Genomic DNA, 250,959 nt, shown 5'->3' with positions numbered 1-250,959 from the left:
GGGATGTTGAAATATTGAGCACATAGAACATGTTGATATGGATTCAATAGAGCCTGGCTTTAGTGATTTTTCCTTCCACTGTAATCCTCTCTCTCCAGCAACTGGGCTTGAGGACAGGAACAAACTACAGAATGAATCATATTGAGGGACTGATTCCTGTCTAGAAAAGCCTGTGGTCAGAAAGTGATTATCTGCGATTATATTTTTCCATCTCTGTTAGACTAGACGGAGGGATTTTCTCAAAGCTCAATCAGCAGAATAAAAATGTGAGACGTACACTATACGACACACGCTTAGTATCAGTTCATGGAGAAATAATTACTTTGTACGAGGACACAAATCAGGACAGTATGTAAGGTTATGTCTCAAAGATTTATCTGTAGGAGGTCAAACACAGCATGCCAAGAAGCCTACAGAGCCTTTTCAAAAGTTTGTATCTGATACTGAAAATTGTCTTGTTATTTTTTGTTGTTGACGAAAGCCCCTTTGTGAAGTGAAAGGGAAGTCAACCTTTCATGTTATTTCCTTGTTTTGTATCACAAATCAGGGCAATTCCCCTTGACTACATCTTTGAAACCAACCACAGGTATGATCTTTGGTTCTTTGTCTTTACTACAAATCTTTTAAGGTTACTTATGACCACGCTACAGCCTCAAGGTGAGAGCACACAACAGATGTGGTCCATGTGTGCTGATGCTGAACTGAAATGGTCATTACACAACTAAAGAGGTGTGTAAGTCACTCCAGGGATTTGAGAGGCGGGAGATCCTGCATGTTCAAATATACTGTGTGGCGTACTGTAACATATCAGGCTCGCCTGCTATACCTTTATATACAGCTTTGGCCTTGGGAACGGGTACATTATTAAACCTCCCCCCACCTGTAGAGAATGGGAAATGTTCCCACCTCTCCTCATGCGAAAAGATCCCGTTTGACACGATGCAAGCCATTTAACCAGCAAATCCACCAAATAAATGAGAACCAGAAAGATGAGAAAGAAATCAAATGGACAAACCCAACTGGAACATTATTTTCACACCCATTAAGTAGTGCAGGGTCCCTTTGATTAAAGTGAAAACGTGGTACATGCAGTCCTAAAGTCAAAATGGCATATTCAATTAATGGCCCGGAATGGCTCTCTGACTCACTCTCAACCACACACACAGACTTGTATAATGGTCTTGCTCCTCTATGCCACAGCAACTGAGATACACCAACATGCCCCCATTGCCCTGTGCTCCAGCTCAGGAATCAGGGGCATTGAGACTATGGGTTGCATTTGTTGAAGTTGGATAGAGATTCGATATTCATATGACGTTTTCCTCAAGCCTTTAGGTTTCTGCAATTACAGTGGGGCCACAGTGTTTGGAGACAGATGTGTTTTATCAAGGCCTGTTGTCAGGCCTCAATTAGGACGCCTCTCAATTAGAAGCGACAAAGAGGAGGATGAGGATCAAAGGCTCGGGGGCAACAGCAACGACTATTTCAATTTACTGTTCAAGGGCAGGGTGTTTTAACACACATTTCTGCCCTGGATGCACTTACTGGTCATCCTCCTGACTTGACCGTAATGAGAACTGACGGCGTAGAGGCTCACAATCCGTCCATTGGGCCGCCTACCGCTGGACGGGTGGAAGTGAGGAGGCATTATGGGAGCTGGGAGCACGTTGACAAGTCATGAAATTAGTTTGGGGCTACTATGGCACATTGCCATTTTAAGCTATACCCTGTAATGACTAGTAGTATAAAAATGAGTAGTGTACCTGCTAAGGTAGATGACCAGAGAACAATAGTGTCAGTTTTATTGAAACTGGTCATTTTCTTGGGAAATTGAATGTGAATTGGTTCTCCCGGGCCGACCCCCTGCTAGCTGGCATGATCAAAAACTCCCTGAGGCATAAAGCAATTCTGTTCAAAGTTGATGATCATAAACCCTATAAAACTGGCTGCCAGAAACAATATAAAACATTTACGAATTGTACTTTACATATACACATTTGGGTATAACCCTCTGACAAAACCCTCTGACAGGACACTCAGTAAGCATCGGCAGCTTTGGAATGCCATTGACAAGCATTGGGCAGAAATCAATAGGTGTCTATTTCTGAACATGACGTGGGCAGGCAGATAATTCACGAAGAAAGCCATTTCAATTTCATTGTACACCCAAAAGCATGCCTAAAAGCATGTTCTAAAAAGAGTTGTAAAACCTTGGGTTTTGATCTGAGCCATATACATTCCCCCTTAACTTCTGTTCTTTCAGAGACTATAGTCATAAAGCTGAATATCCCTTCCATCCAAAGCTTTCTTTTTATGGCTCAGGCTGGAGATGATACAAGAGAAGAGATGCTCCAATTATGCACAGAATCAGGTTTTGTCTTAATGATGTAGAGGGAGAGAGGTTTAAAAAGATGACTTTTCTCATAAAGTTGCAGTGAAGACAGTGAAGAGGGATGACTAGAGAGAGTCTATACAGTAGAGGACTTCACTTTCACTGGAGATAAATTCTCCACTCCTCACCACATATCATAGAGGAACAAAAGCTGAGTATCATCACAGGCAATAATGAAAACACAAATGCTGTCACACATTTTAAGCAGCCATTCCAATAACAAATATACTGAGCCTCCCTTTATATCAACAACATTTGCTTTCACCTTGGTATTAACATAACATTACCATCAAGCCGAACCATGCAATAACTCCTGTCTGTTGACGGCCAATAGCACTTTTCACCTTAATTCTCACAGAGAACAGATAGTAGACTGGCTGGCTTGATTGAAATGTCAGGACGAGGAGCATGTATGACAAAAGCTCATGTGGAATAGCATGTCTGGACATTTGGAAATTGAGAATTCCATTAGTTGTTGTTATACCTGTGTAACAGTGTATTAACAGTGAAATTTCACATGTAGCGCATTGTTCTCATAAGTGTTTATAGAGGATGAATGTTTATGATGCAAATGGAAACTTACACCAGTGTCTGTTCAACAGTAAATATAACCAAAACCCTGAGTTGTTCTTGTGTTTTATGTGAAATTGGCCTATTACTCTGACTCTTGAGTGTGTTTACTGTCTAATGAGCTCGTCAATGAGGGTCATACAGTAGGATAAAAAGACAGTGTAGGTTTAAGATGCTGAAAGCTACACGGTGTTACTGCTAGAGTAGGTCAAAAAATACATGAACCTTTCCCTAACATAACACACAATCCTATTGTTCTGCTAAGCATTCAATCTGTAGATGCCCTACTCGTGCTGTATTAAGGAGATAGCAGAGATGGTGCAGTAGCATACTTTCAGTGTGTAATGATGAGTGACATTCTGAATGACCTGCAGGAAGGTTTTATATTAGACAAAAAGGCACAAAGATGGATTGCTCTCAAATTCAGGCACAGCACACTTCAAGCCTTCAGGTTTTAAGGAATATGAAGGCTGGGATACAGCACAACACCAGGACCAGATCATTGTTAGAAATAAATAATGTTACTAGGCTACCTCTAATCAACTTCAAAGAAAGGTAAATCATTCCTTGAGGAGTTAATATTTCATCTGACATCTGTTGGGAATAGATGTTTTTGTAAAAATGTTCTATTCAACACTTTTCTCTCATTTCGATCTCCTTTCATTTCTCATTCAGCTGACATTACCCTGAGTGGTTCTTAAAGAGGGGTTACACAAGCTATTACACCACATGCTGCATTATATATGAGAGCACCATTGATGTTCCTAACCTCCCATGTGCCATGCTAGATCACAGTGTCTCACAGAGCCCTCAGGGAAGAGCATCCTTGTTGTAACTCTGAGGCGACGCTCTGCATATCTTTATAAACTCAGCTTATCTGAGTGGAACAGAGGCCTAAAGCCTTTTGACTTCTCCTCCCTACTCCTCACTTCTCCTCCCTACTCCTCACGTCTCCCTTCTCATCTCTATTCCTCCCAGTACTCAACATTGTGTTTATATACTGTATGTCCCCTTGAGAACTTTCTCTCTACAAAGACAAGTGAGCCTTGGGGGACTAGTGACTACCTGGATCCGTCAGTAGGTCAAACTTCCTGTTAAACATACTGTACTAGGGCCTTCCAGAATAATCTACAGTATATTAACTGTCAGTGTCACTTCATACCCAATGTCCTGTGTCATAATGGAAAACATGGGGGGCAGAGCACCAGAGGGATGCTGCGATTCTGCTGCTCCCTATTCTCCTAGGTTCTGTTTAACTCCATCTTTCTCTTGAAATCTCTCTAGCTGTCCTCCTTTATTTCACACAGTATATCGGTTCAGACCAGAACTGCTGAATAAAGAGGTGTCTGTGTGTACGGTGCTGAATCGCTGATGGAGCTGGGTGAGCTGGGTTGCTACAGAGCTCGGGCAGGCTCTAGCTAGCCGCACCACAGAGAGGCCCAGACAGGCCCTGGGAAGTGAATTGGTAACCCCTATTTGTACAGGTTAATGTGCAAACATCCCGACATGCACACTGTACCAATAGCCAGCCTCCACAGGCGCTCTGCCCCTCTCTACCTTGTAAATCTCTGTATTGCAACATTCAGATTCAATTATCATTACTCCAGTAGCACTTGGCAAATTGCCTTGTCTTTCAGGATCATTGGCCACCGCTCATTTTCAGAACCTGCGACCTAAAAGGTTTGAAGATCTCCATTTCTCCTCAGTCCTTAGGCCTTTTTCACATAAGGACGCGTTTCATCACTACCTGATCACATTGTTTAAAAAATAAATACAGCTCAACAAAGTAATATTTGGAGAAGATTCTTCTCTGCAAATTACAAGGGAAATGCAATATTTCTGAACAAAAGAAGTACCCCGTCAGTCCTCAGTAGCCTCAATAGTGCAGAGTGAGCAAGAAGTCACATTTTGGCTTATATTGCAATGAAAGAAACATGCCATCTGCTAAAATATGCTATCTGCAAGAATGTTACCTAGTGCTTTGATAAAAGGTAGACAAGATAAGATCAAGAACATAATTCTGAGCTGCTATCATTGTTCCTATCTGTCTGAGGAGAGGCTGTGGGACCAGCTGCTGCAGCAGATACAGAGGGCTCAGGGGGTACAACATGAATAATGACCAACCAAATGGTTCCCTGTTTAATGGAGGGACAGTAAAGCATAACACAGCCTGGATCCCAAATGGCACCCTATTTAGTGCAGGGCCCATAGTATATAGGGAATAGGGTGCCATTTGGGACGCAGACACACTCCATTTAAATGCTGCTGAAGACTCACTTTGTTCATGCCGCTATGATTCAGGAGAATTTAATTTCATATTTGCCCCACCAGGTCAGAGGCTGCAGGCATGCTGGGCACCATGGTGACGGTCTGCTTTTAAAGGAACTACTTCTCTTGTGATATATTGTTTCAGACCATATATTTAAAATATGTCAAAATATATGTCTCAGTATTGTTTTCCATTCATGCAAATGTTGTTGTCAGGAACATTTGTTTTGTCCAAGTTTAAAATAACACAATAACACAATAACACAAAATATTGAATGTGTGATCCACAAGGTATCTTTTGAGAGGATGCATGTTCTTTAACTCAAGGACTGAGTTCTGTCCCTTGGCTCCTGCAGCAGTATTGCTGTCATTAAAGCATTTGGGAATCCCTATAAGCCAATGACTGCTAATGATTCAGACACGATTTCATTCCAATGAACCCATGTTTTCGTAACTGCTTTTTCTTTGCTAACCTGACAGTGAATCCCACTTATGCAAAATATCAAATAATATGTCAGTGCTGTGGCTTGACAACCACTAATATCTTCTTCTTCCCTTTTAGGATACAGCACTGTTCTGTTCCAACCCAGCCAGCCTTTTTAAACAGTCTTGTCTCCGTCACCCTCTCTCGTAAGTCATTTTCTCCTTTCATCTCCCTCTTTCAGAAGAGACTGTTTTTTGTGGCCCAGAACTGACAGTTATTGTTCTGCCTTTCATGAAAATATAAGAAATGTCTTCTCTCTGCCTTTGTGCAACGAGAAAGAGTCAGAGATGAAGGCAGGATGAAATGATGGAGCAACATAACACAAGAACATAATACCACAAGGTGTCAGAGAAATGATGAAATAACTACCGGAATCAAGACGGGATAGATGTGTTTTCTTGTTTGTGCCTGTTTGAGTTAGATGCCAAACCAGAGGAAGACATCAATCCTTTTACCTGGTTAGGATTTAATTCAATCATAAAAAAATATAGGTTTCTACACACATCACAGTGATGCAGTGATTTTGTTTGGATGGTGCAACATGGTATTTTGAGGGTCTAAGGATGATATCAAAGTACAAGCCTCCAGTATGCATCCTCCACTACTGTTTATGCCTCTTATCTTCCACTCTGGTAAATGGAAATCTGTCCGTGAGAGGTTTTCAGAATCACCTTGTAAAGATCAACTGAAGATAAGTTACCTGTCAACTCAGATAGGTGGAAAAAATAACACACTGCAAGGAGAAGAGAAAATAGGATGTGTAAATATGCTCAGAGACAAGTTGAACATTGAGTTGACTGTCATAAATATCAAACACCTCAACACAAGAATGTTAACAACAAAATAATGGACATTGCATTTGCTGACTCATAAAGCTTTGTTTCATCCTGACTTTCACCTGGTAAGATTTGACTGGTTATGATTAATAGGATATTTTGATATACCTATAGAAGTTTGGAAACAGGCCTTTTGATGCAGTGTAGAAAGTGGAAAGTGTAGAAAGTGAAACCAATCCATTCCCAATCATCCATTATTGATCAAGCCAGGGTTATATTGGGGTATATTGGGTTAGATTGATAATGAATCACCACTATCTGTACCAGGGGCATTAAATCCTTCCCAAAATATCTCCAGGTCTAACTCATTAACAGGCAGCCACCTGCTAGACCACCAGGTCTCGTCTACTTTATCCTGGGAGGACAACTCATCAGCCTAAGGAGCTGTTTGTGGTGTGTGTGTGTGTGTGTGTGTGTGTGTGTGTGTGTGTTACTGTCACCACTGTACGTAGTCATGCCTGAAGCCTTCATTATTATGGGGCCAGTAATCCCCATTGGTTAGAAATCAGAGATCAAAGGCTTCCAGTGGCTGGTACTTCACCTCCATCTCATGTCTGCTGCTTCACCACAATAACAACAGTTCCTCTAAGTATTTCAGTAAGACATTAAAGATGCAATATCCCAGAGGGATCTAGACTAGAGTCTCTGATCCCACTATCGCCCGCCACACATAAAAAATCCTCATCTACTGTTGTGTGGAAAGAATACATGAATCTCTACAGTACGATATTACGGACTCACTGCTAAGCCCTGGCTGTATCTTTGTGATCACGAGTAAAAAAAATGAAGTGTTGCCGAGTCAGCCAGACAATTACTCTTGGTCTCTTGAGCCCCACAATGCTCTGCAGCATGCAACAAGGGATAACTCACTTTTTCAACCAGTTGAGGAAATTGGAGGTTTAATTGAAGATGATAGATAACTGGTCACTAAATGCTTTATCAAAATGTGTATACTAGTACAGTATCTTTATAACAAACCAGTACTCTTTCACTTTAATCCCATTTCTGTATACCTGAGGGATGCACTTAAAAAGCAATACATGTCAACACAATATGCATGCTGAAGTCCAAACCATGAATACTGAATAATAAAGCATATCTTTATGGTTGATGTTGTCTTACCTTGAGCGTAAGCAGTGGTCCTCTTGTGCCAATGTCTAATCCTGCACCTATCAACACACAGAGAGAGGTGTTATAGGCGAACACACACACCCTGGCCATGAGCTCTCTGTCAGTCGGGGTAAAGAACATACACACCACACCAACACTCTGCTGCAGGGATACACAAAGTAGCGAGCAGGATGCTTGTCTCAACCTGAAAAGAGAAACCATCCTCATTTGCTTTCCTCGCCTTGTCTCTTCCTCAGGGCCTTTGCTTACCTACTGGGAGATAAAGTGACAGCCTTTGCAAGTTGTGTTGTCAGCTGTAAGGAATTGCAAATGCACTTTTTTTTTCATTTTCCCTCCCTCTTCGACAGCTGTGCCGTTTTATTAAATACACTGAGGATCGCTGCAGGGTTAGATCTTAACATGCCATGGTGCTGATGATACCTATCTCAGTGTTCCTAAGAGAAAAGAGATTACAAGTCCCATGGCTACATTGGGAATCCCTCCACGTTGTACTATTGTACCACAAACACACACAGACACATAGGCACGCACACTTATGCACCCACACACACACACACAAAGACAGACACAGAGTTTAATATTTATCTGCTGTCCCATAGGAGAACAATATCAAACATGCACCCTGGCACATGAGCTCACACACACAGGCATGCACACTTACGCACCCACACACGCACACACTCACACACACACACAGAGACACACACAGACACTGTTTAGTATTTCTCTGCTGTCTCAAACCTGGAGGAGGAGAACGATACAGATAATCCTGTTTCAGGTAATTCAGTTTTATGTGGTTGTGAGAGAAAGGGATTTTAAATCATTCAAAATGCTTCCTGCCTTATTGAGCATGTCAGAGCTGTCCTGGCTGTCCTGCTGTGTATCAAACCATAAGAGAACCAACATGCAATAGACCAGTTTTGACATACTGTACTAAAACTGTACAATATTGAGATGGTTGTTGTAAGACAAATTCTCTCAATGGCCTACATGGTAAAATAAAGGTAGCTAGATAAATAAATAATATACTTTCCGTGGTATATTATCTGTGGAATGCATTATGGCTTTGCTATGGCAATATTACTTGTACATGCTTGCTTGTACTGTATGGTGATCATATGATAGAAATTGCTATGCGCTACACTATTTTTATAGAACTGTTTTTCAGTATAACAATAATTTCCTCAGCTTGAGTAAGGGCTGCAGGATCTATATTCAACCCAACCTGCTCAATGTTGGGTTCGGTCCTCAGAATATTAGGACCTATTGGTTGCCAATCATTTCGAAAGCTCTGCTACAGTATAATCGTAATTTTCAGCAAACAGAATTGCATATTATTTCGAATGCGAAATTAATTACACTTCAAACTACTTATAAATGAAACATAACACTGAACACACATTAAACACTTTAGGTTATTGATTGGAAAGATAGAAAATATTAGACATGATATGTTGCTGACATTTTGGGGGGAAATTGTCACGTTGCCAGCGGTACTACCACTGTAAGGAGAAGGAGGAAGCCTCTACAGTACTACTTGTGGCTGGTCTCTCTGTGTGAATCATTGCTGATATCTTGTAATTTGTAATCTTTCGGAGATCCTATTTCCAATTTGTTGATGCAGATGGATTGCCTCACGGTCACCGTTTATCACCTGCCACGGGAAACCTATTTTGTCCCTTTTCTTTGAAAAATGTGCTTTAAACCATTTTTTCTGTATTTCTAAGCAGTTTCCTCAAACAATATACAGTAAAACTTTCCTCAAACAATATAAGGACACATTTGCTTCCAACATGGTACCCATTAATATTCTCTCTCTGAATTCTAGTCCATAACTGGAGTTTCAAAACCTTGACTATGGAACATCAACTTCAATGCATAACAAAACGAAAAGGAAAAGCCAAACAATGTGAAAACTTGAAAAATGCCTCGTGCCTCAATACACAAATGACTATGCATAATACAGTACACTGAACGTACAACTTACCTGGTGAAAGCTATGATACCTTATTGATGTCACTTGTTAAATCCACTTTAATCAGTTTAGATGAAGGTGGAGGAGACAGGCTAAAGAAGGATGTTTAAATGTTTAGAAATTTGAGCCGTGTATTGTGTATGTGTGCCATTTAGAGGGTGAATGGGCGAGACAAAATATTTAATTGCCTTTGAACGGGGTAGTAGGTGCCAGGGGTACCGGTTTGAGTGTATCAAGTGTATCAACACTGCTGGGTTTTTCATGCTCAACCGTTTTCCATGTGTATCAAAAATGGTCCACCACCCAAAGAACATCCAGCCAACGGCAGGCCATTGATCGAAAACGGGTCATTGACGAAAGAGGACAAAGGAGGCTGACAGGAATTGCGCAGAACAACAGATGGGCTACAGTTAGTCAACTGACAGTCCAGTACAACATTGGTGCCCAAAGACCCATAAAAGAATGCACAACTCGTCGTACCTTGACACAAATGGGGTATTGCAGCCGACGACCTTACAGAGCTGCACTTCTTTCAGCAAAAAACAAGACACTGCGGTTGCAGTGGGCTAGAGAACAAAAACACTGGACACTGGAGAATTTAAAAAACATCGCCTGGTCTGATGTATCCCGGTTCCTGCTGTTTCATGCTGATGGGAGGACTAGGATAAGGAGAAAACCACATGAGTGCATGCATCCATCATGCCTCATATCAACATTACAGGCTGCTGGTGGTGGTGTGGGGTGATGATGTGGGGTCTGTTTTCATGGCACACATTTGGCCCCTTGATGAAAGTGGATCTATGTTAGAATTCCACAGGATATCTAGAACATCATTGTCAATCAGGTGCAACTCTTCATGGCAGCAGGGTATCCATCTGCGAATGGGTTTCTTCGGCAGAATAATGCCCCATGTCACAAAGCTAGGATTGTCCAGGAACGTGACAGTGAATTCAGCTTACTGCAGTGTCCTGCCCAGATCTCAATCCAATTGGGCATTTGTGGGATGAGATGGAACGAGATATTCGGAGTAGAGATCCACTACCTGCCAACTTGACAAAACTGTGGGAAGCATTGGTGTCAACATGGGCCAGCATCCCTAAGAAACGCTTTTGATTAAATTGAGATTTTCAATTTAGGATACATTTTTTTAGAAATAAAGGATATTTTTGGTTGCCTGGCTACCCAAACTCCTTGCTCAGGCCAAACACTACGCCACGCCAACGGAAGTTAGTTTCTTCTTCGCAATGAGTCTGGATCTGAGCACCTCCCCGACGATTTCTGGAACGCAGACACATTCTACATGTTCTGAATGGTCCCAGAAACCAATTGGTTGGGACAGAGTCAGAACACACATGGATAAAGCAGCGTTTAGAACATTTGCCATTGGCTTTGCTACACTGATTGGTTAGAAATGATCAAATCGCTGATTACTTTATTTTGTACCACACCCCTAATTTTGACATCAGCACAAACAACTTTACGATGGCAGTCTCAGACTGAAGTAGGTAGAGAACATAGAGCAGGGGAAGAATTCAGTTTGAGTCGTTAGGCAATATTTTGGGTTGGCTAGAAGGATAATTACAAGCAGAAAGAGCCATTGTTAGCGGTTTAAGACGATCTGAGAATCGAAGCCTTTCGATACCAGCTTTTATTAAAGAAACTACTACCTGGAATAATGAATCCAACACTGGTTGCTAAATCCATAACTCTCGCCAACTTGCTTGCTGAATTAGGAAAAACAATAGAAATGATGACAGTGGCAGTGTGCTGTATTAGCGGACTACAAGACCATGGTGCTTGCCTACGGAGCTGTGAGGGGAACGGCACCTCCGTACCTTCAGGCTCTGATCAGGCCCTACACCCAAACAAGGGCACTGCGTTCATCCACCTCTGGCCTGCTCGCCTCCCTACCTCTGAGGAAGTACAGTTCCCGCTCAGCCCAGTCAAAACTGTTCGCTGCTCTGGCACCCCAATGGTGGAACAAACTCCCTCACGACGCCAGGTCAGCGGAGTCAATCACCACCTTCCGGAGACACCTGAAACCCCACCTCTTTAAGGAATACCTAGGATAGGATAAAGTAATCCTTCTAACCCCCCCCTCCCCCTTAAAAGAGTTAGATGCACTATTGTAAAGTGGTTGTTCCACTGGATATCATAAGGTGAATGCACCAATTTGTAAGTCGCTCTGGATAAGAGCTTCTGCTAAATGACTTAAATGTAAATGTAAATGTAAATGTATTATAAGCATTACAGCAGGAGAAAAACCAACACGGATGAGGGTCTACTGAACTGAAGTAAATCCTTTTCAGTCCAGCAAGGCTTAATATAGCTCTTTATTTACAGTCATTCAATCAATCAATCAAATTTATTTATAAAGCCCTTTTTACATCAGCCGATGTCACAAAGTGCTATACAGAAACCCAGCCTAAAACCCCAAACAGCAAGCAAATCAGATGTACTGTAGAAGCACAGTGGCTAGGTAAAACTCTCCAGAAAGGCAGGAACCTCTGAAGAAACCTAGAGAGGAACCAGGCTCTGAGGGGTGGCCAGTCCTCTTCTGGCTGTGTCAGGTGGAGATTATAACAGTACATGGACAAGATGTTCAAACATTCATAGATGACCAGCAGGGTCAAATAATAATAATCACAGTGGTTGTAGAGGGTGCAACAGGTCAGCACCTCAGGAGTAAATGTCAGTTGGCTTTTCTTAGCCGATCATTCAGAGTCAGAGACAGCAGGTGCGGTAGAGAGAGTTGAAAACAGCAGGTCCGGGACAAGGTAGCACATCCGGTGAACAGGTCAGTGTTCCATAGCTGCAGGCAGAACAGTTGAAACTGAAGCAGCAGCAGGTGGACTGGGGTGGACTGGGGACAGCAGGTGGACAGGGGACAGCGAGGAGTCATCAGTCCAGGTAGTCCTGAGGCATGGTCCTAAGGCGCAAGTCCTCCAAGAGAAGAGAGAAAATAGAGAAAGAGAGAAAGAGCGAGAGAGAGTTAGAGGGAGCATACTTAAATTCACACAGGACACTGGATAAGACAGGAAAAATACTCCAGATATAAAAATACTCCGATACCCCCGGGCAGGGCAAACCAGGCAGGATATAACCTCACCCACTTTGTCAAAGCACAGCCCCCACACCACTAGAGGGATATTTTCAAACCACCAACTTGCTACACTGAGACAAGGCAGAGTATAACCCACGAATATCTCCCCCACGGCACGAACCCGAGGGACTCAACCCACTCAAGTGATGCACCCCTCCCAGGGACGGCATAGAAGAGCATCAGTAAGCCAGTGACTCAGCCCCCGATATAGGGTTTGAGGCAGAGAAGCCCAGTGGAGAGAGTGGAACCGGCCAGGCAGAGACAGCAAGGGCTGACTTGCTTCTCTTGTCGTACCTTTCAATTGTCTATGGAGTTAACTTTTCTGGATTTAAACATTTGTGCAACCAGTCTATAAGCTTGCTATCACTGCATACAAAATGCCACATGTATTTTTAATGTTAGGCGAGGCCAAGTATGTCTTGTTAGATACTTTTTAGTTATCAGTTTAATATACGTACACTACCGTTCAAAAGATTAAGGTCACTTAGAAATGTCCTTGTTTTTGAAAGAAAAGCACATTTTTTGTCCATTAAAATAACATCAAATTGATCATAAATACAGTGTAGACATTGTTAATGTTGTAAATGACAACGTACTGTAGCTGGAAACGTCAACAGTGAAGAGGCGACTCCGGGATGCTGGAGCTCCAGATACTCAACTATTCTAAAGAAGGCTAGTTTTATTGCTTCTTTAATCAGAACAACAGTTTTCAGCTGTGCTAACATAATTGCAAAAGGGTTTTCTAATGATCAATTAGCCTTTTAAAATTATAAACTTGGATTAGCTAACACAACATGCCATTGGAACACAGGAGTGATGGTTGCTGATAATGTGCTTCTGTACGCCTATGTAGATATTCCATAAAAAATCTGCCGTTTCCAGCTACAATAGTCATTTACAACGTTAACAATGTCTACACTGTATTTCTGATCAATTTGATAGAATTTCAAAAACAAGGACATTTCTAAATGATCCCAAACTTTTGAATGGTAGTGAACGTATAAGTCTATTCCACGAGAGATGAAACAGGATTTTGGAAGGAAACACAATAGTTGCTGAAGGGTGTTTACAGAGCTAAGCTAGCCGTTAAGTGAATCCTCAGTTAATCAGGATGCCAACTCTCACTCAGCAGTCTCGGGTAGGATTAACCTGAACCCAGCGGACTACAGGCCCTTTCCACAGTTATTAATCTGTGTTTTGCCAGTTCCCAGCAGGGCAAGGGTTGGAAAAAATTGGCAGTGAATATCTATGACTATCTGACATTTCCACATGCCAAACGGATCCATAAATCCGTCTCTTAGCACTGGCCGCTATAAATTAGAGCCCTGGATTTAAAGGCAATAATATAAGACAGTCTTTCTAGTGGAGTGATGGGGACCAAAAAAATTACCTCATTCAAATGTATCTTCACAATGACATGCCACTTGCTCTTTCTATAGAGGTGGACAAAAAGCAGACATGTTTCAGCTTGAAAGGAGACTTTTCTTTCTGCCTGCCTGCCAGACTCAAGGATCTTTAAGTGCTTTAACTCTTGCATTTCATTGAGAGGCAGGGTTCAATGAAGAACAGTTCGATAGATTAGTCAGAAAGCAGCAGGTAGTGAACTAGCGATGGGCAACATATTAAAATCAAATGGCTTTTACCCTAAAACGCATGCAAAAAGGTTTGATCTGCACAGTCCATTCAGTCAGTTATTTATCTTTAAAAAATGTACAACATTAGCAACGCCTTAAAATAAGCCCATCATGCACTCCTGGCTGGGAGCTGAGAGTAGTGTTGTGTTTTTCCCATGCTTTCAAAGAGTAAATGTATCCATCAAAGGCAGCATAAAAGAACTGACAGTTCAAGTAATGTGCTGTAGGCAGGCCATGTCTTATTAAGAGGTTTTTAATGGCTTTATGGCTCGTGGCAAACACAACAACAGCCTTCTGGAGACACTCATAACCTGCTACTGCACTTCCACTTCTCATAGCAGCGAAGGTAAAGAGGCATACAAGCCGCCGCTGATTTGCTACAAGACCCATTCCCTCAATGGAAACCTTTGTCATGCTATACAGACAATAAGCACCTTAAATATGTATCCCCTGCCTATCAGAGATTGTTGCAAGGAGGTACAGATTCTCAAGACCAAATCAATCTACAATACTTGAGAAAACGCTTTATAGTATTGTTGGATAAAAAGCAAGAGACAGTGAAATTAATTCATTTTACAAACCTTTTTTGATTACAGTACAGAACCTTGCAACAAACCGCCACATTAGATGTGAGAAACTTCGACATGATTTTAGATCTATCGGTAGGCTAACACTTTATACACAGGGCCTTTATACACCCAGGTTGTTAATATAGGTTTTATAAAGCTTATAAAGGGTACCTTAATATAAAGTATTACCAATCTATCCGTATCAGTATAGTGAGGCAGGAGCATTCCAATAAAGATAGCATCTATTACATCTAGTGACTACCTACAGTACCCCCACTCTCTCCTTGGACTGCAGCCCACTCATAAGCAGAAAGGTGTGGGGAGCAGAGAGGTGTGGGGAGCAGAGTGTGTTTGGGTGGGAGGTAAGGACAGGAGGCCAGTCATGGATTTTCTCCAGGTTGAAACACAGAGGCAGAGAGCGTGAGAGAGAGGGAAAGTGCCCTCCTCAATCAATTGCTATTGACCCTTATTACAGTAGGGATGGGATTAGGAATATGCCTACCTCTGAGATAAAAACAAGTATTTGTTTTTTGCTTGTTTGGTACCCCTGCCTGTTGTACAGTACCATCTGCTGCACTCAGTAACAAGTAAGATGTCGTGTCAATTAACATTGTGAAAAATGTTTGGGTCGGCAATTGGAAGGTTCATTACTTGAGTAGCCTTAGGAATGAGTGCTTAGGTGAGATCATTGGAAACTATAACACAATCAATGTAGCCATCTATTTGCCCAGCTTTCTTAACCTACAAAGGAACCTAAAGGCTTACTTAGATATTTGTCAGTTGATTTCAGATCGGATGCCGTCATACAATCTTCATGGATTTGGTTCCCAGTTCTACTAAATTCTGCCTTGTTCATATAGTCAAGGCTCAAATGACCAAACAGAGGCATACATTATGTTCCTTACCAAACTCATTTTTAGAGTAGTGAGTCACAGAGATCACTTACAGTAACAACTGACCTAAGTTTGGAGGACCCACATTCGGGGAGATCATTTAGAGGAAACATGGTGGATTAACGGGGAGTGTTCAAAGTCCACAAGCAATATGTTGAAAGTTATTCCCTCCTGTGCCTCAGAATATTTACTGCATGACTCACTCAATGAATTTGGCAAATTAACTCTGGCATTACAAGCTCTCTGCATTCTATATGTAACGTATGCGTCTGGGATGGAAATGCAACTAAGACCGTCCATTTCCGTGATGAAGTTATAGTAGGAAGTATTGGTTATTTATTTGACAGACTCTTAATGTGTGTTGAAAAGTTTGCACACATAAATAAACACATTTTCTAATTAGCTGATTAGCTGAGACAATATCTCACAATGAGTTCTGCTGTGCACCACAGTTCTCACGGAGACCTACATCAGGCCTTTGTTCTGCCAGTCAGCTTGATAGTGTCTTGACAACGGCACAGGCAGACTTCCGAAGGCTTCTGTCACAACTGTCACAAGCATCTGAGACACTCCTATCACTTCAGAGACGACATTGTCTCTCTGGACGGAGGACGGGGCACAACCAAAAGTATTTTGGTATGCGCATAGAGTTCTGACTGACAATGTGTTAGCCGGCAAATATCTGACCTTTCGATTACGGTTTATAAACCAAGGCAGCTCATAGAGGTTGATTTCTCTGCTTGGATGAGGCAGCAATATATGGTTATATAGACGTGTAGATGCCACACCACAGGCAGTATTCCACTTCATCATCGTCCGGGACAAGGTTATTGGCTGTGAAGCCAACCAACCCTCTGGTGGTGTTTAGACTAAAAGTGGACTGTGCTGGCCTGGCTGTCAGATGTGGATTGGCATATTGGACTGGCCTGTAGAAGAGGCCAGGATCTGATCAATGCATTGGGATGTATTGGGCCGTTGGGCTGTTGGGGCTGTGTGGAGGGGGAGCATGGGGCGCATTGATGGTGCTGCCTGCCCTTGAACACATGCTGTCTCTAAACAGAGATCAATTGGCCCAGTTTGGTCTGTGGAAGTAGTGCGCAGAACGGATGTGTATCAGGGGAACGGTTGGTGAATCAGCCCTAAAACCAGCCTCATGTTCTTTCTCTCAGAGGGGAACACTTGAACACCAGGGATTTTACTTGATGTACTCTGGCATTCTACCATAACACATTCTCTGTCAATCAATGTACTACTTCAAAGATACGTATTTCACAGAAAAACCCTCATGACCTATACTGTCTATTCTTTATTGATTCTTTTTTGCTTTGTTATCAGATGAGAGTTCCGCTTCATGGATCATCAATGTGCAACTCAGAAAGCATCAACTGATATAGCTGAAATTGCTACAGTACATGAACCGAGAAGTCTTTTTATCTGGTATCTTAAATTGTCTTTTTTCACCATGGTTAAATGATGTTTGTTGGCTTCAAACTAAAGAAATTATGGCCACCTGCACCTCTACTGGATATTTTCCTTTTTACAAATTTGAGGAATGGCAACTGCATAGTGAGACCCAACAGCATTCATATACTGTAATGGGAGGATGCTGTCCTCAATACTGATGGCAAGGTCACAATAATGAAATCCTCTTTTAAAATCAGTATTCATTAAGCCTCTAATTCAAGACAACTAGGAGACATTATTTTGCATTTTAATATATGTTTCGCCTTCCTGCACTGACTGCATACAATGAGTGCTCAAATAGGATAGCAGAGAACACAAACATAAGAATAAGAAGCTGCCTTTGTACTGTATGTAAAAGGTCCCACAGATGGACCCTGTGAGCATATGCCTCTGATGGAGACGAGAGCATCCATCATCTGCAACGTTGAGAGTGGAAATGAGGAATACATTATTCTATTTTTAGGATTTTACATGGGGAGGATACTACTTTGTTATCGCCCAACCAAATTTGTTGGCAGAGTTGATTTTTAAAGGCAATCCATTGCCATCTGGGAGTCATTTACTGCTAAGGTCAAAAGTAATCGAAAGTCATTTTTACTGGAGGCTGTTTTCCATACAGTGTGAAATACTGTCTACTCAACTATGGTGCATGGTGGCCACTCACTCGAATCACCATGGAAACTCTCTGCTGAACCCTAAACTTTGGCTGAATGTTTAGATAGTAGTTTAAAATGATTATCATAGCAATACTAAGAAATGGTCATCAATTGTATTAACAAATATCTACTTACTCAATAGCTACTCGAACATGCTGCATTGTAAATTGTTACTTTAATGGCCACTTTCCATATTGCGTCATGCAGTTATTTTAATATCTCCTGGGCTAGAAACTATGAACTTACAGGAACTCAGGGCAACTATATAGTGTCACCAGCAGAGGGAGTAGCCTACAACCATGAAACAATTCACAAAGCCAGAGGTTACATCCCAATCAACTGCACTACTTCCCTAAGTATTACAATAGATAAGGAATAGGGTACTATTTGGGATACAGCCTGGGAATTGGCAACTAGAGGGTACAAATCCCTCACCATCAACCCCAATTACACTTTTAACATGTTGAAGTCTGGACATAAGTTCACCAGAGAAAACAAGCTATTTTGGACTATCATTAGATACATACAACCTTGGCCTATTTGATACTACTAGTGTTTAACGCATGCATTGTCACTTCGCCTGAAGTCCTGAAGTCAAAACCACTGATAACATATTAATTTGCTTTTTGTTTCCTGTTTTGTTGGATTGCATTCATTTTAAATGACATGGGGATCATCATAACGGCACGTTACAATGAAGGCATACAAAAACTGGCAAGACCTAAACCATACCATCATACCCAGCAAGTCAAGTCAATTGGCAGGAGACCTTGCAAGGAATGTGAAAGGTTTTTGATATGCATATAAATTAACATAATATATACTATGTTGGTTAAAACCTCTTCAGTTTGTGTCTTCAGTTTGCATATAAATTGTGTTTTGTCTCTAAGCAACTATGTACTCTCAGTCAGCTATGCTCCAATGCTCAAATGCCCATATGCATACCTGCCAACACAATCGTAATTGAAAGTCAATATACCTACATGAAAGTTTATAAATAAGTGTTTTAGATTAGTCTTTGTCACCTACAGTGTCAATCGAAATTATAGTGAGAGCATAGAGGGGAAAATAAATAATATAATATGACAGATGAACTAAGTGGTTTAACCGACTTGCATAACACTAACAGGAAAAGTATTTTCGGGGGGGGCACACAGACAATTCCCTGGAAAATGTTTGCATTGAGGATATGGCAGCTGATAGACTGAACAGAAACACATTGGTTTAATGTGAAACTTAACCAAGAGAAGTAAACAAATTCTGATAAATGCTCTGCCCAGTGTGACATTAAATAAGTCAAAGAAAGTGGTCCATCGTGTGAAAAACTTTAATTCATGTTCTTAACTAGATAATGATAGCTTCCTCGTTGTCATGCAGCAAGGCAGGTAATTTGATTTCATGGACTGAGACTTTGAATTTACTTTATCACGAGGAGGAGACCAACAAAATGCAATGACGTGGGGAATTATTAGTCTCACGGCTGAATTCTGACATGGTTGAAATCCAATCACTTAAGTCAATGTGATCTATTCATAATTTAACTTCTACGGATTATTAAATATGTATAAAAATTTTACTTTCCATCAGACCTGCGTTCAAATACTATTTCAAATATTTCAATCACATAAACTCAGTGTACAAAACATTAGGAACGTCTTCCTCATATTGAGTTGCACCCCCTTTTGCCCTCAGAACAGCCTCAATTTGTCGGGCATGGACTCTACAAGGTGACAAAAGTGTTCCACATGGATAATGGCCCATGCTGACTCCAAATCTTCCCACAGGTGTGTCAAGTTGGCTGGATGTCCTTTGGGTGGTGGATCATTCTTGATACACACGGAAATCTGTTGAGCGTGAAAAACCTTGCAGTGTTGCAGTTCTTGCCACACTTAAACTGGTGCACCTGGCACATACTACCATAACCAGTTCAAAGGTACTTAAATCTTTTGCCTTGCCCATTCACCCTCTGAATGGCACACATACACAATCCATGTCTCAATTGTCTCAACACTTAAAAATCCTTCTTTAACCTGTCCTCCTTCCCTTCATCTACACTGATTGAAGTAGATTTAACAAGTGACATCAATAAGGGATCATACACTGCCTTGCAAAAGTATTCACCCCCGTGGCGTTTTTCTTATCTTGTTGCACTACAACCTGTAATTTAAATTGATTTTTATTTGGATTTCATATAATGGACATACACAAAATATTCCAAATTGGTAAAGTGAAATGAAAAAAATTACTTGTTCTAAAAACACAAAAAATTATAACAAATGGAAAGTGGTGCGTGCATATGTATTCACCCGCTTTGCTATGAAGCCCATAAATAAGATCTGTAAGCAACCAATTACCTTCAGAAGTCACATAATTAGTTAAATACAGTCCACCTGTGTGCAATCTAAGTGTCACATGATCTGTCACATGATCTCAGTATATATACACCTGTTCTGAAAGTCCCAGAGTCTGCAACACTAAGCAAGGGGCACCACCAAGCAAACTGCAAGCTGCAAAGCTCCACAGCGGAGATTGGAGTATCTGTCCAAAGGACCACTTTAAGCTGTACACGCCACAGAGCTGGGCTTTACAGAGGAGTGGCCATAAAAAGCCATTGCTTAAAGAAAAAAACAAGCAAACACGTTTGGTGTTCGCCAAAAGACATAGAAGATAGAAGCTACTCTGGTCAGATGAGACTAAAATGTAGCTTTTTGGCCATCAAGGAAAACGCTATGTCTGGCGCAAACCCAACACCTCTCATCACCCCGAGAACACCATCCCCAAAGTGAAGCATGGTGGTGGCAGCATCATGCTGTGGGGATGTTTTTCATCGACAGGGACTGGGAAACTGCTCAGAATTGAAGGAATGATGGATGGCGCTAAATACAGGGAAATTCTTGAGGCAAACCTGTTTCAGTCTTCCAGAGATTTGAGACAGGGACGGAGGTTCACCTTCCAGCAGGGCGATGACCCTAAGCATACTGCTAAAGCAACACTCAAGTGGTTTAAGGGGAAACATTTAAATGTCTTGGAATGGCCTAGTCAAGCCCAGATCTCAATCCAATTGAGAATCTGTGGTATGATTTAAAGATTTCTGTACACCAGTGGAACCCATCCAACTTGAAGGAGATGGAGCAGTTTTGCCTTGAAGAATGGGCAAAAATCCCAGTGCCTAGATGTGCCAAGCTTATAGAGACATTCCCCAAGAGACTTGCAGCTGTAATTGCTGCAAATGTGGCTCTACAAAGAATTGACTTTGGGGGGGGGGGGGGGGGGTGAATACAGTAGTTATGCACGCTCAAGTTTTCAGTTTTTTTGTCTTATTTCTTGTTTGCTTCACAATAAAAAATATTTTGTGTCTTGTAAGTGATAGGCATGTTGTGTAAATCAAATGATACAACCTGGATTTTTGGGGGGGTTGTAAGGCAACAAAATAGGAAAAATGCCAAAGGGGTGAAAACTTTCGCAAGACACTGTAGCTTTCACCTGGATTCACCTTTTCAGTTTATGTCATGGAAAGAGAAGGTGTTCCTAATGGTTTGTACACTCAAATATCTCACTTTTTAATACATTTAAAAATGTCAAATACACTGACTCAAATACACTCCCATGCATTTAACCCAGGAATTTGAAAATGTATTTGAAAAAGTAATAGATTTTTTTTTACAAATAACAACTCAAATACTCAAATACTCAAATAAAAGTACTTGTTTTGGGTTGTGTATTTGAAAATACTCAAATACACAGAAAAGTATTTTTAATACCAGATACTCAAAAACATGTATTTGAACCCAGGTCTGCTTTCCACAACAAATATCATGACTATGCATTTCAGTTAGGCATGAACAGTATAATTAGATGTTTACCTTTTCTATGATAGGAACTTTGTTTCACATAAATCCTATTTGATACTATCACACATTCACAACATCCTTTAATCTATGGTGTCATCACAATGAGAAATTAAATATATTTTCAGTGCCAGAAATGGGAACACAAATATTTATATAATTCTACAGTGGGGGTAGTCTAGTCTACAGTACTCCTCTATCTGAAGATATTAAGATTCCATTTGAATTGAGAACGCTCAGCAGTTGCCCCAGTTCTCTTTCACAAGTTCACATTTTTGCTGGCAACAATAGACATTCCATGGTAACTGTTCGTGTTTGCTATCTATTCAATGGCAGAGGACTTATTATTCAGACTATTGACCTCTGCAAGCCATTTAATAACTATGGAAGAAAACAACAACAGTTGAATTGAAGTGCAAATATGGTCTGTACAGTGTTGTGTGTTGTTCTAAATGGTTTGGGAAATGTCATATTCACTCAAATAAAATTAAAGGAAAATAAGAAAATGTGCTATAATTCAACTAAAATGGACAGCATATACTGTGTAGACTTCTTTAATTCAACTAAAATAGACAGCATATACTGTGCAGACATCTTTCCCCTAACGGTACGGCATGCACGTTGTGACAACTCATTGCTTTGATAGGACTGAAATGTGAGATTGATCACAGAAAGGGCTAACAAGTTCTGTACTTTGACCCAAGCATGAGTGCTTTCCAATTGGGACTCCTTTGGGTTCTGTGTGAACCATAGTTTCTTATTACTCCACTACATGGACTTCCTCAACCCAGTGCTCCTGGCTCTACACCCTCTACAACACAACCAACCCAGACATCCACTAACAGCATCTATCATGTAGACAGAAGTGCTCAGTGGCTATTACTCCTCAGCAGCCCACATAAAACGAGGCAATTAAATGCTATTGGCCAATTGGCTCTACACTTTTTTTGATAACAAAAATATTTTTATTTAATTTTATTTAACATTTATTTAACTAGGCAAGTCAGTTAAGAACAAATTCGTATTTACAATGACAGCCTACCAAAAGGCAAAAGGCCTCCTGCGGGAACAGGGGCCTGGGATTAAAAATAAAAATGGATAGCATATATACATATATACTGTAGTGTGCTGTGATTTGTTGTTTTACTGCATTGATTGATAAGAACTAGGAACATAAATATTTCGCTGCACCCGCCATAACAACTGCTAAACTGTGCAACATTTGATTTGATTTTCTACTTTGCTTCAGTCTCAAATGGCTATTCACTATTTAGTGCAATACTTTTGACAGGGTACATAGAGGGTCTGTAGGGGAGTATATATGGGGGTCTATAGAGCGTCTATTGGGGGGTCCATAGGGGATCTATAGGGGAGTATATATGGGGGTCTATAGAGCGTCTATTGGGGGGTCCATAGGAGGGTCTATAGGGGTGTCTATAGGGGGGTCTATAGGGGAGTCCGTAGGGGGACTATGGGGATGTCTATAGGGGGGTCTATAGGGGGGTCCATAACAGGGTCTATAGGGGGTCTATAGGGGGGTCTATAGGGGGGTCAGTAGGGGGGTCTATAGGGGTGTCTATAGGGGTGCCAATAGGGAGTCTATAGGGGGTCCATAGGAGGGGGGGAGTCTATAGGGGGGGTTGATATGGGTGTCTATAAAGGGGGCACAGGGGGTCCATAGGGGGGGCCATGGGATGGTCCATAGGGGGGCACATGGGGGGTCCATAGGGGGGCCCATAGGGGGTCTACAGGGGGGTCTATAAGGGGGTCTATAGGGGGGGGGAAGTCTATAGGGGTGGTGATAGGGAGGTCTAAAGGGGGGTGGCCATAGGGGGGCCCATAGGGAGTCTATAGGGGGGCCCATAGGGGGTCTACAGGAGGGTCTATAGGGGGGTCCATAAGGAGTTCCATAGGGCTCTGGTCAAAAGTAGTTGGGGTCATTTGGAGCAAAGTCCCCTTGGTCACTGCTTTGAAATGGAGATGGAGAATTGAAGACTGTGACAGTTCCTGTGAATTTGGAGCTGATGAAGTACCTCTCATCAGGTTCATGGACTGCATCAATGGGGATCCTACAAGGAAATAACAGGTACTCAATGTGTCCACTCTGAGTATTTTCACAGGGAATATTTATGATCACTTTTCAAGTTCAGTGGGCACCTACATGGTCATTGACACTCTAGATGGATGCCTCTTTAATATTGTATATTACGATAGAGTATGTCTGTGCTGTACAGTATGTAGGGTGGTTATCTGATGTATCCTGGCTGAACCTGGATTCAGTGGGCATGGTCATGGCCACTCTTTGTGGAGGCCTCTTTAAGGTACAGTACTTGTAAGGAAAGATACAGTATGTCTAATGTATGTCCTGTATGTAGGGTAGTTACTGAATCTAACACAAAGTTCTATCCCTCTTTGGCTGGGTCCTACCATTGAACATTGCCATCTCGGCAACTGTGGGTTTCTCCTATGTAACAATTGGAAAAAGGTCTCATTCATTATTAAAGGCCGCCCCGACTTTCCCAGACAACTAAAAATAAACCACCAATCAAGCAGGAGATGTAGGTACACAATGCAGCAAACCATGACGAGCAGCGAGCTCCGGTTGAAATTACAAATGCCTCTGTGTCTCATTAGGCAGGTAAATTACATTAAATCTCATCTAAAACCATATTCAGTTGGTGTACAGTCCTTTTCCAAGTTTCTGTGGAGCAGTCATTGAAGGTGTTCCATTATTCAAAGCTACCCAGAGAGAGAGGGGTGGGAACAAAGAATACCACAGCATTATTCATGTCTACACATCTGAATGTATGCAGTGTCTGCCTACTGTAGGTACATAATACAGGGAAAGGTAATAATTTGAGCCAAGGGAATTGACTATTGTTCTTTAAGCTATACACAACCTTCAATGTCAGTTGAGAACAAATTCTTATTTACAATGACGGCCTACCCCAGCCAAACCCTCTCCTATTTGCACGCCACCCTATGTGACTCCTGATCACGGCTGGTTGTGAAACAGACCAGGATCGAACCAGGGTCTGTAGTGACGCCTCTAGCACTGAGACGCAGTGCCTTAGACCGCTGCGCCACTCGGGAGCCCATACAAATGTAGGATCTTAATTTGATCACCTTGTTGCGGAATAACGTTTTTGAGGTTTCTGAAGTTTGTCATTTCCATTTTCAAATTTCAGACTTGATTTGAAAATCAGACAATCCGTACAAAAAATGTCCATGAATTATAATCCAAATAATAATGAATATTTCCTGTTGCTGCAGGATTATTTTCCTGTTGTAGTAAACTGCCTCAAGTTAAGATCCTAGGTCCTGAAATATAACAATACATGAAGAAAAAGACAAGTCATCAAAATAGACACTACACAGGATCCACGACCAAATGAAAGACGCTGTAGAACAATTTCAAATAAATCAAATTTAGATCACTTCTCTACCAGCATTGAACAATCTTGCAAAAGGAAAAACAACACATTCCAACATAATGCATTCATTCAATAACAAATCCTGTTTTAAAATAACAATTGCAGGTCTCAGACTTGATTCACAATCGTATATCAATGATTGCAGGGAGCCAATTGCTTTTTTGTCCAATGACTAACCTTCCTGTTGCTGACCATGCTTGGATTGATCCGAGAACACTTGCACCCTCTGCACCTTTAACATTTGATCTATCCCTCTCACACACAGCACATCTGATCTATCCCTCTCACCAGTAGCGTGCCGTGGGCCTGGGGCCTGGGCCTTCAGTGAGGTCCTACACAGTCCCACCCGAATTAATCCACCTCTTATTACAGAAACGCAGTATAACCAGGCGTTGCGTCACCTTGAAATTGACATTTTTATTCAGAGAATTGCAGGGGAAGAGTACAATACAGTACAGTTCAACTAATAGGCAAGAACATAGTCGAGTGCAACAGAGTTATATTAATATTCTTCTTCTATCCATTTCTGGTCCACAAACTTTGAGCTTTAAGTCCCCAAAAAAATAAATACAGCGTGTTCACTAAACAGCGCATTGTCGCACCCAAAGCAGTTTCACCGTGATGATAAAGACACATAACTATTCACTGAAAATAAAAGAAAGAAAACAAATAATTTGCAACATAGGCTATTTGCCATTTTATTTTGTTAATATATAGGGTATTTAATATTAACAAAATAAAATGCGAAACATACATACACATTTAATAAAAAATAACATGCATTGTATGCCTACTCACCAAAGACTGATTATTTTAACACAAAATCCTTCCTCCTTTCTTTCCTCAAGAAGACTTCAATGACTCTGTTGTACAGTCTATCTGTGCGTTTTAGTTCCACCAATAAGTCCTTTTCTATCGACATGGAGGCTAATGCTGAAAGCCGAGTCTGTCCAGTAGCATTTCTGGAATACGTTTTGATTCGCTTTAAGGCCGAGAATGACCGCTCGACAGAAGCCGTGGACACAGGGATAGTCACTGTCACACATGCCAATGTGTAAAGTTGCCCCATGTCCTCATTCAGATTTTTCTGCTTAAGGAAATCAAGGAGATCAGAGGGACTTTTCCCTTCAAAATCAGTCATAGCATACATTACAGTCAGTTCTGTTTTTAGCTTGGATAGGTCGAACAGTGTTCCGTGACTCTCTGTTAAGCTGGAGAAGGCTGTTTGCAGGAATTTTTTCCGGTAGGTCTGAAAGTGCCGGGGGTCCAGGAGGGAGAGAAATATTAATTTTTCGTGGTCTTGAAACCTGTTTCGTATCTGGCAAAGAATGTTGTCCAGAATATTGCTGTGGAGTTGTTGATAGTATGTGCGAGGGTCTCCTTGTGCTGGGCCTCTGCGTGCGCTGGGTGAACTTGAGATGCGCGCTGTGTCATCGTAGATTTGACTGAACCTGCACCTCTCTCGCTCAATTGTGTCACAAAACTCGTTCACCCTTGTCAGGCAGAATTGTACATCCAAAGTTTGTTTCTGTAGAATTCCAAAAAGCACATCCGAATAATTAAAAATCCCATTGAATGTTTCAAGCAAAAAACAAAACTCAAAATCATCCAAACGTGCATTAAATCCATCAGCCATAAGCACAGTATCCCCGTCATGGTCATCATGATGTTCCAGTAAGTGGTTAAACAGCTCCTTTAGGGCAACTCTCTTTTCAAAGACTGCATTGACCAATCTAGATGTATATTGCCACCTCGTTGGTGCAACCTTAGGAAGACGACGCTTGCAGATGTCATCCAGCAGTTGCGTGCGCTTAGGGGATCGTGAGAAAAATGCTGCAAGGCCATTGAGGTTGGCAAAGAAGACCTTGCATTCTTTAAGCTTTGAGGCTCCTTGAGTCAGTACTAAATTTAGTCGATGTGCATAGCAGTGAATGAATAAGGCCATCGGTGCCCTCTCCTTAACTTTAGCCTGCACCCCATTGAGTCCAGATGCCATGACTGCTGCGCCATCAAAACACTGTGCCACAACTTTATCCAGACTACATTCATTTTCCTCCAAGAAACGGAAAATAAGAGCGGCAATGTCATCAGCTCGCTTGCCGCTTGTCACATCTTCAAATCGGATAAATCGCTCCTTGACTCCTGTGTCCGTCACATAACGCAGTACGAGTGAGAGCTGTGCTGCATTTCCCACATCTGTTGTCTCGTCCACCATAACAGCAACAAAGGGAGCTTTTTTAATCTCCATTTTGATCTCTTCTCCCATCACTTCAGCAATAGCATAAATTAGGTCATTTTGTATTTTGCCGGACGTCCCAATGAACACTTTGTTAGTGGACAGGTGGTATTGTAAATCTGTGTTGCTTTCAGAAAGAAAAGAAAGAAGCTCCACGTAGTTCCCTTTGTTTGTGGAGTCAGCACTTTCATCGTGTCCCCTAAAAGAAAGTTCCTGTTTACCCAAAAACATGACACAATCAATGAGTCTTTTCAATATTTCCCTATTTTTCTTCACCTTTTCATTGTGCAGCTCCGTTGCCCTGCGCGATTGTTCATTGAGCTGTAGATCCACTCGGGTGTCCCCAAAAGTTTTCAAAAGCACCATTGCTTGTAAGTGCCCAGCCGTACTTTGGTGTCTCGTTGCTGCCTTGGTTAGACAACTCAAGTTTGCAAAGCCAGTGTGGCTCCAAACACCAAATCGATCACTTGCAAATAATAGGCATTCCCAGCAGTACAGTTTGCAGTGCTTCTCGGAGCCTGTGAGCCATTGGTAGCGCTCGTAGTTGGAACTTTGAAAGTGGCGAACGAACCCCTTTCCCGCCTGTGACAGGCTTTGTAGCATCGGCGTCGGGCGACCTCTCCTTACAATGTCTAACTTTTCTTGAAAAGTTCGTCTTGAGAATGGCGTTATAATTATATCCTCGACCAAATCGATATCTTCTCCTCCTTCCGCCATTGTGGGTTGAAAAAACAGCTTAGTCGTACGCAAATTAATTCGTTTATCAAATTCAGTTTCCTAGTTCTGAGGATCTGCATAGACCTGCCCATAGGACCTGCTTCTCAATATTGGTAATCCAATCAAAAGACGTGCACGCACTACGCCTGCTAGCTGGCTCCTGTGTAACACTGGAGCCAGCCAGCAGGCGTACATTAGCCAACTCTAAAGCTGATTGGTTGACACTAAATTTTCATTTCCATTCACTTTAAGCTACAAGCGCCCGCACTGTTGATTCTGAAGGCCTGAGGGCAGATTTTAGACCCCTGGCAACACATGATGGCTGAATATGATTGGATAAAAGATCTAACATTAAGACCAGCCGTCCAAATCTCAACCTGGGGCTGGAAGCAGTGCAACCAAGAGGAAAGCTATGAAATGAAGAGTATAATTCTTACTCTGGGGAATAATTTAATACATATTTGTGGGAAAATATATTTAAAAAATATATATATTCTGATGATGTTTAGGCCAGCAGAGAAGGCCTTGCTGGCCCTGACGGCCCACCACTGCCTCTCACACACAGCACATCTGATCTATCCCTCTCACACACAGCACATCTGGTCTATCCCTCTCACACACAGCACATCTGATCTATCCCTCTCACACACAGCACATCTGATCTATCCCTCTCACACACAGCACATCTGATCTATCCCTCTCACACACAGCACATCTGGTCTATCCCTCTCACACACAGCACATCTGATCTATCCCTCTCACACACAGCACATCTGATCTATCCCTCTCACACACAGCACATCTGGTCTATCCCTCTCACACACAGCACATCTGGTCTATCCCTCTCACACACAGCACATCTGATCTATCCCTCTCACACACAGCACATCTGGTCTATCCCTCTCACACACAGCACATCTGGTCTATCCCTCTCACACACAGCACATCTGATCTATACCTCTCACACACAGCACATCTGGTCTATCCCTCTCACACACAGCACATCTGATCTATCCCTCTCACACACAGCACATCTGGTCTCTCCCTCTCACACACAGCACATCTGATCTACCCCTCTCACACACAGCACATCTGATCTATCCCTCTCTCACACAGCACATCTGATCTATCCCTCTCACACACAGCACATCTGATCTATCCCTCTCACACACAGCACATCTGGTCTATCCCTCTCACACACAGCACATCTGATCTATCCCTCTCACACACAGCACATCTGATCTATCCCTCTCACACACAGCACATCTGATCTATCCCTCTCACACACAGCACATCTGGTCTATCCCTCTCACACACAGCACATCTGGTCTATCCCTCTCACACACAGCACATCTGGTCTATCCCTCTCACACACAGCACATCTGGTCTATCCCTCTCACACACAGCACATCTGATCTATCCCTCTCACACACAGCACATCTGATCTATCCCTCTCACACACAGCACATCTGGTCTATCCCTCTCACACACAGCACATCTGGTCTATCCCTCTCACACACAGCACATCTGGTCTATCCCTCTCACACACAGCACATCTGATCTATACCTCTCACACACAGCACATCTGGTCTATCCCTCTCACACACAGCACATCTGGTCTATCCCTCTCACACACAGCACATCTGGTCTATCCCTCTCACACACAGCACATCTGGTCTATCCCTCTCACACACAGCACATCTGGTCTATCCCTCTCACACACAGCACATCTGGTCTATCCCTCTCACACACAGCACATCTGATCTATCCCTCTCACACACAGCACATCTGGTCTATCCCTCTCACACACAGCACGTCTGGTCTATCCCTCTCACACACAGCACGTCTGATCTATCCCTCTCACACACAACACGTCTGATCTATCCCTCTCACAAACAACACATCTGATCTATCCCTCTCACACACAACACGTCTGATCTATCCCCCTCACAAACAGCACGTCTGATCTATCCCCCTCACAAACAGCACATCTGATCTATCCCTCTCACACACAGCCAGAGTGGCACTCGACTTATTCAAGCCCTGTTAGCACAAGATACCAATCTAATATTATCAATCAAACTAGTCATATCTCAAGTATGTATGATGCATTGCTGCAATCACTTTGCATGTTTGATACTAAAGTGGCTCATTGGTCATTGGTAATTGACCAGATGCACTGAAATCACCTCCCTAACCTTTCCTACTGATTTGTTTGGACTAGTGATGTTGAGTGATGAAAACAAGCACTTAGTTGGCCTGAGCCATCTGGATGTGCAAGGTACGCACATACTGTACATTGTTGCATGGCAGATCAATGTCTCAAGTGTGTCCCAAATGGTACCCTACTCCCTACATAGTGCACTACTTTTGACCTGGTCAAAGGTAGTGTACTATATAAATAATATTGTGCCATTTGGGATGTACTCTTACAGTCTGGCTGCAGACAGGGCCCAGGTAGAAAGCATAGGGTTCCTTCCTATCGCAGCAGGCTCTGTGGCATTCAAGACATACAATACGCCTTTAGAATCCCCCCAAATCAATGCACATTTGCAACAATCACTGTCCGGTTCCTATCTGGAGTAATTAGAAAGGCAAACATGGATGGAGGAAGACCAGGGATGCTTCCCAAATGATTTAAAACATTTTTATTTAGCATACATGGCAGCTGAATTGCATATACAAGTACAAAAACATCTACAATCAACAATAAATGGTGAGAGTAATGGAACTGGAAGGTATGATGGATGATCAGGGAAGCATATCTGACGGCAGTGCGGTCGGAAGAAGCATTGATGGTCTGATTATCAGATGAGCAGAGGAGAGAGCCGGTCAGAGTAGAGAGACAGTCAGGTCCATTGCCTCAGCAGCGCACCTTGCTGTCCCATCACGTCCCCCTTGCTCCGGGCTGGTGATGGTTAGCTTAGCTGGCTAGCCACTACTCTCCACTAACACCCCTGGTCAAAAGTAGTGCAATATATAGGGAATAGAGTGCCATTTGAGACGCATGCCTGTTCTCCCTCCATTCTCTGTGCTGTGTCTCGGCTCCAACAGAAGCTTCTGTGTTCAATGGTGAATGGCCTGTCTGTCTGTCTGTCTGCTGGTCTGTCTGTGGATGTAAACATTGTTGATAAAAACAAAGGTGTAGAGAAATGTCAATATTGAATGGTGTTTTTGCTGTACCGTAAATGGTTTGATCCTCTACTTTTCGGTCTTGTAATTCTGAAAGATTAACTGTATGTAATCTGCATGCTTTCTCAAAGTTTTTGATTAAAGTGTTAACCTACTGATAACAGTATCAAACATACCATTGGTGATAGCAATAGCAGGAATTGCTGGCAGGTCAAACCTATGTGGGCACTGTGCTCTGTGTGATGTCTGTGTTGGACTTTCCATTGTATGATTCTGTCAGAAACATTGTCTGCCTCGAACGAACGCTTTTATTAGGAGAGGGTTTAAAAGAATGTCACAATGGAGGACAGAATATAAATAGAGATCCTATTAAATTAGTATTTAAAGTAGAATTCCTAATTCTATGATAATGTACTACTACACTAACTCCTTTGAAATGAGTTCTGTGTGCCATAGTCATAGGGTATTACATTGAATTGCTCAACATTCTGTGCACAGATTGGATAAAAGAACAAACCAATCCTTCTTGGAGTCACTGAACCATAAATATGTGTTACAAGAGGACCAATATCCTTTCAAAGTTAATACCACCAAATGTGCCACTGCTGAGAGTGAGGTATCCACGATAGTGGGAGTTAAACATCTCTTATGCTAATAATACAAAATGGTTGGCCAGCCACAACTGAGACAAAATATCTCGTTATGGGCCATAAGTCATATAGTCAGAAGTGAATCCATGCATTCACTGACAGTTAATCATATTGACCTCCTCTCAAATGTAGCCGATGACAACAGAGCCAATAAATAATCCCATAACGCCAGTTTCAAGCAAGTTGACTAGGTGATGTCATTCATCATGGTAAATGACACTATCGCCACCTGAAATGAACCTGATACCGTCACATATCCTTGAAGCATGGGCTCAGTTTGATATAGCTACTTAGAGCAAACTAAAATGCAAACTAGAAATGATCAGCCCTTATGACAACATGAAAGACAGGGAAGCCTTAGAAAGAAATGGAAACAACCCAAACACAAGGGTTTTGCAGCATATAGAGAGCTGGCCTTGCCTCAGTCTGCACTGAGCCGTCTCTGTGCTGCCAATCCTCCTGAGTCTTTTAACCTGCTCTTGAGGTCATAAAGCTCTGTGATCATATTTTCTTCCCTTTAAACACAGTGCTCTCATGCACAAAGCACATGACAGAATTCATTACATTCACTCTGGTCATATTCAGCAGCAAAGGCCACATAGGGTTCTGGTCAAAAGTAGTGCACTATATAGGGAATATGGTGCCAATTAGGACGCAACCTAAGTGTGATGATTTACTTCCCTCCCTGCTCTTTTACAAGGTCAGTTCTCAGCTTGAATTAAATATTTATTCACCACGAAAACAGATTGCACAATACACAGCAACACATTCAAACAAGCACTTTTAGAGTGAAGACGGATGAGGTGAACAGGATGTCAAAGCATGCATAAATATCAGCAAATTCCCCCACACCAATGCTATAAATGGTTATCCTAACCTGGGAACAAATAGATGTTTAAATCAATAAACCCCATTTCAATCCACTCCGACTGCTTTTCTGGAGTTCAAAGGCACAACTACAAAAATAAAGAACAGAGCTCAAATGAGAGAGCAATAGAGCACACGACAGCTGAAGTGATGGTTCAAAATACAGATTAAGAAAAATCCTCATTCTACAGCATGCATTTTCTTGGGCTTCCCGTCAAATTTGAGTGGTGGTTCTTGGTTTCCATACATAGCGCTAGCTACTCAGAATGAAAAAATACTCTACCATCTTCAGTACCGTCATTGTTTGAAGCAGTCTGGATGGCATGGTGCTTAGGAAGTCAGTTTGCTTCTAGTTCCTGTACTTTGTTTATTCCCAAAATAAGCATGTCTTCTCACACAAAAACAGAACCTTTTAAAAGCAGACCCTTTATTCGGTGGTAAATGATCACACCTCACAGCAGCTTGTCTCTCAGCTGGAGAAAAGATAATATGATTATACATTTTTTTTCACCCAGGTATAAATGTATCAGTCTTTCATAGGGACACCAATATAAAAGCATTGCCTTGATTTCACCTCAAAGCTTGACAATAGTGAAGCAAAGAACAGGCCCGTTTTTGAGGGTTCTTGTCAGATTATTTTCATGGAATCTGGCAGCGAGGCAATCAACAGCGGCTGCATGGGTTGCACTTCACACAAGTACACTTGTGTGTTTGAGGACTGCCAATGGCACATTAAACCTGTGCTTCTCCAAACCCCCTGCCTGTTTGTCGGCATGCCACGCGCCTCTCTCAGTATCACATGGCGTTTGCTCCACGCTTGCGAAGAACAGCATATTAATGAAGCACAGTTTATTGGAGTGGGTGGGCTGAAGGAGACATGACGTTAATCGTGAAGCTTGCATTTGAAGGAGCCATGCTGCTGCTGAGTACCAGGGAAAGGCAGAGAACAGCAACAGACAGGGCCTCTGAGAAACCACTCACATGTATTTAAGAAATCTAGGGCACAGTTACTGAAATCTTTAGTAATTTTGGTAATTAACATGTAATCTATGGCAATCTATTGTAACTTTGGTAATATATGCTTGAATTCATTTCAGAACATTTATTCTTATAGTATTAATTTTTTATATCTGTGTCCATATTGTCCATGAGTTTCTAGTAGATAGACCATATGGTTGATGAGAAAATAGACTACTATCTAATAAAAAAATGCATTATTTTCAATCAACTCTGCAACTTTTCCAACTATTGACTGTATTTACAACTGCAAACAGTATGACAACAAAGACATAAGGTATAAAAAAAAAGTAAGGTATATATATATATAAATATAAAATATATATATTTATTAAGTGTATTTCTTACTGAAACCCTCACATTAAACATCAATGATATTCATTATTTTGATGGTTTATATTTAGGATAATGTTTTCCAGCTTTGTCCTCCTATTTTTTATTTAAAATCGTCTTATTAGATTTAATATATATATATTTTACATGTGATAAGACCTCACAGGGGCAGAGTTAATTACAGACACCTGTGATAATCTGAGGTTCCCAAAAAGGCCACTAGATGTTACCTGATAAAATCCCATATATTCCTTTAAAGTTACCAACATTCTGGTAGTTTACTGGTAAACTTAGTAATATACCCTCCCGTTGCGCCTTCATTTATTGGAACAGATATCTGAAATGATAACACTAGGTAATAACACTTCCTCAAATATCAGATGAATATGTTTGATATCGATTTGATATCCAACAGGGTATTGACTGTCAGAATAATAAGAGAAAGACTCAATAACATTCTTGCACTATTTTATCTAACAATAAAATCACATGTGAAAAGCCATGACATAAAGGGTGTTATTGTATGAGACTAGAGCTGGAATTCAATCGGACATGCACTAAGGGAAATCCACATTGCGGTGAAGGTTTTGTTTTAATTCAGCCCTAAGTTTGCCCTGGGTGTCAATGTTCCTACAACTATGGGTCGGACCATTATTCACTTCTTAAACATGTTCGATCAATGGATCGTTATAACAAAAACACTTTAGAGATAGCAGTGCAAGTGGGCCCCACATCACAGATAATGAAAGCTGAAGGCCTTGCGGTGACAAAGCCTGCTAAGCGGAACACTCATTTTGTCCTCTGCTCTATTTCGATGTGTCACCCACAATCCTATACCCAGCTCACTGGGTGAAGTTGGGTGAAGTTAAGTGAAAAAAAGAACCCGGCGTCTGCTTGCCTGGCAACTCTGCTATTTGTCAGGAGATGAACTGAGTGCTATTTTTCCTCATTACAGAACAGCCTCCAAATGCCTCCACTAATTTTACCACCAATCCCTCAGGGGGATCCTTTACTGGAGTAGCTGGCATAAGTCATTTTTATGGCCGGCACTCTGGCCTCGATCAGCCCGGACCAGTGATGTTTTAAACCCACCTCGACAAGTAAATCTGCCAGCTTTAATTAAAATAGCTTCTGTCTCTTTTTGTCCTCATGACATGACGGTCCCAAAACTTCCAGTGAGCTCACTCAAAGGGCTGTCCCTCAGAGATATGGAGGCAGGTTTTATGACGAGCTTGCAAAATGTTCCTTTCCTTGACCTGGTTTGTAAAGTTAAGAATGAGGAAAAGAGGTTTAAACTCATTTTATTGTACTTTTGGATTCAATTATAGCAATACTGACTATATGTATTTTTTGTGTGTAGAAACTAAAATAACTTGAGATTTTGTTTTACACAAAATGCATCTGCACACACTATAAAATCTCTAGGCGTTTTCTTGCAAAATGGTTCCCAATGAAAACAAAAAAGAATCAGACATCCAGACTCTTGTCTGCAGGCCAAAGTCTCTTGTCCATTATATAGCTAGAAACAGCACTATTCATATCATTTTTCTTTGCAATTTGTCTGAAGGCTCACATTGACCTATATTGAGTAACTGATTTATATCATACATCTGCATGGTATTATGAGTTTAGAGTCACATTGCATGATACAATATAAGGTACGTCTTAAGATAACATCATACAATTGTTTAATCTCTTACTATCTCTTACATTGTGGTTCTAAACCCAAACTATAAACTTCACAATGTGGTATTCATGTCATACAACAACATACTTGTCAGCCAGCTCCACTTGTGTTTGGAAAAATAATTACCCTGGGAGATGTGTCCTTTGAAATGATTTGTGAAAAACAAGCGAACCCCCAATTGAAAACACTGGGCGTGTTGTCGAAACAGAACGGAAACCCCCCCGAGACAGGCACTAACTACCTCCCCTCTCCTCTTACTGAGTGTGTCTTAACCAGCTGAGATATAACTTCCATTGGTGGCACCAGACCTATTATCAGAAGATGACAGAGGGCCCCAGTGTAGCATTGTCAGGCTAATAAACATCCTTTATGTAGCCAAGTCTACTTTGTAGAGCCACAGCAGACAGAACAGACAGAGCCGCCAGTGGCCCATTGATTTCATGGATAGTTCACAGTATTTACACTTTCACCATCTATTGCATCCCAGACAGGGTACTATTGTTTTGCCATGCACAGCCCGCTTATGACACTTATTCTTTAAGACATGTTCCATTAGGCGTGACTGACATACCGTATAGTAGGGAGTTGCTACAGGGCTATAGGCCAGCAGCAGAATACATTTCATATCAGTGTTTCTTTATACCCTGATCTTTCTCTTGTTGACACCGCACTTCAGCTACTCTGTGTTATAGGCTAAATGTCTTTACAGCTAGTGCAGTAGAGGTGGCAAAGAGCACACATCACATTCAAAGCATCTGTGCAGCATACTGCTTCAGCACCCTGGATAGCTACCCCCACGTACTATTGTTCTACAGAGGACACACACTGGGAGGTGAGAGAAATACAACTTTGGTTAGTGAAAGGCATAGTAATACCATTACGTTCTATTCAATGACATGCTAGAAAAGGCTATATTTAAGCTGGTGTAAGCTTTGATTGTGTTTGCTGCCTTTGGAACTGCCCTTTAGTCCTAGTGCAATTTAATTAGTGATTACTGAGCTGTGGCCAGGCAGGCCCTGTGTTAAACAGACTAACAGGCCTTCACTTAGCCTCCGTATTGATGTCCAAATCACATAAGATATATGAATAAGAAGATATGTCTTCAATAAATCAAAAGAAAATAAATTAATATTATATTCCACAAAACAACAGGACTCTTGGAAGATACGTCTGAATGAGGACTAAAAGAGATCTTCATCTATAGAAATCAAACAGAGGGAGCCAGTGAACCTATTTAAACTATCAAGTATTATTTGGCTTTAAAGTTGACCATAGTACATCTGGAAAATGTTGTCTAAAGCCTCTGGACCAAATAAATCCAATAAACCCACTTTTAGAACAGGATAGTTAATGTATCAACACAGACCTTTATGTCCTGTAATAGTACAATTACCTTCACTGTGTTACTTTGCTTTTAGTTGGTCTTTTTTCTATTCTAAAACAAGATTTTAAGAACACTCTCAGGAGTCAACAAAAGGATGGGAGATAATGCACTGCTCCATATCAGGTCCTTTTATGAGAGGATAAAGAACTCCGCTGTCTGTGGTACACGTATTAGCCTAGGCCTTACTTCTGTAATGCTATATTTCAGCATCCAACACAAATGGACTGCCATTAATAAAAACATCTCAAAGCCTATTGAGATATCCAGGATGACTGCTATTCAATCATTTGAGTATACAGTAGCATTATGTAACGGTGTTCCTCCTCCTCTTCATACGAAGAGGAGGAGTAGTGATTTGACCAAGGCGCAGCGGGTTGTGAATACATAATGATATGATTTATTTAAACAAAACCGAAAACACGACGAACACTTGAATAGAAACAAAATAACAAAACGAAAGTAGACAGACCTGGACGACGAACTTACATGAAACACGAAGAACTCACGAACAGGAAAATGACTACACAAAATGACGAACGCACGAAACAGTCCTGTATGGTGTAACATAGACACAGACACAGGAGACAACCACCCACAACAAACAATGTGAAACAACCTACCTTAATATGACTCTCAATCAGAGGAAACGCCAAACACCTGCCTCTAATTGAGAGCCATACCAGGCAACCCATAAACCAACATAGAAACAGAAAACATAGACTGCCCACCCAACTCACGTCCTGACCAACTAACACATACAAAAACTAACAGAAAATAGGTCAGGAACGTGACACATTAGCTGTGATGGAGACAGATACAATATATTTTCAAAAACAGTGTATAACCAGATGGATGCTGGATATAAATTAGAGATTTTCTACACATCACCGACTCCTAAGGTACAAATTATATTTACTTTTGACAGGCTGTTACCATATTAATTTTAGCATGACGAGCGCGTCATCTTTTTGACAAAATATTAAAGTTGTCTCTTGAGTATCATTCAGGTTCATCATGCATAATAGATGTGTCTAACATAAGTTTCCTTCACAGGCGAGGATAGTTTGGCACATCAACTTTACTACACAAAACAACTGATTGCAATATGTTTGATAATGGATGACTTTTTGTTCACTTTGATTGTAGGTTACAGTATTGGGATATACAACTACTGTAAAAGATCAAAGGTAAACACATGTCTAAACCCATAAACAGGGACTACTACACTAAATCACGTGAAGGTTAAACTAACATAAGGTTTTAAGGTTTACTCAGCATATTCCCAAAGAGTAAATAGGCCCTCTGACCAACAAACATCTAACCACATCCAGTGGTCAGCTGAGAGAAGTGATCAGGAAGCATCTACCTGCTATTTATACATAATTTTGTATAGCCCCAAGTCTATTTCGAAGAGAAATCAGTCTGAGGTCTTGATGAATTGCTCTGCTGGCAATGTTTGATGAGAGTTTTATTGATCTACAGATTGACTGACAGGATGATTGATTAATGTGGTTGTTTATTTTGGTGTACCCTACCCTCCTGATTGAAGGTTTGGGAGAAAATAGCAGCGACGTGTCACAGAGTAGTAAATATCTCCCAGCGACAATAGCAGAGGTAGCTATATCTCAACTAGCTATATCTCAACTGAGGAACAGATGTGGACCAAGATTTCTGCTAAAACTTGAAGTACAGTTTGGGTGATATACTTATACTGTACACTTAATGATAAACATACTCCACTATAAGTTATTTCTCATGATGATATTACATGAACATTTTATGAATTATGGGCAAAATTCCTATTGTGGCATGTTCAAATCTATTACGTACACTTACATAGAGAAAATTAAAACAAAAACATGGTCTCTGATCTGGATGAAATACGTGACCCACATGAACCACTGAAATCAATGGAGTGTTTTTAAAGAGCAGGAGCGCCCTGCAGCGTAAGGATGACATGATCTATGTATATCTCATTAGCCCCCCACGATGACAGACGTATGATGCAGTGATTAATGGCCGGAGGTAGAAAGTGAATTTGTCTCCCAAATCGTACCCTATTCCCTTTATAGTGCACTACTTCTGACCAGGGCCCATAGGAATGTTCAAAAGTAGTGCACTATATAGGGAATAGGGTGCCATTTGGGGTGCAAGCTGAGAGTTATTGACATGACCTTTGCAGCTCTGTTTGGAAGCAAATGGACGGACATCTTTGTTTCTGAAATGATCCTGTTTGACATTCCCATCTGCTGTCACACTTTCTCAGAAAAACATGTAAAACTATTGCAAAGACAGGTACTGTAGCTGCCTGTCCATATCAGATTCCGTCTGCAACAACATAGGCTATAGCAAGGTTTTACGTATTCTTTAACTGACAAATTAGAATTTTATATTCTTACTAATTTATGTACTAAATATGTCTCATTATAAATAGCTAATTCCTCATTGGTGAATAGTGGCTCTGGTGCAATTCCGCTGCCCAGGCAAATTCAGAAAGTGCTAGAATCACACTGGTTCATGCCGCATGGGGGAATGGTCATTTAGTCCTTGGATTTTGTGAAATACATAAAGTGACATTTACAACATCCTTAGACAATGTCATCTTGAATGATGGGATTTTAATGACAAAGAAGTTTTCAGTCCCATTAGAGAGCCACAAGAGTACCATGAGCATGGACAATGGTTTGGACATTTAACACATTAATTCAACATTATCTGGGATGGAATGATTGAGGAAAGGGGGAGGAGATGGCGAGATGCTTAATGTCCGCCATTACAGAGTGTCAGCCATTACAACAAGCCTTTGGATTAATTTCTTCCAACAAACACAGATGCTTGCATTTGCCTTACCCCCGTTTACCTTCTAACTTTCTCTCTTCGTTCGGTTGTTGAGATAATTATTGATCGGGAGCTTGTGTCCCATTCATCTCACTCCTGCTGTCCTGCTACCAACTTGATGGGAAGGACCCAGGAGCTCTCTGCTCATTGATCCAACTTCCTCACTGTGGGAGGGGCCATACTTTAACAGGGATGTGTCCCAAATGTCACTCTATTCCCTATGGGCCCTGGTCAAAAGTAGTGCACTATGTAGGGAATTGGGTGTAATTTGGAATGTACCCATATTCTTAACTGGTCATTACTCCCCCTTATACCCACCAGGGGAATGGCTTATGAGCTGTTCAAGTGTTATGATAATGAAAATAGAAAACTTGTCCTAAGGTGGTATTTGAAGGTTACTAGGTAGTGCTTTGTCTTATCATGTTCTAAGCTTTTCCTTCATTTGCATGTCACCCATGCTTTAGTGGCGTCAGAGGTTGTCACTGAATATCTCTACTGAAAGATCGTAAAATGTCAAGGTTATGAAAAAGGTCTTGTGGAAATTCTTTATGGGATGGGAGGTTTAGAGCGTGAGTTATGAATGTCGTCCTTATTAATGTCGAGTTGTGATAGCACCGTAGACAAGAGATTTTCTGTAACACCATGCACAATATGTAAGAATATTTTCTGGTCTCAAGATCCTTGGAATGCTTGTTGTTTCTACAGCTTCTCAAAAAAAGGAAAAGTAGTTTCAGTTGCTATAGATGCGAGACTCCATAACCACTGTTTCATTTGATATTTAGGAAAATCTGATTAAAACCAGTCTTCCACAAATAATTAACGATGAGAGGATATCATTCATTAATCACAGCCTATAAAACTTCCTACTGGCCTGGTAGCAGATCAGTTTTTCTTTAGCCATTAATAGCCAACTCCTGTCGTGTTTGTTATTTTACCAAAAATGTAATATTTGACATGCTTTGTGAGATTTGTTCTCACCCAGTCTTCGAGAATAAAATGCAAAGTTCACAACCTCAGCATACACCATATTGTGTTGTTGCCAGGGAGATAGGCTTGGTGATTTACTGTGTGGCTATAAAGTGGATTTTATCAAACCATTCACATGTACAGTCACCCAGAGTCCTGTCTCTATTGATGTGCAATAGCAGAGTGATATACTGCTTGCATATTAGAAGTGGCGGTAGGGTGGAGTGTAAAGGCTATGATAAATTAATGGCCTCCATATCCCAATGACACCAACAACAGGGTGTTATTACAAAGGCTCAGCCCCTGGATAAAGTTAAATGTACTTTTTGTTGATGTAATCCCAATGGTACTCTATCATAGGTATAGCATGCATTGATACTTTTTTGAAAATCTATGTAACGTCTTGACAACTCTTCATACAGCATACAGCTACTGTCTTGAGAGGTTTAAAGAATATGAGAAGGTTCCAGTGTTTTGCCAGACAGATATTTGACAAGGCTTAGCTGAAAGAACACTGCGGGGGTGGGGGGGGTGTTCACCCTCTACAATACTACACCACAGGAAAACAAGCAATTCATGTAAACCGTTACAACTGTGAGAGGAAAATTGCAAGATTGTTATAATACTGTAATTGCATCAAATGGTTGTTTTATGCAACAGAATAAGGGATTCTTAGAGCTCTATTGTGTCTGTGTGAGCTGAGAGTGGGCCTCTGGGAGCTTAATGCTGACAGTAGATTTACAATGTCTTAGGTGATAAACCTAACAAGTCACATTCCATTCATGTGAGCGAGATTGCTGCGGTACCAGGGTGAAGATGGCTCCAGTATGGATAATTATGAGAGGAACTTTGTTTTGGGGGCCAGACCCTGGTTTCTACACAATGAGAACAGTCTTTACAGCAGATATTGTCTGCTGTGAATTATTAGTATCTTTCATACGAATCCTAACCTTGTGACCCATTCCATACATCTGTTGTTTGTCATGAACATTCAGGAGGGTGTATCGTTGCTATAAAAAAGTGTTGTATTCTTTGTGTCGGGGGCCTCAACGAATCACCTACGGGTGGGTCGTCGAGCAGCCATCGTTATCGCAGAGCACGCAATCGATTCACTTTGTATGTGTGTGTTGTATTGACCTGCTCCCTTATTAATAAGTGAATAAAGATTTAGTTTAAGTATAACTCTGACTTGTGTGATAAGTTTGTCTCTCCTCATTTGATAATACAGAAATTAACCACTATACAACCAATTGCAAACACAACCATGTTGTTAACAGTCAGATGTTTAATACAAGGTAATTAGTTCTTTAGTATCACCCTGAGCTTCAAACTCTGTATTCTGTATTCGCTCCTGTTAGTTACCTTAAGCCAGACTGTATTGAAACAAATCTACAAATTAAGGACATGCAAACATTAGTCTGTGACTCCCTGTAATAAAGGACAGATGTAGTAATGGACTAATCTAATCCATACAAGCATATAAATGGTCCATCTTGTTGAAACAGAACGCAGAGTTTGTCAGAGCTCCTTATTAGGGACCCTTGGTCTTTGTCATAGTTGTATAGGGTTGACCTTGGGTATAGCAATCTACCTGTGAGTGTGCACTTAATTTCCATTCCAGAGAGACAGGCTGCACTCTTTGGTTCAAATGAACATGTGTCCTAGTACAACATGTCTCCTTCATAATCCTCTAAGTAAGGAGTCCAAATGCACTGCACTGTAGGGAAAACCTGTAGGGAAAACCATGAACCAGAAGATAGAACACAACATTAATATGTATCTCCTCATAACTTCAGCGGTTGGATAATGTCATTCACAAGAGCACAAATATCATTTAGATTATTCTCATTCCCTACGTATGCATAAACTCGTATCTACACTACTGTCCGGTGATGTTTATTTCTCCCTGCATGTTCCTGATATGATTACAGGTTTGGCCTAATAATACAGGGGGAGGTAGTCATTTGAGCCGAGGCAATTGACTAGTGTTCTTTAAGCTATACACAACCTTCAATGTTTTTTATTTACTAGTCAAGTCAGTTAAGAACAAATTCTTATTTTACAATGATGGCCTACCCCGGCCAAAACCTTCCGTAACCTGGACGACACTGGGCCAATTGTGCAACGCCCTATGGTACTCCCGATCACAGCCGGTTGTGATACAGCCCGGGATCAAACCAGGGTCTGTAGTGATGCATCTAGTACTGAGATGCTGTGCCTTAGAACGCTACGCCACTCGGGAGCCCTATGTCAATAGCTCAGCATTGTTTGACTCAGTGTGAAACATGTCCTGATGAGATATGCTTGGTTAACTGACCCTCAGATTTCGTGGTTGCTTCCGGCAAAGGCTGAAAAATGGCAAATCAGCATATAAATGTCTGCATATTTTCTCCAGCATTAAAACCAGAGTCCATTATATTAATTAGAGAGGCTTACGTATGCGGCAGGCACCGGGCCGGTGATGAATGAAAGGCTACTGTAGGAATAAAGCTGGCCAATAATATAGCGAGCATTAGAACAACTGTTCCTTTTTGTTTATGGTGACCTTGTAATTAATCACAATGGCTCAGAGGGGAGGGGAAATGTCGCTGACACATGCAGGAGCGGGAGGAAAGAGATTGAACTCTCCTAAGATCTAACAAGGGAAATCTTACTGTATAAATATGAACCTTGCCAGCAGCAACCTGAGCCTTCAAAATGATGCTGATATAAATATATTAAATATTGCAGTGTTTTGCTGTAGTGGGGAATGTGGTAGAGTGGTTTCTTACTTCTGTAATTAATTTGTGTTACATCATCAATAAGCAGACAGTGTATACCAGCGGGATGCATATGAAAGTTAACATTTTTCTCAAAAATGTAAAATATAACTCTAGCAAACAGAGAGCCTGATGTTGTTTTGCTTAATTTCACCCTCTCAACTCTCATTATATTGCCTCTCTATTTACAGCTCCAATAAGAAATGCTAAACATTGTTAAAGTAATTCTGACTCATCTGCAGAGGAATAGTTTTAAGCTTTTGTTCAAGTCTGCCATTTTGGATTAAATGAATCACGGCAAAATAATGTTTTAGGATAGTTTATGTAACCAAGTTCATGGCAACAAAACAGTAACAATTTATTACTATGCCATTAAAACAATGGAAGGAGAAGCATAATTATAGTGCCCATCTGCCATAATTCCACTATGGGAAAATGTATTCAAGCACTGATGCAGAATTGTATGATCATTGGGCTGCAACATGGCTATTGATAAATAGTGTACTTTGTGTGGACACACACAGACACACAACACACACACACATACAGGCTTGATAAATGAGTTCCATGATATTCCTAAACCTGAGGGATTTGATTAATTTCAGTGCCAGTTAGGGGTATTAATAGCTATCCCTAATTGATTTAATAAGTGCATTGTAAACAGTATTCAGTTCAGTTATAACCCAGGGCAGTAAAGCTCCCTTGCTGACAAGCTTTCATTCATGGCTTACAACCAAAATGACCCTGTCCTCCTCTAGCTGTTATTCCCTCCCTCACAACTGACAGAGCAGATTTCACAGCCCTGTGTGTAATGTGTCATTCACCACATACAGCCTCTCACCAACTACATCAACATCTCTACTCCCACAGTGGTAGGCTTATGTATTGAAATGCTGCAATGCTTTCTGACTCTTTAACACCTGCCTGTGTAAAAACACATGGTCTTTATTCAAGTTAATTGTCTCCCCTAATAATATGAGGAATAGAACCCCATGAAACCCTCCCACAGCGCAAAGTGAATTACCTTTTTGTCAGATCATTGGCGTACTGTATTTTGGGAGAGAGAGAGAGAGAGACACGATGACACTGTTATGGGATACTAAAAGGAATATGGGAGCTGTGGGAGAGAATCAAAGCTGTGACCAGCAACCAGCAACTGCCAGGGACAGACCCAGAGCCAGAGCCAGTCTGCATCCCAAATGGCAACCTATTTCCTACATAGTTCACTACTTTTGACCACAGCCTGATGGGCCCTGGTCAAAAATAGTGCACTATACAGGGAACATGGTGCTATTTGGGGAACAGCCCCAGATCCAGAAAGCTGAGGAGATGGCTGTAGCCAGACTGGGGCTGGACTCTCTCTCCTGGGAGCCTCTTACATCTCTGTCTGCCAGGAGGTGCAGGCAGAGTAATAGAGCGGACCCAACAGCACCTAACACATACTCCTGAGTGTTCGTCCAGCCAAAAGAGATGAAAACCAGCACCTGTCCTGCAGCCAAGACCCTCTCTCTCTCTCCAAGGTCCTCTCTCTCTCTCTCTCTCTCTCTCCCTCACTCTCTCTCCACAGACTCCACAGTCCATGGCGAGGGGGAGAGAGAGGCTAGAAACAGCTAACTTCTGTATTCAGGAAGGTAGATGGCTTTGGACACGGTTGAAAGAGGCTTCTAATGTTGGCTTCTGCTTCTGCAACACTTCCATGACTGTGCAAAAGATTCAGCTGCTTGGCAAAGAGGGCTGGCTAGAGCCAAAAAGAAAGGATTGCTGTTGTAGCCATACATAATTAAAACTGAGCTTTTATAGCAATGAATAGGCTGTATTTTTGTTTGTTTGTTTGTTTGGACTTCTCTTAAGTGTCACTGTATTGCATGAAGTGTACTTTACCCGCAAGGAAGTCTCCTACGGAAGCCCTGAAGCCCAAGCCCCCCGCCCCCCCCAAAAAAAATAAAAACGTAAATTCTTGAAATTATCTCATCCAAACGACTTCATAAAAAAATATATATATTCTTAGTATCTCGTTTGAATAACTTAGTAAAAAATAATTACTGAGTAGTTCCAATTTGATACTAAGTTGGTTGATCAAGATTTATTATATTGTTCTAACAACTTAATTGTTATTTTGTGTAATTAGGGCTCATTTGCTATGCAGCGCCTGTTGTACTTGTCAGACCTCTGCTGCAGCGATTCATTCACTGATTCCATCAATTGATATGATTATTAATTGACAGTTCTTTGATAGCCCTAACCAGGCTGCTATTGAATGCCAGAGCATGTAAAGGGTTGCATGGATCTCCTGTTTGTCTACCCATCGTTCAGCGCGCTATTGACATCTGACTGCTGACATTTTCATATGACTCCATGAGTGTGGAGCGAGGAGTGGAGCGTAATTCGTTGGGAGCAGCCAGAGAAGATAAAGGTAAAAAATTATCTCAAACTGCAGCCGTCAAATTATTTGCGCACAGAAGCAAGCACCAACAAGCTTCATAAACATGGAAAATCACACATGCGAAAGCTTAATTACATAAAGTGGGAATATAGCCATAATATAAACAAGAGAAAGGAGAATGGAATATATTTGAAAAGTCCCCCCCCCCCCCAAAAAAATACATTGAGATGAAGACACCACCATGTGAGGATCACACGTTTTTTTTTGTATTTTGCCCCTTTTTCTCTCCCCAATTTCATGATATCCAAATACGATATTGTCTCATCGCTGCAACTCCCCAACAGGTTTGGGAGAGGCGAATGTCAAGTGATGGGTCTCCCGAAATATGATCCGCCAAACCACGCTTTTTAACACCCACCCGCTTAACCTGGAAGCCAGCTGCACCAATGTGTCAGAGGAAACAACGTTCAACTGACAACCGAAGTCAGCCTGCAGGCACTCGGTCCGCCACAATCATGTGAGTCACTAGAGCACAATGAGCCAAGTAAAGCCCCCCCGGCCAAACCCTCCCCTAACCCGGATGATGCTATGCCTTAGACCGCTGTGCGGTCTAATATAATTGTATATTATTATTATTATAATATAATTGTATATTATTATTATTATTATAAAATGCTGTAATCTTCCAATTGTGAATTAAGAATTGGGTGGAAGTATGCTAAATGCAATGGCAAAGACTAGGCCTATCTACACAGGCAAGAAAGGTAACGACTTTCTTGGGACTTTCTTGGGATGTTGTGTGAGGGTCCCCTGAATGTCCCCAGAACGTTCTTGGGACATTGTGTCATGGTCCCCTGGAGGTCTTTGTCTAGTTCTCTGTTTGTCCCAGGGACGTCACCTGATGGTTGCAAAGAAATGTTCTCCCCTCCCCGATAATATTTTTTACCCAGGGTACAGGCACCCTTGTTTCACCGCGATATAAACACTGTGCTAACATGCAACATAACATAGACAATAACCCACAACCCACAATACAAAACAGGCTACCTAAATATGGTTCCCAATCAGAGACAACGCAAAACACCTGTCTCTGATTGAGAACCATATCAGGCCAAACACAGAAATAGACAAACCAGACAAACAACATAGAATGCCCACTCAGATCACACCCTGACCAAACAAAACATAAAACATACAAAGCATACTATGGTCAGGGCGTGACACCAATGCTTTTAATAAATATTCTTAAGGCTAGGCGTCCCACTAGCGGGACAACTTCCGGTGAAACTGGAGGGTGCACAATTCAAATAAATAATCATAGCAATTATGGATATTAAACATTTAGGTACATACAAGTGTCTTATATTGATTGAAAGCTTACATTCTTGTTAATCTAACGGCACTGTCGGATTTACAGTAGGCTTTACAGCGAAAGCATGACATGCAATTGTTTGAGGACAACGCCCCACATCAAAATATTTTTACCCCGGCAGAGGTTTCATAAATTCACAAATAGCGATTAAATATTCACTTATCTTTGAAAATCTTCCTCTGATTTGTCATCCAAAGGGTCCCAGCTATAACATGTAGTGTCGTTTTGTTAGATAAAATCCTTCTTTATATCCAAAAAAGTCTGTTAAGTTGGCGCCATCAATTTGAGTAATCCACTCATTCAACTTGCCAAGATAGGAATCCGAAAATCTATCCCTAAACTTTGGTTCAACAAGTTAAAATACGTTTCTGTTTACATCCGGGAGCTCCAGCCGAATTAAGCTCTGACCTAGTATCTTGTTTGAACCACTTAGTAAAAAATGTACATACAGTTTGGTCCGAAATTATTGACACGCTTGATAAAGATGAGCAATAATGACTGTATAGAATAAATCATTCAAATACTGAGCTATATTCTATGCAAAAAAAAGGGTACTGGGCCGTCCGCACTACCCTCTCTAGAGCTTTGCGGTCAGATGCCAAGCAGTTGCCATACCTATTGTGCAGCTGTAAAACCTTTTGAAGATCTGAGGGCCCATGGCAAATCTTTTCAGCCTCCTGAGAGGGAAGAGGAGTTGTCATGCCTCCTTCACAACTGTGTTGGTGTGTTTGGATCATGATAGATCCTTAGTGATGTGGACCAATATAGTACTGAAAGCAAAAGCTACAGCTAGCTAGCACTGCCCTGCATAAAATGCGGTGAGTAGTAGACTCAAAGAGAGAGAAAGACAGTAGTTGAACAGTTTTGAACAAATTCATTTCTTCCAAAATGAAGGAGAAGAAAGAGAGAAATAGAGAGAGAGATTGTCATTTTTTTCACTTTCAGTTTCACTTACTTAGCTTGCAAATGCAGCTAGCTAGTTTAGCATACTGAAACATCCTGTTCAAACAGAGGGATGCTATGTTAGCTAGCTGGCTATGACTTTCCAACACAAGACTGGAACTCTTCCAAGTCAAGGTAACCTCTTCAGACGAAGAGGAGGAAGGCTGCCGTTACAGTTTTACATTGTAGAATAATAGTGAAGACAACAAAACTATTAAATAACACATATAGAATCATGTCGTAACCAAACAAGTGTTAAACATATCAACATTCAAAGTAGCCACCCTTTGCCTTGATGACAGCTTTACACACTCTTGGCATTCTCTCAATCAGCTTCATGAGGTAGTCACCTGGAAGGAATTTCAATTAACAGGTGTGCCTTGTTAAAAGTTAATTTGGGGAATTGCTTTCCTTCTTAATGCATTTGAACCTGTCAGTTGTGTTGTGACAAGGTAGATGTGGTATACAGAAGATAGCCCTATTTGGTAAAAGACCAAGTCCATATTATGGCAAGAACCGCTCAAATAAGCAAAGAGAAAAGGCTGGCCATCCTTACATTAAGACATGAACGTCAGTCAATCAGCAACATTTCAATAATTTTTTAAGTTTCTTCAATTGCAGTCGCAAAGACCATCAAGTGCTATGATGAAACTGGCTCTCAAGAGGACCGCCACAGGAAAGGAAGACCCAGCGTTACTTCTGCTGCAGAGGATAAGTTCATTAGAGTTAACTGCACCTCAGATTGCAGCCCAAATAAATGCTTCACAGAGTTCAAGTAACAGACACATCTCAACATCAACTGTTCAGAGGAGACTGTGTGAATCAGGCCTTTATGGTCGAAATGTTACAAAGAACACCAATAATAAGAAGAGACGTCCTTTGCCAAGAAACACAAGCAATGGACATTAGACTGGTGAAAATCTGTCCTTTGGTCTGATGAGTCCAAATCAGATTTTTTTTGTTCCAACCGCCGTGTCTTTGTGAGATGCAGAGTAGGTGAACAGATGATCTCCGCATGGAGGAGGTGGTGTGATGGTGTGGGGGTGCTTTGCTGGTGACATTGTCAGTGATTTATTTAGAATTCAAGGCACACTTAACCAGCATGGCTACCACAGCATTCTGCAGTGATATGCCATCCCATCTGGTTTGCGCTTAATGGGACTATCATTTGTTTTTCAACATGACAATGACCCAACACACCTCCAGGCTGTGTAAGGGCTTTTTGCCAAGAAGGAGAGTGATGGAGTGCTGCATCAGATGACCTGGGTCCTCATTTATAAACGTTGCGTAGGCACAAAAGAAGGCGTACGCCACAATCTAAGCAAACTTTGGGATTTATAAAACAAACTTGATGGGAGAATGTGCAGTCCTCCACGGACACATTGACTCCTACTGTACATACGCACATAAACTCGAGAAATGAGAAGCTGTGACTCCGATAGCAGAAGGATGGAACTTGAGAAACGCTTTGAAAGGGATACCATTGTGTAAAATAAATCCCAAAATTACCTCTCACGTATTATATATGAAGAGTTCCCTGGAGTGCACACAAAAAAACCACACAAAAAAAACGATTTAGGATAATAAATACAAATGGAGATATCTGTTTTGGCAAAATAACCCCTCAAATATGTTGTACAGTTTAATTGGGAATCATATTTAATTGGATCTGTAATTATTAATCAATACTTGCATGTTATGAAATGTGTTCTCATAAATAATAAGGTCAACAGTAGGACAAATTACGTTTAAACTGATGCCATTTTCAATGCCTCAGTCGGGCAGATACGAGTGTACAGTTTCATATATTGTTATCACATGTTCGTTGCGCAGAACTGTCAATGTGATAATGGCACTGTCATTGTCAGTTACAATCAGGGTAATTACCACACCTGAAGGTGTTACGCAATTGGGTGGCTTTGACAATCAAATGGGTGGGTATAAAAAGGCATGCAATTAAAATGCGTAATGACGCACAATAGCTGCTTTGGCAATGTTGGAAGACTTGGCGAATGGAAGAATTCGTAGAAAGCACATTTTCAGAGACCAGCAAGATTTACTGGCCAATAATGATGAGTTGTTTATGAGCCGGTTCCAATTACCAAGAGCTGTTCTCTTGGATCTCTGTGATGTAGTGGGCCCAGCTTTACAGAGAAGCACCCGCAGAAACCAAGCCACGCCTGTCCCACTTCAACTCCTTGGCAACCTCGTAAAATAGTGTCGATGGTGTCTCTTTGCATTTGCAGGACTGCATCTGTGAGGCCAAGGCCGCTGGAGGGTTGTGACGCACGAGGTGCAGTGGAGACACTGGGGCTGGGCGCAGTCAGCTCCTGCTCAGCTGCAGAACCACCGACCCCGCAGGAACACGCAGCGACTAAAAACAATAGAACATGTCACAATTGTTTGTGTTAATAAATGTTTAAACACAACTTGAATGCATTTGGTTTACTCTTTTCAAACGAGGGAATACTAATTACATACCTGGATCATCCAGTGTGTCTTGCATGTACGTGTCCCCCTCCACCTCCGTCACTTCTCCACTCAGGAGGGATTCCCCTATAATACCGGCAAGTCGCTCATCTTGGGGGTTGAGCTCCGGTGTCCCCTTTCCCCCCGCCCGTGGCGCAAATACTTTGTCTGTGTCAGGTTATGCGTCTTTTGGCCTCCACTTATGTTGTACCACTTCTTTTTTATTTCTGAGAGGGTCCGACCTTCTGAAGCAGCAGCATTCACAGCGTCTGCCACATGCTGCCACTCCAACGCCTTTTTGGCATTTGTATGCCCACACTGTGTCCACCAAACAATATATTTGTTCTTGCTTCAACCTCCCCTACAAGAACTTCCATTTCACACTGGGTGAAATTTCTTTTTTTTTATCATTTCTGTCGGGATTTGCCATCATTGTCGTCATGGATGGATATTAATTAGGGGTGTTTCACTGACTATATATAGGCAACTATGGGCGTTAATAGGGTGGGACAAGACACTCGCTCACGTGTGCCAAATTTTGAGTTGATTGTGATTTATAAAGGGAAACCGGCATGGGACATGCGTGCGCACTGTGTTATAAATCACAATATTTTTGTGCATAAACACTTTCTGTGTTTCGTCCGTACGCCACCTTTTGACGTGAATCCTCCTCACAGTTTTATAAATGAGGCCCCTGGCCTCCACCATCACCTGACCTCAACCCAATTGAGATTGAGAACTCCTTCAAAACTGTTGGAAAATAATTCCAGGTCAAGCTGGTTGAGAGAATGCAAGAGTGTGCAAAGCTGTCATCGAGGCAAATGGTGGCTAATTTGAAGAATCTAACATCTACAATATATGTTGATTTGTTTAACACTTTGTCATGACGTGCCCTGGGGGAAGGATCATAGCACCTCTCTCTCTCTCTCTCTCTCCAGTTTTATGACTTCACAACATGTCATAAATACCTGGTATATTAAGAGAGTCTACCAGAACATAGAGAGAATTGGCCAAACACCTAAATCTCCAAAATGGGAGAAATAAACAATATTTCCACTTGAGAATGTGGGAATGGTCCGTGGACACTTAAGGGACAGTTATGACGAGTGTGTTTCATTTGGTGATCTCATGAAGGACAGGAAACACACATAACAGTATCTCTTAAAGTGTACATTTCCCAGCTGTCAGGTTTACATCTAAATATTGGAAAAAGTATGTGATTAAACATTAAACTATTTGTGAAAAGATGTAATGTGATATTAACCTTCTAAATGAGAGTGTGGATTATCGAACAGTAGATATTGGTTACTAACAATGATAGAAAAGTCCCATGTGGGCTAAGCCCAATATGATGGCTTGGTGGCAAAGCAAAGGGGTGGGGACTGAGAAAGAGCGGGAAAGACAAAATGGATTCCCTACACACAGTCTATAATTATATTAGTTGAAATGCATGAACGGCCGCTCATTCTGAAAGAAATTGCAATGTACATATTTACGCCTGGATGTCATTGTTGTCTCTCCGTTGAAAACACTCAATCGTCCTGTAGAGTTTATCAGAGTCTCTGGTTAATTTTCCCAGAAGTCACAATGTCTTTCATGGTTGTAGGTGGTTAGAATGGATACTTCAGAGCACCATTCGGAATTGTTCTCGTAGAATAGCTGCTTCAGCGGTTGTCGGTATTCTCGTTCTAGATTTACGTAATTTCTAGCTGCAGACTAGTAATTTGTGTCGTCTAGAATTTGCTCTTATTCTGCAGTGATCGATAGTCTCAGAGTTTAACCATTTCCAGCCGTGTAGCCAAAACTACGCTGTATGGTCTAATGGTCTATAGAATTGTAGCCATTCCAACGTGGGGACTCTGTCCTGGCGTTCTCTGACTTCTTAACCATTAGAGACGTCCGGGCTTACCGTGGATCTCTTTGGCATAGTTGTAGTTTTAACCATTTCACAAGAAGCGTCAGCTGCATGTTTTCTAGTCTGGTGTGAATTTCTTCAGGAGTGGGTTTTATTCTCTGTTGAAGAAGGGGCGGTTCTATGACGCCTAATGTGATGCCTGGGCTCACGGGGGTGTGGCCACTGACTAGTTCATCTTTATTAATCATTCGGACGAGATAATTCCAAGAGTACTTTTATTGTTTTGTTTTAGGCTTCAGGGCTTCCGAAAGTCTCAAACTTATGTTGGTAAACTCATTTTAAAAAGACATACCTCATAAAACAGTAATAGTGAGAGACTCACACTGCAACATGGACATCCAGAAGTAAAGATAATTCAGTATGGTAGAGTTAAAGCCTTTAAAAGATGCTTAATTTTAATGTTGGCTAGACAATAGCCATTTCCTAAAATCAGATCAATCCTTAGCCTGTCAAATCACAGCACCACACCGCCAGATTGAATCCCCAGGCAGCCCAGAAAATAGGGAAACTCAGGTGGAATGATTTACCTGTTGAGCAGAAATATACTTTGAGTGCCACCATTTATCTTTAAGAGCCCTGACATCATCTACCGAAAAGTCATAAACCGACACAGCGGCATCCAAATGGAGGACATTCATTATTTCTATTGGCGTCAACCTCCGTCATGGCAGGGCGCTGCTGCAAAGTGGCCATGTAGCCAGCCCACCACCTCACACATGTACGTGGGTGGTCACAATTTCTCAGTGGCTGACCAAGGAAACAGCTGAACCACAAGGTAAAATGTATCTATATAACATGATACACTTGGTGCTTTTGTCCCATACTGAATTATGGTGGTTGGCCCTAACAGAGGCTAAAAATCCCTGTGCTCTCTGGCTCTAGCGCTACTCTTGTAGCCAGCCCAGGTAAAGCTCCATTGACCCCAGACCTGGTACCAGAGTAGATGGTAATGTCTATTGATTTTGGGGCTGTAACACCCAACAGCACAAACAGGATAAGCAGGGTAGTGTGTGTGTGTGTGTTAGCCCTCTTCTAAAGGTCTGGGCCCAGCCTACATAGTGGCCAAGTAACACTCCACTGACCCCAGACCTGGTGCTAGAGCAGGTTACATGGTCTGAGCCCAGTCTATACAATGCACAGTCAACACTCCACTGACCGCAGACCTGGTGCTTGAGCAGGTTACATGGTCTGAGCCCAGTCTATACAATGCCCAGTCAACACTCCACTGACCGCAGACCTGGTACTAGAGCAGGTGATATGATCTGGGCCCAGGCTCCATAAGGCCACTGTACTGTTCCATAGCCAGCAAAATGCTCGCCACTCAATTAGTGCAGCTGCCCCAGGCCCTACGAACCAGCCAATTGGACAGATTACTTGGCAGTGTATGATTTGCTACATGATTTGGCTGCACCATACCGCAGACTCATTCAAATGCAGGTTGAGGTTATATTACTGGATGAAGTATTCTTTCTGAGGGACCACCACAGGTTCATAGGTTCATTGCCTTGCTCAAGGGTACAACAGCAGGAGTCCTGGCCGTCCCCCACATTCGAATTCAAAGCCATGGCTGTGTGGCAATTACCCGAGTGTGTTGTGTGTCCACCACACACCAGTGTGAACAATGTTGACCACATTTAATTTACAGAGCTGGAGTCACAGCCGTTGAGTCCAGCAGCCTCGAGAGGCCCTCTCCACCCCATGTGCCCTTCATCTCGGCCTGACCGGTTCCCATGGCAACCACATTGACATGGGGTGGGGGTGGGGGCAGTCACAAAGTCAAAACATCCGAGGCAGAAATGGCAACTACTTAAACAAGTCTCAATATCTATAGCTTTGTTTCTGACTGTCGCTTTTCAGCCCCAATAATCTACTGATGTCCCAGCTAATGAAAAAAAATAGTTGATATTTTTGTTCTGTTTTGATTACCCAGTGACAGCAACTACCAATGGAATCCCATACAAATGTAGGCTACGCTTTACGATATGCACAGGGTCTAAAATGGTATTATTCAACACATTCATAATCTTGCAATTCTGGTCAAATGTCATTATGGTATTAATTCATGCCAGAAATGTTTAAATGCCAACTAGCTACAGCGCAAGAAATGTTCTTAGAGGCATTGTAAGGGATTTAGGATGTGGAATTGGACTTCATTTAAATGACATGGTGGATTAAATGAGATGGACGTCATTAATAAATGAATACAATGGTTTAATGGATTTTAAAGAGACAATGCATATTTCTTCAATTAATTCACGTTCCATTCTAATTTATCATATTATTATTTGTGGTTTTTCAATTCTTCATTTTTATGCAAAACCTAGTGAATATAGTTGCCATTCATAATCACACCCCAAAAACTTTTTATGAGGGCTTTTCTCCATTGGTCAGTCACTTTCTGTGTGCTTGTAACTGCAAAGTTTTAAAACTTTTTATGTAAAATTCACTTCATTACCATAAATGTCTTGGCCTCAGAGTGCTGTTTATGTAGCCCTTAATAAAAACAATCAAAAATTGATAAGTTGTCCTTTTCCCCAAACAGGGGAGGCAAGCTACAGGCTACATGCTGACGAGCCTTATAACGTACTCCACGGGAGTATAGGAGCACATTTCTATTCCCAAAAGGCAGAGCATGTTGTGTTGCACTGAATACTAATCCACTCCGCCACCTGCTTTCTGCCAGGGGAGGGGCTGAGTGGTCAAGACACTCAGGTTGTTTTAGTACTTAATCATACCTCTCTCCCCTTCCAGTGACAGATGCACTGAAGGTTTTTTAACCATAGGGATGCAATGTATACCATATGCATTAACCTTTCTCGCAATTTGGTTGAATTTGAACTTGTCAAGTGCTTGAACATGACAATGCATTTTACTATTGTGAATGCGGCATGGAAAATGTTCAATGAAACAGGGAAGCTTTTATTGTAGAGACAGTTGCGACCGCATGCAGGTACTCATTCACTACCTCAGCTCAGCATTTGGTGTCACTCTAAACAGGGCATTCTTGGACAATCACTTGTCTTGTCACAGTGAGACCAGAGAGTAACTGATAAAACCTTAACGACCCCTCACAGCGGCTGCAAGTAACACCACTACCTATTGGCCCATCAACAGTCTACTGTCTGTGTTCCATCGCAGTGGCCTAAAACATAGACATATTTTCCAATCTTAATTAGCCTCTGGGGAATTGACTGACCACTATGGGGATATACAGATCCTATCTCTTTATATGCCTAATATTTAGACCTGGTTTATCATAGGCTAAACATTCACATTCTGTGTTGCACACTGGTGTTGTCTTTTATTCCAGCTGCCAGAGGTACTTATTGATCCCTGTCAAATCAGTCCATGCTTTGGAAACACCTCTGAGCTAGAGGAGAAGTAGAACACTGGTATTAGCATGGGGATGCTAACACCCCCATCCACCATACTGGCACATACATACAGTATTTGACAGATATGGCACCGTGAACAAGGACTTATTTTTGTTGTTTTTGCAATATGCCTGGCATGGGCCAACTTTGTGCTGGAGCAGTCAGTGGCCCCAAAATTAATGAAGTAACTAGAAACTAGAGCAGTGTAAGTGTTCAAAAAACTTCCTGCTTAGTTGGTAGAGTATTAACAACACAAAGGGATAAATGGGAGCACCTAGTCTCGGCCAAGGTGGACAAAAACATGGATTGGCTTGTGAGCGGCTGTGTTGTCAGCCCAGGGCCACGGGATGTTAAGGCATGCCTCAGTCTGGGAGAGCGACTAACTCTTGGCACTTGTAGGTCCAGCCGGTCAGCGAGAGGAGCGGTGGCGTCAAACAGGCTGTGACAAACAGCAGCCTCACACAAAAGAACAAGGGAATTAGTATTCAAACGTGGACACGGATTTCTGTTAAACTTGTGATGTTAAACATTTTGGATGTGTGAGAGCTGCGACAAACGCAGTGATTTGAAGATAGACTTTTATCTACGCCTATCAAGAGTTGAAAAATGCAAATAGAAATTGCATTAAGTCATGGTTGTGATGAAGTGTAGGAATTATGTGTTATTAGGGCAGCAGGTAGCCTAGTGATTAAGAGGTTGGGCCAGTAACCGAAAGGTTGCTGGTTTGGATCCCGAGCTGACTAAGTGAAAATCTGTTGATGTGCCCTTGAGCAAGTCACTTGCTTTGGATAAGAGCATCTGTAAAATGTTAATTATGGTACTGTGAAGAGTGCTGCTTCACTTCGTTGTTGTGCGTTCTGAGCCTTTACTTGATCACTGTCTGAGACAATAGTGTTATCTGGAACACAATATCACATCAATATTATTGATTAATTAACATTAACACCTATTTTCATGCAGGTATTGTGTTTATAATATTTTACATGAAGTTGCTTAGTTACCTGTGTAATAACAATGTAGTGACAACATTTCATTAACGTGCTGGGTTAAGTCTCTTACATCTCTTACTCCAACTTTAAAAAGAGCTAACCCGGGAATTACTGGCAAATTCCAGGTTAAGTCATCTATTGTTACAATTCCTCTGGCTAAATTGCGCCATGGGTATGCTGCGCTACTATCATTTGAGTTGACACTGTTAAATTGTCACATTGAATGAATTCAAAGTGCAAAAGTTGACACTACGTGTCACCATCCAGATTAAAAAGGCAATCTGTGAGGACAGAACGATAAAGGGAGTTATATGGCCTGTAGACAATTCTAAATTAATAAAAAGTATAAAGATAAAATATTAAGGTGTGAAATATATCTTTGATATATATCTTTATGACATATTTACAAGAGAAACCCAACAGAGAGATGTACACTCCCTCTAAAGCCCTGCTACACCACATAGCCATCCTGCTGTGAGGGGAGGGAGTAGGTAGAAACACTAAAGCTGTTTTCCTCCCATCCCATTATATTCTTATACTATTGTCTCCTCACTCCAATAGGATTCTATATTATATTATTGCTCTGACATACAGGTATATTGAAAATTATAGACAGGATGGGAAAATCACTGACCTTTGAAGAGCTTTAGAATGCAGCGGGGGTGGGGTGGGGGTTGGGAGGGGGGCGGGGGAAGGTGTAGGGGGGGGTTGTCATCCCAGGTTATGTTCCAAAGGGCATACTATTCCCTATATAGTGCACTACTTTGTCCAGAGCTCCATGGGCCCTGGTCAACAGTAGTGCATTACATACTGTAGGGAATGTGGTGCCATTTGGGATGCCGACCCAGACTCTTCCTCATACATGTCTTACAAGAGAGGACAAAGGTAAATGTTCCAGCGTTAACAATAGGAGCGAATGGGATCTTACATGTACCTCCCAATATGTGATTTTTCCCAATTTCAAGCATGAATGCCTCAATAAGGTTCATGCATTCCTTTTTAAATATTCTCAGAAAACATTTATCTAATTCGTTTCATGGCTCCTTGCTTCCACATCCTCTCTGGAACATTCACCGATTAATGGACAAGCAGTTGGACATGGTTAGTATTGTTGGCTAGAGCGACTATGGTAGGTAAACATAGGGAGTATTGCATGCAGCACCATGCAATATACAATGTTAAACAAATAGTATAGACCAGCTATTGTTTTGATGTATTTTTTACACTGCTCATGCTGATAATTGGAAAAGAAAATAGCCAATTAACCTTTCTTGTCTTATTGTGTAATATATCATTTTCTCCCCATACAACAGTGTTGTTTTAGATGTCTTAGCATGCCTTTATTTTTCATTCGCTATGCCAATTCCAATTAGAATTATCACACTTCAAAGGGATCCTCATTTTAAGACATCCCAAGCTAGTGAGAAGGGAATTGCAGCCTACTTTGAAATGGTTGCTGTCTTATCGCCATAGACAGACTTCTCTCTTTCAGCATGCTGATTTCAATGTCTGGTTACCAACACTTTCAATAATTCCATAAGCCTATTCCTGAAATAATAAGTTTGCCTACACAGCATATGAACAATCACCCATAAATTAAAACATTATAATTTGTTCCTCATTGATTAATATGTCTAAATTTGAGGGAACTGCTTGGTCAATTATTCAACAACAGAACTACTTCATCAGGCCTGCATCATGTTCTTTGAGCTGTGCTACCTCAACGCATAAAGAGACACTAATTGAGAACAACCCAGTGCTTTCCTTGGGGAAGGATTTGAGAAGTTGTGGCGTTTAAATGCCTGGTGTGTGTCATGATGTCTAAGGAAATATTGTAAAGGTCGTAGTTTTTTTTCTGGGCCCTAACTGTCTCGCTTCAGTCTACAAAGTCAATACACATTGAGGTCAAGCGGATATTGAGCGAAATCAGTGGACATGCTATTTTATTTCACTAGCTCCCAAAGACTTCACAAAATAAATGTGTAACTTAATCCATATATTCAACATCTATGTCTAAGTATTTTACCAGTGGACTGCTTGTCACGTTCCTGACCGGTTTTCTGTTATTTTGTATGTGTTTGACGGTCAGGGCGTGAGTTTGGGTGGGTAGTCTATGTTATGTGTTTCTATGTTGGTTAAAGGGTGACCTGATATGGCTCTCAATTAGAGGCAGGTGGTTTTCATTTCCTCTGATTGAGAGCCATATTAAGGTAGGTGTTTTCACATTGATTGTTGTGGGTGGTTGTCTCCTGTGTCAGTGTCTGTGTATGTTACGCCACACGGGACTGTTTTCGGTTTTGTTTGTTCGTTCGTTTTATGTAGTCATTTTTCCTGTTCATGCGTTCTTCGTGTTTCATGTAAGTTCGTCGTCCAGGTCTGTCTACATCGTTTATTATTTTGTAAATTGTTCAAGTATATTTTCGTGTTCGTTTTCGTCCTTGTGAAATAAATATAATGTCAAGTTACAACGCTGCGTCTTGGTTCAATCCATGCTCCTCCTCTTCGGATGAAGAGGAAGAGGAAAGCCGTTACAGAACCACCCACCAATCCAGAACCAAGCAGCATAAGTTCGAGCAGTGGAACACGAAACAGGAATGGACATGGGAGGACGTATTAAACGGCAAGGGTTGCTACACATGGGAGGAGATCCTGGCTGGAAGGGATCGCCTCCCATGGGAACAGCTGGAGGCACTGAGGAGAGCAGAGGCAACCGGACAAGGGAACCGGAGATATGAAGGTAAGCGGCTAGCGAGGAAGCCCGAGAAGAAACCCCAAAAATTTATTGGGGGGGGGCTAAGAGGTAGTGGGCCAAGGGCAGGTAGGAGACCTGCGCCCACTTCTCAGGCTAACCGTGGAGAGCGGGAGTACGGGCAGACACCGTGTTACGCAGTAGAGCGCACGGTGCCTCCTGTACGTGTGCATAGCCCGGTGCGGGTTATTCCACCTCCCCGCACTGGTAGGGCTAGATTGAGCGTTGAGCCGGATGTCATGAAGCCGGCTCTACATATCTGGCCACCAGTACGTCTCCTTGGGCCGGCTTACATGGCACCAGCCTTACGCATGGTGTCCCCGGTTCGCCTACATAGCCCGGTGCGGGTTATTCCACCTCCCCGCACTGGTCGGGCGACGGGGAGCATTCAACCAGGTAAGGTTGGGCAGGCTCAATGCTCAAGGGAGCCAGTACGCCTGCACGGTCCGGTATTTCCGGCGCCACCTCCCCGCCCCAGCCCAGTACCACCAGTGCCTACACCACGCACCAGGCTTCCAGTGCGTTTCCAGAGCCCTGTTCCTCCTCCACACACTCTCCCTATGGTGCGTGTCTCCAGCCCAGTGCCTCCAGTTCCGGCACCACGCACTAAGCCACATGTGCGTCTCCAGAGCCCTGTACGCACTGTTCCTTCTCCCCGTACTCGTCCTGATGTGCGTGCACTCAGCCCGGTGCCACCAGTGCCGGTACCACGCACCAGGCCTATAGTGCGCTTCGAGAGGTCAGTGTGCCCTGTCCCTGCTCCCCGCACTAGGCTTGAAGTGTGTGTCTCCAGTCCGGTGCCTCCAGTTCCGGCACCACGCACCAGGCCTACAGTGCGTCTCAGCCGGCCAGAGTATGCCGTCTGCCCAACGGCGCCTGAACTGTCCGTCTGCCAAGCGCCGCATGAACTGCCCGTCTGTATTGAGCCTTCAAAGCCGCCCGTCTGCCATGAGCCTGCAAAGCCGCCCGTCTGCCATGAGCCTACAGAGCCTTCCGCCAGACAGGAGCCGCTAGAGCCTTCCGCCAGACAGGAGCCGCTAGAGCCTTCCGCCAGACAGGAGCAGCCAAAGCCTTCCGCCAGACAGGATCAGCCAGAGCCATCCGTCTCCGCAGCGCCATCTGAGCCATCCGTCTCCGCAGCGCCATCTGAGCCATCCGTCTCCTCAGCGCCATCTGAGCCATCCGTCTCCCCAGCGCCGTCTGAGCCATCCGTCTCCGCAGCGCCGTCTGAGCCATCCGTCTCCCCAGCGCCGTCTGAGCCATCCGTCTCCCCAGCGCCGTCTGAGCCATCCGTCTGTCCCGAGCCATTAGAGCCGCCCGTCTGTCCCAAGCCGTCAGAGCCGTTCGTCAGTCAGGAGCCGCTAGAGCCATTCGTCAGACAGGATCTGCCAGAGCCGCCAACCAGCCAGGATCTGCCAGAGCCGCCAACCAGACAGGATCTGCCAGAGCCGCCAACCAGACAGGATCTGCCAGAGCCGCCAACCAGACAGGATCTGCCAGAGCCGCCAACCAGACAGGATCTGCCAGAGCCGCCAGTGAGCCATGAGCGTCCAGAGCCGTCAGCCAGCCATGAGCGTCCAGAGCCGTCAGCCAGCCATGAGCGTCCAGAGCCGTCAACCAGCCATGAGCGTCCAGAGCCGTCAGCCAGCCATGAGCGTCCAGAGCCGTCAGCCAGCCATGAGCGTCCAGAGCCGTCAGCCAGCCATGAGCGTCCAGAGCCGTCAGCCAGCCATGATCGTCCAGAGCCGTCAGCTAGCCATGAGCGTCCAGAGCCGTCAGCCAGTCATGAGCTGCCCCTCAGCCCAGAGCTGCCATTGATCCAGAACTGTCCCTCAGTCCAGAGCTGTCTCTCTGTCCGGAGCTGCCCTTCAGTCCGGAGTTGCCCCTCTATCCTGAGCTACCTCTCTATCCTGACCTACCTCTCGGTCCTGAGCTACCTTATCCCGGTGCTGCCCCTTGTCCTGGTGCTGCCCTTTATCTTAAGGTTAACATTTAAATTAAGTGGGTGTAAGATGAGGGTGGTCATTCTAAGGGGGAGACGTAAGTTGGGATTGACTATGGTGGGGTGGGGACCTCGCCCAGAGCCTGAGCCACCACCGTGGTCAGACGCCCACCCAGACCCTCCCCTAGACTTTTGGTGGTGCGTTCGGAGTACGCACCTTGAGGGGGGGGTTATGTCACGTTCCTGACCGGTTTTCTGTTATTTTGTATGTGTTTGACGGTCAGGGCGTGAGTTTGGGTGGGTAGTCTATGTTATGTGTTTCTATGTTGGTTAAAGGGTGACCTGATATGGCTCTCAATTAGAGGCAGGTGGTTTTCATTTCCTCTGATTGAGAGCCATATTAAGGTAGGTGTTTTCACATTGATTGTTGTGGGTGGTTGTCTCCTGTGTCAGTGTCTGTGTATGTTACGCCACACGGGACTGTTTTCGGTTTTGTTTGTTCGTTCGTTTTATGTAGTCATTTTTCCTGTTCATGCGTTCTTCGTGTTTCATGTAAGTTCGTCGTCCAGGTCTGTCTACATTGTTTATTATTTTGTAAATTGTTCAAGTATATTTTCGTGTTCGTTTTCGTCCTTGTGAAATAAATATAATGTCAAGTTACAACGCTGCGTCTTGGTTCAATCCATGCTCCTCCTCTTCGGATGAAGAGGAAGAGGAAAGCCGTTACACTGCTATATCTTCTATACACTGAAGCTGGTCTTACTGGATCTGTGAAAGATGTTCTCTTTCTCTGAGGCTGGTCTGACATTTGTCCAAATAGCTTGATTGGAACAAAGCTCCATGCCAGTCCCAATGTCCTCCTCTTCTCCATGAAAGCCCTTTGCAGTGCACCACTGACTGAATGCTGGACTGAGGCGAAGAATAGCTCATTGTGTGATCTCTCTGGGTGGACTGGCTCATGTAATGAGAAATATGAATGCAGACTGACTAGAGGAGGTGTGACTGGTTTTAAATGCTGATGATCAGACTGGAAGTGGGAGGTGTGACTTATTAAACTACATCCAGCCTTTGAATCTGCTTTATAGAGAAGTACAACAGCATGTTCTCTGTTATGGAGTAGGAGAGGGTGTCCTTGCTCACATTCACAGTAACAAACTACTGTGAGGTTTATTTGTTAGATGTCATAGATCATAACAACCACTTCAGTATGATATGCTTTTTAAGTTCATTTAGCCAGTTTGAAGTTGGGGAAGCAACGGAATACACAAGACATGCATGTTGTTCAGTAGACAGTTATTCTAGACAAACTAGTCAAAGGTCAGTTATCTAGAATGCCTCAGTGATTACTGCTGCAGGTTTTCTACAAAAACCTGCGGCTTTCAGCAAGAAGTATTGAATATCATGCAACACAGAATGTGTTTTCAGACAATAAAGCCAACTATATTTCCACCTGTGGTCACCAAGAGAACAAAAATATGGATTTTCCCTCTCTAGCTCTGAATACCCACGATAACACTTTTCAAGTTTTTAAGCAAGCATTGGCATCCCTCCACAACTACCATCTATTCAAATATTATGCCAACCAACATTTGTTTGTATCTCAATGTTAAAGCTTCAGCCTCAGAAGCTCTCTTTTGTGATGAGCGCACATCAATTTTCACCATCCTCAGCAGAACAATCACCACACCACTGACCGAACAAGTGAAACAAACAGGGTTGATAGATAATGACCAGGCTCTCAAAACACAGATACTGGTGAAGCTGTGATGCTGAGAAGTAGTCTTCCTTTCCTTTAAACTATAGAGCAGGATGGAGAGGAGTTGGCAGCAGACATAGCTATGTGAGAGCTGTCCTCCATCTGCCTGCACAGATGGGGAGAACTAGCGACTGAAAGACCACCAACACAAGCAAACCTCATCTATCCTCTTAGATGAGGTTTGCTTTTTTGATCCGTGTCTCAACTAGCAAGAGGAAGGAAAAGGTTGTCAACAAAGCACGGAATATCAATGTGTCCGACCACTGTCTAACTGGAATTAAAATGATCTAACTGGCCAACAGCTGCAGGGGGCTGGAAGGCCAGAAAGTCAGGCAGGCATAAAGGCAGGATGATGGGAGTGAGGCAGCCCAGAGAAAAGTGTAATTGTTGGGCTCTCAATGATGTTTGTTTAATTATTGGTTGAATTTAATCAGCGCCACAGCTGTAATTACTACCACTGCCCAGGAGCCATCAGGAAGTCCTTTGTATCAAGCCATTCTGATGCTGCTGAAGCCCAAAATTATTAATACAGCAGCTTTTAATTGTTCCAGTAGTCTACTGTAGACACAGTAGAAACCGTAGAAACAACAGTGTAGACACAGTAGAAACAACAGTGTAGACACAGAAGAAACAACACTGTAGACACAGAAGAAACAACACTGTAGACAGTAGAAACATGAATACTGCTCATGGGACAGTGATAACTCTATTCCCCATTGGCTTGTCATTGTCCATTCTGATGCAGGCACAGTAAACCACACGTACATTTGTTGTACACAGTGTCCTTTGGCAATAAGGATTTGACATCGACAATGAAAGCCCCCTGACAGGATTCACTAGTGTAAGCAAACTAAGCATATAGCACACAGAGGTGGTTTCAAAGGGTAAATGACAGCCACTAGCTGAAATAAAATACATTTCCAAAATAAGTATGTAACAAAATACTGCAGACAACAAAGACAGTGTACCCTGGTGTATTCCGCTAATTGCTTATTCCTCTACATCTGATTCATTAGGATACGTCTATTTTAGCTTTTGGGGGCTAAAAATAGAAACAACTCAAATTATGCAAGCATATTTAAGTGCCCTGCATACTTTTGTACCATGGCTAGTGTGATAAATGGAACAATTGCTGTTTGTTTGTGTGTATGTGTGTGCGTGCGTACATGCGTGCATGCGTGACTGTGTGTGTGCATGTGCTTAGAATGGGAAATGTGTGACCTATAAGAACATATTAGGTTAATGATACCCTTCTCTCTAATTGCTGGAACAAATAGTTACTTTAGTCCTTAATCACATATCAATTAACTTGGGAGGGTCAGTGGCAGTGCAATCCTGATTGGTTTCCACATTATATAGGCCTAAAGCACATATAGATTTAGATAAGCAATGAAGTGATACAGCTGTGCTTCCATGCTGGGTATCTGTCTACACGCTATTAGGAAGCAACATCTGATACTGCAATACAGATAAGAAGAGAAAGAGAATCTAAACACCCCAAACATATTTACCCTTCAGCTAAGGTATCTCTTGGGTAGATATCTTTGCATCTAAGAACATCCTGCATTGCATGCTGGGGAGTGCTGAGACTGAACTTTAAGCTTGCCTCCTGCTTGGAGATGCTGCATGGACCAGAGGTCTACAGCAAACATCCTGTTTCTGTTGCTCTGTTGCTCTTCACACTTGGTATTTAAAAACAGGTTTGATTCAGAGAAGAAGTATAGCTAAGAGTTGTAAACCTTTGCAGGTGATCTCCCAGAACAGACCAGGGATCGAGAAGGAAGAAAGTATAACACCAGCATAATGGACGCTGTGGAAAATGGAAGAAATCCTGTTTCAGTTTCAATCTCCCATCCCACTAATGAGAAGTCATTAGCATGGCCCTCCTCGTTCCCTTACGTTTGGAGGAGGAAAGGTGGATACACATGTAATTGCTTAGACAAATGCTTGTAAAAGAGATACTGTATCTTCTCCACAAAATCATTTATTTGAAGCATCCTATTGTAGGCTACACAGAAACGATGCCAAACTGGGGCTGATGACCTAATCCCATGAATGGTGTGAAGATCAAAATAAAAAAATACTTCAACAAATATAAAGAGTATAGGTCTACATACTATACTTTCTATCGTCTGATCTTAGAAGTTTCCTAACAAAATAGCAAAAAGAAGAAAAACTAACGTGGGCCTATCTTTCAAATAGTTTTTAGCTGAAAATGGATGGTCTTCATCATCATCCCTCCTAACTTTTGATTGCTCTTCCATTCTAGTGTTCTCTGGGCTTTCTATCTACACAAGCAGTAATACACTGTGAATCTGAGGAGCATTAAAGCTAATCAAAAGCTCCTGTCCAGCTACTGTAAATCATATTTGATTTATGATGTTTTTTTCTCCCCATTTCCTCCGGGTTTATGGCATAATCAATCGCCCGGTTAGCTCAGGCATGATCAAACAGAGCTGATAAGACAAATGTTCTTTGTCAGTGAGTAGTATATAAGTGGACTTTCTTAGCCCTCCATCGATTGCAGATTTTCTCTGCTCAGCACTGCTATTCAAAGCAAACTGTGGGCAGTCAGAATCTATCTTGCCGGATCAGACTTCCGACCACCAAACTGCTGACTTGTTGCTCGCCCATGGTCACTTAACATTTATCTGAGTCTGGTATTGTTTCTGTGCTCAATAAGCATGCAGACTTTTCGAATAGAGGACACACACACCCAGAACGTTCCTACTGTATGCAGCCAGCCAAACAGAAACAGCGTTGATAAGATTTGCATAATTCATATATTCATCATAAACGCATTAATGAAGACGGTCATGGTCTAAATTCAACACTAGTGCGTTGTTGCGCCGGAGGACGGTCTCCAGAGCTTTTCTCCACAGGCCAGAAGCCTGGCTACCGCTACAAGCCAATGCACTTTAACTCCCCCCACTGGCGAGGAGAGAAAGCCATGCTACCACAGCTGCATGATAATAAGTGACATTGTACATTTCAAAAGGGCTCTAACTCTATCTCTCGCCAGGGAAACAGAGGGTTGTGTAGGTAGGAAGATTTGGATCAGCCTGAGTCTGTATGTTTCTGTTTCTGTGTTTTCTGTTTTCTATACCCGGATATTGTGAAATGGAAATGCTTGTGTGGCTTTCTCAGCGAGGGGTGGAGACGAATCAGTGCAGGGTCTATAGAACATTTATCAAACAGATTGAGAATATAACAGAATGGACCATGATGACCACAACGGAATGACCAAGACTGTGTGTGAAAGATGTAGAATATCCCAGGGCATCCACATAGCGTCTCTATGCTGTATCATCATTGTGCATTGCATGCATCCACTGTCATTAGCTAATGACCTTTGATTTTAAGTTTTAGAATATTGTTTAAAAAAAGTCTTAACATGGAATTTCATGATAGATGGAACCAGAGACTATCAGTCCTCAGTTGCTCTGTTGTTCAAAAAGCTGTTAATCACAATGTCAGTATATTTATTACAGGAGCCTAATACAAACACAATGATACAGATGTTGGTGGATCTGGCTATTCGTATGTTTTGGCAGCTCTGTTTGTTTGAATATATTCTCTGATTGATGATGCAAATTATTGAAATATCTATTTGAATGCTGAATAATGAGGAGTAATGTGGGAAACTTCCCTAACACAATCACTGCTGGGCGCAACAGAGAACTAAATCCCCAGGATTGAAATATTATGTACATTTTTAATTACCACAACATAATCGTGTTGTTTGGCTACCCATTGGCACTCCGGTAAATATTCATTATTCACATAGAGTGCAAAAAGAAACGGTCCCGGGCTCTAGAGTAGTATAATAAACTGAAGGGAAAAAGAAAAAGAGCATGATGTGAATATTTGTTACCTAACCTAATGAATGAGTCTAATTCTAAGTATAATTCACAAAAAAAAAGTTACTATGTTTTTCTATCAATTCTCTTAACATATGGCACAGACATATTATGCCTTGTGATTTTCCAGCCATTTTACACATATTCACATTCATTGAACACTGTATGGTTAGCAAGCTAGATGTAACCGTGGGTGAAATAGAGAGAATAGTATGTACATTTTGAGACTTTGGAAAACCTTTGAAAGCATGGCCCAGGTTAATGACGCAGGGCCACAGGGGAGAAGAGAATTGAGAGGCTGTAAGGTATGATGAATCCGAAGACTGATTACTTTCTACCTCCAGACTAACAGCCAGTCTACATCCAATTCGCACACAGCACGAAGGTAGTGCCTAAAATAACCAAATTATATCTCTCAACAGAGAAAGATTACTCTATACCTCCAGACTCTCTCGGCACCACACAAAGGTGGTGCCTAAAATGTACCAAATTATATCTCACAGTCACAACAGTGAGAGCACCAACAGAGGTATTTTGCATTGGTGTGAGATTTCTGTACACTCTAAATCATCTGATAGGGTAGGTCCTAGGACACCCCCTTACCAGATTATAATATCAATACAATATCTAACATCAAACCCCCAACTCTCTGCCCCTTGGAGAATATGCTCAGCTGACTTCGACAAATTAGACACCTGAAATCTATGACAATAACCTTCGCTGGGTGATGCTGTCGAGTGGAACAGCAGATATATAGCCGTGTATATTTAAAAAAAGAACAGCATGAGATAAACATATTATTTCTGGAGATCGAGATACACCACACCATGACATCCTTATCTGACTATCACAGCATTACAAAATAATTGGATGTATACACAGTATTTATTTTGTTATTAAACAGCAATAATACTTGGCTAAGATTTGAATGGGGGAAATAAACAAAAATACAATGATAGCAGTGATTTAGGTTCAGACAACAACGTGATCCAGACTCAGTGACTAGGTGGTTAACAGATCTGCTGTTAACAGAACTTAAAAGACAGGAGTTTTTGACATGAGGCACTAAAACTTTTCACACATGTAAACAGCAGATGAAACATTGAGATCCTTTGATATTTTCTGAAGAAAAATTGTGTAAATATTTGACATATAGCATCTTATTTTGAGACAGTTTGCTGGAGCAGGAAAATAATCCTGCAGCAACAGGATATGTGAATTATTATGTGGATTATAAATTAATGGATTTTTTTTGTAGGGGGTGATACATTTTTTGTAAGGTAAAATCAAGTCTGAAACGAAAAGTGGAAATTACAAACTTGAGAAGCCTTTTTAAACCTAAAATACACTACACGTTTTTCTGCAACAGGCGTATCAAATTAAGATCCTACATCTGTAAATGACAATCCCTGCTTTTCTTGCAGTGATCCAAGTGATCCATTCAGAAGCCTCAGAATCCAGCGTAATTTGGAATAAGTGTGACATGTGTGACACTTTAATAAAGGGAATACTAAAAAGGAAATACTTGTAATAATTTGAGACACGTAGTGATATTATGCTCATGGTGTTCCCCCAAAACAGGTTAGAAACACTTTGGTTGGCATTAACTTAGTTATGAGTATGTCTCATATTGTATCGACGGCACACAGATAAAAGCTATACATCTAGAGTATTCAATAGATGTCACACATAAGTGATCAATTGAACATTGTTAGATAAGGTTTTGTAATAATAGAGAATAGATGAACTGTTTTTATAACATTTTTTCCATATAGTATGATATAGGTTAACTAGGTACAGAGCAGCATACTAGGTGTAAAAAAAGGTTTAATGAACAATACAGATTTTTTTTGTGATATGCAGGTTATTTTGAATTTCAGAAAAACAAATGTTTCATTGTTTGAATAATAGCCCGTGAAATTGAATCAATATCATTGAATTTAAGATGTGAAATTGCTCTAGTGCTTGATCAAAGTCTAAAAACATTAGAGGGTTTTAGTTTCCTGATATTGTCTACTGTTTAGTCCCTGCTTGGGGGTCATTAGCCTTATATTGTTGTGGCCCATCTGCTCTCATCGTTATGTTTTGATTGATATAAAGCCCCCCTATTATTTTGTTACCTTGCCCCCCTCCACCAAACCCCCACAAGGAAAGGAGCTACACCTGCCATACATTTCACCATAATTTAAACATGCAGTGTAACTTACCAAGTTGGAGAAATCAGCCAGATGAACAATTTAAATTTGCCTCGGTTTATCTCTATCTTCCTTCTGGTGCCGATCCCTTTCCCTCACTCTACACTGATCTCCAAGAGGTTTCTCTCTCACTCTCCCAGCGTCTTTTGGCGACTATATCGATCTCTCAGGCAAGTATCGATCTGTCAGCCCCGTTGTTACTACGGCTGCTCAGTTGTGAGCTCTCCTTTCTCTCTGCCTCTCACGGCTGCAGTGGGGAAGCTGGGCAATGTATACTTCTCGCTCTTGCTCTCTTTCTCTGCCTCTGTCTCTCTCTCGTCTTGCTTTCTCTCATTGTGCTGTATTGATCTCTCTGTGCTGTTCCTCTACTAGTGCAGCCCCTAGTGGGCGTTCCAGACACTGCTTGTAGCCATCTCACTATGATTCTCCCAGCTCAGCACACGTTGACAAGGGGAGGGGAGGCAGGAGGGTGCCTGGGCAAATGCATGATACATCTGAAGAACTAAGTGCAACCTGGGCTGTCAGCAGGCAGCAGGACCCCTGCCATCAAGAAAATATTCTGTAACAGAGATGTGAATTCATGTTTCAGCAGGCAATCATAACCAAATAACTATACACAGAGGTGAACAAACACTCATTGATGCTTCTACCCAACTGACAAGAAAATTGATTAAAACCCCATGAGGGATATATCAGTGGAATGATGATGGTTGTGAACTTTTTAAAGGTTGTGGTTGAAGTGTCGTGAAGTTGAAGCTTACCCTTTCACCACTAAGGTCTTACCACTTAGTTGGACAATTCTGATACTTTCTGAATATCATAACAAGGTCTAACAGGAAAATTCTATTTACCATCTACAATAATCCATAATCCAGTTGGTGGCATCAGACATAGCCACACTTTCTTGAAGAGGTAGAGCCTTGGTCTAATGCTGCATTCATAACATCTCGTAAAACAGCATTTTTTTATTGAACCTTTATTTAATTAGGCAAGTCTGTTAAGAACACATTCTTATTTACAATGACGGTCTACCCTGGCCAAACCCTAAGCCAGACAACGCTGGGCCAATTGTGCACCGCCCTATGGTACTCCCAAGCACAGCCGGTTGTGATACTGTAACGCCTGTCGTCGGTTGAAGAAGGAGACCAAGGTGCAGCGTGGTAGGCGTTCTTGATATTTAATAAAACTGAACACCGCAACAAAATAACAATGTAGAAAAAACTAAAGCGAACAGTTCTGTCAGGCAACAAAACAGCTAAACAGAAAATAACTGCCCACAAAACCCAAACGGAAAATCACAACTTATATATGATCCCCAATCAGAGACAATGATAGACAGCTGCCTCTGATTGGGAACCACACATGGCAAAAACAACAAAGAAATAGAAAACATAGAATCTCCCACCCGAGTCACACCCTGACCTAACCAAACATAGAGAATAAATAAGGATTTCTATGGTCAGGGTGTGACAGATACAGCCTGCAATTGAACCAGGGTCTGTAGTGATGCCTCAAACATAAATTTCACTGTCATGTCTACCTCTGATAAGCCTCCCAGTAAAGCAATAAAAACAATCAATAATCCCAGAAAATGACCCACATTAACATATGTAGCCTAAGAAACAAGGTTCATGAAATCGATAACTTGCTAGTAACAGATAACATTCATATACTGCATTCATATACTATCTCTGAAACTCACTTAGATAATACCTTTGATGATACAGTGGTAGCAATACATGGTTTCATCATCTTCAGAAGAGACAGGAATGCCAATGGTGGAGGTGGTGCCGTGTATGTTCAGAGTCATATTCATGTGAAGCTTAGAGAGGATCTCATGTCAAATGCTCTTGAAGTAATATGGCTACAGCTTCACCTGCCTCACCTAAAGCCCAATCTTGTGGGAAGCTGCTATAGACCACCAAGTGCTAACAGTCAGTGTAAGGATAATGTGTGAAATGCTTGTTAAGGTATGTGATATCAACAGCAATGTATATTTTCTGGATGACCTAAATATTGGCTGCCATTCATCAAGCTGCCCACTAAAGAAAAAGTTTAAAACTGTAACCAGTGACCACACTTCACATCCATGCATCCACACATCCACTAACCTACACATCCATGCATAACTAACCAAATTATGAAAGACAAGCGATGTCATTTTAAATTCCGTGAACTGAGTGTGGAAGAGGTGAAAAAATTATTGTTGTCTAGCAACAATGACAAGCCACCTGGGTCTGACAACTTGAACGGAAAATTACTGAGGATGATAGCAGACGATATTGACACTCCTATTTGCCATTTCTTCAATCTAAGCCTACAGGAAAGTGTGTGCCCTCAGGCCTGGAGGGAAGCAAAAGTCATTCCTCTACCCAAATATAGCAAAGCACCCTTTACTGGCTCAAACAGCCGACAATAAGCCTGTAACCAACCCTTAGTAAACTTTTGGCCTGGAGGGAAGCAAAAGTCATTCCTCTACCCAAATATAGCAAAGCACCCTTTACTGGCTCAAACAGCCGACAATAAGCCTGTAACCAACCCTTAGTAAACTTTTGGCCTGGAGGGAAGCAAAAGTCATTCCTCTACCCAAATATAGCAAAGCACCCTTTACTGGCTCAAACAGCCGACAATAAGCCTGTAACCAACCCTTAGTAAACTTTTGGAAAAAATGGTGTTTGACCAGATACAGTGCTATTTCACGGTAAACAAATTAACAACAGATTTTCAGCACGCTTATAGGGAAGGGCATTCAATATGTACGTCACTTGACTGATAATTGGCTGAGAGAAATTGATAGTAAAAAGATTGTGGGAGATGTTTGTTAGACTTTTGACATTATCAATCATAATCTGCTGCTGGAAAAACATATGAGTTATAGCTTTACATCCCTTGCTATATTGGGGATTGAGAGTTACCTGTCTAACAGAACAAAGAGGGTGTTCATTAATAATGGAAGCCTCTCCAACATAATCCAGATAGTCAGGCATTCCCTAGGGCAGCTGTCTAGGCCCCTTACTTTTTTCAATATTTACTAATGACCTGCCACAGGCTCTGAGTAAAGCCTGTGTGTCTATGTATGCTGATGACTCAACGCTATACACGTCAGCTACCACAGCAAGTGGAATACTGCAACACTTAACAAAGAGATGCAGTCAGTTTCAGAATGGGTGGCAAGAAATAAGTTAGTCCTAAACATTTCAAAAACTAAAAGCATTGTATATGGGAGCAATTATTCAGAAAACCCCTAAACCTGAACTAAATTTTGTTGTCACGACTTCCGCCGAAGTTGGCTCCTCTCCTTGTTCGGGCGGCGTTCGGCGGTCGACGTCACCGGCTTTCTAGGCATCGCCGCTCCATTTTTCATGTATCCATTTGTTTTGTCTTGTTCCCTTCACACCTGGTTTGCATTCCCCAATCAATCCATATGTATTTATTCCTCTGTTCTCCATCATGTCTTTGTGTAAGATTGTTTGTGTTACGTGTATTTTGGAATTGTGGATATTGTTACACGCATGACTTTTTGTCTATGTTCCGTGTTTGGGCACATTTTATGTTACTTTGTGCTGTCATTTTGGACCGGAATAAAAAGTGCGCTTGTTCACTACACTCTGCTCTCCTGCACCTGACTTCGGCTCCAATACACACTCCTAACACTTGTAATGAATAATGTGGAAATTGAGCAAGTTGAGGAGACTATACTGCTTGGAGTAACCCTGGATTGTAAACTGTCAAGGTCAGAACACATTGATGCAACAGTAGCTAAGATGGGGAGAGGTATGTCCATAATAACGAGACATGCCCCCAGAGGTCTCTTCACAGTCCCCAAGTCCAGAACAGACTATCGGAGGCGCACACTACTAGATAGAGCCATGACTACACAAAACTCTATTCCACGTCAAGTAACTCATGCAAACAATAAAATTTGATTTAAAAAACAGGTAAAAATAGCTAATGAGGATCCATAATAAATATAAATACAACTGGTAATTACTTGTGGGAAACGTGTCTATCATCTTTGAGCTCTGACTACTCCCAGATGCTGAACTCTGACATCACATACTAAAGAAATTACCTCTATAACAGTATTTTTGGCAGTTAAATGCAACAAAACGTTATTTATAAAAAACGATCTATTAATATGGGTTTTGACAGCTTGGTCTCATAGACTAGACAAGAAACAAAGAGATCTGTTGAATCTGACAATTAATCTTGATGGTTGTACAGTCATCTCAAATAAAACTGTGAAGGACCTCGGTGTTACTCTGGACCCTGATCTCTCTTTTGACGAACATATCAAGACTGTTTCAATGACAGCTTTTTTCCATCTACGTAACATTGCAAAAATCAGACATTTTCTGGTCCAAAAATTATGCAGAAAAATTAATCCATGCTTTTGTTACTTCTAGGTTAGACTACTGCAATGCTCTACTTTCCGGCAACCCGGTTAAAGCACTAAATAAACTTCAGTTATTGCTAAATACGGTTGCTAGAATCCTGACTAGAACCCCAAAAATGTATCATATTACTCCAGTGCTAGCCTCCCTACACTGGCTTCCTTTTAAGGCAAGGGCTGATTTCAAGGTTTTACTACTAACCTACAAAGCATTACATGGGCTTGCTCCTACCTATCTTTCCGATTTGGTCCTGCCGTACATACCTACATGTACGCTACGGTCACAGGACGCAGGCCTCCTAATTGTCCCTAGAATTTCTAAGCAAACAGCTTGTCACGACTTCTACCGAAGGTAACTCCTCTCCCTGTTCAGGCGGCGCTCGGCGGTCGGCGTCGCCGGTTTACTAGCCGCCACCGATCCCTTTTTCGTTTTCTGTTTGTTTTGTTTGTGATTCTTTTCACACCTGGTTTCATTTGTGTTTATTTCTGTGTGTATATAGGGTACCTGTTGCCTGCCTTAGTTCGTGCGGGATTAGACTTGTGTGTATTGCGCTCGATTGTATTTGATGTTTGTTGTGTTCACGATTACCCACGTGTATGTAAAGTGTCGGAACTGTGTTTGTTCCTCCTATTTGATGTTTGTTGTGTTCACGATTACGCATGTGTATGTAAAGTGTCGGAACTGTGTTTGTTCCTCCGTGCGTTTGCAGGAGTTTCTGAGTATCGAGAGCGTAGTTTTTGGGGGATTTTCGTCTGTGCCATTTCTGTATTGGTGGACAATATGATTAAACACGCTTCTCAGACATCCCTGCTCTCCTGCGCCTGACTCCTACACCTCTCACCGAGACGCACGTTATCACACAGCTGGAGGCAGGGCTTTCTCCTTTAGAGCTCCATTTTTATGGAATGGTCTGCCTACCCATGTGAGAGACGCAGACTCGGTCTCGACCTTTAAGTCTTTATTGAAGACGCATCTCTTTAGTAGGTCCTATGATTGAGTGTAGTCTGGCCCAGGAGTGTGAAGGTGAACGGGAAGGCACTGGAGCAACGAACCGCCCTCGCTGTCTCTGCCTGGCCGGTTCCCCTCTCTCCACTGGGATTTTCTGCCTCTAACCCTATTACAGGGGCTGAGTCACTGGCTTACTGGTGCTCTTCCATGCTGTCCCTAGGAGGGGTGCGTCACTTGAGTGGGTTGAGTCACTGATGTGGTCTTCCTGTCTGGGTTTGCTCCCCCCCCTTCGGTTGTGCCGTGGCATAGATCTTTGTGGGATATACTCGGCCTTGTCTCAGGATGGTAAGTTAGTGGTTGAAGATATCCCTCTGGTGGTGTGGGGGCTGTGCTTTGGCAAAGTGGGTGGGGTTATATCCTTCCTGTTTGGCCCTGTCTGGAGGTATCATCGGATGGGGCCACAGTGTCTCCTGACCCCTCCTGTCTCAGCTTCCAGTATTTATGCTGCAGTAGTTTGTGTCGGGGGGCTAGGGTCAGTTTGTTATATCTGGAGTATTTCTCCTGTCTTATCCGGTGTCCTGTGTGAATTTAAGTATGCTCTCTCTAATTCTCTCTTTCTTTCTCTCTCTCGGAGGACCTGAGCCCTTGGACCATGCCTCAGGACTACCTGGCATGATGACTCCTTGCTGTCCCCAGGCCACCTGGCCGTGCTGCTGCTCCAGTTTCAACTGTTCTGCCTGTGGCTATGGAACCCTGACCTGTTAACCGGACGTGCTACCTGTCCCAGACTTGTTTTCAACTCTCTAGAGACAGCAGGAGAGGTAGAGATACTCTCAATGATCAGCTATTAAAAGCCAACTGACATTTACTCCTGAGGTGCTGACCTGTTGCACCCTCGACAACTACTGTGATTATTATTATTTGACCATGCTGGACATTTATGAACATTTGAACATCTTGGCCATGTTCTGTTATAATCTCCACCCGGCACAGCCAGAAGAGGACTGGCCACCCCTCATAGCCTGGTTCCTCTCTAGGTTTCTTCCTAGGTTTTGGCCTTTCTAGGGAGTTTTTCCTAGCCACCGTGCTTCTACACCTGCATTGCTTGCTATTTGGGGTTTTAGGCTGGGTTTCTGTACAGCACTTTGAGATATCAGCTGATCTAAGAAGAGCTATATAAATAAATTTGATTTAGACATAACATATTAAATGTAAATCCGCCATTCAAATTAGTATGATATGTTACATTTGGTATGATACATAACACAGATGGTTACTTAAAAAACGAAAGTCGGGTGGGTGGTTGGTCAGGATGGATGGGTGGGAGTATAACGCAAATGTCTAGCAACCCAAAGTTTGCGAGGTTTGAATATCAGCACAGAGAACTTTAGCATTTTAGCTAATTAGCAACTTTTCACCTACTTATAACTTTTTATCTACTTTGCAACTACTTAGCGTGTTAGCTTCCTCTAACCCTAGCCCTAACCATAACTCTTTTTCATACCTTTTGCAAATTCGTTAAATATTGTACGTTTTACAAATTCATAACATATTTAAATGTTTCTAATTCGTAATACATCATACGAATTGTAATTTGTAACATGGACATCCGAAAATTAATACATGCCATACATGCTGTAACATATCATACTAAATGGAGTGTCTCAGATTTACGTACATAATAGGAAATGCTCTGAAACCATGTTGGTTTTGAAAACTACAATTTGTTTGTGAGCATGATAGCTGTACTTTTAGTTAAGGGTTGACACAGCTTGTTTTCTATTAGCCAATCAGTGTTCTCAACGACTTCAAAGAACTTGAATGCACAGAACTTGTTGCTCCCACATTACAAGTAATATTTTCAGAGTTTCCCACTTGTTATGAATGCAGCATATACAGTGGTTCCTCCTTTAAAAGTTACGAGCTTGCACCGCGGGACTTAGAGGTACCCAGCGTCACAGCTTCATTGCTCCAGACCACCACAAGAGGGAGTTAGAGCAGTCATTATGCATTTGGGTCCCAAGGTTTTTATATGACCAATCATATCGAGTGGTTCCAATGACAAATTTTGACGCGAGCCACCCATCTCTGGGTGAAGATGGCTGACAAAATGTACAATTGAGAGGAATGTGTTAGTTAATGTAGAGATAAACGTCCGTGCATATTTTTGTGTCATAAAGTTAATTTACGAAAATCGCTATTTAGCAAGTTATCTGACTAGCTAATATTAGCCAGCTAGCTAGTGTTGGGAGAATTAATTTGTAATTCATGTTGTTTAAGGACTCCTGTGAAAACCAGCAAATCAGGCTGTCATCTTGTGAAACAGTGGATGTAAAGAATCTAGCTAGCTAAAGCATTTACTGCAAATTGAATGTACAATTGTGTCAGCTTGCCTTCAAATGCAGCTGAACTAACATAGCTAGCTAACTATTTACTTTCTTATTGTGTAGTGGAGGATAAAAATAACTGTATGCCTATGGATATGTAGCTAGGTACAGTATGTAGCCGATCTGTGTATGGACCCTAAAACATTAGGTTCTGAACTAATATTCATACAAATCTATGAACCTCAGCTATCATAGTTGTTGTATCAACTTCAAGTCTGAATGGCATTAATGAAGCCTATGTGTAACCGGTGTGAAAACGCTGAGCTCCCACCATTGTTTTCCTATGGAGAGGCATGCCGGTCTATTTCGCCAAATATCTCACTGTATATATTTAGTTTTTTTCAAGTCGGGTGTAACCGGTGTAAAATGGCTAGCTAGTTAGCGGGGTGCACACTAATAGCGTTTCAATAGGTGACGTCACTAGCTCTGAGACCTTGAAGTAGTTGTTCCCCCTGCTCTGCAAGGGCTGTGGCTTTTTGACGCAATGGGTAACAATGCTTCGAGGGTGGCTGTTGTCGATGTGTGCAGAGGGTCCCTGGTTCAAGCCCAGGTAGGGACGAGGAGAGGGACGGAAGCTATACTGTTACATATGGATAGAGTAGAATTTAATAACTTTATTGCGCTAAGGATGCAAGTCCTATATACATGTACTATAGTAAGGGAAGTCCCCCCTCAATTGTACAAAATAACATGGCAACTTATTGGCACCGAGCGGACCATATACACGATGGGATTGTGTGGGATTTCACATTACATCCGGCGCTGTTTCGTCCAAAGTTGATGACAAATGCCATATTGTAAATGAGCTGTGTAACACCCCAAAAATCCTATAGTGGGCGAGTGTGTTCCATCGTAATTTTTCATAGGCTTACTGTAACGCAAGTCAAGACCCAAGAGTCATATTTTGAAATTTTGAAATATTGAAAGTTTTGGCAAAAACTTATCACCCCCTTAAAAAAGTGCTTTCTGGACCGTTTTTCGAAATTTTTTCGATTTTTATGTCAATTACACATGTGTAAGAACTGTATGAAAATACTTTTGTCAAATTTTATTAACATAATTTTTTTTACATTTTTATTTGGACTTAAGGAATATGTTTTGTGCATTTGGAATGTGATTTCTTAGGAAGTCAAAAGTCAGAAGTCAAAAATGTCAAAAATTTGGAAAAAACGTATCACCCCCTTAAAAAAGTGCTTTCTGGACCGTTTTTCGAAATTCTTTCGATTTTTATGTCAATTACACATGTGTAAGAACTGTATGAAAATACTTTTGTCAAATTTTATTAACATAATTTTTTTTACATTTTTATTTGGACTTAAGGAATATGTTTTGTGCATTTGGAATGTGATTTCTTAGGAAGTCAAAAGTCAAAAGTCAAAAATGTCAAAAATTTGGAAAAAACTTATCACCCCCTTTAAAAAAGTGCTTTCTGGACCGTTTTTCGAAATTCTTTCGATTTTTATGTCAATTACACATGTGTAAGAACTGTATGAAAATACTTTTGTCAAATTTTATTAACATAATTTTTTGGACATTTTTATTTGGACTTAAGGAATATGTTTTGTGCATTTGGAATGTGATTTCATAGGAAGTCAAAAGTCAAAAGTCAAAAATGTCAAATATTTGGAAAAAATGTATCACCCCCTTTAAAAAAGTGCTTTCTGGACCGTTTTTTGAAATTCTTTCGATTTTTATGTCAATTACACATGTATAAGAACTGTATGAAAATACTTTAGTCACATTTTACTGTCATCATTTTTTATAAATGTTTACTTGTACTTAAGGAATATGTTTTATGCATTTGGAATGTGATTTCATAGGAAGTCAAAAGTCAAAAGTCAAAAGTTACAAGTCAAAAATGTTAAAAATGTGGAAAAAACGTATATTCCATTTAAAAAAGTGCTTTCTGGACCGTTTTTTGAAATTCTTTCGATTTTTACGTCAATTACACATATATAAGAACTGTATGAAAATACTTTAGTCACATTTTACTATCATAATTTTTTATAAATGTTTACTTGTACTTAAGGAATATGTTTTGTGCATTTGCAATCTGATTTAATACGAAGTCAAAAATGTGAATAAATTAGAAAAAACGTATCACCCCCCAAACCTCCATAAATCACTCAGGCCAGCACCCATTGATTTTTGGCCGTAGAATAGTGCTCCCAGAGCGGGTATGGAGGTCTGGATGCCCCTAAACGCAATTTCAACCATCTTGAAACATGGCACCTGGTAACCCCAAAAAAATACCAGGTGCACGAACAGTTTGGACTTGTGTGTGTGTGTGTGAGCTTTTCTTTGACATCTGTTTAGAGAAATGACTGATTTACACTTCATGAGGGTTGCCTAATCACACACTTAAAGTTTTGGAAAGATCTGACTTTTTTAACCCTTTGAAACAGCACCTATGACCCCATTTTAAGGCACTTCCGGTTGGCACAGGAAGCTATAAGTAAATACCTATCCTGATCGGGGTATGCTTTTACAGAATCCTGAGTTTTAAGTCTATACGTTAAGAACTGACTGATTTACACAGGGTTGAATGCACTATATATCACAAACTGCTGGTTGGGTATGGCAAAACCCTTTTAGGGTGATTTTATCACTTCCGGTTGCTCCAGGAAGCTTAGAATCAACACAGGTAGACCTCATAGTGGCTTGATGGATTGTCATTGAAGACAGGTTCATAAGACATTCATAACCCACATAGGGTTTATTTAAAGAATGCACGTTACATTTGCATATGATTCAACAGTGAAAAACACCACATCATATTGCAAACATAACACACTGTTGAATCATATTGCAAACACACACTGTTACATTTGCAATATGATGTGTTGAATCATATTGCAAACATAACACACACTGTTACGTTTGCAATATGATGTGTTGAATCATATTGCAAACATAACACACACTGTTACATTTGCAATATGATGTGTTGAATCATATTGCAAATCTAACGTGCATTTGCAATATGATGTGATGTTGAATCATATTGCAAATGTAACGTACATTCTCTTAAATACTTTAGAAATGCAAAAGTCAACGTCCTGATGACCTCAGGATGGCCGGGCAGTGATAGTGGTTCCTCTCCATCGCTCGTTGTGTTAAATTTCATCATGTCGCTTTTTGTGATGGTACCCCCCCGTTGAAACATATTGCAAATGTACAAAAGTCAAGTAGCAAGTCGGTGTCCATCAGTCAATTAGATATATTCAGACACCAAACTGATACCATCTGACACCGAACTCACTTTTACCAACTCCTTTAGAAGCCAACTATAACATATTTCAGAGCAGGCCCAAAATTCACAGCGCCTTCTATTTAAACCATAATAAAACAAATAATACGTAGTTATGTTCTAGCTGCGGGTCCAGTTCACACATTATGTTTAGGCCTATGTGAAGCGACCTCGAATCCCAAGTTTCGGCTCGATAGGTCATTCGGTGCCCGAGCAAAACCCTAATTGGTGCTGAAATTCCACTTTTTTCATTGCCTTGCTACGGGGTCCTTGAATGAGCAATCAAACAGGCTCGTTGGGGTCTGTCTCTATGGGCCGAGCCGGTTTCAACGCACCTAGTCTTGAGACTCTGGGACTTTTCTAAATGTCGTCCGTTTCGTTGAGGTCAAAATGAATTGAAAACATGGCAAATACACGAGGCTTTTTATCGATCCGAGAACCTTCTAGAGTCATATAATTCACCGTGCACAATCGACCTGAGGTCTAGAACAGGTTTGTAAATTTTCAAAACTCTAGGTCTGACGGTTCTTTAAAAATTGGAACAAAAGTAACTACTGCAGGCACTGTCTGCCTCTTAGCCCCTCAGTGTGTCCCTCCATCATTTCTGTGTCGGTGTGTTTTTTTAAATTTTTTAAATCTGATGGGATGAAGGACTGATTTACAGTTCATGAGGGTTGTCTATTCACATATATGAAGTTTTGGAAAGATTTGACATTTTTAACCCTTCGAAACAGCCCATTTGACACCAGTTATGGCACTTCCGGTTGTCACAGGAAGCTATAAATAAACACATATCATCACTGGAGTAGGCTGTTACAGAATCCTGAGTTTTAAGTCTGTATGTTAAAAATTGACTGATTTACATAGGGCTGAATGCACTATTTCTCTCAAACTGCAGGTTGGCTATGGCAAACACTTTTAGGGTGATTTAACCACTTCCGGTTGCTCCAGGAAGCTTAGAATCGACACAGGTAGACCTCATGGTGGCCTGATGGACTGACATCAAAGACAGGTTCATAAGACATTCATAACCCACATAGGCTTCAGGTTGAATTGAGAGGTGCAGTCAATGTATTCCTATGGGGCGACATGTCATTGTAAATTGTTTGATGTAAACACCAGCTTTTAACTGTTAAGGGTTAATGCCACAAGGTCAAGGTTAGGCTTGCACAGATCGGGAGGACCTTAAGAACATTCCTGAGGTGAAATTGTGCTTCTAACCTTAACGGTTCTCTCTCTGTCTCCCAAAAGCAAATAAAATTGACATGAGGTCAAAAGGTCATTTGGGTCCATTTTCTTGTAACGGTCGCTGCGCTCAGACCGAGCGAGCTACGGTCAAGCGGGGCATCTCGTTGAACTCGGCACGGCCTGGAGATAATAGTCATGCCATTGCAGGCTTTGTGTGTCTTTAAGCACCGTACTTTTTCACTCCATCCTTCCTTTTTGTGTGTGTGTGTGTTTGTGTGAGAGAGCTTTTCTTTGACATCTGTTGGGAAAAATGACTGATTACACTTCATGAGGGTTGTCTAATCACACAAGTGAAGTTTTGAAAAGATCTGACCTTTATTACCCTTCAAACCTGACCCTATGCACCATTTTAAGGTACTTCCAGTTGACATAGGAAGCTGAACGTGAACACATACCCTCCTTGGGGTAGGCTCTTATTTAATATTGAGTTTTAAGTCTTTATGTTAAGAACTGACTTATTAACAGAGGGTTAAATGAGTGTGTGTTACTTCATAAAATCACATAAAATCACAGAATTCTCGCAGAGCTTCGAGACCCACTTTAAAAATGTTCGTGTGAACAAACTGCAACTGGATCTGTGAATTTTTTGAAAAAAAAATTCCTCTTCGTGAACATCACCAAATGGACAATGTACGATTTCTCTTAAATTACGATAGATAAACGGCTGGTTCTTTTTTTCCTGACACCGTATGCTTATGTACTTTGACGTGAAGCGGTCAAATTGCACCCTACTTTGCGTTTTTGACCTTTAATCCCAGAAAAATGGCCATAACTCAAAAAGCGCAGAGGCCTCGACGCCATCTTGTTCGGGGCCAACTTCCCTTTACTCCAAACCTACGCTCGCCGAGTTTCGGCTTCGAAATATTTTCCGTTTAGGAGAAAAGGCCGCGCTCGTTTGCCCCGTGTTCGTGCGCCTGCAATATGATTTATTTGCCCCCTGGTGGGAATTTTCGAGAATGCAGAGTCCAAGTCAAAAATTTGTTATTTTTATAAAACGGTGACCGAACGTCCGAGACGATTTCTTCGATGACTTCCTGAAAGAGCTCCCCCCCGCCCTCGGCCCGACGCCGTCCGCGATTTTCCGAGACGAAGTCGGACGTCTAGTAAGGGACCGTACATTCGCAATGGGAGAATCTTCACCGATCATATGGCTCCCGTCTCACACTTCCCTTAAGGTATGTTATTACCACACATGAGATTCCCACATTGTAGCCTGTACATTGAATATATTCACTGATCATGTACTCTTCCTTGGCAAGTAAAGGTGCGGTTCAGGTATGAATCTCTGAGACATAATTTTTCAGTCATATCAAACTCCATTATTTTAATGATGTGTCTGCATGTATGTATTACAATTACACACTTCAACAGTGTTTACCACTCCTGCTCCTGGGACATCAATGATTACACATTGTAACTATGCAATAGACTAGAAACATGATTGATTTGTAATTCATATATACAGAAAAAAACGATGCATATCGAACTCCCTTCATCTGCATTAATCTGAGGACACAGGATAACATTTCAATAAGATACTTAATTTCAACCAGTGGAGAATGTGAAACGCTTTATTGAAAGAAGTTCATTATCCAGGTGTTATAAATACAGAATAAATACATTATAATTATGATAATTGTAATATTGTAAATACAAGTTCAATCTGTACTTCAATGCACATAGGTGCGGTTCAGGCAATATAAAACGAGGAAGAAAGACGGGGTGGGGAGAGAGGTGTAGAAGACAGAAAGGGAAAGAGGTAAGAACAGCGGCAGACAGCATATGATTCATGAATTACAGTGCTACCCTAATATTCTCTCAGTTCATCACAATTGCGGTGTCTCCTAACCAGCCTTGGGCAAGGTTATCTTAAGAGCGGGTGAGGTGGCGATGACGGGACTGGCTTCCTCTCTCACATCAAAACATACCTGCAGACGGGTGACAGATTTATAGAGAGAGAGCATGATTAAGCCTTGTTTTTTTTATTCTAACACGGTCAGTCACTCTGGGACTACTACATATCTGTCTGTATTTCAATGTAAAGCAACTTTTTAATAATACTTCTTCTTGACCCGACCAAGTGACATCTCACCTATGATCATGCTGTGCCTTCTGTGTCAGCGAGTTGAGATGCGGGAGGGGTTCGCCAAAACAGCTGATATAGAGGATTTAGGGAGAAGGGGGAGAGGGATGAAGTGAAGAAGAGAGACTGTTATTGTGTGTGTGTGGTCTCACCTGGTGTCCATACTAAGTGGCTACAGAGTACTTTATGCTGAAAAACAGACATGAGGACAAACAATAGAAGATAATGTCAATAGAAGATACTGTATGTGACGCAGACACCTATCGGTGTGTACCTGAAACATTTAAATACAGAGGGCTATGTGTCTCACCACTTGGTTATTGCAAGGCTAACCCCCAGGGAAATCATGACTTGGCAGCAACAGATAGCAACACATAGTCCAGTGAAAATGGCTGTGTTTATGTGGTGTAAATCTGAAAATTAGCAGCTGACATCTTAAGAGTTTTTTAATGAATGCATGTGAGACAGGTTCCATGTACAACAAGACAGGCAGAGATGGAGAAAAAGAAAACAGAACAGTTTAATTACCTCTGGTTATGGACACTTTTGCCAGCAATAAAGCTTCCACGGCCTGTTCCTCGGACAGTGAACATCTGTCAATATCTACATTTTTGACCCCTTGATCAGCTCGCTCTCTGAAAGTAAACATCTTATTTTTTATAGATATAAAAACAACAACTGAGATATGACCGTTCAGTCTAAAGCAGCGGATGTCATTTTTAGGATACGTCAATACAGCCCAGTGCTGCTTACCTGAGATGTCATCTTCGTAGGTGTCTGCTTTGACTTCCTTTGTGTCGGAAAAAAGTTGCTTTCAGAACAAATATTTTTGATTGAAAATAAAAAAGGTTTTGCTCTCGACAAAAAGCCACTCAGGAGTAGAATGATGACGTGTGGAAGAAGGAAAGGAATGAGATTGTCATGCCCTGACATTAGAGAGCCATTTTATTTCTCTATTCGGTTAGGTCAGGGTGTGATGTGGGGTGGGCATTCTATGTTTTGTATTTCTGTGTGTTTGGCCGAGTGTGGTTCCCAATCAGAGGCAGCTGTCTATCGTTGTCTTTGATTGGGAATCATACTTAGGCAGCCTGTTTTGCCACCTTAGTTGTGGGTAGTTGTCTTTGTTAGTGGCCTGTATAGCCCTAGTAAACTTCACGTTCGTTTTTGGTGTTTCTTGTTTTGTTGGCGACATTCTTAATAAATAAAAAATGTACGCTAACCACGCTGCACCTTTGTCCGGTCATTTCCCTGACGACGTTCGTGACAGAGATGGGAACAACAATTTGTTGCAAATTGGGGAGGGGGGCTAATAGCTGAACAATAGACTATTCAACCTTTATTAAATAATGGTCTAATAGCCAAGCTAGGTGTGAACCCCCCCCCCCCCCCCCCCCCCTCCTATCACAAACCAGATTTGCCCTAACGAACAAGGGGTAGCTTGCTACTCAATGTAATAAAGTAATGACTTTTCAAATAAGTTACCTTACACGTTATGTTGACTGACAATTTGTTAGCTACGCTGTCCTTACGAACCACATAGCATATCATTACAGCAGCATGTATGTACCTGTATGTTAGCTAGCAACCTATCGTTAGTAGTTATACATCAAACTTGCCAGTATATTAACTATAGGTTATCTAACTTCCCAATGTTTATTGACTTGATTATTCTCGTCATTCTGAGCTTAGCTAAATGGTATAGTCGTTGTGTTTTCTAAATGGACATTCGGGTGCTTTCATAAATTCGCTCTGGTTATCTATAGGCTGGACAATAGAACGAGTCCAAATTCACCCAGGGCTGAAAAACGGCTTAAGAACGTTGGCTAAACTGGAACACTAGCGCTAGCCCACAGCAAATTAATGGAATCAAACGTTCGCAGAGCCTGTTTTGACTGGAGTGATGCTTAGAATTCCATAAAAAAATACTCTTTCAAAATTCAGATGTTGATTTAGTTATAGATCCATAACGAATTACTATGGGAATAAATATCACTGACTTACAGAAATATTGGAACAAAGTTGTCTAATGATGGCAAACAACTTAGAATCCTCCAATCCTGTAGCCTACTCCCGACAATCACGTTGTACAGAGTCATATTTTCCATTCCATTCTAATGGAAAACCTTAAGGTTAAATTTTTCGTTTTTCTCTGAATTGAAATACCAAATGAATTAAGCCACATTTCTTAAAATCAATCCCATATACTAAGTTATTACAAAAAAGGTTTTAAATTCTCTGGTAATGCCAATATGGAATACTATCAAATGCTTCTCAAAGATGCCCTCTGGTGGTCAAACTAGCAATAACTTGCAGTAACAGAAGAAACGGCTGAGAATTAAATGACGTGCCACAGAACGCTGCAGCAGCACGCAGGGTGTGCCACAGTATGACACAACTTTTAAAGGAGGAACCACTGTAGGTCCAGAGGGAGGAGCAGGGCCACATAGGCCTACCTTATGAGGGGTGCGGGCAGGTGCTCAAAGTGAATTCCTTACATTCATAATCCTCTACTGGTCCTGTAGCCAAATTTTAACGTGTATTTTTTTTAGCAAAGGCTCTTATTTTCTGCAAAAACACACTTATCTCACTGTAAGCAAGCTAGCTAACCTACTACTCAGAGAGGAAAAAGAGTGGGGGTCTATCAGCTGATCGTTTCAGCTAGCTAGCTAGTTATGCTGTTGTAACAATCTAACTAGTCTTTACCTGTGATTGAAGTTTGTTCTGCTGCCAACATCTGCATCTTGACCTACTAACAAACAGTCTAATTGAACCCTGTCCCTGGCCGTGAGAGACGACACTTGTAGGACAGGTGTAGTCTGTGAGCTCCTGTGGGTAGCCTTCCTGCCTCAGGACGGCGTTATTATTCCTTACGTCTTTTGTCATTTGCCATTGTCATTTGCCACTGGGGAACACACTCGTGTTCCCCAGCGACTGGTTAGTACATAAAACATCCTCCATTCAGGCTGCAAAGGCAACATTTGATTATATGAAAACGATACTGTGCTGAACGACCAGTTGAAGAACGGTGTGATTATGGTGTCCCAGAGAGGGAGATTGTGTATGGTATGTGCTGCACGAGTTTTGCGATTTCAAATGGTCACATCTATATTGATCAGGCCACACCCCAGGGATTAGATCCCATCCCTAGAATCCTATCTGTACACATGACTAGGGAGGAGTTTCTTATTTTGGCCAACCAAAACCTCTTGTTTTCCTTTCCCATGGAGTCCTCCAATCACAACACAAGCCTAGACCTAGCTAGTCAGCAAATCTACAGGACTGGAGGACTGCTGCTATATCCTTATCTTCTTTTCAAGTATCTGATGCTGATGTTGTGACAACTGAGCAAACACAGTGCTGTTTCTTGCTTTCAACATGAAGAACACTTTAACAGCAGTGAATGAAATGTGTTTCAAAACAGAGTAAGTGACTGCTACCCTTGCTCAAAAGCAGTGGTGGAAAAAGTACCCGAGTGTCATAATTGAGTAAAAGTAAAGATACCTTAATGCACTCAAGTAAAAGTAATCCAGTAAAACACTACTTGAGTAAAAGTCTAAAAGTATTTGGTTTAAATATACTTGTGTAATTCCTAAAATATAATTAAGTATCAAAAGTAAAAGTATAAATAATTTCAAATTCCTCATATTAAGCAAACCAGGCAGCACTATTTTTTTTTTTTTTTCTATTTACGGATAGCCAGGGGCACACTCCTACACTCAGATATAATTTACAAACGAAGCATTTGTGTTTAGTGAGTCTGTCAGATCAAAGGCAAAGAGATGCTAGGGATGTTCTCTTGATAAGTGCATAAATTGCACCATCTTCCTGTCCTGCTAAGCATTCAAAATGTGGCTAGTAATTTTGGGTGTCAGGGAAAATGTATGGAGTAAAAAGTACATTATTTTCTTCAGGAATGTAGTGAAGTAAAAATTGTCAAAAACATAAATAAAAGTAAAAAAACATAAGTAAAGTACAGATACCTGAAAAATGTTCACTTAAATACTTTACACCACTGCTCAAAAGCAACACAAATCACTGAGATGTGAACATTTTGTGAACAGATATTTACTACAGAGAGGAACATTGTATTCATAAGCAGCATATATTTCTGCAGAAACTAAACAGCTGATAGAAATGCAGATAAATAAATGCATAAGGTATCAGTGCTGGACTAGCAATAGTTGTCACGGCCATTTAAAGGAGTGGACCAAGGTGCAGCGCGATTGGAATACATCTTTTAATCAATGAAGAACACTTAACAAACGAAATGTGACGCCAACGTAGTGCTCACAGGCAACTAAACATGGACAACTACCCACCAAACCAACATGGAAAATGGCAACCTAAATAGGCTCCCCAATCAGAGACAACGATAAACAGCTGTCTCTGATTGGGAACCCACTCAGGCCACCATAAACCTACAACCCCTAGACAATACAAAATCCCCATAGATAACAAAAAACCCTAGACAAGTCAAAAAACCCTAGACAATACAAAAACTAAACAAACCACCCCTTGTCACACCCTGACCTAACCAAATAATAAAGAAAGCAAATATAACTAAAGTCAGGGCGTGACAATAGTCCTTGAGATATTAAGAGAACATTATAGTGATGTTTGAAGTAATGAGAAGGCATTGGGTTATTATTACTGTATTATTGCAGCACATTTCACTCTCAGTTCACATGGTCAGATTAATTAATTAAGAATGCATATGAAAATAAATTACACCTCAATATATGCATAGAGTAGTGAAATCATTGTTTTCTTTCTGATGAATATGCATTTTTCACATGAATATATCTTCTGTTTCATCCAGACCTTGATATACATAAACCTAACAAAGAAACTATTTCAACAGAAAACCTATCAATATAAGGAGATCAAAAGCTTTCAGACAGAACTTGTACTTGGGATATTGTCCAATACAACACACACAAAAATCTAAAATATTCTGTATAATATAACAGCAGCACCTCATCCCCAGCATATGCTCTCATCTTGGAGGGGCATTATCAATGGCAATTCATGGAAGTGAAGATTTCCAACACTGCTCAGAGCCTAAGGCGGTTCACTCAGCTTTAGCATCTCGTGTGTGCCTGAGGTTCTGAGTTAGAGGAAGAGACTCTGTCTGACAAGTTAAGGATAAGCTTGTCATAGACTCTCCCTGAGATTTTAGACCTGTATTTATTGACTGATAAAGTTGAACTATCCGCATTTTAGGGACAAGCACTGACATAAAATGCTGTTACAAATTTGTTTCAAACATTCCTATTCTAGGTGAAACCACAACGCTACCTAGATCCACAGAGAACTTGGATGCATATCAATGCCGAACATGAACAGCTCACCTAATCTCCTAATGGGTACAAGGGTACAAGGGTATCAGCAGAGTAATGGAGCAAGATAAAATCTCTAGCAGCACACATTATTAAAGCTTACTTTCAGCGAGGGGAAGTTTAAAATTAGCTTGTGACGTGTTGACTGTATGGAAATAAAGACACTTACCGCTAATCAATAGGGTTTTCCCAATGTTTGACGTTCAGATTTGAGAATGCCAATAATCCAGTTACTCTATGCTGAGCTGCCACAAATACATTGGGGCCAGAGGAAACCGTTTGCATTTCCGAGAGAAATTAGGCAGGAAAGTGAATAGTGATAAGGTCATAGACTTAGACTAGTCATTGGCACACAATCTCTCTATAGAAGGATGTAATGCCAATAGGCTCTGTTATTCACGTTACTGGAATTGCAAGTGCAAAAACATTATTGCATCCTTAATTAAAAATCCAAAGTCCATTATAAAATAATTTAAGTATACCCAAACACGCTATTACAAAAGACGGTAACACTTTACTTGACACCCAGCGTCATAACATATTATGACACGGTCATAATATGTCATAACAGCTGCCATAACATTTCAAAACCTGTCATAATATGGTCATACCACTTTCATGACCCATATATTTATACCTGTTGTGATATATATTGTGTTATTTCATGGCTGGTTATGACACCTACTGTACATAACTGTCAAAAAATGTCCCTTTCATTTGAAAGTTTTTTCTTAAGTTGTAACACTCGTCTGTAGGTGTCATACGAGCGTTAAAGTAGACCAAGATGCAGCGTGGGGTAGGTTAATCATATTCTTTAATGATAACCAGCAAAACCAAGAAAGAGAAAACCAACGAAAACGTACAGCCTTGTAGGGCTCAACAGCAACAATACAAGAACAAGATCCCACAACATAGGTGGGAAAAAAGGCTACCTAAGTATGATTCCCAATCAGAGACAACGATAGACAGCTGCCTCTGATTGGGAACCACACTCGGCCAAACACAAAGAAATACAAAACATAGAATGCACACCCCACATCACACCCTGACCTAACTAAATAGAGGAATAAAACGGCTCTCTGAGGTCAGGGCATGACATAAGTCCTTTGTTGTTGTTGTAATGTATTCATGTTTTTTCATCATATTTTAAATAACTTGTAGAAAATACACTTTATGACACTATCATAATGCATTATGACCATCCTGCGTAACTTTACTTAGACTAAGAACATACACTTTATGACACTGTCAAGAAGCATTATGACCATCATAATCATATAAGCCCTAACATGTACATGCCCTTATGTCAGCCAACAGTCAAAAAGAGGGTGTCTTGTCCTGCTCCTGATATCTGCTCCTGCATTCACTCAAGTCATCAGAAACAGAGCATTGTGGTAGGTGCATGTCTGACATCAATGTGTGCAGAATTACAATGAAGAACTTCAGTAAATGTTATATAACATAAACACACTGTTGACAAGTAGGCTTTGGTGTAATGTAATGTTTTGCATTGTGTGGTAGGTTTTGTGGGTTTTGACGCTCTTATGTAGGTGTCATAACTAGCCATAAAATAATTACCATGGTAGGTTTTGTGCTTTTTGACACTTTTATGTAGGTGTCATAACCATCCATAAAATGACGCAATATGTCACAACAGGTCTAAATATATGTGTCATTACAGGGCTTCTACCATTGACAGGTCAAGACAAGTTATGTCAGCTGTTGTGACATATTATGACATGATTATAACCGTGTCTTAAAATATTATGACGCTGGGTGTCAAAAGTAGAGTGTTACCCAAAAGACTTAAGAAAATCTTTAGATCTGATTGGAAATCTGATCATGCTATTGTTCTCATAAAGGTCAACAACGTAATGGCACAGGATTGTAATGGATTGCTTAATGCAGAACACATCAAACAATGTTTGTAGACAACCAGTCCTACTACTCACCTGTGATATAGTAACCAGCAGTACTAACCATTAGCAAATAATTCCATACTCTCATACTGTAGAATGACAGTCTCTCAACACGGATTAGCCTGTATATTCCAGTCCCACACTGAGTCTGCCCTGACAGTCACTAAAATGTTGCCTTTGACACTGTACTCTTCATAAAACATGCATAGGCTTCTTGGGCAATTAAAAAAGGGCGATTGTAATGCAAATCACCGAGCGGTACAGGCGCTTTCAATTAAATCATGACAGCAAATAGACTTCTCAATCCTTGAAGGTCAGAACTCAGGATGGGGCTCTTAGCAGGACAGCGGGGGACTGCAAATGTAGCACTGCTGCTTAAATCTTTGACTCTTTTTCTCTGACCTGCATTGTGCCTGTATGAGCTCATTTATGTTTTATTAAGATATAGGATTCATATAGCACTTGTATATTATTGAACACCTATATGGGATTTTTTTTTTTTTTAAGTGATTCAAAAACCCTGTGTAGCCTACTGTAACACATACTATACAGCTGACAACATGATGTCTCTACTCACACAAACATGTCAAAAACCAAAGTTCTTTCAATCCCTATACCACTAACACAAGCAGGAGGCAGACAGTCAGTGTATACGGTTCTTTCATATCTTTATTTTCTTAGTATTAAAATGGGTTTACAGGATAAAAACAACACAGAACAAAACATAAGGAAAGGCCCAGGCCCACTCACACAACACACACGCTAGAGTCCATAGTTGTTTGGAATGGAGTGCTCGTCGCTTCTGCGTTGGCATCATGGGGTTCCGATGCAGTAATCGCAGCCTCTACAGACTCGTCGTAGCAGGACACATCTGGAGTGGGTGGAGAAAGCTTCATCAGTAACATCATCATACTGGAAGTCATTGGTACGCACTTAAATGTTGTTTCATCCAGAGCAGGGTCGTTCTGTTCAGATCGTCCCGAGCAGTGTCACACTCATCCGGTCCCCTCTCCCCAGACACGGCGGCGGTAGTAGTGGTGGTGGTGGTGTGGCTGTCGCAGCCTGTGACAGCTGTTCTCTTCCGTTGCTGGCTTGAAGCTCTCCTGAACATGTGCACGGGCAGATCGTAACCCCAATACTCCTCAGGTGTGGGGGGCGTGGCTCAGGTCCCTAATTAACACTCAGTCCGACAACGTGAGACGAGCACTCAAAAGGGATTAACCAATTCAATTGAAAGGAAGTCATTCAAATAAGTAAATAAGAAGTAATTCAAAACTGTACACGCTAGGAATAAATAAATATTAAAGCACTTAAGTCAATTAAGAAAAAAGTAAAGGACACGAGGGAAAAGGATTAAATAGAACCATAGGCACAGATGACACATACACTGAGTGTACAAAACATTAGGAACAGCTTCCTAACATTGAGTTGCTCACCTTTTTGCCCTCAGAACAGCCTCGATTCGTTGGGGCATGGACTCTACAAGGTAACAAAAGCGTTCTACAGGGATGCTGGCCCATGTTGACTCCACTGCTTCCCACAGTTGCATCAAGTTGGGTGGATTTCCTTTGGGTGGTGGACCTTTCTTGATTCACACAGGAAACTGTTGAGCGTGAAAAACCCAGCAGTGTTGCAGTTCTTGACACAGTCAAACCGGTGTGCTTGGTATCTACTACCTTTCTCTCTCTGGTAGTCCATTGGTTTCGACTATGATAACTTGTGTATGTCACTTCGGTTTATTGTGAGTTCTTGAGTGGCTCAGGAGTCCGAGTTTTGAAGCGCAGACTCTGAAGCATGAGGGACAGACATATGCTTCCGCTGGGGTTGTGGGTCCGGTTATGCGGGAATGACACTTTGTTTTGGCTGCAGTTTGAGGATTGTGTCTATCCTGCTCGAACTTGTCTACTGCTGTGAGGGTTTTGGTGTGCCAGGTGGATCGGGTAGAGGTGATGTCTGTGAGTTAGCTGGGTCTGGATATTACAGAACTTGAGGTTATTTAATTAAGGTTGTATTTGAAGCACTTTTTAGGTCGGTCTTCCAATGCCCCTGCTGCAGCCTCACCAAAGAAGATCCTTCTTGGGAGATGGTTGTTGGGCATCTTGATGGTGTGGCCGGTTCATTGGAGCTGTGCCTTAATGATCTTAGCCTCAATGCTGGTGCTGTTAGCTTTCTACACTATCTCCATGTTGGATACCTTGTCTTGCTACCGGATACCCATAATACACTACATTGCCAAAAGTATCTGGACACCTGCTCGTCAAACATCTCATTCCAAAATCATGGGTATTAATATGGAGTTGGTTCCCTATTTGCTGCTATAACAGCTTCCACTCTTCTGGGAAGGCTTTCCACTAGATGTTGGAACATTGCTGAGGGGACTTGCTTCCATTTTGCCGCAAGTGCATTAGTGAGGTTGGGCACTGATGTTGGGCGATTAGACCTGTCGTGCAATCAGCATTCCAATTCATCCCAAAGGTGTTCGATGGGGTTGAGGTCAGGGCTCTGTGCAGGCCAGTCAAATTTTTCCACACCGATCTCGACAAACCATTTCTGTATGGACCTCACTTTGTGCAAGGGGGCATTATCATGCTGAAACAGAAAAGGGCCTTCCCCAAACTGTTGCCACAAAGTTGGAAGCACAGAATCGTCTAGAATGTCATTGTATGCTGTAGCATTAAGATTTCCCAGATTCGTACGTCGAACTGCCAGATGGTGAAGCGTGATTTGTCACTCCAGAGAACGCGTTTCCACTGTTCCAGAGTCCAATGGTGCCAAGCTTCACACCACTACAGCCGATGCTTGGCATTCCACATTGTGATCTTAGGCTTGTGTGTGGCTGCTCGTGAAGCTCCATGAAGCTCCCGAAGAAGAGTTCTTGTTCTGACGTTGCTTCCAGAGGCAGTTTGGAACTCGGTAGTGAGTGTTACAACCGAGGACAAGCGATTTTTACACACTATGCGCTTCAGCATTCGGCAGTCCCGTTCTGTGAGCTTGTGTGGCCTATCCCTTCGCCGTTGTTGTTCCTAGACGTTTCCACTTCACAATAAGAGCAATGACAGTTGACTAGGGCAGCTCAGATATTTGACAAACGGACTTATTGGAAAGGTGGCATCCTATGACAGTGCCACGTTGAAAGTCACTGAGCTCTTCGGTACGGGACATTCTACTGCCAATGTTTGTCTATGGAGATTACATGGCTGTGTGCTCGATTTTGTACACCTGTCAGTAACGGGTGTGGCTGAAATAGCTGAATCTACTAATATGAAGGGATGTCCACATACTTTTGTTTAGTGTAGATCAAATCAAATGTATTTATATAGCCCTTCGTACATCAGCTGATATCTCAAAGTGCTGTACAGAAACCCAGCCTAAAACCCCAAACAGCAAGCAATGCAGGTGTAGAAGCACGGTGGCTAGGAAAAACTCCCTAGAAAGGCCAAAACCTAGGAAGAAACCTAGAGAGGAACCAGGCTATGAGGGGTGGCCAGTCCTCTTCTGGCTGTGCCGGGTGGAGATTATAACAGAACATGGCCAAGATGTTCAAATGTTCATAAATGACCAGCATGGTCAAATAATAATAAGCACAGTAGTTGTCGAGGGTGCAGCAAGTCAGCACCTCAGGAGTAAATGTCAGTTGGCTTTTCATAGCCGATCATTAAGAGTATCTCTACCGCTCCTGCGGTCTCTAGAGAGTTGAAAACAGCAGGTCTGGGACAGGTAGCACGTCCGGTGAACAGGTCAGGGTTCCATAGCCGCAGGCAGAACAATTGAAATTAGAGCAGCAGCACGGCCAGGTGGACTGGGGACAGCAAGGAGTCATCATGCCAGGTAGTCCTGAGGCATGGTCCTAGGGCTCAGGTCCTCCAAGAGAGAGAAAGAAAGAGAGAAAGAGAGAATTAGAGAGAGAGCATACTTAAATTCACACAGGACACAGGATAAGACAGGAGAAGTATTCCAGATATAACAAACTGACCCTAGCCCCCCGACACATAAACTACTGCAGCATAAATACTGGAGGCTGAGACAGGAGGGGTCAGGAGACACTGTGGCCCCATCCGATGATACCCCCGGACAGGGCCAAACAGGAAGGATATAACCCCACCCACTTTGCCAAAGCACAGCCCCCACACCACTAGAGGGATATCTTCAACCACCAACTTACCATCCTGGGGCAAGGCCGAGTATAGCCCACAAAGATCTCCGCCACAGCACAACCCAAGGGGGGGCGCCAACCCAGTCAGGAAGATCACGTCAGTGACTCAACCCACTCAAGTGACGCACCCCTCCTAGGGACGGCATGAAAGAGCACCAGTAAGCCAGTGACTCAGCCCCTGTAATAGGGTTAGAGGACGAGAATCCTAGTGGAGAGAGGGGAACCGGCCAGGCAGAGACAGCAAGGGCGGTTCGTTGCTCCAGAGCCTTTCCGTTCACCTTCACACTCCTGGGCCAGACTACACTCAATCATATGACCCACTGAAGAGATGAGTCTTCAGTAAAGACTTAAAAATTGAGACCGAGTCTGCGTCTCTCACATGGGTAGGCAGACCATTCCATAAACAATGGCTGAGATCTCCATTTTTATGGAATGGTCTCCAGCCAATTGACGTGGCAACTGAACAGGGTCCAAGTTTCCAATCCATACAACAGAGTTGTGATGACTACTGCATTTTAGAATTTCAGCTTTGATGAAAGAGTGATGGTATGCTTATTTAGTATCCTGTTCCTCAGCCTTCCCAATGACTGGCTTGCTTTCTGGATTCTGCTAGTTATTATTTGGTTGAGTGAGCCGTCCTTGAAGATGGTGCTCCCCAGATATGTGAAGTTGTTGACATTCTGAAGCTCAGATCCACTTAAGTGGATGCTGGGGACCACTGGGCTGGACAGGGGTGATGGTTGACTGAGAACGACAGTTTTTCCAAGCTAATGCTAAGACCGAAACTCTTGCAAGCTTCATCAAAATTGTCTGCCAAAGACTGGAGGTATGTCTCTGAGTCTGCGAATAGGGCACAGTCATCAGCAAAGAGGACAAGATGTTCTTGTGTTTTGCTCTGAGCCTGTGCAGGTTGTAGATTGAACCATCATCCCTGTGTCTGATGGAGATGCCTTTGTTAAGGTCCTTAGCCAAGTTTTTGCGGGCAGACAAATTTGTGGAGGATCTTCCATAACCCTTCCCTGTTCACCGTGTCAAAAGCTTTGGTGAGATCTAAGAACATGCAGTAGAGGTCCATGTTTTGCTCAATACATTTTCTTTGTATTTGCCTGATGGTAAATATCATGTCCGTTGTACTGTGACCAGGCCTGAATCCACATTGCGCTTCTGGAAGGTTCTCTTCTGACATGGAGGTTAGCCTATTAAGGATGACTCAGACAAGGATCTTGGCAACTATGGAGAGAAGTGCAATCCCTCTATAGTTGCCACAGTCTTCTTTGCTGCCTTTGTTTTTATACAGGGCAACAATGGTAGCATTCTTGTAGTCCTGGGGCATTTCCTCGACTTCCCAGATGCTGGTAAAGATGTCATGGAGTACTTCTGTCGGTATTGAGCCAGCAGTCTTATAGAGTTCGGCCAGGATACCGTCTTTACTAGGTGCATTCCCCAAGCTCATCATATTGATAGCTTTTTCAGTTTCCTCGAGTGTAGGTGGATCGTCCAGGTGATGTTGGATGGCCTTTTGGGGCATCAGGTTAATGGCTTAGGGGTTGACAGTGGATGGTCTGTTCAGGATATTGCTGAAGTGTTCCACCCACCTCTCTGCAATACTTCTTTTGTCTCTGAGGATGGTTTTGCCATCTGCTGATCTCAGAGGTGATGTGCAAGACTTCACCGGTTCGTAGATTGTTTTGAGGTATTCAAAGAACTGTTTGGTGCAGTGTGTGTCTGCATGCATTTGTGTGCGTCCTGCTAGTCCCTCCCAACATTCATCTTGCACCTACTACCATACATCAAAGGCACTTAAATATTTTATCTTGCCTATTCACCCTCTGAATGGCACACATACACATTCCATGTCTCAATTGTCTCAAGGCTTAAAAATCCTCCTTTAACCTCTCCTCCCCTTCATCTACACTGATTGAAGTGGATTTAATACTTGACATCAATAAGGGATCATAGCTTTCACCTGGATTAACCTGGTCAGTCTATGTCATGGAAAGAGCAGGTGTTCTTAAATGTTTTGTACACTCAGTGTATATTATCCAGCTGATATTATCACTTCGATGCTGGATGTGATAATAAGTTGTATGTGTGAGCGGAAACTTTGGGGCAAAATTCAGTCAACCTGCCAAAACTACATAAACACTGAGATTGAATTGAGCCTTTCATAAAGCCTATTTATTGGCAAACTCTTCCATCCAGCCTCCTTGCCTCCTTGCCTTCCAGCCTGCTTGAATATCCTTTCCTCAAATACCAGCAAAAAATCTATCTCGGAAAATTCTGGCTGAGGAAAAACCAACAACACACAGTCAATTGAATCAGTGGCAGCTTGAGGTGTGTGGTGTGTATCCCCTGAACAGATGGATGGTCTGATTAAGAAGGTTGATGCTGAGAGAGAGGCAGTATCTGTGGGAATCCCATCTTTAGCAGCACCTGAGATGGAAGAACTGCGGTGCGTCTCTTCCAACATTTGCAATTAGCATAATAGAGGTGTACTTTCACTAAGAAAGTAGCTAAAACTGCATTGGGTATGAATGATGCCAGTAGTTGATATCTGATTCTGCACTATAATTTAAACTTTGATCATCGACTCCCTTATTTTTACTTGGGTTTGTGATGCTTTGCTTGATTTCCTACAATCACCTCACAGTTTGCGCCTATACCTGTATAGTTACATTGTAATTACCTTAGTAACAACATTGTATTAACATGTTATTTACTCTGTATTTACATGGTATAGAATTGAGCCCTGTAGAAAGTGTTCAGATCTTTCTGAACATTTTACAAAGATTTCATACAGCAGTCCCTGCAGACTACGTTGTTTGTCACTCAAACACAGACAAAAACAACAATGGAATTTCTCACTTTGTAGGATGGTTTTGAAGTCTTGCTTTTCATGAGTTGGGCTTGAAAAATCCACTTGTGATGCAGAAACCTGTTTATAGCCTGCAGCATCTCCAGCTGGGATGGGTGTCAAGAAGGATGCATGTTACCATCTCCCATTAATACTAATCATCCGTTTGGTGTTAGTAAGCTCCAGAAAACCCCAGTACCAACTACTGTAACAAGGGAAAATATTCTGAATATAGTAGGCCTATGGCACCATACAGGCCTCTTCCAATCTTCTTCCATATTTCTTTATTTTTTCCCTTTTTTGGGGGGGGGATGAGATTATTGGATGATGGTTGTGTTCTTACCCTCTACCCCTCTTAGCTGGAGGGCTCTGTTTGTTCTTATCTGTTGCCGGGTGGGCAGGCTGGATGCATTTCCGATGTGTTAACTGGGTTCCCCAAAAGGGTAAATCAATACAAGGCATTCTTGTCCTTCTTAACATCTCTGGATCAATATGACTGTTTGTTTCAGCCCTTCAACAGATACATATGGCTCAGGGCTCTGAGGTAGTTTACAATGGGATTCATATGCATGTGATTAGCTCATTGCAAGTCAGTTGCACTTGATATTAAGATAGAAATAGTATCAGTACCATTTCTAGGTAAAAGCAACATTATTAACCAGTCATGCAGGGCACTTGCCCAGGGACCCTAACCTCTAAGGGGCCCCCATTGAGTTTGTTTGTCAATCTTACTCAGATATCATGTGAGCATGGCGTAAGTCATGACAAAATGTATAGAATTGCAGGAAATTAGGTTTAAATCTCCCATAAGAGTCTAAGCCCTGTCTAAACTGGGGGGGGGGGGGGGGGGTTCTACTAAGCTACTGTATATGGAGTTGTTTTAAGAAGGTCATACCAAGGATCATTTTGCTTATTGCTTTTGAATTTTAAGACCCCTTGAAGTATAAAAAATATATACACAGTACTGTGCAAAGGTTTTAGGCAGGTATGAAAAAATGCTGTAAAGTAACAATGTTTTCAAAAATAGACATGTTAATAGTTTATATTTATCAATTAACAAATTTCAAAGTAAGTGAACAGAAGAAAAATCTACATCAAATCAATATTTGGTGTGACCACCGCCTTCAAAACAGCATCAATTCTTCAAGCTACAATGGCACACAGTTTGAAGGAACTCGGCAGGTAGGCTGGCCCAAACATCTTGGAGAACTTACCCCAGTTCTTCTGTGGATTAGGCAGCCTCAGGTGCTTCTCTCTTCATGTAATCCCAGACAGACTTGATGATGTTGAGATCAGGGCTCTATGGGGGCCATACTATCACTTCCAGGACTCCTTGTTCTTCTTAAGCTGAAGATAGTTCTTAATAATGGTCGCTGTGTGTTTGGGGTCATTGTCATGCTGCAGAATACATTTGGGGCCAATCAGATGCCTCCCTGATGGTATTGTATGATGGATAAGTATCTGCCTGTACTTTTTCTCAGCATTGAGGAGACCATTAATTCTGACCAAATCCCCAACTCCATTTGCAGAAATGCAGCCCCAAACTTGCAAGGAACCTCCACCATGCTTCACTGTTGCCTGCAGACACTCATTCATGTACCTCTCTCCAGCCCTCCAGGGAACAAACTGCCTTCTGCTGCAGCCAAATATTTCAAATTTTGACTCATCAGTCCAGAGCACCTGCTGCCATTTTTCTGCACCCCAGTTCCTGTGTTTTCGTGCATAGTTGAGTCGCTTGGCCTTGTTTCCACGTCGGAGGTATGGCTTTTTGGCCGCAAGTCGTCCATGAAGGCCACGTCTGAGCAGACTTCTCCAGACAATAGATGGGTGTACCAGGGTCCCACTGTTTTCTGCCAATTCTGAGCTGATGGCACTGCTGGACATCTTCCGATTGCGAAGGGAACCAAGCATGATGTGTCTTTCATGTGTCTGCAGTAAGTTTCCTTGGCCGACCACTGCGTCTACGGTCCTCAACGTTGCCCGTTTCTTTGTGCTTCTTCAAAAGAGCTTGGACAGCACATCTGGAAACCCCTGTCTGCCTTGAAATGTCTTTCTGGGAGAGACCTTGCTGATGCAGTATAACTACCTTATGTCTTGTTGCTGTGCTCAGTCTTGCCATGGTGTATGACTTCAGACAGTAAACTGTCTTCAGCAACCTCACCTTGTGAGCTGAGTTTGGCTGTTCCTCACCCAGTTTTATTCCTCCAACACAACTGTTTCTGTTTCAGTTAATGATTGTGTTTCAACCTACATATTGAATTGATGATCATTAGCACCTGTTTGGTATAATTGTTTAATCAAACACCTGACTATATGCCTACAAACTCCCTGACTTTGTGCAAGTGTACCTAGAAGAATTGATGCTGTTTTGAAGGCAAAGGGTGGTCACACCAAATATGGATTAGAATTTTCTTCTGTTCACTCACTTTGCATTGTGTTAATTGATAAATATAATCTATTAACATGTCTATTTTTGAAAGCATTCTTTCTTTACAGCATTTTTTCACACCTGCCTAAATCTCTTGCACAGTGCTGTATAAACAAATTATTTGATGAACATTTTTATTTGGCTATCAGCCCATGCAAACGCATTGAATTACAGATTCACTACATGGAACAAAAGATAGTGCCCCCAAAAAATATCAAAAGGAAGTTTGTTCTGAACTGTCTGTCCTCTATCTGAGAGATATAAGAAAGATCAGGAAACATTCATTGTTTTACTTGTACTGTATTTAACCCCTTATTTCTGGTACTTAACAGTCTCCATATATACTGTACTTCCATAAATCTTTTCAACTGGGACCTTCAGACTAGAGTTGTGAGGCTTGTGGGGAAACAACCAACATGTACATGTTCATGAGAGTCTCACCTTTCCATAGAGTGGTCATAGTCTCAATAATAGTTTGTAGGCCAAACCGTTCGGACGCTACAGATGATTTTGTGAGAAGACCAATTTTCAGGATGTCTCATGGTCTGACAAAATGTGTAGAACTGCAGGAAATTTGCTTTAAAGCTGGAAATTCTGTCTCACTCACTAAGAGGGGGGCCATATAAATCTCACCCGCCAAGAGGGGGGCAACCAAATCTCGATCAGGGCCCCTGAAATTCTGGAAACGGCCCTGAATAGTATTTACACGTAGAGTACCAGCACCAGGTGGCTTTGTAAGAATCCTTATCTGGTGTATGTAGAGGAAATCTGTTTTACGCAACAGACTTCAAGGGAATAAGAATTGTTTTCTATTAAAGTATTATGTACTGACCAATTTATTGAGAAATGCTGTAAAATGTAAATCTCTCTTTTACAGTCATTCAAAGCCTTAGGAATCAGTTCACTCTTCTCTGATCCTGTATAGCCCAGCTCCAATAGACAGAGATTTTTTCTAAAATGTATAAATCCACAGGTGTTACATCCATTACAGACCTGAAGGACACCAAGCGGCCCTGTTGGATACTTTGGACAATTCCCCAAAAAGGGCCAGAGAAAAAAATATATGAATTAGCATTGAATTCTTGAACTGCTTAAAAAGTGCTAAGGGAGAAAGCTTTGAGCAAATAATTTGATTTTAGTTTGGACAATATGGAATGTATCATGTGTTCCCTGAGCCACACTGAAGGTATCAGCTACAGCAAGACTGCTAAGCCACTGCAGGGATTTCTATTTAGCCTGCTGGCATAAAAGGCATAGAAGAAACTCTGCTGTAAGCTTCCAACAACCTGAGAGGAATAGTCTAGATATTTTAATGCGTAAACATGAGAAAGAAAATACTCTAGTTAGTACTTTTTGATGAAGGCCTACCATAACTATTTAATGTGAGAGTTTATGATATTCATAAACATTGATGTAAAAGTAAATACATCTCTATTAACTGTGTCCATTTGGGAAATTATATTTTTTGCTTGTTCCAGCACGCAGAGTTATTTTGTGGTATCATCAGGGGACTCATAAATATGGTACATTAACTCTTTGAATAATTAATGTATCCTAATAATCCCAAGAGCTCATAATATCTTGAAATAGTGTAATTTAAAGATGGGGTTGTTTGTGATTGACGGCTGTTTATAACATATGATGTAGTGTCAGGTAGAACCTGACCCAGCAGGCGTGACTTATGACCATAGATTTAAACTGTGATTAAGGGTCAATTTCAATAGAATGGTGTGTGTTCATTCAAGTACGATGTAACACAAAACATGTATTAGGCCAAAAATGTGTACGATTTTAACGATCTCTTACACACATGAACATTTTAATTTTAGTGCACAACATTTTAATGCACATAGGAAAATCATTATATCCACTGATGCTGCAGACATCGGTTTTCTAGAAATTACATTGGTGATGGAAATGGTCTCATAATCACAACAACAACAAAAAACATCAGTCTCTCAGTCCCAGTTTTGATGCACCTGTACTGAGCTCGTCTTCTGGATGACAGCAGGGTGAAGAGGCCATGGCCCAGGTGGTTGATCTTTTTGGCCTTCCTGTGACATCGGGTGTTGTAGGTGTCCTGGAGGGCAGGTAGTGTGCCCCCGGTGATGTGTTGGGCAGACCGCACCAACCTCTTGAGAGCCCTGCGGTTGCGAGCGATGCAGTTGTCATACTAGGTGGTGATACAGTCCGACAGGATGCTTTCAATTGTGCATCTGTAAGTTTGTGAGGACCTTAGGGGCCAAGCTACATTTCTTCAGGCTCTTGAGGTTGAGGAGGCGCTGTTGCACCTTCTTTACCACACTATCTGTGTGGGTGGACCATTTCAAATTGTCAGTGATGTGTACTCCGAGGAAGCTTTTCACCTTCTCCACTGCGGTCCCGTCGGTGTGTATAGGGGCGTGCTCCCTATGCTGTCTCCTAAAGTCCACGATCAGCTCCTTCATTTTGTTGACGTTGAGGGATAGGTTATTTTCTTGGCACCACTCCGCCAGGGCCCTCACCTCCTCCCTGTAGGCTGTCTCGTCATTGTTGTTAATCAGGCCTACTACTGTTGTGTTGTCTGCAAACTTGATGATAGAGTTGGAGGCGTGCTTGGCCACACAGTCATGGGTGAACAGGGAGCACAGGAGGGGGCTGAGCACTCAGCCTTGTGGGGCCCCTGTGTTGAGAATCAGCATAGTGAAGGTGTTGTTTCCTATCTTCACCACCTGGGGGCGGCCCGTCAGGAAGTCCAGGACCCAGTTGCACAGGGCGGGGATTCAGACCCAGAGCCCAGAGATGAATGATGAGCTTGGAGGGTACTATGTTGTTGAAGGCCGAGCTATAGTCAATGAACAGCATTCTTACATAGATATTCCTCTTGTCCAGATTGGATAGGGCGGTGTGCAGTGTGATGGTGATTGCATCATCTGTGGATCTATTGGGGCGGTATGCAAATTGAAGTGGGTCTAGGGTGTCAGGTAAGGTGGAGGTGATATGATCCTTAACAAGCCTCTCAAAGCACTTCATGATGACAGAGTGAGTGCTACGGGGTGATAGTCATTTAGATCAGTTACCTTTGCTTTCTTGGGTACAGGAACAATGGTGGACATCTTGAAGCAAGTGGGGACAGCAGACTGGGATAGGGAGAGATTGAATATGTCCGAAAACCCTCCAGCCAGCTGAGCCTCCCGCGTGGCACAGCGGTCTTCACAACAGATCCTGGTCCGATCCCAGGCTGTGTCACAGTTGGCCGTGACCGGGATACCCATGAGGTGGCCCACAATTGTCTGGGTTAGGGGAAGGTTTGGCAGGCCTGGTTTTCCTTGTCCCATCACGCTCTAGCAACTCCTGACACGGTCGCCAGGTGTACAGTGTTTCCTCCGACACATTGGTGCGGCTGGCTTCCGGGTTAAGCAAGCATTGTGTCAAGAAGCAGTGTGACTTGGCAGGTCGTGTTTCGGAGGATGCACGGCTCTTGACCTTCAACTCTCTCGAGTCCGTATGGGAGTTGCAGCGATGGGACAAGACTGTAACTACCAATTGGATATTCCCCACATCAAATTGTGGAGAAAAAGGTGCATTTTTATTTTACAAATGTAAAATAAGATTAACAAAAATATTTACAAAATAAAACACTCCAGCCAGCTTGTCTGCACATGCTCTGAGGACGCGGATATGGATGCCGTCTGGGCCGGCAGCCTTGTGAGGGTTAACACGCCTAAATGTCTTACTCACGTCAGCCACAGAGAACGAGAACCCACAGTCCTTGGGAGCGGGGCTGGTTTTCCCTTTGAAATTCGTGATTGTCTGTAGACCCTGCCAGATAAGTCTTGTGACTGAGCCGTTGAATTGCAACTCCACTTTGTCTCTGTACTGACGTTTTACCTGTTTGATTGCCTTACAGAGGGAATAACTACACTGTTTGTATTCAACCATATTCCCAGTCACCTTTATGTGGTTAAATTCTGTGGATCACACTTTCAGTTTTGCACGAATGTTGCCATCTATCCACGGTTTTTGGTTTGGGTAGGTTTTAATTGTCACAGTGGGAACAACATCCCCTATACACTTCCTGATGAACTCAGTCACCGTGTCCGTGTATTTGTCAATGTTATTCTCAGAGGCAACCCTTAACATATCCCAGTCTGCATGATCAGAACAATCTTGAAGCATGGATACCGATTGGTCAGACCAGCGTTGAATAGAACTTAGCACGGGTACTTCCTGTTTGAGTTTCTGCCTATAGGAAGGGAGGAGCAAGATGGAGTCGTGATCTGATTTTCTGAAGGGAGGGCGATGTAGCCATCCCGGAAGGGGGAGTAACAATGGTTGAGAGTTTTGATGCGCGAGTACTACAGGCAATGTGTTGATAGTACTTTGGTAGCGTTTTCCTCAAATTTGCTTTATTAAAATCCCCAGCTACAATAACTGCAGCCTCATATGTGGTTTCCAGTTTGCACAAGTCCTTTCACATTGCAGCCAGTTAAGCTTATAGGAATCCAGTCCTGCCAGTGATCAATTGATAATCCTACTTGGCACCCTGTTAGCCAGCAAGTGAATAGACCACTTATCCCAAAAGAGGCGGGGGAAGTTAGCACAATGACTGGAAGTCTATCTACTAGCATGATAGCAGTTACCATAGACTTCCAGTCATTGTGCTAATGCTAGTTAGCAATTCCACTAACGTTAGTTATTATATTCCTTCAAACTGCACGCAGAGTTATAAAAATGGTATTCACGAGTTAGATAAATGGCTTATCTGCCAAAATCCTAAAGTATCCCTTTAAAACAAGACCCTTTGTACACGGGGCTGGTGTCTCTGGACTTGTAGCTGTAACCTGGAACTATGAATATAATAAAATATATTATTACATCCAATTTTTTTAATCACTAAGGATCTCACACACACACACACACACACACACACACACACACACACACACACACACACACACACACACACACACACACACACACACACACACACACACACACACACACACACACACACACACACACACATAATTATATCCACTGATACTGCAGACATCAGTTTTCTAGAATTAAACATTTCTAATCCTAGATATCAGTAGTGGGCACTATTATTGACAATTCAATATGATAACAATATGAGCAAGGCATGCAGTTTTCTAGAATTAAGGATTACATTTTCCATTCATAAATGGAAAAACGTGGTATATTTGGAAAGAAGACATCTGGGAGATTATGAGGAAATGATCAGAAGATAGAAGTTACATAGTTAAAGAATACAAAAGATCAACTTGAGCTGGAAACACATCAGAGAGCTTCCACAAAATGTGAACAATATCAGAAAAAAATGGGATTGGTAGACCTAACAACTAGAAATGGGCAGATGTTTTAGTAAGTGGTGTCAGGTGTGGTCACGGGACATTTCTAAGTGTCCATAAACCTCTCCAAAGTGGCATATGTCTGTAAATTAGACAATTCCAGTGCTATTACATATCAATTCAATCCTTAAATGCAATTTGTTCAGTATAAAAATGAAATTTCCACCATATCAACCTCACTCAAACATTGTGGTGGTGTTATGGGGTATCCAGGGTACATTTAAGTGTCCTTTCAACCTCTCCAAAGTGTCTGAATGTGGTAATTGCACTGTTTTTGAACACTGGACGTGCCTAAAAGTTATTGTTCACTATAAATACTAAATCTCCACAAAACCAACAACTCTCAAACATTGTAGTGGTGTCAGGGTGTCACGAACGTCGTCAGAGAAATGACCGGACCAATGTGCAGCGTGGTCAGCGTACATTTTCTTTTGATGTTATAAATGTCGCCAACAAAACCATAAACAACAAAAACGAACGTGAAGCTGACTAGGGCTATACAGGCCACTAACACAGACAACTACCCACAAAATACAAAGGAAAAAGTATGATTCCCAATCAGAGACAACGATAGACAGCTGTCCCTGATTGAGAACCATACCCGGCCAAAACATAGAAACAAACAACATAGAATGCCCACCCCAAATCACACCCTGACCTAACCAAATAGAGAAATAAAACGTCTCTCTAAGGTCAGGGCGTGACACAGGGGACATACAGATGATAAGGATACCTACACCGTGTAAGCAGGCAACATCATATTTTTGATTCGCAAAGATATAGTCACTCGGTAGACATTCGATGTTGCCTTTAAGTCATACATCATCAGATAACATTGGTATAGGCTAGATTTGTTCCTACCAACCTAAGGATTCATATGATACCCCCCATGTAGCTATAGCTCAATCACAGACTTAGTCGAAGCTTACCTTGTGATATGTTTGCTGTTTGGTGAAAACTTTATGTAAAATAAATATTTTGACTCTCAGGGCTGGTGATCAATAACGGTAGGCCACAGGCAGACAACTAAGATATTCTCATGATCTGTGGAGTCCCAGCTTTCGGTGTGTATCAACGTATTCCATGTTTATTTCGTTTATGCTTCACAACACTAACCACAATGTAGGTAGCAGCCATCTTGAAATGAGTTCATAGGCTAGGCCTGCCCTTTTAAATTAATATGCCCATATATGGTAGTAAGTCATACCAAATATTTGAAGGCACCGATCAATAGCCAAGACACTCAGCGTTCCACAGACAACCTGCTTTTGCAGATAGGGGCTACCGTTATCATACCAGAATGAATCAAATAAAAAATATCAAATATGGGGACTTTATCCTCTTAGCGCATGGATCCCGTTACCAGGATCAAAATTCAACAACATCCGGTGAAGCTGGAGTGCGCCAAATTCAAATGACAAAATCGTAATATTAAACATTCATGAAAATACAAGTGTCTTACATCGTTTAAAAGCTTAACTTCTTGTTAATCCAACCGCATAGTCAGATTTGAAAAAGGCTTTACGCGAAAGCATACCATGCGATTATCTGAGGTCAGCGCCCCACATACACCAGCATTAAAAACATTTCCAAACCAGCAGAGGCGTCACAAAAATCAGAAATAACGATAAAATACATCACTTACCTTTGAAGATCTTCCTCTGTTTGCAATCCCAAGGGTCCCAGCTACACAAAAAAACGATTGTTTTGTTCGATAAAGTCCTTCTTTATACCACAAAAAAGTCAGTTTAGTTGGAGCGTTTGATTCAGTAATCCACACGTTCCACTCGTTCAACATGCAGACAAAGCAATCCCAAAAGTTACCGGTAAACTTCGTCCAAACAAGTCAAACAACATTTTAATCAATCCTCAGGTACCCTAATATGTAAATAAACTATAACATTTAAGACGGAATGTAGTATGTTCAATAACGGAGGTATACTACAGTCCAAATGAGAGCCACCTTGAAAAACTACAACTACTAACTAATTTTTCAAACAACAAGCCTGAAACCCTTTCTAAAGACTGTTGACATCTAGTGGAAGCCATAGGAACTGCAATCTGGGAGGAATTCCTTTGAATATCCCATACACAAGCATTTGAATGGACTGTGACCTCAAAAAAAATATCCCGGATGGATTTTCCTCGGGTTTCCGCCTGCCATATCAGTTCTGTTATATTCATAGATATTATTTTAACCGTTTTAGAAACTTCAGAGTGTTTTCTATCCAATGCTACCAATTATATGCATATCCTAGCTTCTGGGCCTGAGTAACAGGCAGTTTGCTTTGGGCACGTAATTTATCCGAACTTCCGAACACTGCCCCCTAGGCCTAAGAGGATGAGCAAGGCATGCAGACATCAGTTCTCATCCTAGTTATTAGTGGATATCAATATGAGCAAGGCATGTTGTGATATCAGTTTATCCTTGCTTTTAACCTACACTATACACTGAGTATACAAAACATTAATAACACCTGCTCCTACCATGATATAGACTGACCAGATGAATCCAGGTGAAAGCTGTGCTCCCTTATTGATGTCACTTCAATCAGTGTAGATGAAGGGGAGGAGACAGGTTAAAGAAGGATTTATAAGCCGTGAGACAACTGAGACGTGGATTGTGTATGTGTGCCATTCACAGGATGAATGTGCAAGACAAAATATTTAAGTGCCTTTGAACGGGTTATAGTAGTAGGTGCCAGGCGCACCAGTTTGTGTCAAGAACTACAACGCTTCTGGGTATTTCACGCTCAACAGATTCCCATGTATATCAAGAATGGTCCAAAGGACCACCAGCCAACTTCACACAACTGTGGGAAGCATTGGAGTTAACATGGGCCTTCCCTGTGGAATGCTTTCGACACCTTGTAGAGTCCATGCCCTGACGAATTGAGTCTGTTTTGAGGGCAAAAGGGGGGCGCAACTCAATATTAGGAAGGTGTTGGTATACTCAGTGTATATTATATGAGTGTTCCTGGAGGCACACATCTCTCTCACAGACCTTCTCAAATGGTCTCAACTTAGAAATAATATTTGTTTCATATTCATAGTATTCACAACCAGGCTACAGCTACAAGTCCAGAGACACCACCACCATGTACAAACAGTCTAGACTCTAGAGAGGTGGCATTTTGTTTAAAGGTTACAGCGAATCATCAATGTTTATGCAGATTAACCCTTGCAAAGTCTTCTGTGTGTGATCTACTGTATCCCATGAGTGAAAAGACCATTCAAAAAACTATGCCACCTCCCCTATATCAATTTCTCTGCAACTTTCCCCCACCTCTTTTGGGATAAGTGGTCTAGTCATTTGCTGGTTAACAGAGAGACATGCGATTTTGTTTGTCTTGAACTTCAGACATTTTCCATCAAAATGTCATCTCTAGAAAACTGATGTTTGCAGAATCAGTGAATATAGTTATGTTCATATGCAAGAGATCTTCAATGATATTAGAACATTTGGTCTAACTAAAATGTGTTTAAGAGATCTTATTTAATCATACACATTTTTGGCCTAATAACAATTTAAATGTTACATTGTACTTGAAAGTACACACACTGCTCTATAGAAATCGACCCCTAATCACAGAGTTTAAGGTCAGGTTAGGTCAGGTTCTACTTGACCAGTGGCGATTTTAGCATGTAAATCTTGGTGGGGCAATCTCCCCAAAAATGTTTTAGATGCATGTCAGCAAAGCCACTACACAACACAACACTACACAATACATTCATTGCACTATAACTGTGACAAACAGCGCCCACAAACTGTTAGGGTCTACATAAAGCTGTCCCAACAGCAGACTCCCAACAGCAGTCCCAACACCTTACTACTGCTACACCTGGCTATCAGCAGAGCCTTGTCTGGCAGCGAAACAGTTAATTCACCTAATTTACTTCCTTTAAAAAAAACATAGCTGATATGGCTGACTTGCTTAAACAAATTGCTGACAATTGAAATTATGGCATAAGGGGACGAGGAGCAGATAAGAGGCAATCCGAAATTTAGATTAAGACATTAATAAGCGAGCTAGGGCAGACGTAGTCAATATAACTATTTGTTCAGCACTTTTGAAATGCACAGCGACATTACTCAGAACATGGTCCGCTCTCCCTGTACACCAAGTCAGAACCATAGGATAAATAAAGGGGGCATATAAGCTGACAATGAAAGCCCTTACAATATTCGATGATGACATTTCTCTAAAACAGGCTATAGGCTACATGTGCACCACCAAGTCAGAACAGTAGGCTAAGTTATGAGGGGAAAGGGGACCAAATTATTAGGGTGAGGCACATGGGCTACTAACAGCTTACTACACAACATACACTTAGTATTACTTTCTTAGTAACAGTATACATATCTTCCTGGCATATTACATCAACTGACTTGCCTAGTTAAATAAAGGTTAAATAAAACATTTAAAAATGCAGCAGCATACAAGACATTTTTGGACTCACTTTGTTGTGCTGTGCTCACTTGAACAGGAAGGTGGCGTGGCGGTACGTGGGCAAATTGTGTCATCAAACTTTGTCTTCATAGTCTGGCATTTTCTGGAATTATGGTGCTTTCAAGAAAACTGGGAACTCTGAATAAATCAAGATCAAATCATGATGTCAGTGATCTTCAGGTTGGAGCTCTAGAAAGAGGGCAGAGTTCTTGAGTTGGATGACTGTCCAAAATAAAATGCAAAACGCCCAACATTTTTTTTTTGCTAAACAGGTGGGGCTCAAAACAGGTGGGGTCGCCACTGTACCTGACATGACATCATATATTATAAACAGCCATCAATCCCAGACAACCCCCACACATCTTATTTATCCTAACATATAGTCTAGTTAACATAACTAAAGCCCACAGCCACAGGAGCACACACCACAACCTAAATACCATCCCCCCCAAATCATTCCCCCACAAGCCAAAGGTTTGTTTACACCCAAGGGTAAAACCGTGTGTGGAAGCATGTGCTAAACCCCCCCTCATTAGTATTAACACATTTTGACAGATTGGACCTTATACTAGCTACTTGTGTCTGTTTCCTTACTACCATCAGTGCCATTTGAGTGAAATGCCATTGCAATCTGACAGTCCAATATAGCAGCAGTCAGAGTTTTGATAAGAGGGACACAGATGTGATGAGATGGACACTGCTATCCAAAATGAGTCACCTGGGGCCTTTTTCCTCTCAGCAGGAGGGTGGTTGACGTGTCATTACAGTTACACTCATCCAGAATACTGGTGGTGGCTCAAACTCTGTTTTATGTGGTTCCCCCTCATTAACCATCAAATCAGTCCCACTTGCCATTGTTATACTGACAGTAATGTGCCTACTATAAGCCTGTCAAGCCAAACTGTCTAAGGGGGATAATTTATAACTAGCTCTGTATAAGGGCACAAGGCGACACCCAAATGCAGACACAGGAGGCAGATGGTAGAGCTCCGATATTTATTATTAAAGGGAGTAGGCAAAGGCAGGTTGGGGACATGTGAGAGTTCATAAACCAGGTCAGAGTCCAAACAGTACCAGTCAATAGGCAGTCTCAAAGTCAGGCCAGGCAGGAGTCAGAAACCAGATCCGAGTCCAAAACAGTACAAGGAGATAGGCAGGCTGGTAGTCATAACAGGCAGAGTGATCAGGCAGGTGGGTTTGGAGTCAGGACAGGCAAGGGTCGAAACCAGGAGGACTAGAAACAAACAGAGACTGGGAAAAATAGGAGCAATGAAAACCGCTGGTTGACTTGGCAAACAAGACAAACTGGCACAGAGAGACAGGAAGCACATGGATATATACACCGGGGATAATAAGCAACACCTGGAGGGGGTGGAGACAATCACAAGGACAGGTGAAGCAGATCAGGGTGTGACACTCTGAAGTCTGGAACCATCAATTAGCTGTCATTACTGGCAGTAAAAAGATGAGAGGCAAGACAACGGTAATCAAAAATCTAAGGTACCATCGTTTGTATGAAAGTTTTTGCCAAAGTGCCATGAAATAATAAACAAACAAAAAAATATATATATATCTGATAGAAGAAAATGCACTCAGTAAAGCAACTTAGAAAAGCTACGGAAGGGTTATGGAATGGCCGCTAATAACAACAGGGTTCCTGTGACTATAATGACACGAGTGTGGGCAGAGAATAGAGAGATAACTGCTGCATATTTCATTGTAAAACTAAAACAAACATCTCTCATAAGAAGATGGAGCTAGGGGTTTGATCTCTCTGCAATGTCCTATTATTTCCTAATGGGCTGCGCATGAAAACACTCCAATCACAATTTCAAAAGCAAACATAAACAAACCGGGGCTATGTGTACTTAGAGTTTGTCGGTTTGTCAAGCGTATAAGCAATCGGAATAGTTCTTGTCTCTGTGTTATTAATGAAATCCATCAATGGTGTAGATGTGCAGAGTGTGACTTAAGTAACTCAGTAACATAATAGAACAAGGGCATACAGGGTGACAGATAGTGGTGTAGTGGACGGTATACGCTGGTATACGCTGGTATACCCAAAAAAAATTCAGTATGCATTGCATATACTCACTTCTTAAAGCGTATCAGTAACGTAGTGGAGGTCTTCTGGTAGATGGAAAAGCTTTCTCAAAAATCTTCTCAAATAAATGTTAACTAGCTAAAAAGTGGCCTATGCTTACCTGGCAGAATGATATCATGATTATTTGTTTTGCAAACTCCATCTCATGTGCTACAGAAACACCACTAATAAAACAACAGTGCTAGGTGCCTGTGCACTTGAATGAAAGGGTAAAAACACAAATAAAATTACATTTATATGATTTTTCCCAAACCTCAAAAGTAGTCTCCTGACATGGTTTAAGAATGGTTAGGTATTTAGGACAACCAATTTAGTTGTTTTTCTATTAAGAAAACGGTGCATTTAAGAGAAAAAAACGGAGAATAAAATGAAAAATCTAATCTGACTCTGTTGAGAGCCTCATATATCTATTTCAATAGTAGGCCTACTATTAGCCTACTGCACAGTACAGCTTGGGTTGACCTGACTGTGAAAGACTAATATGGGATTCATCATTTTAGATCATTCAGAGTATATGCCAGATATGTCTCTCATAGAATTCTTCACACATGGCACTTTTCCTTTGCTGGGCTGGCCGTTTGGCAAATTATGGGCAAATTAGAGTCTACCCACTTCTCCAGGCACCACTACACCACTGGTGACAGACAGAACCAGTGCCATGCCAGCATTTCTGATCTCATGTGGGGCCTTTGATAATTAATCTGGACAGTGAGAAGCTGGGTGGCATCAGGTCTGACATGTTCCACCCTCCTACTGCACAGTGCCCTTGAGGTGGCTATTTGCATAATCATCATGGCCATGGCTCATAAACTGGAAGTGCAGTGTCACTGTTGTGTTTGACAGACAATGTGATGGAACTGTGTGTCCGTGGGTCATGTAACCGCCTGGTCATATTGTTTATATGAGACAGCTAAATCAAAACATGTGTCAGTGATGGTTGAATGACACAAGACGTGGTAATTTTCTTTAACTGTCAGTTACCTGTCAGTTACACACACACACACACACACACACACACACACACACACACACACACACACACACACACACACACACACACACACACACACACACACACACACACACACACACACACACACACACACACACACACACACACACACACACACACACACACACACACACACACACACACACACAGAGTTGTCCTAGATAGGGTGCTTTTGTGATCAGTGCTTGACATCTGCAAATTGAATTACAGTCATGTGCACACGGCTAGCAACAGCAGGCCGGCCTGCCTGCGGCCATGGCTCTGTCCTTGATGAGGGGGCTGAAGGTCAGTTAATGAGTGTTATTTGAAACTGCCCTTTCATATTGATCCACTGTGAAGCTGATAGGACAGTAATTAACTTTTTGTAAAATGTAAAGCCTAAAAAAATGTGTTGCACTGCAGCACATGTGATCTAACACCTTGCTACAGTGGCTTTGAATTTACTGCAGTAACCTGGATGAAAAGAGAAACCATGCAGATATCACATTTAAATGTACACATTTATTCAATTTTATTTTCTATTTCAAAGTTTCGAAGCTTTGCAATATGCTGAATTAGGCGAACTACCAAAACTCATCAACTGTATCGTGCCTATGTTATCATGTCAGTAGGCATAGTGAGAGATTTGATTCCATTTCTAGGTAGAAGATTTATTTGAATATATGGTTTACTTTGCAATCACATCTGGACTTATACAATAAATGTTCAGACTATTTCCTGCACCACTTGTCAAGCGTCTTCAAAGAGAGCTTGAGCTCTTGACTGACACTATTAATGTTATTTTAGTTGGCTAGAGTGATCTTGAAAAGCTGTGATAAGCATCCCCAGCATCTCCACTCTCCTGTATCATGTACAATTTGTGTCTCCCCTTAGTGCTTGAGCCATTAGGATAATGGTCACATCTGGTACATGGTAGATAGAGTCAAATCTGCCCCAGAGAAATCCAACACTGTGCCCTCGATGCCACCCCTCATCCCATGGATTTAAAAAGGACCCCATCAATCATGCTCTTCGGGCTGCCCGTCTCTTTGACAGACAGAGATAGGGAAGCATTGACACCTTGTGGCCAGGCAGAGGGCTGGGAATTGAGTAATGACACCATAGATTTAAAGGGCGGACAGGCAGAAAGTTAGTCATTAGCAGAGGGCATGTCTTGGGGGTCTTTTCCTGGAGGCCAGTAGTATGTTATAATGGGAATCTCTCAGCTCTTTAGTCCAGAGAAGTGCCCTGTGAAGCAGAGATGCCTTACTGACAGCCAGGCTACTATATAATTAATGCTTAGCAAAGGACAGCGATTGAACAGAAAAACGACATTGACAGATTCCTTCAGGATACGCTAAATTCAAAGAAGATTGTTCTGTCGTTTAAGCCTGTTTTGCTTGTGAACATAAAATGACTAATTTCACTGAAATATGAAAAGGGTTAATATGCAGCTACCTCTGCTTGTTTCCCATTATAAGTAACCTCTAATCAATTTCCTTCATAGTTGGCTGTCTAAATCCATTCTGTTTGTTTCTGTTTAATAAACCAGCCCTGCGACATGCCCTGTCTGGAACTGCGTTGAGTTCCAGCGTTAGCCTTCGTCGCTACCGTGGCATCCAAAGCTAAAGGTGGGAGTAATGGAGAGGACAGTATTTCTCTATCACAGGTGAAGGATCTTTTAAACAAACAGAAAGGGTTCTACAAGCAGTTGTTACAAGAACAGGAAAATAGGTTCAAGAGCTTTGTTCAAATATTGATGGACTCAACTAACAAAAGAATGGATGATCTGACCAAAGAGGTACAGGACCTTAAGAACAGTTTGCAGTTCTCCCAGGGAGAGGTGAATGTCCTGAAAGAGATTTGCAGCAAGATGACAACAAATTGTAAGTCCTCTCAAGATGACTGTCTGTGAATTATTATTAACAATGACTGAGAAAACAGACTATCTAGAGGGACAATCCAGGAGGAATAACATCCCCTCACATGGGAACTGGTCCAAGTCTGAGGAGAAAGTAAGAAAAATGATCACTGAAAAGCTGCAGATGGATCATACAAAGATTGAAGTGGAGCGCACCCACAGGTCTGGAAAACATGTAACCAGCCCAGGTGACAGACCCAGGCCGACAGTGGTCAATCAAGTTCCTGAGGTTTAAGGGCAATATGGCTGTTCTGGAGAGAGACAAGATCTTGAGAGGTACCAACATCAATAGTGTTGGATCTGTCATATCCACTTTTATTGATCATACATTATCTTCACTAATTCTGCAGAGCTTTGCTCCAAACCATTATCAGTTTCCATTGTCTGTAGTGACCATAACATTGTGGCAATAACAAGGAAAGCCAAAGTGCCAAAGGTTTGGCCTTAAGTAATTTATAAGAATTCATACAAATGTTTTCTCAGAACTCTTTTGTTGAAGATGTAAAACATGTATGTGTGCCTGATGTGTATGAGGAAGTGAATCCAGATGCAGCACTGGAGGTATGTATTACATTATTCATGCCAATTGTTGATAAGCATTCACCAGTTAAGAAACTAACTGCTAGAGCTCCCTGGATTGATGATGAATTGAACTGATTTGTGACATTCTATACATTTTGACATTTTGTGACTAAACTTAACAAAAAAAAGAAGAAATTATATTACCAAATAAAAATAAATTACATAACACACTATGAAAAAATTATTTGGAGTACCTTAAATATCATGTGCAGAAAACCCAATTCTTCTCCATCGTTCATTGAAGTTGATGTGTAATTTATAACAAAACCTTTCGATTTTGCTAATCATTTCAATTACTATTTCACTAGTAAAGTGGAAAAACTCCAAAGTGAAATGACAACATTGAACGGTGAACCATCATACTTTTGTATAAAATATCTAATAATGAAGGAGAAGGATTGCTGTTTTGAATTTGGTCAAGTTAGTGTGGGAGAGGTGGAAAAAACAGGTATAGACAATCTTGATGGGAAACTATTGAATGGTACCAGACTGTATTGCCACTCCTATTTGTTATATCTTTAACCAAAGCCAAAACATGTGTGTGTCCACAGGCGTGGAAGGAAGCTAAAGTAATTCCACTGTCTAAAAATAGTAAAGCACTCTTTGCTGGCTCTAACAGCCGCCCAATCAGTTTGCTGACTGTTCTTAGTAAACTTGATGGAGAGGATTGTGTTTGACCAGATACAATGCTATTTTTCAGAGAACAAGTTCACTACTGACTTTCAGCATGCGTATATAGAAGGCCACTCAACTTGTACAACCCTGACTCAGATGATTGATGGTTGGTTAAAATAAATGGATAATAAGATGATAGTTGGATCTGTGTTGCTAGATTTCAGTGCAACCTTTGAAGTTATTGATCACAAATTGATATTAAAAAAACATACTTGCTATGGCTTTACATCACCTGCCATGACATGGTTGGAGAGTTATTTATCTAATAGAACCCAGAGAGTATTCTTCCAGCATCAGAAAAGGTGAAGTCGGAAGTTTACATACACTTAGGTTGGAGCCATTAAAACTCATTTTTCAACCACTCCACAAATGTCTTGTTAACAAACTATAGTTTTGGCAAGTCGGTTAGGACATCTACTTTGTGCATGACGCAAGTCATTTTTCCAACAATTGTTTACAGACAGATTATTTCACTTATAATTCACTGTATCACAATTCCAGTGGGTCAGAAGTTTACATACACTAAGTTGACTGTGCATTTAAACAGCTTGGAAAATTCCAGAAAATTATGTCATGGCTTTAGAAACTTCTGAGTCAATTGGAGGTGTACCTGTGGATGTATTTCAAGGCCTACCTTCAAACTCTGTGCCTCTTAGCTTGACATCATTGGAAAATTAAAAGAAATCAGCCAAGACCTCAGAAAAAAAATTATAGACCTCCACAAGTCTGATTCATCCTTGGGACCAATTTCCAAGTGCCTGAAGGTACCACGTTCATTTGTACAAACAATAGTACGCAAGTATAAACACCATGGGACCACGCAGCAGTCATACCACTCAGGAAGGAGACGTGTTCTGTCTCCTAGAGATGAACGCGCTTTGGTGCGAAAAGTGCAAATCAATCCCAGAACAACAGCAAAGGACCTTGTGAAGATGCTGGAGGAAACAGGTACAAAAGTATTTATATCCACAGTAAAACGAGTCCTATGTCGACATAACCTGAAAGGCCGCTCAGCAAGGAAGAAGCCACTGCTCCAAAACCGCCATAAAAAAGCCAGACTACGGTTTGCAACTGCACATGGGGACAAAGATCGTACTTTTTGGAGAAATGTCCTCTGGTCTGATGAAACAAAAATAGAACTGTTTGGTCATAATGACCATCATTATGTTTGGAGGAAAAAGGGGGAGGCTTGCAACCCGAAGAACACCGTCCCAACTGTGAAGCATGGGGGTGGCAGCATCATGTTTTGGGGGTGATTTGCTGCAGGAGGGACTGGTGCACTTCACAAAATAGATCATGAGGTAGGACAATTATGTGGATATCTTGAAGCAACATCTCAAGACATCAGTCAGGAAGTTATATCTTGGTCGCAAATGGGTCTTCCAAATGGACAATGACCCCAAGCATACTTCCAAAGTTGTGGCAAAATGGCTTAAGGACAACAAAGTCAATGTATTGGAGTGGCCATCACAAAGCCCTAACCTCAATCCCATAGAAAATATGTGGGAAGAACTGAAAAAGCGTGTGTGAGCAAGGAGGCCTACAAACCTGACTCAGTTACACCAGCTCTGTCAGGAGAAATGGGGCAAAATTCACCCAATTTATTGTTGGAAGCTTGTGGAAGGTTACCCAAAATGTTTGACCCAAGTTAAACAATTTAAAGACAATGCTACCAAATACTAATTGAGGGGAAGTGTAAACTTCTGACCCACTGGGAATGTGATGAAAGAAATAAAAGCTGAAATAAATAATTCTCTCTACTATTATTCTGACATTTCACCTTCTTAAAATAAAGTGGTGATCCTAACTGACCTAAGACAGGGAATTGTTACTAGGATTAAATGTCAGGAATTGTGAAAAACTGAGTTTAAATATATTTGGCTAAGGTTTATGTAAACTTCCGACGTCAACTGTATGTACAGTGCGGTGTCCCTCAGGGCAGTTGCCCTTGGCCACTACTCTACGCTAGCTAGAATGACTTTGTTTGTGGATGATTCCACACTCTACATGTCAGCACCCGAAGCCAGTGAGCTCACTGAAATTCTAAATAAGGAGTTACAGTCAGTATCAGAATGGGTGATTAATACTAAACTAGTCTCAAATACATCTAAAACTAAAAGCATTGTCTTTGGTTCAAAACATTCTCTAAGACCTAAACCTCAACTAGAGTTATACATAAAGGGAGCGTCAGTGGTGTAAAATACTTAAGTAAAAATACTTTAAAGAACTACTTAAGTCATTTTTGGGGGTATCTGTACTTTACTTTACTATTTATATTTTTGCCAACTTTTACTTTTACTTCACTACATTCCTAAAGAAAATAATGTATTTATTACTCCATACATTTTCTCTGACGCCCAAAAGTACTCCTCACATTTTGACAGGAAAATGGTTAAATTCACATACTTATCAAGAGAACATCCCTGGTCATCCCTACTGCCTCTGATCTGGCGGACTCACAAAACACAAATGCTTTGTTTGTAAATTATGTCTAAGTGTTGAAGTGTGCCCCTGCTATCCATAAATAAAAAACATATGAGAAAATTGTGCTTTCTGGTTTGCTTAATATAAGAAATGAGAAATTATTTATACTTTTACTTTTACTTTTGATACTTAAGTACACTTTACTAATTCCCTTTACTTTTGATACTTAAGTATATTGAAATCCAAATACTTTTAGACTTTTACTCAAGCAGTATTTTACTGGGTGACTCACTTTTACTTGAGTCATTTTATATTAAGGTATCTTTACTTTTACTCAAGTATGACAATTGAGTACTTTTTCCACCACATCATTGAGGAAGTTGAGGAAGCTAAACTCCTAGGTACAACACTGGATGGTCAAGTATCATGCTCAAGTCATATTGACAAAGTTTTTGTGAAGATGGGGAGGGGTATGTCTGTTATAGAAAATATTCTGTGTTTTTGACACACAAATCAACTGTACTAGTTGTTCAGGCTCTGGTCTTCTTGATTACTGTCCGGTAATATGGTCAAATGCAACAAAGAAAGACCTAGCAAAGTTGCAGCTGGCTCAAAACAGAGCAGCATGCCTTGCCCTTAACTGCACATACAGAACTAACATCAACAACACACAGTCTTTCCTGGTTGAGGATTGACAAGATATTACTTGCTTCTCTTCTAGTTTTTATGATAAATATTACTGTGACAAAAACTCCAGATTGTCTGCATAATCAAATAACATTAAGCTCAGACACTCATACAACACAAGACATGCCACCAGGGGTCTCTTCACAGTCCCCAACTCCAAAATAAATTCACAGCAAAACACAGAGCCATTTATACAGAGCCATGATTGCATGGAACTCCCAATTACTTATGCAAACAGCAAAACTATCTTTAAAAACGGATTAAACAACAACTCATGGAACGGCAGGGACTGTGAGGAGACACACAGACACAGACACACATACTTTTTGTTGTATTGTTTGTATTTTTTGTTGTTTTTGTATTGTTTGTATATCGTTGCATTTAAAATTTGTCAGCATTTTGTGTTTTGTGTTTTTTGGTGGACCTCAGGAAGAGAAGCTGCTGCTTCTGCAAAAGCTAACAGAGATCCAAATAACAAATTAAGAGATCACTTGCTCCTCCCAATTTAACCTGAAACTGTACAAGTGAAGGATTGTCAGAGATTTTCAACCTCTAGTACTCCTGGTTAACAAAAAAAAACTAAAAGAAAATGAATTACTCTGATATTGCCTTCCTAAACAATCGTCGGTGGAGGGTCTTTTGGGTCTGTTGAGAGGCTATGGATTTATCATCAGATGACTGCAACGAAAGAGTTACAGTCTCACTGAGCAACAAACATCACTACTTTATCAAACAGCTTGTCAGCAAAGCTCAGAAGGAGCGGTACAGACGTATGGGTAGAACTCAATTAAGCTTTCCAACATGATCTCCCCATGCTTTAATAACCCCATGCAGAGTAGGTACACTGTGGCTGACTCCCTGTGTCCCAAATGGCACCCTATTCCCTATACAGTGCACTACTTTTGACCCAAGCCTTATAGGTCAAAAGTAGTGCATTTCTTAGAAAATAGAGTGCCATTTGGGACAAAGCCCCCCGCCACGTCCCGCCAGAGCTGGTACAAATGTTAATAGGATGTAGTTATGCTGTTTTCATGACCTGTGGTAAAGGACATCACTGAGGGAGAATGTCTGACATTGACCTTGGTTAACAACATAAAAATGACACTATATTTCCTATTTAGTGCACTCCTGGTCAAAGTAGTGCACTAAAGAATATGGTACCATTTGGGACACAACCATCGAGCTATTCATGAACACCATATATCCTCCTGCTCGTTCATCACCCTGAGTTTGCAGTACATCACTCTATAAAAATGTGAAATCGAACAATGTTGCAGATGTGAAAAGGAGGCCATAGCTAAAAAGCTCTCGGGGTATTTAGCATGTCCCATCAGATAAGGCCTCAATCTGCTAAGCACACCAGCACTGAGCAGCGGAGGGCAATTGAGCCTGCATGTCTCTGTTTTTTCAATCAAATCCAATTACTTGTTTGGCTCGGAGAGCGGCAGAGAGCGGGAGGAGGGCAGGGATGCATAAACAAGGCCACCTCCAGCTGACGACGGTACCCAGCAGTTTGTGGCTGACTGGGCCATATCTCAAATGGAACCATATTCCCCTTATAGTGCACTACTTTTAACTTGGGCCTATAAGGGCTCTGGTCAAAAGTAATGCACTGTCTAAATAATAGGGTCCCATTTGGGATGTACCCTGTCTGCAGCTCCAGGCTCTGTCAGATGTGCATCAGGGCTCCAACTCATCTGGTTCACACTGTTCTGCCATAGCCACTGGAAATTACAAACAACCACAAGCCATGGAGACCTGAGACAAACACATATGGCCAAACATTAAACCCACATGGATTCTTGTTCACTCCCCTTCCAGTTTTTAAGGAAAGTGCCATCAAAAGTCCTCTTGATGTCAATATGAAAAAAGTATCACACTGTGTTCTGAAACGAACAAAAAAATGCTGATCAAATTATGCTAGAAAATATCAGGGATATTACTCTAAGAAGTGTTATTATCACTTAAAAATGCATTATAAACTCAAAAAGATCCCTCCCCCCGTCACACATGTGCATTGAGTGACAACAATTCTAGCACAGAAAGACCAATAATATGCAGCACATTTCTGCTGCAGTAATTCCTACTGTCAATGTGTCACAGATATAGTATAAACTATGTCAGAACACCCCAGTGGCGTAAACCCTGGAGAGTTGATGAAGCACATATTTCTCTATGGGCCATGGGCAAAGGTAATGCGCTAAATAGTGAATGGGGTGCCATTTGGGACGCACGACTCACTGACACTGTCGTGGGACAGAAAGAGGGAGAACAGCTCAGGGGCACCATGCTCCATAGGGAAGTAGTGTACTGAATGTCTGTGGAGAAGTTAGAAACACTTGCCTTGAGTCCTAGTCTTTGTCTCAGCCTGCAGTAACGAAACAAATAAGATCATGTCAAACTCCTGATTTCCAGCATTTCATGAACTTTTAGATTGAGGGGTGATAACAATTACAATTTTGATCCAAATGACTTCCACCCAATAATTGGAATGGAAGTCAGAGAGCCCTGAGCCTCTCATTTGAGTGTCAGTGAGTGTCTCCCTGCATCTGAGAGGGAAGAGGAGACTACTAGGAGAGGAGAAGAGAAGAGAGGAGAGGAGAGGAGAGGAGAGGAGAGGAGAGGAGAGGAGAGGAGAGGAGAGGAGAGGAGAGGAGAAGAGGAGAAGACCGGAGAGGAGAAGAGGAGAAGACCGGAGAGGAGAAGAGAGGATGACATAACTTCAAGCTGCTCTCAAAGTTCACAGCCATATTGTACTAGTGATTTATTTAATTTTCTTCCTCTACCATTCCATGATGCACTACCATGATTATTCCATGATGTGCATGTGGTATGGTGTGAAATACAGTGAGCTCCAAAAGTACTGGGACAGTGGCAGATTTTTCGTTATTTTGGCTATGTACTCCAGCACTTTGTACTTGAAATGAGACAATGACTAGGTTGAAGTGCAGACTATCAGCTTTAATTTGAGGGTATTTTCATCCGTTTAGAAATTACAGCACTTTTTGTACATAGTCCCCTCATTTTGGGGGACCAAAATTATTGGGACAAATTCCCTTATATGTGTATTAAAGTAGTCAAAAGTTTAGCATTTGGTCCCATATTCCTAGCATGCAATGATTACATCAAACTTTTGACTCTACATACTTGTTGGATGCATTTACTGTTTGTTTTGCTTGTGTTTAAGATTATTTTGTACCAATAGAAATAAATGGTATTAATGTATTGTATCATTTTGGAGTCAATTCTACTGTAAACAAAAATAGAACATGTTTCTAAACACTTCTACATTAATGAGGATGCTACCATGATAACGGATAGTCCTGAATGTATCGTGAATAATTATGAGTGAGAAAGTTACAGAGGCATAAATATCAAACCCCCTCAAAAAAGCTAACCTCCCTGGTTATTGTAACGGTGAGAGGTTAGCATGTCTTCAGGGTATGATATTTGTGCATCGGCAATTCAGTGTCATAATCAACTTCAGTGGGCAAATGCTCACCTTCAATGGCCACTGGCACACTGGAGAAGTGTGCTCTTCATAGATTAATTGCGGTTTCAATTGCCCCGGGCAGATGGCAGACAGCGTAGAGTGTATGGCATCTTGCGGGTGAGCGGTTTGCTGATGTCAACGTTGTGAACATAATGCCCCATGTGGCAGTGGGGTTATGGTATGGGCAGGCATAAGTTACGGACAATGAACACAATTGCATTTTATCAATGGCAATCTGAATGCACAGAGATACCGTGACGCGATCCTGAGGCCCATTGTTGTTCCATTCATCCACCGTCCTCACCTCATGTTTCAGCATGATAATCCACGTCCCCATGTCGCAAGGATATGTACACCATTCCTGTAAGCTGAAAATGCCCCAGTTCTTCTACGGCCTGCATACTCACCAAACATGTCACCCATTGAGCATGTTTGGGATGCTCTGGATCGACATGTACGACATTGTATTCCAGTTCCCGCCAATGTCCAGCAACTTCGCACAGCCATTGAAGATGAGTGGGTGAACATTCCACAGGCCACAATCAACAGCCTGATCAACTCTATGTGGAGGAGATGTGTCGCGCTGCATGAGGCAAATGGTGGTCACACCAGATACTGACTGGTTTTCTGATCCACGCCCCTAATTTTTTTTAAAGGTATTTGTGACCAACAGATACATATGTCTATTCCTAGTCATGTGAAATCCATAGATTCGGGCCTAGTTTATTTATTTCAATTGACTGATTTCCTTATATGAACTATAACTCAGTAAAAAATTTGGAATTGTTGCATGTTGCGTTTATATTTTTAGTCAGTGTACTACTACAGTGAGCTCCAAAAGTACTGGGACAGTGACAAATGTTGAAATTATACAATGACTATGAAGTTAAAGTGCATATTGTCAGCTTTAATCTGAGGTTATTTTCTTCCGTATCTGGTGAACCGTTTAGAAATTGCAGCACTTTTTGTATATAGTTCCCCCATTTTAGGGGACCAAAAATATGGGACAAATGTACTTATATGTGTATAAAAGTAGTCAAAAGTTTAGTATAAATGACCAACAGAAATGTGCTTATCATGGTAATACATTATTTGTTTAATAACTTTACTTCACCAACAAGATTATTGAGGGCATATTCAATACCCAATAGAAGCTTATGTCTTTATGCAATTGAAAGTACAGTCAACATTTTAAACAACAATAATCCTAACCTTAATTTACACAAAATTCTAGGGGTAGAAGAAAAGTATGTCCTTCCTTGACACACTCTTCAACTCCAGCTGTTTAGATCTGAGTGGCTTGCAGTAACAAGGGGAGCAAAGTTACTAATGGGCAGGTATATTGTCAAGGCAATTTTGAGGAGACTGCTAGAGACAGGGGTGGTGGTAATTTTGCATCCACGAGCAGAATACAAAGGCTGTTCAGAAAGGACAATGGCTGCCTCCCGAGTGGCGCAGTGGTCTAAGGCACTGCATCGAAGTGTTGTGGCGTCACTACAGTGTGGGGTTCGATCCAGGCTGTAGTGAGAGTCCCATAGAGCTGCGCACAATTGGCCCAGCATCACCCGGGATAGGGGAGGGTTTGGCCGGGGAGGGGGCTTTACTTGGCTCATCGCGCTCTAGTGACTCCTTGTGGCGGGCAGGGCACCTGCAGACTAACTACGGACATCAGTTGAACAGTGTTTCCTCCGATACGATGGTGCAGCTGGCTTTCGGGTTAAGCGAGCGGGTGTTAAGAAGCACGGTTTGGCGGGTCATGTTTCGGAGGACGCATGACTCAACCTTCGCTTCACCCGTTGGGGAGTTTCAGCGATGAGACAAGATTGTAATCACGAAATTGGGGGTAAAAATTTGACAAAAAAGAAAGGACAATGACAGCTCTGCTGTTCTGTTCTTTGTGAATTTTGAAGTCAATGGGTGACAATACAAGCTCAGGAAAATTGCACTTCACAGAAGTGGAAAATAGATAGTGAGATTGGGGTGAAAATGACAGAGTATGGTAGCAGAACTGAGTCTGATTACATGTGGGAAGACAAGAAATCTCCACGTCAAGATCAAAGGTGTCAAATAGAACCTGTCTGTTTACAAGTCAAATGACAGACTTCTTGACTACTTACCCTGCTGCTTTAATGCTTTTGTAAATGTCAGTAGTGTAGGGATGTGTGTGTGTGTGGGGGGGGGAGTATCATTTTACGATAACCTTTGATCTTATTGAACATTGTTTTCACTGACAGAAAGAGTAAATGGATAACCTTCCTCCTTCAGAAGTCATATTTACTGTCTTATGAAATAGATTAATAAATAGCACAACACTCAAATTCATCCAATTAGAAAACATTCATCTTTGAGGGTACTAAGTGTAAAAAGCTTCTCACATCAATGCATAAAAACAGAACTAAATTTATCTTAGGCTTCAATCACACATAAGCTATTGTTGAGGAAGCCGGTAATTTACTCAGTATTGAAGTACCAATCTATCTGTCATTAACGTGTTGAAGTCTAGATTTCTTACCAGAGAGCAGTTCTCGTCTTTTAATCGGCATCTTAAAAGCCTGGATCTCTGTTATCTGATAAAGAGATGCCACCTCAGTGGATGCGCTATGCAGATCTCGGTAAACAACTGAGGCAGTACAGAAATGAATCAAACACGCAAACTCCCATGCCCAGGCTCCACCAACTTTAGAATACACTGTATGGGAGAGCGAGAGAAAGAGACAGACCGAGATAAAGAGACAGAGTGAAGTGCCTCATGTGATTGACAGTTGGGTCCTATTTTCTCTCCCTCAGCTGGACTATAATGATGCTCTCAGGCTGACTACGGGTGGGACACTGCAAGCTAACCCACAGAGGAGCTGCTACATGAAGGGCTTCTGAGTAGCGTCCTCAGGCACAGGATCCACTCCAAAGGGTTGCAGTAAGAGAAGAGGATGTCTGTTACCATGGTGCTGCATGGGGAGAAAATTAAGCTAGAGGTGTGCTGAAGTAAAAAAAGAAAATTCTCATCAGCTTCTAACTTCTGACAATTGCTGACATGTATACCAGCAAAAGAAAGAAGCTTTTCATTCAGTTAATTTATTTATTTCAGTTACAAGTTATGGGAATTGAGGGGTACAATTAAACACGTACAAATTACAATAATTGTGTAATAGTCAAAGTAAGCCGAAACTGAAAAAGGAGAGGATTTTCTGAATATATTTCAGATACCGGTATGCCTAATTATAGAAAATAATACTTAGGAACTCAAGGGGTGACAAGGATAACAGTCCTGTAAATAATTAATGGTAAATTGATTTTTCAAGGAAGCTGTCCTGTACAAATTGGGAAGATACAGTATCAAAGTAATCAAGATCACAGATGTTACTTCGAAGTCAGAACCTTTCTATAATTTGGCATTACACTACTCAATTTCAGTGTTTGCTCTTTTTTTAAACCAAGAATAACTCAATGCAAAGACAAAATTCTCTGCAAATAATTTATTAATATATACAAATAAAAAATCATACCATATCTTGGTTGTTTATCAGAAAATAGGTAAGTACTGTAAGTCTTGGCTGTCTAGCAAATCCAATTGATTTCATGTGTTGATGTGTATTGGTTGCAACATGCATCATGACTTAATACAAAATGAAAGTATTTGAGACAGGATTTGTATTATCGAATAGGTGTTTAGTTTAATTTGACATAAGAGAAATATACTGTAGCATGAGTGAAATGTCTCGAAGTCAGTGATTCTTCTGTTGAGTTTTCAAACATTGTCAACACCTAACAACATTCTTGATGCAAAGCCACACCATTGAAAACTTCATTGCAGAACAAAAACAAGTCCAGTTTAAAGGTGTTGCCATTCCTTGAATCATCAAACACATAGGCCAAACATAGGGGTAAAACAAAGACTATTGAAGATGACACAATGGGCTCAAATAGCATTCATACAAAGATGAGTCATTTTGCATTTTATTTTTGTTTTGACTTGGGCTTTGGCCTTTAAAATGTAGCTTCTTGCTGGATGTACCTCTACTGAAATACATTTGTACAAGTTCTTATTAAAAATAACACATTTCAATTCAACCTCAAATCATGTTAAAATGTTCTATTGGTCAATAACTTCATTCAAAATGAGGATTTCAAAAGAGTCATCTTCCACTTTTGTGCAGAAAGGCCCTCAATGTCACTGAATTATATACATCCACAATACTAGTGTACGATCCGCTCAGTCTTTTCCAAAGTATTCTTGCTCATTAAAATCAAAGGACTTCGGTTTAGTTCATTTTTCCAACCTGGTCAGTTCCTCAGATCCTGAATGACGAAATTTCCATTCAACCAAACCACTATGCTCCAATCCCCAGACTCAGACTGGCCATGAAATGGAGCAGTAGTTTCCAGAGGCTTTGATGAGAAGATCTGATGGACCTTCAAACAAGTTCAAGTACCTATGATGAGAGAAAAATACATGTGAGCAGGAAGGAAACACCATGGCTGCATTTACACAGGCATCCCAATTCTGATATTTTTTTCTCTAATTGATCTTTTCAACAATCAGATCAGCTCTGAAAAATAACTGATTGGTCAAAAGACCAATTAGTGGAAAGAAAATATCAGAATTGGGCAGCCTTTGTAGTCTACATTTTATCCAGGCTGAAAAACCCTACATAGACCCCAATTGACATAGCCTGCAATAAGATGGTCATTGTGAGTTCCCAACAAGAGAAAGACTGTGTAAGTACATAAATAGACAGTTTAATACAATCAAAAAGCAAACCTTGATTGTTCCTTGACTGTTTGCAGCAATCAACACATTTGAGTCCTATAAGAGAGGTCAGAAAAACACAAACAATGAAACCGTTAAATTAGTACCTGTTGTTGATTGACACCAACATTATTATATTTCCCTAATTATGCTTTACTAAATAACAACAATGTGGCCTCAAAGAGTGTCTATAAATGTATCTATAATATTCAAACAATATCATCAGGTTATCAACTTCATATGGTGCAAAACCAGTAGAAAACTGAGCTATGCTGCTAAGGGAAATTCAGTGAAAAGAGAAAGGAACAATGTTGATACCTCGCTCTACAACCAAGGTGCATGAATGGAGGAGCAAACTGAACAGGAGAGGAAATTCAGAAAATATGCAGTGGCCTTAAAAAATGCTTATTTATTGTCGAAACCGATGCATTTTGGCCCATAGACTTCATCAAGTGGGGGGGGGGGGGACAAGGGGAGTTAATTTAAGTAGTGACACACCATGGTGTATGACTGTGTTGCCAGGTAGTTCAACCCTGTGTTCTTGTATTTACCAACCATGGGAATTGTAGGTGGCTTGATGTGTTTGAGATAGTGACCATTATCTTAGACCAAACTGTTTGTGTAATGAGCCATTCTTGTGGCAGTTACTTGTCCTTGTGTGAGAGAGTAATAACATGCTCCACTGGACAGTGGTGTCATTCTGCCTAGAGGAATACGCTAGTTTCTTATACACCCTATACTGGGAGCATTATTAAGGTCACAAGACAGGCATTTGTTGTCAGTAAATATTTTGTTTGCAGCCGATTCAAAAGGCTTAACCGTAACGCAGACATTTACACTGGATATCAGACATACGAATCACCACTGGTCTGACAAACACACTCTTACCCCGTCAGGCATAGCTCTCCAGCATACAGCGCTGACAAACTCATTGGTGTCATCTTCCTTCTTGTCTTTATCCAGCACACTCTTCACAGTGTCAAACTTAAATGTCAGCAGTGTCTTGGACAGGCCTTTGTAGTATAGATACAGAGAGTTGTTCTCACTTCCTGTAGAGAAAATAATCAAATCATTGTCAGTGATTGAACTCCAAAATCTGGCATTTCATCAGTTCTTTTAGTACTCATCATATAAAAGTACATTTGAAAGCACCCAAAAGGCATTCTTAAACAACTGCAAACACATCCACAATTGGTAATTTAGTCTCCAAACAGCATGAATTCTTCAGACACATATGAATGTCAATCTGATTGTGTCAATCTGAGTAAAAGCATTTTCAAATGTGTGGCGCTGGACTTCTGCAGCACCACACAGCATGCAGCTGTCAACATGGGCCGGTCCCACTTACCACACGCAACATAGTCTCCATTGGAGGCAAGGCCAACAAAGTTCTTCTCATTGATGTGGCCCTTGAATGAGCGCAAGCAGTGGGGCTTGTTTACATTCCACAGCTTTAGCTGGCTGTCTGTTGAGCTGTGTGGTACAGAAGAGGAAATATGTCAGCAGAACATGCACTTCAGCTAGAGATATGTTTTTCTTGCATCGGATGCGTATCAACGTACTGCATCCGCTGATGTCGCCCTTCCACTTCTGCGGCGAAAGGTCACAGAGCTAGAGCATGTATGTTAGACCATGAGACATCCCTAAATTCGTTTTTCTTGCAGATTTGTCTGTAGCGTCCGAACGGTTTGGCCAACAAACTATGGAAAGAAGATGAGTCTCTCACGAACACTATGGTGTTCTATATTTTGCTCTACAACCCTCCAACAAATGTTATGGGATTACCGTGAAAGGAACCTGTAACAGTTTTAAAAAATGAATGGAAGTGTGAAGGTAGTTTTGTGCCTACAAAAAAATAGGTTAAATGTGTAAAAAAGATTTGAGTTAATATTTTAAATTTAACTATATATACAACACCAGTCAAAAGTTTGGACACCTACTCATTCAAGGATTTTTATTTATTTTGCCATTTTCTACATTGTAGAATAATAGTGAAGACATCAAAACTGTGAAAAACACACATGGAATCATGTAGTAACCAAAAAAAAGTGTTAAACAAATCAAAATATATTTTAGATTCTTCAAAAATAGCCACCCTTTGCCTTGATGACAGCTTTGCACACTCTTGGCATTCTCTCAACCAGCTTCATGAGGTGGAATGCATTTCAAGTAACAGGTGTGCCTTGTTAATTTGTGGAATTTCTTTCCTCTAGTGGCCAATCAGTTATGTTGTGACATGGTAGGGGTGGTATACAGAAGATAGCCATATTTGGTAAAAAAACAGGTCTATATTATGGAAATATATTTTGATTTGTTTAAGACTTTTTTGTTTACTACATGATTCCATATGTGTTATTTCACAGTTTTGATGTCTTTACTATTATTCTACAATGTAGAAAAGTGAAAAGAACAACCCTGTAATGAGTAGGTGTGTCTAAACTTTTGACTGGTACTATATATATATATATATATATATATATATATATATGTGTGTGTGTGTGTGTGTGTGTGTGTGTGTGTGTGTGTGTGTGTATACATATATATTCACACACACACATACATACATACATATATATGTATATATATATATATGTGTATATTTAGTACCAGTCAAAAGTTTAGACACACCTACTCATTTACACATACACACCCTAGATTTAGGACACACTATTCAAATCCTTGTCCTTTTTGCCATTCATGAATGTGTTATTCAATGTGTTTCTATGGTCCATAGTATGACCATCTTTAAACAATTCCATATGTCATCAGTTTAGCACCACCCAACGTCTTAGAATCTAAAGAATTAAGATCAGTGACCTAAAAAGGCAAATACTGTGTTAATTTGGGGAACATCTACCATACAGTCATTCAAAATGTCAAACCGTGACAACCCAGAACTTAATTTGATTGAGGTGACTTACGCAGATACAATTTCCTCTCCGTTGACAAACTTAGCGTAGGACACAGCTTTCCTGTGGCCTTTGAACACCATGATGGGCTGTTTAGTGTTGCGGAGGTCGTAGTAGTGGACACAGTGGTCTGGGAGAAAACGCAGAAAAGGACACAGTTGTAATTTGGGGGAGGGGGTTTGGAAGAAGTAGCAGCAGCGCATTCAGGTCATTCTCATGAAACCATTAAAATACCATGGCAGTAATGATTTTAAATATTAAACATGTCATTTAGTAATATAACAAAATATCATAAGATAGTGTTCTCTACCTTGCACAAAGAGTGATTTCAACATAGTAATTAATTATTTTTGTATTTTATTGCATTTTCTGCTGAAATTCTCATTACTGCAACCGTCCAGCTGTCTAAATGTATGTTATGTTGTAATTTAAAAACAGAGTAAAATGAAAATATTCTGAAAAAAATAAATGGATGTTCTAGACATTTTCAAATGACAGAAAAAATATGAACTGAATATTCATGTATAATAATAAATGACAAAATTGTGGAAAAATGAAGTGTCTATGACTGATGTTCTCATCCTCCGCAACATTTTTGAAGGACTGTTTACACACACACAGAGAATTTTAAACAAAGTTTGATTTTGAATGAAGCAACACATCTGCCAATACCATCAAGATGGCTACCAGGTTAGCAGATCTCTTTATATTTCTCCAGTTAAAAGTTAAAAAGATTCGTCAGACTGCGTACACAACATACTTAATTATCAAGTCGCTCTGGATAAGAGCGTCTGCTAAATGACTTAAATGATTACAGATACAGATAGGTTTCCACATTTAGAAAAACATTACATTTAAAATTTATGAAAATATACTTCATTAATGTCTAATTATGTACATTGAGTAAACATTTGCTTAGTCATCATGTCTTCTCTATTGTTAGCAAAACATGCTAAGGTTCCTCATCCTCCGCAACACCATTCTCACTTACTGCTGCAATTTAAGGCCAGTTGCGGTAAAGAGAACTTCTGTTTCGTTAATGAGAATTTAATCATACAGACTATATTTTTTAAATATATATAATAAACTATTCATTTAAATATTATTTACTAATGGTTGATATTTTGCTTTATGTCCTGTTTAATTGCAGACAGTCAGCAAGGGACAAAAAGAAAGCTTAAGCAAAATTCAGAGAAAACGTTTACACCAACCCAGAACTGCTGGAAGAGTACCAAAGGAAGGAGAGAGAGAGAGGTTAGGGGGTGGAGAAGTTACGGCAAGAGTAATTAGCTTTTATAAATAAATATGTCTATAGGAAGCCTATGCCCTCATTCAGTGTCTATAGGAAGTCACACATCCACCACACACAGTAAGCCATTTAGTTTGTACTATAGGATGTCCATACAGTCTAAGCTAGTCAGTCCCTACTATAGGATGTGTACACACAGACACACACAGTCTGTAAGCATTCATTCCCTACAGTAGGATGCACACACACAGTCTGTAAGCCATTCAGTCTCTACTATAGGATGACGTGTCCATAACAGTAAGATTTTTCCCATGTTTGAGAAATGCTAATTTCATGTCATGCTACAATTCCAGTTCCAGATATCAAAAACGAAATGGAAATTGTAAAGTCAAGAAAACTCAAGATCTGACAAAGAAGCAACATGAAAAGAAGAAAACAGCTAAAAGAAACAGCTAAAAGCTGTACTGGACATAACACCATCAAGCGAGGAAGATGATACACTTTAACATGTCCAAGAAGCAAATGAAATTATTCAAAATCTTCAAGAAGACACAGCCTCCCCAAGACAACCTCAGCAGGTAAAAGTCCCTGCCATCATCTCAACTCAATAAAGAAGAGAGACATCTCTACAGACACCAGGACCAATGAAGACATCTACCCCAAAGGAATAACCCCAAAAGAGGAACAGAAGAAAAACACTATCAAAATTGAGGTCAAAGCTGTGTTACACAGAAAAGAAGCTGCTGGAGAGGACCAAAGAGATGGTCAACGTAAAGAAAAGACTGAAAATAATTGAGATGATGGCCAAGAGGAAGCAGGTAATTGTCAACATAGAAGGCAGAGAGGTCCAGAAGAAAACTACTAAGAGAGGTCAGAGAACATCACCCAATAACAGCCAGAGAAGACTAATGGGCAAACTTGTTAGCCACTTCCTTCATCAAAATTTGAAAAAAGGGCCAGATAGTGTCCGTTACGGCTCTCTTATGGAATATCTTCATAGAAGATTTCTGTCTGTCAAGGCACAACCTTTCCAAGCCTTATTTATTTAAACTTAAGCCATTTTGGATTGGCCAGCGAAGATTCACAGACAGAGAAACATGTGCTCGCATTAAAACTTTGGCTTGAAGATAAAGACGCTGCATCAGCTTGGGGTCACAGAAATATCATCCCCAAGAGACACTTTACAGGCCAGTGTGTGTAGTGATGATGACATGCTATTCTAATGTTTATGTATGTGTTGTTTTTGTGTGTTCTCTGATTTTAGACTACAGTGGCTTGCGAAAGTATTCACCCCCTTGGCATTTTTCCTATTTTGTTGCCTTACAACCTGGAATTATAATATATTTTTGGGGAGTTCGTATAATTTGATTAACACAACATGCCTACCACTTTGAAGATGCAAAATATTTTTTATTGTGACACAAACAAGAAATAAGACAAAAAAATTGAAAACTTGAGTGTGCATAACTATTCACCCCCCCAAAGTCAATACTTTGTAGAGCCACCTTTTGCAGCAATTACAGCTGCAAGTCTCTTGGGGTATGTCTCTATAAGCTTGGAACATCTAGCCACTGGGATTTTTGCCCACTTTTCAAGGCAAAACTGCTACAGCTCCTTCAAGTTGGATGGGTTCCGATGGTGTACAGCAATCTTTAAGTTATACCACAGATTCTCAACTGGATTGAGGTCTGGGCTTGACTAGGCCATTCCAAGACATTTAAACATTTCCCCTTAAATCACTCGTGTGTTGCTTTAGCAGTATGCTTAGGGTCACTGTCGTGCTGGAAGGTGAACCTCCGACCCAGTCTCAAATCTCTTGAAGACTGAAACAGGTTTCCTCAAGAATTTCCCTGTATTTAGCGCCATCCATCATTCCTTCAAATTCTGACCAGTTTCCCAGTCCCTGTCGATGAAAAACATACCCACAGCATGATTCTGCCACCTCCATGCTTCACTGTGGAGATGGCGTTCTCGGGGTGATGAGAGGTGTTGGGTTTGCGCCAGACATAGCGTTTTCCTTGATGGCCAAAATGCTAAATTTTAGTCTCATCTAACCAGAGTACCTTCATCTATATGTTTGGGGAGTCTCCCACATGCCTTTTGGCGAACACCAAACGTGTTTGCTTATTTTTTTTAAAATTTAATCAATGGCTTTTTTCTGGACACTCTTCCAGTAAAGCCCAGCTCTGTGGAGTGTACAGTTTAAAGTGGTCCTATGGACAGATACTCCAATCTCCGCTGTGGAGCTTTGCAGCTCCTTCAGGGTTATCTTTGGTCTCTTTGTTGCCTCTCTGATTAATGCCCTCCTCGCCTAGTCCGTGAGTTTTGGTGGGCGGCCCTCTCTTGGCAGGTTTGTTGGGGTGCCATATTCTATCCATTTTTTAATAACGGATTTAAAATGGTGCTCCATTGGATATTCAAAGTTCCTGATATTTTTTTAAATAATCCAACCCTGATCTGTACTTCACAACTTTGTCCCTGACCTGTTTGGAGAGTTCCTTGGTCTTCATAGTGCCGCTTGCTGGTGGTGCCCCTTGCTTAGTGGTATGGTAGACTCTGGGGCCTTTCAGAACAGGTGTATATACAGTTGAAGTCAGAAGTTTACATACACCTTAGCCAAATACATTTAAACTCAGTTTTTCACAATTCCTGACATTTAATCCTAGTAAAAAACACCTCGTCTTAGGCCAGTTAAGATCACCACCTTATTTTAAGAATGTTAAATGTCAGAATAATAGTAGAGAATGATTTATTTCAGCTTTAAATTTCTTTCATCACATTCCCAGTGGGTCAGAAGTGTACATACACTCAATTAGTATTTGGTAGCATTGCCTCTAAATTGTTTAACTTGGGTCAAAGGTTTTGGGTAGCATTCCACAAGCTTAAACAATAAGTTGGGTGAATTTTTGCCCATTCCTCCTGACAGAGCTGGTGTAACTGAGGCAGGTTTGTAGGCCTCCTTGCTCGCACAGGTTTTTCAGTTCTGCCCTCAAATTTTCTATGGGATTGAGGTCAAGGCTTTGCGATGGCCACTCCAATACATTGACTTTGTTGTCCTTAAGCCATTTTGCCACAACTTTGGAAGTATGCTTGGGGTCATTGTCCATTTGGAAGACCCCTTTGTGACCAGGATTAAACTTCCTGACTGATGTCTTGAGATGTTGCTTCAATATATCCACATAAATGTCCTACCTCATGATGCCATCCATTTTGTGAAGTGCACCAGTCCCTCCTGCAGCAAAGCACCCACACAAAGTGATGCTGCCACCCCCGTGCTTCACGGTTGGGACGGTGTTCTTTGGCTTGCAAGCCTCCCCCTTTTTCCTCCAAACATAACGATGGTCATTATGGCCAAACAGTTCTATTTTTGTTTCATCAGACCAGAGGACATTTCTCCAAAAAGTCTGATCTTTGTCACCATGTGGGTTGCAAACCGTAGTCTGGCTTTTTTATGGCGGTTTTGGAGCAGTGGCTTCTTCCTTGCTGAGCAGCCTTTCAGGTTATATCAATATAGGACTTGTTTTACTGTGTATATAGGATGCACCAATTTTGAGTCTCATAGCAAAGGGTCTGAATACTTAAGTACATACGTTTTTAAATTATTATTTTATAAATTTGCAAAACATTTCTCAACCTGTTTTTGCTTTGTCATTATTGGGTATTGTGTGTGAGTATGTGTGTGTGTGTGTGTGTGTTGCGGAGGAAACATTTTCTTAAATCCATTTTAGTCTGTAAAGTAGGAAAATGTAGAAAAAGTATACACACATATATATATATATATATATATATATATATATATATATATATATTACACACAAACACTTTTGTACCTGTTTCCTCCAGCATCTACACAAGGTCCTTTGCTGTTGTTTTAGGATTGATTTGCACTTTTCGCACAAAAGCACGTTCATCTCTAGGAGACAGAACGTGTCTCCTTCCTCAGCGGTATGATGGCTGCGCGGTCCCATGGTGTTATACTTGCATACTATTGTTTGTACAGATGAACGTGGTACCTTCAGGCGTTTGGAAATTTCTCCCAAGGATGAATCAGACGTGTGGAGGTCTACAATCTTTTTCTGAGGTCTTGGCTGATTTCTTTTGATTTTCCCATGATGTCAAGGAAAGAGGCACAGTTTTAAGGTAGACCTTGAAATACATCCACATGTACACCTCCAATTGACTCAAATTATGTCAATTAGCCTGTCAGAAGCTTCTAAAGCCATGACACAATTTTCTGGAATTTTCCAAGCTGTTTAAAGGCGCCGTCAACTTAGTGTATGTAAACTTCTGACCCACTGGAATTGTGATACAGTGAATTATAAGTGAAATAATCTGTCTGTAAACAATTGTTGGAAAAATTACTTGTGTCATGCACAAAGTAGATGTCCTAACCGACTTGCCCAAACTATAGTTAGTTAACAAGAAATTTGTGGAGTGGTTGAAAAACAAGTTTTAATCACTCCAACATAAGTGTATGTAAACTTCCGACTTCAACTGTATACTGAGATCATGTGACAGATCACGTGACACTTAGTTAAATAAAGTCCACCTGTGTGCAATCTAAGACTTCTGAAGGTAATTGGTTGCACCAGATCTTATTTAGGGGCTTCATAGCAAAAGGGGTTAATACATATGCACGCACCACTTTTCCGTTTTAAATTTTTCGAAACAAGTAATTTCTTTCATTTCACTTCACCAATTTGGACTATTTTGTCAATGTCCATTACAAGAAATCCAAATAAAAATCGATTTAAATTACAGATTGTAATGCACCAAAGTAGCAAAAATACCAAGGGGGTGAATACTTTTGCAAGGCACTGTATTGTTTGTTCTGTACTTTGAAGCACTGCAAAATGAAATTGATTGAACTTGAATCCATGATTGTGCCAATATTATCTAATTTATTTTCTACATCAAATTGTATAATGTTTTTAACCATACCTCAGTCTTAGTATACTTATTATCATTATCGAAATCATCAACCCCATTTTCGAAACCTATGTATCATTACCGCAACAGGTGTTAATTTAATTAATGGAAAAATAGTAGTTTGCTTTTAACTGCATGTGCAGAATATCTACGTTATGTTCTTCAGGCTTGCCACATTTTGAAAATATGTCAGGTTTCAATGAAATATCAAAAATATTAGGTTGTAGATTGCAGAAGGTGTTGCGGTAATGAGAGAAATCAGTCAAAATCAAATAAAAATGTTAATTAAAAAATATATATTATTTCAGAGAGTTTCAAGTAACTGTGCATGACTTAATCATTTTTTTAATGTATTAGCTTTCCTAATGGTCTTGATGTTTTCAGACCATTGCCTTAAAGAGATTTTTAAGGACTTGTTTCGGGAAAATATGTTCAAAAGGTGTTAAATTGTCAGTAAATGTTTATAAATTAATGCTCACAAACACTTCAGACCTTGTTATTAATGTCTAAAAAGGAAATTTGTTGATGCAAGTATTTTTTAAAGATTTCATGTTTGAAATCAAAGAAACCAAGATTGTGAGAATCACCCATTCGGGGAAGTATTCAGACCCCTTGACTTTCACATTTTGCTAGGTTACAACTTTATTTATTTTCCTCATGAATCTACACACAATACCCCACAATGACAAAGTGAAAAATAAGGTTTTAGGAATGTTCGCAAAAAAATAAAAAACTGAAATATCACATTTACATAAGTATTCAGACCCTTAACTCAGTAGTTCGTGGAAGCACCTTTCGATGCTGTAATCGCTGCCAGTCTTCTTGGGTATGTAGCTACAAGCTTGGCACACCTGTATTTGGGGAGTTTCTCCCATTCTTCTCTGCAGAGCCTCTCAAGCTCTGTCAGGTTGGGTGGGGAGCATCGCTGCACAGCTATTTTCAGTTCTCTCCAGGGATGTTGGATCGGGTTCAAGTCCGGTCTCTGGCTGGGCCACTCAAGGACATTCAGAGGCTTGTCTCGAAGCCACCCCTGCGTTGTCTAGGTGGTGTGCTTTGGGTCGTTGTCTTGTTGGAAGGTGAACCTTCGCCCCGGTCTGAGGTCCTGAGCACTCCGGAGCAGGTTTTCTTCAAAGATCGCTCTGTACTTCGCTCCGTTAATTTTTTCCTTGATCCTGACTAGTCTCCCAGTCCCTGCCGCTGAAAAACATTCAAACAGCATGATGCTGCCACCACCATGATTCACCGTAGGGATGGTGCCAGGTTTCCTCCAGACGTGACACTTCAATCTTGTTTTTTTTCAGACCAGATAATCTTGTTTCTCATGGTTTGGAAGTCCTTTAGGTGGCTGGTGGCAATCTCCAAGCGGGCTGTCATGTGCCTTTTACTGAGGAGTGGCTTCCATCTGGCCAGTCTATCATAAAGGCCTGATTGGTGGAGTGTTGCAGAGATGGTTGTCCTTCTGGCAGGTTCTCCCATCTCCACAGAGGAAAGGGGGATACCTAGTCAGTTGTACAACTGAATGCATTCTGGGTTGGCACCCCCCCTTGGTTAGTGCCGTGGCGGAGATCTTTGTGGGCTATACTCGGCCTTGTCTCAGGATTGTAAGTTGGTGGTTGAAGATATCCCTCTAGAGGTGTGGGGGCTGTGCTTTGGCAAAGTGGGTGGGGTTATATCCTTCCTGTTTGGCCCTGTCCGGGGGTATCATCGGATGGGGCCACAGTGTCTCCTGACCCCTCCTGTCTCAGCCTCCAGTATTTATGCTGCAGTAGTTTATGTGTCGGGGGGGCTAGGGTCAGTTTGTTATATCTGGAGTACTTCTCCTGTCTTATCCGGTGTCCTGTGTGAATTTAAGTATGCTCTCTCTAATTCTCTCCTTCTCTCTTTCTTTCTCTCTCTCGGAGGACCTGAGCCATAGGACCATGCGTCAGGACTACCTGGCATGATGACTCCTTGCTGTCCCCAGTCCACCTGGCCTTGCTGCTGTTCCAGTTTCAACTGTTCTGCGGCTATGGAACCCTGACCTGTCCACCGGATGTGCTACCTGTCCCAGACCTGCTGTTTTCAACTCTCTAGAGACCGCAGGAGCGGTAGAGATACTCTTAATGATCGGCTATGAAAAGCCAACTGACATTTACTCCTGAGGTGCTGACTTGCTACACCCTCGATAACTAGTGTGCTTATTATTATTTGACCATGCTGGTCATTTATGAACATCTTGGCCATGTTCTGTTATAATCTCCACCCGGCACAGCCAGAAGAGGACTGGCCACCCCTCATAGCCTGGTTCCTCTAGGTTTCTTCCTAGGTTTTGGCCTTTCTAGGGAGTTTTTCCTAGCCACCGTGCTTCTACACCTGCATTGCTTGCTGTTTGGGGTTTTAGGCTGGGTTTCTGTACAGCACTTTGAGATATTAGCTGATGTACAAAAGGCTATATAAATAAATTTGATTTGAATGCATTCAACTGAAATGTGTCTTCCACATTTAAACCAACCCCTCTGAATCAGAGAGGTGCAGAGGTCTGCCATAATCGACACCCACGTCTTCGGCACCCGGGAACAGTGGGTTAACTGCCTTGCTCAGAGGCAGAACAACTCGGGAGTCGATCCAGCAACTTTTCGGTTACTGGCCCAACACTAACCACTGGAGCTCTGTCAGAGTGACCATCGTGTTGTTGGTCACCTCCCTGACCAAGGCCTTTCTCACCCGATTGCTCAGTTTGGCCGGGTGGTCTGATCTAGGAAGTCCAAAACCTCTTCCATTTAGGGCCTCCCGAGTGACGCGGCGGTCTAAGGCACTTGATCGATCACGGGCTGTCTCAGCCGGCTGCGACTGGGAGACCCATAAGGCAGCGCACAATTGACCTAGCATCATCCGGTTTGAGGAGGATTTGGCCGGCCGGGATGTCCTTGTCTCATCGCGCTTTTGCGACTCCTTGTGGCGGGCCGGGCACATGCACACTGACTTAGGTCACCAGTTGGATGGTGTTTCCTCTGACACATTGATGCGGCTTGCTTCCGGGTTAAGCAAGCAGTGTGTCAATAAGCCGTGCGGCTTGGCAGGGTCGTGTTTCGGAGGACGCACGGCTGTCGACCTTTGCCTCTCCCGAGTAACTACCAATTGGATATCACAAAATTGTGGAGAAAAAGATAATTAAATATAACTTCTTCCATTTAAGAATGATGGAGGCTATTGTGTTCTTGGGGACCTTCAATTCTGCAGAAATGTTTTGGTACCCTTCCCCAGATCTGTACCTCGACACAATCCTGTCTCGGAGTTCTACGGACAATTCCTTCCACCTCATGGCTTGGTTTTTGCTCTGACATGCACTGTCAACTGTGGGACCTTATATAAACAGGTGTGCCACTTTCCAAATCATGTCCAATCAATTTAATTTATCACAGGTGGACTCCAGTCAAGTTGTATAATCAATGGAAACAGGATGCAGCTGAGCTCAATTTCTATTCTCATAGCAAAGGGTCTGACTACTTATGTAAATAAGGTATTTCTGCTTTTTATTTTTACTAAATGTGGAAACATTTCTAAAAAGCTGTTACCACTTTGTCATTATGGGGTATTGTGTGTAGATTGATGAGGATTTATTTTATTTAATCCATTTTAGAATAAGACTAACAAAATGTGGAAATAGTCAAGGGGTCTGAATACTTTCCGAAAGCATTGTAGCGTCACAGATGAACCTACCTGCACAACCAAAAGCAAGATGATACCTCGACGTTGGACTGAACTTTACACAGCACACATTTGCTTTGGCCTCGATGCTGGCGACTGAATTGTCAAGGTTGGTAGACCATAACTTCACTGAAAGATAAAACAAAAACCATATGCAATCCTAGATCAATAACAAAAACAACAAAGATGTTGAAACTAGCACTATGTTCACTTTAAATCCAGCAGGCATCTTGTTTATTAGGACACAGGGAGAAGTGCAAACAAACGATTGCATTGTTTCAACATTACCTTTTGCATCATCAGAACCAGAGGCTAGAAGCTTGGGATCCATGAGGTTGAAATCGACACTCCAACACCTTTTCTCATGCTCCTGAAGGAACATCACAGGTGTGAAACAAACATAACTGACTTCTATAACGGAAGAGATTTCAAATCTACAGAGCATTCTACCCCCAAAGAATCTCACTAGCCCAGGAGAACAGTGTATATTTTAGCAATGGTTTACTTTCAAGACAGAGTGCATGAAATATGTATTTAATACATCTGCAAAGTGGACGTTTCCATTTAGTAATGGATATACTGTAGTGTCTAAACAACCAAACAAAAGGTAAAAGCTTCTGGGTATAGGGGGCATTAGCAGCAACAATATCCACAGCTGTGGTCTGTTCCATTGTATTGGAGCAGTGGTATTTGAAAGTGGGGAACCTCGGGAAATGAGTGCGCCAGGGGAAACATTTATAAACCATGCATACGTACAAAATATACACCAAAATGTGTGTGTGCCAGTTCCCACAATAGTTGACATTTATAAAAACTTGACGGGAGAATGGCCTTTCCTCCACGCAAAGATTAGACCATGCGTACGCACATCTTCTAGTGGTTCAAGAATTTTATGGCAAGTAGGCAATTAGGGCTAAGTATTTTGTGCAAATGAGGAATATGACATGCTTATTCATGGGCTCCCGAGTGGCGCAGCGGTCTAAGGCACTGCATCTCAGTGCAAGAGGCGTCACTACAGTCCCTGGTTCGAATCCAGGCTGTATCACATCCGGGCCGTAATTGGGAGTCCCATAGGGCGTGGCGCACAATTGGCCTAGCGTCGACCAGGTTTGGCCGGGGTAGGCCATCATTGTAAATAAGAAATTTGTTCTTAACCGACTTGCCTAGTTACATATAAAAGTTTAAATAAAAATCATAAAAACAAAATACGAAGCAGCCATTTGTCGTTAGTGAGAAGACCGAAAAGTGTGTGCGTTTTATTTCTGGAATCTAAAATAATTACACACAGGAATCTATACTGAACAAAAATATAAAACACAACATGCAACAATTTCAAAGATTTGACTGAGTTACAGTTCATATATGGAAATCAGTCAATTTAAATATATGAATTAGGACCGAATCTACAGATTTCACATGACTGGGCAAAGGCGCCATCAACATGGTACACACAGCATAGGCCCACCCACTGGGAAGCCAGGCCGAGCCAATCGGCACGAGTTTTTCCCCATAAAGGGATTTATTACATACAGAAATATGCTTCAGCACCCCCTCAGACGATCCCACAGCTGAAGAAGCCGGATGTGGAGTTCCTGGGCTGGCGTGGGTACACGTGGTCTGCAGTTGTGAGGCCGGTTGGATGTACTGCAAAATTATCTAAAACTACGTTGGCGGCGGCTTTTGGTAAATTAACATTAAATTCTCTGGCAACAGCTCTGGTGGACATTCCTGCAGGTATTGTTTGACAACTACAAGCACTGAGCTTGTCTGATGCTTTAAGCACACAAATGACTCAAGAGCCCGATGGGTCACGGTGTTTAAAAAAATGACAGTGAGTGCCTGTGTGACTGGCGCACGTTCTCACTCTCCTCCCTACTGCAGCGAAAAGGCACCACAGCAAATGTTTATTGTGCTGTCTGTGCTGAAGCTGCAACAATCAGACATTTAGTTTAATTGCTTCTGACTAAAAAGTTAAGTTATCGGGGAAAAAAAATCCCTATTCCCCGAAATTGATGAGGAAGACATGCAAAAAAAACTCGAAACTGGCAAATGTTTACTGGTTGCTCAGGAGGGAAAGGGGAAGTCAGATCTGTGGAAGACATTTTTCTTAGTTGTGGAAACTACTGGAGATCAAGAAACTAGTAGGGTATAGGAGGAGCAAGCGTTGCGTGAGTATTGTGTGTGCCAAACAGTTGCTGTTAGATAATATCACTTTTTTGGACTATTTGGAACAGTGTAAACATAGAGTCTGTAAAAAAAAAAAGATAAAACCTTTATTACAGCACACTAACAACTGTTGCATGCATTCGTGAATTGAGGTGTATTTATTGTTTAGGCTAATTTTGCTTGATTGCATTTCAAAGCATGAATGTCTCGTATGCTGTGTGATGAAATGAATTAATGAAAGATTGATATATACAGTAGCCTATATAAGTATTGAAATATAGGCCTAAGTAAGTTACGGTATTAAGACTAAACAAGTCGCGCTCTGAGGCCTACAGCTTGATGGTTATACAAGGCTACTATACAAAACCTACTAATGATAACAATATTACTTATCATTATAATGATCATAATAATAATTCCAATAACAAGATGGAGATCAAGAAAAAGGAGGGTATAGGAACGAGAGTTGCGTGTATATTATGTGTGACAAACAGGTGCAGTTAGATTACAATATAATTTTTCTGCCTGTTTGGAACAGTGTAAACAACACTAAATAACTTAAGTAATACCAGTCTGTCCTAACTGAAAATAAATTGTAATGCCTTTATCACAGCATAGCAAAGATAAAAAAAAACAGCTGAATCTGTGAAATTGCTTTCTCCAACATTTTGTCGTTGCATGAGGCTTGGTGCTCACAGAACCAGTAGGCTATTAAACACTCAAACAGGCAACAGAAGCAAGATCGTCTAACGCTGTTTTAGAGAATTTGGCAGTATGTCCAACCGGCCTCACAACACAGACCACGTGTAACCACGCCAGCTCATGAACTCCACATCCAGCTTCTTCACTAGCAGGAATGTCTGAGAACCGTCCACCTGAACAGCTGATGAAACCTAAGAGTATTTCTGTCTGTAATAAAGCCCTTTATCGGGGAAAAACTCATTCTGACTGGCTGGGCCTGGCACCATGGCTGTGTCCCTGCCCATATCTTGTGAAATCCATAAATTAGTGCCAAATTAATTTATTCCAATTGACTGATTTCCTTATAAAAAATAACTCCGCAGGTAGCATTTATATTTTTGTTCAGTATATTTTCAAGTTTTGCTGTATGTAATCCCCTAGGCAGTGCGGTTTATAGCATGGATACTATTACTGTGTGTAGCCTACAGTAATTTCAATTTGTTTTTTTGGCATCCTATGCCAAAAAAAACCTTCAAAGCCCCACCCGTTGCCGACAGGTGTATAAAATCGAGCACACAGCCATGCAATCTCCATCGACGAATATTGGCAGTAGAATGGCTTCCTGAAGAGCTCAGTGACTTTCAACATGGTACTGTCATAGGATGCCAAAATGTTACATTTCTGCCCTGCAAGAGCTGCCCCGGTCAACTGTAAGCGCTGTTATTGTGAAGTGGAAACGTCTAGGAGCAACAACAGCAAAGTGGTAGGCTCACACAACCTTACTGCCTCTGGAAGCAACGTCAGCAATGTTCGTCGGGAGCTTCATGAAATGGGTTTCCATGGCCGAGCAGGCCTAAGATCACCATGCCCAATGCCAAGCGTCGGCCGGAGTGGTGTAAAGCTCGCCACCATTGGACTCTGGAGCAATGGAAACGTGTTCTCTGGAGTGATGAATCACACTCACCATCTGGCATTCCGACGGATGAATCTGGGTTTGGCGGATGCCAGGAGAACGCTACCTACTCAAATGCATAACGCCAGCTGTAAAATTTGGTGGAGGACGAACAATGGTCTGGGGCTGTTTTTCATGGTTCGGGCTAGGCCCCTTAGTTCTAGTGAAGGGAAATCTTAACGCTATAGCATACAATGACATTCTAGACGATTCTGTGCTTCCAACTTTGTAGCAACAGGTTCGGGAAGACCCTTTCAGCATGAGATTGCATTACCCTCGTGCACAAAGCGAGGTCCATAGAGAAATGGTTTGTTGAGATCGGTGTGGAAGAACTTGACTAGCCTGCAGAGCCCTGACCTCAAACACATCGAACTCCTTTGGGATGAATTAGAAAACCGACTGCGAGCCAGGCCTAATTGCACAAATTTAGTGCCCGACCACACTAATGCTCATGGCTGAATGTAAGCAAGTCCCTGCAGCAATGTTCCACATTCTAGCAGAAAACCTTCCCAGAAGAGTGGAGGCTGTCATAGCAGTAAAGGGGGGACCAAATCCATATTAATGCAGATGATTTTGGAATGAGATTTTCGACGACATTGTTGAATTCAAACGTTCTGCTGACAGGTCCACAACAATTTGCCATCATTGTCTCTTTCAGAAACGGACAATCCTTTGCCAGATACAGCATAAATTACAGCAAAAAATGTAACATTCTGCCAACACAGGAAATAGACCGGTAGCTTATTTAAAATACTTGACAGTATGGGGAGACTACAGTGTGACTGTCCGATAGAAACACAATAATCTATTGTTAAACAAAATATTGAACAACAACTTATCCTTTGAATAGAAGTGTGGGCTGAAGCATACTTTTAAATTGTTTCCAATATACAGTCAATCTTGCAGGATGCGGGGATAGGCACTCGCTATAGGCAGCATGCATGTTTAGTTTGAAAAAGTCACTGTGAAATATCAAAACATTCTGCCCACAGCTCTACAGAAATGTGGTTATAAAGGAGGCCCCTGGTGCATACCTGATAGACCTTTGACCTTTGGCCAGTGAAACCATCCCACAGGATGACTGTTCCCTCATAGTCACTGCTAGCCAACAGATTCTTGTGGTAGCTGCTCCAGCTGATACAGCTGAAATACAAAATGCATGGGGATGTAAGAGCCGAGAACTGTTCTTCCATGTTTCTAGGAGGATTAATGAATATGCTAGATATAGAAAACATACGGAAATCTATGCCAGCTTTTAAAACAAAACCCCAAATTGTTAAGTGTATAGTTTCTATTATAATACAGAGTTGGTAATTATCAACGATAAAATGGGGTTAAAGGGCACCTGATTTTGGAGTTGCACGTCATTTCATTGACAGGGTAATGAATGTCCACAGCATCCTGGATCACAGTACCATATTCAAACACCTTGATTTTCTTGGTGACGCCGGCGATGGCAAAGTAATCGCCGTCACGGTCAAATTCAATACTGCAGAGACAGAGAGAGCAAAACATCAAGCTCAATAGCCAATAAGACGTCACATCAAACGAGTAACACAATGGCAAATGTAGGTGCAATAAAGCAATACTTCATGATTTGTAAAGCATGGTAGCCTATTCCCTATATAGTTCAGTGCACTACTTTTGACCTGCACTATATAGGGAATGGGGCGCCAACTGGGAAAACACCATGTCTCCCATTAGATTGCAATTTTTCCATAGAGATAGAGGCAGCAAACGACATTGCAGTACCTTCTGCTACACTCCAGTGGCAAATAGAAGATGTATTGTGATACAAGAGCACCCTCCGCAGGTCAAAGTACATACTAACCATTAGGATGGAGCTAAATCTAACGAGTAGAATCAGAAAGCTGGTGGACTCAATGGGCCAGGTTCTCTGACCTTAATTAAACCTAGACGAAAAAGAAAGCTCAAGGGAGAATCTAACCTGCTGCTACTCTGTTATTATCTATGCATAGTCATTTTAATAACTTTATCTACATGTACATATTACCCCGACTAACCGGTGTCCGCGCCCATTGACTCTATACCAGTACCCCCTGTATATAGTCTCGCTATTGTTATTTTACTGCTGCTTTTTAATTATTTGTTACTTTTACTTATTCTTATTTATTTAAAGTTTTTTTTTTTTTTTTTACTGCATTGTTGGTTAGGGCTTGTAAGTAATCACTAAGGTCTACACCTGTTGAATTCAGCGCATGTGACAAATAACATTTGATTTGATTTATTCCAGGACTAGGCTTAGTCAAGGTCTGGGAAACTGGCCCTATGACAGTAACTAATAAGCTAAGCCATCAAAAGGTTTTGTGTTTGACAGTTGAAATTACCTAGAGACAATACTGGAGCCGTTGTAGAGATCACTAGCATAAGACAGGGTCGCCAACGGCCGCACAGAGTTGAAGCGTGTGAACTTTGAGAGACACTCCATGAAATCATCCAGTTGATTTAAGTTCCTGGTGTCATCTAAAACAAGACAAACAAATATTGAATCCAGAACACACTTAGAAAATTAATAATGTTTTAGTTGTTTATTATGGGATTTGTCCTCATGTCTTGGCAGGAACCTCAAGCCTAAATTATGTTCTGCAAGATAATGTAGTTTAGTCAACTAAAAGTTGTTGTGGCTTGTTGTGGTCATTTGTGGGAGATGCTGTCAACCTTCTTCTTTTGGAATACAAGGACATGACTTCACCCAGATATGGACCTCATTCCAGAGAAGCCTTTTAAGTAGCGCTGTATAATCCAAATTCTACTGAAACCTAGAGGTTACCTGTTATCCGCGTCATCCGGTCAGAGAAGTAGCATTGCTCCAGATCTTCAAAGTGTGCTGTGAGCCTCTTTCTCCGAGAAGCCAGAGTGCTGTTGTACCATGTTTGTCTCTTCCCCTGACGGTGAAATAGAAGACTTAAAATCACAAACATGAGACACTAAACACATACATTTGCAAATCGTGAACCTGAAAAAACAAAATCAATGGTTCTCTATGGCTGCGTTCCGATTTTCCACCCTTCTCCAGTGTAAACTTGCACACTTTGTCGCATGGATTTAACAATGGTGAAAACGCACCCCATCCAATGCTTACACCAATCCTATGCATTTAAATCCATGATGACTAGAAGGGTGGAGATTTGGGATACAGCGTATGCCTCTCAGAAAATTACAGTGGGTCAGACTTACCTGTGAAGTTCCACCAAAACCTGGAGGTTGACTCACATACTCTGTAGAATCTATAAGACTACTGCAAAGACAAGACTTGTTACCGTAAGTATATATACAGTACCAGTCAAAACTTGACACACCTACTCATTCCAGGGCTTTTCTTTATTTTTACTATTTTCTACATTGTAGAATAATAGTGAAGACATCAAAAGTCTGAAATAACACATATGGAATCATGTGGTAACCAAAAATATTTTTTATTTTTTAATATTTTTTTTATTTTTTATTTCATCTTTATTTAACGAGGTAGGCCAGTTGAGAACAAGTTCTCATTTACAACTGCGACCTGGCCAAGATAAAGCAAAGCAGTGCGACAAACAGAGTTACACATGGAAAACAAACGTACAGTCAATAACACAATAGAAAAAAAGTCTATATACAGTGTGTGCAAATGGCGTGAGGTGGTAAGGCAATAAATAGGCCAGAGTAGCGAAGTAATTACAATTTAGCAAATGAACACTGGAGTGATAGATGTGCAGATGATGATGTGCAAGTAGAAATACTGGTGTGCAAAAGAGCAAAAAGTAAATAAAAACAATATGGGGATGACATCGGTAGATTGGATGGGTGTGCTATTTACAGATGGGCTGTGTACAGCTGCAGCGATCGGTTAGCTGCTCAGATAGCTGATGTTTAAAGTTAGTAAGGGAGATATGAGTCTCCAACTTCAGTGATTTTTGCAATTCGTTCCAGTCATTGGCAGCAGAGAACTGGAAGGAAAGGTGGCCAAAGGAAGTGTTGGCATTGGGGATGACCAGTGAGATATACCTGCTGGAGCACGTGCTACAGGTGGGTGTTGTTATCGTGACCAGTGAGCTGAGATAAGGCAGAGCTTTACCTAGCAAAGACTTACAGAGCCAGTGGGTCTGGCGACGAGAGCATACAGGTTGCAGTGGTGGGTGGTGTATGGGGCTTTGGTGACAAAACGGATGGCACTGTGATAGACTGCATCCAGTTTGCTGAGTAGAGTGTTGGAGGCTATTTTGTAAATGTCATCGCCGAAGTCAAGGATCAGAGGATTGTCAGTTTTACGAGGGTATGTTTGGCGGTGTGAGTGAAGGATGCTTTGTTGCAAAATAGGAAGACGATTATAGATTTAATTTTGGATTGGAGATGCTTAATGTGAGTCTGGAAGGAGAGTTTACAGTCTAGCCAGACACCTAGGTATTTGTAGTTGTCCACATATTCTAAGTCAGAACCGTCCAGAGTAGTGATGCTAGTCGGGCGGGCGAGTGCGGGCAGCGATCGGTTGAAAAGCATGCATTTAGTTTTACTAGCGTTTAAGAGCAGTTGGAGGCCACGGAAAGAGTGTTGTATGGCATTGAAGCTCGTTTGGAGGTTTGTTAACACAGTGTCCAAAGAAAGGCCAGATGTATACAGAATGGTGTCTGCGTAGAGGTGGATCAGGGAATCACCCGCAGCAAGAGCGACATCGTTGATATATACAGAGAAAAGAGTCGGCCCGAGAATTGAACCCTGTGGTACCCCCATAGAGACTGCCAGAGGTCCGGACAACAGCCCCTCCGATTTGACACACTGAACTCTAGCTGAGAAGTAGTTGGTGATCCAGGCGAGGCAGTCATTTGAGAAACCAAGGCTGTTGAGTCTGCTGATAAGAATACTGTGATTGACAGAGTCGAATGCCTTGGCCAGGTTGATGAAGACGGCTGCACAGTACTGTCTCTTATCAATGGCGGTTATGATATTGTTTAATACCTTGAGCGTGGCTGAGACTGGTAATAGGGGTTGCAACAATGGCAGCCGAAAATTTTAGAAAGAGAGGGTCCAGATTGTCTAGCCCAGCTGATTTGTGCCGGTCCAGGTTTGGGTAACCAGGAGGAAAGCATGGCCAGCCGTAGAGAAATGCTTATTGAAATTCTCGATTATCGTAGATTTATCGGTGGTGACAGTGTTTCCTAGCCTCAGTGCAGTGGGCAGCTGGGAAGAGGTGCTCTTATTCTCCATGGACTTTACAGTGTTCCAAAACTTTTTGGAGTTAGAGCTACAGGATGCAAATTTCTGTTTGAAAAAGCTAGCCTTTGCTTCCTGACTGACTACGTGTATTGGTTCCTGACTTCCCTGAAAAGTTGCATATCGCGGGGACTATTCGATGCTAATGCAGTCCGCCACAGGATATTTTTGTGCTGGTCGAGGGCAGTCAGGTCTGGAGTGAACCAAGGGCTATATTTGTTCTTAGTTCTATTTTTTTTTGAAAGGGGCACGCTTATTTAAGACGGTGCGGAAATTACTTTTAAAGAACGACCAGGCATCCTCTACCGACGGGATGAGGTCAATATCCTTCCAGGTTACCCGGGCCAGGTCAATTAGAAAGGCCGGCTCGCAGAAGTGTTTTAGGGAGAGTTTGACAGTGATGAGGGGTGGCCACTTGACCACGGATCCATAGTGGATGCAGGCAATGAGGCAGTGATCGCTGAGATCCTGATTGAAAACAGCAGAGGTGTATTTAGAGGGCAAGTTGGTCAGGATGATATCTAAGAGGGTGCCCATGGTTACGGATTTAGGGTTGTACCTGGTGGGTTCCTTGATAATTTGTGTGAGATTGAGGGCATCTAGCTTAGATTGTAGGACGGCCGACGTGTTAAGCATATCCCAGTTTAGGTCACCTAACAGAACAAACTCTGAAGATAGATGGGGGGCAATCAATTCACATATGGTGTCCAGGGCACAGCTGGGAGCTGAGGAGGGGTCTATAACAGGCGGCAACAGTGAGATACTTATTTCTGGAGAGATTCATTTTTAAAATTAGAAGCTCGAACTGTTTGGGCATAGACCTGGAAAGTATGACAGAAATTTGCAAGCTCACTCTGCAGTAGATTGCAACTCCTCCCCCTTTCGCAGTTCTATCTTGACAGAAAATGTTGTAGTTGGGGATAGAAATCTGTTGGTGGCCTTCCTAAGCCAGGATTCAGACACGGCAAGGACATCAGGGTTGGCGGAGTGTGCTAAAGCAGTGAGTAAAACAAACTTAGGGAGGAGGCTTCTGTTGTTAACATGCCGGGAGGTGGGCCTGGCTCAAAGCTAGCGTCGGGGCTGGGCCACTCAGTGGCAGCTAGCTGGCTGTGATGATCAGGGGTAATGGTCCAGCGCTTACGGCAGGAAGCGGAGAAAGTGGAGAAAACAGTCCGATACTGGCAAGTATTATCCAGGCTAAAAGTGGCTGGGTGTCTGTGCAAAAGGTAAAGGCCGCTAGCAGTGGCAAACAACTTAAGATTCCTTAGAGTAGCCACCCTTTGCTTTGAATACAGCTCTGCACACTGTTGGCATTCTCTCAACCAGCATCATGAGTTAGTCACTTGGAATGCATTTAAATGAACAGGTGTGCCTTGTTAAAAGTTAATTTGTGGAATTTCTTTCCTTCTTAATGCGTTTGAGCCAATCAGTGGTGACATGGTAGGGGTGGTATACAGAAGATAGCTCTATTTGGTAAAATACCAAGTCCATATTATGGCAAAAACAGCTCAAATCAGCAAAGAGAAACGACAATCCATCATTACTTTAAGACAAAGTCAGTCAATCCGAACTTTGGAAGTTTCTTCAAGTGCAGTTGCAAATTGCAGTCGAGAGTTAAGATCCTTGGTGTCCACATCACCAACAAACTATCATGGTCCAAACATACCAAGACAGTTGTGAAAAGGGTACAACAAAACATTTTCCCCCTCAGGAGACTGAAAAGATTTGGCATGGGTCCCCAGATCCTCTAAAGGTTCTACAGCTGCACCATCGAGAGCATTCTGACCGGTTGCATCACGGCGCTACAGAGGGTAGTGCGAATGGCCCAGTACATCACTGGGGCCAAGCTTCCTGTCATCCAGGACCTTTATAATAGGCAGAGTCAGAGGAAAGCCCATAAAGTTGTCAGAGACTCCAGTCACCCAAGTTGTAGAATGTTTTCTCTGCTACAGCACGGCAAGCGGTACCGGAGCGCCAACTCTAGGACCAAAAAAGGCTCCTCAAAAGCTTAAAGACCGCTGAACAATTAATAAAATCGCCACCGGACAATTTACATTGATCTCCCCTCCCTTTTGTACACTGCTGCTACTCGCTGTTTATTATCTATGCATAGTCGCTTCACCTCCATGTACAAATTACCTCAACTAACCTGTACACTGACTAAGTACCGGTGCCCCCTGTATATTGCCTTATTGTTATTCTTATTGTGATCGTTTTTATTATTACTTTTATTTTAGACTACTTGGTAAATATTTGTTTTACTCTTCTTGAACTGCACTGTTGGTTAAGGGCTTGTAAGTAAGCATTTCATGGTAAAGTCTACACGTTGTAGTTTTCGGCGCATGTGACAAAGTTATATTTGATTTTTGATTTGAAAAGCCATCAACCTCTATGATGAAACTGACTCTCATGAAAGAAAGACCCACAGTTACCTCTGCTGCAGAGGATAAGTCCATTAGAGTTACCAGCCTCAGAAATTGCAGCCCAAATAAATGCTTCACAGAGTTCAAGTAACAGACATACATCTAAACATCAACTGTTCAGAGGCGACTGCATGAATAAGGCCATCATGGTCGAATTGCTGCAAAGAAAACACTACAAAGGGACACCAATAAGAAGAGCTTGGGCCAAGAAACACAAGCAATACTTGGGCCAAGAAACAAGAGCAATGGACATTAAATCGATGGAAATCTGTCTGAATGACATTTTTGGTGCAAAATCTCAACATGTGTGATTCCCACCGTGAAGCATGGAGGAAGTGTAATGGTGTGGGGGTGCTTTGCTGGTGACACTGTCTGTGATGTATTTAGAATTCAAGGCACACTTTACCAGCATGGCTACCATAGCATTCTGCAGCGATATGCAATCCCATCTGGTTTACGCCTAGTGGGACTATCATTTGTTTTTCAACAAGACAATGACCCAACACACCTCCAGGCTGTGTAAGGGATATTTGACCAAGAAGGAGAGTGATGGAATGCTGCATCAGATGATCTGGCCTCCACAATCACCTGACCTCAACCAATTGAGATGGTTTTGGATGAGTTGGATGGTAGAGTGAAGGAAAAACAAGCCAAGTGCTCAGCATATGTGGGAACTCCTTCAAGACTGTTGGAAAATAATTCCAGGTCAAGCTGGTTGAGAGAATACCAAGTGTGCACAAAGCTGTCATCAAGGAAAAGGGTGGCTACTTTGAAGAATCTAAAAATATATTTTGATTTAACACTTTTTGGGTTACTATATGATTCTATATGTGTTATTTCATAGTTGATGTATTCACCATTATTCTACAATGTAGAAAACTGGTAAAATAAAGGAAAACCTTTGAATGAGTAGGTGTGTCCAAACTCTTGACTGGTACTATGAATATATAAAGTTGAAGTCGGAAGTTTACATACACTTAGGTTTCAGTCATTAAAACTCGTTTTTCAACCACTCCACAAATGTCTTGTTAACTAACTATAGTTTTGGCAAGTTGGTTAGGACATCTACTTTGTGCATGACACAAGTAACTTTTTCAACAATTGTTCACAGACAGATTATTTCACTTATAATTCACTGTATCACAATTCCAGTGGGTCAGAAGTTTACATACACTAAGTTGACTGTGCCTTTAAACAGCTTGGAAAAGTCCAGAAAATGATGTCATGGGTTTAGAAGCTTCTGATAGACTAATTGACATCATTTGAGTCAATTGGAGGTGTACCTGTGGATGTATTTCAAGGCCTACCTTCAAACTCTGTGCCTCTTTGCTTGACATCATGGGAAAATCAATAGAAATCAGCCAAGACCTCAGAAAAAAAATGTTGTAGACGTCCACAAGTCTGGTTCATCCTTAGGAGCAATTTCCAAATGCCTGAAGGTACCACGTTCATCTGTACAAACAATAGTATGCAAGTATAAACACCATGGGACCACGCAGCCGTCATACCGCTCAGGAAGGAGATGCATTCTGTCTCCTAGAGATGAACGTACTTTGATGCGAAAAGTGCAAATCAATCCCAGAACAACAGCAAAGGACCTTGTGAAGATGTTGGAGGAAACAGGTACAAAATAATCTATATCCACAGTAAAACGAGTCCTATATCGACATAAGCTGAAAGGCCGCTCAGCAAGCAAGAAGCCACTGCTCCAAAACCACCATAAAAAAGCCAGACTACGGATTGAAACTGCACATGGGGACAAAGATTGTACTTTTTGAAGAAATGTCCTCTCCTCTGATGAAACAAAATAGAACTGTTTGGCCATACTGACCATCGTTATGTTTGGAGGAAAAAGGGGGAGGCTTGCAAGCCAAAGAACACCATCCCAACCGTGAAGCACGGGAGCGGCAGCATCATGTTGTGGGGGTGATTTGCTGCAGGAGGGACTGGTGCACTTCACAAAATAGATGGCAACATGAGGGAGGAAAATTATGTGGATATATTGAAGCAACATCTCAAAACATCAGTCAGGAAGTTAAAGCTTGGTCACAAATGGGTCTTCCAAATGGACAATGACCCCAAGCATACTTCCAAAGTTGTGCAAAATGGCTTAAGGACGACAAAGTCAATGTATTGGAGTGGCCATCAAAAAGCCCTGACCTCAATCCCATAGAAAATGTGTGGGCAGAACTGAAAAAGCGTGTGCGAGCAAGGAGGCCTACAGACCTGACTCAGTTACACCAGCTCTGTCAGGAGGAATGGGGCAAAATTCACCCAACTTATTGTGGGAAGCTTGTGGAAGGCTCCCCAAAATGTTTGACCCAAGTTAAACAATTTAAAGGCAATGCTACCAAATACTAATTGAGTGTATGTAAACTTCTGACCCACTGGGAATGTGATAAAAGAAATAAAAGCTGAAATAACATATTCTCTCTACTACTATTCTGACATTTCACATTCTTAAAATAAAGTGGTGATCCTAACTGACCTAAGACAGTGCATTTTTACTTGGATTAAATGTCAGTAATTGTGAAAAACTGAGTTTAAATGTATTTGGCTAAGGTGTATGTAAACTTCCAACTTCAACTGTATCTGTCTCCTGTCAAACCTCAACTCTTTCACACCTTTTAAAGGATATTCATAGAATGATGAATATATTCTGAGTCAGATATTTACTTTGTTCCTTTCACAAGACTAATTGAAGTACAGGACATTTTGTTTTACCTGGGTGCAGGTGAGGGAGCCTCGAAATTAGGTACAGTGCTGTCCAAGTTACGATCCATGTCACTCACTGGCGAGTACAGTCCACTCATTTCCTAGAAAATGTACAATCTATTTCGCTTTAAAAACTCATCAACAGACAGGCTTAACCTGCATAACTGTACATGAAAACCAAAAAACACAGTGGAGGAGTACATTTGTCAAATTCTGTGGTGGTTTCTGAGACGCGTTTTACTCCAGAACTAGCCTTAATCTGTGTCTAGGAAACTAGACCTCTGAATTCTAATTCATTTCAGGAGTACAGATATGTTAAAATAGCTATCTATGTACATTATTTTACCTCAACACGCTTGATATCCTCCTCCAAAAAGTTTAGCTCCTTCTGCAACTGTTCCAGTTGCTGATTGATAAAACACAATAACAAATGGTTATTTCCTCACAGATTAATACTGTACTTAAATATGGAAATATATTTAGATGCAATCCCAAACAGAGATGGGGTACACCTCTCTTTTATTTCTTCTTGCTTCTTTGAGGAATTCCATTAGGATCTGACGTTGAGCAGCTTGTGATTCCTATGGGAATAAACAGACAGAGTTAAAGGTCGATCGATCAAGGTATGACTATAAAGCCCATTTCTTTTAAATTATCTATGTGATATTGCTACATAGCCTACATAGATAGACCATTACATTCTGAATTTTTATGAAACAGTTTGACAATTTTTATGAGTGAAAGACGCACAGGTAGCCTACACACAAATGAAAAGGAGCAGGCTACAATGATCAACCATCAGGTAGGCTATTGTTTTATATGAATGGAGTTGCAGACATTGGTTGAATAGCGCAGCATAATAGCCTCAATTAGCTTTGCTTCTTTACAACAATTTGACGCAGTCAAGATAGGTACTATCAGATGGTATGATAGATAACCTATGGTAGCAACATGTTTGTCTAACTAGCGTGAGTTGGTTTGGCTGCTTTCTCTCTCTCCCTCCGTGCTACACACATAGACTGTCACACACACCGGCCCCTGCTCCTCTCTCACCCCTCTGCTGAAACAAGCAGAGCGCAGGGCACCGGCTCTCTCATGTCGCAAGAGCAGGTCTCCATGGAAGTTTTTTAAAAACACTTTCCCTTAACACACATGTATTTCAACTATCCAGATATCTGAAAAAATATCATGATATTATTTGATAACTGATATTTTAAATGCCCATCCCTACTTTATAGGATTAATTTTATGTTAAGAATAAACAAAAGTGTATATTTGACTGGCAGAAAAAACAGCATAGGGATTGACAAGGGTTTGTTAAGGTTAATGTGGTATAGCTTCAGTGAGGTTAAGGTAAAAGTTAGGGTAAAGCATACAAGTTCACATTCGGTTAGCGTAAAGCCGCCCGACGCCATTCATTTTATACTGGTTAAATATGCACTGCCTACACAAAATATACATACCGCTTCCAGCTGTTTCTTTTTCTGTACAAGGAGTCCCAGCATCAAGTTGACATTAGCAAGATCTAGGTTCTCTTGGTCTGTGCCCAGGACATCTTGGAACACTTGCCATCTTGACCCATTCTAAAACATGAGAAATACACAATGAAATGTGTACATACTTTTGGTAAATTAAGTTAACTGTTGAGTTCCTTCACTATTACCTTTAAGAGCGGTTTCCTGGACACAGACAACACCTAGTCCTGGACTACACACCATTTTTTTTTTTTTACTGTATAATAGAAAAGGCTACTGCAGAAAACAGCTGATTCGCTAATTTCCAAAGGCCTACCTATGATTGGGCAGGAGGAATGTAGTAAGGAATAGAAATGCATACTGATCTGCATTTTCAATGTGGCAGTAAGGGAAAAACACACTAGACCAGCGTTTCCCAAACTCGGTCCTCGGGACCCCAAGGGGTGCACGTTTTGGTTTTTGCCCTAACACTACAGTTGATTCAAATGATCAAAGCTTGATGATTAGTTGATTATTTGAATCAGAGATGGTTTTTGCTTGGGCAATGTGAATCCCTTGAGGTCCAGAGGACAGAGTTTGGGAAACCCTGCACTTGGCCTATATGAAACCATCTTTAACCTACTATTCAGACCACTTTATACACATCCTACACTCTCCCTCACACACACACTTTTTCTCACTCACACACACACCCCCCTCCCAAAGGTTAAGCACCAAACAGAATTTAAGGAACACCAGAATAATAGATTTGGTTATTCAGATTTAGCTTAGAATTACATTGAGTAGGCATATGCATCCTACCTTTGAAGCATCTCTTTGAGTAGGTTATCTATCCCTTTTCCGTTTTTCCTGTGCCATCCCATCCAAATTTGTGCATAGCCAAAGTTGTACGCTAGCTAGCCAGCAAGGTAACATGACTAAACAAGGTAGTTTGTTATTAAACCAAAAACTGGCCCGCAAGTAGTTTAAAACGGCCCGCGACATGATTTATAAAATTATATAAAATGTGCCTCAATTTGCGGTAGAAAGAGGAGATGGTAGCTCCGGTAACATGGGGGATAAGTTTTGAGTGGTTCGGGCTAGAAACTTGCGGTTTTCAGTGATGTAAAGACGTAAGTATTACTGCCACTGTGCTCAGAGATCTGTATATAATGACAAGTGTAGGTCCAAAATAAGTCCATAGAAACGCACAGGGCTAAATTTTGACAGATTTTGGCGTGTGAAACCTCTCGCTTTGCCTCTTCCTTTCGGCTGCAATGTTTTTCCTCAGCAAAGCCTAGTCAGACTGGCCTGCTGGTTCTTACAGGTAAATGCGTGCCGCCCCAATAATTAAACTATTGTAACAGAAACCCCATCGGTGTCTGTACACCTCAGCATCACAGCTAAATAACATTTTAAAAACGGATGTAGATGCACAGAAAGAACAGACGGTGAGAAGCAGCTGAGTAGACTAATGGCTGGTTAGGGGATGCAGCTGGCTGCTCACAGCTGTCACACGTGATATTGGATGAAGCACTCATTCTGATATGACATATCTGACAGCACACTGAACTCTGATATTCTATTTGTAGAACACGTAGGGATACATTCTGTGCTCAGTCATTAATTTCAATATGCGCACTTTTTGTCAGACACCCCTCCAAATGTTGTTTTACAGATCTACATGATTCACCTGGATGACCTATTTTAAGATCAAAATGGCAAATATATCTGAAAAGAGACGAGTTTGCATCTCTGGGACGAAGAAGCTTTTTCAAAGGAGATTCTCAATTGAGCTTGCATTTCAGTCCAAGACTAGGCTCAATCTGTGTTTGGAAAACCAGACCAGAATTTTGTTGTCTGCATTATGTTCTCATGTTGTAATATTTGACCAAGGTCTGGTTTCTATTGCAAGTGTGTGTGTGTGTGACCTGATTTGCTGAAGCACTTACCGGATGGTCCATCTTCAGGCGTTTTTCATCTGATCTCTGTTTTTGTTTGAGAATAAGTTCATTCACTGTATCAAATCAAAACAAGAGTTTTTAATACTATTAGTACTATTAGCAAGGATCAAAACTTAATTTTTACCAGGGCCCATATAAAAGTACTGTACTAAATAGGGAACAGGTTGCCATTTGGGACAAAACCTGTGACAAGGCTGTAGAGAAGCTACAGTTGAAGTCGGAAGTTTACATAAACCTTAGCCAAATACATTTCAACTCAGTTTTCCACAATTCCTGACATTTAATCAGAGTAAAAAGTCCCTGTCTTAGGTCAGTTAGGATCACCACCTTATTTTAAGAAGGTGAAATGTCAGAATAATAGTAGAGAGAATGATTTATTTCAGCTTTTATTTCTTTCATCACATTCCCAGTGGGTCAGAAGTGTACATAAACTCAATTAGTATTTGGTAGAATTGCCTTTAAAATGTTTAACTTGGGTCAAACATTTCAGGTAGCCTAACGATGGTCATTATGGCCAAACAGTTCTATTTTGTTTCATCACACCAGAGGACATTTCTCCAAAAAGTACTATCTTTGTCCCCATGTGTAGTTGCAAACCGTAGTCTGCCTTTTTATGGCGATTTTGGAGCAGTGGCTTCTTCCTTGCTGAGCGGCCTTTCGGGTTATGTCGATATAGGACTCGTTTTACTATGGATATAGGTAATTTAGTACCCGTTTTCTCCAGCATTTTCACAAGGTCCTTTGCTCTTGTTGTGGGATTGATTTGCACTTTTTGCACCAAATTAGGTTAATCTCTAGGAGACAGAACATGTCTCCTTCCTGAGTGGTATGAGGGCTGCGTGGTCCCATGGTGTTTATACTTGCGTACTATTGTTTGTACAGATGAACGTGGTACCTTCAGGCATTTGGAAATTGCTCCCAAGGATGAACCAGACTTGTGAAGGTCTACAATTTATTTTCTGAGGTCTTGGCTGATTTCTTTTGATTTTCCCATGATGTCAAGCAAAGAGGCACAGAGTTTGAAGGTAGGCCTTGAAATACATCCACAGGTACACCTCCAATTGACACAAATTATGTAAATCAGCCTATCAGAAGCTTCTAAAGCCATGACATCATTTTCTGGAATTTTCCAAGCTGTTTAAAGGCACAGTCAACTTAGTGTATGTAAACTTCTGACCCACTGGAATTGTGATACAGTGAATTATAAGTGAAATAATCTGTCTGTAAACAATTGTTGGAAAAATTACTTGTGTCATGCACAAAGTAGATGTCCTAACCGACTTGCCAAAACTATGGTTTGTTAACAAGAAATTTGTGGAGTGGTTGATAAACGAGTTTTAATGACTCCAACCTAAGTGTATGTAAACTTCCGACTTCAACTGTTGCTACACCACATAAGTAATGCACCCATCTACCCATCAAAGAAATTGTTTTTTAAGAGACAAACCTACCAAGAAAGTTTGGATAGAGCTGATCCACATTGTCAATGATGTAGTTACATTTTGGGCACCTATTGCTGTCCTCCAAACTCTGGCGAATGCACTTGTAGCTGAACCCAGAAATAGAATGGGGTATGTTAGTTCAAGAAAACCAGCATAGGAAAAAATGAATGGTGCATTGGTGGACGATACAAAGGGAATTAGCGGTAGCTAATATGGAACGGTGCTATAGGAATTAGATGGAAGTAACGTTACTATATCCTTGCCAATGCAATCATGTTTGCTTACCAGAAACTGTGTCCACATTTTGTCATATGTGCCTCCTCAATCATTTCAAAACAGATCGGGCTGAAAAGAAAATGTAATGCAACAACATTAACTTTACTTTGACAGTGTTCAGATATGGAAACATCAGCGAGTCTGGTTAAATGACAACGTTACGTAACTCTAGCTAACCAACTGTCAAATGGACAATGTAAACAAGAATGCACTCCAAAGTTGAACTATCTAGCTATTCCTACATATGTAACTAACAACACCTAGTCACCAAGCTAGTTACGGTAGTTAGCTAAAAGTTAGCCAAGTAAGTTAGCTAGCAGGCGAAGGTAACATTTTTCAGGAAAACTCACCACACAAAATCGTTGCTTTTATCTTCGTAGGAATTCAAGAGACCATTGTAGAGAGGTGCTTGGTGGAGAGGACGTTTTCTGCTGGTGCCAGAGGAGGATGAACTGGATCTGCTTAGTGGGGCTAAGCTTCTTGGAGACTGTACAGCCACTCCAGGTACAAGCAACCCCTCGCCAGCTGTTGCCAGAGTCCGCGAGGGCACAACGTTTGGAGAATTGTTCACATTCGCACTATCGTTGCCGCCTAACGTTACGCTGGTAGCACCGTTAGCATTGGTAGTGCCACCGGTACTGCTGCTACTTCCAGGCCCAGGACCTGCTCCACCGCCAGTTTGCTGTTGACGGTTGCTTGACATAATCAAGCCCGATGCTCAACTCTTCCAAGGCCAAAGCTTGTTGTAGTTCACCGCATCCGGGCTGAGCTATTGGCTAGCTAATGTTAGCTTACCAGCTAATGGCAATGGGCTAGCTAAGATAAAACAACAATGTACGAATACATAAAAGCTTGCTTTTAGCTAGATTGCTTCTTTAGGTGAAATTGTAGGCTTTTGTCAACAAGTCGACCATAACAAAGTTGCAAGAATTATAAAATATTCAGCGCAAAGTCTGTCTACGTTTAGGGATTTAGAAACCAATCTCTCGAATCTATCCTCGCCTACCCAAACGAAATTACTAGCAAAAATGATTTACTCCCCCCTACTGCACCGGAGTCGTAACTAAGTCCTATGCCTGCACTGAATGAACGCACCCACACCAATACAATTGTCGATGCAACAAAACGTAGAAAATAATATATATTGTAGAGTAGTTTGAATTCTGATTGTTTTATATACAGTACCAGTCAACAGTTTGGACACATCTACTAATTCAAGGGTTTTTCTTTATTTTGTCTATTTTCTACATTGTAGAATAGTGAAGACATCAAAACTATGACATAACACCAACAAATTGTTAAACAAATCCAAATATATTTTTGATTTTAGATTCTTCAAAGTAGCCATCCTTTGCCTTGATGACAGCTTTGCGCACTCTTGGCATTCTCTCAACAAGCTTCATGAGGTAGTCAACTGGAATGCATTTCAATTAACAGGTGTGCCTTGTTAAATGTTAATTTGTGGAATTTCTTTCCTTCTTAAAGCGTTTGAGCCAATCAGTTGTGTTGTGACAAGGTAGGGGTGGTATACAGAATATAGCCCTATTTGGTAAAAGATCAAGTCTACATTATGGCAAGAACAGCTCAAATCAGCAAAGAGAAATGACAGTCCATCATTACTTTAAGACATGAAGGTCAGTTAATCCGGAACATTTCAAGAACTTTAAACGTTTCTTCTAGTGCAGTCTCAAAAACCATCCAGCGCTATGATCAAACTGGCTCTCATGAGGACCGCCACAGGAAAGGAAGACCGAGAGTTACCTCGGCTGCAAAGGATAAGTTTATTAGAGTTAACTGCACCTCAGATTGCAGCCCAAATAAATGCTTCACAGAGTTCAAGAAACAGACACATCTCAACATCAACTGTTCAGAGGAGACTGCGTGAATCAGGCCACTACTAAAGGACACCAATAATAAGAAGAGACTTGCTTGGGCCAAGAAATACGAGCAATGGTCTTAGACCGGTGGAAATCTGTCCTTTGGTCTGATGAGTCCAAATTTCAGATTTCTGGTTCCAACCGCCATGTCTTTATGAGACACAGAGTCGATGAAAGGATGATCTCTGCATCTGTGGTTCCCACCGTGAAGCATGGAGGAGGTGTGATGGTGTGGGGGTGCTTTGCTGGTGACAATGTCAGTGATTTATTTAGAATTCAAGGCACACTTAACCAGCATGGCTACCACAGCATTCTGCAGCGATACACCATCCCATCTGGTTTGCACTTAGTGGGACTATCATTTGTTTTTCAACAGTACGATGACCCAACACACCCCCAGGCAGGCTATTCGAACAAGAAGTAGAGTGATGGAGTGCTGTATCAGATGACCTGGCCTCCACAATCAACCGACATCAACCAAATTGAGATTGTTTTGGATGAGTTGGACCGCAGAGTGAAGGAAAAGCAGCCAACAAGTGCTCAGCATGTGTGGGAACTCCTTCAAGACTGTTGGAAAAGCATTCCAGGTGAAGCTGGTTGAGAGAATGCCAAGAGTGTGCAAAGCTGTCATCAAGGCAAAGGGTGGCTACTTTGAAGAATCTAAAATCTATTTTGATTTGTTTATCACTACATGATTCCACATGTGTTATTTCATAGTTGTGATGTCTTCATCATTATTCTACAATGTAGAAAATAGTAAAAATAGAGAAAACCCCTTGAATGAGTGTGTCCAAACTTTTGACGGGTACTGTATGTATATAATAATATTTCCCCAAAAATTCAGACTATAAAAATCTGCAAAGGATAGATATTGACAGATATGTTTTTTGTATGAAAGTAACCTGGGCAAGTTGAAGTGTTGGTAATGGTGACCAAACCTGCCTCATGAAGTTCTGACAGCACACAGCAGAGGGCATGATCACCTCTGCCACACTCCTCACCAAGGCTCATTCAAGTGGCAAGTAAACAAGGCTGTCTAGTCAAGCTTTACAAAATCTATTTATGTATTCATATATTTTCTTACACATAAATATACATTGGATTACCTGTTGTTGTTTTTTTTATATCTACCCTACCTCAGTCAAAGTGGAATATTAGGTGTGCATGTAGGTCTGCACAGCATTCACAGCAAATCATTTCCCCAATGTTTTCACTTGTGGAACAGATTTATGAATCTTGTGTCCTTCTTTCTTCCATAATTCACATGTTAAAGACAACTGAGACAGTACAACTCTCTTTAAGTAGACCATTTTCAATTACAACATACAGACAGAATGGATTCACTACTCACACAACAAAAAGTAGCCTAAAAGTAGTTTTTTTTTGTAATTTGTTTTACTGTGTTATACAGTTTGCGAATCACCATTATAATTTGTCTAAGTAAATTACCTATTAAGTTACATTTGCCTTCAAACAATTGTGTGCCCCCTCTTACATTTTCTACCAAGTGTGTTTTTCCCCCCTCCCTCTCTCCATTTGTCCGGCATATCAGGTTGGATTTTCCCCATTCTGTTTCTGGTCACTCAGATTGTGGTATAGGGGTTGGGGTTGGGCAGGCTCAAATGAAGGATAATCTCCTAGAGGTCCTTTGCATCGGGGGGTGAGGCCCAGGAGCAGCCATTCACTTTTTTTTAGACAGTTGCAGAAGGATCTCAAAGCACTTCGATAAAAAAGCAGAATGTTTTGCAGGCAGATCCTCAGGCTGGTTGCGGAATTCTTGCCTCCCACTGTTAGCAACCTTTTTACCCATTAAGGGGCCCCTTCACAAACTGCCAGTTGCTTCAAGCTGGGCTGTTTGCAAATTGAGCCTGACAAAAATAGTGGGGGTGAGAAAATGGGTGCATTTAGACATATATAACAACTGCAATTCTACATTTGATCAAAAAAGAGGTATGATGTCTAGTAAGTAAGTAACATGAGTGATACGGTCCAAATTATATTACTGTGAGCTCTGTGAGACAGGAACACCTGTACAGTAATAAAACAAATTGATTTGAATAATGAAAATGCTAAATAGTATTTTACCAAAAGTCTTTGTAGCATTTTGTCACCCTAGTGTTTAGCTCACTGTAACAAAGTGAGCTGGTTCAAATCTAAAGATGCACCCTCCCGTGATATTGGTGTTAGAGGTGGGGTAGATAATTGTGATCAGGCCACGATAAAAAGAGGCATGGCGAGATGGTTCAGGGACTTAATATAGCAGTCCTGTGGTGTCATTCCTTTAAGATTGGTAGTAAAGTGGATGAGAAGAGAGCACCCACAAATTTAGCCACACACAATGGCAGCAAACAAAAATGAAGGAAAAAAGTCAAGGGGCCAATATACAATGTACATTTGGGACAGATTTAATAAGATTTACCAGTCTGTTTTTGTAGTTGAACATCCTATCATATTCTAATAATATTTTTGTCCAAAGGCAAAGTCATCAGCACAGTTTACTTTAGAGAGGCTCCCACATAGGATGATGCATATGTTTCTCATAAAAGTTATAGCCCATCTTAAAGTTTTACTCTGGTGAGAAGATTATTTAGTTTAAATGATGGATATGTTTTTCATCATGCATGTTCTAACTAAATGCAATAGGTATTTTGCACTGCAATTAGAGTTGATTTGACAAATTAATATTATTTTTTAATTTGATGTCTTAGTGCTGTTAAAAGCTCAGGTTACTGATGTAGCAAGAGGTTTTCAAGCATCCCCACGATGAAATTCTATACTGATTAGCTACAGGGTATGGTCAAGTGGATTGAAAAAGAATAAGAAACAATGGGCAATTTTCAATTCATTAATTCCATTTCAATTCAGAAACTGAACTGAATTGACCACAACACTGATGAGTTCAGTTAGCAGGTGCATCAAATGATAAAGCACTAGTGATACCAAGCATGAGCACCCTAGTTTTTTTTCCATACCAATGTTACCCATACATAACAATTTAGGCTACGGAGGAACCTGCACATATGGCATGCTCGTTTTTATTCCAATTAATTAAATAAATAGGTTTATCATTTTTCATGTGCCAATCAGATGTGTGTGAGAGAGTGGTGTTCGTATGGTGTGAGGCTCAGCCAGAATCACTGTTCAATGGCTGTGGTGGGGCACTAGACTGACTATTCATAAAAGTGCCTGAAAAATACAGTTAAGGAGTATGGACAGTGCACACAACTCGACGTCGATGGTGAAGAGTGACTGCCTTGGATAGAGAGGTTTCCTTTCTTTACTAATGTGTGTAGTAGGGGCAGGGTTAGTGATGTCAGTCTGAGAGTAATAGATAAAACGTTTCAGCGCGTTGGTTTGATCTTCTGAATAGGCTATGGAGGAGAGCGAGACTGGCGGTTCATCAGCGCAGAAAATATATCCACAATTTCAAATGGGCATACAAGAGGACTTTACGCGCGCTTGAAGGTGATTTAATGAACTATTTTTTATTTGGAGTCTCTCTCAACAGGACCAGCAGAGCATTTAGTCTGATTCCCATTGATTTGCTCTTGCTTCTTGTCTCATACCTTGCTGTTACTTTTTAACTAAATGCAGGGAAAGGAAATAGCAAATAAATAACAATAGACAATAGTTGATGGTTAGGTTACTTATATTTCTGCCATTGTGTAGCCTATGACTGCAATTAAGGTTTATCTTTCAATAAAGCTTACCTTTACTTTATGTGACTTCATAGTATAGTCATTGAATGAGAAATATTGGCTTAAAAACCTCAGCCAGCTTGTTCATTGTTTTGGTCACCCCTGCATCCTTCTCACAGGGTGAATTTTAAGTTAACAACAACCGGCACTATCGAAAATAGCGCACAAGGAGGAGATTGGTGGCAAGACCTGAAGGCAAGACATGACCTAACCTTTATTTTGAGCGGAATGGATGAAAACATTGAAAGCATCACGTGAATGATCCTATATTAAAAATAATAAAAAGAGAAATCCAACCAGGGACAATAGTCTTCCAACTGAATTCTATGGACAAGCAGATCGACTGAAAGTAACCATATTTCACAATTTCATTCCAAATTCAAAATTGATGCTGCAAAATACAGTAGCCTAATGACAATACTTCCATCCTATTCAAACAGGCGGTATTGTGGTAGGTTGCTCTGACCGTCACTTTCCCTAATAAAGTGGCCGGTTCACAGTGCAGCAGGTTTTAAAGGCGAGTTGATGTGATGCGTGCAGTGGAGGTTAGATGAGAGGCAAGTTGTAGTTTTGTTTAGACCGGTGAAATAGCCAGAAGCTTTTATAAACTAAAAATACATTGAACCTCCATATGCAACAGCCTGAAGATTTTGCACTCAGTCAATGTAACATACTGCTACAGTTCTCTCTTTGAGTGCACTGACATGCTTCTATTTAGCTACTTTTTGAAGTCTGGAAGGAAAACTGGCATCTTGATGAAAGTATGCATGAGACATCTGCCTTGTAAACACGTGTGAATTAAATTGATGAATGCATAACTGGCATTGACTGCATTGCACTAAATAGACCAGTCCAAACAAAAATAGGCAATTGCTTTTGCAAAAAATAGGATACCTAAAAAAAAAATAATCCTTGGATTTATTATAATACTATTAGTTGAGAAATACACAGTTACCCACTTATCAATAGTTTATGTAATGGGGAATAGGGGGTTTAATCACATCTGATCTTGCTGCTGTATTCAACTTTATATCGAAGAAGGCAGGGTTCCAGAACTGAAAACATTCCAAAACAACAATTCCAAATCTAAACTCCAAAATGTTGTTTGTTAGACTACTGGCCGTTGTCCTCATAATGATCAACACATGGCTGCTGAACTCTGCTCAATCAGATCATATCCGAAGATACAAACGCGCAATGGCTCAAAGAGCTGACAGTGACCTGGCTCACTTAGCAAGTGAACAGTGCAGGTCCACCAGACAACCGAGACAAACAGCATACTCAGCATCAGTTCCACATCTCCCTCCAGTGGCTCACCCAAGGAGATACACCACAAGGCAAAGTGGTCTCTATCATATAACTCATCTTGAGGAGTCCTCCTGTTCAGGTGGGTGCAATTCTGATGCTAATTCTAACTCGGGACTGGATAGTGCCTCTCATTGGGGCAAAGGTGAGAAGAAGGTTAGTCGGGGAAACTCAGAGGCAGTGATACCCAAAGACAAGGAGGAGAGACATGTTAAGATTATAGGGATGGTCAGATCTCCTTACCCCAACGTCCGCAGAAAGCCTCCTAGTCGGGCTGATGTGACAGTGGACTCAAGTAGTGACAATGACAAACCAGAGGTTGATGGTGGGCGCTCTGAGGGCCCACACAAGCAGCTGCTGCTCAAGAAGCAGCAGAGAGTTCTGACTGGAAGGGTCCGCCGTACCCTTACAGTCTCCCATGGTGAAGACAGTTGGGCAGCTTTCCCTGAGAGCATAGTAAAGTCCCGTGGGATATTCTCTACATTTCGGCAGCACAGTGACTATTCTGCTGAGATTGAGGACTACCCTGGAGAGCAGGAGGGACCACCTAGCCGCGCAAGCACGTTGTGGGGTGCCCAGATTCCAGACGTCCCCCCTAAGTGGATGTCTGCTTTGTACTTTAGTGGACAGAAGGAACAACTGAGGGTCAATCCAGCAGCTGGTATTGAGCTTCCTCGGGCTAAGTTCAGTGTTGAACTGTGGGTCAACCCAGAGGGTGGGCAGACTAACCCAGCCATCATAGCAGGTGAGTGAAATTCCAAAACCTCTCTCTCCCTATCATTGTTTAAGTGTTAAAAGTGTTAAAAATATAAAATTCAGTATATAGACCACAAATGGCATGGTTGGGCAAATGAGAGAAATTGGGAAATCAGCCATTATGAGATGCAAATGGGTTAAGGGGTGGAATGTTACAGACACAAATGGCCACCACCTGCAAGCTTGTTGTTTTGACGTAAATTCTTGCGAGGTTTAATGCTCTCAATGCTCTCGGCTACCGAGCAAATAGATTCATAGCCACGTGATGATAACTTCAATGAATAAATGTAAAGTTGTCCCAATCATTTGATTTATATAAAAACAAAATTCCTAGGTATTTTTGACAAGCATTGACGTTTTGTCATTTCCTCTGCTGACTGTAGGTGGGATAAATCAAAGATGTTTAGTCTTGGTGTTCACGAAAAGTGACAAACTTCAAATAGTAGGAGTAAACTGAAGTGCAAGGTTATGTGGAGGTTCAATACCAGTGGTGTATAGTACTTAAGTAAAAATGATTTAAAGTACTACTTAAGTAGTTTTCTTTTGTATATGTAATTAACATTTATATTTTTGACAACTTTAACTTTTCCTCCACTACATTCCTAAAGCAAATAATGTACTTTCTACTCCATACATTTCCCCTGACACCCAAAAGTACTCATTACATTTCCAATTCATTCACTTATCAAGAGAACATCCCTGATCATCCCTACTGCCTCTGATCAGGTTGTCTCACTTAATACAAATGCTTAGTTTGTAAATTATGTCTGAGTGCTGCTGTAAATTAAAACAACAAGAAAATCGTGCCATTTGGTTTGCTTAATAAAAGGAATTTGACATAATTTATACTTTTACTTTTACTTTTAATACTTAAGTATATTTAAAACCAAATACTTTTATACTTTTACTCAAGCAGTATTTTACTGAGTGACTTTTACTTGATTCATTTTCTATTAAGGTAGTTTTACTTTTACTCAAATCAAATCAAATTTTATTAGTCACATGCGCCGAATACAACAGGTATAAACAGGTATAGACCTTACAGTGAAATGCTTACTTACGAGCCCCTAACAAACAATGCAGTTTCAAAAAAAGATGGATAAGAATAATAGACAGAAGTAACACGTAATTAAAGAGCAAAAGTAAAATAACAATAGCGAAACTATATACAGTGGGGTACCGATGCAGAGTCAATGTGCGGGGGCCCCGGTTAGTTGAGGTAGTATGACAACAGAGAGTAGCAGTGGTGTAAAGAGGGGAGGCAATGCAAATAGTCTGGGTAGCCATTTGACTAGATGTTCAGGAGCCTTGGCTTGGGGGCTTGGGGGTAGAAGCTGTTTAGAAGCCTCTTGGACCTAGACTTGGCGCTCCGGTACCGTTTGCCGTGCGGTAGCAGAGAGAACAGTCTATGACTAGGGTGGCTAGAGTCTCTGACAATTTTTAGGGATTTCCTCTGACACCGGTGTAGCTGTAGAACCTTTTGAGGATCTGAGGACCCATGCCAAATCTTTTCAGTCTCCTGAGGGGGAATAGGTTTTGTCATGCCCTCTTCACGACTGTCTTGGTGTGCTTGGACCATATTAGTTTGTTGGTGATGTGGACACCAGGAAACTTGAAGCTTTCAACCTGCTACATTGCAGTTGTTACCTACGCTTACCACCTGGGGGCTGCCCGTCAGGAAGTCCAGGATCTAGTTGCAGAGGGAGGTGTTTAGTCCCAGGGTCCTTAGCTTATTGATGAGCTTAGAGGGCACTATGGTGTTGAACGCTGATCTCTAGTCAATGAATAGCATTCTCACATAGGTGTTTCTTTTGTCCAGGTGGGAAAGGGCAGTGTGGAGTGCAATAGAGATTGCATCATCTGTGGATCTGTTGGGAGGTATGAAAATTGGAGTGGGTCTTGGGTTTCTGGAAAGATGGTGTTGATGTGAGCCATGACCAGCCTTTCAAAGCACTTCATTGCTACAGATGTGAGTGCTACGGGTCGGTAGTCATTTAGGCAGGTTACCTTCGTTTTCTTGGGCACAGGGACTATGGTGGTCTGCTTAAAACATGTTGGTATTACAGACTCGGACAGGGAGAGGTTGAAAATGTCAGTGAAGACACTTGCCAGTTGGTCAGTGCATGCTCGCAGTACACGTCCTGGTAATCCGTCTGGCCCTGCGGCCTTGTGAATGTTGACCTGTTTAAAGGTCTTACTACGGAGAGCGTTCACACACAGTCTTCTGGAACAGCTGGTGCTCTCATGCATGATTCAGTGTTATTTCCCTCGAAGTGAGCATAGAATAAGTTTAGCTCGTCTGGTAGGCTCTTGTCACTGGGCAGCTCTCGGCTGTGCTTCCCTTTGTAGTCTGTAATCGTTTGCAAGCCCTGCCACGTCTGAAAAGTGTCAGAGCCGGTGTAGTACGATTCTTAGTCCTGTATTGATGCTTTGCCTATTTTATGGTTCATCAGAGGGCATAGTGGGATTTCTTATAAGCTCCCGCTCCTTGAAAGCGACAGCTCTAGCCTTTAGCTCAGTGCGGATGCTTCTTGTAATCCATGGCTTCTGGTTGGGGTATGTACGTACGGTCACTGTGGGGACGACGTCATCGATGCACTTATTGATGAAGCCAATGACTGATGTGGTGTACTCCTCAATGCCATCGGAGGAATCCCAGAACATATTCCAGTCTGTGCTAGCAAAACAGTCCTGTAGCTTAGCATCTGCTTCCTCTGACCACTTTGTTATTGATCTAGTCACTGGTGCTTCCTGCTTTAATTTTTGTTTGTAAACAGGAATCAGGAGGATAGAATTATGGTCAGATATGCCAAATGGAGGGCGAGGGAGAGCTTTGTAGGCATCTTTGTGTGTGGAGTATAGGTGGTCCAGAGTTCTTTTTCCTCTGGTTGCACATTCAGCCTGCTGATAGAAATTTGTTAAAATGGATTTAAGTTTCCCTGCATTAAAGTCCCCTGCTACTAGGAGCGCCGCCTCTGGGTGAGCGTTTTCTTGTTTGCTTATGGCAGAATACAGCTCATTCAATGCTGTCTTAGTGCCAGCCTCTGACTGTGGTGGTATGTAAACAGCTACAAAGAATACAGATGAAATCTCTCTCGGTAGGTAGTGTGGTCTACAGCTCATCATAAGATATTCTACCTCAGGTGAGCAATAGCTCGAGACTTCCTTAGATCTCGTGCACCAGCTGTTGTTTACAAAAATACACAGACCGCCACCCCTTGTCTTACCAGACGCCACTGTTCTCAAGTATGACAATTGGGTACTTTTTCCACCACTGTATAGATCAAATTGTTATTGATAGTGTAGCCCTAGTCTCCTCGTATCCTGCAGGCAATATACCGACGCTAGTCTAATGCTGCATTGATAACCAAGTGGGAAGGTGGTAATTACCAGTTGTGAAGTCATAAATACCATTTGGATGCATTCATGTGCTAATGGCCCACAAGCTGCATCAACCATAAACTAAAAGTACAGCTATCATGCTTGTAAACCAATTATATTGTTCAAAAGCCATATTAATAGCTTGCTTTTTATAAATTATGTTTTTTGATTACACTTAACAGCTGAAAATGCATTTGGGAGAAGTCGGAGCTCAGGTTTTCCCAGGGTTTCCCACTAGAAATTACGAGTTGGAGGGGCATTCAAGTGGATTTGTCCCAGTCATATGTGGTTAATACCACCATCCCACTTGGTTATGAATGCAGCATAACAGCAGGATAAGGCTAAGGTTTGAAATAAATATGATATAGGCAATATGAATTCATTATTTCACTGTAAATGAATGTAGAAAATCAATAAAGAAATCACAATTCTATTTTGATTGAAATAACAGAAGTTGGATGTCAGAATTGGGATGCCATTTATTGAATGATGTAGAAAATAGCCAGGAGCAATGATTGAAACAGGACCTTACACATGTAAAACTAACATGCTAGTGAAGGGGGTTAGGCAACCACAAGTCCACAAGAGGCACAATGCCTGCAGGTTTTCATCATTTTCTGTTAATCAGGACTGTAAGGAAGCAGGTGGGTAGATTCTCTGACCAATGACATCAATTGCTCAATTAAGACTAATTTCCAATTGAGCCAGCAGCATATGAGGCGTTTGCCGTGAATGCGGTCTCTGCGAATGCGGGAACATTGTCTTTAAAAGTTGCATAGCCGACAAAAGCACGATCGGATTGAATCCCGGCCTAAGAATCATAAAGAATAGAACAGCCCTTACCAACCCATCTATGCCATTGCAATTCTGAAAATATCCACACTTAGCCACAACAGGTGTGAATATAGTTGTGTTTAGTCGGGCTGTAGATAGCTAAGTACTGTAGCTACACATCTTTTCAGAAGAGCTCATGCTTCCACCTCCGTTCTGTTGTCCCTCTTTTAATTTTTCTTTTGTATTTGTTTTCCTCTTCACATGTAACTTATATTATTCACGGTCTACAAGCTTTAAGCTTTGGCCTAAATCTTTAGTGAACCCTATTTGACAATTAGTTTATTCCACATTTATATAATCACATTTGTTTTTCTATTAAAATATCTATAAAAATTTACCATAATATTTTACCAGATAAGCACATGACAGACTAGTTTTATTCTCTACTATTATAAATCCGTCCCTCTATTGTTGCCAGATTATAGTATCAAGACTTTTACTTGGCAGAGATGCTGTGTTCTAACCACTACTTTGAGTGAATTAAATTTTAACCATGAAATTGGCCCATCCTCCTAAGGGATATTTTGTTACAATTACCCAGATTTCTTTTCAATGTCCAAAAACATTTCTGAGTTTTTGTGTGTACAGTGTGTATGGAATGAGGGTGAAGGGGTTCCCTGACCTTTAGCTGTCCCAGCATAGAACATCTGGAAGCCAGATGTGATTTTCTCTTTCTGAGAAACAGCTGGGAATCAGTGCCTTCGTTTAGGGAAATACCTTCAACCCCACAACTCTCTGGGTAGTCTGGCTTTAATTACATTGAAAGAGGATGCTCAATGTTGGTCTTTTTGCAAAATAATATTTGTATTCCTTTTGTGCAGGGGTTTTTGACAACTGCTCCCACTCCTTAAGTGAGAAAGGATGGTCCGTAGGTATTCGCACAGTAAAGCCCGGTGGTAGAAAAGATGCCAGATTCTTTTTTACACTCCGTACAGACCGAGCTCCCAAAGCTACGACTGTCTATGGGCATCAGCGCTACCACCCTAACTCCTGGACTCACCTGATGGCCAGCTACAATGGCCACAAGATGAAACTCTACATAGATGGTGCCAAGGTTGGGGAGAGCAGTTTGCAGTCTGGTAACCTCTACAGCCCATTCATGGAGACCTGTCGAACACTTCTTCTAGGTGGGGACCAGTCAGACCTTGGGCACAACTTCCGAGGGCACATCGGAGGCATTGTGTTATGGGTGCTCCCTCGCACTCACGAGGACCTCCTTAAAGGGCCTTCTAGGATTGATAAGAGGGAACCAAACCTCGCTCTCTGGGCGGACTTCTCCGAGGTAGAGCAACAGTGGAGTCCTCATAAGGAGGGCTACCACCCATCCATAGTCATCATCCCTATCCCTGAGCAGGAGAATGTGTCCCCCTTTCTGCCCCCTCCCTGTGGATTAACAACCTGTGACAACACAGACATCATCCTCGGCTACAATAACCACTGGCAGCTGCGCACAGAGAAAAGGATCCGCTACCGCATTGTCAACATCTGTAACGATGACGGAAGTCGTCCCACTGTCTCTCAGGCCCAGATCCAGATGCAGCACCAGGCACTTGTCGAAGCCTTCCGGTCCTACAACATCAGCTTGGAGCTGAGCACGCATACTGTCCAGAACACATCTGTACGCCAGCGCTTCATCCTCAGCAACTGCCGGATCAGTAAGATTGGTAACAGGCACTGTGACGCGGAGTGTGACCACCCACTGACGGGCCACGATGGTGGGGACTGTCTGCGTCTGGGGCCCTGCTACAACTGGAAGAGGAGGGACGGGGTCTGCAACACAGAGTGCAACAGCATCCACTACGACTACGATGATGGAGACTGTTGTGATCCTGAGGTCACGGATGTCCTGAAGACATGCTTCGATCCAGAGTCCCCAGATAGGTGAGACATTTTTTTTCAATTAGTTTTTGTCAGGGATCCTTAGTCCTGCTCCAAGAGAGCCACAGCAGTACTGCAGGTGTTTGTCCCAACAGAAACACAGATTCCTCTAATCAAGGTGTTGAAGATCAGTTGAATGGTTGAAAATGTATATACAGTTGCTGCTTTGGGAAATTGTCCCAATCGTCTGGAATGTATGAATTAGTCACAAACAATACCTTTATGCATATTGTGGTCCAGAGGATCTTCTATCTAATTTCCAATTCAATTAATGGGTTTATAATGGTGTTCTTTACTAGTTCTGACAAAGAAAAAAGTGCTGGGTCTGTCATCCTTAGCCTCCCTTAGCTACTGCAACCAGAAAAGTGGTGCTGCCTGACCCTGGATTTATTGTACTTTGTGGATGTTGTGAGTTTAACGATAATGACAGTAATGATATTGAGGCTCTACGTAGGCTTTGGGAGCTTAATGCCTAATTAGCGATGTCTTGATTTACTAAAGAGGCCTTAAGTGTCTGTCTTCAGGGTACTTTGTTTTGTTAGGGAATGTGTATTAGACAACATGTGAGGCACACACATTGAAACTCTGGAACATTTTCCGAAAGCATGTGAAACTGTGAATGGAGAGAGAAGCCAAAGTATACACTTATTATTGCTAAACAACGAAACCAGAAGTCTCTTCCGCTCTGTTCTATTCTTTTTGACAGGCAGGCTTATTTGGGTTTCAAACAAAATGCATGATGTCTTGCCATAATGTCGTTCTTTGTTAATTGTGCACAGCATGTAGGTAGAAATTCTTAACCTGCGATTGTTTTCTGATCCATTTCACAGATGTGATACAAATCAATAGACCATCTAATATACAGTATACTGTGCATGTTTGAGCTTACGATGCATTGCATAGGATTATAGACTGCTAAAAATGTGTTACAATTTCCTGAAGAATACAATTTCCTGTAGATTATATAGTCTATCGTCATGTTTTTTTGTAATATAAACTTAAAAGTTATTTTCAGGATCAAATGTACTGGTGATACTTTCCCAAACGTATAGCTGGTGATTATGGTAATGTAAATGCTATTGATAAGATAATTAAACATTTTAATTTGAAGCAATATTGCAATGAGTTTGGGGTACCTGTCCAACAGAACCAGTGACTTTCTCTTCACAAGTCGGCATACTGTATTAGTAGTTTCCTTTTTGGTAGTTGTGTGTCTTTTTGGTAGGGAGTTTTCAGACAGAGTTCATAAACTGTTCAAAATTAATTCCCGCAGAGATTAATTGGGCACTAACAATACATTTGGAGTACAATCAGTCAATGTGTTGTTTTGCACAGAGAGGGAGGGCTGGTATTTGTACTTTAAAGAGCAACAACATCAGCTAAAAAGCCAGGCCCCGAGACGGATATAAAAGTAAGTGTCGGGAAGGCATGAGTGTAGAACTGACTTCTGATTTATAGCTTGCAATGATGTAATCTCTCTCAATTACTTGCCAAAGTTTTTCCTACCTCTTACCATTCACTTAAACTGTATGAATTGCGAATCCACCATAGATGCAAATGCTTAATAAAACGCGGCTTTCTGGAATATCTGCAGTGTAGCCTAGGTCTTTAAAAGGTCCTGAACTGAGCTGGTTGGAAGAGTGCAATCCCTGGACTGCAATCCAGAGTTTTAGGAGAATTAGTGCAGGGATGACATTTTGATGGCATTTGTAGAGAGTACAATTTTATGTTTGGGTCTGGGATTTTGGTATTTTTCTGTCTGAGTTATTGTCCAGGTATCTGCAGCTGGGCAATAGAACTCAATCCCTAGCCAATTGCTGTCACTACACCCATTTGTTGTTCAAGCAGACAGAGAGACAGCCATGAGGAATGGCCAGGTACATGAAGATTTTGGCCACACATGACAGAGAAAGGAAAAATGAGGAGGACATTTTAGCCATTAATGCTAGGATATTCCCCTGCCGCTGAGGGGATCCAGAACTGGTGGTTTGAATCCGTTTGCAAGGCAAACTAGGTGGTTCTCAAAAATCACTTTTTCTCCAACAATGAAAGGACATTTGGAAAAAGTTACATGGCCTTTGAGTACAGTTCTATAGTCCCGGTTTTTAAACATAATTCTATCAAATTTGTGCAGTATAATACTTTTTTAGAAAGTAGGCCTACTGTATTACGTAATGTAATACCCCCTTTCCAGGTGTATTTTTTGAAGTGCCAGTGTTGCAAGAAGTTTGTCTCTGAATATTAGAGTTCTCAACTGACTGAATTGTGTCCATAGCTATATTGAATGGATTCTACCAACCAAAATATTGCTTCATAATGTAGAATTCAAAATGAACAACCAATACTATATTATTAAAAACGATCAATCCATTGTTTATATTTAATATGTTATATGTATTATGAAACTCATTTGACCTAGTGCTGAATTGGAGCACTCAAGCAGATTGACACAGCATTTGCTTGTTCAATGAAACCTGGATGTAAGGCAAACTACACTTGGTCAGTTCTTGGGTGGAACACATCCAAGAAACAGTAGGTGGTTCAACTAATGGGCTAGACCCTTTGGCAGGTTTCAAAAGAGCATTAACACTCATACCTTTTCAAACGAATGGGCCAGTGATAGGTGAAAAGGCTTTCCAGCTATAAAAGCAAAAGAGAAAAATGACATGTGACATAATCTAGCGTTAAAAAAACAAGTTCACTTCACACATCAAAGCAGTTCTATGGCAATTTATCACAGTTGGGAGTGGGGGGAAGTGCAAGGTAGTGGTTTAATGTAGCTACCCGAACCAATTCAAACAATGTTGTTTTGGAAGTAGTAGAATTGGATGTAAAAGGAGAGAAGTGGAAATTAACTCCCAGATGAGCTACTTTCTCATCAGGAGCTCCTCTGACTAGACTACTTGACTTGAATGTTACCAAACAAATGATTGTACTGTCTACTTTCTCATCAGGAGCTCCTCTGACTAGACTACTTGACTTGAATGTTACCAAACAAATGATTGTACTGTCTACTTTCTCATCAGGAGCTCCTCTGACTAGACTACTTGACTTGAATGTTACCAAACAAATGATTGTACTGTCTACTTTCTCATCAGGAGCTCCTCTGACTAGACTACTTGACTTGAATGTTACCAAACAAATGATTGTACTGTCTACTTTCTCATCAGGAGCTCCTCTGACTAGACTACTTGACTTGAATGTTACCAAACAAATGATTGTACTGTTTACTTTCTCATCAGGAGCTCCTCTGACTAGACTACTTGACTTGAATGTTACCAAACAAATGATTGTACTGTCTACTTTCTCATCAGGAGCTCCTCTGACTAGACTACTTGACTTGAATGTTACCAAACAAATGATTGTACTGTCTACTTTCTCATCAGGAGCTCCTCTGACTAGACTACTTGACTTGAATGTTACCAAACAAATGATTGTACTGTCTACTTTCTCATCAGGAGCTCCTCTGACTAGACTACTTGACTTGAATGTTACCAAACAAATGATTGTACTGTCTACTTTCTCATCAGGAGCTCCTCTGACTAGACTACTTGACTTGAATGTTACCAAACAAATGATTGTACTGTCTACTTTCTCATCAGGAGCTCCTCTGACTAGACTACTTGACTTGAATGTTACCAAACAAATGATTGTACTGTCTACTTTCTCATCAGGAGCTCCTCTGACTAGACTACTTGACTTGAATGTTACCAAACAAATGATTGTACTGTCTACTTTCTCATCAGGAGCTCCTCTGACTAGACTACTTGACTTGAATGTTACCACACAAATGATTGTACTGTCTACTTTCTCATCAGGAGCTCCTCTGACTAGACTACTTGACTTGAATGTTACCAAACAAATGATTGTACTGTCTACTTTCTCATCAGGAGCTCCTCTGACTAGACTACTTGACTTGAATGTTACCAAACAAATGATTGTACTGTCTACTTTCTCATCAGGAGCTCCTCTGACTAGACTACTTGACTTGAATGTTACCAAACAAATGATTGTACTGTCTACTTTCTCATCAGGAGCTCCTCTGACTAGACTACTTGACTTGAATGTTACCAAACAAATGATTGTACTGTCTACTTTCTCCGTTGAGTACCACAACATACTGTAGGACTTTTTCATTACGATGTCATGGGATCCGATCTACAGTCATGTCCATAACTATTGGCACCCTTGATAAAGATGAGCAAAAAAACACTATAAAATAAATACAAATACTGAGCTATTTTGTATGCTCAAAGACATTTAATATATTTAGTTAAAAAATGTATCAAACAAATCTAAAAAAACATTGGCAGCCCTGTACTTCAGCACACTCCACATGTGAGGATAACGACACTGAGTCTTTTTCAAAAACAAATTATGATATTTGAGAACACATTGGGAGGGATCTTAGACTATTCCTTCATACAGAATCTTTCCAGATCCTTGATATCCTTTCTCTGCGATTAAGGACTGCCAAGTTTCAGCCTCCTGTCAGAGGCAACCAGGTTTTTGGCTAAAATGTCCTGTTACTGTCCTGGTTAAGTTCATGATTCCGTTGACTTTAACAAGGGCCATAGGACCAGGCCATAGGATCTTTGATAATAAGGGACTATTTTGCTTCCAGTGGTCCTGGGGCCCTTGTTAAGGTCAACGGCATCATAAACATTTTAGCCAAAAACCGTGTTGCTTCTGCCAGGAGGCTGAAACTTGGCCGCAAATGGGTCTTTCAGCAATACGATAACCCGAAGCACATCAAAATCTACAATGAAATTGTTAATTGGCCACAAAATCAACATTTTGCAATGGCTATCTCAGTCTCCAGACTTGAACCACATTGAAAACCTGGGGTTAATACGGGTGCCAATATTTTTACCCTTATCTTTTTAGATTTTTTAAAATGACTTGTTAAACAAAATATCTTTCTCCAAGCAATTGTGTTAGTATAACATAATCATTTCCCCCCAAAATGTAGCATACAATATAGCTTAATATTTGTTTTATTTATTTCATTTTTTGCTAACCTTTATCATGGGTGCCAATAATTATGGACCTGACTGTGTGTGTGTATCTGGGAGTTCATTGATTCTACACCTGTGTTGTCTGATATTTTCACAGGGTATTTGAAACTATATACCATTGCTATTTACTGTAGGATTGTGTGAACAAACTGTCCAATTGGCCTAGACTAAAAGCAGGGAATGCAAGAACAAATGTATACTAATGACATATACTTCTTTTCTTTTCTGCAGAGCCTATATGAGTGTGAAGGAACTGAAAGAGTTGTTACACCTGAGCAGCACAGACACCCTAAATGTTTTCTTTGCCAACAACTCAGCCCGTGAAGAGTTAGCAGGGGCTGCAACCTGGCCATGGGCAAAGGAGGCCCTCAACCATCAGGGTAAGCTACTGCTATACCCCTTCCTTCTGTCTTTACCTAAATCAAACACAAAAGACATTGAGCTACAAAATGATATGCATGCTATAACATGCCAAACTGGATTACATTGACTTCTATTAGATTAGAAAGTACACAAAAAAGTTACACAAAGTAAAATGCAGAAGAAGAGAAGGTAGGCATTGTCTTCAGATTCTCTCCCTCCATCCTTCACTCTCCTCATCTCTTGCCCTCCACTCTTTGATCTCAGTATTAGCTGTAACAAGATGAATTAGCCTTAATCCTGGGTAGAAAACACTAACAGCACGCATAGATTTCCTGGCAGATTGCCTCCTAATCATTAGGACTTTCCACTGTAAAGACAACCCCAACAACAACCAAACAAAAACAAGAAAAGCCAGGGTAATGCCCTGTTGCCATTCATACATCTCTTTCAGCCCATATGGCTGTTTTCATTGTTACTGTTTTCAATCGCTCGTTAAAGCTAAGAGTTTTCTCCTCACATCTAGTTATTTAATAAATCACAACTTTACCTGAAGTGGGACTGGTTTGGACTGGTATTATTTTGTCTGTGTATTGCTAATGGAATTGTTCTACCCCAATAAGAAACACTGCGCTACAGTCAAGTTGCTTCTTGTAAATTACCCTTAAATATCTTATATCCTCTTCTGTGTACTCTCTTCCATCTACTGAAGAGCTGTAAATCACTCAGTAAGAGTGCTTGGCCGGGGAGTGAAACCCCTTTAAAGTATTATTCTCCGTTCAATCAGGTTTGTTGTTTTGCTCCCTCTGGGTTGCGTCTTACCTCCTGGCACATTCATTATGGGCCCTGGGGATAGCGTTCGGTGCATTCCAGCACAGATGTCCTTTTCTTCTTCCTCAGGGTTGAACTGCATCAACAAGCCAGTCAGTGTTTTGGGCTGGGCTTTCTCTGATACAGTATGTCCCTGATGGACCACCGTCTTGCAGGTTTCCATCCCCTCTTTGAACCCCACAGCTCCCTGAAGTGAGGATATTTCACTCTATACTATAGCACTATACTTGTTTCTTACATGCTGAGTTTAAAACTGCTGAAGGTTTGCCTCGTCTTTAAGTGGTTATAAATGTCACATCGTTTAGGGTTTTTATGACATTAGTTGGTTCTAAAACCAAATGTTAACATGCTATTACTCAAGAGTGCTTGTCAGACAAAATGTGTTCGACTGTTTGTCTGAGATGGCAAGCTTGACTAATCAATAAACACAACAAAAAAACATTGAAAGAAGTTGACATAGAGATTGTGTCTGATTCATCTTTGCCACCCCAAAAACATGTCCCACTGTGATCATGGAGTAGATCTGGGATGGAAGTTATTTAACAGGCTCTAGGAGTATTTGAGAAGCAACAAAGGCAGACTATTTCAGCAATCTCACCACTTGTTGAGTTCTGTTCAATAACTATATCATCCTATCCACAGGTGGAATGGTGATGAATCCATCATACTTTGGCACCATCGGACACAATAACACAATGATCCATGAGATGGGCCATATCTTTGGACTGTACCATGTCTTCAAGGGGGTCAGTGAGCGGGAGTCCTGTGATGACCCCTGTCAGGAGACCACTCCCTCCATGGAGACAGGAGACCTATGTGCAGACACAGCCCCTACACCCAAGTCTAAGGCCTGCCACGACCCTGGTCATGTCAATGACACCTGTGGGATAACGCTCTACCAGGACACACCGTACAACAACTACATGAGTTACACAGGTAGGTCTACTGTAACCTCTCTGCAATGCAGTCAGCATCAGCTAGGTTGTATCCCAAATGGCACTCTATTCCCTTCATAGAACACTACTTCTGACCAGATCACTATGGGCCCTGGTCAAAAGTAGTGCACTGTATAGGGAATAGGGTGCCATTTGGGGCGCATTCCTAAAATTAGGCAGTGGTGCCATACTCCTACTGCAAGACCACAAATGTCTACAGCAGGGGTAGGCAACTAGCCACAGGATGATTTTGGGGGGGGAATAATTTGTACACTGCAAGTTGACCACAGCTAAACCCAAAAAATAGATTTGAAAATAACAATAATTTCATACCTTGATTACATTGAGAGACGATCACGTCAATGTTTTTATTTGTGGAAATACTTGGGAACAGATTTCCTAACAAACAGATTTCTTGCTGAATTCCTGGTGATTTTACAGTATTTTTTAAAACCAAAACCTAAATCCCCCCTGGTCTACTGTATATGTGAGCTTAAATCCAAGTGTATTTCGTTTGGACTATGGATTGCATAGTATGGCTAATTCATCCACGTCAAATGAGTGATAAAAATTAACTTGCTTCTTAAAGGAAAAATCCACCCAAAACAAATTCCTTTAATTTATAGTGTTAAATAATACTAATATGTGAGAACAATATTTCGTTGTGGAAATCTATTGCAGCTCAAATCTACAAAATCCACAATGCAATAATCTCTCTATGGGCTGGCTGGCTGGCTAGCTACCTAGGTGGCTAGCTACAGTAGCAAACGTAGCTACACACAATAATACCAAAGACAATATCAGCATGTAAAGTAGCTACTTAGCTGTAAAACCGCCTAAACATACTGCACTATCAATTTAGGAGTCTACAATCTCACTACAATCTCAAACTCAACCTGCAGATCGATGTGGTTCACAGAGTGGAGTCTGACGTTCACAACGGCAGATATACTTTTGAGGAGATGGGAAATGTTGCCCATGTTACGTCAATGGGCCGTGCGGTGCATTCTGGGTGATTCTGAGACAAAGAGTGCTCTCCTTCAAGGAGTGAATGGGTCTATTGGGCGCTAGCTCAAAAACCCAACATTAGCACGAATTTCCTCAACAAGAATTACAAAATTACAAATATTTAACTTGCTATCTGTAATATCGTATAGCTTTGGAATCGTGACATTATGTACTTTCGAATAAATTATTAAAGCCTGTTTCTCGACATATACACTGACTTTGAGAATGGATTGTGTGACAATTAGATTAGCAACCGTGTGACGCAGTACGACAACGTGAACGCGATTTTTCGACAGTGCTGGGTGGGGCGTTATACGTTTATTCATTCTCCTTTCTATAATATCTCTGGCAACGACCCATGGGGCTAGAATTTTCTAGGTCTACCCTTAGACTTGGCTGTGACATAGTGTCCCCATGAGTGATAGAACACTGAGCCAATCACGGTGCAAAAAAAAGCACTGAGCTAGGCTTAATGAAAGCACTGAGCTAGGCTTAAACACCTGCATTTTAGAGCTGCCTTACTCAAGAAAACAAAAAAGAGAACATGTTAGTATGCTGATTTATTAACTCAATGATAGATATACAGTGGGGAGAACAAGTATTTGATACACTGCCGATTTTGCAGGTTTTCCTACTTACAAAGCATGTAGAGGTCTGTAATTTTTTATCATAGGTACACTTCAACTGTGAGAGACGGAATCTAAAACAAAAATCCAGAAAATCATATTGTATGATGGGTCGCCACTGAAATGGACAAACAGTAACATTGCTGCTTTTTTTTCAAGAGAAGGTCTTTTAAGGGAGTACACAAGCACACTCATTTTTAAGGGAGTACGTAAGCACAAGAATTCTGACGCCGTTTGATGATTTCCGCTGGGAACATTAACTCTACTTTCACTTCTTCTCCTCAGATGATAACTGCACCAACCATTTCACACCAAATCAAGTGGCTCGGATGCATTGTTATATGGATCTAGTCTACGAGAACTGGCTGAACAACAGAAGGCCCTCCCCCATCCCTCTCAAGCCCATGGTGATTCGACAGAGCTCAGACTCGGTCTCCATTCATTGGCTGCCACCTGTAAGGGGGCCACTTCATCAAAGGTAGAATAAGTGTGTAGCTAAAATGTTTCCTCATATCAGCAGTAATGAAATAATATGTATCCCAAATGACACCCTATTCCCTATATAGTGCACTACTTTTGACCATGGGCCCATAGAGAGCCTGTAGTGCACTATAAAGGGAATAGGGTGACATTTGGGATACAGACACAGATATTCATGAATGATAATGATATTTTCAAAGATTTTCTGATACTTACATCTGAGCACCTCTCTTAACAGTTCCCCTACAGTGGATAGTGTAAACTGCAGGGACTGTGAGGCAGACGGTGTGTTCCATCAGTATGCCTATGAGGCCACATCGCCCCGGGTCTGTGACTCCTCCGGATACTGGACACCTGAAGAGGCTATTGGTCAGTATTTCTCTTTTGCCACACATGGGCCTGTGTGGCTTAGTTAGTATAGCATGCCAGTTGCAACGTCAGGGTTGTGGGTTCAATTCCCACTGGGACCACCTATAATAAAATGCATGCATGCACAACTGTAAATAGGTTTGGATAAAAGCGTCTGCTAAATGGCATAAAATATTTATATTATGACAATTACATTAGCCACTAGTAGCCAGTCTAGTCTAGGATAGTAGTCTCAAGGCCGAGTTACATTGCACACTCAGTGACATGTCTCTGACACTGCAAAAACATAGTAAAGTGAGCACATACTCATCATCTGATAAATCATTTATTTTAATCTCATTGATTTTAGTGTGTTATTATGTCCATTCTGAACACACACAAAACATTCAGTTACTTACAGTTTAAGTTCTACCTTTCTGCAAGGAGGATCCCTTATTCTCCTGTGGGTAAGGTGCGTGCAGGGATAAAGACTGTATGGAAGAAAAATAAGAAAGTCATAAAATAATTGTTGCCAGGCTAAAGAGCTTCTCTTGTTTTGGCCATAAGAAAAACAGGGTGCTTGGCATTGTCAATGTTTGGTAATGTTGGGTGCCGTCCAACATTGAACTGTCATAAAAACTGTGTATCCTGTAGTGCTTTGAATCTTTATACTTCATGTAACAGATGTTCCTTATTATTCCAATCAAGATTATTTGAGTGTGGAGAAGCGCAGTCTTTTGAAATGACGTGTATAAAACGTTTTAGAAATTCCACCCAAATATGTGGAAATCCTCAGATGGAATTTGTGCTTTGAAAAAAAAAGAGGAGGTGGTGATTATTCTCCCATGCTGTACTTTAATGACGATAAAGACAATTACAGCATTGTCCAGGAGAGGAGAGTGGAATCCACAGTTCTGGGGAGAGACACAGTCTGTTGGCTTTTGTTGTGTACTGTAGTGTAATTTATGGGGGGAAGAGAGTCATCTTACCTGCTTGTCCATGTGTAAGCCAGGTGTTCACTCGTGGGTCTTGAGAACTTAATTTAGAACAGGAAATCAAGAGTTTTACAGATTTAAAAATAAAGGAGGCTTTTGTATATTTCAAATGGGTTCAGGGACCAATCACAATGAGAATACAAAACAAAACATGTGATTGGTAAATGAGTTGCAAAGAAGAAAATAAATGCAACTCATTGACAAATGAAATTATGTTTTGTATTCCCATGTGATTGGTCCCTGAACCCATTGGAGGCCATTTTGAAAAAAAATATTTCTCAGTCTAAAACTGTTTACGGAATATGTTGGTTTTATGTTTAACAATAAAGAAGCACTTTTTTAAATTTCAACGTTCCTCTAAGAGTTGCTGAATTTCCTCTTCAATGAATTTGCCCCTAAATGATACATATGAAAAATATGAATATGTATGCACACATTACTGTAAGTCACTCTGGATAAAAGCGTCTGCTACATGACTAAAATGGAAATGGAAATTGGTTGGAGAGCGAGGTGGCTGTGTTCCTTTCCCTTAACCTGTCTAGCCCCGGGGTTCCGCTAGCGGAACTCCTCCCACATTCCACTGAAAAGGCAGAGCGCGAAATTCAAAAAATATTTTTGAGAAATATTTAACTTTCACACATTAACAAGTCCAATATAGCAAATGAAAGATAAACATCTTGTGAATCCAGTCAACATGTCTGATTTTTAAAATGTTTTACAGCGAAAACACCACGTATATTTATGTTAGCTCACCACCAAATACAAAAAAGCACAGACATTTCTTTCACAGCACAGGTAGCTTGCACAAAACCAACCAAACTAACCAAGAACCAACCAAACTAACCAAGAAACAACTTCATCAGATGACAGTCTTATAACATGTTACACAATAAATCTATGTTTTGTTCGAAAAATGTGCATATTTGAGCTATAAATCAGTTTTACATTGCAGCTACCATCACAGCTACCGTCACAAATAGCACCGAAGCAGCCAGAGTAATTACAGACACCAACGTGAAATACCTAAATACTCATCATAAAACATTTCTGAAAAATACATGGTGTACAGCAAATGAAAGACAAGCATCTTGTGAATCCAGCCAATATTTCCGATTTCTTAAGTGTTTTACAGCGAAAACACAATATAGCATTATTTTAGCTTACCACAATAGCCAGAAACACAAGCCATTTACCAGCAGCAAAAGTTAGCGATCGTAACAAACCAGCAAAAGATATATAATTTTTGACTAACCTTGATAAGCTTCATCAGATGACAGTCCTATAACATCAGGTTATACATACACTTATGTTTTGTTCGAAAATGTGCATATTTAGAGCTGAAATCAGTGGTTATACATTGTGCTAACGTAGCATCTTTTTCCCAGAACGTCCGGATATTTTTCTGACACTCACCTATTCTGACCAAATAACTATTCATAAACATTACTAAAAAATACATGTTGTATAGGAAATGATAGATACACTAGTTCTTAATGCAATCGCCGTGTTAGAATTCTAAAAATAACTTCATTACGACATGCAGCTTACGTTATGGCGAGAGAGTGCCCAAAATCTGGGCGCAAGCTATTAGTAAACATGTTCCGACAGATATATGAAATAACATCATAAATGGGTCCTAATTTTGTTGAGCTTCCATCAGAATGTTGTACAAGGGGTCCTTTGTCGGGAACAATCGTTGTTTGGTTTTAGAATGGCATTTTTCCCTCTCGAATGAGCAAGCAAAACTAGCCAAGTGGCGCTAAGCTCTCCTTCGTCACCAAACGCAAAGAACGCAACACGTCTAAACTCCCGAAAAAATTTCAATAATCTAATAAAACTATATTGAAAAAACATACTTTACGATGATATTTTCACATTTATCAAATAAAATCAAACCCGGAGATATAAGACGTCTATAACGATTGCTTTTCAGAAGCCAATACTGGTGACCTTTATGCGCTTCCTGAACAAACGAATTCTGGGGTCATGTCATTCCAAGCTGTCTCTTTTGCCGATAGAAAGAGATTGAGACCCCATTTCACCTCTCACAGCCTATTGACATCTAGTGGAAGGCGTATGAAGTGCATGTATAGTCATAAATCTCAAGCAAAATGATAGGGAGGGCCTGGAACAGAGCCTCGATTTGAGATTTTTCACTTTCTGACAGGAAGTTTGCTGCAAAATGAGTTCTGTTTTACTCACAGATATAATTCAAACGGTTTTAGAAACTTGAGAGTGTTTTCTATCCAATAGTAATAATAATATGCATATTGTACGAGCAAGAATAGAGTACGAGGCCGTTTAAATTGGGCACGATTTTCCCCCAAAGTGTAAATAGCGCCCTCTATCCTCAACTTAAAGGGGAAATCTGCAGTTGCTACATCCATTTTTGGACATAAATAAATGTATTATATTTACCCATTGATTATTGAAGAATATAACTTATAAATGCCTCATAAGCCTAGTTCAACTGTTGTACCCCATCAGAACCCAAAATATAATACTCCAATGTTTGTAAACAACGTAAATGTAAACAAACACTTTATAACCTCAAAACATGGTTACAACGATAATTTTGATAACATGAATGGTCAGTCCTTGCATCCATAGCTCTGACTCTGAATTTGAGAGTGGTTACATTTCTCAAGGCTCATACCTCAGCTTTTTACAAAAACAGAGGCGGGTGTCCGTTTTGCTTTTGTTTTAACTGCAGATTCTAGGTTTAACAGGAAAACAAGTTAAGGTTGATTAGGGCGGGATTAAATGCAATCACATTATAGCGCAGCACACTATACATCTGACAATTTTTTTTGCAGTTTTTTTAAAGGCATTTTCAAAGATGTTTGCAAAGATCCTATTCATGGTAAACGCTGCACATGTTGGTTCAAGCGTAAATTGCCATTAAAATAGTGCACTTCGCTACAAGGTACCTTGCATTAGATCGCAGCCTATATGAAAACAAGTCACCCCAGTTCCACCCCAGTACCATTGTTACCCTTTTACAAATTAATTAAACTGTTAGGCCTCTAAATTGTTAGGCCTCGAAATTGATTTAGTTAAGTTTTAAACATTGACTGAATTAATAAAAAATGCATACAACATACTGTATACCTCATTCTTTTCACAGAAACAGATCTTCCCTTTGATGTGTTCCTCCACTGAAACCCAAGCATGCATTTCCAAACCTGGGGAGTCTATTTAATCTTGAGAAAGGGAAAAGTAGTGGCATTGTTAAGTTGCTGAAAGCAGGAAGGATGATACACTAAGATCTTGAAGCACTAGGCTTTCCTGTGGGAGCCGTTTGCCACATCTGATACAACGATTAATCTGGGCCTGTGTTGAGGCCTTTCTCTGTTTATCTGACCAATTTAGTTTTATGGTTTGACTTGGCGTGCTGATGTTTACCCTGAAAAAATCCACACGTGAAGGAGCCACATTGGGTGCAAATAGCAGAAGCTGTGGAAGCTGTGGATGTTCAGGCATTAGCTGGCTGGGGCTACCGCTGCAGGCTCTGTCCCTCTCACCATCCAGCAGTTTAGTTCAGTGCTCTGCTGAGACATACTACCTGCTACTTTTCCCATTTGTACCACAGAGGAAATGAACATGCTTTATACATTGTTAAGGCATGGATTTCTTTCTTGTGCGAAATTGCACCTGGGTATGTTGTGTTTTAGAGGGTGGCTTGGAGAAGACCAGTCCAGTCCACAGTCAGGTTGTGTGATTTTCCCAAGCTCTCTTCAGTAGCCCTCTTCTTTAATAACAGTACAGTAATGTTTTTTTAGTGAAATCGAAATCATAAAACAAACTGAGAGATAGTACACTACTTAAAGTGTCAATCAGCAGTAGAAACAATTAAGTGTACTACCTGTTTTGGTAAAAAGCTGATGGATGGGGCTGGAAAAACTGTAACTACTCTCAAATGCTTAGAGCTGTGGATGCAAGGACCGATCATCCATGATATCAGCATTATAGTTTGAACCGTGTTTTGTTAGGCTATATAGTATTTTTTTCATTTACTTTGTTTATAAACATTGGAGTAAAAAAGGTTATATTTTGGGTTCTGATGTGGTACGACAGTTGAACTATGCTCATGAGGCATTTCTAAGTTATATTCTTCAAAAAATCAATGGGTACATATAATTGATTTATATGTACAAAAATGGATGTAGCAACTGCTGATGTCCCATTTAAAGACAAAGAAGAATGTAAAGTGCCTACCTTTTAAACCAATTAATAACCTTGCTGCATTTTACCTCTGTGGTTGGGCAGGTAAGTTGTATGTCATCAGTTAACGGTAACAGTCCAGTGTTTACAGATTTCTATAAAATATGGCCTATAATTAATTACAATATGAGTGAAATAGTTTTCCTTCCAAACAATGGTAATTAAGTATGTTAAAAAGCAGCTTTTCTGTGTTGGAATAGTATCTGCATACCCCAACAACAGAATGGTGTGGGCATATACCGGTCATTAAAAATATTCATGCGAGTAGACCGCTGATTGGCCAGTTCATCCTCCTCAGGAGGATGACTTCATCCTCTATGAGGAAATAGCAAGCATTTTTGAAACGGTCTGTTTGAGATAGAAGTTTGGGGTGGTTTTTAAAAAATGTTTTTTCTCCAATTTATGCTTTGGCCACAAATATGAGTATAGGACTAGTCAAAAACATTATCTGGGTATGAGTTAACAGAATATGAACTTTTAAAAGTGAGATTTTCACTGGACAGTTGTTTTTTGTTCTTAATTGGGATAGGGTGCAGCATTGGGAAGTTTGGATGAAAAGCGTGCCCAGAGTAAACTGCCTGTTTCTCAGGCCCAGAAGCTAGAATATTGCATATAATTAGTAGATTTGGATAGAAAACACTCTGAATTTTCCAAAACTGTTAAAATAATGTCTGTGAGTATAACAGATCTTATGGCAGGCAAAAACCTGAGAAAAATCCAACCAGGAAGTGGGAAATCTGAGGTGTGTAGTTTTTTTAAGTGATCGCCTATCCAATATCCTGTGTCTATGGGGTCAGATTGCACTTCCTAAGACGTCCACTAGATGTCAGCAGTCTTTAGAAAGTTGTTTCAGGCTTCTATTGTAAAGGGGAACGAATAAGACCACTAACAGTAAGTGGCTCAGCTGAAAGCCTTTAGTTGTTTATCGCGAGCGGCTGTGAGCGCGAGCTTTCCTTTCTAATGACCTTTTCTAGCGGAATTGTCCGGTTTGAATATTATTGAAGATTTATGATAAAAACATCCTAAAGATTGATTATATACATCGTTTGACATGTTTCTACGAACTGTAGCGGAACTTTTTTGACTTTTCGTCTGGACTTTGTGCTCGCGCTTTGTGCATTTGGATTACTGGACTAAACGTGTGAACAAAAAGGAGGTATTTGGACATAAAGATGAACTTTATCGAACAAAACAAACATTTATTGTCTAACATGGAGACCTGGGAGTGCCATCAGATGAAGATCATCAAAGGTAAGTGATTAATTTTAATGCTATTTCTGACTTTTGTGACACCTCTCCTTGGTTGGAAAATGGCCTTATGGTTTTCTGTGGCTAGGCGTTGACCTAACATAATCGCATGGTGTTCTTTCGCCGTAAAGCCTTTTTGAAATTGGACACAGCGGCTGGATTAACAAGAAGTATATCTTTAATCCTATGTATAACACTTGTATCTTTCATCAATGTTTATGATGAGTATTTCTGTAATTTGATGTGGCTCTCTGCATTTTTGTTTGAGACAATGCATTTCTGAACATAACGCGGCAATTTCAAATTAGGTTTTTGGACATAAAGATGAACTTTATCGAACCAAACACACATGTATTGTCTAACATGGAGTCCTGGGAGTGCCATCCGGTGAAGATCATCAAAGGTTAGTGATTAATTTTAACGCTATTTCTGACTTTTGTGACACCTCTCCTTCTTTGGAAAATGGCTGTATGGTTTTCTGTGGCTAGGCGCTGACCTAACATAATCGCATGGTGTGCTTTCGCTGTAAAGCCTTTTTGAAATTCGGAGACTGTGGCTGGATTAACAAGAAGTTTATCTTTAAAATGGTGTATAATACTTGTATGTTTGAGAAATTTTAATTATGAGATTTCTGTTGTTTGAATTTGGTGCCCTGCAATTTCACTGGCTGTTGGCTAGGTGGGACGCTAGCATCCCGAACGATCCCAGAGAGGTTTAACTGACTTGCCTAGTTAAATAAAGGTTACATTTAAAATGCATCTTCACAACACATTTTGTGTGTATTACACAATTTTCTTCTTTCATAACACATTCATGAAGATTACATGAATTCCAATTTGTTGTGGCTAACGTTAGCTAGGTGGCTAATATTAGCTAGCCTAGCTAGGTGGCTAACATTAGCTACTGTAAGCTAGGGGTTAAGGTTAGGTAACATGCTAGCTAGCATTCTAGCTAATTTGTTAAAAAGTAGTAAGTTGTTACAAAGTTGCTAATTAGAAGTCCATGACGTGATCCGAACACACAACATTTGGGTTGCTAGACGGTCGCGTTATACGCCCAGCTGTCCTCCCTGACCAACCTCCCTCCTATTGTTTCTGTCTTCAATCTTTGATTGAAATGCATTGTATACAAAAATGTGTACTGCTTTTTCATGTGCCTCTCACAAATGTCCAATAAGCAATTTGTGTCTATTTCACAATAATCTGTGATACTGGGTTGATCTGCTAGATCAGTTGTAACTGTGCCCTTTTTTTAGTTGCATCCCAAAAGGCACCATATTCCATAAATGGCCCTGGTCAAAAGTAGTGTGCCATTGGGGACGCATGTCTATATATATATATATATATTTATTTATTTATTTATTTATATTATATTGTAAAACAAGATGTGTGTGTGTGTTTACAGGCCCTCCAGATGTATACCAGCCATGTGAGCCCAGCCTACAGGCCTGGAGTCCAGAGCTCAGCCTGTATGATGCCAATGTGACGTCTCCCTGCCCTGAAACCGAGGGCTGCGTCCTGATGCTGCGCTTCCTCCACCCTGTGGTCCCTGACAGCCTCACTGTGTGGGTCACATACGTCTCAGCCGGTGGGTCCCGGGTTCATTCTAGTGGTCTCCAACAGCATATATATATCAAAACTTTGAACACACCTACTCATTCAAGGGTTTTTATTTATTTTTACTATTTTCTACATTGTAGAATAATATTGAAGATATCAGACCTATGAAATAACACATATGGAATCATGTAGTAACCCAAAAATGGTTAAACAAATCAAAATATATTTTAGATTTTAGATTGTTGAAAGTAGCCACCCTTTGCCTTGATGACAGCTTTGCACAATCTTGGAATTCTCTCAACCAACTTAATGAGGAATGTTTTTCCAACAGTCTTGAAGGAGTTCCCACATATGCTGAGCACTTGTTGGCTGCTTTTCCTTCACTCTGCGGTTCAACTCATCCCAAACCATCTCAATTCAGTTGATGTTGGGTAATTGTGGAGGCCAGGTCATCTGATGCAGCACCATCACTCTCTTTCTTGGTCAAATAGCCCTTTGTTTGGGGTCATTGTCCTGTTGAAAAACAAATAATAGTCCCACTAAGCGGATGGTATTTTGCTGCAGAATGCTGTGGTATCCATGCTGGTTAAGTGTGACTTGGATTCTAAATAAATCACTGACAATCTCACCAGCAAAGCACCCCCATACCATCACACCTCCTCCATGCTTCACGGTGGGATTCACGGTGGCCATTCCTGAACCTGGGACAAAAACAAGCTACATACACTACCGTTCAAAAGTTTAGGTCACTTAGAAATGTCCTTGTTTTTGAAAGATAAGCACATTTTTTGTCCATTAAAATAACGTCAAATTGATCAGAAATACAGTGTAGACATTGTTAATGTTAATGTAAATGACTATTGTAGCTGGAAACGGCAGATTTTTTTATGGAATATCTACATAGGCGTACAGAGGCCCATTATCAGCAACCATCACTCCTGTGTTCCAATGTCACGTTGTGTTAGCTAATCCAAGTTTATCATTTTAAAAGCCTAATTTATCATTAGAAAACTCTTTTGCAATTATGTTAGCACAGCTGAAAACTATTGTCCTGATTAAAGAAGCAATAAAACTAGCCTTCTTTAGACTAGTTGAGTATCTGGAGCATCAGCGTTTGTGGGTTTGATTACAGGCTCAAAATGGACAGAAACTAAGAACCTTCTGAAACTCTTCAGTCTATTCTTGTTCTGAGAAATGAAGGCTATTCCATGTGAGAAATTGTGTACTACTCCCTTCACAGAACAGCGCAAACTGGCTCTAACCAGAATAGAAAGAAGAGTGGGAGGCCCCGATGCACAACTGAGCAAGAGGACAAGTACATTAGAGTGTTTAGTTTGAGAAACAGACGACTCACAAGTCCTCAACTGGTAGCTTCATTAAATTGTACCCGCAAAACACCAGTCTCAATGTCAACAGTGAAGAGGCGACTCCGTGATGGTGGCCTTCTAGGCAGCAAATAATAATTTGTTTTTAACTTGCCTAGTTAAATAAAGGTTACACACACACACACACCACACTGACCAACAAGTTATTTTGTTGGCATTTACGTATATCCCCATTACCAGTAAAACATAATCAAAACCTATTTCTTTCACTTACCTGCTTTGCTGTTTCGTTGTTCATTCGTTCAGTTGTTTCATTCTCAACCTGGATTTTTATGGAACGCCGTTTGGGTCTTTGCATGTCAAAACAGATACACGTCAAATAACACTATTTGGTTAGCCTTCAAAATAAAAGTATGTCCTTGACAGTGATGCGAATGAATACAAATAGTAGAATTATGCCATCATTGACTAGATCATGTGAAACAACTGAATTGAGCCACATCTATTGTCAACCTACTCTGTGTATTGAACACTATTCCAGAGGAAAAACAATACTGCGTGGATGTTTTGGAGTCTGATAACTCCGAGGAGGATGTTGGGAAAAATATATTGGGTATTGAGTAGACTGATACCCCATTTAATTGATCCCCAATCCTTAGGTAAAGCTGCACAGTGCAATATGAATGTCAATACACACAATACATACAATAGGCTGATTGGGGGGGGGGGGGGGGGGGGTGACACAGTCACAGTCCCACGATAAGAGCTACAACGCTAATATTTGCGTTAATTCTTCACAGTTGTGTAATGTGGGTGTCATCCTTACTGTGGCTAGCTTCACAACACATAACCCGGTCCGGTCAAGCCTCACTAGCCAGATGAAGCTAGCTGGCTGCTTATAATGTTAGCTTTGGGCAACAGGGTTAAGTAGCTGGCTAGATATTTATTTTCATGAACTGAAGTTCAATTTCAATAGGCGAACAACAACTGGCTACCTAGCTAATACTTATTCACACGGATTCCTTAATCATTGCTAAGAATAATGAAAATGACTGCAATTTCTACTGGTCATTGTTTTCAGGCTGGATGTATTGGTGCTAGCTAGGTACCAAGTTAAAGCTAGCTAGCTACCCCAGATGTTGCGGTCGAACAAATAATGCTTTATTACCAATGCGGTATTGTAAACACATCGTTCATGGCCGGTGTTTGCTTGTTTGCAGACTTTTTTGTACAGCTTTGACAGTGCTACTGATAGTGGTGGTGGCACTTGGCTTGCATGTGCAAATTCAGAAAACACAACATTCTATAATAGAACTGTGATGTTTGATGTGTCAAATTATAAGCTTATTTAACCCGTCAAGTAGTGTTATTGTCAAATAGTGTTATTTGATGTGTATCTTCTTTGACACGCAAAGACCTAAATGGCGTTCCATAGTATGTCGTGAAGCTAATTGCAGTGACGCTATTACTTTGTAACTCCGGTAGGGCAACATCTGAAAAATAGCGCACTTGGTAGTGTGCTCGACCAGTCGCGAAAGCCAACATCACCCATGACAGAGAACGGTTGATTGTCAAGGGCAATGAATTCCATTATCTTGGCGTTAATGGATTTCACCTTTTGAGTTGTCTCGCTGAAATGTTCTTACTCTTTCAAATAACTGCTCGACTTGTTGACTGCTCGATCTACACAGCAGACATTGTGGGCTAGGTTAGAAATGCTGTGTTGCACATGTAGCACAAATTTTACGTGGCGTCATTACGTCATGTACCTACGTTATATAGGTATGCACGTCAGCTTTGACATCGTCTTTGCACATTGGCATTAAACTAGACATCGGGCCGATACCGATGTTGGCATTTTTAGCTAATATTGTCCGATTCCGATATGTTCACCGATATATCGTGCATTCCTATTTTTTTTAAATAAATTAATATATTTGAGTATAACCATAATATTTATTTTAATATTCCTTTTGTATTTTCTGGTGGATTAAACTGAAATTGCAACCAGCTTTCTATTGCTTGTTGTAAAAATAGCGATATTTTGGAGATGTTTTCATTTTCAAATAACCGAAAGTGGGAGGTTGTAATCTGAGTGAAGCGAAAAAGGCCATTCTTGAACATGGGGTGACAACAGCGTACATTTAGCAATTATTGAAACTCTCCACAATACAAGCCACGCATTGTGTCTACCTGAATCATAATTCTTTGGCTGTTCATCTTAGCAGGTAATGTCAAGTCACACCAAGTATTTTTTTCTAGGTGTTTATGAATAAATAAAGGGATAAGCATATGCATTTTACTCTGGAACTGCTTGATAATACAGATGATTATTGTCCACCATGTTGTCTCTACAGATAACCAGGCGATCGCCAACATCGAGCTAATAACAGACACAGACGAGTCTCTTGACATGGGTCCACAGCACGTCTTCTGTGATGTGCCCCTCACTCTACGCGTGCACACCGAAAAAAGGGTGGCAGCTGTCAAACTGAGCACCTTTGATGAGAAGATGGAGATTGATGCTATCCTGTTCACTTCTGGCCCCCACAATCCTCTCTGCTCCAGTTGCCAGCCTCTGATCTACCGAGTTGTCAGGCAACCGGCGTTTTCAGGCGATCTGGTCCAGCAAACTCTGCTTACATTTACAGACAGGTAAGATTGACACAAGTAAGATCGACACTGACAAATACTTTGACCTTAGTCTGGAAAGTTCTCCTGTGCGACACAGATGCATTGTTTACACTCTGGAATTCTGCAAATACTTTGCCCTTAGTCCAGAAAGTTCTCCTGTGCGGACTCAGATTTATTGTTTGGGGGTCATGTACCACTGCTCCAAGAACTGGGCCCAAAAATACAAAGAAATAAAAAATCACAATCATAATGTATGTCAGTTACAAAGATCAAACAATGCAATCTTCTATAGCCACAGAAGCTGAGATATTCATAATTCTAGTGTTTTGGTCTGGTATTGTTTTCGCAACACAAAAACCAAATGTATTCAATATGTTTCTTAGCCCTAGCTACTGATACAAATCAACATCAAGGGCCTTATTCAAAAAAACGTTTTCAGTGGATTCCGGCGTACGTCAAATCATTTTTATCCCACACTGTGAGAAAAGGTGTTAAGTTGATTATCTGAATCAACTTAACAACTTAAGTGTTCTTTGTTTTTTATTCTGTTCTATCTTACTTTTATTCATAACAGTCTGCTTGGATTCTATATTCGCATCATACACTATTTTTTGTGAATGATTTTGTAATTTTTCACAAACACTTTCAGGGATGTTTCTTTTCAAGCGCTTAGTTGCGGGAGTAGGTGGATATGCTGAAGAGGTCACGTTGAGGAATACATTTGGTCTCTAAAAGTTCCACAAGCAGCTGTAAGTGCAAAAAGATGTAAAAACCAAGGGGAATTAAGTTATGTGGAGGGAAGAGAGGCAGTCTCTGGAATATAAACCAAATGTGACCAGCAGAAACAGTAAACACCAGTGGCTGTTTGGACCTGTTCCTCAGCTATTTCCTCTCGCTGAAGGCTCTTCACTGTATGCTCATCATGGTTAGTAAATGATAAGTGAGCGGCCTGTCATTTGGAAGAGGGGGTGAAGAGAGAGAAGTGGAGTGTATTGCAGGAGAGAAATTAAAGGAAGGCTAAGCATTGTGACTGACTGAGTCTACACTGCCACCAAGAGGTATATCTGGCAAAGCAAGATAGTTTTGCACTTGATATCCTAATCCTTAAAAATAGACTCACATTTTTGGTCCATTAGTAGTGAAAAAAAATCACTTTTGGGGCATGTGTGAAATAGGAGTAGATGTCGTTAATCCATGGTCAAGGATGTATTATTTCCCCCTTGACCCTCATCTTTTGGTTTCTACTATTTTGTACATTAATAACTGATTGTATCATTCCAGTGTCCATTAAGGCACAAAACTACACAGAGTCTAAGACCTGACAAAAAAACACTCCTGTAAAATGTCCTCCGGTGGAATGCTAGAGAGAGAGAGGGCTCTTAGAGCTGATCCATAATTAATAAGGGTAATTTGTAGCGGGAGGAAATCCGACACGCCTGAGAGAGTAGATAATGTGCATTTTTGTAGGTATTCTTTACAGCTGGCCGGAGACAATGGTAATCAAGCAGTGCTGCCGGGAAATCAAGGGTAGGCTCTTTTTATAGTTTGGAGCTGACCAAAACAGCTCAATAGCCCTGGGACAGGAGGTATGATATCACCGTGCCCACTGTACATCCAGTTTAGGTTTAAGGTCACTGCTTCCTACAGCAAGGTTAGATGATTAGGTGACTAGACACAAATACACAAGACAAGAAACAGTGTTGGGGAAGCTACTCTGAAAATAAAGTTGACCAAGCTAGCAACTATTTCACACTGGAAGAAGTTAAGCTGCACTAAAGCTAAACAAATATATAATTTACATAATTAAAGTTACTTTGAAAAAAATAGTTCACTACATCCAAACTACTTCGTGAAAAATTATCATATGTAAATCTGAAATGTCATAGACTACAAATTGCAAGAACAAATCACTTTACCCCAGTGTTACAGGTTAGAGTGCCTTCAGAAAATATTCACACCCCTTGACTTTTTCCACATTTTGTTGTGGTACAGACTGAATTTCATATGGATTAAATTGAGATTTTGTGTCACTGGCCTACACACCATACCCCATAATGTCAAAGTGGAATTATGTTGATTTTATTTTTTTAATAAATTAATATAAAATGAAAGGCTGAAATGTCTGAGTCAATAAGTGTTATGGCAAGCCCCTTTGTTTTGGCAAGCCTAAATACGTTCAGGAGTAAAAAATTGCTTAACAAGTCACATAAGTTGCATGGATTCACTCTGTGTGCAATAATAGTGTTTAACATGATTTTTTAAATGACTACCTCATCTCAGTACCCCACACATACAATTTTTTGTAAGGTCCCCCAGTCGAGCAGTGAATTTCAAACACAGATTCAACCGCAAAGACCAGGGAGGTTTTCTAATGCCTCACAAAGAAGATCACCTATTGGTAGATGGGTAAAAAAAAGTGTTCATTGAATATCCCTTTAAGCATGTTGAAGTTATTAATTACACTTTGGATGGTGTATCAATACATCCAGTCGTTACAAAGATACAGGCTTCCTTACTAACTCAGTGGCTAGAGAGGAACAAAACCGCTCCGGGATTTCAACATGAGGCCAATGGTGACTTTAAAACAGTTACAGAGTTGAATGGCTGTGATAGGAGAAAACTGAGGATGGATCAACAACATTGTAGTTACTCTACAATACTAACCTAAATGACAGTGAAAAGAAGGAAGCCTGTACATAATAAAAAATATTCCAAAACATGCATCCTGTTTGGCACTAAAGTAATACAACTTTTTCCTTAATACAGCATGTTATGTTTGGGGCAAATCCAACACAACACTTCACTGAGTACCAATCTTCATTTTTTTCAAGCATGGTGGCGGCTGCATCATGTTATGGGCATGCTTGTCATTGGCAAGGACTAGGGAGTTTTTTAGCATAAAAATAAACAGAATAGAGCTAAACTCAGGCAAAATCCTATAGAAAAACCTGGTTGAGTCTGCTTTCCAACAGACTCTGGGAGACAAATGCACCATTCAGCAGAAAAATAACCTAAAACACAAGGCCAAATATACAATGGAGTTACTTACCAAGACGACATTGAATGTTCCTGAGCTGCCTAGTTATGTTTTGACTTAAATTGGCTTGAAAATCTATCCGTTTGTCATTATGTGGTATTGATTGTAGATGGCTGAGATAATTTTTTTTAATCCATTTTGAATTCCGTCTGTAACTCATATTTTCGTATTTTATTCTGTTGAAACCATTCTGTAGTTGATTTGCTTCTGTGTTTTATGTCGTTGTTCTGTTGCATCACCCAATTTTTGTTGAGCTTCAATTGGCAGATAGATAGCCTTACATTCTCCTGGTAAATGTTTTGATAAACATGGAAATTAATTTTTCCGTTGATGAGAGCAAGCTGTCCAAGCCCTGAGGCCGCAAAGCAGCTCCCTCCACCATATTTTACAGTTGGGATGAGTTTTTGATGTTGGTGTGCTATGCCTTTTTTTCTCCACACATAGTTAAACTCAACTTTAGTTTAATTTGTCCACAGAATATTTTGCCAGTAGTGCTGTGGAACAATCACGTGTTCTTTTGCGAACTTCAGACGTGCAGAAATGGTTTTTGTTGGACAGCAGTGGCTTCTTCCATGGTGTCCTCCCATGAACACCATTCTTGTTTAGTGTTTTACTTATCGTAGACTCGTCAACAGAGATGTTAGCATGTTCCAGAGATTTCTGTAAGTCTTTAGCTGACACTCTAAGATTCTTCTTAACCTCATTGAGCATTCTGCGCTGTGCTCTTGCAGTCATCTTTGCAGGACGGCCACTCCTAGGGAGAGTAGCAACAGTGCTGAACTTTCTCCATTTATAGACAATTTGTCTTACCGTGGACTGATGAACATCAAGGCTTTTAGAGATACTTTGTAAACCCTTTCCAGCTTTATGTAAGTCAACAATTCTTAATCTTAGTTCTTCTGAGATCTCTTTTGTTCGAGGCATGGTTCACATCAGGCAATGCTTCATGTGAATAGCAAACTCAAATTTTGTGAGTGTTTTTTATATTGCAGGGCAGCTCTAAGCAACATCTCCAATCTCGTCTCATTGATTGGACTCCAGGTTAGCTGAGTCCTGACTCCAATTAGCTTTTGGAGAAGTCATTAGCCTAGGGGTTCACAAATATTTTCCAGCCTACACTGTGAATGTTTAATATATGTATTCAATATAGACAAGAAAAATACAATAATTTGTGTGTTATTAGTTTAAGCACACTGTGTTTGTCTATTGTTGTGACCAATTTATTTAGAAATCCAGGTAATTCCAAAGGGTTCACATACTTTTTCTTGCAACTGTATGTTCCAAGCGCAATGCACAACAACAGAGTATCACAACCGTAATGACCATTCATTCACAATTATACAGTGTTGTCCAATACAGTAATACAAAAATAATTCTAAACTGTGTACCCAATAAAAAATGTGTGTGCAGTAAATGATCTCAGTTCAGTTCCTACCACGATGCACCAGTCAAATGTCCCTCTATAGAGATGAGGCAACGATAGTGATTGTAGAAGCTGTAGAGGATGACCCTCTGTAGGTGGTGAAGTAGTTTCAAGTTTCATTAGTCGTATGGGATACGCATGGTAAACATCGTCCAACGAAATGTAAAATGAAATAGTAAAAAAAAGAAGACGAACATGCAGTAAATGGCAGTAGTATAGATTAAACATTGGAGCATAAGTATAATACAGAAAGGCACAATTTATAGTACAATATTTACATGTGTATTGGGGAAGGAGGGGATGCTTGTGTGGAGAATCAGAGCAGGACGCTCTCGATGGTGCAGTGGTAGTATTTGGAGAGGACTCGGGGCAGCATGCCAAATTTCTTCAGCCGCCTTAGGAAGTAGAGATGGTGTTGCGTTTTCTTGACAAGAGTTGTGGTGGTTTTGGTCCATGACAAGTCCTTGGTGATGTGAATGCTGAGGAACTGCCTGAAGTCAACAATCAACTCCTTTGTTTTTCTGACTTTGAGGAAGAGGTTGTTTTCATGACACCACAATTCCAATTCACTTACCTCCTCCCTATAGCCTGACTCGTCTTTGTTGGTTATCAGGCCTACAACCATGGTGTCCTCAGCAAACTTGAAAATGGAGTTGGTGTTGTGCAAAGCCACGCAGTCGTGGGTGAACAGGGAGTACGACACAGGACCGAGGACACACCCCTGGGGGGGCCCTGTGTTAAAACCTCTTTGGGCTAGGGGACAGTATTTTGACGTCTGGATGAAAAGCGTGCCCAAAGTAAACTGCCTGTTACTCAGGCCCAGATGCTAGGATATGCATATAATGGTAGATTTGGATAGAAAACACTCAAAAGTTTCTAAAACTGTTAAAATTATGTCTGTGAGTATAACAGAACTGATATGACAGGAAAAAACCAGAGGACAAACCATCCAGAAAAAATAAAATTCAGCCCACCACTGTTTCCAATGGCTGTCATGTTTAATATGAAGGGAAAACCTCCCAGATTGCAGTTCATAGGGCTTCCACTAGATGTCAACAGTCTTTAGAAAGAGTTTCAGGCTTGTTTTTTGGGAAAAAAGTAGAGGTCGACCGATTAATCGGAATGGCCGATTAATTAGGGCCGATATCAAGTTTTCATAACAATCGGTAATTGGCATTTTTGGACACCGATCATGGCCGATTACATTGCACTCCATGAGGAAACTGCGTGGCAGGCTGACTACCTGTTATATGAGTGCAGCAAGGAGCCAAGGTAAGGTGCTAGCTAGCATTAAACGTATCTTGTAAAAAACTATCAATCTTAAAATAATCACTAGTTAACTACACATGGTTGATGATATTACTAGTTTATCTAGCTTGTCCTGGGTTGCATACAATCGATGCGGTGTCTGTTAATTTATCATTGAATCATAGCCTACTTTGCCAAACGGGTGATTTAACAAGCGCATTCACGAAAAAGACTGTCATTGCACCAATGTGTACCTAACCATAAACATCAACACCTTTCTTAAAATCAATACATAAGTATATATTTTTAAACCTGCATATCTAGTTAATATTGCCTGCTAACATGAATTTCTTTTAACTAGGGAAATTGTGTCACTTCTCTTGCGTTCTGTGCAACAGAGTCGGGGTATATACAGCAGTTTGGGCCGCCTGGCTCATTGCGAACTGTGAAGACTATTTCTTCCTAACAAAGACAGCCAACTTCGCCAAACGGGGGATGATTTAACAAAAGCGCATTTGCGGGAAAAAAAAGCATAATCGTTGCACGAATGTACCTAACCATAAACATCAATGCCTTTCTTAAAATCAATACACAGAAGTATATATTTTTAAACCTGCATATTTAGTTAAAAGAAATTCATGTCAGCAGGCAATATTAAACTAGGGAAATTGTGTCACTTCTCTTGCGTCCATTGCATGCAGAGTCAGGGTATATGCAACAGTTTGGGCCGCCTGGCTCGTTGCGAACTAATTTGCCAGAATTTTACGTAATTATGACATAACATTGAAGGTTGTGCAATGTAACAGGAATATTTAGACTTATGGATGCCATCCGTTAGATAAAATACGGAACGGTTCCGTATTTCACTGAAAGAATAAACGTTTTATTTTCTAAATTATAGTTTCCGGATTTGACCATATTAATGACCTAAGGCTTGTATTTCTGCGTGTTATTATGTTATAATTAATTCTATGATTTGATATTTGATAGAGCAGTCTGACTGAGCGGTGGTAGGCAGCAGCAGGCTCGTAAGCATTCATTCAAACAGCACTTTAGTGCGTTTGCCAGCAGCTCTTCGCAATGCTTCAAGCATTGCGCTGTTTATGACTTCAAGCCTATCAACTCCTGAGATTAGACTGGTGTAACCGATGTGAAATGGCTAGCTAGTTAGCGGGATCCACGCTAATAGCGTTTCAAATGTCACTCGCTCTGAGGCTTGGAGTAGTTGTTCCTCTTGCTCTGCAAGGGCCACGGCTTTTGTGGAGCGATGGGTAACGATGCTTCGATGTTGTCGATGTGTTCCTGGTTCGAGCCCAGGTAGGGGCGAGGAGAGGTGCCTATAAGAACATCCAATAGTCAAAGGTATATGGAATACAAATGGTATAGAGAGAAATGTCCTATAATTCCTATAACAACCTCAACCTAAAACTTCTTACCTGGGAATATTGAAAACTCATGTTAAAAGGAACCACCAGCTTTCATATGTTCTCATGTTCTGAGCAAGGAACTTAAACGTTAGCTTTTTTACATGCATATATTGCACTTTTACTTTCTTCTCCAACACTTTGTTTTTGCATTATTTAAATCAAATTGATCATGTTTCATTATTTATTTGAGGCTAAATTGATTTGATTGATGTATTATATTAAGTTAAAATAAAAGTGTTCATTCAGTATAGTTGTAATTGTCATTATTACAAATAAATAAATAAATAAATAAAAAATTGGCCGATTTAATCGGTATCGGCTTTTTTTGGTCCCCCAATAATCGGTATCGGTATCGGCGTTGAAAAATCATAATCGGTCGACCTCTAGTACACAGTCGTGATAAAAACACATGTGAATTCCATCTGCAAATAGTGGGGTCAGCATTTCAGCATCAGAAACTCCAGGTCGGGTGAACAGGAGGTCTCGATGTTTTCAACTTCGGTACACCAGGAATTGTTTATGAGGAAACATACACCCCCCCCCCCCCCCCGACTCTTAGCAGAAATTCGAGTGTATTGTCCCTAAGCCACGCCTCAGTAAAATCAAAGACACAGCATTCCCTGATGTCCCTCTGCGATTGACGCCTTGCTCTGAGGTCACAGAGTTTTTTTCCAGTGATTTGACCTTAGCCATCAGGATACTAGGAAGAAGAGGCCATGTAGCCTGTCTTTTCAGCCTAGCTTGGAGTTCCTTTTCCTTCCTCTTCTTTGTCATCGCCGGCATTGCCTTAGGTCATCTCGGCCAGAAGCAACAGGTAGGCCAGATATGCGGGAAACAAAGGAGGTGTCATGACTGGCCTGTGAGGATCAGGTTACAGTGCATCACCGTTCTACAGATAGAGGGGGAGAGGTATGGAGGTGGGGGGTTTTAATGATCTCACGCCCATCGTAAATTATAGGGCAGCAGCCCAACACCATTCTGTTCTCTAATGTGAGAGACTGGAATGTCTGTGTGCCTTAGGAAGAGTTTACAGCCGAAAAACCTACAGAACATCAAATTAATGGACTTTGGGACAATATATAATAGAATATGAAAATGTATGTATATTTTATGATGTTATTAAAAGTTAAATTAGGATGTTGTAACGAAAACATTGTATCTTGAAGAGTTTTCATAATGTACAGTTTAAAGTCGGAAGTTTACATACACCTTAGCCAAATACATTTAAACTCCGTTTTTCACAATTCCTGACAGTTAATCCTAGTAAAAATTCCTTGTCTTAGGTCAGATAGGATCACCACTTTATTTTAAGAACGTGAAATGTCAGAATAATAGTAGAGAGAATGATTTATTTCAGCTTTTATTTCTTTCATCACATTCCCAGTGGGTCAGAAGTTTACATACACTCATGGTCAGGGCTGTGCGATGGCCACTCCAATACTTTGACTTTGTTGTCCTTAAGCCATTTTGCCACAACTTTGGAAGTATTATTGGGGTCATTGTCCATTTGGAAGACCCATTTGCCACCAAGCTTTAACTTCCTGACTGATGTCTTGAGATGTTGCTTCAATATATCCACATCATTTTCCTACCTCATGATGCCATCTATTTTGTGAAGTGCACCAGTCCCTCCTGCAGCAAAGCACCCCCACAACATGATGCTGCCACCCCCGTGCTTCACGGTTGGGATGGTGTTCTTCAGCTTGCAAGCCTCACCCTTTTTCCTCCAAACATAACTATGGTCATTATGGCCAAACAGTTCTATTTTTGTTTCATCAGACCAGAGGACATTTCTCCAAAAAGTACGATCTTTGTCCCCATGTGCAGATGCAAACCGTAGTCTGGCTTTTTTATGGCAGTTTTGGAGCAGTGGCTTCTTCCTTGCTGAGCGGCCTTTCAGGTTATGTCGATATAGGACTCGTTTTACTGTGGATATAGATACTTTTGTACCTGTTTCCTCCAGCATCTTCACAAGGTCCTTTGCTGTTGTTCTGGGATTGATTTGCACTTTTCGCACCAAAGTATGTTCATCTCTAGGAGACAGAACGCGTCTCCTTCCTGAGCGGTATGACGGCTGCGTTTATACTTGCGTACTATTGTTTGTACAGGTGAACGTGGTACCTTCAGGCATTTGGAAATTGCTCCCAAGGATGAACCAGACTTGTGGAGGTCTACAATTATTTTTCTGAGGTCTTGGCTGATTTCTTTTGATTTTCCCATGATGTCAAGCAAAGAGACACTGAGTTTGAAGGTAGGCCTTGAAATACATCCACAGGTACACCTCCAATTAACTCAAATTATGTAATTTAGCCTATCAGAAACCTCTAAAGCCATGACATAATTTTCTGGAATTTTCCTTGCAGTTCAAGGGCACAGTCATCTTAGTGTATGTAAACTTGTATGTAAACATCTGTCCCACTGGAATTGTGATACAGTGAATATAAGTGAAATAATCTGTCTGTAAACAATTGTTGGAAAAATGACTTGTCATGCACAAAGTAGATGTCCTAACCGACTTGCCAAAACTATAGTTTTTTAGCATGAAATTTGTGGAGTGGTTGAAAAACAAGTTTTAATGACTCCAACCTAAGTGTATGTAAACTTCCGACTTCAACTGTATATGTGATGTTTACATACTTTATGTTGTGTAGAGAATATCCATATGAAAGAGAATGATAAGACTGTGATTTTAGTTGTCTAAAAGAGATCATAGTAAATCTTAGTACCTTGCCTTGTAACTAGCTACGCCCAAGCTAGCTACGCCCAAGGGAACCCCTTTCTACTCTAGGTTATAAAACATGTGAGTTAAGAATTTACATATCAGACTAAGTTTACCACGTGCTGCAACCAAGATTTACGACTAGTCATGACCCCGAAACACAACACAAGGTTGAAGACAAAGAAAATCTCTGAACAATCAAGTTAATGGTGGAGTAACTATTCTGTATCTAAGAAGGTGAATTATTTTTTATTTTTTTTATTTTTTCACCTTTATTTAACCAGGTAGGCTAGTTGAGAACAAGTTCTCATTTGCAACTGCGACCTGGCCAAGATAAAGCATAGCAGTGTGAACAGACAACAACACAGAGTTACACATGGAGTAAACAATAAACAAGTCAATAACATAGTAGGGGAAAAAAAGAAAAAAAAAGAGAATCTATATACAATGTGTGCAAAAGGCATGAGGAGGTAGGCAATAAATAGGCCATAGGAGCGAATAATTATAATTAACATTGGGGTGATAAATCATCAGATGATCATGTGCAAATAGAGATACTGGTGTGCAAAAGAGCAGAAAAGTAAATAAATAAAAACAGTATGGGGATGAGGTAGGTAAATTGGGTGGGCTATATACCGATGGACTATGTACAGCTGCAGTGATCGGTTAGCTGCTCAGATAGCAGATGTTTAAAGTTGTTGAGGGAGATAAAAGTCTCCAACTTCAGAGATTTTTGCAATTCGTTCCAGTCGCAGGCAGCAGAGAACTGGAAGGAAAGGCGGCCAAATGAGGTTTTGGCTTTAGGGATGATCAGTGAGATACACCTGCTGGAGCGCGTGCTACGGGTGGGTGTTGCCATCGTGACCAGTGAACTGAGATAAGGCGGCGTTTTACCTAGCATAGCCTTGTAGATGACCTGGAGCCAGTGGGTCTGACGACGAACATGCAGCGAGGGCCACCCGACTAGAGCATACAGGTCGCAGTGGTGGGTGGTATAAGGTGCTTTAGTAACAAAACGGATGGCACTGTGATAAACTGCATCCAGTTTGCTGAGTAGAGTATTGGAAGCTATTTTGTAGATGACATCGCCGAAGTCGAGGATCGGTAGGATAGTCAGTTTTACTAGGGTAAGTTTGGCGGCGTGAGTGAAGGAGGCTTTGTTACGAAATAGAAAAGCCGACTCTCGATTTGATTTTGGATTGGAGATGTTTGATATGAGTCTGGAAGGAGAGTTTGCAGTCTAGCCAGACACCTAGGTACTTATAGATGTCCACATATTCTAGAAGGACCAACCGGTTATTCTCTTCAAATCATCAGTTGTCTACACGGTCCTCCTACCCAAGCTGGGAGCGTCGACACGGCTGATTAGCCTCCGAAGAAGACCACTTCTGACTTCAATTTTGGGATCTTCTGACTTCAGCTGAGAGTCAGGGTCACATGACTGTCATTCCACATTCTATATCTTCAGCTTCCATCTGTACTTCATACTCACCATCATTAGCAGGGTTATCTCCTGTACTGATGGGCTCATTCATAGGCGGTCCTCAGCAATTCCATCTTGCTGACTGTAGGATGGGTGATCCAACGGCTGAGGAACACGGCCTGGGACATTCAAATATTCAGCAGCCAATGTGCGTAGGACCCTTCTTGAAGAGTATTGCACTGCTTGGGCTCTGTCTTCAAGCCTTCCATTATATTTTCTTACCATAGCGTCAGTGCGCTGAGGTACTGGTCTCTTCTCGCCTCTTCTGTTATCTTTCCTCACTATGGTTTCATAGAAGGGGCCTCTTCTGGTTACTTCTGGGTCAGGTCCTGTGTAGACGATTTCTTCATAATCACTGGTACCAAAGGACTCCTCATCATCATCAGATCTGGACATGACTCCTCTTGTGTGCCTGCCAGTTCTCTCTGGATCTCAACTTTCTCTTCACAGGTAAGCCTTCTTCTCTTTCAGGTCTGGCCATCTCTACTACTGGTAAGAATTCACAGGGCAGGAGGAGGTCTCTGTGTAGGGTACGCAAGGGCCCTTGGCCTTTCTTCTGTGTGACGACATAAACCGGATCATCAGCAATCCTCTTCACTACCACACAAATGGTACAATCCCATCTATCTGCAATCTTGTGTTTTCCTCTGATGTTAACGTTCCTCAGCAATACTCGATCACTGGGGACAAGTTCTGCTGCTCTGACCTTAGCATTGAACCTTGACTTGTTCTTTTCTCCCATCTTCTGAGCACTCTCTGCGGCTAATGCATATCTCACTCTCAGTCGCTGGCGGAGGTTCTTGACATACTCAGAGTTGGTTCTGGCACCAACTCCATGCGGCTGAAGTCCAAGGACAAGATTGATTGGAAGGGTTGGCTGCCTGCCGAACATCAACTCGTAATGAGAGTAGCCGGTAGTGTCTTTTCTCGTAAAATTGTATGCGTGGACAAGCGGCTTCACAAAGTCTATCCAGTGGTACTTGTCTTTATCTTCCAAAGTTCCAAGCATAGTCAGCAGAGTCCTATTGAACCTTTCGACAGGGTTCCCACAAGGATTTTAAGGGGGGTTCTCGTTCTCTCTGCTCCAATCAGTGAACACAATTCTTTGATCGCTTCCTTGATCGCTATGTAGGCAGCTAGGAAAACCATAACAGACTATGATGTTCTCCCAGCAAGAACAGCAACTGAAAACTTTGTAAAGTGGTCTGTGATTACTAAGACATTTATTGTGTCTCTGTTGTCTGGTTCAATAAAAAGGTAATCCATACAGACTAACTCGAGACGATAGTTTGTCAGAATGTTCATCATGGAGGCAGCTTTCTCAGGATGAGCTTTTCTTCTAAAGCATCTTTCACATGTGACACTTCTCATTGACCACTTGGGCCATTCTCGGCCAATAGAACCTGACACATGCAAAGTTAAGAGCACGATCAAACCCAAGATGGCCTACCTCATTGTGAACTCCCTTTATAGCTCTGGCTCTGTACTTCTTAGGTAAGGATAACTGATATTTCACATTTAGCCTATCCAGACACCTTCTGAATAGCATTCCATCTTTGAGCTCTAGCCTATTCCACTCTCTAAGAAACAACTTGACTTCTGGTGACTCTAAGGTTGTTTGCTTGAAGGTGGGCTTTGTGTTCCCTTCAATGAAGTGAATGATTTGTTGGATGGAGGGATCCTCTCTTTGGGATTTGTACCAGTCATCATGAGTCATCCGCGGAAGCGTGTCTAGTCCAAGACAGGCGTAAGAGGCCGGGATAGCAGTGACATTCAGCTCTAAGGACTGGGGATCTGCCAGAGCGGTGGGGTTCTTGAAAACATCCAGTTTCCTTCAGAGTGTCTTTGATACAAGAATGTGAATGTATCCTCTGAAATTATCCTGTGTTCTTCATTCAGTACACTGTGTGAGTTTTTTTAATCCTTTCTTTTTCTTCTAGGAAAGTGTCATCTTCCTGGGAGGGGTCTTGCGGTCGCCTAGACAGACCGCCTGTGTCCTGATTTGTGTTTTCAACCCTGTACTTTATGGTTGAACCTATATGTTGACAGAGCTATTCGCCAGTGATGCCCTGCTGCAACAAGTTTTGCTGTGATCAACACATAAGTAAGGGGATTATTTTCAGTTAGAACTGTGAACTCGATACCCTAAAGGTAATAATGAAATGTCTTGCATATAGCCTACTTTAATACTAAGTTCTCAAGCTTCGAGTTGGGTAGTTTTGTTCACTTTTAGATAGCCCTCTACTGGTGTAGGTTACATGTCTGAGTTTTCCTTCCTGTTCTTGATATAAAGCAGTACCAAGTCATTCACAGCTAGCATCTGTATGGAAGACATAAGGGATGCTAGGATTGGCAAAGGCCAGGATTTGGGCAGAGGTCAACTTGTTTATGAGGGCTCTGAAGGCGGTTTCACACTCCGTTGTCCATTCATTTCCCAACCTGGCTGGGGTTTACATGTCTGGACTTTGGGTTTCTTGTAGCTCTTTTCTCTCCACATAGGTGCAACATACCCAGTGATGAGACAGTTCAACGGCTTGGCTATCTTCGATTAACCCTCAACAAAGCATCTATAATATCCAGCGATGCCTAAGAAACCCCTCAGTTCTTTTCTGTTAGAGGGACGGGGCCAATCCTTTAAAGCAGAGATTTTGTCTGGATCAGTGTGGACTCCTTCAGCATTCAGAGGACTGGAAGAAATCACATTTGTCAGGGGATAGCTTCAAGCCATAGTCCTTGAGCTGGTTCAACACCTTCATCAGTCTGCTCTTGTGCTCCTCCAACATGTCTGAGAAGAATATTATCTCATCCAAGAACACAAGTACTTAGTTCAGGTGTAGATTTCAACACACTTCTCCATCAAACATTGGAGTGTACTAAGTGCATTTGTGACACCTTGTGGCATGCTATTGAACTCCCAAAAGCCCAGCAGGCATGTACATGAAATCTGTCTTGTGCTTATACTCTTCAGCAACTTCTACTTCATAATAGCCTGACTTGAGGTCCATGGCAGAGAACCATTTTTCACCATTAAGGGCGGAGAAAGTTTCTTCAAGTTGGGGAGGGCGTAAACTCCTTGATAGTGGGCAAGTAAAATTTCCCATAATCCACACAATCTGTTATTGCCATTCTTCTTTTTCACTATCACTATTGGAGAAGCAAATGGACTCTCTGATTCTGTAATGATCTTCGCATCTAACAGTTCTCTCAAGTGTTGTTTCACCGCTGCTCTGTCACAGGGATGGATGGACCTGGGTCTCTCTTTGAATGTGTTCTAATCCTGGATTTTATATGATGTTGGACTGCAGAAGTACATCCATGGGAAGTACGTCCAGATCAACAATGAATACCTCTGGTATGGTATTCAATTTGTCAGCAATGCGCTTCTTCCACTCTTCTGGGACGTTGGAATCTTCATGGTGACTTTATGTTCAAAGATCAATGCACAACAACAGAGTTTTATTTTTATTTTTATTTCACCTTTATTTGATCAGGTAGGCCAGTTGAGAACAAGTTCTCATTTTACAACTGCGACCTGGCCAAGATAAAGCAAAGCAGTGTGACAAAAACAACAACACAGTTACACATAAACAAACGTACAGTCAATAACACAACATAAAAAATATATGTACAGTGTGTACAAATGTAGAAGGGTAGGAAGTTAATGCAATAGATAGGCCATAGAGGTGAAATAATTACAATTTAGCATTAACACTGGAGTGACAGATGTGCAGATGATGATGTGCAAGTAGAGCTACTGGGGTGCAGATGAGCAAGAAGATAAATAACAATATGGGGATGAGGTAGTTGGGTGTGCTATTTACAGATTGGCTGTGTACAGGTTCAGTGATCGGTAAGCTGCTCTGACAGCTGATGCTTAAAGTTAGAGAGGGAGTTATAAGTCTCCAACTTCAGTGATTTTTGCAATTCGTTCCAGTCATTGGCAGCAAAGAACTGGAAGGAAAGGTTGCCAAAGGAAGTGTTGGCTTTGGGGATGACCAATCAAATATACCTGCTGGAGCGTGTGCTACGGGTGGGTGTTGTTATCGTGACCAGTGAGCTGAGATAAGGTGGGGCTTTAACTAGCAAAGACTTATAGATGACCTGGAGCCAATGGGTTTGGCGACGAATATGTAGCGACGGCCAGCCAACGAGAGCATACAGGTCGCATGGTGGGTAGTATATGGGGCTTTGGTGACAAAACGGATGGCACTGTGATAGACTACATCCAGTTTGCTGAGTAGAGTGTTGGAGGCTATTTTGTAAATAACATCGCCGAAGTCAAGGATCGGTAGGATAGTCAGTTTTACGAGGATATGTTTGGCAGCATGAGTGAAGGAGGCTTTGTTGCGAAATAGGAAGCCGATTCAAGATTACATTTTGGATTGGAGATGCTTAATGTGAGTCTGGAAGGAGAGTTTACAGTCTATCCAGAGACCTAGGTATTTGTAGTTGTCCACATATTCTAAGTCAGAACCGGCCAGAGCAGTGATGATGGTCAGGCGGGCGGGTGAGGGCAGCAATCGTTTGAAGAGCATGCATTTAGTTTAACAAGCATTTAAGAGCAGTTGGAGGCCACGGAAGGAGTGTTGTATGGCATTGAAGCTTGTTTGGAGGTTTGTTAACACAGTGTCCAAAGAAGGACCAGAAGTATACAGAATGGTGTCGTCTGCGTAGAGGTGGATCAGAGAATCACCAGCAGCAAGAGTGACATCATTGATATATACAGAGAAAAGAGTCGGCTCGAGAATAGACCCCTGTGGCACCCCCATAGAGGTCCGGACAACAGGCCCTCCGATTTGACACACTGAACTCTATCTGAGAAGTAGTTGGTGAACCAGGCGAGGCAGGCATTTGAGAAACCAAGGATATTTAGTCTGCCGATAAGAATGGTGTGATTGACAGAGTCGAAAGCCTTGGCCAGGTCGATGAGGACGGCTGCACAGTACTGTCTTTTATCGATGGCGGTTATGATATCATTTATGACCTTGAGCGTGGCTGAGGTGCACCATGACCAGCTCGGAAACCAGATTGCACAGTGGAGAAGGTACGGTGAGATTCGAAATGGTTGGTGATCTGTTTGTTAACTTGGCTTTCGAAGATTTTAGAAAGGCAGGGCATGGATATACATAGGTCTATAACAGTTTGGGTCTAGAGTGTCGACCCCTTTGAAGAGGGGGATGACCGCGGCAGCTTTCCAATCTTGGGAATCTCATACGAAAGAGAGGTTGAACAGGCTAGTAATAGGGGTTGCAACATTTTTGGTGGATAATTTTAGAAAGAGAGGGTCCAGATTGTCTAGCCCAGCTGATTTGTAGGGATCCAGATTTTGCAGCCCTTTCAGAACATAAGCTGTCTGGATTTGGGTGAATAAGAAGCGGGGGGGGGGGGGGGGGGGGGGCTTGAGCAAGTTGCAGCAGGGGGTGCAGATCTGTTGGTAGGGGTAGCCAGGTGAAAAGCATGGCTAGCCGTAGAAAAATGTATATTTAAATGATCGATTATCGTAGATTTATCGGTGGTGACAGTGTTTCCTAGCCTCAGTGCAGTGGGCAGCTGGGAGGATGTGCTCTTATTATCCATGGACTTTACAGTGTCCCAAAACTTTTTTGAATTAGTGCTACAGGATGCACATTTCTGTTTGATAAAGCTATCCTTAGCTTTCCTAACTGACTGTGTATATTGGTTCCTGACTTCCCTGAAAAGTTGCATATCGCGGGGGCTATTCAATGCTAATGCAGAACGCCACAGGATGTTTTTGTGCTGGTCAAGGGCAGTCAAGTCTGGGGTGAACCAAGAGTGTAACGTTCCTGACCTGTTTTCTCTTGTTTTTGTATGTGTTTAGTTGGTCAGGGCGTGAGTTGGGGTGGGCATTCTATGTTATGTGTTTCTATGTTTAGGTTCATTGTCATTTAGCCTGATATGGTTCTCAATCAGGGACAGGTGTTTTACGTTTCCTCTGATTGAGAACCATATTAAGGTAGGTTGTTCACACTGTTTGTTTGTGGGTGGTTGTCTTCCGTGTCTGTGTCTGTGCACCACACGGGACTGTTTCGTTTGTTCGTTCGTTTGTGTAGTCTGTACCTGTTCATGCGTTCTTCGTGTATATGTAAGTTCTCTAGTTCAGGTCTGTCTACATCGTTTATTTGTTTTGTAGTTTGTTGAAGTATTTTCGTGTTTCGTCTTTACTTTAATAAATATCATCATGTCGTATAACAACGCTGCGCTTTGGTCCAATCCCTACTCCTCCTCTTCGGACGAAGAGGAGGAGGACAACCGTTACAGAACCACCCACCTAACGAGGATCAAGCAGCGTGAGAGGAACCAGCAACAGCGGCCAAAAAACCAGGACTCGTGGACTTGGGAGGAAATATTGAATGGAGAAGGACCCTGGGCTAAGGTGGGAGAGAATCGCCGCTCTCGGGAGGCGATGGAGTCAGCGAAAGCCCAGGATCGGTGGTATGAGGAGGCAGGTAGGAGACGTGGCTGGAAACCCGAAAGTAAACCCCAAACATTTCTTGGGGGGGGGGGCTAAAAGGGAGAGTGGCGAAGTCAGGTAGGAGACCTGCGCCTACTCCCTGTACTTACCGTGGAGAGCGAGAGTACGGGCAGACACCGTGTTACGCAGTAGAGCGCATGGTGTCTCCTGTACGTGTGCATAGCCCGGTGCGGTACATACCAGCTCCACGTATCGGCCGGGCTAGATTGAGCATTGAGCCAAGTGCCATGAAGCCGGCTCTACACATCTGGCCACCAGTGCGTCTCCTCGGGCCGGCTTACATGGCACCAGCCTTACGCATGGTGTCCCCGGTTCGCCTACATAGCCCGGTGCGGGTTATTCCACCTCCCCGCACTGGTCGGGCGACGGGGAGCATACAACCAGGTAAGGTTGGGCAGGCTCAGTGCTCAAGGGAGCCAGTACGCCTGCACGGTCCGGTATTTCCGGCGCCACCTCCCCGCTCCAGCACAGTACCACCTGTGCCTACACCACGCACCAGGCTTCCAGTGCGTCTCCAGAGCCCTGTTCCTCCTCCACGCACTAGCCCTATGGTGCGTGTCTCCAGCCCAGTACCACCAGTGCCTACACCACGCACCAAGCCTCCTGTGTGTCTCCAGAGCCCTGTACGCACTGTTCCTTCTCCCCGTACTCGCCCTGATGTGCGTGCCCTCAGCCCGGTAACACCAGTGCCGGTACCACGCACCAGGCCTATAGTACGCCTTGAGAGTCCAGTGTGCCCTGTTGTTGTTCCCCGCACTAGCCTGATGGTGCGTGTCCTTAGCCCGGTACCTCCAGTTCCGGTACCACGCACCAGGCCTACATTTTTTGAATGGGGCATGCTTATTTAAGATGGTGAGGAAAGCACTTTTAAAGAGCAACCAGGCATCCTCTACTGACGGGATGAGGTCAAGGATACCCGGGCCAGGTCAATTAGAAAGGCCGGCTCGCTGAAGTGTTTTAGGGAGCGTTTGACAGTGATGAGGGGTGGTCGTTTGACCGCGGACCCATTACGGACGCAGGCAATGAGGCAGTGATCGCTGAGATCCTGGTTGAAGACAGCAGAGGTGTATTTAGAGGGCAAGTTGGTCAGGATGATATCTAAGAGGGTGCCCATGGTTACGGATTTAGGGTTGTACCTGGTAGGTTCCTTGATAATTTGTGTGAGATTGAGGGCATCTAGCTTAGATTGTAGGACGGCCGAGGAGTTAAGCATATCCCAGTTTAGGTCTCCTAACAGTACGAACTCTGAAGATAAATGGAGGGCAATCAATCCACATATGATGTCCAGAGCACAGCTGGGGGCTGAGGGGGGTCTATAACAAGCGGCAACAGTGAGAGACTTGTTTCTGTAAAGGTGGATTTTTAGAAGTAGAAGCTTAAATTGTTTGGGCACAGACCTGGATAGTATGACAGAACGCTGCAGGCTATCTCTGCAGTAGATTGCAACTCTGCCACCTTTGGCAGTTCTATCTTGTCGGAAAATGTAGTTGGGGATGGACATTTCTGGATTTTTGGCCTTCCTAAGCCAGGATTCAGACATGGCTAGGACATCCGGGTTGGCAGAGTGTGCTAAAGCAGTGAATAAAACAAACTTAGGGAGGAGGCTTCTAATGTTAACATGCTTGAAACCAAGGCTTTTACGGTTACAGAAGTCAACAAATGAGAGCACCTGGGGAATGGGAGTGGTGCTGGGGGCTGCAAGGCCTGGGTTAACCTCTACATCACCAGAAGAACCTAGGAGGAGTAGGATAAGGGTATGGCTAAAGGCTATAAGAACTGGTTGTCTAGTGTGTTCGGAACAGAGAGTAAAAGGAGCAGATTTCTGGGCGTGGAAGAATATATTCAAGGCATAATGTACAGACAATGGTATGGTAGGATGTGAGTACAGGAGGTAAACCTAGGCATTGAGTGACAATGAGAGAGATTTTGACTCTCGAGGCACCAGTTAAGCTAGGTGAGGTCACCGCTTGTGTGGGGGGTGGAACAAAAGGGCTATCTAAGCCATATTGGGCAGGGCTGGGGGCTCGACAGTGAAATAATACAATAATCAATAACCAAACAGCAATAGATAAGGCATATTGACATTAGGGAGAGGCATGTGTAGCCGAGTGATCATACGGTTCAATGAGTAGCAATAGATGAATCAGGGAGCCGATTCACTAGTCGCTACTACGCTAGGCGAGCTGGAGACACAGCGATTCAGACAGCTAGCGGGCCGGGGATAGCAGATGGGCCTCCGGCGACGTCGCAACGGAAGATCCTGTTGAAACCACCTCGGACGATTACGTCGGCAGACCAGTCGTGATGGATCGGCGGGGCTCCGTGTCTGCAGTAAAGGGTCCTGGCCAATTGGCAAAAGAGGTATTGTAGCCCAAGAATTAGCTGGTGGGAGATGAGCCTAGCTCGAAGGCTAGCTCAAGGCTAACTGGTGCTTGCTTCGGCACAAGGACGTTAGCCAGGAGTAGCCGCTCGGATTGCAGCTAGCTAGCTGCGATTATCCGGTGTAAAGGTTCAGAGCTTGCGGTAGGAATCCGGAGATGTTGTATCACAACTGCAATGGCCATTCATTCACAACAATACAGTTTTGTCCAAAACAGTAAAAAAAATTATAATAAACTGTGTACCAAATAAAAATAAAATGTGAGTGCACTCAATTATTATCATTGTCTCTCTTTAGAGTTGAGGCAACGATTATGATTGTAGAAACTGTAGATGATGAGCCTCTGTAAATGGCAAAGTAGTTTGTAGAAGATGGCAGGTGGCGTTGGTGCTGTCAAATCAAACGGGGGGTACGAAACCCAGTCTGCACAGAACTTACAAAATAATCAATTATTCAGTCTCTTACTTTTATCAACAACAACGTTTCTGTACTGTTCTGTAATAATAACTATTTTTACATGTAGAGGTCTTAAAAGGATTTACAGATTATGTTGCAAAACCCACGTTCTTCTTCACTGCGGCAAGGCAACTACACTCGAGTGCCATTACTGTTCAATCACTCTCATACAAAGAAATGCACATGTAGCGATAGCAAACGCACATTGCAAAACGTTCTAAAATCTAAATGACCATCACTCTCAAAAGCATAATCAATCAATCAAATTGATTTATAAAGCCCTTTTTACATCAGCCGATGTAACAAAGTGCTATACAGAAACCCAGCCTAAAACCCCAAACAGCAAGCAATGCAGATGTAGAAGCACGCATACATGCTTATGTCAATATTCGGACTGATTTTAGATTGTAAACATCATGTGCACTTTAGTTATTCATTCAGACAGGCATAGAATTCGGCTAGCATAAAGCTATATCACCAGGATTTTCTTTTCATTAACATCAAAGGAAAAAACATCAACATTCCCCTCTGGATCAGCAAACTCTTATCTAAGCACTAAATATTCAGTATACTCAACAACTTTTGTTTCCAGTAAGTTCTCTAAGTTATCAATTTCAATATTTCTAGGTTTCTTCTAGGCAACAGGGAAAAGAGCAAAACAGCAAAAGACATTCAGACTGTAGGGGTTGCCAACAAACTCCCAACCCATAGAATTAGTGTAAAGAAGTTAGGAACTGTCTTGTTTTGTGAAATCGTTATGAAATGTCTAAAATAGCATGGGATACACTTACTTCACCCATATTAGATTTTATTTTGCTGCAAAAAAAGTAGTGTGTAGTTCCAGTAGTTAGCTACACCGCTTCAAGGCAAAAAAGTAATGAGCTACTGAAAACACTACCTAGATGGATTTTAGTTCAACTACCACCAAGCTACTGCCAAATGTAGTTAAATTACTAGTTGAATTACATGTATAGTTCACTACTCCCCAACACTGACAAGAACAATCTGTTTTTTATTGTGTATTGTGTGTGTGCACTGTGCAGTATGCAGTGTCCATCTAACCTTGTTGTTCAAAATGGTTGTTGTTTGATAGTACTTTTTAGTTTTTGGTAATTGTGTATCTCTATTCAACCTGGAAATAATCCAAAATGTTAATTATATCTTTATTAGTAAAGGAATACATTTCCATGAGACAAGCATGTCATTTGAACAATGTTTACACTTGAATATTGAATGTTTTGATGTGTTCCTACAGCGACATTGTAAAGGACAAGGAATACCAGTACAGAGTTCAGGTGGAAGCAGACGGTCTCCTCAGTGAGCTCTCCCCACCTCTCCTCTACACCCATGGAGCTGCCTACTGCGGAGATGGACTACTCCAGGGGTCAGTCAGTTTACACAGTATTCACATCACAGATATGTCATCTTTTCTCTCATCCAATGTAGACAACACCAACAGTAGAATGACAATGTACATAATGTATTCATCAATTCATACTATTAATTGATACACAGCAATATTGTAATCATGGTAAACAAGTCAACCACTTTGTACAGACAGTTTCAAATACACAGGACATGATGTCATATAAAATCCCTTAGAAGATCATGAGCACTAACCTCAAACTTGAGACAGGGATAGGGATAGACAGGATAATTAAGTTAGCAAGTGTGCAAGTCAAGTGGTACCTTAATTGGGGAGGATGGGCTCATTGTAATTGCTGGAACGGAATCAATGGAATGGTATCAAACACGGGTTTTCATGAGTTTGATACCTTTCCATTCACTTCATCCCAGCCATTATTATGAGCCATCCTCCTCTCACCAGCCTCTTGTGATACTCACATAGGTCATACCTGTACATATTGGTCTCATACATATTGGTCTCTCTAGGTGGAGAATTTGGTGAAATCAAAGGATGTTTGTGTGTTGTAATGAAACTGTAAGGCCTATAGAGACAACTGATCCTTGCTGTCTCTCTCTCTGTAGGACAGAAGACTGTGATGATGGCAATCTGTTGGATGGTGATGGCTGCTCTAAGAAGTGCCATATGGAGTCAGGCTTCAATTGCAATGGTGAGTGAAGAACAGACAAGACTGCTCTCCTAATCCTTGTCTCCTTGACCACAATCCTTGACCACAACAGAAGCCCAACTAGACCAAAAAGGAAATTGCAAGCAGAAGTTTAAATTCAAACTCGGTCAAATGTCTTTATAAAGTTGAACACTAGTGTAAGTCAAGACACTACTTAACACTTAAGCAAAGAGTCATCACTGATCACATACATTAGCTCCATGCACTGATTTCATATCACAAAACTAATTTGTAGTCAGTCTGTGCTTAACCATCTCAATTTCCCCAAACTACGTATTATGCATACAATAATCGAATAGAATTCAAAATGAATCCATATGAACTCAAAGACTCAAACAACAGAGATGTGAATTATGAAGTGTATTTTTCTTTCCTGAGGTAAGTTTACTACTGCAGCTAGCTTGTTTTGATTTCCACAACACAACAACGCTGTCAAGCTGACACACTGCCTTTTCTCTGGTTTTCATTCAGAGACTTGGCAAGGTTAAAGTAGACATTGCACACACAGTAACAACAGCAAATGTCAACCTCACATTTGTGGTGTTCTTGTGTCGCCTATAAATGCATCTACCATGCTGGGGAATGCTTTTGTCCTCTTCCTTTATGATCATGCTCTTAGTTAAAGCAATGTGTTTTCTTAATATAAAATGTGTCATTTGGCTCACAATATAGATCATAAGGCAGTAGGCCCTAATGGTTACTGAGTAACTCAAATATGTTTACATGTTCTATTCTCACATACTGTATATGTGTATGTCCCAAATGGCACCTTATTCCATTACAGTGCACTACTTTTGACCAGAGCCTCATGAGTATTACTTGATTAATCTCAATTTGGGAAATTGTTTTATAACCTCAAGCATCATCAATGATTTACAAGGACAAGACAAGAATTAATGACATACACATAATATGTATATTTTTAAGTAGTACATTATAAAGGGAATAGGGTGCCATTTGGCACAGAATTTTGTGAATCTATTACTCAGCTAGGACGTCAACAGATCCTCAACTTCGTCAAGATTGAAAAAAGAAAGCAGCTCCGTGAAGGTTCAGAGATGCCGTGACTGAAAGTGTTACATTTTCTTAGGGAATAAACACGACCAGCAGGGAAAAAAACAGATTAGAAATTGCAACACTTATAAAACAGAATAATTTCACCACTCTCACTCAGTCATGCACAAATTTGCTTCCATGTTTGGGTATTCTGATGCTTGGCAACTCCTACAACACCAGAATGGATCATGAAGTCAATGTATCTGTAGCATGAACATCAACTTGTATTATCCTGAGAGTGATATTGCTGTGACAAACAACTGAAGTAAAAACACATACTGTATATTATGGTCAGCGCACAATTGGCCAAACAACCTGCTATGAAGTGGTTTGATTTCATATTGTCTAGACTTTACTTTTGAGACATAGTTCCTTGGATTAATTATGCCAATTCAATACCTTGTCAGTGACTGAACTCTCTCCTACCCATGCAGCTGTCTGTAACTAACAGACAGGGCCAAGTCCAGCCTCTGATGTTATGCACATCAAGCCCACTCATTATGAATATTTTGTGTATTACATGATGTTTTGCTATTTTATTCTCTCTGTTTTAACCTTTGTCAGACATCTTTATTATTAAAGCACATATTTCCAGTTAGGTAATGTTTTCTTATGACATCATCTACTTATTGTTATAAAATGCAATCCCCCCACCAGATTGTGTTAGTTCCAAATGGCACCCTATTCCCTATATAGTGCACTACTTTGGACCAGAGCCCTATGGGTCCTGGTCAAAAGTAGTGCCCTGTAAAGGGAATAAGGTGTCGTTTGGGACACAACCTTGTTCACCACATACCTTTCCCTCCATTGGTTCCCCTAGATGAACCCAGCCTGTGCTACGTGTTTGAGGGTGATGGTGTGTGTGAGGTGTTTGAGAGGGGCTCCAGCGTACAGGACTGTGGTTACTTCACCCCTCATGGGTACAGTGACCAGTGGGCTTCAACCGCAGCAGCTTCCTATCAGGATCAAAGCAGCTGCTCTGCCCTGGGAGCCACCGGAGAGCCCTCACTTAGCAAGGTAGCAGTGCTTTACCTCTGCCCTGTCCTTCACCTCCTGGATACAATTGTTATTTTTTCTGTAAATGTGACTATATTGAGTGTTGTTATGGAGGTTTTAAATAATTACTGCATGATTCCCCTTTTATTAAAGCTATGCAAGCCCCAGTACCTGGAGATGAATGAGAAGCCGTCACTTGACATATGGTTTCCATGCACGGCCCAGTCATACACTCAGACCCACTATGGCGAGGAAGATACAGTATGGCTAAAGGTACTCCAGTCCACTAGTTCACCACAGAGGATGCATGTGGCACCCTATTCCCTTTACAGTGCACTACTTTTGACCATAGCCCACACACTATTTGACCCTCTCCAAGGTAATATTCCAACAGTCCTTTGTTATGTTCCAGGGCACATCTTTGTACTTTCTCCCAATTTGTCATGCCATGTTTGTCACTGTTTCTGTTGTCATATTTTCCCCTGTATCATTACCATGCAATCTAATTACCATTGAAGTGGGGAACATTCAGGAACTGATTATTATTAAGTTGAACTCAGTTTGTTGTTGTCATAAAACCTCTAATTGTTGTCCCAGGTGGGATTTGCGCAACCTGGAGTTGCCACGTCTGTCATCATCTATCTGGCCTCAGACGGAGCCTGGCCTGGAGAGCAGTGCAGGAAAACAGTCTTCATCCAACTGTGTGATACTGGTGGCAGAAACCACTCCTTGGGTATGAACTTGAACTAGCAACCCTGTTCGCCTTGACAGACAAAAGAGCTGACTGACTGTTTGAATAAACATTTTCCAAGCCAAGATGTCTTCACACATATGTAGAGATAGGGTTATGACTAGGGACAAGTTATGATGGATGGTTACAATGATGGCCATGTGATATTTAAAGTGTAGTGAGTAAGCATCCATGTCTTATTCCTGTCTGGGGCTCCATCTCAGTTCCTCTCTTCGCAATTCCTCGCCTCCTTCTCAACTGTAGTTGAGGATAAGGTCCGAGGTCCCTCCCCTTGGACTTTCTTGTTCAATATGTTTTGAGAAGATGAGGAATTGAGGAAAGATTCTTTGAAAAAGGGCCTGTGTCTGTCCTTAGGTTCCTTTGAGCTGTCGTGCCAACAGAATCCCTTGGTGGTGAACGTGACACACAACCTGAGTCAATCCTTCTTCCTGACTACCGCTGTCATCCTCAACTTCTCCTCGCCCTTCGTTGCCGTGACGGGAGTCGCTCTGCGCACATCATGTCACTTCAGCGCCTTTGCCCTCACTAGGTGCGCTGAGGGTGGGGTCTCCGAGGACTTCCACATGCACACACACGTGCACATATGTACATGTACAGGCACACACATGTGCACACACAGACACACACACACACAAACAGTCATTCAGGCATACACACAGACATACACAACAAGTAACATTGCTGTGCAAACACACACACACACACACACACACACACACACACACACACACACACACACACACACACACACACACACACACACACACACACACACACACACACACACACACACACACACACACACACACAAAGAGTGTGATATATGTTACCATATCTGTTGAAGATTGAAATAATCAACAAAATTCTAAGAACTTTGCTAAACTCATACCTTTCTCTCTGTGTTTCTCCTCTCCCTCTGTGTGTGTGTGATTATGGTGGCCCAGCTGTTCACGACGGCCCTGCCAGACGGACACATGCAGTCCTCCTCAGCTGGAGCATGCCTCTGTCACCTGCAGCCCCGGGACAGAGAGGACTGAGTCCTCTCACTGCACTGTCCACTGTCATCCAGGTTTTACCCTCACTGTGTTCAGTGGCAAGGGCCATCCACCCCATCAGGTAAGCACAACACTATGATTAGACTAGGGTTTTACACCATCAGGTAAGCACAACACTAGGATTAGACTAGGGTTTTACACCATCAGGTAAGCACAACACTAGGATTAGACTAGGGTTTTACACCATCAGGTAAGCACAACACTAGGATTAGACTAGGGTTTTACACCATCAGGTAAGCACAACACTAGGATTAGACTAGGGTTTTACACCATCAGGTAAGCACAACACTAGGATTAGACTAGGGTTTTACACCATCAGGTAAGCACAACACTAGGATTAGACTAGGGTTTTACCCCATCAGGTAAGCACAGCACTAGGATTAGACTAGGGTTTTACACCATCAGGTAAGCACAACACTAGGATTAGACTAGGGTTTTACACCATCAGGTAAGCACAACACTAGGATTAGACTAGGGTTTTACACCATCAGGTAAGCACAACACTAGGATTAGACTAGGGTTTTACCCCATCAGGTAAGCACAACACTAGGATTAGACTAGGGTTTTACCCCATCAGGTAAGCACAACACTAGGATTAGACTAGGGTTTTACACCATCAGGTAAGCACAACACTAGGTTGACAACCCTAGAACCTCACTCTATTTAAACAATTCAGAGCATTATAGAAATCATATATACATTATATATGATATGCCCCCTCCACTTTATCCCCCTACACATCAACATTGAATTTGAGAGCATTGTGAAAGTAACATGAAATAGTACTAGCCTACTATGACTGTCGAAATATAGGAACTACTACAAGTAGCAGCAGTAGTAGATATTTATATTACTGTAGTAGTATGCCATAGCACATCAGGACTGTAATGTTTATTTATTAATCTTCAATTGAAAGCGAGAAACGGAGCTTCAGTGTATACATGGAGCATGGGACCGTGTTGTGAGCTGTCAGCCAATCGACTGTGGCCCCCCTGACCAGTCTCACGTCTACTTGGCTGTCTTCAGCTGCCCCTGGGGCACAACATTAGGCAAGCAGTGCTCTTTCACCTGCAACCCCCCCGCCATACTCCAGGGTATGTATGATTAACAGTATGATTAACAGTACAGTTGTAATTATACAAATTGACATACCGTGTGTTGTATTCATAACAGTTTATAGGTTTACATGATTATAGGTCCATTTATCATTTTAATGAAGTGGGAATTTGATATTCATTCAGTCATTTACACAAAATGATTGGCCCAATCTAACATTTTCTCAGAGTGGAAAATAAATTAGCTTGACCATGAGGCTGTTATTGCTGTTTTCTAGTTCACCTGAGGAGTCTCAGTCTATTACCTCATGTTGGTTGGGTGCACAGAGGGGCTTGGAGTCTAGCCCGGCGTGGCATCATGGCGTTGGAGTGCGTCTGTGTTGCTCTGCTTTAACCTATTAGCGGTTGTTGTAAGGCAAGGCTGCTCTGCCGGCCCTGGGAATGGGACTGAACTGAACAGCTTGGCAGTTGATCTTGGTCGACTTCCAGTGGACAGATGCCTTTAGACTCTGTGTAAATAGGAAAGTAGCAGGTGACAGGTGAAGAGAGGAAATAAAGCAAACAAGAGAGGGCTTCTAACTCTGGAGTTGCCAGCAGGGCCAAGTGGGGCTCACGCTGGTAAGAACATGCTTGCTTAGAGCCCGCCTGCCATTTCATTTTTCTGTACCTCAGGGCCCCTGGCTTCTAGCTTCTATTACAGTGTTTTGTCCCTGGCTTCTAGCTTCTATTACAGGGTTTTGTGACTGGCTTCTATCTTCTATTACAGGGTTTTGTCCCTGGCTTCTATCTTCTACTACAGGGTTTTGTCCCTGGCTTCTATCTTCTACTACAGGGTTTTGTCCCTGGCTTCTATCTTCTACTACAGGGTTTTGTCCCTGGCTTCTATCTTCTACTACAGGGTTTTGTCCCTGGCTTCTATCTTCTACTACAGGGTTTTACCCCTGGCTTCTATCTTCTACTACAGGGTTTTACCCCTGGCTTCTATCTTCTACTACAGAGTTTTACCCCTGGCTTCTATCTTCTACTAAAGGGTTTTACCCCTGGCTTCTATCTTCTATTACAGGGTTTTACCCCTGGCTTCTATCTTCTACTACAGGGTTTTGTCCCTGGCTTCTATCTTCTACTACAGGGTTTTGTCCCTGGCTTCTATCTTCTACTACAGGGTTTTGTCCCTGGCTTCTATCTTCTACTACAGAGTTTTGTCCCTGGCTTCTATCTTCTACTACAGGGTTTTGTCCCTGGCTTCTATCTTCTACTACAGGGTTTTACCCCTGGCTTCTATCTTCTACTACAGAGTTTTGTCCCTGGCTTCTATCTTCTACTACAGGGTTTTGTCCCTGGCTTCTATCTTCTACTACAGGGTTTTGTCCCTGGCTTCTATCTTCTACTACAGGGTTTTACCCCTGGCTTCTATCTTCTACTACAGGGTTTTGTCCCTGGCTTCTATCTTCTACTACAGGGTTTTGTCCCTGGCTTCTATCTTCTACTACAGAGTTTTGTCCCTGGCTTCTATCTTCTACTACAGAGTTTTGTCCCTGGCTTCTATCTTCTACTAAAGGGTTTTGTCCCTGGCTTCTATCTTCTACTACAGGGTTTTGTCCCTGGCTTCTATCTTCTACTACAGAGTTTTGTCCCTGGCTTCTATCTTCTACTACAGGGTTTTGTCCCTGGCTTCTATCTTCTACTACAGAGTTTTGTCCCTGGCTTCTATCTTCTACTACAGGGTTTTGTCCCTGGCTTCTATCTTCTACTACAGAGTTTTGTCCCTGGCTTCTATCTTCTACTAAAGGGTTTTGTCCCTGGCTTCTATCTTCTACTACAGGGTTTTGTCCCTGGCTTCTATCTTCTACTACAGAGTTTTGTCCCTGGCTTCTATCTTCTACTACAGGGTTTTGTCCCTGGCTTCTATCTTCTACTACAGGGTTTTACCCCTGGCTTCTATCTTCTACTACAGAGTTTTGTCCCTGGCTTCTATCTTCTACTACAGGGTTTTACCCCTGGCTTCTATCTTCTACTACAGGGTTTTGTCCCTGGCTTCTATCTTCTACTACAGGGTTTTGTCCCTGGCTTCTATCTTCTACTACAGGGTTTTACCCCTGGCTTCTATCTTCTACTACAGGGTTTTACCCCTGGCTTCTATCTTCTACTACAGGGTTTTGTCCCTGGCTTCTATCTTCTACTACAGGGTTTTACCCCTGGCTTCTATCTTCTACTACAGGGTTTTGTCCCTGGCTTCTATCTTCTACTACAGGGTTTTGTCCCTGGCTTCTATCTTCTACTACAGGGTTTTGTCCCTGGCTTCTATCTTCTACTACAGGGTTTTGTCCCTGGCTTCTATCTTCTACTAAAGGGTTTTACCCCTGGCTTCTATCTTCTACTACAGGGTTTTACTCTGAAATCACTCACTCACATGATCACTACCCCAAGTTATTATTGACAACATAACGTTTTCTCTTCCGAAAGGAAAAGGGGTAGATAGATAGATGGGTCGTTCCACGAAATGAGTGCCTTTGATATTTTAAGTAGAGATTGTGCACAAATATTGCATTTTTTAAAGCCTGTTATATTAAATGAAGTGCCCTTTAATATAAACCACATGGACAATTCAATACATCTGTGCATTCTCTGTGACTTTTAGGAAGATTTTAACCCACTTAACCCACAAAGTCATTTCTGAAGATGATTATTTATTTAATGTTATTAGTGATTCATTTTAAAGTAAAAAACAACAACCTCCCCCTCATTTTAATGTCAACCCTGTTACGTGAGCTGAACTCTCTTTTTAATACGGTGAAACTTTTCCTGTTAAACTCTGAGGCCCTCAGGTGGCATTTTCTAAGCGACAATTAACCCTTGTGTTGTCTTAAAGGTCAAAGATGACCCGCCACAATGTTTAACAGCAGAGAAAACCCCCTAAATTATTTTTTCAACTTGAAATTTGATTACTTTTCCTAGTGACCCCAACATTAGAAAAAGGTAAACATCGCCTTTGTTCATATTTCCATGAAAGCTGTACACCATCAGGGTACAAAGATTGTCTGAGGGTCATTTTTGACCCAGCAGTTATAACATTATTTACACACTACAAAAACAACAATGACAAATTGAGATTATGTGTGCTACTGATTGAACTCAGCCAGCAGCTCTTGAAGAGGAAGATCACCATGGTTGGCACCTGCACTCTTCGCAACAAGGGGGAGAGAGGCCTTCTCATCAAAGTTTGCCTTCACCCCCACCACCACTCTAGTTTCTTACCTCCCAAAGAGGAACGAGAATGTAGCCCTCCTGAGCACACTGCACAAAACGGCGGAGATCAGTGATCGTGAGGACAGGAAGCCAGCCATCATCCTGGACTACAACCACAACAAAGGAGGCATGGATAACCTGGACAAGGTGATTGGAACTTACAGCTGCAGGAGGATGACTGCCCGCTGGCCAATGGTTATCTTCCATAACATCATTGATGTGTCCTCATGAAATGCCTTCGTGATATGGAACAAGATCAACCCTACCTGGATGCCTTATAAGCGGAACAAGAGGAGGGTGTTCCTGGAACAGCTGTGTAAGGCACTTGTAACACCACACATTCAAAGAAGGGAGCGCCACCCCCGCACAACAGCCTCTGCAGCACTTGTGAAAGCTGTTCAGGGGGCTGAATCTTGTCCTGATCCACCTGAGGCTTCAGCTGGGGCAGGCAAGAGGAGGAGATGCATATTCTGCCCCTCAAAGAAGGACTGTAAAACAAATACTATGTGCTGCACATGTGAGAAATACATCTGCAAAGTCCATGCACACACACTTGTACTCTGTCCTACATGTGCTAATTAGAGTTGATTGATTTATGTTCTTCACGTTTTTGTTTTGTATCTATCTTATTTTATTCTTATTTATTATTGTTGTTTATACAACTTGTGGGTTTGGGCAATGGTTCTAAAAATGGGAGAAGACTAGTGTTTTGTAGTTGAATTCCTCATTGTAGAGTATATAAGAATATATCACTATGTTGCTAAAAAAGTTCAAGACTGTTATTGTTCCCTTCAATAAAATGTATACAAAACAACTTTCTGCACATTTCTGCTACTTTCTTAGGCTATACAAGTGCTATCTCTTGGGGGGTTTGGTTCGCAAACTGTCTCCATGTTAGGGAATAGCTGGGTTTGAAAGTCGGTTTGAAATAAAGTATGTCACCATTTACCATTCTAAAAGTATTTTATTACATTTTTTACAATGTATTTTTTTCTTCATATCTTTTTCCTAATGGTGGCACTCTAAACATGCACAGATTCCCATAGGAACACAGCCATTTTAAAAGTGCAGCACTGTGCCATGCTATCATTTTTTGTCTTACGGGAATGATATACATTTGAAGTCGGAAGTTTACATACACTTTGGTTGGCGTCATTAAAACTCGTTTTTCAACCACTCCACAAATTTCTTGTTCACAAACAATAGTTTTGGCAAGTCGGTTAGGACATCACAAGTACTTTTTCCAACAATTGTTAAACAGACAGATCATTTCACTTATAATTCACTGTATCACAATTCCAGTGGGTCAGAAGTTTAAATACACTAAGTTGATTGTGCCTTTAAACAGTTTGGAAAATTCCAGGAAATGATGTCATGGCTTTAGAAGCTTCTGATAGGCTAATTGACATAATTTGAGTCCATTAGAGGTGTACCTGTGGATGTATTTCAAGGCCTACCTTCAAACTCAGTGCCTCTTTGCTTGACATCATGGGAAAATCAAAAGAAATCAGCCAAGACCTCAGAAAAAAATTGTAGACCTCCACAAGTCTGGTTCATCCTTGGGTGCAACTTCCAAACGCCTGACGGTACCACGTTCATCTGTACAAACAATAGTACGCAAGTATAAACACCATGGGACCACGCAGCCGTCATACCGCTCAGGAAGGAAACGTGTTCTGTCTCCTAGAGACAATGTACTTTGGTGCGAGAAGTGCAAATCAATCCCAGAACAACAGCAAAGGACCTTGTGATGAGGAAACAGGTACGAAAGTATCTATATCCACAGTAAAACGAGTCCTATATCGACATAACCGGAAAGGCCGCTCAGCAAGGAAGAGGCCACTGCTCCAAAACTGCCATAAAAAGCCAGACTACAGTTTGCAACTGCACATGGGGACAAAGATCATACTTTTTGGAGAAATGTCCTCTGGTCTGATGAAACCGAAATAGAACTGTTTGGCCATAATGACCATAGTTATGTTTGGAGGAAAAAGGGTGAGGCTTGCAAGCCGAAGAACACAATCCCAACCGTGAAGCACAGGGGTGGCAGCATCATGTTGTGGGGGTGCTTTGCTGCAGGAGGGACTGGTGCACTTCACAAAATAGATGGCATCATGAGGTAGGAAAATGATGTGGATATATTGAAGCAACATCTCAAGACATCAGTCAGGATGTTAAAGCTTGGTCGCAAATGGGTCTTCCAAATGGACAATGACCCCAAGCATACTTCCAAAGTTGTGGCAAAATGGCTTAAGCACAACAAAGTCAATGTGTTGGAGTGGCCATCACAAAGCCCTGACCTCAATCCCATTTTGTGGGCAGAACTGAAAAAGCAAGGAGGCCTGCAAACCTGACTCAGTTACACCAGCTCTGTCAGGAGGAATGGGCCACAATTCTCCCAACTTATTGTGGGAAGCTTGTGAAAGGCTACCTGAAACGTTTGACCAAAGTTAAACAATTTAAAGGAAATGCTACCAAATACTGATTGAGTGTATGTAAACTTCTGACCCACTGGGAATGTGATGAAAGAAATAAAAGCTGAAATAAATCATTCTCTCTACTATTATTCTGACATTTCACATTCTTGAAATTAAGTGGTGATCCTAACTGACCTAAGACACTGAATTTTTACTAAGATTAAATGTCTGGAATTGTGAAAAACTGAGTTCAAACGTATTTGGCTAAGGTGTATGTAATCTTCCGACTTCAACTGTACAGTACATATGAAGTCGTAACCTTTTTATTGACGTAATCAGATCTCAGGTCTGATTCCCAGTTCATCCACTGTAAGATCACATGACGTGACTTGGCCACTTGAAACAAGATGCGTCTGGTTTGATCTGGTTTGGGTAGTACCATCACCAGGCGATAAATTCATTAATAGACCAATAAGAAAGATAGTTCCAAACCTTTCTGCATTAACAGCTAGTTTTCAGTTTTCCCCTCCCCACTCAGACCACACCCACACAATCCTAGCAAAATTCTTGCTTGAGAAATTGCTCTTTACTAAGAGCCTATCAGCATTGGACCTTTAACAATTTAAATGTGCAATAAATTGCCCTTCCCTGTTGCACACCAACAAGCCTCCATTCCCCTTGCTGACTAAACTCCACTCCATGTTGAAGGACGTTTCTGATGAACTCCAGAGACCAGCCTTTGTGGAATTCAGCTCTGACTACATCGATTCGCCCAAGGTCAATACTTCAAAAATGTTTAATTATGAAACACTAACCTTGTACCTATGTTTGTCCTCTGTAGTTGCGTACCTTTGTTTGCTGAAATTCATACTTTTTCAATAAACGTTAATCAAATACAGTTGTTAATCAAATACAACCACCCAGTTACAGTCAACCCTTTTACTTTATTTGGCACTTAATAGCCACTTACTATAGTACACTTTTTTACATTTAACTTCTAGAGGTTGGAGAATGTGTTTTTTATTAAGTTGAACATGTGCTCTTTACGACAGAATTTAAAACATTTGGTGAAATGTTTTTTTCACCAAGTTACACTACCCAAATGCACCTAATTGGTGGAACGACCCAGATGGCAACTCCCAACAGATGTTAACCGCAACCTACCTTGTTATTGACAGCAGTTTGTTTTAAGCTGTTTTAAGTTGGCTACATAGACTACTGCTGGATCACTGGCTGTCAGTCAATGAGCTCTTCTGAATTGTTTGATAGGTTACCGATATTGACCCAACATGCATGTTGATCCCAGTTCCTATGTACTCATTTCCATGCGTTACTCAATACTCAGCGATTCCTCCTTATACAGCTGTATTGGATTTTTTATAATGATTGCAACACTAGAGCAAAGCTTAAAGACCTCATAAAACACTTTAAACCATGTAAAATATTCATTACATTTTATAGACCAATAAAATGAACACAACTTTTAGAGTATTATGATTACATATACATACCAACATAACCTTGTGTGGGGCCTTAGATAATTTAGCTCTAGGCACCGTCAGGTATGGACACATACAATACAATTGATCATAATGAAATCACCAACAGTCCACAAACTTACCTTATGTCTTAGCATTCAAATGAATGGACTGATTCCAGATGTCAGATTCATTAAGAGTGTTAATAACTAACTTAATAACAAACTACTGATCATTGGATTACAATTCTGTTCGAGGTTTGAATAGATTTTGTGCCTTTATTTGTTTTGCAGGGGACAGTGATAGGTTGGTGTGCCTAGATGATGGTCTATGGTCCTTCCCTGAAGCCTACTGTAAGATAGAGTGCCCAGAGCCTCCAACAGTACCCAACGCCAAGCTCCTAGTGCCCCAGTGCGAAGGTACAGGGCATGATGTGGGTACCGTATGCCGTTACAAATGTAACCCAGGTTGCTATGTTACTGGCAGCCTAAAAACAAAGTCCAGAAAGTGAGTAATGTGTTATGTATCACTTTTTTTGCTCTGCTCCATAAACGTGTTATAGAACAGTGTTAGAAGCTGCTATTTTATGTAACAGGAAACAATGAATGCATCACATATTTCTCCCACGGATCCTGAGTTTAAATAGCACAATTCGTACATTTAAATGTACCTTTAGATCCATAAACACTGCATAACTGTGTATGGTTTTAAAGTATAGTGACATACATCTCCAGTAAGATCCATACCAATGTTTACTTTTCTCATTATTGTTTTCCAGTTTTATTAATTGGGTAACTTTGCCTGATTATCAATGTGATTCAGGTGTTTCTAATGAGTTGGTTTCCCATTAGTAAGTCGATGTTGCGGGTTTATTTCCGCTCTTTGTTGGAGTCAGCATTATCCCTTACTATTGGGCATATCGGCCCGTCAAAGACATTGTTGTTGAATCTAGCTAGACTTTCTAAGACTGCTCAGCATGTTGTACTGGACCAACTGCATGTACAAACTGATATCAGAACAGGACATTTGCACCTTTTTTATTTTGTTCATTTTTATTTAACCTTTATTTAACATCTGGACTTCTTTATGAGATTCTCAACTCACTTTTAAGATATGTGAATGTCTTAAGGACTTCTAATGAGTTACAATATGTGAAGAACCAAAAGCACTATTAAATCGGTTTAAATGATATGGTTTATTATGAACTTTGACATGTTTTAAATGAATTTACTCAAATACATTGTTAACGCCACCATTTTACTGAAAATGGTAACCGGTACCATAACTTGTTATTACTGAGGCTTGTGAATACTGTATCCCTCTCTTTTTCACTCCTGGCTTTAGTCCATTTAGTCCATGTACTTACTTATTCCCTCAGGTTTAGCCAGAGATTACATAAGACGTGTAGGTGTTTGTTAGTGCGTCACCGTATGTCAGTACTGTGTATGTGAAGGCCGATGCGTAGGCCGGTATTCCTACTGACAGTATGTGTGTGTGTGTTTGTGCGTCCCCAGAAGGTTTCTGAAGGTGGAGTGTGTAGAGGGGGGCCAGTGGGAGGAGGGGGGCTGTGAACCCATTCCCTGTCCATCTCTACCTGCTGTCTATGAGGGCATGTTCACCTGCACCAACGGCAGGCACTACAACAGCCTCTGTACCCTCCAGTGTCCTCACGCCTCGGAAAACGTAATGCTTTAGCTCTCTTTATACAAAAGATGCAATATAGGTTCCACTGTCTGAGCTGTCATTCCATTCCATTAATAAAGTGCCATATCTTATTCATTCTGTTTTTATCTCTCCTGACAGCACACAATTCGCTGCACTAAAGATGGAGAGTGGACAGAGAAGTTCACAATGTGTACAAGGTTGAATGAAGCCTGCCCACCTCCACCTGATGTCAATCGGGTTCAGTATGCCTGTGACGAGGGCTTCAGTGTTGGTAAGTCTCCTTCTCAACTCCTCCAGCTTGAGGAAACTCCGTATTACACTTACAGTAGTACTTTAGCGTAGTAATGTACTGCAATGTACTGTAGTAATCAACAGACTGTCAGTATTATTTCAAAGAAATTATGCATTGCATCGTTCTGATAATCACATCTTATGTTGCTTTATTGGTGTTTATTGAGTCTACACAGAAGGCATTTTAGTTGGTATTTCTTTAGTATGAACGTTTCTACAGTGTAAAGTCAGATAATTTTCAAACATCTCATCTATTTTAGTTGGTATTTCTTAAGTCTGAAAGTTTCTACAGTGTAAAGTCAGATAATTTTCAAACATCTCATGATGTAATACTGTACCGTGGTAATATATATACAGTACCAGTCAAACATTTTTCTTTATCTGTACTATTTTCTACATTGTAAAATAATAGTGAAGACATCAAAACTATGAAATAACAGATATGGAATCATGTAATAAACAAAAAAGTGGTAAACAAATAAAAATATATTTTAGATTTTAGATTATTCAAAGTAGCCACCCTTTCTTTGCCTTGATGACAGCTTTGCACACTCTTGGCATTCTCTCAACCAGCTCCATGAGGTAGTCACCTGGAATGCTTTTCCAACAGTCTTGAAGGAGTTCACACATATGCTGAGCACTTGTTGGCTGTTTTTACTTCACTACACGTTCCAAATCATCCCAAATCTCAATTGGGTTGAGGTCAGGTGATTGTGGAGGCCAGGTTATCTAATGCAGCACTCCATCCCTCTCCTTCTTGGTCAAATAGCCCTTACACAGCCTGGAGGTGTGTTTTGGGTCGTTGTCCTGTTGAAAAAGTAATGATAGTCCCACTAAGCGCAAACGAAATAGGATGGCGTATAGCTGCAGAATGCTGTGGTAGCCATGCTGGTTAAGTGTGACTTGAATTCTAAATAAACCACAGGTAGTGTCACCAGCAAAGCACCCCCACACCGTCACACCTCCTCCATGCATTACGGTGGGAACAACACATTCGGAGATCATCCGTTCACCTACTCTGCGTCTCACAAAGACACGGCGGTTGGACCCAACAACCTAAAATTTGGACTCATCATACCAAAGGACAGATTTCCACCGGTCTAATGTCCATTGCTCGTGTTTCTTGGCCCAAGCAAAGCAAATATTTTCTTCTTATTGGTGTCCTTTAGTAGTGGTTTCTTTGTAGCAATTCGACAAATTAAGGCCTGATTCACGCAGTCTCCTCTGAACAGTTGATGTTGAGATGTGTCTGTTACTTGAACTCTGTGAAGAATTTATTTGGGCTACAATCTGAGGTGCAGTTAACTCTAATGAACTTATCCTCTGATGGATTGCTGTTTCTCTTTGCTTGTTTGAACTTATTTTGACATAATATGGACATGGTCTTTTACCAAATAGGTCTATCTTCTGTATACTAACCCTACGTTGTCACAACACAACTGATTGGCTCAAACGCATTAATTCCACAAATTAACTTTTAACAAGGCACACCTGTTAATTGAAATGCATTCCACGGGACTACCTCATGAAGCTTGTTGAGAGAATGCTAAGAGTGTGCAAAGCTGTCATCAAGGCAAAGAAAGGGTGGCAAATTTTTGTTATTTCATAGTTTTGATGTATTCACTATTATTCTACGATGTATAAAATAGTAAAAATAAAGAAAAACCCTTGAATGAGTTGGTGTGTTCAAACTTTTGACTGGTACTGTATATATACAGAATATATATATAAATGTGTATATTTATTGCCCATATATTGTGGTGTGTTGTGTATCCCAGAAGGCATGCATACACAAGGCAAAATAAAACAGAGCCATAGCAGGTAGCAGGTGGTAAATTACTTTGCAAGCTGAGCTGCCAAGCTGTTGAATCACAGATGACTAGTCTTAACTAGGGCTTTTTTTTTGCACATTAATAAATTCAACCGATGCAAATTGGAGTGAAAGGAAAGCTTACTTTGTATCACTGCAGGTGCAGTTTGCTACCCAACATGCAGTGCGGCCTTGCATGACCCAGTGGTTCTAGCCAATAGCACCACAGCAGACAGCGTCAAGCACTGGATGCTGCCAGGCAGGGTTCAGGTAAGGTGTTTGACTGACGTAGACGTTGCTGCTTTGTTATTTGCAACATTTTATTTTGTATTGGCTAATATTTGCCTTGTGTAACCTTAGAGCTTCACACACAGCTCTGCGGCTTGCTCAAATGATTCATTTGGATGAATAATGGACTAAAACAAACGGTTGTCTGTCCTTCAAGTTGAGCTTTTCCTGCAAATGAATCACCGGCCTACGCTTAGCAGCTTATTTTACTGAATGTATTTATATTATTCGATATAAACAACCAGGTGCAATCTTCCTGCTTCTTTTCTGCTCAGTTAGGAGGACACTCTTAGCCTCACTGTGAATTCTGTTAAGATCAAATGTTTATTGTAATTTCTGCCAGTTTGACATGCAGATGGCAAATAATGAGGTATAAAGATTCGGATGGACAAAAAAAAAGTTGTGACATCAGAGTTTATAAGATTAGAAATAGGCGCCTTTCAAGAATTTACGCAACACGCAATCATCACAACAAAATGTCTAGGAATTTCACTGTTCTGTCAGAGTCAAATGGACTGTTGCTTTCTTAAGAAGGGCAACCTGCCCAATATTATCTCGAAGGATCGCTTTGACATGAAGGCTGGCGTAAATAACCCTATCATTTGACCCTCTACTGGGTGGTCATTCACTGAGCCAGCAGACGTAACTGCCTTAAGGCCAAATAGTTTGGCACTGATTTTGATGACTTGAGTTGTATTACTGGCAGGTCATCGTGATCCAAGGCATTATGTTCGATTGAGTCTAGATGGGAATCATGTCTGTATCCCTTTACAAGACAACTTTTGGGACACAAAGTTCTGTTACTCCTACAGTGTTTTTCAGTCAAACAATATGATTAGTATGCTGTCATTCAGGTAGAAAGTAAATGCCACACACCATTATGAGGAGAACTCAAGATGACAGGGCCATTTTGGCTGGATCACTTCATAACACAAAATATGGGCTTGTTGACTAAATGTTTTTGGTTTGATGGGAGCATTAGAGTTAAGTTAGAGATGTAAGTACAGTTAGATATCTTTATCAAGTCATTGAACAAAAATAAAGTCCTGTGCACAGACAAGCTGTCTCCTGTAAGCCTAGTATAACCAAAATAGGTTTGGATCTATAGATATAGCTGTAGACACTGATAACTAATTACAATGTCTCAATCAATGTTACATTACAGGACATTGTTTGCACAGGAATGACGAGGTGGCATCCTGACCCCAAACTCATCCACTGTATCCAGTCATGTGAGGTGAGTGTTCTATACTGCATAGTGCCTGCCACACAGGGTTCATATACTATTTAAAATCTTAAAAAACAAACGTTGTGTTTGCTCTAGCCTGCCTGGAGTGCCAGATGAGTTAGGTTTGCAGTTTTGGGAGTATTGTATTGGTCCATTATGCCAGAAAAGCACATATCAATTATTTGAAAGGATTTTCAATATTATTTTAATCCAGGTCTGGTGCCTGCTACAGTATTATACAGTACCAACATGATTAAAGATGAGACATACGATCTTTTGCAAATCTAGGCTGCTCTGTTCTATCAAGACAGTTGGTTTTAGCTCTCTATTGTGTTAGTCTTCAAAATGAAGACCTGTGCAGTACATGCTTTGAAAAATGTATTTCTTACCTGATCATATCTATCCCTTTCTTTAAAGTAGCCTAAGCTTGATCTCAGAGAAGATTCTTTGAACAGACATTTGTTTGGCTCTACATGTATGCAGTAAAAAGGGATTTCATTTGACTGTGAATAGTAAATAAAACCATGGTAAGACCATTTATATTAAGTCATACACAATAGAGAATATCAAACCAAGACCCAAATTCAATCGATTGCAGATAAAGCAAACCACACTGTGTGTTCACTGAGAAGGTTTATGCTGTATTTTAAGGGCAGTTGTGATTTCACATCAAAATCCATTGTCCGCGAGAGGAGTAGCTTGCGGGTTGTGTCAGTTTTAACACAATTAACTCATCTGATTTACATTTAGATTTTGGTCATTTTGCAGACACTATTATCGAGAACTAAGGTAGGTAAGACAAGCACATATCACAGTCATTGTTAGTAAAACCTTTCCTTAAAGCAGCTAAGTACAAAAGTGTGAGTTCTGAAAGAACCCGCAGTGCAGTTCTTTCATCTGCAGTGGATTGAAATGCGGCCCAAATGTGCTCAACTATGGCAAGGTTCACTGCAAACTATAAGTCTCTCTCTCTACCTTGTTCAGGCTTTATTTGTTGAAATATTTATCACTGGCAATGATATGCTACAAACCATAATTTCTGAGACTGACAGTTCCATTTTTCTTTCATCGTTTCCTTTGATTTTGTCTATTTTTGGGGATCAAAAGGCAGGCTTTGTATTTTGATATATTTCCCCATTCATTTATTAGCTGTTATATATTACTCTATTGTTACCCAGAACCTTTTTATTCAGAATTCAACTGACTTTAGTGTAACCTGGAACTATCTATGGAACACAAACTGTTGATGTCTCATGGTATTAAAATATTCCATCTACCTGCCAGCACATTTTTCCCCTCCACCTTCCCGTGCATGTTGCTAAGCAAAACAGTTGCTTATAACCAGATACTCCATGACAACATTGTAAATTATACCACTCCACATGTGTTACAAATGCTCCCCACCAGATCTCATCCAGATGCTCCTTTACAAAATAGGATGATGATAAGTGTAGAGGTCAGCTGAGGCTTTATCATAATTGGCTTTACCATAAGCCTGCTTCATTATCTAGGCCAACGTTATCCTCTTTAAAACACAGTTCACAAAATGCATCAATCTCAACAGCAAAAAAATTGATTGGAAGAATACTCAAATTGTATTTTTCTTTCAGGAAGTAAGTAAGTAGGCAAAGGCTTCTGGACGGTAGGAAGGAGAGAGACAACTGAATAATATAATTAGGATGTGTCAAGACTAGCCAATCAGCCCTTAAAAAACAATTAGAGTTGTTTGTTGAGGAGTGCACAGCATTTGCCTACCCCATGTGATCTACATTAAGACAGCCAGTCTAAACTCTTCTCTCATTCAGAAGTTGAACTTACAGTGTGAGTAATAGTTGTCATAGATAATATCATATACAGTGCATTCGGAAAGTATTCAGACCCCTTTACTTTTTCCATATTTTGTTACGATACAGCCTTATTCTAAAATTGATTACATTGTTCCCCCCCCCCCCTCATCAATCTACACACAATACCCCATAATTAAAAAATAAAAACAGATTTTTTGACATTTTTACAAATGTATTAAAATAAAAAACTGAAATATCACATTAACATAAGTATACAGACCCTTTACTCAGTGCTTTGTTGAAGCACCTTTGGCAGTGATTACAGCCTCGCGTCTTCTATGGTATAACGGTAAAAGCTTGGCACACCTGTATTTGGGAAATTTCTCCCATTCTTCTCTACAGATCCTCTCAAGCTCTGTTAGGTTGGATGGGGAGTGTCACTACACAGCTATTTCCAGGTCTCTCCAGAGATGTTTGATCAGGTTCAAGTCCGAGCTCTTGCTGGGCCATTCAAGGACATTCAGAGACTTGTCCCAAAGCCACTCCTGCGATGTCTTGGCTGTGTGATTAGGGTAATTGTCCTGTTGGAAGTTGAACCTTCGCCCCAGTCTGAGGTCCTGAGCGCTCTGGAGCAGGTTTTCATCAAGGATCTCTCCACTTTGCTCCGTTCATCTTTCCCTCGATCCTGACTAGTCTCCCAGTCCCTGCCGATGAAAAAAATCCCCACAATATGACGCTGCCACCACCATGCTTCACTGTAAGGATGGTGCCAGGTTACCTCCAGACGTGACGCTTGGCATTCAGGCCAAAGAGTTCAATCTTATTACTCATGGTCTGAGAGTCCGTTAGGTGCTTATAGCCAAACTCCAAGCAGGCTGTCATGTGCCTTTTACTGAGGAGTGGCTTCTGTCTGTGTCACGCCCTGACCATAGAGATCCTTTTATTCTCTATGTTGGTTAGGTCGGGGTGTGACTAGGGTGGGTTATCTAGGTTATTATTTGTCTATGTTGGCCTGGTATGGTTCCCAATCAGAGGCAGCTGTTTATCGCTGTCTCTGATTGGGGATCATATTTAGGCAGCCTTTTTCCACTGGGTTTTTGTGGGATCTTGTTTGTTTGTGTGTAGTTGCCAGCCCGGTGCGTCCTGTGCCAGCTCCCCGCACTTGCCGTGCGAAGGTTGTCATCTGTCCAGGACACATTGTGCCAGCTCTACGCTCCAGACCTCCAGTGCGCCTCCACAGCCCAGTACGTCCTGTGCCGGCTCCATGCACCAGGCCTTCTGTGCGTCTCCCCAGCCCGGTACGTCCTGTGCCGGCTCCACGCTCCAGGCCTCCTGTGCGTCTCCCCAGCCCGGTACATCCTGTGCCGGCTCCACGCACCCGGCCTCCAGTGCGTCTCCCCAGCCCGGTACGCTCTGTGCCAGCTCCACGCACCAGGCCTTCAGTGCGTCTCCCCAGCCTGGTATGCCCTGTGCTAGCTCCACGCACCAGGCCTCCAGCGACGGTTCCCAGTCCGGAGCCTCCAGCAACGGTTCCCAGTCCGGAGCCTCCAGCAACGGTTCCCAGTCCAGGGCCTCCAGTGATGATCCACGGTCCGGAGTCCCCGGCGATGATCCATGGTCCGGTTCCTCCGGCGATGATCCATGGTACGGTTCCTCCGGCGACGATCCACGGTCCGGAGTCCCCGGCGATGATCCACGGTCCGGGGCCTCCGGCGACGATCCACGGTCTGGAGCCTCCGGCGACGATCTACGGTCCGGTTCCTCCGGCGACGACCCACGGTCAGGTTCCTCCGGCGACGATCCACGGTCCGGTTCCTCCGGCGACGATCCACAGTCTGGAGCTTCCGGTGACGATTCCCGCGCCAGAGCTACCACCGAAGCTGACGTATCCGCGAGCAGAGTGGGTACTTTGCCCCGCACCGGAGCCGCCCCCGACGTTAGATGCCCACCCGGACCCTCCCCTAATGAGTCAGGTTTTGCGGTCGGAGTCCGCACCTTTGGGGGGTGTGGTACTGTCACACCTTGACCATAGAGATCCTTTTATTCTCTATGTTGGTAAGGTCGGGGTGTGACTAGGGTGGGTTATTTAGGTTATTATTTGTCTATGTTGGCCTGGTATTGTTCCCAATCAGAGGCAGCTGTTTATCGTTGTCTCTGATTGGGGATCATATTTAGGCAGCCTTTTCCACTGGGTTTTGTGGGATCTTGTTTGTTTGTGTGTAGTTGCCAGTTGCACTGCATTTGACTTCACGTTTCATTTTTGTTCTGTTTTGTTTTGGTGAGTTTCTTTAATTAAACATGTGGAACTCTATGCATGCTGCGCCTTGGTCCGTTAATTATACAAACGGCGTGACGGTCTGGCCGCAATACCACAAAGGTCTGATTGGTGGAGTGCTGCAGAAATGGTTGTCCTTCTGGAAGGTTCTCCCATCTCCACAGAGGAACTCTGGAGCAATGTCAGAGTGACCGTCTTGGTGGTTCCAAGCTTCGTCCATTTAAGAATGATGGAGGCCTCTGTGTTCTTGGGGAATTCCTGTCGCAGAGCTCTACAGACAATTCATTTGACCTCATGGCTTGGTTTTTGCTCTGACATGCACTTTCAACTGTGGGACCTTATATAGACAGGTGTGTGCTTTTCAAAATTATATCCAATCAATTTAATGTACCACAAGCAGACTCCAATCAAGTTGTAGAAACATCTCAAGGATGGCGAATCGCATCTCTGCATGTCTGGCAGACATATCAGTGTGGATGACGGATCACCACCTCAAGCTGAACCTCGGCAAGACGGAGCTGCTCTTCCTCCCGGGGAAGGACTGCCCGTTCCATGATCTCGCCATCACGGTTGACAACTCCATTGTGTCCTCCTCCCAGAGTGCTAAGAACCTTGGCGTGATCCTGGACAACACCCTGTCGTTCTCAACTAACATCAAGGCGGTGACCCGTTCCTGTAGGTTCATGCTCTACAACATTCGCAGAGTACGACCCTGCCTCACACAGGAAGCGGCGCAGGTCCTAATCCAGGCACTTGTCATCTCCCGTCTGGATTACTGCAACTCGCTGTTGGCTGGGCTCCCTGCCTGTGCCATTAAACCCCTACAACTCATCCAGAACGCCGCAGCCCGTCTGGTGTTCAACCTTCCCAAGTTCTCTCACGTCACCCCGCTCCTCCGCTCTCTCCACTGGCTTCCAGTTGAAGCTCGCATCCGCTACAAGACCATGGTGCTTGCCTACGGAGCTGTGAGGGGAACGGCACCTCCGTACCTTCAGGCTCTGATCAGGCCCTACACCCAAACAAGGGCACTGCGTTCATCCACCTCTGGCCTGCTCGCCTCCCTACCTCTGAGGAAGTACAGTTCCCGCTCAGCCCAGTCAAAACTGTTTGCTGCTCTGGCACCCCAATGGTGGAACAAACTCCCTCACGACGCCAGGACAGCGGAGTCAATCACCACCTTCCGGAGACACCTGAAACCCCACCTCTTTAAGGAATACCTAGGATAGGATAAAGTAATCCTTCTAACCCCCCCCCCTTAAAAGAGTTAGATGCACTATTGTAAAGTGGTTGTTCCACTGGATATCATAAGGTGAATGCACCAATTTGTAAGTCGCTCTGGATAAGAGCGTCTGCTAAATGACTTAAATGTAAATGTAAATGATAATCAATGGAAAAAGGATGCACCTGAGATCAATTTCGAGTCTCATAGCAAAGGGTCTGAATATTTTATTTATTTATAAATTGAAAACATTTCTAAAAACCTGTTTTTGCTTTGTCATTATGGGGTATTGTATGTCAAATGATGAGAAATGTATTTAAGCAATTTTTTTAATAAGGCTGTAATGTAACAAAATGTGTAAAAAGTCTAGGGGTCTGAATACTTTCTGAATGCACTGTATTTATTCTAGATTTGTGTTAGTATCATAATATTGTCCTTTTAATAGTCTACTCTAGAGGTTGTTACTGTAACTTAATGTTTCACTTTTGCCAGACCCACATTCGAGGATTTGTTTTGAACCGCTAAACATGACCTTTCATTTGAGAATGAACTTAGACTAGAACATAATTAGCAAGCGAGCTCTGAGGAACTCTGGGGAGTCCCAATCAGGAAGAGGTTATGTGGAGCCTCCAAAACATTAACAGTTGTTGCTATGGAGTTTACCTTGTTTATTGTATCTTTCACTTAGCATTAAACTTGGCCAGTCGGCATGCTCTTCGAGCGTAACTCCTTCCTTCACTCTAGTAGGATTTTTAGGTTTAATGTATAACCATGTTTGGCTGTTAAATTTGAAAGATAGATTTTTTTGGTGGCATGAAGAGATACTGTTTGTGGGGAATCCCCACCCTTGGTGTCGGTAATGATGAATTTAGGCAAGATTTATTCTGGTATTGTCAAACTTACTGAGTCATCCTGGATATATTTGTGCTAATTTATGTTTCTTGAGAAATATAGTACCCGTCAATAGACACATCTACTCATTCCAGGGTTTTTCTTTATTATTACAATGTTCTGCATTGTAGAATAATAGTGAAGACATCAAAAATATGAAATAACACATATGGATTCATGTAGTAACCAAAAAAAAGTGTTTAACAAATACTTCAAAGTAGCCACCCTTTGCCTTGATGACAGCTTTGCACTCATGGCATTCTCTCAACCAGATTCATGAGGTAGTCACCTGGAATGCATTTCAATTAACAGGTGTGCCTTGTTAAAAGTTAATTTGTGGAATTTCTTTCCTTCTTAATGTGTTTGAGCTAATCAGTTGTGTTGTAACAAGGTAGGGGTGGTATACAGAAGGTAACTCTATTTGGTAAAAGATCAAGTCCATATTATGGCAATGCGGAACATTTCAAGAACTTTTAAAGTTTCTTCAAGTGCTGTCGCAAAAACCATCAAGCGTGATGATGAAACTTTGTTCTCCTGAGGACAGCCACAGGAAAGGAAGACCCAGTGTTACCTCTGCTGCAGAGGATAAGTTATTTAGAGTTAACTGCACCTCAGATTGTAGCCCAAATAAATTCTTCAAAGTTCAAGTAACAGACACATCTCAACATCAACTGTTCATAGGAAACTGCGTGAATCAGGCCTTTCATGGTTGAATTGCTGCAAAGAAACCACTAAAGGGCACTAGTAAGAAGAAGAGACTTGCTTGCGCCAAGAAACACGAGCAATGGACATTAGACCGGTGGAAATCTGTCCTTTGGTGTGATGAGTCCAAATGTGAGATTTTTGGTTCGAACCGCCGTGTCTTTGTGAGACGCAGAGTAGGTGAACAGATGATCTCCGTATGTGTGGTTCCCACCGTGAAGCATGGAGTAGGAGGTGTGGGGTTGCTTTGCTGGTGACACTGTTGGTGATTTATTTAGAATTCAAGGCACACTTAACCAGCATGGCTACCACAGCATTCTGCAGCAATACGCCATCCCATCTAGTTTGCGCTTAGTGGGACTGTCATTAGTTTTTCAACAGGACAACAGGACGATGACACCTCCTGGCTGTGTAAGGGCTATTTGACCAAGAAAGAGAGTGATGGAGTGCTGCATCAGATCACCTGGCCTCTACATTCACCTGACCTCAACCTAATTGAGATGGTTTGGGATGAGTTGGACCGCAGAGTGAAGGAAAAGCAGCCAACAAATGCTCAGCATATGTGGGAACTCCTTCAAGACTTTTGGAAAAGCATTCCTCATGAAGCCGATTGAGAGAATGCCAAGAGTGTGCAAAGCTGTAATCAAGACAAAGGGTGGCTACTTTGAAGAATCTAAAATATATTTGGATTTGTTTAACACGTTTTTTCTACCATGTAGAAAATAGTACAAATAAATTAAAACCCTTGAATGAGTGTGTCCAAACTTTTGACTGGTACTGTATGTTTGTGTGAATAGCATTAACAAAAGGGTTCGTTTACAGTAAATTCTGGATTCTTTAAATAACAACTTGGATTACACAAGTAGAATTACTCAATAAAATAGAAACTAAGAGCCCTCCTTTGGACAGAAGCCAGGAAAATGAGTAAAAAGCCAGGTTGTCTATCTGACAGTGGATATCTTTATTCACTGCTGTAACTCAAACAGCTCAGCAAGCTATCAAATGGATGAGTTGTGACCCTCAGATAGCACACTGTGTGGCGTCTAGTTTACAGCATACTAGAACAATGATTTTTTAAAAGAGAAAACACAAGGTTCTGTGGAAAAGTCGGCCGTTCTTCCAAAGTCTGCTTGTGGAGACATGGTACCATAAACACCTTCAAACTTGGTACATTACACTGACACTGTAATCCAGCAGACACTAGAGTTCCAAGTATGTTTTAAGAGGGTGTACTGTTAAATTTACTGACAGTTTACACAGGGCCCTGTGCCTTGTTATGAAGTGGGGAGCAATCCCTCTCCCTTATTTCTCAGATTCCTGGAGCAGTCCGTGGAAGTCCAATCCATCAGTGTTCTACGACCCCTTATCACCTCACATTCCATTAATGGCAGCTTTATCAAATGAAAAACAGAATGACTCACTAGTGGAAAAGTTATGCCTCTCACTCACATTATTGAGAACATTTGGGTGAGAAGAAACGTGGGTGAAATTGTTGATAAAAATTGGCATTTGGACGAGTAAAATCTGTAAAGAATATTTTGGCAGAGGATATTTACAAGCATGCATGTCTGCTTTGAAAATATTTTTGGTGGAAAGCATGGGTGTTCATACTGTTGATGTTACAGTCATTTTTATTGTCTTGCTTTATACCAAAGGAGGTCAAGTAATGATTTTAGATCATTTTAGGCCAAGGTCTCTTATGATTTAAAGAGTCTAACTTTTGATTGTACTTATTTAACCAATGTAAGGGTCATGTTAAAGATACATTACAAATAGCCCAAAAGCAAGCCAAAACATATGCTACTTTCTCATGTTTAGCAGTTGTGCTACATTATGTTACTTGCACTGCATGACCAAAAGTATGTGGACACCGGCTCATCGAACATCTCATTACAAAATCATGGGCATTAATATGGAGTTGGTCCCCCTTTGCTGCTATAACAGCAAAGGGGGACCTTTGCTGTTATAGGGAAAGCTTTCCACTCGATGTTGGAACATTGCTGCGGGGACTTGCTTCCATTCAGCCACAAGAGCATTAGTGAGGTCGGGCACTGATATTGGGCGATTAGGCCTGGCTCGCAGTTGGCATTCCAATTCATCCTAAAGGTGTTTGATGGTTGAAGTCAGGGCTTTGTGCGGGCCAGTCAAGTTCTTCCACACTGATCTCGACAAATCATTTCTGTATAAACCTTGCTTTGTGCACGGGGGCATTGTCATCCTGAAACAGGAAAGGGCCTTGTAATTGTATGCTGTAATGTTAAAATTCCCTTCACTGGAACTAAGGCGCATAGCCTGAACAATGAAAAATGGCCCCAGACCCTTATTTCTCCTCCACCAAACTTTATAGTTGGCACTGTGCATTAGGGCAGGTACCGTTCTCCTGGTATCCGCCAAACCCAGATTTGTCCGTCGGACTGCCAGTTAGTGAAGCTACCGACTAACAGTTATTGTGCTGACGTTGCTTCCAGAGGCAATTTGGAACTCGGTAGTGAGTGTTGCTACCAAGGACAGACGATTTTTACGCGCTTCAGCACTTGGCGGTCCCATTCTGTGAGCTTGTGTGGACTACCACTTTGTGGCTGAGCCGTTGTTGCTCCTAGACGTTTCCACTTCACAATAAGAGAACTTACACTCGACTGGGGGCAGCTCTAGCAGGGCAGAAATGTGACTAACTGTATTACGTTTCAGGGAAGACCCAGATGCAGACAGTGTCGAAGTATCAAAAGTTTATTACTAGAACAGGGGGCAGGCAAAACGACAGGTCAAGGGCAGGCAGAGGTCAGTAATCCAGATCAGAGTCCAAAAGGTACAAAACGGCAGGCAGTCTTGGGGTCAGGGCAGGCTGAGGTCAATAATCCAGGGTGGTGTGACAAGGTACAAAATGGCAGTCAGGGTCAGGGCAGGTAGAAAGGTCAAAACCGGGAAAACTAGAAATCAGGAACTAGAAAAAGACAGGAGCAAGGGGAAAAACCCTGGTAGGCTTGATGAACAAAACGAACTGGCAACAGATAAACAGAGAACACAGGTATAAATACACTGGGGATAATGGGGAAGATGGGCGAAACCTGGAGGGGGGTGGCGACAAGCAAAAAAGACAGGTGAAACAGATCAAGGTGTGACAAACTGACTTGTTGGAAAGGTGGCATCTTATGATGGTGCCACGTTGAAAGCCACTGAGCTCTTCAGTAAGGCCATTCTACTGCCAATGTTTGTTTATGGAGATTGCATGGCTGTGTGCTCGATTTTATACACCTGTCAGCAATGGGTAGAATAATAGTGAAGACATAAAAACTCTGAAATAACACATATGGAATCATGTAGTATCCAAAAAAGTGTTAAACAAATATATTTTATATTTGAGTTTCTTCAAAGTAGCCACCCTTTGCCTTGATGACAGCTTAGCACACTCTTGGCATTCTCCCAACCAGCTTTATGAGGTAGTCACCTGGAATGCATTTCAAATAACAGGTGTGCCTTGTTAAAAGTTTGAGCCAAACAGTTGTGTTGTGACAAGGTAGGGGTGGTACACAGAAGATAGCCCTATTATGGCAAGAACAGCTCAAATAAGCAAAGAGAAACGACAGTCCATCATTACTTTAAGACATGAAGGTCAGTCAATCCGGAAAATCTCAAGAACTTTGAAATTTTCTTCCCCTTTTTTTATTTCTTTGCTTTCAGGCCGGCCCATGGGTAAAGGATGGTATGGGGAGGATTTTCTCTGGTCACTGGAAGGAGGGGTGGGTGTTGGAGGGTGACTGATGAGCAACCCTAGTTGCTAGCAGGGGTGGAAAGGGGTGGGAAACAGGGTTTCCAGGGTGGGGGGTTGGATGGAGACATGTTGGCTGGTTGGGGGAATGGGCTGAGAGGTGGAGGCCCACCTCTTTTTTGTTTTGTTTTCCTGTTTACACTGAATTTATAATTTATAATGAAACTCTGTATGTATTTCTTTCTGGGTTTTTTTTCTTCTTTTGAGGGGCAGCCTACAGGTACAGGCTTTATAAACTTATAATTTGAAATGGATAATGTACCTGTAACTTTCCCAACAAAAATGTAGCCACAAAAAAAAAGGAATGACATTTACTGTAACAGGTGGCCAAAAATGCCTACCTAAAAGCCACACCTCCAATCTTCTGATAGGTTGCCACCTTTACAATATATTATTAAAAAGGTTCAAAATGTAACCCCTCCCATCACATAAAGGTTCTGTTTTGAATCTTTACTCAGGGGTTCCTCGGAGACCCTTTATCAGAGGGGTTCCTCTGGAAACCCAAAAGGTTCTTCCAGGGTCTTTTACTTCTTAGAGTGGGCCTATACTGTGATATATGGATTCAGGTACATTGAAAGGGCTCCATCAGCCCGGGGAAAACCAAAAGTATCTTTGGTAGTCACCTCTTATTTTCTCACTTTTGGCACAATAACTTCAAGTTTAAGTTGAAGGCTTTCATTATGACACCTTACATTTTTTTATGTAGCATAAATTTGACCATTTTATGCCGTTGCCGAGTTTGACAGAACTCACCAAAGTACTGCAAAAAATTCCAAATATTTAGTTACAGCTCTGAGAGGTCAGGTATCAGCTCTTTACTAGTTGTTAATTAATTAAAGGAAAAGGCAATGGTATCCACTCTTGGTGCTTTTCTATTTGGATGTTGACGTCTGCAAATAGGAAGTTGCACCGTTGTTTATGATGATCTCATCTTGCGGATGCTACCTTTAATAAGAGTTTCCTTTTTTCCAGCCCTTTGGGGGAGATGGTTGGTGTGACACCATCAACAACAGGGCCTACTGCGAGTATGATGGAGGGGACTGCTGTCCATCCACCCTCTCAACCAGAAAGGTAAATTTACCTGTTTTCATCGTCACCCCCATACCCCTCCTTAAATGACCTGCTTTTTTCTATGCTTCCATATGAGTCAGTCGACTGCAGTGGGGATGTTTTTCTCCCACATACCTGCTATTTTGCTTACTGTATATGCATACTGCCTATTCATTCCTGAAAGTCTGCTGCAGCCAGCTAACTGGAGGTCATTCGTCTCTCTCATGTCCGTACCTATGACTCATGGTGGTAGCGCGGCTACTGCCGGTTCCCCCTTGAATGAGTAAGCTAAGCAACGGAGTGCCTGTCATAAATAAATCGCCTGCTAAATAGTATTTTATGAGGGGAAGGCCAGGTGTCTGTGGTCTTCTGTAACTGTAAAACACCAGTTAAACTATCAAGCTCTGAGAAAGTGAAATAAACCGTGAGCGACAGCATCCTGCCACTGTGGGTCCAGTGGAACTGTGGAGCACTGGTGTTTATGCAGCCCATGGAAACTCCTCTGGTCTCCTGGGCACTTTGATTTGTAGAGTCTGGTTTTGGGTCCAAAGTCCGAGCTGGCAGCAGACTTGGACAGTAGACTAGAAGACGACTCAGTCCATTCGCTTCCAGTTGAAGCACAAACATGTCAAGCTGTGTTTACAAAGGCTGCACAATTTTGATATTTGTTCCACTAATTAGTCTTTTGACCAATAAGATCAGCTCTGATAAAGATCTGATGTGAAAATATCTGATGTGATTGGTCAAATGCGGCCTAATAAGTTCGATAAGCCACAATGTGTTCTACATTTTTGTACAGTGCAAATCTTTCATTCAATTAATTCTTAAATAATTCTTAAATTGACTTGACTTGTCTCTAAAACATATATTATTACATTTTCAAAAGGGTTTATTGAAGTTGTGATAAACATTGGATAGCAACTACTCAAAACTGCATACAAAACAGTCAAATTATTGGCTTTTGTTTGACGCAAGCAGGAAAAACATCCAGTCTCTGTTGTTCAGAAGTCATTTGAACAAAGCAAAGGCAGCAGGGTATGGTTTTGTCCCAAATTACACCCTATTCCCTACAATAGTGCAATATATCATTTGGCTCACCACAGCCTCCATCAATGAACCAACATTAGGCTTAGGAAACACTTTGTTGCCAAACAAACATACTTTTAATGGGATCTGATTTTCTATTCTTAACCTTCTGGAACAGTTGCTAAGTCTTCAATAAAACTATTACTTCCATTAATCATCAATGAAATCAAAGGTAGGCTAGCCTCTGCATTAACCTAGCTTAGTTTACATTTCTTGCAACAGACTGCTTTGCAGGGCATCTGAGTTTATTTTGCAACCTGTGGTGATGGCCTGCGTCCTAGACAAGACTTGGCAACCTATTGTTGATTCTTAACATGTGTTCATCCGTTCAACACTGTGGTGTATTCCCTCCCCCACTCAAGGTTTCTCACTGTTAAGTCCATGGTGAACTATTTGACATCACTCCCTTTATTTATCTCTTGGGAGACATTTATTTGTCTTTGAAATTGTGAAGAAATAAAAAGTGTGTAGAGCTCAAATATACACTGCTCAAAAAAATAAAGGGAACACTTAAACAACACAATATAACTCCAAGTCAATCACACTTCTGTGAAATCAAACTGTCCACTTAGGAAGCAACACTGATTGACAATAAATTTCACATGCTGTTGTGCAAATGGAATAGACAAAAGGTGGAAATTATAGGCAATTAGCAAGACACCCCCAAAAAAGGAGTGATTCTGCAGGTGGGGACCACAGACCACTTCTCAGTTCCTATGCTTCCTGGCTGATGTTTTGGTCACTTTTGAATGCTGGCGGTGCTCTCACTCTAGTGGTAGCATGAGACGGAGTCTACAACCCACACAAGTGGCTCAGGTAGTGCAGTTCATCCAGGATGGCACATCAATGCGAGCTGTGGCAAAAAGGTTTGCTGTGTCTGTCAGCGTAGTGTCCAGAGCATGGAGGCGCTACCAGGAGACAGGCCAGTACCATATGGCCATATGCTGACACATGCACATTTGTGGCCTGCTGGAGGTCATTTTGCAGGGCTCTGGCAGTGCACCTCCTTGCACAAAGGCGGAGGTAGCGGTCCTGCTGCTGGGTTGTTGCCCTCCTACGGCCTCCTCCACGTCTCCTGATGTACTGGCCTGTCTCCTGGTAGCGCCTCCATGCTCTGGACACTACGCTGACAGACACAGCAAACCTTTTTGCCACAGCTCGCATTGATGTGCCATCCTGGATGAACTGCACTACCTGAGCCACTTGTGTGGGTTGTAGACTCCGTCTCATGCTACCACTAGAGTGAGAGCACCGCCAGCATTCAAAAGTGACCAAAACATCAGCCAGGAAGCATAGGAACTGAGAAGTGGTCTGTGGTCACCACCTGCAGAATCACTCCTTTTTTGGGGGTGTCTTGCTAATTGCCTATAATTTCCACCTTTTGTCTATTCCATTTGCACAACAGCATGTGAAATTTATTGTCAATCAGTGTTGCTTCCTAAGTGGACAGTTTGATTTCACAGAAGTGTGATTGACTTGGAGTTACATTGTGTTGTTTAAGTGTTCCCTTTATTTTTTTGAGCAGTGTATAATACTATGCAATACTATTAAGGACATAGTTTATTGCATTGTTAAATGTCTGCTATTACCTTGTGGATGTATTGGTTCAATTGTGGAAATGACCCCTGGTTGTGATTTTATTGTCACTTGAGATTTGTTTCTAATCTCCTGGTTACTTGACTGATTGACAGGTCATTCAGTTTGGGGCCGACTGTGATCAGGATGAATGCACTTGCCGTGATCCAAATGCAGAGGAGAACAAGAGCAAAGCCAAATACTTGGAAGCAGGACTGCTATGAACGATGGAACGGGATAGGCCAAGGCTGGCTCACAATGAAACAACAAGATGAACTTCACCCCTGGACATGATGTATTTCCAGTTTGTTTTCCTATTAGAGAGCAATGAACGCTATCTCTTCTTAACCAAAAATTAAAACAGTGTTTCAAGATTGTAGCTTTTAGGATTTCAACACAATAACTAATCTGTAAAGACGACTAACTTGTATAGAATAATATATTTGGGAAATCTCTAATGTCGCATGTAGATGTAGTTACTGAGGTCTACAGTATTTCAACATCATATCACATAATACACATGTAAGCATATCATAGGTACCTAACTTAACACTTTATGCTTAGAGAGTTGTAAGATGTAGCAGTTTTCTCAAGAAATATTCCAAACAAATATTATACCTAAGTGTCGTCTTGTTCTGTGTGATACTATACTGTATTTTACTCTTGATATTGAATAAACTGTAACTTTGTCAGATGCTGATTTTATCTAACTTGTTTGTTTTTGGGTCTCCACACTCCTCTGAACATAAGGGAAACGCATACAGTACTATCTGTATCTCTTGCCCGTAAGAATATACACTGAACAAAAATAAATGCAACAACAATTTCAAAGTTTCAAAGAGTTCATATCAAATCAAACTTTATTTGTCACATGAGCCAAATACAATAGGTTAGACATTACCGTGAAATGCTTA

The 250,959-nt window shown here is 41.4% G+C and overlaps 3 protein-coding genes and 1 long non-coding RNA gene across 4 annotated transcripts; 3 read left to right on the top strand and 1 right to left on the bottom strand.

Moving 5' to 3' along the window:
• Positions 1–126,932: 126,932 nt before the first annotated feature.
• LOC120055869 (E3 ubiquitin-protein ligase COP1-like) lies at positions 126,933–161,289 on the bottom strand. The gene is made up of 20 exons (XM_039003897.1): positions 160,630–161,289; positions 160,289–160,348; positions 160,013–160,110; positions 158,550–158,614; positions 156,607–156,726; positions 155,656–155,724; positions 155,490–155,549; positions 155,153–155,244; positions 147,993–148,053; positions 147,586–147,700; positions 147,143–147,278; positions 146,140–146,283; positions 145,829–145,937; positions 141,284–141,365; positions 141,008–141,124; positions 131,143–131,260; positions 129,570–129,694; positions 129,110–129,270; positions 128,234–128,278; positions 126,933–127,904 (listed from the first exon to the last, which is right to left on the bottom strand). Exons 1-20 carry the CDS (start codon positions 160,980–160,982, stop codon positions 127,887–127,889), a joined length of 2,148 nt encoding a protein of 715 aa, XP_038859825.1. The 5' UTR covers positions 160,983–161,289; the 3' UTR covers positions 126,933–127,886.
• Positions 161,290–167,051: 5,762 nt separating this feature from the next.
• Positions 167,052–222,010, top strand: LOC120056312 (pappalysin-2-like). The gene is made up of 19 exons (XM_039004551.1): positions 167,052–167,091; positions 167,242–167,904; positions 172,952–174,011; positions 179,258–179,406; positions 180,860–181,153; positions 183,072–183,264; positions 183,505–183,635; positions 191,486–191,668; positions 195,323–195,620; positions 207,263–207,386; positions 207,721–207,808; positions 208,337–208,430; positions 217,494–217,649; positions 218,255–218,340; positions 220,235–220,431; positions 220,564–220,683; positions 221,008–221,143; positions 221,516–221,701; positions 222,006–222,010. The coding sequence occupies exons 1-19, from the start codon at positions 167,052–167,054 to the stop codon at positions 222,008–222,010; spliced, it is 4,203 nt and encodes a 1,400-aa protein (XP_038860479.1).
• Positions 222,011–222,109: 99 nt separating this feature from the next.
• On the top strand, positions 222,110–230,911 carry LOC120055868. The gene is made up of 3 exons (XR_005477729.1): positions 222,110–222,277; positions 223,133–223,310; positions 230,706–230,911. It is a non-coding gene; the product is annotated as an uncharacterized LOC120055868 (long non-coding RNA).
• Positions 230,912–231,388: 477 nt separating this feature from the next.
• On the top strand, positions 231,389–250,714 carry LOC120056311 (pappalysin-2-like). The gene is made up of 7 exons (XM_039004550.1): positions 231,389–231,411; positions 231,927–232,095; positions 232,216–232,348; positions 234,339–234,448; positions 235,632–235,703; positions 247,307–247,405; positions 250,162–250,714. Exons 1-7 carry the CDS (start codon positions 231,389–231,391, stop codon positions 250,267–250,269), a joined length of 714 nt encoding a protein of 237 aa, XP_038860478.1. The 3' UTR covers positions 250,270–250,714.
• Positions 250,715–250,959: the final 245 nt, after the last annotated feature.

Source organism: Salvelinus namaycush, chromosome 11 (assembly GCF_016432855.1).
Source record: "Salvelinus namaycush isolate Seneca chromosome 11, SaNama_1.0, whole genome shotgun sequence".
Classification (NCBI taxonomy): domain Eukaryota; kingdom Metazoa; phylum Chordata; class Actinopteri; order Salmoniformes; family Salmonidae; genus Salvelinus; species Salvelinus namaycush.
This window is presented reverse-complemented; position numbering and strand designations above follow the sequence as displayed.

Excerpts from the sequence above, each read along its gene's own strand:
- LOC120056312 (XM_039004551.1), top strand. The coding sequence starts at position 167,052 with ATGGCTCAAAGAGCTGACAGTGACCTGGCTCACTTAGCAA. Across the intron at positions 179,407-180,859 it reads GGAGGCCCTCAACCATCAGG|GTGGAATGGTGATGAATCCA; the intron begins GTAAGCTACTGC and ends TCCTATCCACAG. Across the intron at positions 217,650-218,254 it reads GGAGATGGACTACTCCAGGG|GACAGAAGACTGTGATGATG; the intron begins GTCAGTCAGTTT and ends CTCTCTCTGTAG.
- LOC120056311 (XM_039004550.1), top strand. The coding sequence starts at position 231,389 with ATGTTGTACTGGACCAACTGCAT. Across the intron at positions 232,349-234,338 it reads TGACGAGGGCTTCAGTGTTG|GTGCAGTTTGCTACCCAACA; the intron begins GTAAGTCTCCTT and ends GTATCACTGCAG. Across the intron at positions 247,406-250,161 it reads CCACCCTCTCAACCAGAAAG|GTCATTCAGTTTGGGGCCGA; the intron begins GTAAATTTACCT and ends ACTGATTGACAG.
- LOC120055869 (XM_039003897.1), bottom strand. The coding sequence starts at position 160,982 with ATGTCAAGCAACCGTCAACAGCAAACTGGCGGTGGAGCAGGTCCTGGG. Across the intron at positions 158,615-160,012 it reads GCTCTATCCAAACTTTCTTG|TGAATGAACTTATTCTCAAA; the intron begins GTAGGTTTGTCT and ends GATTTGATACAG. Across the intron at positions 146,284-147,142 it reads GGCTCCAGTATTGTCTCTAG|TATTGAATTTGACCGTGACG; the intron begins GTAATTTCAACT and ends CTGTCTCTGCAG.